The sequence below is a fragment of the Corythoichthys intestinalis genome, chromosome 20 (genome assembly GCF_030265065.1).
Source record: "Corythoichthys intestinalis isolate RoL2023-P3 chromosome 20, ASM3026506v1, whole genome shotgun sequence".
Classification (NCBI taxonomy): Eukaryota; Metazoa; Chordata; class Actinopteri; order Syngnathiformes; family Syngnathidae; genus Corythoichthys; species Corythoichthys intestinalis.
In genome coordinates this window covers 17,951,828-18,224,633 of record NC_080414.1, presented here as the reverse complement: position 1 = coordinate 18,224,633, position 272,806 = coordinate 17,951,828, and the positions used below count along the sequence as shown (strand labels likewise).

The window sequence follows — 272,806 nt, the reverse complement described above, 5'->3', positions numbered from 1 at the left end:
CCCTTCAGACCCGCATTTTTCTGCTGGGCAAAAAAAATCTTGATTTTTAATCTACTCAAACACCAGAACAAAATGCAATTTTTTGGCTGGGATAGTTCATGCTTTTATTGGTTATTTTTAATGTTAAAGTGCCTGTGACAGCATAGAAAAATATTAAACCGCATTATCATGTGAATTAGAACTATATTTTGAGACGATTCGACTATATACAACAATTTGGCAATGCGCGGATAATGAGAAATGAGTAGTTTAATCTGCCGTTAAGCCCCGCCTGTCATTATGGCGCTCTTGCGTCCCCAGCTGGAGGATGACGTCGGCAGGGTCACGATTTCATTTGATTTAGATATCAGCCAATTGAGGGGGAATTATTCAGAATGAGGAAAATGCGACGAAGAGAGCAGCAAAATGTCATTGTTTCAATTTCTCTACTCCAATATTTTTAAAGGATATTCTTGTTATCTCAGTATTTTTCCCCAATTGCTATATAAATGGTATGGTCATGATAAATAAGTCTTGTGCTAAATGCAATATGAAATATTAAAAGTTATTTCATTTATTTAGTACGACATGGCAAAATTACTACATAATGGTCAAAACTGTCGCACCTCCCGAATGATATTTTGTGCCACCGGAGTTATTCTGGCTTTTGTCCTTTCCCTGCCCCGGCTTCGGAGAGCGTATACATACCAGGAGGTGTGAGCTAGCTGACATGCTAACCCGAACTGAGCTGCGTTTCCAAGTCTTATTCTCACCTTTCGAAGCGAAAAATCACACAAAACTACTCCGGAACATGTCACACGGCGGCGGGGTTGTCGACTGTCTTCACCGATCGGCAACCCCCCCTGGCAGCGAGCAAGTTACAGCTTGTCGTTCCCCTGCTGCGGGCAGGAGAGCTCGTTTGCCGGGGAAGCAGCTGGAGTATGACAGCCGGCAAACCCGCTGACATCAGAGGAGTGCGTAGCTGCCCGAGCCCAGCCCGAGGATAGTGGCACACGAAGAGGGCAGAGGGGGCTGGAAGTCTGGATGATATGGAGAGCCGCACGAGCATAAGCGGGCACACGAAGAGAACCGAGGGGGGTTGTGCGACAAGCCGCCGGTCGTCGGCCGAGTGGCCTTCTCGGTGGACAAGGAGCAATGTCACCCACAAAATGCAAGCAACCTCCTTATTAAAACGTGTGCCATGATCCCAGTATTTGACATAAGACAAAACACAATGTTTACTCACTTACTTGTAAGTTCAATGGTCCCACAGTTGGCGGACTTGTTTTGGCTATTCTCCGTGGTGAACAGGAACTTTTTGAAACCCATAAGGGCTCACACGCCTCTCCCTAGTGCAGCAACAAAACTCTGCAGCACATTTTGCTGGCGTGACGTGAAAAATAAGCGAATTAATCCGCAAAATCAGCTGAATCCGCAGTCCATCTGCATGCTACAAAGCAATGCTGTATTGTGAGATACTGACCCAGGTGACATCACATTCGGAATCCTCCTAGATCCAGGAAGTCACTCATTTTCATGGTCGCGGAATTCAAAAAATTTAATATATAAATCGATCGCTTCCACACACATCCACACTGTCTATTTCATTCGGGAGCATAAAATAAAATAAATATGAAATAAACATGCGTTTTGCTGTCATAGGCACTGAATGTTTTTAATGAGAAATGAGCACTTTTATTTGCCTTTTTTTGAAGTTGCATTTTTGTCTCAGCCATTTTAAAAGACCTAAAAATAGCAAAGAGGGCGTGTTAAACCTCATGATTTGATGACGATGGGTCAAGTTTCGTCCTATCACCTCCCAGAAGTTGCAATAGCAATTAAATTCAGTGTATTCATTGGTTTAGAGACGCGATGTCCTTCAACAGCATGCTCAGTTCTGAAGGGTTTAAGCTATTTTTTTTGTTAGCTCCCTTTAAAAAATAATAGTAATAAATAAATAAAAATATAAAACAGCAACACTGTCTTGTTTTTTTCCCTTTTTCAATTAAGGCAAAGCAAGGCAAACTTATTTGTATAGCACAATTCAACGCAAGGCAAGTCAAAGTGCTTTACATCACATGAAAATCCACAAACAGAGATTAAATGATTCATAAAAATCACATTAAATCAGATAATTTAAACAGGACTAAATATACGTAAAAATCCCAATAAATCATCTATAGAAATAAAAAAATAACTGAAATCGCAAATGGAAATAAAACCAAAAAATGAACTGAAAGCAAATAAGTTGACATTTGAAATATATAGACAGTTATGAATATTGTGTAATAAACAATAGCGTTTTTAGCCCTGATTTAAAGGAGCTAACAATTTGAGCACACTTCAGACCTAACTAAAACTAACTAAATGCTGCCTCATCTTGCTTGGTTCCTGTTCTTGGAACCTACAGCAGACCGGTTCCAGACGACCTTAGGGGTCTAGATGCTTAATAAGAGTCAAACATATCAAGCATGTATTTTATTCCAAGGCCATTGAGTGTTTTGAAGACAAGCAGTAGTATTTTATAGTCTGTCCTTTGACTCACTGGAAGCCAGTGTAAAGATTTCATAACTGGTGTAATATGGTCTATTTTCAATGTATTTGTAAGGACTCTGGCAGCAGCATTCTGTACTAGCGGCAGCTTCCTACTGATTTTTTATTAAGACCTGTAACTACACTGTTTCAATAGTCCAATCTACTAAAAATAAATGCACGGATACGTTTTTTTTTTTTTTTGCAAAGGCCCCTTATTTGTGGCTATATTTTTTAGGTGTTAATAGGCAGATTTAGAGATGAACTTGGCTGTCAAAATATAGGTCTAAGTAAATAATTACGCCAAGATTGATTTGTAGCTGTGACATTGTGCCAAGGTGGTGCTGATCATTGACCTTTCCTTTTTAATTGTTATTATTAACAAATAATTAAAAAAAGAGAGAATACTTTATCTTCCCTTTTTTAAATGTATTTAAAAAAACTAAAGTTAGAGAAAAAAAGAGAATATTTGCTCTTAAGAAGCTGAAAAACAGGATAGATACAATTTTAAGGTCAACGTTTCTAGATGATTGATTGACTTTCAAAATAGTTGTCGATTCATTTGATCCATTCGTCCATTAATCGTGGCAGTCGTAGTTGGCAGACAATTGCCCTCCAAACTAAAATCATAACGACGATAAATGTACAGAATGTATTAATTTTGTATTTTGTTGTATTTCTTAAAAAAAAAAAAAAAAAAAAAAAAAAAGCAAAAGTAAACATAACAATGATTATTGTCCAAAAACACACTAAACACACTATTAAAATACAGAGGTGGGTAGTAACGCGTTACCTGTACTCAGTTACATTTACTTGAGTAACTTTTTGAGAAAAATGTACTTCTAAGAGTAGTTTTACAAAGCCGTACTTTTTACTTTTACTTGAGAAGATTTGTGAAGAAAAAAACACTACTCTTACTGGCGATCTAACGCCAGATTTCTGTTGAAAAAGTACGAAAGCCGTAACGCATACAAACAGGAAGGATTGTCTCAGGAGTGATTTGTTCGAGGATTCAAGGTAATTACAAAAAAATCAATGGGAGAAATTATTGGCATCTTAGTTCGCAATATTTACATAAAATAGGCTAAATGCTAACTGCACTTTTTTTTTTTTTTTTTTTTTGCTTTTAACCAAGAATCAAGACTGTTTTACGTCCATATCTATAAAAAATTCGGGGATTTAAGCATTTATTCAAAAGAATTTTCACGGGAAAAGCTCTGTTTACATAAGGCGGCTACTAGCTACATTTACTAACGGGCTAGCATTGTACTTCGACATATTTACGTAAAATAAACGCTAACTGCCCTTTTTTTTTTTTTTTTTTTTTTTTTTTTTTTTTTTTTTTTTTTTTTTTTGCTTTTAACCAAGAATCGAGACTGTTTTTCGTCCATATCTATAAAGAATTTAGGGATTTAAAGGATTTATTCACAAGAATTTTCACCGGAAAAGCTCTGTTTACATCATGCAGCCGCTAGCAACATTCACTAACAAACTAGCATTGTACTTTGACATATTTACGTAAAATAAATGCTAACTGCCTGTTTTTTTTTTTCTTTTTACCAATAATCGAGACAGTTTTACGTCCATATCTATAAAGAATTTAGGGATTTAAGCATTTATTCACAATAATTTTCACCAGAAAAGCTCTGTTTACATCATGTGGCCGCTAGCGACATTTACTAACAGACTAGCATTGTACTTCGATATATTTAAGTAAAATAAATGCTAACTGCACTGTTTTATGTCCGTATCTATAATGAATTCAGGGATTTAAGCATTCATTCACAAGAATTTTTAACGAAAAAAGCTCTTTGACTGTGATTCCACACGGTCAGCTTTGACGGCCTCGCCAACAATGCAGGCCCCCTATTTATCGGCCTTGCCCCCCGTGTCCCGTCAATACACTATGAAGTTTATGCCTCAACGTGACTCGAAAGCGCAGATTTAAACATCTCTCCCAGTTTTTATTTGGCACCGATTGACCACGGAAAACCGGAGATATGATCCTTTTAATTTCGTAATCGTAACTATGAAGGAACTATTCATGATTCAAACCAGGAACTATTTTGTCCACTGGAGGGCGCTCATGCTCTTTGGACGAATAATGCTTCATTTCTGTCTTTGTTTTTTTCCTCTCTTGCCAGAATTTTTTCTGTATTTCTTTGGCTTACTGTGATTATGTAATGGGTTATTGTACACTATGAGTATAATCGGAGTTCATATAGAAACCTTTGTGTTGAGTATAAAAAAAAAAATGTTTTTTTAAATTCAAGAAAAAAGGTAAGCAGATACTCACAATGTTACTCATTACTTAAATTTTTTTTTCAGCAAATACCTTTTTACTTGTGCTTGAGTATTTTTTTGGGATGACTACTTTTACTTTTACTTGATGAGTATTATTTTGAAGTAACACTACTCTTATTTAGTAAAATGTTTGGCTACTCTATCCACCTCTGTTTAAATATCACAATTTTGACATTTCTGATTCATACCTGAGTAATTATCCAAAAGGTACGACTGGACTAAAATCACACACAAAAAAACACATCTAAAATGTCTAAAAATGAAGTCAATATAAGCCCATAAAAATCTGCAAGCAGTTCACTTGAATGTCAAATTTCTATCCAAAAGTGCTGCTGTATGACGTCAAGTGCTTCATTGGCCGCTTACTATCCTGATTTTACGTATTGTTGCGATCTAATAAAAACACAGGGTAATTGTTCACATGTACGGGAAAGCTTCAACATCTGTTTGGCACTTTTTCAGAAGGCCCGCCGCGATGGCCTTCACTGCCCGCGTGGTCTCGGTGCACGTGGGGTTGATGAGGGTCTCTGGTAGCAAGAAGCCATAATAGCCCGTGTCCCGAAGCTCAAAAGCGAACGCGTATGGGATCCCGTTTCTGTAGGCCCAGTCAATGGAGCTCCCTGAGCTGACGTCTTTGTGAAACAACAGAACACAATTTATACTTCAGTTACCCTGTTCTGCAGTGTAATGTTAACGTCTACTCACATAATGTTGTTGAAGCAGGTCCATATCTATACTTGATTCCATAAGCTGAGTATAGAGCTGTTACCGCATTGTGTGCTGCCGACTCCTACAATTAATACAAGAAAAAGCTCTGTAATGACATGTTTTGTCGCACGTTTATCGTCACTGTTTTTGCGCTTACCACACAGTTAAAGTTGGGGATAGCCGCGTATTTGTACGAATATGGGTAGAGGAGCATCTGGGCGTACGCGTGTACTGAGATGTAGGCCTTGACGCGCTTCTTGTGCTTGCGCAGGAACTTGGCGACAGATTTGACCTCTGGTTCTGACTCAGGATAGGGTCCGCAGTAGGTGTCGTCGCAGGGGTGGGAAGAAGCCCCCTCTTCTGTGAGAGGGGGGAAATGTATTTGTTGCTCAACATGCACACTTTTATCTGATTCGAAGTGTTGTTTTCGTCAATGATGACGAATACGAAAATATTTCGTCGACGAACAATTTTTTCATGACGATGACGTCACGATGACACGCTGAAAACGTGTCTTGGGAGACTAAAACATAACGAAATGGATGCCAGTTGTCGTCTGAGGACACGAGAACGAGATGAAAATTCGCCATAGTTTCCGTCATAAATTCACAATGTGTGATTTTTTTCTTATTGTACGCGTAGTTAGAACGCATTTAGCAGTGTTTGGTCGTGTCACTCGTGTGACGTGCTGCGCCTCCTCCCGACTACCCACCCCACACACACGCTGGTGAGGAAGCTTGTGCCCATTCCAGGCTCATTTTGTGAAACATACAGTGTTGGTCAAAAGTATTGGCACCCCTGCAATTCTGTCAGCTAATGCGCAATTTCTCCTAGAAAATGATTGCAATTACAAATGCTTTGGTAGTAATATGTTCATTTATTTTTATTATAATGAAAAAACACAAAAGAGAATGGATTTTTTTTTTTTTTTTAAATCATTATCATTTTACACAAAACTCCAAAATTATTGACCCCCTTTTTTAAAATCATGTGAGGCTTCTCTTAATTTCTGTAATTAACAGCACCTGTTACTTATCTGTGGCACATAACAGGTGGTGGCAATAACTAAATCACACGTGCAGCCAGTTAAAATGGATTAAATTTGACTCAACCACTGTCCTGTGTCGTTGTGTGTACCACATTGAGCATGGAGAAAAGACAGAAGACCAGAGAACTGTCTGAGGACTTGAGAAGCAAAATTGTGAGGAAGCATGGGCAATCTCAAGGCTACAAGTCCATCTCCAAAGACCTGAATGTTCCTGTGTCATCAATAAGTGTAAAGCCCATGGCACTGTGGCTAACCTCCCTAGATCTGGACGGAAAACAAAAATTGACGAGAGATTTCAACGAAAAATTGTGCGGATGGTGGATGTTTTCCGAAATTTCCAGGTTCGCGGTGAATCAGTAACAGGCACACTTTTGCTCAATAGACAATGTTTATTGATTAGAAAATGTAGAATGAATGAGATTTATTGATTAAAATCCCACAAGAGCAAGCAACAAGCATAAAAAACAAGCATAACAAGGGTAACGATGACGCTAGATTTGAGTTTGTCAATCCCAGAATCCCCGCGCTACGTTACAGCACAACCAAGTGTTCCTTAGCAATGAAAATCGCTTACCATGACAAATGAGCGGGAGCCAACGCTCCGGTAAGGCAGCGAAGGAACAAAGCCAGGCGATCCGTACGTGACTCGCTGGCGGCCTTCACTGGTCCCCTGGAAATGCCCGGTTTTTGTAGGAACGCGCCACACGGGGGCGGAGGCGGCCAACCTCCGCTCCCAGGCGGCGCGGCCCCTTCCAATGACAAAGCTACTTTTGGTTCAGCCCCTCGAAAAAGGGGTTTTTCTTTCTGTGCCGTCCGGTAGCAGATGTTGTGTTCCCACGGTAAATATTATGAGTGCAAAACAAGTTATCTCGTGAGATTCCCTCCTAACTATGTAACTCAAGGTTTAAAAAACAATAGAAGTTGTTACAATCTAGGTCACAGAAGCAATCATACGTCACAAAGGCATAATGTAATACTTTCCCCCATCAGTGGATGAAGAACCTCGACTAACATCCAAACAAGTTCAAGCTTTCCTGCAGTCCGAGGGTACAACAGTGTTAAACCGTACTATCCATCGGCATCTGAATGAAAAGGGACTCTATGGTAGGATACCCAGGAAGACCCCACTTCTGACCCAGAGACATAAAATTGCCAGGCTGGAGTTTGCTAAAACTTACCTGAGAAAGCCAAAGACGTTTTGGAAGAATGTTCTCTGGTCAGATGAGATAAAATTAGAGCTTTTTGGGAAAAGGCATCAACATCGAGTTTACAGGGAAAAAAACGAGGCCTTCAAAGAAAAGAACACGGTCCCCACAGTCAAACATAGCAGATGTTCCCTGATGTTTTGGGGTTGCTTTGCTGGCTCTGCCACTGGACTGCTTGACCGTGTGCATGGCATTATGAAGTCTGAAGACTCCCAACAAATTTAGCAGAATAATGTAGGGCCCAGTGTGAAAAAGCTGGGTCCCCCTCAGAGGTCATGGGTCTTCCAGCAGGACAATGACCCAAAACACACTTCAAAAAGCACTGGAAAATGGTTTGAGAGAAAGAACTGGAGACTTCTAAAGTGGCCAGCAATGAGTCCAGACCTGAATCCCATAGAACACCTGCGGAGAGATCTGAAAATGGCAGTTTGGAGAAGGCACCCTTCAAATATCAGAGATCTGGAGCAATTAGCCAAGAAGAATGGTCTAAAATTCCAGCAGAGCATTGAAAGAAACTCAATGATGGATACCGGAAGTGGTTGTTCACAGTTATTTTGACTAAAGATGTGCTACCAAGTATTAGGCTGAGGGACCCAATACTTTTGTCCGGCAAATTTTTGGAGTTTTGTGTAAAATGATAATGATTTATTTTTTTTATCATCCTCCTTTGTGTTTTTTCATTGCAAGCAAAATAAATGAAGGTATTACTACCAAAGCATTTTTAATTGCAATCATTTTCTGTGAGAAATTGAGCATTATCTTGACAGAATTGCAGGGTTGCCAATACTTTTGGCCAGCAGTGTACGTGTCAGGTGATGCTTGGTAGGTTTTGGTTTCTTATCTTGGCTAAATATGCCATGTTGCTCTAGTCTTTAAAGGTCTGCGCTGAGTGATCATCACACACTAAAATAACTTGTAGTGTTAGCATAGCGTTCGCGTTAGCATTAGCATTTAGTGCGGTGACTCGGTATCTTCTTAAAATGTCCTTGTAGACTCTACCGTTATGTGCTCGTCTGTCATGTTCATTCGAAATTGTTGGAAACATTTCATTTATTTTAGGGCTGTCAAAATTATCGCGTTAACGGGCAGTAATATTTTTTTTAAATTAATCACATTAAAATATTTGACCCAATTAACGCACATGCCCCGCTCAAACAGATTAAAATGACAGCACAGTGTCATGTGCACTTGTTACTTGTGTTTTGGGGAGTTTTGTTGCCCTCTGCTGGCGCTTGGGTGTGACTGATTTTATGGGTTTCAGCACCATGAGAATTGTGTAATTATTGACATCAACAATGGCGAGCAAGTAGTTTATTTTTTGATTGAAAATGTTACAAATTTTATTAAAATGAAACATTAAGAGGGGTTTTAATATAAAATTTCTAATACTTGTACTAACATTTATCTTTTAAGAACTACAAGTCTTTCTATCCATGGATTGCTTTAACAATGTTAACGTTAATGCCATCTTGTTGATTTATTGTTATAATAAACAAATACAGTACTTATGTACAGTATGTTGAATGTATGTATCCGTCTTGTGTCTTATCTTTCCATTCCAACAATAATTTACAGAAAAATATGGCATATTTTATAGATGGTTTGAATTGCGATTAATTACGATTAATTAATTTTTAAGCTGTGATTAACTCGATTAAAAATTGTGATCGTTTGACACTACAGCCCTAATTTATTTACTTATTCATGGACTAAAACTTTTGAAGTTTATAGACAAAACATTTTGAGAATTGTTGACTAAAAGTTAGACGAAATTTGTCTTGAGTTTTCGTTGACTAAAATTAGACAAAGACGAGCACATTTTGCAATTACTAAAATATGACTAGGACTAAGAAGTACTTTCGTCCAAAAGACTGAGACAAAAAGGATAATTGAAATGGCTGCCAAAAACAACACTGGCTTCAAATGTCTGTTTAATGCTCAGTTGTTGAAATCAAAAAAGTATTAACAATGTTTATTACAGTAAGTGTATAATAGTGATCATTTCATTTCGTGTTCCAGATAATGAGGTCATATCATTATCACATGTCATACAAATGTCAGCACCTTGATCTCAAAGTCCCAAAAATGACATTTTCTTTACGTCGCCCCTTGTTACAGGATAACTTTGTTACAATGACATCTCCTTCTCCTGGGAAATTCACTTTTTTTTTTTTTCTTCTTTTTTTTTTTTGCGGACACTGTATTGCATTTGGAGATAACAAAAAGCTGAATAACAATGGGAATTTAGCAAACAACAGCATGGATGACTTGGAGAGTCCAGGCCCGAGTGTAGGCAACAGGGATTATGCTGCGTCATTGGTGGACTTTCCAAAAAGGGTGAGTTGTACTTCTGGGAATATATTAAACTGTAAAAATGTTGGTGTAACTGTACATAATAATCAAGATAGATCTAACTTGAGTGGCATTAATGACGGCTACATATGGATCGAAGAATAAAATAATTATGAAAATGATTTTTTAGCAAAAATAAACCATAAAAATTATTGAAACATAACTATGTATTGTACAGTTTACCTGTTTTGTTTTTTATTTAGAAAATCCAGATGTACATGCAAGATCTGTGTTAGGCATCTATCATAAATCAAAGGGCATATTTACCTTTAAAAATCATCAAAAAAAATTCAACTACGGTTGACTAGTTTCAAACCACGACCATGTTTTTTTTTACTGATGGCATCCAACTCAAAGATGAGGAAATCCAACCGTAATTTTAACAACATGTCAGATCATGATAAGGGTTGGCAAATTTTTGTACAATATGTTTGTATTAGCCAACCTCCAACCCTAATCCTGAGGGAGAGAATCTTGACCATGACCTTGTTAGAACATGATGGTGAGGAATGCTCAGACATAGACTTTATAATGACATTGATGAGGCGCGGGGCCAATTATAAGGGGGCCTATCTCCGTCAAAGCTGACCGAGTGGAAACACAAACAGCTTTTTACGTTGAAAATTTTTATGAATAAATGCTTAAATCCCCGAATTCTTTATAGAAATGGACGTAAAACAGTCTAGATTCTTGGTGAAAAGCATAAAACGTGCAGTTATCGTTCATTTTATGTAAATATTTCAAGCAAAGTTACGGTATTGTGTAATCCAACATGGTGGCCGTCACGAAACAAAGAGCTTTTTAAGTTGAAAACTTTTGTAAATAAATGCTTAAATCGCGGAATTTCTATAGATATGAACGTAAAATACTCTTGGTTAAAAGCAAAAAACGGGCAGTTATCATTCATTTTACGTAAATATTTCAAGCTCAAGTTAGGATAATTTTTCCGATTCTTGGTTAAAAGCAAAAAAACCAAGCAGTTAGCATTTATTTTACGCAAGTATGTCAAATGTGCTGCTAGTCTTTAAGCCACTGTAGCACCACCTTATCACTAGGGTTGGGCATTGATGGGAACCGTTTCTATCACTCCAATGCTCGCGGAATCGTTCGAATTTTTTAATTTCGATTCCATGTTTCGATGCCTTGCTAAAGTTCAAAGACTGATATTTATATACAAGTTCAAATTAGCCTTGTGAGAAGTTCATATAATTTAAAAAATCATCGAGAAGTTAAGACTTTAATATATACCATGTATTTTTTTTTTACCCTGCCTTTTTTTTTGACCCTGCCTCTTAAAAGATTTGGAATCGAGAATTGTTCGGAACCGAAATCGAAACGTGGAATCGTAATCGGAACCGGAATCGTTCAATTTCAAACGATGCCTAGCCGTACTCCGCCACAAAGAGCTTTTTACATTGAAAATTCTTGTGAATAAATGCTTAAATCCCTGTATTCTTTATAGGTATGAACATAAAACAGTCTCAAATCTTGGTTAAAACCCCCCCAAAAAAACGGGCAGTTAGCATTTATTTTACGTAAATATTGCGAATTATGACGCCAATGCCGTAGCGGTTAATTTCTCCCATTGATTTTTTTCGTTTCAACATTGGTACGGAAAATTTAATAATTATTTTGTCTCCTCGAACAAATCACTCCAGAAACAATCCTTCCTGTTGGTATGCGGTACAGTTTTCGTACTTTTTCAACCTAAATCCGGTGTTGAATCGCTGAATGTGTTGAATAACTGCGACCGACTGCAAATAACTGAACCGGACTGTGGGTTGGCCCCCTACTTGAAGGCGTGGCTCAGTGTCTGTGGAATGTGTCCGGTCAATATCATTATGAATGACTCAGATTAGAAAACCCTCTCATAAAGTTGTTTACAAATAGGCATATTATTATTAGAACTGGCCTAATATCGTTTTAGAACTACTTGGAAGTGGTTTTGACCTGATTTGGCAATTTTTGAAATCATCTAGTTGCAATTTGAGTTGTTTATCGTCAAAGTTTGAACTGTTGTTTCAGTTGCACCACCAACGGCTTCAGGCGCTGTTGCCCGAGGGAGGTTACGCCAAACAAAGTGGCCTCAAATGGGCGCTCTTCTTCAGCGAGAGCTCAAACCGAGAGCTGGTAGCGCAGAACACTGCTCTGAGGGCGCAGATGGACAGCGAACGCCAGAGCCACAACAGGGAGAGGCAAAGGCTGCAGAAGGCTCTGGAAGAAGTGAGAAGCGACCGAAGCTCACCGGCAATGGAACAGAAACTTCGGGAAAAGGAGCACGAAATGGGCGTCCTTCAAGATGTTCTTGCCGCGGCTCAGCGGGAAACCGCGCAGGTTCGGCAATACTGGATGGAGGAGCACGATCTTCTCAAAAGGGCACGCGACGACGAATCTGAGAGCATCATAGCTGCGGTGAACGCCGAGTGGCAGCAGTGGTGGAGCGTTCGTGAGCAGGAAGCGGCGGCTCAGCTGCAAGCTCAGTGGGAGAGCGCTCAATGGCACGCCGAGGAGATGGCGGCATATTTCAACGCCAAGTTGGAGAGCATTCAGAGGCACAGTGCTGACACCGCAATCTACTACAAGTCGGAACTGGAGCGCCAGCAGTGGCACTTGAACCGTAGCCTCATAGAGAAGGACGACATCATCGCGAAGCTAACCAAAGAGAACTCTCTGCTCGGAACCGACCATACCGCCTTGTCTGGACAGATTCTCAGATTGGAATCGGAAGCCGCCCAGCTGCAAAGATCCGTCTTCCGTCTGAAGGAAGAGCTGAAGGTCCAACGTGAAGCCAAGAAGCTAGTAGACGAGGAACTCCCCGCCGTTATCGCCGCTCTCACACGAGAGATTGAACTGGAGCGCCAACACCACCGAGAGGAGTGTCAAATGCTCCGAGAAGCTCTGGACGAGGTTCAGACGCTTAAAGACTTGGTGAAGAATTTCCAGAAGAAACAAATCGAGGTCAGCGACCTTCAGGACTCTTTGGCGACTTCTCGGCGGGAAACAGCTAGCGTCCGTGAATATTGGATGACCGAGTGCAAGCAGCTCAAAAAGATTGCTGATGAAACCATCAAGAACATTGTGGAGGCCATTAACAGCGAATGGCAGCAGTTTAAAGCAGAATGGGAGCAAATGCAGAGGCATAACCAACAAGCCTTGCGGGTGAAGGATAAGCTACTCGCTAACTTCATCAACGACATCGAAAAGTTGATGTCGCAGCTCGGAAAAGTCGAACCGGAACTTTCGGATGCGGATTTTATACAAAACCTCGAAGATTTACCCGCTCTCGGTAATCATTGTGCTAAGCGTGGTGTAGCAATCCGAAGCAATGACACAGTTTTTGCTGAATCAGCTGGTGAAGACGATAGTGGATACAGTGGAACATTTTAAAGGGCCAGAAAACACCTTTAACATGTGCATCCCAGCGGAAAAAAATCTTTGTCAATACATCGGAAATAAAAGAAAAAAGAATTTCGTTTCGTAAATAAAAGCCGCCGCTTTATCAATGCTCGTACTATTTTATCTTAAATTGCCCACCCTCGTCACAAATACCCATGATCACATTCGCCTGTGCTTGTGTGTGTGTGTGTGGATGTACAGTGGGGCAAATAAGTATTTAGTCAACCACTAATTGTGCAAGAGAGGCCTGTAATTCAGTATTCTTTCTCCTCCAAACATGAGAACCTGTGTTTCTACCAAAAACTTCTATTTTGGTTTAATCTGACCATAACACATTCTCCCAGTCCTCTTGTGGATCATCCAAATGCTCCCTAGCGAACCGCAGACGGGCCTGGACGTTCAGCAGGGGGACACGTCTGGCTGTGCAGGATTTGAGTCCCCGGCGGCACATTGTGTTACTGATGTTAGCCTTTGTTACTGTGGTCCCAGCTCTCTGTTGGTCATTCACTCGGTCCCCCCGTGTGGTTCTGGGATTTTTGCTCATCGTTCTCGTTATCATTTTGACACCACGGGGTGAGATCTTGCATGGAGCCCCAGATCGAGGGAGATTATCAGTGGTCTTTTATATGTCTTCCATTTTCTAATAATTGCTCCCACAGTTGATTTCGTCACACCAAGCGTTTTACCTGTTGCAGATTCAGTCTTCCCAGCCTGGTGCAGGTCTACAATTTTGTCTCTGGTGTCCTTCGACAGCTCTTTGGTCTTGGCCGAAGTGGAGTTTGGAGTGTGACTGACTGATGTTGTGGACAGGTGTCCTTTATACCGATAATGAGTTAGAACAGGTGCCATTAATACAGGTAACGAGTGGAGCCTCCGTTAGACCTGGTTAGAAGAAGTTAGACCTCTTTGACAACCAGAAATCTTGCTTGTTTGTAGGTGACCAAATACTTATTTTCCACTCTAATTTGGGAATAAATTCTTTAAAAATCAAACAATGTGATTTTCTGTTTTTTTTTTTTCCCACATTCTGTCTCTCATGGTTGAGTTTTACCCATGTTGACAATTACAGGCCTCGCTAATCTTTTCAAGTAGGAGAACTTGCACAATTGGTGGTTGACTAAATACTTATTTGCCCGTCTGTATTTGTATATCTCTCACTGTTACATGTACTTTGTGATCACACTTACCACACCATTTGACTTTCCATGTATTTGTATATCTCTCACTGTTACATGTACTTTGTGATCACACTTACCACACCATTTGACTTTCCAGTTCCTGTTGGCATCCACTCCCCTACAGTGGAACTTTCGATTTTTGGATCGTGTCTTTCGCCAGAAGCGATCCTACACAGGGAACAACACACTTTACAGTATACGGTTACTGTTTTCTGTTTGCTGTTTTATTTCAAGTACCGTCGTCCAGCTGAATTGGTATCCATCCACATTGAAGACAGGCATGATGTAAAAATTGAGCTGGTTAAGCAGCCGCCTTGTCCCTGAGTCGTACTGGTACGAATTCAGCGCCTAGGATTGTATATAACTGACAATCAAGCTTTTGTAAAAGTGAAAAAGTGGTGACAAACAGTTATGCACATTTCAATACAATCACAAGGTTTCAAAATGAGGATTTTTTAGTTCATTGACAAGGTTGGTAATAGTAGTTTAGTAATAGACGACGATGAGACACTGCCCTCCTGTGGCCACCAAGTGATACTATCTTCACAGAACACATTTTTTATTTTTAGCATTGGGGCAGATTGATTATTCGTGATTACATTTTGGGAAAAAAAAAGAAAAAAAAGCTCACTTAATTTATCTGTGTAAATTGTATATTAGATATAGAATATTTTCTTTTTGTGTTGTTCAAACAGGACAGTGGCAGTATTATTTCCTGGCTAGAAAAAATATCAGCTAATGCCAAGCTAACAACAAATGGTGAGCCACAGCAAAATGCAGCAATATGAGGAATTTAATCATAAATAGTGTGTTATCAGAATTGAGTTGTAGAAGATTAGAAATGTTACATAGACTATATCCAAATTTAAGTTAGGTGATAACACCTCGACTGTATCGTACTTTAGTAAAAGTGATATTGTTATTGAAAACAGGCCTAGCTATGCTAACAATATGCTGTAAAGTGAGCTATCAAATTAATTTCAAATGCAGATATTTTTGGACTGCAAATGATAATAGTTGTTATCTAATTAGTTGTAGTGGATAAGTTCTACATATTTTACTAACTAACTAACTTTACTAATTAACTAACAAAACATCTTTGTTGAAAACATGCCTAGCAAAGCTAACAATGTGCTTTTAAAGCTAACTGGTTCTTTAAATTAACTAGAAATTGAGTTTGAATAGGTGGTAACACCTGCGGATATTAACTTCTGGACCATAAACATGTGTTTCTTTACATATTAATGCCATGGACGACAATAAACGTCCAATTCATTTGAACTGGGTGGAGTGGCTCATAGTTCAAATGGATTGGAATGGCTGCCATTGACATTGATAGACGTATTAATGTCAATGGCAGCATGAGATAATTATCTTTACAAAATAGCATGGTTAAAAGGCTACCTCTTTGACGAACCACTGACAGAAAGCAGGGCCTATCCACTCCCTGGCGTGGACACCGCAGTCGATCCAAACGGCTTTTTTCTGTGGCCGACTTCTCTTTCCTAGCTGACAACACATAAGTGTCGTCAAATGATTTATTTTCAATCGCCCTGACGTTTCTTACCTGAAGGACATATAAGGGTCGTCCTTGGTACGACTTCCCAATGAGGAACATGTCAAGCAGGTCAGAGTGAGTTGCGTTCATGTCAAACATCCACCTTTGGATCTTTATGGTGTAGATGGACATGATTTTTTTTATTTGAAATGAATGGAAGTATTTCATCTGTAGGAGGTGGAGGGATGGTTACCTCTTCCAAAGAGTGGTAGACCTCATAGTCGTACTGAACATCCGACCTGCGCTTGCGAGACGAGCGACGTCTCGACTGCTTTTCAATTTCCTGCTGCAGATTAGAGATAAAAACGCTGCGGGAGGATGAGATGCACGTCACGTTAAAAAGAATATTGCAGTTTCAGTATTTTGAAATTGTTCACGGCAAGCAAAACAGTTGCTTCTAGTTTCGTAACGTCATATTTTTCATCTAATTGTAGAACTTGGTACTTGTAGTATTAACTAATTTGCATCACTTTACAACGGACTCCCTTGTAATAAAATAGATTTTTTTATACTCCTTTTGTGTAACATTTTAACTTTATTCTCTCAGCGATGATACTATCTTATTTAATCCTTTTTCAATCGTTAAAATGTCACCGTAACATTGCAACTTAAGCTCTTTAGTGCCATTTTAACATGAAGTGACTAGCTTCATCTAGTGTTGAAACTAAGAAGTGCAAGAGAATGTTGGCTGAACTCTAGCTTCTAATGCGGGCCATATTTAACGAAAGCGTCATAATTTGCTCTAAGCTAATAAAAACTTAGCGCGCGGGCAGTAATTTGCACACACCTTGTTTATAATACATTCATTTTGTAGGATTTATGACTATCTTGTGGTCCGGTGGGATTAAAAAGTATCTGAACCTTTTGGAATTTCTCACATTTCTGCACAAAATCACCATCAAATGTGAGCTGATCTTTGTCAAAATCACACAGAGGAAAATACAGTGTCTGCTTTAACTAAAACCACCCTCACATTTATTGGTTTTCATATTTTAATGAGGATAGTATGCAAACAATGACAGAAAGAGGAAAAATAAGTAAGTGAACCATTGCATTTAATATTTTGTGGTCCCCTCTTTGGTTGCAATAACTTCCACCAGACGCTTCCTGTAGCTGCAGATCAGTCTGGCACAACGATCAGGACTGATCTTGGACCATTCTTCTCTACAAAACTTGTAGTGCAAATTCCTGGGAAGTCTGGCATGAATCGCTGTCTTTAGGTCATGCCACTGCATCTCAACGGGGCTCAAGTCTAGACTTTGACTTGGCCACTCCAAAATGTGTAATTTGTTCTTCTGAAACCATTCTGAAGCTGATTTACTTATGTGTTTTGGATCCTTGTCTTGTTGCAGCATCCATCCTCTTTTTAGCTTCAACTGTCTGACAGACGGCCTCAGGTTTTTCTGTGAAACATCCTGATAAACTTTTGAATTTATTCTTCCATTCATGATTGCAAGTTGTCCAGGCCCTGAGGTAACAAAGCAGCCCCAAATCATGCTGCTCCCTCCACCATGCTTCACGGTGGGGATGAGGTGTTGATGTTGGTGAGCTGTTCCATTTTTCCTCCACACATGACGTTGTGTGTTACTCCCAAACAATTCCACTTTGGTTTCATCAAACCACAAAATATTTTGCCAAAACTTCTGTGGAGTGTCCAAGTGCCTTTTTGCAAACATTAAACAAGCAAAAGTAGCCACGTTTACATGCTGACTTTTATTCATACCGATTCAAATAATTCCGAATGGAAATTTCAGATCAGCTGTTTACATGTCATTTCATCTATTCTGATCCAGCGTTTACATGTGTCTGCCTTTATTCCGAAAGGACGTTTGACAACTGCCGTCTGACATGCGCAGATTAATCAAAACAAAGCGTCACGTTGCAAAACACCGAGATCGATCGTCAGATCAGCTGCTGTTTTAACTTTTCGAGTGGAAACAAAACTTCAGAATGACACTCAGTTCATTTAAAAAGTTGTGTGGGTGCGCTGTGCGTGTGCTTGGAAGCCATGTTGCAAGTGACGTTACTTTCGTCACCAAGTGACGTCACCACGTCAGTACGGAGCATGTGCAGAAAGAACGCAACCAGACACCATTCCGCTTCCCTGTTTACATGATATAATTTTACTTCTAATCGGTTTGGGAAAAGGAATATTCCACCCCTGTGAAACGGAGTGAAATTCCATTTGGTTTGGGCCTGTTCATTCCGAATGAGGTGTTTATATGGAACACATTTATTCGGTTTGAACAAATATTCCGATTGTAATTGGAATATTTGGCTCCATGTAAACGTGGCAAATGTTTCTTTAGACAGCTGTGGCTTCCTCCACGGAGTCCTCCCATGAACACCATTCTTGGCCATAGTTTTACATACAGTTGATGTGTGCGCACAGAGATATTGGACTGTGCCAGTGATTTCTGTAAGTCTTTAGCAGACACTCTAGGGTTCTTTTTTCTATTCTCTCTGAGTATTCTGTGCTGAACTCTTGGTGTCATCTTTGGTGAACGGCCACTCCTTGGGAGAGAAGCAACAGTGCCAAACTCTCCATTTGTAGACAACTTCTCTGACTGTTGATTGATAAACATCCAGACTTTTAGAGATGGTTTTGTATCCTTTCCTAGCTTTATACAAATCAACAATCCTTGATTGCAGGTCTTCAGACAGCTCTTTTTACCGAGCCATGATGCACATCAGACAATGCTTCTCATCAAGACATTTCTTGCCGTGTGTATTTTACTAGAATGACCAGCAGAGGTCCATTGGGTCTTTCCCGATACAAATGCCCATGCTCCAGAATTCTCTGGGACTTCATGTAAACCACTCACCAGTGATTGGGCACACACCTGACTTAAAATATCTGGTAAAAATTGGTTTCAATTGCTCTTTAAGTCTCCTTAGGCAGAGGGTTCACTTAGATATTTTTCCCCCTTCTGTCATTGTTTGCATGCTAATCTCATTAAAATACGAAAACCTGAAATGTTTGGGTGGTTTTAGTTAACGCTGACACTGTATTTTCATCTGTGTGATTTTGACAAAGATAGATCACTTTGATGGTGATTGTATGTAGAAATGTGAGAAATTCCAAAAGGTTCAGATACTCTTTCATACCACTGTCCCAACGTTTTTCTTGCAATATGTTTAATGTTACTGTTGCAGTTTTGTGACTTTTCCTAATACAATTGAACTAAGACTATTCTCGTAAAATTTACGTAACTTCATGTTGTCACCTATACTGTATGCGTTCCTGCTTTAAGATAACATGTAGTCGTCGTGTGTCTCTGCGTTTAATGTGCACGTCCACCGTAGCATTACGGCTAATCAGGGATATGCTGTTGGGCTGCCAGAGGTCCACCTTGAATGCAAAACATTAGCGTTATTACAAAAATCAAAATACTGTAGCTCTTAATATAAAAATGTCAGAGCAACCTTCATGCTTTGCAGTATGTTCCTTAGCGTGCACACCTCCTCCTCATTACTTGGTGTTATCCTGAAGACCTGATCGCTGAAAGAATAATAATAAGTGTTAAGTTACCACAGCCTTTGAATGTAAGACACTGCCTGCATTTTTTCTATTGACTGGACCAGCAGACGTCAGATGGGAAGACCTGGTCGTGATAACAGAGTGCTTTGCATCATTATAGGATCAGGTTTTAACAGTTACTTCGGAAGCAGTTGGTTTCCAAGTTTACTTAAAAAATAACGTTTGTCTGAAAATCTAGAAGTGTTATTATCGGACATTATATTGAGTTACAAATATTGTTTTTAGATGTTGCATTTTTTAAAAATGAATATTCTTGTGTATTCTTCTTGACCAAGTCACTAATACGACTGAAGTTTCACGTTATACAGTAAATTTCATATTTTAACGTGATGAGCTTTGCGTCAAACACGTAAAGTGGATTTTCTGTTATTAACGTTATTAATTTCGTGTTCTAATGCAATAATGTTCACATTTTAACCAAGGGCGTAGGTTTGCATAGGGACGGTAGGGACATAACACTAGCAACTTTTCAAGATGCTCAAATTGTCCCCACCAACTTTTAAGCAACTTTATTTGCATTATACTGTATAATGACTTCATTTATAGGTAATCTAGATTGTATTCTCATATGTTGTAAGGATAGAATTGACCCTACTGTTATTAAATGAATTATTTTCATTATGTTCAGATTTACATTTACTTTTCACATGCTGAATGTGCCAGTACATTTTTTTCCTCAAACGTACGTTGGATTTGCTGATGACTTGACCTCCCTCCCCCAACCACACACACTCCTTCAAAGCCCCGACAGAAATACAACATGTCGACAACATGCCGCTAGACGGTCTAAAGAGGACAATGGTTTGAGGCCATTTTATAAATAAATCAGATGAAAAAGAAAGAAGTCTGATTATTATGGCGTCGTTCACTAGCTGTCTAGCTTTGGAAAAAGTAGACGCTTCGGAGTGAGGACAGCATAGACAGATTTAAATGACAGTAGAGTGAAATGCCCACTACAGTCCTTATATACCGTATGTTGAATGTATATATCCATCTCGTGTCTTATCTTTCCATTCCAACAATTTATTTTACAGAGTATATATATAATTTACAGAAAAATATGGAATATTTTATAAATGGTTTGAATTGCGATTAATTGCGATTAATTAATTTTTAAGCTGTAATTAACTCGATTAAAAATTTTAATCGTTTGACAGCCCTATTAAATATACAAACTTTTTGGTTAAAATACATCTGTTAAGCTTATTTTCAGTTAGCTGTTCTTCTTATTTCAAGAAATCTAAGCGAGTAAAATTGACTTGAAGGACTGTAGCAGTATTAGTGGTGCGTTCCCCACCTCCATAACATTGACGGCTTTCTACATGACTTTCAGTGGCTGCTGCTGGCGGAAAAAAAACAACTTCTAATATCCCTCGTCTTTGAATTCGGCGGGGGAGGCGGCATGTTGTAATTCTGTCGTGCTGTGAATGCGTGTGTGTGTGTGGGGGGGGGGGGGGTTCAAGTCATCAGCCAATCAAACGTGCATTTGAGTGAAAAAAGTGGACCGGCACATACAGCGGATGGAAAGGGGTCAGTGTAAGTGTGAACATAATGAAAGTACTGTAATTCACTTAATAATGGTTGGATCAATTCTATCCTTAACACATATAGGAAGACAATCGAAATGATCTATATAACTGAAGTCATTATATAATGCAAATAAGGTGGCTTAAAAGTTGGTGGGGATAATTTGAGCATCCTGAAAAGTTGGTAGTGTTATGTCCCTACTGTCCCTATACAAACCTATGCCCTTGTCAGGGTATTTTTATTTTACGCACCTACATATGCTGCTCTATGTGTGTGTGTGTGTGTGTGTGTGTGTCACTAAAGTGTTTTACTATGTCGCACAGGAAGCAGGGCACCCTAAACAAAGGCGTTAGTTCAAGTGACAAAAGGAACTTTTGGCTTACCCACCATTTTATTAGGTACTCCTGTGAGTGCCATATGTACCAATGTAACAATAAACTGATTATAGTAAGTTGTAGAACTACACTTACTTTGTCAACCAGACTTTTACTTGACATTCATCCAAAAGACATAAATATACAGTAAACTTTGCTTATATAGTGTATGGAGGAGGAGGAAATGAGGCGAGGTGCCTCCCTCCTCTTGCGCTCCATCAAAAGATCCATTGACTAACACGGCATGCACAGGGTTTGTGTCATTTACGCTTAATCCGAGACATGAAGCGCCGCAACGTGTCGGCGGAGCGTGTCGGGTGTCAGCGCGTTTCGTGAGAAGTCACGTCAACCAGTGGAAAGAATTGACCCGGGATGTATGTTTTGTGTTTGCTTTGGATTTTTGCGGACGTCTCAAAAATTCTGGCTAATATGGGATTTTTTTTCACTATATTAAATTATGACTGAGCTGGAAAATAAACAATGTTTATCAATAAAAAAAAAAAAACTTTATTCTTGCAATATTAGGACTTAAATCTAAAGTATACGGTATATATTTTTTGTGATAAAAAATAGGGATGTACCGATCCGATCACGTTATCGGAAATTGGGCCGATCACGCCGGAGTGGCTAAGCTCGTGCGAGTTAATTGGGCTGATTTAGCATGCCAATAAAATACGATACAGATCTACGAACAGATCCAAAATGCAGATCAGTGTTCCATAATAACCCATGCGGCCAAATCAGTGTCACACCAAACTGCTGTAATTCATTTCATTCTGAAGGACTATTTTTTTCAGATGCGCAATACGACCACAATAGATCGAGGAAGATGGGAAGTCTGACTTAACCCGCTAGGATTGTACCAGTTGCGACCTCAAAGCATTCCAAGCGAATGTAAACAGCAAAGATGGCTGATCGCGACAAATTGTTTTTTATTTTGAGTCCATTATAAGACATTTTGACCTCCAGCAAACCTGCCTTCTTATAAGCGATTCCAGATCGCAGGTTGGAAACTCTGACTTCCCACCTTCCTCGAACGCAGCATCAATCCTGAGTTATGCTGCTGCGTTGAGGTGACGGCGTAACGACAAAGGCGTCAATGAGCATTCGGTAGTTCTGCGGCAAGGGAACGCGTTAATCTGTAATTCAACGCCAAGCCACTAGAGGGGTGTGGAGTTGTGTTTGTACATTTTTAGGGGACTCTTGTCAACTTCCTCTAGTTTTCTTCCGGTAAACAACATTGCCAATGGAGTTTTTTTGTTTGCCAATTGGCAATCTTTATAATGTCTTCACGAGACATTGTAGATGTTGTGGTACTTGCGGACCTCTTCGATGATACTGTTGTCGGCTTGGTCCATTTTTGCGTGTAGCACAACAATGTTTGAAAATGGCGGTGATTTCGCACTGAACCGGAAACAACAGTCTGAGTGGACCAATCACAGTCGGAAAATTGCTGAGATGCACGGCGAAGGTTCGTAAATCGGGTCTTCCTTGGCGGCGTAGGTCTACCACAGAAGCATAACTCAGCCTTCAGTCTGCTGAGTTAACTGACGGCCGGCAACATGACGAAATGTGCATTTAGAAGCTGTGGAAACTGACAGAAAAAATGGGCAAAGCAAAGTTTCCATAAATTCCCTATGAAAAATTAGGCTAATGTAAACTGGTTTCTTGCTGCTGCCTACGACATAAAAAAAAAAAAACAGATTTAAAAAAAAAATGATGTCATATCACTCCACTCTGCTCCCCAGCAGAGCTGCTGGATTACAAATGTTGCTGTTCATACTGCATTTACTGACATGCAAAAGTAAATTTTAATAACTTTATCCTGAAACATAGCCAACACTATTGATTGCATGGGTCATCGATCATTTTCATGTGTGCGTATGTTGTTTTTCATTCACATGCTAAATCAGGCTAATTGACTCGCGCTAGCTTAGCCACGCCGGAGCCCTGAAACTAACAAATAACTAACGAACTACACGGAATTTGTTGAAATCAACTCCACAGACTAATTATACCTTAGCTAACTCGAAGATTAAGCCTGATTGAAAAGAAATCTTAAAAACCCCAATCTTTTTCACCCGATTTTGATCTTTTAAAAATTCCGTGATCAGGCCCGATTTCTGATTATCGCATTGGAGAAATTCTTGATCGTTGTACCTCTGGATTATTTTGTCGCTTCTAGCCCCAAACTCATACACTGCCGTTGACAGCGATGAACTGAGAAGCTTGACATTGAGTGATCATGTTTCACTGCCATTGACGGTCATACAGATCCAATGGATCCAATCCGATTGAACGATCGCTGCCAAACCCTCCAGTCAAAATGGGTTGTACGTCACTGAGTTAATACAAAAAAAAAATCTTTTAAAACCGATTCTGATCTTATAATATGACATTGGGCCCGATTTCCCATTGTGTGCCGCAATTTCGCAATATAAGGAGCACCTAACTATGAGTTGCCACCCACCAAATTTGACACGAAAACGGCATTGCTTAGATAAGACGCACTGGACTATAAAACGCAGCTGTCCTCACTGTATTATGGGATATTTACATCAAATGATAACAACCGGTAACATTTTATTTGACAGGGGCATCATAAGACTATCATAAGACCAAACGAACCACCAAGCCACCAAGCTTTGAACCAATTGGCTGCAAAGCTTAATTGCTTCAAGAACGTTCATTTGGCCATCACTGTTTTCTTTGGGGAGACAGTCAACATCTGCTGCCACCTACTGTCAGCACTGTTGTCATCCAACATGCCTCCTAGCATGCATTGCAGCGCTACCGATGTAAATAACAAATCAAAATTCATGTTCTGTGCTAATAATTTCTTCAGTTACTGTTCTAGTTGTTTCACTAATTGCTATTTATGGAATTTGGTAACACTTTATTTGACAGGGGCACCATCAGACTATCATAATTATGACATGACACTGCCATGAGCATTAATAAATGCTTATGGCAGATGTCATTTTGTGTCATCCAGCAAATTATCTCACTTTTGAATGGATGTAAAGATCCGAGCGGTACCTAAATGGAGTTAGTGACATAATCTGACACCTATCATAAGCATTCATTAGTGCCCATGATATGTCATGTCATGATTATGACGGTCTTATGACAGTGTTATGACGCTGATGTCAAATAAAGTGTTACCTATTAACCCAAATAAATCAACAAATAAGCCACACTGGACTATAAACCGTAGGATTCAAAATGAGGGCCATTGCAGCCTATAGTTCGAAAATTACGGTAATCGGATCAGGGACAACCCTACAAAGTTTAATCGTAAAAATATGCGACTTCACTTTCCAAGAACTATACATGACTTTATTCTCGTAATATGACGAGTTTAATCGAAACGATATACCACTAAAATTCTTGTAATATTACTGTTTTATATTAAAAAAAAAATCTTGTGCCATAATGACATCAGCTTCACTCTTGTAATATTACGTATTAAATCTTTAAAAAATGACTTGATTCACTTACTTGTTTGTTTTCATCAGGAAAAATATGACTTCATTCTTCACTGCAAACACTATAATCACAAAAGTTGAACTAGTTCATCGCTACTAAAGACATAACAGTCAAATATTGTTATGTACTTGACTGCGCTTTAAAGTTTTGAGCTCTGGTAAGATTCATGCCACTTTAATTGAACACAGCATAATATTTTATAGCTAAAATGTGTGGTAATTTAATGAAAAAAAATATTACTGTATAATAAAAATGATTTAAAAAATTGAAACCATACAGTATTTGTTGTGTAACCTCCTATATATTATTTATTTTTAACTTCTGTGAATGTATTAGGGTTTACAGGGTTGTACAACTTTAACCTAAAAAAAGAAAAGTATTTCTGGTAATATTACTACGGAAGCGTATTGTACGGAAGCGTATTGCATTCACTTGAAAAATAAAAAATTGGGGTGTTGTTTTTTTGAATTAATTTTTTTTCAACCCTACGTTTTTCTGAGTAATTTATTTTGGAGGTCGTATTTAGAATTTTTTTTTTCTAACTTTGTTTTTCAGAGTAATTTATTTTCAGGTTTGTTTTTTGCTCAGGAAAAAAAAAAATTCAAATTAATAAAAAAAAAAAACAAACCCGAAAATAAATTATTTTGAAAAACAAAGTTGAAAAAATATAATTAAAAAAATAAAGTATTTTGAAAAACAAAGTTGGAAAATAAAAATATTTCAAAGAACAAACCCGAAAATAAATTACTCAGAAAAACAAAGTTGGGGGAAAAAAAGTCCTCCTCCCCAAAAAAACAAACCCGAAAATAAATTATTTCGAAAAACAAAGTTGAAAAAATATAATTCAAAAAACAAACCCAAGAATAAATTATTTTGAAAAACAAAGTTCAGAGTAATTTATTTTCAGGTGTTTTTTGCTCAGTAAAAAAAAAAATTGTTCAAATTAATTAAAAAAACAAACAAACCCGAAAATAAATTATTTTGAAAAACAAATTTGGAAAAATAATTATTGCAAAAAACAAACCCAAAAATAAATTACTCAGAAAAACAAAGTTGGGGAAAAAAATTAATTAAAAAAAAAAAACAACAACCCCAAAAACAAACCCGAAAATAAATTACTTTGAAAAACAAGCTTGAAAAAAATTTTTTTTTTCCAAAAACAAACCCAAAAATAAATTATTTTGAAAAACAAAGTTGGAAAAAAAATTATTTCAAAACACAAACCCGAAAATAAATAACTCACAAAAACAGTTTTGAAAAAAAGGATTAAAAAAAAAAACAACCTAAAAAAAACAAACCTGTAAATAAATTATTTAGGAAAAACAAAGTTAAAAAAAAAAAAAAATCAAAAAACAAACACAAAAATAAATTATTTTGAAAAACAAAGTTGCAAAAAGAAAAATTCAAAAAACTAACCCGAAAATAAATTACCCCAAAAAAACAATGTTGAAAAAAAAAAAAAAAAAATCATAAAACAACCCCAAAATTAATTAGTCAGAAGAGCGGAGGGTTGGAATTTTTTTTTTTGAAAAAACAGCCCCAAAACTAAATTACTCTGAAAACGGACAGTTGAAAAAAAAAATTAATTAAAAAAAAAACAGCCCCCCATTTAAAAAAAAAATGTGTGAATGCAATACGCTTCCATACAATACGCTTCCATATATTACAACTATAATCTAGAATAAATGACACTTTTCTCGGAGAAGCCTATATTACTTTTGCTTGAGAGATTTAACTGACCAATCAGGAAACAGTCGTCCTTCTCATCATCATCTTATCATTTATGTTGGGATATACTTTCAAATGCAACATTCTTCCCAGCCATGCTGCATGCGGGTCTTATATCAACAAAAACCACATATAGAGCCTTTCTTTGTTCGCTGAAGATGAGAAAGAAGCTCCAGGCTGCGGCACATCTGATTGCAATTGCGTCTCATCCCTCACGGCCACACATGAATGGAAAAGAGAAGGGGTCGTTTAAGGGGGGGTCTTCTAACTTCTTTACTCACCCGGCGTAGCGATTCTTGTAGAGCGAGTGTGCACATAGCACGCCGCTGCAGATTATCACACAGGGCAGCAAAAGAAGACGAAACGGCTCCGCTGTCATCATGTTGAAAAGACGTCAAAAGTTCCTCTCGTGACTTTTGTCCAACTCAAGAGTGGAAGGAAAGCGCGTTTTTGACACCTGATGCGCAAAAGGTGCCAAGTCGAGGAGGAGGGAGAAGCATTTAGCACCTCTCGAGAAAAAGCGCCGGTCCGCTTTTAAAAGGAGGGTTGGCGGTGGGGGGTCACGTGGTGCGAAGTGGATGACTTGCGTGCGCATGTCTCAAAATGTGAGTAATTGAACCCCGTTACTTGTGGGTAGAAGGGATCAGGTCCGATCGCGAATAAGGAAAATCCGAGTATAATTGACAGTTAGTCACTGCCATTGATTATGATAGACACATAAGATACACTTAAACTGGGTGGGCTGGCACCATAGGCGGAGTTTGACTTTTGGAGCAGGGGGGGGGCACAAAATGTTGATGACCCTGAAACGCAGTATCAGCAATAAAATTAACTTACAACAATATTTACAATAATAAGTTGACAATGAGCGTTTTTTGTTTCACATCATTTTTGAAGGGAATTCTAAATCAGGCTGCTTAGGCAATACTTTTCGCCAAGATCGTCAACCAGGGCCGGCACAGGCCATTTGGGGGCCCTAAGCAAAATAATGCAAAGGGGTCCATATTTTTGGCCCACCATTTCGTCACAGTGTACTGTGAAACCCATACATGCAATCCAACCCATGCATCCATATTTTGTATATTAATCAGATTTTGTTGCACTGCATACTTCAAACTTCTCACCCCAAATGATTGTCAGTACTTACAGTAGATAGCGCCAAACCTTTTTCTAAAAGACGAAAGAAATAGGTTAAGGAAGAACGTTTATTTTTTCAAGCTTGTAATCAAGTCTCAAAACTCACAAAAGTCAAATAAAGCAAACTGTAGTAAACAAAATAGAACACAAATTAAACAATTGCCAGATTGGGAGCCCCCTGGTGGTCAGGGGGCCTAAGCAGCTGCATAGTCTGCGTATAGGCTGGGCCGGCCCTGTCGTCAACCATTGAATATGGTATGCCCGCCGGTGTCGTGTCAATGTAGTTACCCCAGTCAAAAAATGTATCCCCTGGGTGGAGCCACATTGAGGTAGATTTGTGTCTTTATTATTCAATAAAAAAAGTTGCTTCAATCAAAAAAAAAATCTGTTTGAATGCAAAAATAAATTCGTGTGAAAGCTATTTTTCTTTGATTGATTTTTTTTTTTGATTGAAGCAACTTTTTTGATTGAAGTATTGTTGATTTGTGTTTAGGCCACATTTTGGCTAGGACGTTTTTGTCTTTATTATTCAATCAAAAAATTGCTTCCAAAAAAAAAAAAAAAATCCAAAAGGAAAAATCACTTCAATCAAAAAAAGAGAAAAATCAATGATAGAAAACGTTTTTGAATGCGACTGAGATTTAAAATTTTGCATTTGAACACTTAATTTTTCATTGAAAAAGTTTTATTTGATTGAAGCAATCCTTTTTGTGTTTGGGCAATATTAATTGTGGGACATTTGTGTCTAAATCATTCAATCCCCAAAAAAGTTGCTTCAACCCAAAAAAATCTTTTCAATCAAAGAATAAAATCATTTAAAAAATAAAATTGCCCTCCCATAATTTAAAAAAAAAATGTTTTTTTTTAAATTATATGCACAGCAAATGGCCGTCTAAGGTGCAAGTCACATGATCTGTTCAAAAAATAATTTTGACCCATTATAAAAAATATATATACTTTTGCTCATTTCATTCATTTTTGTTTCAGTTTTATTGCTTTACAACTTATATATATGTAGGAAAGTCAATTTCATGCAATTACATTTTGCCTGCCCCCCCCTTCCGATTATGGCTGGCACCAGGGCCGGAGTGGGACTCATTTTCAGCCCGGGAGTTTCATGCAACAGACCAGCCCATTTTATATCATGATATACCGTATTGAAATATTGTAATAATAATCTTGCTGTCAAGCATACGGGGAGTTTGACTTTTGTGGCGGGGGGGGGGGGGGGGGGGGGGGCACAACATGTTGATGACCTTGAAACGCAGTGTCAACAATAAAATTAATTTACAAGAATATTTATGGCGGAAAACACTGAGGTGACTTGAAGTTCCGCTCTGAGACACCCAATTTGGCTAAATTTCAAAGTTGTCCTGTGTGCATGTGTGATACATCATTGGAAACCTTAAAATCTCAATTTTCTGGGGGAAGAAATATTTTGAACAGGAGGGCATTTAAAAACAAAAAAATTTCAACAGCGAAACCCTAACTGGAGGTGAGTGCAAGCGAGAGCATAAATAAAGACGCCATGATTTTAACGAGTTATTATCGCGTACTTACCTGTTTTCGATCCAAAAACTCCATGTAGCATTTATCACCGAGTGTCAAGCCACAGCTGTGAATGGCCACAGCCGGATTTTTGGGGGATTTTACAGGTGAAACATGGTAATATAACAAGGGTCGCGATCAAGGAATAATTGAGATTTTCTTTTTCATATATTTACCCTTAAAAAAAATTTCTTTCTTTCAATTTTTCTTTGTTTCGATCGATTATTCATCATCTAAAATATTGGGGAAAATGCGACAGTAACGAAAAAAATACAATTAAGCGATAGTTATGAGGTAGATATCCGTGACTTTTTTACAGACACCAATTTTTTCATTGTGACGTAATTTGTTTAAAAGTTTAAAATATGCGAGTGAATAATTTTTTAAAGTCGTTTTATTTTTAAACTAAATATTATACATCAATTAATTATTCTAAGCTAAAAATGACAGACATTTTGAATAATAAATACAAATACTTACCTCCTTTTTATGGCTGGGTTGAAACAAAAGCGGTAGCGCAATGTCTGTAAACGGGGGTTTCCAGGGTAAAACGGACAAATTAAAAATAGTTTGGGGTTCTTAATGCACGATGAATCTGCTATTGCAGCATATAAACATATTGTTCTATCAAATACAACAGTTCTTTTGGCTTAAAATACAGCAGTTTATTTGAAAGAGGGGTTCAAGAGCAGAAACTGCTTTTTCAGTCTTGTCAGTGTTTTCCATCTTATAATAATAAATTGAAAATGACCATTTTTTTTTAAATCCCATCATTCTGGAGGGGAATTCTAAATCATGAGGCTGCTTAGGACAGCTATACTTTTCGCCAGAATCGTCGTCCATTGAATATGGTACGCCCGCCAGTTTCTAAATTTCAAAATTGTCCGATATGCATGTGTGATACATCATTGGAAAGCTTAAAATCTCAATTTTCTGGGGGAAGAAAAATTCTTAGCAGGAGGGCATTAAAAAAAAAAAAAATTAACAGCAAAACCGTAACTGGAGATGAGAGCACACGAGAGCAGAATTAAAGACGCCACAATTTTAACGAGATATTATAGCGTACTTACCTTGTTTCGATCCAAAAACTCCATGTAGCATGTATCACTGAGTGTCAAGACACAGCTGTGAATGGCCTCACCCAGATTTTGGGGGGATTTTATGGGTGAAACATGGTGATATAACAAGGGTCGCGATGCAGAAATCGCAGACAACAAGGAGTGGTTGAGATTTTCTTTTTCATATAGTTACCCTTTGAAACGTTATTTTTCAATTTTTCTTTGTTTGGATCGATTATTTATCATCTAACATATCGGAGAAAATGCGACAGTAACAAAAAAAAAAAAAAATACAATTAAGCGATAGTTATGAGGTAGATATCCATGAATTTTTTACAGACGCCAAATTTTTCATTGTGACGTAATTTGTTAAAAAGTTTAAGATATGCGAGTGAATATTTTTTTAAAGTTGTTTTCTTTTTTTAGACTAAATATTAGACATCAATTACTGATTCTAAGCTAAAAATGACAGACATTTTGAAAAATAAATATAATTACTTACCTTCTTTTTATGGCTAGGTTGAAACAAAAGCAGTTGCGCGATGTCTGTAAACGGAGGTTTCCAGGGTAAAACGGACAAATTAAAAATAGTTCGAGGACATAATGCGCCATGAATCAGCTATGGCAGCATACAGACATATTGTTTTATCAAACACAACAGTTGATTTGGCTCAAAATACTGCAGTTTCTTTTAAGGAGGAGTGCAAGAGCAGAAACTGCTTTTTTGGTCTTGTCTGTGTTTTCCGCCATATATATTATTTTTTCTGTCCTATAACGAATACTGAACATAAAAAAAGGAAATGTTTTACTGTTTTACTCGTAGGATGACCTATAACTTTAATTCAAGTCCTGTATGGAGTTTCTCCAGTTTAATATACGTCGATGTCCAAAATATATAACTATGGTTCTTTCTCTCCGGCCAAAGGGATTTTACCCTTAGCGTCCGTGTGCAACATTAGGTTTTACCACAGGATCAAGTCAACAGCTCTCCCAGAGCTGGCGGCAATGGGAGCGCATTGTGGGGTCTTGAATTCCAAACTACAGGATGCTAGAAGGGCAATAATTTATCCTGCTAAGTGGGGTTGCATTAATGCCGTTATTAATGAGTTTAACTCACAGCTTCATTAAAAATATTACGACCGGCCCAAATGTTAGGCTGGCCCACCGGGAAGTGTCGCGATCCTCCGATTAGCCACTCCGGGCCTGGTAGGGACACAACACTAGCAACGTTTCAGGATGCTCAAATTGTCTCTACCAACTGTGTATTTGTTGAGCTTTCAGTAAATGATACTGCAGCCATTTGACTTCTGCCCAAATGCATGATGGGAAGTGCAACCATGACTGTGCGTAAGGGCACCAATTGATATATCTTCTCTGCGTTGGGAAAGAACATAGGGTATTAAGAAAATGATCAACTACTACCTTACTTCCCCACATTGTCTGCAACGTTATTTCTAATTGCTGAGAGGGGTATTGTAAGGCTTTAGCCACATAAAAAATGGCTCCAAAGGCTGTCAAAATTCTCTCTACTCATTATACGCTTGATTTTAAGCGCTATCTATAGGTAAAACAGCGTCTTTATAGATTTAACGTGACAATGCGTGAGTGGGTTGTGCAGCGCATGCGTTAATTATTTAACGTGATTAATTAAAAAAAATTAATTACCGCCGTTAACGCAATAAATGTGATAGCCCTACTTTAAGCCAAAACTACTCTGGATGAGTGTAAGACATTTTGTCTGTAACGTTAAATACAATTAGAAAACGACTTAAATAAAAAAATAAAAAAAATTAAAAGAAGGCATGTCCGATATTTTTTTGCCGATTCCGATACTTTGAAAATGACGTGATCGGACCCGATCGATGCCGATCGATCGGGACATCTTTATTCTTAAGTAGAGGTACCACTGTATATGTTTTTTTTTAAAAAAAGTTAAATAATTTTGGGGAAAGTGTTGATAAAGCCAGTGTGAACAGGTCAGGTTCCGAAAACAGATAACATTAAAAATAAAATAAAAAACTGTAAAAAATATTAAAAACAACATAGACAAATCAAGTATTTATATACTAAGTAGTTTCAAAAAACATGTTTAGAAAAATAATAAAAATGGACCTCCATAGAAATGCATAGATTTTTTGGGGGGGGGGGGGGGCACTGATACAGCCCCACTGAACAATTCCCAGAGGTCCCATTTACTGAAAAATAAATAAATAAAAGGAAAGACATACTGTACTGGGGGAAAAAAATGAGGGTGCCTATGAATGTGCACTGTAAACAATTGCGGAGAAAAAAAAACAAAAACAAAAAAAAAATGTACTGAACTGATATTTAATAATGTCCCTGCACTTCAAAGTTAAAAACAATAGAAATGAACTAAACAAAAGTGCTGCACTCGATTAAAAAAAAAAAAAAAATTAAACAAGATTTATTTACATAATTATTTTTAAACCACTAGAGGGAGCTGGCACACCACTATAGTCGTACCTGTAACACATTTTTACTAATAAAAATAGCGGATATATAACTTTTTTCAAGTATTGTCTAACTTGCGTATTCCATTCTTCGGCGTTTCTCTTTGACTCCGTCGTGCTGAAAGACGAGTGCCGGCCGTTCCTTTTGTGATAATTCCGCGGCGGCAGCACATTTTTCACATGCTTGCTTTCTGTGTCAACAAGAGCGCCACCTGTTTTACTCGAATTTACTGTATAGTGTACAACAGAGCCCAAACACAACATCGCCTCGTCCCTGTAGTCGTTGCTATGCCAATGCCAGCATGGGAATGTTTGAGTTTTCCTTTCACACTTATGAGCTACCTTGGTTCTTATTTTTGAGAATTCAACCCACTGCATCTTAGAACAATACTTTTATTATTAAATTGTGAAATTTTATCAAATTAAAATATCAAGTTTGCAACAAGACAGGCAGTTATTTAAACATTTTTATCAGGAATTGCTGTCCTGAGTCCTCCAGTTCTCATTTAATGTAACTGTGTTATTGTGAAATAACTGTGTATGTTTCTTTAATCATATATGTACTTGATTTAGTCTAAGATATTTTTAGACATTTTAAAAAAATCTTTTTAATCTTCAATATTAGTTTTTCTGAAATATTTCAACTTTAATGCTTTGAGCGTATTTTTGATATTTTCACATGCTTATTTTTTAAGCAATTAAAAAAAAGTTCCATTAAATGTAATATGTTTCGCCATTTTTGTGTGTTTGAAAAAAATCTTATATTGTTATGTTTTTCATGTAATCCTTCCTGGTTTTGTGTGTGTATATATTACTGTAGCTATTGCTCCAGCTTTTATTTTGTTACTTCCGGTCCCCATTCATGTGAATTTGCACATTTGCTAAATATTTAGTTTTAACCGTTTCCAGATTTAACATTTAATTTAGTATTTAGATATATATTTAAGATTTACATTCAGGAAATACATTTAAGATTTAAATTTAAGATATATATTTAAGATTTACATTTAAGATATATGTTTAAGATTTGAATTTGAGATATATACTTAAGATTTATTTAAGATTTAGATTTAACATTTAGATTTAAGACTTATATTTAAGACTCATATTTAGGATTTAGATTTAAAATTTATATTTAGGATATAAATTTAAGATTTGCATTCAAGATACAAATTTAAGATTTACATTTCAGATTTAAATTCATTTATTTAAGATTTATATTTAAGATTTAGATTTAACCCTCATATTGTGTTACGGTCAGAATTGACCCAATTTCAAATTTTCATATGCAAAATTCAATGGTAACTTTGACATACCCAAACTTGAAAATGGGTCAGTCTTGACCCGAAAACAACAAACTGCAAAAATTTAGTATTTTCAGGCCAAGTTAATTTACAGATCAAGTTTGATTCACTAGCAAAAATATGGGCTCAATTCTAACACAAGACAAGGGTGAAGATTTATATTTATAATATAAATATTAATATATATTTAAGATTTACATTTAAGATATATGTTTAAGATTTGAATTTGAGATATATACTTAAGATTTGTTTAAGATTTAGATTTAACATTTAGATTTAAGACTTATATTTAAGACTCATATTTAGGATTTAGATTTAAGATTCATATTCAGGATATAGATTTAAGATTTACATTCAAGATATATATTTAGGTTTTATATTTAAGATTTAGATTTAAGATTTATATTTAAGATTCATATTTAGGATTTATTTTAAGATTTATATCTAGGATATAAAACTAAGATTTGCATTCAAGATATATATTCAAGATTTAAATTTATTTAAGATTTATATTCAAGATTTAGATTTAACATTTAGATTTAAGATTTATATTTAAGATTCATATTTAGGATTTAGATTTAAGATTCATATTTGAGATTTACATTTAAGATTTAAATTGATTTATTTAAGATTTATATTTAAGATTCATACTTAGGATTTAGATTAAGATTTATATTTAGGATATTAATTTCAGATTTTCATTCAAGATATATGTTTCAGATTTACATTTAAGATTTGAATTAAATATTTAGCTCTGGATTTAAACATTCAGGTCCTATACTTATTTTTTTTTAAATAAATATTTAAGTTGTTAAATAATGTAAATGTGCAAAAAAAAGTGACACTAAAATGTTCACACCAAATTTTAAACACAGTGTGGCGCCAAATGTGAGAAAATGTCTTAATTTTCAGCATGTGCTGCTTTACAAACGGCTCCCCATAGAGTGGATCTTTCATGCGTTCAAGACTTGATTTTTATTAGCTGAAATCAATGGCCTCCTCTAGTGGTTTGATTGCAAACATACATCAACCGGGAGAAACTAGCAGTACCAAATGTGGCCACTAGAGAGCAATGTTTTCCCATGTTTAACCTTATCCTGTGCCAAACGTTACAGTGTATAATTATTCATACACAGTCATCGAAGTAACTTTTTATATTACTATATATGATCATGCTGTTTGTGGAATACGCAAGGAAATGTACTTGATTTGATTTGACTACCAACATACGTATTTTCAAAAAACACAATAACCAAAACACATCTTAATTTGCACTATTATGTAAATAAATGAATATTATAATCCGTTTAGAAGTTAGAACCACTCGGTTTAGTTGTTGTGAGAGAGCATCAGTTTACTTTGAAAATCCATACCGGAACTTAGCTTCTTTAATAAACAGCGCTTGACAGTCCCTTTGCGCGCTTTAGGGAGGCTGACTTAACTTGTCATAAAAGCTGCGAGCAAGTCACTTCAAACCCACTAGCATCCTTTCCACTTTCTTTTTTGTCTTGCTCCAGCGGTGCACTTTTTTTTTTTTTAGATGCAGAAAGCGCTAAAGTTCCGTCAAAGTTCGCTTTAAACAGCCCCACGTTTGTTCTAACTATGCCTGAGAAGTGTATTTCTTCTTTAGTTTAGTTTTGGTTGTTTTTGTTTTCTCGACACAATGACTGAGGAGAGCAGGAGCGAGCACCGAACCGAAAGCGGCAAGGATTTGGACAAACAGCTCCGTTTGCGAGCGTGTGTTCTTAACGAGCTTCTCAAGACTGAAAGGGATTATGTGGCCACACTGGACTTCCTCTCGGTGAGTTGGATTTTAAAAATGGAACAAACTGTGATGGAAAAGTTAAAAGCAGGTTGAATGTCCTCAGAAGTTCTCGCTGCTGGAAAATGACACATTGCAGGTGTTTCACTCGTAAAGTAAGCTACATTGCTGTAAAATTACAATTACATTACAGGTACTGTACTTAAAAGATCAATTAGTATCTTTACCTGCAAAAATTCTTTTATCACCTTGTCTTTCAAAGTTGGTTGAGATTCTTTGTGGTTCTAATAAAAGTTTTTTTTTTTTAAAGTTGATAAATTGTTCCCTGACGTTGGCGTCCAAAAGTCACATTTGAAAGCAAAGGCGTAGGTTTGCATAGGGACGTTAGGGACTTTTAAGGATGCTCAAATTGTCCCTACCAAATTTTAAGCAACCTTATTTGCATTACATAATGATTTCAACAGTTACAGTGCCCTCCATAATTATTGGCATCCCTGAAAAAGATGTGTTTTTTAGCTTCTAATAATTTTTTAAATTCAAATAATATGGGACCTTAATGGAAAAAAAGAGAAAAATCCAACCTTCAATACAAGTGCATTCATTCAGTGGGGAAAAAGTGTTTGTTGTGTAGAAGCTCAATCTTGGTCTCATCTGACCAAAGCACACGGTCGCAGTTGAAGCCTGGGACCGTGTGTATTTTTGTGTGTGACCAAGATTGAGGCTTTTGGCAACAAACACTCTTAAGTGGGTCTGGCGTGCCACAAAAGATGCGCTTGCTGAAAAGCACCTCATACCCACTGTGAAGTATGGGAGTGGGTCAGTGATGCTGTTTGGCTGTTTCGCTTCCAAAGGCCCTGGGAACCTTGTTAGGGTGCATGGCATGATGAATGCTTTGAAATACCAGGACATTTGAAATCAAAATCTGTTGCCCTCTGCCCGAAAGCTGAAGATGGGTCGTCACTAGGTCTTTCAGCAAGACAATGACCCTAAACATATGGCCAAATCTACACAGAAATGGTTCACCAAACACAAAATCAAGCTCCTCCCATGGCCATCTCAGTCCCCAGACCTTGTTTTGTTGGCAAAAGGGGGTTATACAAAGTATTAACACCAGGGGTGCTAATAATTGTGACACACATTATTTGATGTTAAATAATTTTTTCTTTATGTGGGATTTTTTCCCCACTGAATGAATGCACTTGCATTGAAGGTTGGATTTTTCTCTTTTTTTTCCATTAAGGTCCCATATTATTTAAATTAAAAAAAAAATATTAGAAGCTAAAAAACACATCTTTTTCAGGGGTGCCAATAATTATGGAGGGCACTGTATATAGGCCATTTAGATTTCTTCCCATTGGTTGTAAGTAAAGAATTGACCTCATCATTATTAAGTGAATTACTTTCATTATGTTCAAAGTTCAAACATACATTGACCCCTTTTCAATTGCTGAATGTGCCAGTCCATTTTTTTCCCTCAAACGCACGTTTGATTGGCTGATGTCTTGCCCCCCCCACACACACACTTACGCGCAATTAAAGCCCTGACACTAATACATGTACCCCCCTTTAAAGACAAGGAATATCAGTTTTTGTCTGCAAGCAGCAGCCACTGTAAGTAATGTAAAAAGACGTCAGTTTTGTAGAAGTTGGGAACACACCACTAATTTTGCTACTGAAAGTCCGTCCGGGATCAGAGCTAGCATAACATTATTATGATTCAAAAAACCGAGGCACTCGGGAAGTAGAAAAATAAAAATCCTTTATTAAATCATGCTTTGTTCTGATTAACTCATTCACTCCCAGCCGTTTTCACTGGAGCAAGGCCCTTCGCTCCTGCACGTTTTACTGGATTTTGACTGATTTTGCAAGGCTCACAGAAAATTCTGTTCTATTACTATATAAACATGGAACCCAACAAAAGAAAGATTAGACTCTGTTCTTTCAGCAGGAAAAAAAATAATTTCATACCTTTTTCTAATTCTTTAGAAATCAGCATTAGAAAATAGCTTAGTTTGAGCAATTTTCCAATTTCTGATGAAAAAAGAGAGAAATTGAGCTTTTTGTGAAAGCATACATTTCAAACATAACTTTGACTTTAACATAGCTTTTTTTTTTGCTTTGGTTACATCCCAAACATCTGAATGTTTTCCTTTTACAAAATAACATAAACAACAAGACGAATAGAGCTTTTGATAGCAAAGTAACAATTTATTTACACATATCTAACTGAGATGATGCTGTTGTGGCTGCGACAGCCGGGTTAACTTTTCCCTCATCGCCTCATCGCCTGTCTCATAAAGATGGATTTTTTTGAGTCTCTGCGGGTTCTGCTTGGCGAGCAGCACGGACTCAACGACATCGTCCGCTGCACTGGTGGTCCCGGTCGTTCTGCTTGGTCGTCCAGCGCCTGGCATTCTGGGCATCCACTTGGTTGTTCAGCTCGGTCGTCCGCCACCTGGCATCCTTCCACCCGTGCCTCGGCTGTGTAGCCCGGCCATTGTCTCTTATGGAAAAAAAACGTAAAATACGTCTTTGGGAAACTGAAACAATTAAAAATAGAACATATTTGTACGTTTTTTGGGAGCAAATGATTTTAAAATGTCGGCATGTTTCGGCCCTGTAGGCCTTCATCAAGACAAACAGATAGACTCTCCATCAGACCTCTTAACACTAGTAAACAGTTGCAATAATTTTGCTACTGAAAGTCCGACCTGCATCAGAGTTAGCATAACATTAATCTGTGTGAATTTCCCGAATTTGAGCAAGAAGCTACTTTAGAAAGAAATATCCTGTGTTTTCTACTGTTGACGTTAATTAAATTGCTCGAAATGTAGCGAACTGAGGTTTACCCCTTTCACCCCAATTTCCATTTTATTTATGTGGTCTTAAAGCAGCCCAAATAAGCTTTCATTTTTTGTTCAGTTTGACTGTGCTTGTGGACAAAAGCAGAAGTGTTTTACCTGAAGGCATTGATCATTTAGCGTATCAATTATTTAGATTCATATTTGTGAGAAATGTGGATCTGACCCTCCGTTCACCCAATGTGTTTGGTCTTATTAATGGTCTTATTAAAGTCCCGTCCCCAGAAAAACAGTGTACATGCAGGTTATGCTGTAATATCGTCCCTACCAATATTGAGACCGACCCTACGCACTTGTTTGAACGGTAGCTTGACCTGATGAAGTGGAAGTCTAATGTAAATACTGTAGTTTGGAATGAGTTGGCCCGAGTAAACGCCACCATTAGAAAAATGCTAAGAATGGACCGTCTAAACTGGTTTTCTACCACAAAGTCAAAATTTACATTGATTTCTGGACAAATGAGGGCGAATTTTATTTGTGTATGATTTAATACAACAATATCTCAAATATCGGGTTTCGTATTAAGTATCGAGTCTGTATCTCAACTTTGATGGAAAAGCTCTGTGGTTCTGAAAAATTTGTCATTTAAAATGAAAATCGATTTCTGAACATTTACATTTGGGTCGATTAGAGGTGCAACAATTCATCGATTGATTGACAACAAATCGATTAGCAAATTAATCGACAACTATTTTGATAACTAATTCATTGTTTAGGACCTTCTTCACCTACAACTTGTCTAAATTCTTAAAATTATAACATACGTATAACTTCTCAGTTGTAAATATTAGATTTCTTCATTATAATTTTGTTAAGTCAAAGTAGGAAATGAACAAAAATTTGCTTTTACCTTGGAAAACAACAATTCACATTTTTGCCAATTTTCGGACATCTTACGGTCTGAACTAGCTTCTCAATAAGGCTGCAACAAGTAATCGATTAAAATCGATTAATAAATTGTTTGCCAACGAATTTGATTCGATACAGTTGTAGACTACAGTTAAGTCAGGAAGTTGTGATAAAATATTATTTTTGAAGGAAATTGTTATCCATTTTGTCACCATTGTTACTTTCAACATGCCTAAAACAACTTCAATGTAAATTGTGAAGGTAATTGAAAAAAGTGACATTTATCCAATTAATTAATTGTCTGACTAATCGATTATGAAAATAATCGTCAGTTGCAGCCCTAGGGCTGATTCATAAAATTGGTTACCGAACTCATAAATTTTATTTGTGTATCAAATTTCTATCCAACGATATCCTAAATATTGATTTTGAGTACTGCTTGTATCTCAAGTTTGCGCATAAAATTCGGCCGTTCCGAAAAGTTGACGTTTTAAATTTGCACGTTACTAGGATGAGGACACGATTAGTTTGTCGTATTGAACTATTATTTTTCCGTTTATTTTTTTATTGTGTTTTTTTTGTGTGAATTTTAATGTAAACCTGAAGATTAGTTCGGAATGAGTTGGCACAAACAAAAGCCATCATTGAAAAAGGCAAGCTAGTTTAGACTAGTTTTCTACATGAGCAAACAAGAACAAAGTAGAAAAATGATTCTTTTAGTGCTGCAACGATTAATCGATTAACTCAAGTAATTTTATTAAAACAAAAAAAAAAAGATTCAAATTAAATTTTGCTGCTTCGAGTATTCGTTTAATTAAAGTGGCGTCCTAATGGTTTGTTTTGAAAGTGTTTGCATTTAATTTTATTGAATTGGGTGGATAGACTGCCCTCTAGTGGCAACAGTCAATATGACATAACTCATTTCACATTGCTGAATCCAGCTGCCCCCTGTTAAGACCAACAGAAGCTAAGATTTTGTTTGAGCTAATGTTTTTTTAATGCATTCTTAATTTAGTTTCTAGGTATATTTAGACATCTTTTGTGGGAATATGTGTTTGAACCATTTGTTAATAATAGCATAGTAAAAAAAAAAAAGTTGGCATTTTGTAGCATTTAAGCTAGCGGACTGTTGCTATGTAAGTTAGCCAATTGTTCTTTTGTTTTACATAGATCCTCATTTATTTATTCTACCGTTTGAGGCTCAGCTACAGTATTTTAATTTTTTATGTTCTTTATCCGATTACTCGATTATTCGAACTAACTAGTTCATCGTTTAATCGACTACAAAATTATTCGATAGGTGCAGCCCTAGATTCTTCATTAAATGCTTAATTGAGTGAGTCCACTCAAATCCGCTCAAACTGCTCACTTACACACAGTGAGTTGCCACAGCAACTGTTTAACAAGTTCAACAATGATTGACACATGCGGCACTTTGAAGCTTCAGCTTCCTAGCATCTCTGGCAAAATCAAACCTTAATGTCTGTCAATCATCGTTAACTTTAATAAGCAACTCCAGTGCACTGCCTGACCAACAAAGAGCAGCAGGAAGGAGAGTGAGACTCGTGATCGGCTCGGGACGGCTCATCTGTATTTATTTATTTTTTTAATTGAAAAAAATCCGTGATGGACTTTTAAGCGCGAAGTAGGGATCCCTGTATTAGTATCTCTTGTTTGTGCAAAAAATCGCTTGATTGACAGTTCACGTTCAAAAAAATCGTGTTGGGTCACTCAAATTTTAACTTTTGGGGGACTGAAAAATCTGGAAGTGCATGAAAATCTTTTTTTTTTTTTTTAAGTAAATCCCTAGCATCTTCACTATTTAGTGTTTAATCTTACTATCCCTTGTTTGAGGTCTGTGCTAGATTGTATCAGTAGAAGTGTCAGTCTCACTCGCTTTGTATTGCTATCTCAGGCCGGCCCACATGTTTCTAATGGAGCTCATCTTAGGGACGAGTGGGGATGGGATGGATCACAATCTGGCCTTTCTTAGAACAGGCATTAGAGGGTGTGTGTCTTTGTGAGCGTGCGTGCGCGTGTGTGTCCTCTCCCTTCTTTTATCTCCACGGGTATTCATTTGTGAGGATTGGCCGCTCCGTTAAAAGGCCAGTCTGTTCTGGCCGGAAAAGTTGGTGCCGGATGCGGCAGACGAGCTGAGATAAGTCACTATAAAGCTGAATTAAACGTCTACCGCAGTGGTAGTTAGATGGCACAGCACACGAAAGGTGCATTGTAGGTTTTTTTGGGGGGGGGGGGTGGAGGGAGGCGGGGGGGGGTGGGGGGTGGGGGTGACTGCTCATTGTCTCACAGCATTTCCGAATCTCGGAGGAATTCCTCATGCAGGAAATGTGCTTCACAAAACCAGTTCTGCAGAACCCCGCTGGCCAGTGAGTGTGACCCGCCCTGCACTTTTGCCTTTTGCCCCCTTGAGTTACCAAAAGAATTTTTGTAAGCAAACTCGCACTCTAGTCATGTCAAATCAAGCGATGAAAGCCTCATTGGCTGCCATTGACGGCGATAGACGTCCAACCCATTAGAAGTGGGAAGGTTGGCAGCGAACCCTCTTTCAGTTCAAATGTGGCTTCAACACATCATATAAAAATGCTCACAGGCATGTATTTTTTTATCCTCTGAGAAGAATGACTAATACTAGTGCAAAATTCGATTAGAAAAAAAGTTTCTAATGAAATTTTGCTTCGTCGAGGATTCGTTTTATCAGAGTGGCGTTGTAATGATTTGTTTTGAAAGTGTCGCATTTAGTTTTATCGATTAGGGAACCACGGACAATAAAGACTTGCAGTTCTTAAAAGATGAATGTTAGTATGAGTTATAATAATTTGATATTTAAACTAGGGCTGTCAAACGATTAAAATGTTTAATCGAGTTAATTACAGCTTAAAAATTAATTAATCGTAATTAATTGCAATTCAAACCATCTATAAAATATGCCATATTTTTCTGTAAATTATTGTTGGAATGGAAAGATAAGACACAAGATGGATATATACATTCAACATACGTTACATATGTACATTATTAACATTCTGTTAAAGCGATCCATGGATAGAAAGAGTTTTAGTTCTTAAAAGATAAATGTTAGTACAAGTTATAGAAATTTTATATTAAAATCGCTCTTAATGTTTTCGTTTTAATAAAATTTGTAAAATTTTCATTCGAAAAATAAACTAGTAGCTCGCCATTTTTATGTCAATAATTACACAATTCTCATGGTGCTGAAACCCATAAAATCAGTCGCACTCAAGCGCCAGCAGAGGGCGACAAAACACAAAAAAACAGAAGTAACAAGTGGACATTACACTGTGCTGTCATTTTAATCTGTTTGAGCGGGGCATGTGCGTTAATTGCGTCAACTATTTTATCGTGATTAATTTAAAAAATTAATTACTGCTAGTTAACGCGATAATTTTGACAGCCCTAAAATAAATAAATAAATACAGTACGGTATGTTTATGAACCAAAGGTGCTTGAAGCCTTTAATCATTGCCATTATGCAAATTTAAAGTGTTGAGAGGCTAATTTTAAACAGCAGAACTTCAACTTATTACAATTAAAATAATATTTAGGAGACAATATTTCAGCTTTTTAGGGAGAAATGTTCCAATCTCAAAGAGATATTATGATGATTGCTGCTAAATAAATGCGTCACATATTTTAATGTGATTAATTTAAAAAAATAATTGCCGCCTGTTAACGCGCTAATTTTGACAGCCGTAATTTAAATCCTCTTGATGTGTTTTTTTTTTTAATTTGAAAAAATTTTTTAACTAGTAGGCCGCCATTGTTGTTGACGACGCAATGCACTCTGGGCAGTGACGTCACAGCGCTGCAGTACTTCCACAGTGTCAATAAGTAGCTACATAAACATGTCGTCGATTCTGCCAATTTGAACCCGAGCGGAAAAGTGATGTGCAGGACAGCACTATCGGTGTTTCACAAAACGAGCAGCAAAAGCAAATGAAAGAAGTTCTCCAGCGGGATTCAAACGCGCGTTTCCCAGGGGAGACGAGCGCTTAGACCACAAAACTATATTCCGCGTGACGTTGGAATCATAATTTTCCTTTTAAAGCAATCGCAACCCACATGCTGTGTTGCTGTGACGCAACTAAAAAAGAAAGTACGGCTGACTTGACCACGGAATTAGAAAACTCTGCCCACTTCCGACAAAGCAGATAACAATCACATTGGTAGAAGTGTTTATTAAACACACAAAAAACACGCGATCGCAAAAAGGAGACACAAAAAGGGTCCGTGACAGTAGGTCAGGATTAAAAAAAAAAAAAAAAAAAAGAAAAGAAAACCAAGGAGAGAGGCAGAAAAACGAAAAAAAAAACCAATGCAATGATGCAACGAGCACAAACCGTTAAATGGCAGCAAGCCGCCTAGGATCGGTTTAAAGACACTGTTGATGAGCTTGTTTGTGAGCGATGAGTTTGGATGCAGGTACGACGTTGGGAACTCGTCCCACATCTCTGTAACAAAACAATCTGACCATCAGCATAATGTGACAAAATCATGATCGTTGTCATACTAGCTTTGCTTGCTAGCTAGCCCAGCTGTTCTCCTAGTCCAACACAACAGCGTCATGACACCCAGCGTGCATTGCGTGCATAAAACATGGCGCCCTCCTTAGGTCAAAACATGTACTAAATATTGAAGATTTTTAAATCAATGGCAATGATATACTGTATGTTTCTAACATATTTTAGTGAAAGAGAACAATTGTGGCTTAATAGAGCCTACAAGTCTTAAAGTCCGAGGTTCTTTTAAGACCAACGTAAGGTTGTAAGTTTTTGTTTGAGCTGATATGTGTGTTTATTAATTCGTAATTTAGTTTAGATGTGTATTTAGGAGTTTTTTTGTAGGAATATGTGTTTGAACGATTTGTTAAGAGCATTGTAAAAAAATTGTTAGCAATTTGTAGCATTTAAGCTAGCGGACTTTTGCTATGCAAGTTTGTCTTTCGTTGTACTTTGATCCTCAATTATTTTTTTTAAACTGTTTGAGGTTAAGCTCAGATATTTTAATATACTTGCGTTTATTACTCTTTCAAAATGAAAGTGCAATTCTGCATTGTTTGAAAAACACTCGGGAATTTTGTATTCGCATTTAAAGCCAAAATGAATGTTATTGCAAGCATCAATACTTCTTGGTTTTACATCTCCCAAAATGTATTCTGCAACACATTAATCTGTTGATTAATCGATCAGCTAAATAATCGATATCTGCAGCCCTAGAATAATTGCTTTTCTATTGCACCAATCCCCCTTTTTGGCTCTCGATACTGGTTGTTTGGAATTGCCACATACTAGAGGCGCACGATAATATGAATTATGAAGTTATCCCAATAAATCCGATAACATTATATATTATCGGGCCTATCAATATTCATTTTGGCACAGTGTCGTGGATTGGGATGGGTGCGTTTGTTTCTACTCCTTTTTTGCCAGTATGCAAAGTTTTGTTACAGTTCTAGAGGCCTTATTTTTCCATAACTGAGTGATGAACCTTACTATGGCAATTAGCAAATGTTTGCATTTTACAGTGTTATGTTTACAAGTTGTTGAGAGGCCTTTTTGTTATTGATAGGCTTGCTGTCCTATAATTGCCAGGTTAAAAAAGTTGTTTTATGGACCAAGACAACAAAAGTTTCCTATCCTGTTGCACCAAATGTTTTATCTGCTGACAAAGCACAATACCTGTTGGGTTTATGTTTGTTTTAGTTCTGTGCGTATTGTTCAGGGGAACACATAGTCAATGATATTGACTGATTGATTGTGATTGACTCAAATTATATTTATTTGAAAAAATTAATATGGGCACTTTATTTGAAGTCAAAAGTGTTCTTGTCTTTGTTTTGTTCATTAAATTAATGTTCATGTCATCATGAGAATTCTGGTTAGGTCAAAGGCAAATCTATGCTGAATCCACCAGTAGTATTTTTGACCTGCAGGTGTTCAAAAACTCAGGTGAATATACATTGAAAAATTATATATGTATATACAGTATATGTATATACAGTATATATATAAAATTATTGGTATTGGCCTTAGGGAGCAGAAAGTTATTGATATCGGTATTGGTTTAAAAAAATGGATATCGTGCACCCCTACCATATACCAATACTGTACTGATACCATATTTTTTGGATTTTTTTCTTTTAAGACTAAATAACTGCATACTAACTTGAATGCAAACTAATTGCTATCATGCTTGTTGTCTACCATTGAGAGTGCTAGATGTCCAATCCATTTGAACTGGGAAGGTTGGCAGCGAATGAACGAATGTTGGATGTTTACTAGTGATAAACCCATTAAAAAAACAAAACAAAAGCAAATGTATTTGTTGTGTTTTGTATTTGGGGTAGTATTGCGTAGGTGTCAAACTCGTTGCCGGGGGCCAGATCTGGCCCACCACATCATTTTCTGTGGTATGCAAAAGCAAATCATGTGCTTCAAAATTCACACGGACGTAAAACGTAGTTTTCCTGCGCAAAAATAGCTGACGGAAAATCCTGGAGGTGCCTGAAAAAGATATGGGAGGCATCCCAAATAAGCCTGGATGTTACATAATGAACAATTATAACAGGAGACAGTGGGCGCTAGTGTTTATCTTCATTGGAATTAGCCAGAAAAAAAAGAGATAATGTAAACATTGTGTGTGAAACAAAGCCTTCGGCTATTGTCATGTGACAGATACATAATGAACATTTATGCGAGGCATTAAGTGGCTGGACTTCAAAGTAGCGCAGTTGGCATGCATTATTTTCAAAGCATTGCACTCATTTTCATGGTAAATGCACACGCAGCCTCTTGTTGCTAGGCAGATTTTCTAGAGTACAGTGTGGAGTCACATGTAATGTGCCTCCATCTTATACATTCTCACATTTTTGCATCTTGCAGTCACTTTTGCAAGACTTTCTGCTACTTGCCTTAAAGAAAAGAGCGTCCAAGCACCTTTTTTTTTCGCTTTTGACTGCGAACGCATTTGTCAAGCAGGATTTCCTTCCTTCCCGGCCGGCCCTTCCCGTCTTTACATTGTGCTGCAAGCTTCCTGCTTTAACGCCAACTCAAGTTGGAAAAGTCAATGTTAACCATGTGACAATATCTAAGGAGCTGTTTTGACAAAAAAAGCCCCCAAAATGTTAATAAAACACTCAAATGTTATTGGCGTAAACGACCTTAATGCTGGAGTTATTTTTTTTACTTTTGATGTATTTTTGGAATGGAATGAAAGCTAGGCACGTTAGGGAACTTCCACTTATCGTTAAAGATTGAATTAGGATGTCGGACGCAGTGTCTGTCTAGAATTAGCTGATCTTGCTTGAGGAAAAGAGGCGAGTCACAGTGGCGGAACAAATATGGATAGGGCCCCGGTGCAAAAAGTATAAATGGCCCCCCGAGGTAAACCTCCGGTGGGTGGGGGTTCTACTAGATAATTATTTGCGGGGCCCTCCACACTTTCATGGGCCCTTCAAGACAATTGTCCAATGTTTAGGGCAGGGGCAGTGCTCGTGGAAAATTTTCTGCAGGCTCCTCCAGACAACCAGGCGGGGGTTTGTGGGTGTTGAGATATTTTAGTCTTTCTCAATGGCTTTGGTAGGTTTCTCAGATCAGAATTGAAATTCTCAAAACTACTTGTTCAATCCTCAGAACATGTCGCACAAGTAGCAAAACAACATGGATTACCTGCAAAAGCCAGTTTTCTGTGCAAAATGCTTCATCTATTGCTCAAAATTAAATTTTTGTGTCAATTGACATGTCAATGCTGTCAGAATGATAAGTGCTTGTTTCATTGAGTGCCCACAAGACAGTCAAATTGCTTGGTCATTCTCTCATTTGAACAGTTAAGCCTGAGTTATGCTCCTGCGTTGCGGTGATGGCGCAGCGACTACGGCGTCATTCGACACTCAATGGTTCTCCGGCCAGGTGGCGCGTTGGCCTGTAATTCACCGCCAAGCCACTAGAGGGGTGTGGCGTTATATTTGTATGGTTTTGGGGCATGCTTGTTAACTTCCTTTTGTCTAGTTTAACAGAGAAAAAATAAACCATGCAAGATGGAACGCTTGAATGTAGATCTTCCGGTCATCAACATTGATTAATGTTGATCCGACAAATGTTGAGGCGCAGGCAACGCAGAAGACTGTTTCGAGGCAGTCTGTCCAACTTTTGATGCCGCATAGAGAGTTTTAGCCTCGGGTGAAAACCAACTAGCTGTGGCGGCTAGCTTCAAACTGGCGTTTTGTCCGAGATCTGCAAAGCCCTTCAGCCCGATTTGTTTGCCGTCTTCTACAACCAGCCAGTTGGAAGCCATAGCAGATTTCTGGCGTCTATGGAACTTCCCAAACTGCGTTGGAAGCCTTGATGTTAACGTTATCATAAAAGCACCGGGGCACTCTCAATCAGCGATGATGTTTCGTGTGCTTCTGTTGAAAATGAAACATCAAAACAACTCTTTTGACACCAAACCTATGCTTTATTCTTCATATACTTGAAGTGTGACACGTAAATAAGTCACAGACTCACAGCAAACAGATGCACCAACCAAGTGCACCAACAAAAATACGACATAAAGTGATAAAAAGCTGGCAGTTTTTAGCCGACTGGGTCACCGTTTCGTGTGGCCACTCAATTCCGAACACACATGTCTCGGTGGTCCTTTCATTTTTTTAATTCAATCGCTGACCTTTCCATTTGGCAAACTTTATGATGTCTTGACGAGACTTACTCTTCGATGATACTCCTGTCGGCTTGGTCCATTTGTGGGTGTACAATGGCGGTGATTTCGAGCTGAACCGGAAACAACAGTCTGAGCGGACCAATCAGTCCATTTCTGTCACGTCATCTGCGTCGACGTGACGCTAGGGTTTGAAAATTCAGTAGGACCGCGTCAGGCTACGGCGCAGGGTCGTAAATCGGGTCTTCCTTGACAGCGCAGGTCTGACGCGGAAGCATAACTCGCCCTTGACACTGGTGGAACGCTCTGATGCTTAAGATGGTGTACGTAAGTTTAGATGAAATTTGCAAGTTACACCTTTGTGTGTGGGAGATTGATTGCAAAAGACTGGACAAAATTCAGTTTGCACTTTTACTGTTTTTACAACCTTTGAAGACCATGTCAAACCAACACAGAAAGCAAAAGACAGGACTGAGTACTAAAGCAATATTAGAAATCTGAACATAAAACAATCAGCATAACTAAACTTCACATGCTGTCAAGATTATTCACCCATTCTTTCTACACATCTTGACGTTCCTCTCTGTTTGGCCATAAATTTTCATCCATCTTCTTGAATGCCTTACTCAGTCTCTGCAGGCATCTGCTGTGATGTCACTGCATGCTGCTTTCATGGCTTCCAGGAGAGTCATCTTGATTGTGAGGCTGGCGATCATACACTCGCCATCTCCATGTGGAGAAAAATTATTCTATGGGATTGGAGAATAGTGGTAGTAACTTCATTACATATTATGGCACGTTAAAATAAGTTACGCAAAACAAGTAATGAAAATGCTCAGAGATAAGCACACACATGTTGACATGTTCTAAAGACATATTCATCCATTTTGCATGTAAATGCATATGCGATAAAGTATTGACTAAATGTTGTGGGTGGTGAGACTATTCAACAGAGACCCATGATAATCCCTTTTGACCATCATGGCAGATTTGAATTGTACAAAATCATTTGCATGGATGCACAAAAACATCGGCAACTTGCTTAAAGGAATGAGAAACTGCTTTTTGACGTGCACAAGTGATGCGATTTTGTGAGGATTGAACAAGTAGTTTTGAGAATTGCAAGTCTGATCTGAGAAGCGTACCAAAGCAGTTGAGAAAAACTGTAACACTTAAACACTATATTTCAGCTCTGCGCACCTTTCTGTTTGACCCTCCCCTCGCCCAACCACACCCCCGTTACACCCGCAAACCGGGCACCCTAGAGGCCCGGGCCCAGATGCTGCTCGCACCCTCAGCACCCCCCCCAAGCTCAGCCCCTGGCAAGTCATGCCACACCACTGCAAACTAGATTCAAATCAAAGTGGATTTTTTTTTTCTTCCAAAAATGTATCGGCAACCACTTGCGTTGATAAATGTCTAATCTATTTGACTATTCATGCATTGTGTATAATATTTACTATTATGAATGAAATATTTGAAAACACTTAGGTGACTTGAAGTTCCGCTCTGAGACCCTCAATTTGGCCAAATTTCAAAATTGTCCGATTTGCACGTGTGATACATCATTGGAAAGCTTAGAATGTCAATTTTCTGAGGGAAAAAAAAATTTGACCAGGAGGGCATTTAAAATAAATGAATAAATAAATAAATAAATTAAACAGCAATACCCTAACTGGAGGTGAGAGCACGCGAGAGCAAAAATAAAGACGCCATGATTGTAACGAGATATTTTCGCGCCCTTACCTTGTTTCGATCCAAAAACTCCATATAGCATGTATCATCATTCACAGCTGGATTTTTGGGGGATTTTATCAGTGAAACATTGTAACATAACAAGGGTCGCGATGCAGAAATCACAGACGTCAAGGAGTAATCGAGATTTTCATTTTCATATATTTACCCTTTTAAACTTTTTTTTTTTCTTTTTCAATTTTTCTTTGTTTGGATCGATTATTTATCATCTAAAAAATTGGGGAAAATGCGACAGTAACGAAAAAAATGCAATTAAGTGATAGTTATGAGGTAGATATCCGTGACTTTTTTATAGACGCCATTTTTTTTCATTTTGACGTCCTTTGTTTAAAACTTTAAAATATGAGAGTAAATAATTTTTTAAAGTCTTTTTTTAAAATTTTTAAACAATTAATGGTTCTAAGCTAAAAATGACAGACATTTTGAGTAATAAATATAATTACCTTCTTTTTACGGCTGAGTTGAAACAAAAGCGGTTGCGTGACGTCAGTAAACGAGGGTTTTCAGGGTAAAACGGACAAATTAAAAATAGTTCGGGGACTTAATGCGCCATGAATCTGCTATGGCAGCATATATTCTATCAGACACAACAGTTCTTTTGGCTTAAAATACAGCAGTTTATTCTATAGAAGGGTGCGAGAGCAGAAACTGCTTTTTCAGCCTTGACTGCGTTTTCCGCCATATATATTTAGATGTTTTTTTAAAGTGGTAATACTTTTTTAGCCCTAACATTTGTGAAGGTAGAAAATACAAACCACAAAAAAATAGATGGAAAAACAGTACATAGTTTGTATCTTAATATTAAATATTTAAAATGTTTCTATACTTTTCTTGATGTTTGAGTATTTTTAATTAAATACCTTCACATTCAATTTTTTTGTAGTATTTTTGGATCCAATATTTTGTAGTTTCTTATATTTTGCATTTTTACTGTTTTAATTTTGTGTTTTCATTAGGTATTGTCTTCAGTAATATATTCAATATTTTGTACTCTTATATAAAAAAAAACAACAACAACAAAAGTTTTTTTTTTTTTTAAATTACCATAGTTCTGGACTTTCTTTGATGTTTCCGTAATATTTATGATTTTGTTTTTTCATTTTTTAGTTTTATACTTTTGTGCTTCATCTGTTTTACTTCAAGGGCATTTTTAATGCAATATTTTGAATTTTTACAATAAAAAAAAATTCTCAACTTTTCCTACAATTTTAGCATTTCATATTAAATCATTTAATATTTTAGTCATGCATTTGTGAGTTTTTAATCTAATATCTTGTGGCTTATTTTATTTTGCAATATGTTTTGAATTCCCCTAATCATATATTTTATTATTTTTTTTTTTGTTGATTTATTACTTGTGCTCCTGTTGAATTGCACAAGCACACCTAATGTTCGGATCCGCTTGGTCGTGACAACGCGGCAAACGAGTGAATGATGCACAAAAGACGCAGCAGACGAGAAGAGAAGGCCCATTCATTCATGTCTGGCTGACACTTTATACTGCCGAGCGCTGCCAGTGAACTCTCATTCGACTCACTAAAACACAACATCACGAGGGTTCCAGTCGCACGTAACTCACGACAGGAATTCATAATGCGGAATCCGTTTGAATGTAATGCATCACCTGGCATCACCTCAGTTGTTCTTTAGATTAGGAAACTACAACACAGTCGCTCCTGTGAGTCCACACTCATTTGAAAGTCTTGCGGGTCGGCGCCGAACGTGACGCGGCTAGCCAACGAGGCCCGACGAGTGTCACGGGCAAGTCTACTTGTGATTCAGACCTGGCCGGCGTCCAGATGGCCCAAATCCGTTGTTGGGAGTTGAGAAACGTTCCCCCCTAGGACGTAGAGAGTCCCGTTGAATGCAAACAGTTGCCGCTTTGGTCGGATAGTAAATAAAAAGGGTGACCCGGTAAAAGCGCAACGCAATTAGGCAAATGAAGTGGATATTTATGAGCAGTCCAGAAAATGGGCTCAGATTCACGGTCGGGCCGGGTTCATAAATCCAATGAGTCAGCTTCTCGGTCTTGGATGTCTTCCAGAGCTTCACTTTTGACTAAATTAGCGAGGACTTTTTGTTGCTTTTCTTTACTGGGACCAAAGAACACGCCCCCCACAACCTGTTTCAACCCTTTATAGGGCAAGTGACTATTTTAGTCATATATATCTATTAGGGGTGTAACGGTACACACAAGTCACGGTTCAGTAGTACCTCTGTATGGATGTCACAGTTCGGTACAAGTTGGGTACAACAGGTAAAACAAAAAGTTTTTTTTAATTTTAATCACAACATTATAAAGTAAAGTATGTTCTTTTGGCTAAAAGTAAAAAGCAGCCGTTATTAAAGTGCAAAATAAATCGAGGAAAACATCAAACTTCGTGTTTTTATTGTTCTAACAGACAGTTGTTCTTAAATCACAGTTAGTGTGCAAAAATAGACTCTTCTTTAGGGATGACTGAGGTAACAGTTAAAGTCAGGTAGCACTCGCCAGCTGGCAACACTGGTATAATTATTTATTTATTTTTTCAAAAATAAGATACTACCATTTTCAATGTTTGATTTCACACAGTTATCTGTAAACCATTACCAGTGAACATACACCCCCTACTAGGCATGTTCCGATAACCGGTTTCAAGGTATACCGTGGTATAAAAACGTCAAGGTTTCAAAACCGCAAAAAAATTCCTTCATACCGTCCCTAAGGTATTAGCTATTTTTTATGTCCTAAAAATCCATGGAGAAATCCCTCGCTTGCAGCTGTAAGGCTCAATCTTCCAACACCGGTTGTTGCTCAGTGTCAGTTAGTCAGCTGTGCAACACGATGGCTGGAGGAGGTGAAACTCCTGAACACCCCCCCCCATCGAAGAAAACGAAATCACTGGTATGGGAATACTTCGGCTAGAGAGGGCCGCGGCTTAGAGAACGTGGGCCTACCGACATGTTAAACATATTTGCAGAGGGTGGCTGCCGAGGAGGCAATACCTCCAATATGATTTCGCATTTATACAAAATTAAAGGTTAGTAAACACTAGAGGTGGGAATCTTGGGGCACCTAACGATTCGATTATAAATCGATTATTGATGCCCCATCCAGCTATTAGCTGCTTTTAATGTTTCGTACATTGGTTACAAAAATTGTACAAAAATCCTCTCATGCTTAAATAAACTACTATTTTAGTATCAAGCCAACAGTTCAAAACGGTAAATAAAATACTCGAGTCCCCATTCTGTATCAGCGGCTTTAAACTACTTTCAAGTTTTAAAACGGTTTCATTATTTAAAGATAGATTCAAGTAAAGATTTTGCCAATGTAGGAGTATTTTAAGATAAAAAGTTAGGTTAGCTCGGAAGGTTCTCTAAAACAACCTTCCAGAAAAGTCTACTGCTTTAAGATGGCGGCTGTTTACTAACGCCGGCGAGCCTGTCATTTCGCATCTAGTTTTCTATACATGTGCTAACGCTGCCGAGTCTGTGATTTTGCATCTAGTTCTATATACGTGTGATATCTACCGTAGCATTATGTGGGCGTAGTTTGTAGCAGCTGTCGGCTGTAGTCAGGTATTACCGTATTGGCCCGAATATAATACGGCCCTGATTATAAGACGACCCCCTCTTTTCAAGACTGAAGTTTGAAAAAAGACTTTTTGAACACTCAAATTAATTTTTCTACAGAAAATAAGTACAGTACATCTGAAACAAATGATTATAACAATATATTTGAGAGAAAAAGCATGTTATTTTGCCTCATTCAAATCTTAATATCTGAACATTGCACTTTAGTTTACATATTTAAATCACATTTGTAAATGAATGGCTTCTGATTTTTGAAATGTAAATAAACCAATCTATTGTGAAAAGACAAAAAATGCAATAACTGCATTAACCATCAAAGTGAGGTCTAACTGTAATCGTAGTCTTGAAACAAATCTGAATAAGGAAAAACATTGCAATAAAATCATGCAAACTGGTTAAACTTTAGAGTAGCTGTTATCTGTCATGACAGAACATTACTCCTCAAGTTCAGCATTCGCTTAATTGATATCTGGCGCCATCTAGCGTCGTGAATGGGTATAATGTCTAGACCCCTAATATAAGCCAAATCCCACTTTTTCAGTCTTATTTCAATGCAAAAAACACAGTCTTATTTTCGGGCCAATATGGTATTGTTTTTCTTTTTTTTTTTTTTATCTAGTGGCATGAGTTAAGCATTATGTTTACTCTCGGTCCGTTCCTCATTGCGTCCCTAAAACCACACTGACTGTGTTTTAGTTCCGCTTTACTTGACATATCTCAATAATCGCAATTTATGATGTTTGTGAATCGTTCTCTAATCTTCCACGACCGAATCGCGAATAATCTAAGAATCGGAACTTTCGTTCACTTCTGGTAAACACTGTCATGAATGTTTCTCACCAGCTACGAGAGTTGACTCCAGCGTGTTTAGTGTGTCTAGCGGTGTCAAAACATGTTTTTTTCTCTCTGGCAACTGTCTGTGTTGAAAAAAGAGTGTGTGTGTGTGTATAATGTAAACATGATATGTGTCATACACATGTGCTTTTTATGGAAAATAATTCAAATATTTTTGTTCTGATGATAATAATAATGTTCAGCAGTGGCTGTGGGTTTACGCTCACCTAAAGGACGGCATACTCATGTTGCAGTTCGCTAAAAAAAACTGTACAATGGAATTTTTTTTTTTTTCAAACCCAGGTATCTTAAGGTAACACATTTTAGAGCTTTAATTGCAATAACGTGATACTGTGATATATTTGCTTAAGGTTATCATAACGTCAGAATCACATACCGGCACATGTCTATCTACATAAGATATATTTTTATATTGGTTGTAATAAAATAAAAAGTGCAAATAGTTCCGAAACTGAAAAAGCATCTCTTGAAATAATGCAAAAATAAATATTCACTCAGTGTTTCAATGACTTGAGCCTCAGGCGAGAGAAAAATAAACATTTACTGATTTGAAAGTACAAAATAAATACACCTCAAAAAGTGTTAGTAATACTGCATTTGATAGTTACCACACCGTGAATTCACCATAGCTTTCCTAGTCGTGAGTTTGTCTTCTAGTTCTCGGTTTAAGCGCAATACCTTTACCGATTTTCGATTATCGCGGGTTGGGTGCGGTCCCAATTAACCGCGAATAACGAGTAATCACTGTATTAATGTAGACGTTAGTTTTTCCACCATCAGCAAATACCTGACTTCATTTTTTATGTATGTTAATGTTGGTGAGTCACTGTTTGTGATTTCTTACCTTAGAAATTCCACTTTTCCTTCTTGCCCATGTTTAATGTGGCTTGCCATTAGATGTAAATGAGCGCGGCGGCCCCAAGACCGGAAAGCCCCGTCGAGGTCCGTGCCCTCCGTGTTTGTACATATTAGACTTGCTAATGCGGGCGAGTTGCGAGGTGAGGCGAGGCCGGCCGCGGAATGCTAATCAGCATGTCGTGCCTCGACAAAGAGCCTGATTAATGAAATAGCCTCTTTTATTTTTTTTTCTTCTATCCTCTCCTAACCCAAATTCCAACACTCTGTTACGGTTTTTCTCAGAAATGAGCCGAAACGGCGGCTTGTTTTGCTTCACCATTAAAACACGAGAATAAAACCACTTACTGTAATAAAGGTTTGCCGACAACTCTTTAATGAGTTTATTCCTTCTGGACGTCCAATCCATATGAACTTCAAATGGATTAGACGTCTATTGCAGTCAATGGCAGAGCATTAGTTTACAAGGAAAATGCAAAAACAAAATATAATCAGATTTAACCAATAATTAATTTATGGCGACCTGTGGTAGCGAATAGCTGAATATCGATACTTTTCAAACAAATATCATACAGTGGGGCAAATAAGTATTTAGTCAACCACTAATAGTGCAAGTTCTCCCACTTGAAAATATTAGAGAGGCCTGTAATTGTCAACATGGGTAAACCTCAACCATGAGAGACAGAATGTGGGGAAAAAAACCCCCAGAAAATCACTTTTTTTTTTTTTTCTGGTCCCTTTGCAGAAAAACAGCCCCAAAGCATGATGTTTCCACCCCCATGCTTCATAGTGGGTATGGTGTTCTTCGGATGCAATTCAGTATTCTTTCTCCTACAAACACGAGAACCTGTATTTCTACCAAAAAGTTCAATTTTGGTTTCATCTGACCATAACACATTCTCCCAGTCCTCTTCTGGATCATCCAAATGCTCTCTAGCGAACCGCAGAGGGGCCTGGACGTGTACTGCCTTCAGTAGGGGGACACGTCTGGCAGTGCAGGATTTGAGTCCCTGGCGGTACATTGTGTTACTGATAGTAGCCTTTGTTACTGTGGTCCCAGCTCTCTGTAGGTCATTCACTAGGTCCCTGTTTGGTTCTGGGAGTTTTGCTCATCGTTCTTGTTATCATTTTGACGCCACGGGGTGAGATCTTGCATGGAGCCCCAGACAGCCTGGTGCAGGTCTACAATTTTGTCTCTGGTGTCCTTCGACAGCTCTTTGGTCTTGACCATAGTGGAGTTTGGAGTGTGACTGACTGAGATTGTGGACAGGTGTCTTTTATACCGATAATGAGTTAAAACAGGTGCCATTAATACAGGTAACGAGTGGAGCCTCGTTAGACCTCAATAGAAGAAGTTAGACCGCTTTGACAGCCAGAAATCTTGCTTGTTTGTAGGTGACCAAATACTTATTTTCCACTCTAATTTTGAAATAAGTTCTTTAAAAATCAATGTGATTTTCTGTTGTTTTTTTTTCTACATTCTGTCTCTCATGGTTGAGGTTTACCCATGTTGACAATTACAGGCCTCTCTAATCTTTTCAAGTAGGAGAACTTGCACAATTGGTGGTTGACTAAATATTTATTTGCCCCACTGTATCTCGATGCAGCATTTCAGTATCAATACTTTAATACTAGTTTTCGATACTTATGAATGTCCTACAGCTTACTCTCCCCACTACACATTACTACTACTGTTTGTGCACACACCTGTACCCACTTATCTGTCCTATCTTCCCTCTTACACCCTCCCTACATTGTGTCCCTTCAGTAAAAGTAGACAGAAATGCTACTTGTTTTCAGTAGTATATTAGGCCGATAGCACCATTTTTCAGAGGATCGGAATCGGGTGAAAAGTATTTGGTTCTTAATATAAAAAATATATTGATGTCTTTCTTTGTGCTGTCAAATTTATCACGTTAACGGGCGGTAATTAATTTTTTAAATTAATCACGTTAAAATATTTGATGTAATTAACGCATGCACTGAATGACCCGTTCATGCGTAGCCTCAAACAGTTTAGAATGATGCCGTTTTAGCACATTGAGAGCGAAAAGGCAGAGAAATGCAAGCGGACACAGGTATTCATTGGACCGCGCCTTTTATTGGCTTAAGCTTTGGCAACTCCTTTACAACAATTTTAAGTATTGTGGCTAATGACGTGGTGTACAATTACAGGAGACGATCTTTTTCTTAACACGCTTAATTGAACACAACGCAGAACATACTGTATACCACTTGCAGCCACCACTGACAGTCATGGTTGCCCAACTTCCCAACATGCATTTGAGCGGAACAGTTAAGTCGCTACAGTATCATTTGGTGAAAGCACGACTAAAATAATATTTCTATCTCTAAAATAAATAATGTTCACAAAAAGAAAAGCGCTCAATGCAAAGAGAACTGGCATTCCCAATCAAAATAGCTATGCAAAATACACATAAAACTTACTCCGACTTTGCCTTGGCTAGATCTCAAATTAATTCAAAACTGGCCAGTGACACTTTGTGGTGTATTTCAATCACTACCTTACGTAGTTAAAGACACTGTGGAAGTACGGCAGGGAGCCCATGTGACGTCCCGCTCGGCGACGTCAACAATGGCGAGCTATTAGTTTTTTTTTTTGATTGAAAATTTTACAAATTTTATTAAAAGGAAAACATTAAGAGGGGTTTTAATATAAAATTACAATAACTTGTACTCAAATTTATCTTTTAAGAACTACAATTCTTTCTATCAGTGGATCCCTTTGACAGAAAGAATGTTAATAATGTTAATGCCATCTTGTGGATTTATTGTTATAATAAACAAATGCAGTACTTATGTACAGTATGTTGAATATTTATATCTGTCTTATCTTTTCATTCCAACAATAATTTACAGAAAAATATGGCGTATTTTAGGGATGGTTTGAATTGCGATTAATTATGATTAATTCATTTTTAAGCTGTGATTAACTCCATTAAAAATTTCAATCGTTTGACAGTCCTAGTTTTTCTGCTTCATGCTCGTACAACCTCTCACACTCCCTCCTTCCAAGCTGTGTGACTTTTTTGGTCACCAGTGCAGCCGGCATTTGGTACTTAAAGTTAACGATGATTGACAGGTTTGTAGCTTTGATCCGGCCAGTCTCCTTGGTAGCTCGCCGATCAAAGGCACAAATGTGTTGATCATCGTTAAGTATGCTGTAGCAACTCAGTCATTATGTAAGTGAGAGGCTATTCTCGGCAGCGTGAGCGTCAAAACTTGAGTGAATTTAAGTGGACTCAATGAAGCATTTGATAAAGAAAAACATTTTTCAACCCCATGTGCTCCTGGCCGTTTTACTGGATTTTGACTGATTTTGCAAGGCCCACAAAAAACACTGTTCTATTGCTATATAAACATGAAACGCACCAAAAGAATGATTAGACTCTCTTTTTTCAGCAGGAAAAAAAGGTAGTTCATATCTTTTTCCATTATTTAGAAATCAGCATTAGAAAATAGCTTAGTTTGAGCAATTTTCCAACTTCTGATGAAAAAACAGAATTTGAGAAATTGTAAACGCATGCATTTCAAACAACTTTGACTTTAACACAGCTATTTTTTGCTTTAGTTACATCGCAAACATCTGAATAATGTTTTCCTTTTACAAAATAACATAAACAACAAGACAAATAGAGCTTTTGGTAGCAAAGTAACTATTTAGTTACACATAACTAACTGAGAGATGAGGCTGTTGTGGCCTTGACAGCCGGGCTAAACTTTTCCATCATCGCCGCCTGTCTCGTAAAGACGGATTTTTTTGAGTCTTTCTTTTGTGGTGACCACTGCCTCGTGGCGAAGTTCGCCTGGAGAACTTGTGTCCCTGGGGGGTAACTGGTTTGGCCGTGCGCGTTTCCGGCTGAGTCGCGGGACACTGGAAGGTGCGGAGGACGCGACCGAGCACGGCGGCGCGGGCTCCGCTCCCGCTGCACTGGTGGTCCCAGTCGTTCTGCTCGGTCGTCCAGCGCCTGGCTTCCCGGGCATCCTCCCGGTTGTTCTGCTCGGTCGTCCGCCGCTTGGCATCCTGGACGTCCCCGGCCTTGCGGCCCGGCTGTTCATTCCGTTGAATCGGGTTGGGGGTCTCACTGCACTCCAGTGGCCAGTTTTATTGCTTTAAAATGGATTTTCAGCATCGTGCTTTGGAGCTAGGTTGAATCAGAACCTAGAGATGTCTCTTGTGGAAAAAAAAACATCAAAGAAGTATAAATACGTCTTTGAGACACTGAAATAATTAGAAATAGAACGTAATTATATGTTTTTGGGAGCAAATGAGTTAAAAGTACCGTACTGAAATATGTCCGGAACTTTTATTTAAAAAATAGGTATCAGATTGGGACTATCAGCAGATTGTCAAAATAAGGTGATTTGGATGCAAGTGCAAAAATATGCCATCCGGACATCCCTAATATACAGTTGTGGTCAAAAGTTTACATACACTTGTGAAGAACATAATGTCATGGCTCTCTTGAGTTTCCAGTTATTTCTACAACTCTGATTTTTCTCCGATAGAGTGATTGGAACAGATACTTCTTTGTCACAAAAAACATTCATGAAGTTTGGTTCTTTTATGACTTTGTTATGGGTTAACAGAAAAAGTGATCAAATCTGCTGGGTCAAAAATATACATACATGGATCTGAAAGAGCGAATCATTGACTTGAACAAGTCAGGAAAGTTACTTGGAGCCATTTCAAAGCAGCTGCAGGTCCCAAGAGTAACAGTGCAAACAATTGTTTGTAAGTATAAGTATATATATAACATATAAGTATATGTTTGTAAGCATGGCACTGTTTTGTCACTGCCACGATCAGGAAGAAAACGCAAGCTATCACCTGCTGCTGAGAGAAAATTGGTCAGGAGGGTGTAGATTCAACCGAAAACCACCAAAAAGCAGATCTGCCAAGAATTAGAAGCTGCTGGAACACAGGTGTCAGTGTCCACAGTCAAGCGTGTTTTGCATCTCCATGGACTGAGAGGCTGCCGTGCAAGAAGGAAGCCCTTGCTCCAAAAGCGGCACCTTAAGGCTCGACTGAAGTTTGCTGCTGATCACATGGACAAAGATAAGACCTTCTGGAGGAAAGTTCTGTGGTCAGACGAAACAAAAATCGAGCTGTTTGGCCACAATGCCCAGCAATATGTTTGGAGGAGAAAAGGTGAGGCCTTTAACCCCAAGTACACCATGCCTACCGTCAAGTACGGTGGTGGTAGTATTATGCTGTTGGGCTGTTTTTGCTGCCAATGGAACTGGTGCATTACAGAGAGTAAATGGGATAATGAAGAAGGAGGATTACCTTCAAATTCTTCAAGATAACCTAAAGTCATCAGCCCGAAGATTGGGTCTTGGGCGCAGTTGGGTGTTCCAACAGGACAATGACCCCAAACACACATCAAAAGTGGTAATGGAATGGCTAAATCAGGCTAGAATTAAGGTTTTCGAATGCCCTTCCCAAAGTCCTGACTTAAACCCCATTGACAACTTGTGGACAATGCTGAAGAAACAAGTCCATGTCAGAAAGCCATCAAATTTAACTGAACTGCACCAATTCTGTCAAGAGGAGTAGTCAAATATTCAACCAGAAGCTTGCCAGAAGCTTGTGGATGGCTACCAAAAGCGCCTCATTGAAATGAAAATGGCCAAGGCACATGTTACCAAATATTAGCGCTGCTGTATGTATGTTTTTGACCCAGCAGATTTGATCACTTTTTTCTGTTCACCCATAACAAAGTCATAAAAGAACCAAACTTCATGAATGTTTTTTGTGACAAAGAAGTATCTGTTCCAATCACTCTATCGGAGAAAAATCAGAGTTGTAGAAATAACTGGAAACTCAAGAGAGCCATGACATTATGTTCTTCACAAGTGTATGTAAACTTTTGACCACAACTATATATTTAATGATGGTTTTGTGTGTGTGTATATCTCTATTCTTTTCGTTCCTCTGTATGTTCTTCCTCTATGTATGTTCTCAAAACTCTTTTCTGCATTCTCTGAATATCAACACAATATGAACAACCACCAACCTCCCATGAGGCACACTAAGACTGTTGAGCCTATAAGTCTCAATGTGTAGATGAGAACGGGTATAGACAATTTTTAAAATCTGACTGTCCCCTCTATTTTGTGTGACTTCAGGTGTTCCTGCACCGACTGGAGCAGTATGCCGCTACCAAAATGGACAAGAACATCACAGAGGAAACGGTGAAGGTGAGGAGATTTTTTTGTTTTTTTGGGCAAAATTTACGGTATTTCCAGAGATAAACAGTGAATCCTTAAGATTCCGACACATGCTGTCATTTTATGGTTTGTTTGGGAACAAACTGTCCCCAACAAGCCATAAAAGAATTTCGGATGCTTGCTGGCTGACTGGGAGTCAGACAAAAATTTGCTTTATTTATTTCTTTTTTTCAATGGACTGATGAATGGATAGAATTAGTGCTGCAACGATTAATCGATGAACTCTAGTATTCGATAAGAAAAAAAGATTCGAATAAAATTTTGCTGCTTGGAGTATTCGTTTAAAGTGGCGGTGTAATGGTTTATTTTGAAAATGTTTGCATTTAGTTTTAATGATTTGGGTGGATACACTGCCCTCTCGTCTCATTTCACATGGCTGAATACAGCTGCTCCCTGTTAAAACCAACATAAGCTAAGTTTTTGTTCGGGATAATGTTTACGAATGCATTCGTAATTTAGTTTATTGGTGTATTTTTTGTGGTAATATGTGTCTGAACCATTTGTTAGGAGCATTATTAAAAAAAAAAAAAAAGTTGGCATTTTATAGCATTTAAGCTAGTGGACTTTTGCTATGTAAGTTAGCCAATTGTTCTTTTGTTGTACATAGATCCTCATTTATTTTTTTTCATACCATTTGAGGCTCAGCTCAGGTATTTTAATTTTTCATGTTCCTTATCCAATTACACGATTATTCGAATGAAGTAGTTAATCGATTAGCCGACTACCAAAATAATCGATAGCTGCAGCCCTAGATAGAATAGGTTAAGAAAAAGTGTTATACCGTATTTTTCGGACTATAAGTTACACCTGAGTATAAGTCGCACCAGCTATAAAATGCCCAACGAAGAGGAAAAAACATATATTAGTCGCACCGGAGTATAAGTCACATTTTTGGGGGAAATTTACTTGATAAAATCCAACACATAGAACAGATAAGTAATTTTGAAAGGCAATTTAAAATAAAAATACAATAGAGAACAACATGCTGAATCAGTGTACGGTATGATAATGTTACATAATGCATGAACAACGAAATGCAAACGTGGCCGGTATGTTAAAGTAACATAGCTATTAAGAGTTATTCAGATAACTATAGCACAAAGAACATGCTAACATGTTTACCAAACCATCAGTGTCACTCCAAAACACCAAAATAACATGTGAAATGAAATAAGAATGTGTTAATAATTTCACACATAAGTCGCACCCACAGCCAAACTGTGGGGAAAAAAAACAAAAACAACAAAATGCGACTTAATGTCAGAAAAATATGGTAATTGATTTTTTTTAATAATCGGTTCTATGATTTAAAGGATAAATCGGGGCAATTGAATACATTTGTTTTAAATGACCATATGCTATTGTTTTAATTTATTTATGTTTGTAGTTTACATAAAAAAAATACTGAACAATATTTTGGACTGATGTTTTTGTTTGTTTATTTACTTAGTTATTACGTTATTAAAGAAAAAATTGTAGTCATTTCAAGGAGAGAAAAAAAAATCTTTCAATTATTGTTGCACCGATACCATTTTTTGGCCCCGATACCGATACCTGGCTGTGCAGTATCGGCCGATACTGATACCATACTGATACCACCCCGATTATATATATATATAATTTTTTTTTTTTTTTTTCCCAAAGAGCTACATAATTGGATGTGAAATCATTGCTATCAAGGCTTTGTCAGGCTGTTGCTTACCTTTGCAAAATAGGAAAAAGACTAGTACAAAGTATAATACTAGCCCAACAGTAAGAAAGTAAAAATAAGTTCATAATAATAAACTCTGAATGAACTGAGTAAACTTTTTTAAACCTCTCAAAGGCCAAACAGTGCAGCTTTCATGGAATTATTGTCACATTCTGCTGCTGGTTAGATTGTGTTTTGTTGCTGGGCTGTTAGTGGGGGCGTTCCTGACGTCGCACCTGAATCCATTACGAGCTCATCAACGCAGCATTTAAGCACGGGTGAGCTCAGAGAAGGCTGCCGAGATATTTGCTTTGCTGATCGCCATTTGACAACTCGCACTACAGTCTTGCTACATTTGCTTGTTACGCCCCTGCATTGGGTTTTTTCTGTTAGTGTGCTGCACTCGTTTGTAACCTCTACCCTGTGCAGGTATTTGAATGTTTTTATTTTGGCTTTTTGGCTCGCTGCCTATCGTCTTAGTTAATCTTCGAGTTTGTAGTATTGAGCTCCGTCGACCTGCTGTCACGGACTCCTTTTGTTATTTCTACTATCCCGCGATCGCGTGTTATTTTTTGTTTGCAATCATTAAACCTTTGTACTTATCCCCCGCTTGTTGTCCGCTTCGAGGTCCAACCTTGTTTCCGCATTTGCGGACGCTCGCAATTATAAGTAATAATGATTGACCACAGCATCCCGTTTCTCTATTAGCCTCGTTTTTTCGGGAGGGGGTGGGTCCCTTATTTCTATTTCTGAAAGGTGGCAACCCTACTTTGGAAACAGTTCCCAAATTACTGCAGCATTTCTTTCAGTAAAAGACAATAAAAGTAAAGTAGACGTAGTGAACTGACCAGAGATTGTTGCACCTGTCCAGCCCCCTTCCTCTGGATAGCAGTCCTGCTCTTGCAGGCTCAAACTCGTTGTGTTCGTTCACGTTTCGTCTTCACATGTTTTATCAGGTTCGAGGTATTGAAACTGGCCGATTTAACTCCACATCTCGAAACTTTCAGGCCGTAAATCTTGCACACAGCCATTGATTTTAATTGACGGGATTTCTATTTTGAAATATTTCCCGACCGCCGCCATGTCGGCCATGTCGGCCATGTCGCCATGTCGGCCATGTCATTGGTCAGAAGTGGCTATTGGCCCGTTCTCATTGGTCTGGAGCAGACCAATAGCGATAGCTGTTTGGTGTTCACGTGTCATCACACAACACAGAGACAAAGTGTAGTGAGCGCCAGGAGAAAAAAAAAAGGCAAATGTTTTAATAATGGACCGGTAAATGGTATCGGCGCCGTCTTTGTTGGTACTCGCCGATACCGATACCACCATTTTGGGCCGGAACGGCGCCCCCTGCCGATACTAGCATCGGTATCGGTGCATCTTTACTTTCAATTCATTTTTCATGTCCTGTCGTAGTTTATTTTACGAATATTGAGATGACTAAATAAATTAAAATACTTTAAAAAGGTATGTAAGTATGTTATTTTTGGGGGAGGGGAAAAAAAGTAGTAAAAATTTGAAAAAAAAATATATATATATATTTTGCAACAATGTTAATGTTGTATTTTATTTTACTTTAAAAATTGTTTTTTCATAATTAATTATGTATGGTTCAATTTGATACATGTACTAAATGTTAAATGCAAATCAAAACAGTAATTTACCAATAAATGCATTTTTAAACATATTTAATGTAGAAATTATTTTACTTTTTTTTTTTTTTTTTTAATGTGGATCGCGAACAATAAAACGAACAGTTATTTGATCAAATTAATTTAGAAAATATATACAATTAAATTAAAAAGGGAGGATATTCATTTTAATTCACCATTTTTTAAAAGAAATTGCAACAAGTATGACAGAATTCAACAGGCCTGATTTATAAGGTCATATTTTGACCATATTTTTCCCATGTGCCCATTTGGATCGAATTCCTCCATCAAGATTCCGCATTTGCTCTTAATATCACCACCGATGTGGCGTGAAAGACTCATCTGTTCTCGCCATCTGACTGTTTCCAATTACCAGATGAAAGCCCGCATAACAAAGACGCTGCATGCTTCAGTTCTACTCATAGCAGACACTCTGTCCATGCCAACATATTGATCGCAGACATTTTCCTCATCGACTCGCCTCTCAGGTGTTGTTCTCCAACATCGTGGACATCCTGGCAGTGCACAAAGACTTCCTGTCCATGGTGGAAGATCTGCTGCATCCCGACCCGCACGCCCACCATGAAGTCGGACGCTGCTTCTTGCACTTTGTGAGTTGTCGTATATTTGTTTTTTCATGTATTCATGACATTAAACGACATGTTTACTCCGCAGAGGCAGCGTTTCCAGATTTACGACGAGTACTGCGGGAATCACGAGAAGGCTCAGCGGCTGCTACTGGAGCTCAACAAAATTCGCAGTGTCCGCACTTGCTTGCTGGTGAGAGGACATGCAAAAAAGCACCGACATACTGTATGTGTACAAGTACAAAAAAAAAACAAAACATGGTTTTGGTTCATTGCGTCATCATGTGAGGGCATATTGACCCCATGATTGCATGTCTGGAAAGTACTAATCCAGAGCTTTAATTTGAGCTATTACTCAATGTGGCTTGTTGGTAATGTTTTTTTTTTTTTTTTCATCACAATATCGATATCGAAAAATAAGTCCACATCTGGAAGGTCATTTGTCTAAGTAAGTGATTCCCAACCTGGCGGTCGCCAAAGATCCATGAGGGGTCGCGAAGCCCTGTAGATTTTAAAGGGAACCACGGACCGCGAAGACTTGTTGTTCTTAAAAGTTAAATGTTCGTATGAGTTACTGTGGGGCAAATAAGTATTTAGTCAGCCACCAATTGTGCAAGTTCTCCTACTTGAAAAGATTACAGAGGCCTGTAATTGTAACATGGGTAAACCTCAACCATGAGAGACAGAATGTGGAAAAAAAAACAGAAAATCACATTGTTTGATTTTTAAAGAATTTATTTCCAAATTAGAGTGGAACATAAGTATTTGGTCACCTACAGACAAGCAGGATTTCTGGCTGTCAAAGAGGTCTAACTTCTTCTAACGAGGTCTAGCGAGGCTCTACTCGTTATCTGTATTAATGGCACCTGTTTTAACTCATTATCGGTATAAAAGACACCTGTCCACAACCTCAGTCAGACTCCAAACTCCACTATGGCCTAGACCAAAGAGCTTTCGAAGGACACCAGAGACAAAATTGTAGACCTGCACCAGGCTGGGAAGACTGAATCTGCAATAGGTAAAACGCTTTGTGTAAAGAAATCAACTGTGGGAGCAATTATTAGAAAATGGAAGACATACAAGACCACTGATAATCTCCCTCGATCTGGGGCTCCATGCAAGATCTCACCCCGTGGCGTCAAAATGATAACAAGAACGGTGAACAAAAATCCCAGAACCACACGGGGCACCTAGTGAATGACCTACAGACAGCTGGGACCACAGTAACAAAGGCTACTATCAGTAACACGATGCGCCGCCGGGGACTCAAATCCTGCACTGCCAGACGTTTCCCCCTGCTGAACCCAGTACACGTCCAGGCCCCTCTGCGGTTCGCTAGAGAGCATTTGGATGATCCAGAAGAGGACTGGGAGAATATGTTAAGGTCAGATGAAACCAAAATAGAACTTTTTGGTAGAAACACAGGTTCTCGTGTTTGGAGGAGAAAGAATACTGAATTGCATCCGAAGAACACCATACCCACTATGAAGCATGGGGGTGGAAACATCATGCTTTGGGGCTGTTTTTCTGCAAAGGGACCAGGACGTGTGTGTAAAGGAAAAGAATGAATGGGGGCCATGTATCGAGAGATTTTGAGTGAAAATCTCCTTCTATCAGCAAGGGCATTAAAGATGAGACGTGGCTGGGTCTTTCAGCATGACATTTTCCCAATTAAACAGCCAGGGCAACTAAGGAGTGGCTTCGTAAGAAGCATTTCAAGGTCCTGGAGTAGCCTAGCCAGTCTCCAGATCTGAACCCCATAGAACCCCATAGAAAAAAGCACCGTTCAGAGCGCACACAAACGAACTTTACATCAAGTCCAAGCTATTAAAATTTTATGACTTTAAGGTAAACTTCAAAACTGCTCAAATGATGTACAAGGCCCACGCAAACAGTCTCCCGCCTAACCTACAAGCATTATTCCAACTAAGGGAATCTACCCACGACCTGAGAGAAAACAGATTGTTTTCCTATCAGGCAACTAGGACAACATTAAAATCTTTCTCGATTACGAACACTGGGGCTTGCCTATGGAATACATGTGATGCAGCGCTTACCAGTATAAAATCATTGAGTTACTTCAAAAAGATGTACGAAGAAACCATAATAAATCGCTACATGGACCAAAGTGAGTCATAGCTGCACTGCACACACACGTCCGCACAAATTGTTCCCACAACAAAATGGCAAACAAAGGACGATTAAATGTCAGGGACAGAGAATAAGACATAACATTGCATGCTCCGAAGATATGCCATCCAGTAAAATTAGATTACTGATCCACCATTGCAACGCGAGTGCTGTGTTTAACCTGCTGTAAGATGGAGCTTGTTGACTGGACACTCAGCTCTTTGGACCCACTCAAATTGACAATATGCGAAATTCCATGGCAATCAATGACTTTTTGAATGATATGTGAGTAACTGGACTGTAACACAAACATGCTAGACTGTGCGTCCCTATGGAGGTAGATTTGTGTCTTTATTATTCAATCCAAAAAAAAGTTGCTTCGCTCAAATAAAAAGTTGCTTCAATCAAATTATATATTTTCAATCAAAGAAAACGTCACTTCAATCAAAAAAAATGTGTTTGAATGCAAAAATAAATTTGAAACTCCAAAAAAATATATTTGAAAAGTATTTTTCTTTGAATTTTATTTTTTCGATGAAAGTTTTTTTTTTTGATTGAAACACCATTTTTGATTGAAGTCATGTAATTTTGCGTTTGGACCATATTTTGGCTAGGACATTTGTGTCTTTATTATTCAATCAAAAAATAAATAGCTTCAAACAAAAAAATGTATATTTTCAAAAGAAAAATCACTTCAATCAAAAATTTTTTAAAAAATCAATCGTAGAAAAAAAGGTTTGAATGTGAGAAAATATTTGAGACTCAGAAATTCGCATTTGAACACTTTATTTTTCATTCAAACTGTTTTCTTTGATTGAAGCAATCCTTTTTGTGTTTGAGCCATATGAGGGGTAGGACATTTGTGTCAAAATCATTCTATCGCAATAAAAGTTGCTTTAATCAAAAAACTATTTTTAATCAAAGAAAAAAATCATTTGCAAAAACTTTTTTTTTTTTTTAAATATATTTTTTTATTTGAAATATATATATATATATTTTATTGAAGTGTCACTTTTTTTGAAAAGCAAAAAGTTTTAAACCCTTTTTTTTATTTAAAGTGGAAAAAGTTTTGAACACCCTTTTTTTTTTTTTTTTGAAGTGGAAAAAGTTTTGAAGGCACTTTTTTTCGATTGAATCATTTTGACACAAAGATTCAACTTCAACGCTAGTTCCGGTGTGTTTGAGTGGCAGTTGGCTACGCCAATGACATAAAAGTATGAAGCAAGCATAATGGCCACCAGGGCTCCATCCAGCCATTGGAGTCTGCTGGAGTCTAAGCCGCATATAGGGCACCGGTACGGGCGTGTGACGGGGACGGGTATCTATAAGCATTTGCTTTTTCCCGTTTTCCTTTGTCTGTCATCGTCTTTTTTTTTCCGGGCAAATTATTCCTTAGCCTTTCTGGCCAAAATATCCCACACTCTGAAACTGTCAATGATTCTGATGATGATGACGACAATGACAATAAATTCATAAGAAAATATGTGGAGGGAGTTGAAAGTCCGTGTTGCCCAACGACAGCCCCAAAACATCACTGCTCTAGAGGAGATCTGCATGGAGGAATGCAGTGGCGCCTCCAGAAATTTTTCATAGGGGTGGCCAGATGGGGCCACTCAAAATCTTGGGGTAGCCAAAACTAAAACCCATAATTTCAGGTTTTCATTATATTATTGCAGTAAAAAGTTCAGGGGGAAAAACTATAAGAAAGACTTAAGGACACGGCTACTGATATACTTTGGTGTATTATGTAATATTTGATGTTATTAATAGGGCTGTCAAAAGTATCGCGTTAACGGGCGGTAATTAATTTTTAAAATTAATCACGTTAAAATATCCGACACAATTAACGCACATGCCCCGCTCAAACATTAAAATGACAGCACAGTGATATGTGTACTTGTTGTGTTTTTCGGAGTTTTGGCGCCCTGTGCTGGCGCTTGGGTGCGACTGATTTTATAGGCTTCAGCACCCATGAGCATTGTGTAAGTAATTATTAGCATTAACAATGGCGGGCTACCAGTTTATTTTTTGATTGAAAATTTTACAAATTTTATTATCTTTTAAGGATTACAAGTCTTTCTATCCATGGATCTCTTTAACAGAATGTTAATAATGGTAATGCCATCTTGTTGATTTATTGTTATAACAAACAAATACAGTACTTATGTACCACATGTTGAATGTGTATATCCATCTTGTGTCTCATCTTTCCATTCCAACAATAATTTACAGAAAAATATGGCATATTTTATAGATGGTTTGAATTGTGATTAATTGCTATTAATTACGATTAATTAATTTTTAAGCTGTAATTAACTCGATTAAAAATTTTAATCGTTTGACACTCCTAGTTACTAATGATTTAATGTGCATAGTCCATAACTGTCCAGTCAACATTTTGAGCCACAACAATTTTGTTTTATTGGGTTATGAATATATTAGGCAGAAGGTGTACATTTAACAAAACAAAATAATTACTGGGGAAAAACAGGTGCTAGCAGATTTAAATTTGGGATGAAATGCATAACTGATGCAACAACAATCTACGATTTAGTGGCAAGCAGGGTGGCCAGTGGGGTGGCCAACAAATTTATGGGGGTGGCCGTGGCCACCCCTGGCCACCCCCTTGGGGGCGCCCCTGGAGGAATGGGCCAAAATACCAGCAACAGTGTGTGAAAAGCTTGTGAAGAGTTACAGAAAACATTATTGCCAACAAAGGGTACATTAGAAAGTATTGAGATTAATTTTGGTATTGACCAAATACTTATTTTCCACCATGATTTGCAAATAAATTCTTTAAAAATCAAACAATGTGATTTTCTATTTGTTTTTCCACATTCTGTCTCTCATGGTTGAGGTTTACCCATGTTGACAATTACAGGCCTCTCTAATATTTTTAAGTGGAAGAACTTGCACAATTAGTAGTTGACTACTAGTAGTAGTAGACTATTAGTAGTTGAATACTTATTTGCCCCACTGTATAATAATGTAATATTCAAACCCCTCTTAATGTTTTTGTTTTTATCAAATTTGAAAAATTTGTTCAACTAGTAGGTCGCCATTGTTGTTGACGACACAATGCACTCTGTGCAGTGACGTCACTGGGCAGCGCTGCCGTGCTTCCACAGTGTCACTTGTTAGCTACATAAACATGTGGTCCGTTCTGCCCTTCCAATTTGAACCCGAGCGGAAAAGTAATGAGCAGGACAGCAATGTCGATATTTCACAAAACGAGCAGCAAAAGCAATTAGTCTTCGGCAGGATTCAAACCCGGGATTCTCCCGTGCGACAGATGAGCACTTAGACCACAGGACAATACTTCCGCAAGTCATGATTTTCCTTATAAACCAATCGCAACCCACCTGCGCCGCATGTCTATGCAGTAAAACCCATGGGTGAAAGTGGGCCAGAACGGTCAGGAACGCAGTTCCGGTATATGGTGCTTTGATTCCGAAAATATGTCGACATACTGTCAAAACACTATGTTAAAAAATATATATATACAAAGCTGCCACACATGCGTTTCATCTCCAAGAAGAAAACAATCCACCAACATCAGATTTACATACACAAGTGTTAACAACAAGCATAATAAAGTGCGTGTGTAGCGTAATCCGTTTCCACCGATATTTATTATTTATTTCATTCCACGGACGGCATGGAGGTTTCCCCAGCTGCTGTAGTTATCTGAGTCTGACGATGACGAGTCAAATCAATGTGCGAATGCACGCAGCAAAGCAAAACACCAGGACTCATTTATCTGTTCAATTGGCTGACATACTGACATGTGATCACCAGAGATAGTTAGCTCTAATTGGTTCAAATGTGCATGTTTTCTGAAACAGACAAAAAAAAGGGGCAATGCAAACGAAAATGGATCAAATCTTTAAGAGCAAGGAAATAGTTAAGGAGGCTTACTAATCATGTTTAGTTTTATTTGCTCTGATGGGGAGGTTCAGAACATCTTAGCTGTCAATATGTACTTTGGACTTATATTTATTCATTTATGTTGGCTACTTATTCATTTCCTTATGTTTTTTTTTTTTTTTTAAAAGTCAATATTTGCACGATCTTCAAAATATATTCCATTTCACTCTGTATAATCTAAATCATTTGTACTTATGATTCTGAATGTATATGTTACTTATATCTTTATGTTTAAAAAACACAACAAAAAGTAAATGTTTACATTATCTTCAATTTTAATATACACCCTATGTTCTTAAGTAGTTAAAATTGAGATATGGAATTTAGTATGTGAGGAAATGAGGAAAAAATTAGGAGATGGAGATTGGGGTTATACCTGTTTTTGTTTTATTTTGCCAATCATCAAAAATAAAGTTTTGAATGAAAAACAGTTTTTGTATGTGTTATAGAAGTAACTGACCAAAACAGTTTTCTTTTCATTTCAGTAGTTTCGACCCCCCAAATAAATAGATAACATTTCTGGCTTTATGGCGACCTTCATGTCGGGGAGTTCCGGCAAGAAATTCTGACCACTTTCACCCCTGGTAAAACCTGAAAGAGAAAACGCACCTGAAAAGAAAGTGCGGCTGGCTTGACCGCAGAATTAAAAAACCCGTCTCACTTCAGGCAGCAAGCAGACAACAATCGCATAGATATTGCGTACCTATTGCTTTCAAAATTGACCATTACAACTCCACTTTAATTAAAAGAATACGCGAAGCAGCAAAATTTTAATCGATTTTTTTTTTTCTAATCGAATACTCGAGTTAATCGATTAATCGTTGCAGCACGTCTCAGGTGTGCATTCTAGTCCAAAAATTATGGCGATAACAAAATGGTTACTAATCTGAAAATACTTATTTGAGGTACTACTAAATAGGGCTTGTTGCAAATATATTTTGATGGTGTTTTTGTTTAACTTTTTCAAGTTAAAACATGTGTTTTGTCATTACATGAGGAAGTTTAGCAGATATTCTCAACTCTATGCCAAAGTTGGCTCCAGCATTAAAACATTTACAGGCCTTCACGCCTTTGTGTTGCACGTATTTGAGCGAGCGAGACAGCTGACACGCGTGGGAGGACGTCCACTTCCTGCCGCGCTCCAAGACACTTCCACATGGGGAGCATCACGGAATCGGGGGGGAAAAAATTAAGTTAGATTCCCTCTCAGCTCATTTCCTGTGTCCTTCTCCTAGAACTGCATGTTGCTGGGAGGCCGTAAAAATACGGAAGTGCCATTGGAGGGGTACCTGGTGGCTCCCATTCAGAGGATCTGCAAGTACCCACTGCTGCTCCGAGTGAGTACAGCGAATAAACATAGTGCTTTGGTTCATACCTGTTCGGCTGGTCTTAAATTTCCGCTTACGCCAGAGAAAGGAAAAGCGCGTTCAAAGGCTTGCGAGCCGTTTCCGTCGTCCTGTTTTCATGTGGGCTTGGGTTACGCACACGTGTTGATGTATAATAAAGTCATTTGATGCTTGGATGCATAAGTGTCGCAGCTGTCTGGGCGTCTGGATAAGGACTTTCACTCGTTTAACTTATTGGCTGCCGCTGACAGCCAATGGCACTCAAACTTGTTAAATGAATTGGATGTCTATCGCCGTCAATAGCATGCAATGAGTTAAATAAGATGAAAAAATTGTTTTACTTGGGGCCGTAACTAGGGTTGTTCCGATCATGTTTTTTTGCTCCCGATCCGACCCCGATCGTTTTAGTTTGAGTATCTGCCAATCCCAATATTTCCTGATCCGATTGCTTTTTTTTGCTCCCGATTCAGTTCCAATCATTCCCGATAATTTTTCCCAATCATATACATTTTGGCAATGCGTTAAGAAAAAAATGAATAAAACTCGGACGAATATATACATTCAACATACAGTACATAAGTACTGTATTTGTTTATTATGACAATAAATCCTCAAATGGCATTTACATTATTAACATTCTTTCTGTGAGAGGGATCCACGGATAGAAAGACTTGTGACTTTGTATATTGTGACTAAATATTGCCATCTAGTGTATTTGTTGTGCTTGCAGTAAATGATACTGTAGGCATGCCCAAATGCATGATGGAAAGTGGAACCATGACTGTACGTAGTGCTACCAATTGATATCTTCTCTGCTTTGGGAAATAACTTAAGGTGTTAAGAAAAAGATCAATTGCTACCTTGCTTCCCCACATTGCTTCCCATGATATTTCTAATCATAGGGAGAGGGATTGTAAGGCTTTAGCCAATTAAAAAAAGGTTCCAAAGGCTGCCAAAATTCACTCTACTCATTTTACGCTGCCTTTTACCTCTCTATATAAGTAAAACGTCGCCATTACAGATTGAGCGCGACAATGCGTGAGTGGGTCCTGCAGTGCATGCATTAATTGCATTAAATATTTTAACGTGATACAATTTTGAAAAAATTAATTATCGCCATTATTGGGATAAATTTGATAACCTTACCTTAAGTCTAAACTAAAGACTCTGGATGAGTGTAACATATTATGTCTGTAATGTTAAGTAAAATTAGAAAACGATTTAATTTAAAAAGTTTTTTTTTAAAAAAGGCATGGCCGATATTTTTTTGCCGATTCCGATACTTTGAAAATGACGTGATCGGACCCGATCGATCGGCAGCCGTAACCAATGTTTACTTCAATTTCTCTTCATTTAAATCTGATTAATTTATTTTTTATTGAATTATAAATATGTATATACAGTATATTATAAAAAGTGAAATGAAAATTAAAAACCATTAAAATGCAATAAGAGTTTTCAAACTAAATAACTAAATCATGATTGAATTTTAGTTCTAGATAAATTGCGCGTTAAAGATACAACTAAAATGCAATTAAACTTAATACACTAATTTAATGACAATAAAATGCATTTAAAATAATTAAATGAAATGCAATCAAAATATAAGAAAATTAAATGAATTAAAAAATAGTTAGGTCGACAATTTAAATATACTACATGCTGAAAATAAAATTTAATAACCACTATAAAGAAACAATTAAGGGAAAAAAAAAAAAAACTATAAAAAAGTACTAACAAAATCAACAAATTAAGATTTATAAAACCTACAAAAAATTAAGTTCAATGCAAAATCCTGATGAAATAAAATTCTACAATAGTAAAATGCAAATACCTATGTTAAATCTCATCCCTTCTAAAAATTAATTTAAAAAAAAAAAAAAAAAAAAAAGCAAATATAATAGAAAGGAACAAAAAACATCACTTAAACTACTGACAAAAAAATGGATGAAATATTCATAACAAAACAAAAATGAAGAAATGTAATGCAATTCTTTTCTCAGGAGCTGCTTAAGCGCACACCCAAGAAACACGCCGACTACACGGCAGTGCAGGAGTCGCTGCAGGTAATGAAGGCCGTCTGCTCCAGTATCAATGAAGCCAAGCGGCAGATGGAGAAGCTGGAGGTCCTGGAGGAATGGCAGTCGCACATTGAAGGCTGGGAGGTGACTTTCAAACACTTTTGCTCCAAGAGCTTTAATTTATATTCCGCTAGTCTTTTTAATAAGAACGATCAGTGAGTCCACAGTTGCCTGTGCTAGCAGGATTTATGCGGATCATTAAAAAGCATTAAAAGTCATTAAACAGATTTTTGTCAAAATTCAAGCCTTAAAAAGCATTAAACTAAATGTTTGAGGCATAAAAATATCACCGTATTTTTCAGACTATAAGTGTTTTGTGAAATTATTAATACATTATTATATCATTTCACATGTTATTTTGGTGGTTGCGAACTTACGTTCATTGTTTATGCTTTTAAAATATCTCTACAGAGGCAACGCCGTGTGTATCATCTTTTCTGTTGTTGTTGTTGTGTGTTTTCCACCCGCGATCGGACACTTAGAGCCAGTTGTGTGGTTGTTTGAACAATATGCTAATGCTAGTGAATGCATGCTAACCGTTTGTGTCATTGCTGCAATAGCACGTAATTATCATTTATTTACGTTGATGCGAACCTGTTTGGTATCGAGGACGAAATTGATTCAGCAAATTATACGGACGTCCAGCATCGTCACTTGGGAGTTTAGTTCACCGTATAGCCAGGACCGAGCCGTAGCGTCCTGGTGAGGACAGTATATTCACATTTTGTTGTTCATGCATCATGTAACATCATACTGTACACTTACTCATCATGTTGTTCTCTATTGTATTTTTATTAGGGCTGTCAAACGATTGAAATTTTTAATCGAGTTAATTACAGCTTAAAAATTCATTAATCGTAATTAATCGCAATTCAAACCATCTATAAAATATGCCATATTTTTCTGTAAATTATTGTTGGAATGGAAAGATAAGACACAAGACTGATACCGGTATATACATTCAACATACGGTACATAAGTACTGTATTTGTTTATTATAACAATAAATCAACAAGATGGCATTAACATTATTAACATTCTGTTAAAGCAATCCATGGGTAGAAAAACTTGTAGTTCTTAAAAGATAAATGTTAGTACAAGTTATAGAAATTTTATATTAAAACCCCTCTTAATGTTTTCGTTTTAATAAACTTTGTAACATTTTAAATAAAAAAATAAACTAGTAGCTCGCCATTGTTGATGTCAATAATTACACAAAGCTCACGGTGCTGAAACCCATAAAATCAGTTGCACCCAAGTGCCAGCAGAGGGTGACAAACACCAAAAAAAAAACAAGTAACAAGTGGACATTACACTTTGCTGTCATTTTAATCTGTTTGAGCGGGGCATGTGCGTTAAATGCGTCAAATATTTTAATGTGATTAATTAAAATAAATTAATTACCGCCCGTTTACGCTATAATTTTGACAGCCCTAATTTTTATGTTAAATTGCCTTTCAAGATGACATATCTGTTCTGTGTGTTGGATTTTAAGAAGTAAATTTCCCTCAAAAATGCGACTTATACTCCTGTGCGATCCTGTGTGAGTTTTTTTCCTCTTCGTTGGGCATTTTATCACTGGTGCGACTTATACTCAGGTGCGACTTATTGTCCGAAATTTACGGTATGTGAACCAGACGGGCTTGAGTATTTGTGTTTATGCTTCTCAGTTTTGCTTCTTATAAGCCCAAGAATCACTGTTATGTACCTGTAGCTACTCTGGTTGCTATTTTTAGGGCTGAAGGTAATACCCATCAATGAGCTGCTTGTGTTCTTCTACTAGGTCTCCTCCATGCATGCAGGATCTTCCTGAGCCTTGTGTTCTCACTGGAACAGAAGTTGCATCAAGCATTTTGTTGCGTTTAAGTTGCATTCGTATTTTCAGCGATTAAAAATATTCATTGTTTAACGCTTAGAATTTGTGTGCGTAAAACTATCTGCAGTTGGGCATGGATAGGGTTGCCAACTCCCTGAAGAAATAAGGGACACCTCATTAGTAGAGCTTGCAGGCCCGATAACCGTCACCTGTGATATTGTTTAAATGAATAATTTTAATATTTTTACTCAAAACTGAGTTAATTTAGGTCCTCAATCCTCATATCTCCCACACTCTTATGTTGTCTTCCGTTATCATCTTGGCAAGCGACAGTACCTCGACCAATGAGTTGAGGGAGATTTCGTACTGTCATTCTTCTGTTAGCTCAAAGGGCAAATGATGGATACGCGGGTTAATACGTTTCCCTAATCCCTGCATATTCTTGTAAAGCACCATACTAGTCGTTCGTTCTACAAATAAGACATTATTTTCGAGTTTGATGTTAATACGGGAAAAAGTGCGTCCCTTGAAAGTTCAACACGGGACGCGTACTTTCGTTTCTGAATACAGGTCGATTCCGTTTTTCAAAGGATGGTTGGCAACCCTAGGAATGTGCATTAGATTAGATTAAAGTGGCATTAAAAAGCATTAAATGAGATTTGCTGACCTGAAGGAACTCTGGCTAGTCAAATAAAGTAGTATTTAAATGCATGCATGTGCATTTGCTGTAGTGTAGTACAATACTTTTTATCGCACAATAGGCTTGAACGATATTGGAAAAAACTATTGTTGCAATTTTTTGGGGGTTTGCGATATATTGCGATTTATATTGCGATATTTAAAAAAAAAAAATATATATATACAGTACATTTTTTAAAAGAAATTTTCACCAGATGACTTGAATAGCTGTTTGGAAAGACTTTGGATGACTCACCATCACCACAGTGTACAGTGATCCCTCATTTTTCGCGGTTAATGGGGACCAGAACCCGCCGCGATAAGTGAAAAACCGCGAAGTTTTTGTGCTCAATGTATTTATTCAGATTTAGCATTGGAAAGATATACATATAAGACATGTTTTTTCTCACTTTTTCCCCCAAAAGTGATTTAAAGGGTATTACAACACCTGTGGAAATGCTAATATGCCATCATTTATCCATAAACGCATGCCTTTTGGATTAATAGCATGCCACTTCGTGTAATTACACACATCGTAACACCAAGAAAATGATAGAAATTTGGATCGATTGTCAAGCTAAAACGACCGGCGCCCGAGATCCCGTAAATCTAGCATATTGTGTGCGTGACGTCACAACAAGGTAACAACCGGCTCAGTGCTTTGTACTGAATGGCAGCGATGATGGCGGACAATTGTGTTTCTAGTTGCAGCGACGAATCCGATGGTGTTTTGGGTTATCAATTTAAGCCCAAACGAAAGTCAATGCAGCCTAATGAAAGGATCATGCCACATAACGGTTCTATTGATATCTCACAGCCCCTTAGTATTATAATACCCTTTAAAAAATTGATCTAAATAAATGTTTTTTAAGCATTTCAAATGTCATAATTATGATCAGTTTTAAACATAACTATCCAACCAAATCATTTTTGTACAAGAATAAAGTACTGTAGTAGATAAATGCTTGGCTTTATTAAATGCTTCTGTTTATCTACCTTAGCTGTGACTCTTGGAGTGACATGTAGAAATTTAAAACTCCTCATGACCACTTCTGGCATTTATGTCTCCAGACACTCCACACACACACACACACGCACGCACGCACGCACGCACGCACGCACGCACGCACGCACACACACACACACACACACACACACACACATTCATTCCAGCGTGGCTTCCTTGCAGAAACTGTTTAACCACTTAAACGATGATTGACAGATGCCCGTGTGAAGTCTGCTTCTTTGGCCAGATCAAAGCCATCGTTAACTTTAATAGGCAAGTGCTGCAGTGACTGAGAGGAACAAAGGGCTGGGAGAGGGAGGGTGTGAGGCTGTGCGCAGAGCAGAAAACAAGGCGTATGTGGATAAAAAAAAATAGAAACCATCGCACGAGCTTGCGATGGGACTATCGCGCATGCGCTCATCGCGCTGGCGATGTTTAAACGATATATCGTTCAGGCTTATCGCACAACCAGTTCTTTTTTTGGCGACGTCCACACCCCACTCTGCAAATTGCCGTTTAATCCAGCCGAGAGACAGTCGCCTACTCGCCTGGATCTTGTTCGACTCCCCTTGTTGCACAAGAAAACAGCGAGTCTTGTTTTAAGGTTTAGCAGCGATTGTAATAGCCCTGTAAAGAGCTTTATTAGATTTGGCGAGAACGGAATAGTTTTTTGTTGTTGATGTGAACTACAGTTCCACATAGGAGTGGGAACCTCTTAGTACCTCACGATACGATACGATTTGCGATACAAAGCTAATGATAACAATGATCTGACGATATGGAGATACAATGATTATTATTTCATTGGTCAGGAAATCATTTTAGGATATTCTACAAACAACTAATAAACAGAAAAACAAGCTTCTGCTGTGAATTGGAATGAGTTTATCACTAGTAGAGGTCCAATCCATTCTAACTGGGAGGGTCCCTCCCGGGAGGGTCCCTCCCACTTCAAACGGATTGAACGTCTATGGCCATCTGTGGCAGCCAATGCCAGGCAATGAGGTAACTTTGGGCCATTTAAGGTCATTTCCCTGTTGATTTTCAGTTACTTCCTGTTGATTTTGGGGTATTTTATGGGTCACTTCCTGTTTATTTTGAGTTACAGAACAGGAAGTGACCTGGGAATCACCCAAATAAATAGGCAGTGACTCAAACTCAACAGGAAATGACCTGTAAATGCCCTAAAATGAACAGCAAGTGACCTGTAAATTCCCCGAAAATCAGACCAAATGACTGTGAATGCTCTGGCTTTGAATGAACGAACGTTCCCAGTCTAAATGGGTTAGGTAAACCCTAACCCTAACCCTTTTTAAAATGATATCTCGATTCTTTTTTTTTTTTTTTTTTTTACCTGTCCTGTTCAGCTGTTTGACACACGCATATCGATAACCTTTTGGGATACAAAGTATCACGATAAATCACCATTTCGATATTTCGTCACACCCCTAGCCCACACAAACGTACAGTACATTGAGATATGTCAGAATGTCTGATACATTTTTCCAGTGTCCCAAACTTGAAGAAATCACATTTATCAAGGTTTCCTCGGCCGTGATGTATGTGTCTCCGTCCAGCGAACAGCATGTTATCACCACGACATTACTGCCAGGAACGCACCCTCCTATGGGCTTTCAGAATTGGCACCTTTCAAACTAAATTTCCCGAGCCTCCGTGGTCGTAGAATGTTTTGGAAGACGTTTGCGTACTTTTGAGAAGGCACCATATTTTACTTTTGCCTCACTGGAAAAGAAAACATTGATATAACGTTTACTAGGTACTAGAAAAACTGGAAAATTGATCTAGAACACTGGTTCTTAACCTTGCTAGAGGTACCGAACCCCACAAGTTTCACAAGTGGATTCACTGGACCCTGCGGAATTTGATGATAAAGCAATTTTTGTCAAATTCAAAACCGATAAACTGCACCTAAGCTAGAGAGCTAATAATTTTGCAAATTCTCGTTCAAAATTCATCTCAATTTGACTGCATGCTTTATAAACAGGCAAAAATTTGAGAACACATTTTTTGTATTCCCTCATACCAAGTACGTGTCAACCTTCCACTGAGCAAACCGGTTCCTCCTCCCATCAAATCGTGGACTAGCAGTTCAAAGAAGTGGAATAAGCCAGTAAATTGGGGAAAAACCAGTCCAAAACCTGGTCTAAAAAAAGCCACTTGGCCCAGAATTAATCAGCATATGAAAATACGGCACTGTGTTTCTTTGCCTTCAGGTTAAGAACCACTGATCTAGAAAGTCCTTAAAAAGTGTTTGAATTTGGCTATGAAAAAGGCGTACGAACCCTGGCAAGTGACTGTACGACAAAAGAGAGTCACGTAAAGATGAGTGAGCGCCTCGAGATTTTTTACAAAACACATTTTCAGAGAACAGGGCCTCCTTCTTGGGTGTAGCCTCTTGTGGTTTCCCCCGCCGTACTCTGTATTAATTATAAACCCAAGCTCGGCAATAATCGGGATGGACAGTTATCCCGCTGCCAACTTTTTGGTCACGGCGGTCACTTCACTTGACTTTTTGGAGGTTCTCGTCGCTTGACATTTGATTGTATTTTTTTGCTACATGAAAAAAGCAGCGTTCTGTCGTTCCCAATTCATCATCCACCCCTCTGCTTGTTATTTTTGGCAGGTTAAGAGGAGGGGAAATGAGACTAAATGATGTTTTAAAGGTCTGCGTTGCTTTTTATGATGGAAGGAATGAAAGTGACATCAAAATAACTAAGCAGCTGTTGGAACGCTTCACAAAGCCCTCATTAAAGCACTTCGGGGGGAAAAAAGGCTGCTCTTCTAAGGAGGTACTTTTTTGTATGGCCCCCTGTTCTAATGCCTGCTTTTGGTATTCTAAATAAAAATTAGACTTTAAAAATGTGAGCTTAAACAAGTGAGTCAGGAAAACGACTTGCGTAAAGTTGTTGCACAGGTGTGCACACCTTCTTATTTTGTACAAATGTACTTCTTTTTCCAAAAATGTATTCTAAATTGTTGTTGTCCTCTGCATCCTTTGCTCACACGGCTACCTTCATGTCCTCTTTAACTACATCCATATATTTACAATTTTGTGTTTTGTTACTTTCAAGGTTTTTTTTTTTCTTTATAAAATATGTTTCATTTTAGAATTAGGTTGTGCAATGCTGTGTAAATTTGTATATGGCGGAAAACACTCAGGTGACTCGAAGTCCTGCTCTGAGGCCCCCAATTTGGCCAAATTTCAAAATTGTCCAATATGCATGTGTGATACATCATTGGAAAGTTTAAAATCTCAGTTTTCTGTGGGAAGAAATGTTTTGAATAGGAGGGCATTTAAAAAAAAAAAAATTTAAACAGCAAAACTATATGGGGGTGAGAGCACGCGAGAGCAGAATTACAGACGGCATGACTTTAACGTGATATTATCGCGTACTTACCTTGTTTTGCTCCAAAATCTCCATGTCGCATGTATCACTGAGTGTGAAGACACAGCTGTGAATGGCCACAGCTGGATTTGGGGGGGATTTTATGGGTGAAACACATATATAACATATATATAACTATATACTATTCTTGCAATGCAGAAATCGCAGACATCAAGGAGTGATTGAGATTTTCTTTGTCAAATATTTACCATTTTAAACATTTTTTTCAATTTTTCTTTGTTTGGATCGATTATTTATCATCTAATATATTGGTGAAAATGCGACAGGAACAAAAAAAATACAATTAAGCGATAGTTATGCGATATTAAGCTTGAGAACGATAAACCGATACGACCGGATATCCGGTTTTACAGGTGAGAGATACAGCTGTATCGATAGTAAACTTACCATTCGACAGTAATTAGCCATTAAATATTCAATGAAACGACAGTAGAGATAGATTTCGGCTATCGCGAGCACAAGAATCGGCTTCTAATGCCTAGTTCAATGCATTGCTTAATATGATAATAATTTAGCTTTTACCTCACATGCTGCGCTTGTGTCATTCACAACACAGCGCACTTAGATCGTGACCGCCGTCGTGGTTGCCTCAACTTCCCATTCATTTCGGCAGAACCGCTAGTAGTCGCCGTCATTACCCGATCGTCACGGGCGTGTCATAACAACGCGAGAGCTAACAAAACCACTGTAACGCACGCTCCGTAGCGTTTTCTTCACAGCCCAAAACGAAACTAGTAGTGGCAACGAAGCAACATGCTAAAACAATGGAGAGTTTGCGCAACACGCCAGCGACGTGCAGCGATTGATTTACAACGCACCCAGGAAAACAAAAGTCGGACTTTGAAGTGACGAAGGCAGCCAGATCTGTTCGCATGGGACAGTGCTGGTGTGAAGCGGTACAGAGATCGTGAGTTTTTAACCCTGAAAAATAACCCACTACAGTGGGGGAAAGGGCGGCATATTGTTTCCACGAAACGCAGTCTACTTAAACATGAACATGTGGATCAGTTGATCTTCCTCAAGAAAAATCTGCCCTTCAAAAAAGATGTAGACAGTGATGAGGAATAAAAAAAAAAGTGGAATCACAGGCATAAGTGAATGACTTTGCTGTGTATTATATGATATGATATGATATGATATGATATGATATTATAACGCTATTAATCAAATAATTCATAACCAAATAACCCTCTCTGGGCTCTTCACAGAAAAAGCCAGAAATTAAATAACACAAGTAAAGGAAAAAAATAAATAAATAAATAAAATAAATAAATTGTCCAGGGGGCCGGACCAAATGTGGAGGCGGGCAGTATCCGGCCCACGGGCCATAGTTTGGGGACCCATCGGCTAAATGGACAAAAGCAGCCTTAATAGGCACACCAAAAAAACAGATGACAAAATATTGGAATTGTGCATTAAGACAAGCAGAAGGAACCTACACTTAGGTAGAGAGATTGTCTGTGTCAGGATTAGCAATCAGGTATCATCCAATAGGATGTCAACATATCCGTACTTACTGGTGATTCACATAATACTGGGTGCTGAATTGAATTGCATCCATCCCACCTAATCACATCTCCTTTTGACTAAACTTCTCTACTCTTTCTCTTCTGCTATCAAGCCCCCCACATGGTGTCGACGGATAATATACTAGTCCTTCTCAAAAAATTTGCATATTGTTATAAAGTTTATTATTTTCTGTAATGTACTGATAAACATTAGACTTTCATATATTTTAGATTCATTGCACACAACTGAAGTAGTTCAAGCCTTTTATTGTTTTAATATTGATGATTTTGGCAAAAAATGTCAAGAAAAAACAAAAATCCCTATCGCAAAAAATTAGCATATCATGAAAAAGTACTCTAAAGAAGCTACTAACCTAATCATCTGAATCAACTAATTAACTCAAAACCCCTGCGAAAGATTCCTGAGGCTTTTACAAACTCCCAGCCTGGTTCATTACTCAAAACCGTAATCATGGGCAAGACTGCCGACCTGACTGCTGTCCAGAAGGCCATCATTGACACCCTCAAACAAGAGGCTAAGACACAGAAAGAAATTTCTGAGCGAATAGGCTGTTCCCAGAGTGCTGTATCAAGGCACCTCAGTGGGAAGTCTGTGGGAAGGAAAAAGTGTGGCAGGGAACGCTGCACAACCAGAAAAGGTGACCGCACCCTGAGAAAGATTGTGGAGAAGGGCCGATTCCAGACCTTGGGGGACCTAAAGAAACCTGGAAATGGGCTACAGGTGCCGCCTTCCCCAGGTCAAGCCACTTTTGAACCTGAAACAGCAGCAGAAGCGCCTGACCTGGGCTACAGAGAAGCAACACTGGACTGTTGCTCAGTGGTTTAAAGTAATTTTTTCAGATGAAAGTAAATTTTGCATGTCATTCGGAAATCAAGGTGCCAGAGTTTGGAGGAAGACCACGGAGAAGGAAATGCTAAAATGCCTGTAGTCCAGTGTCAAGTACCCACAGTCAGTGATGGTCCGGGGTGCCATGTCAGCTGCTGGTGTTGGTCTACTGTGTTTTATCAAGGGCAGGGTCAATGCAGCTAGCTATCAGGAGATTTTGGAGCACTTCATGCTTCCATCTGCTGAAAAGCTTTATGGAGATGAAGATTTCATTTTTCAGCATGACCTGGCACCTGCTCACAGTGCCAAAACCCCTGGTAAATGCTTTACTGACCATGGCATTACTATGCTTAATTGGCCTGCCAACTCTCCTGACCTGAACCCCATAGAGAATCTGTGGGATATTGTGAAGAGGAAGTTGAGTGACACCAGACCCAACACTGTGGATTAGCTTAAGGCCGCTATCGAAGCATCCTGGACCTCCATAACACATCAGCAGTGCCACAGACTGATTGCCTCCATGCCACGCCGCATTAAGCAGTCATTTCTGCAAAAGGATTCCCGACCAAGTATTGAGTGCATAGCTGATATAATTAATTGAAGGCTGACTTTTTTGTCGTTTAAAAAAAAAACTTTTTCTTGTATTGGTCTGATGAAATATGGTAATTTTTTGAGATAGGGATTTTTTTTTTCCTTGACTTTTTTGCCAAAACCATCAATATTAAAACAGGCTTAAACTACTTCAGTTGTGTGTAATGAATCTAAAATATATGAAAGTCTAATGTTTATCAGTACATTACAGAAAATAATGAACTTTATCACAATATGCTAATTTTTTGAGAAGAAATAGTATAATTAGCTAACAATAGCACCACGATGTTCATCGGTAGCAAAGGCGTGTAATAATGCTTTTCTTGTTATTTTTTCTTCTCCTCTTTTGTCTAACTTCCTTCCTTTCTGTCCCCTCACATTCCTGTTCGCTGCTTTCTCCTAATAAATAAAACCTAATGAATAGTTGATTTTTTTAAAGTACAATTATTCATCATTTCCATTCACTTTTTATTTTGCATTATAAGTCAAATTTCCAATGCATTTAAACTGTCATATTTTAGTCTCGTTGACCTATAAAGTGCCAAACAGAGAGGTGGAACATGTATTCTGTCATGCAGATGCTAATTTGAGGTGAGTGTGTGTGAGACACATTTAAGGGAGCGTCTGGTGCTCCACAATGACTTCAACATCTGTTCAGACTCCTTGTGTGTAAAAAAAGGTCCTGAAAGAGCAAAAGAAGGTAAAAAGTGTTACGTGGTAGAGCGTTATTTTTAGCTGCAAAAAGGGCCAATCAAATATGGCACGTCGACTCCCCCGAGAGCTGGCAAGGTGAGGGAAAAGACGTTTTCCTCACACATACAGGATGTTATTCTATGGACGCTATTAGTAAAGGAAGTGGGCTGTGTTTTTTTTTTCACACCCCCGAGAGATTGAACCGGAAAGGCCGAGTTTTTGTAATCTCCTCTCTTCCCTGTGTGTGAATATTCAATATTGTGCACCATCCAAACGTCTCTTTCAATGTCTTGTCAGGGTTCCAACATTACCGACACGTGCACAGAGATGCTCATGCACGGCGTCCTGCTGAAGATCTCCGCCGGGAACATGCAGGAGAGGATCTTCTTCCTGTTTGACAAGCTTCTGGTGTACTGCAAGAAGAAAAACAGGTGGCCCGCCTTGAGTCATTTGGGCTCTTTTGTCTTCTTTTGTATTATTAGTCGCGATTTTTGGGGCTAATGCTGTTTTCACGGTTGCTTGAAAAGTATCCAGAACTTACTTTTTTAGGCAGCGCGGAAAGCTGGGTGTGCCAAACTTCGTGGCTTAAAAGACTGCTCTAAGAATACCTAAAAGGATTTTTAGAGTATGTTTGGAGTAGAAGTATGTGGGGGTGAAAAAATGCACAATTCTCTTCTAAAAACAAACAAACAGCTTTGTATGTTGGGAAGAGGGTGTGTAAAATCCCAAAAAGGAGTTTTTTTGTTTTTTGAAGGGTTTGCAAGGGGAAGTGGTATGACAATTTATGATGTTGAAGGTGCTATTTCAATGAAAGGTTTTGACAAAAAATATAGTATACAGTGGGGCAAATAAGTATTTAGTCAACCACCAATTGTGCAACTTCTCCTACTTGAAAAGATTAGAGAGGCCTGTAATTGTCAACATGGGTAAACCTCAACCATGTGAGACAAAATATGGAGGGAAAAAAAAAAAAAAACAGAAAATCACATTGTTTGATTTTTGAAGAATTTATTTCCAAATTAGAGTGGAAAATAAGTATGTGGTCACCAACAAACAAGCAAGATTTCTGGCTGTCAAAGAGGTCTAGCTTCTGCTAACGACGTCTAACGAGGCTCTACTCGTTACCTGTATTAATGGCACCTGTTTTAACTCATTATCGGTATAAAAGACACCTGTCCACAAGCTCAGTCATTCACACTCCAAACTCCACTATGGCCAAGACCAAAGGGCTGTCGAAGGATACCCGAAACAAAATTGTAGACCTGCACCAGGATGGGAAGACTGAATCTGCAATAGGTAAAATGCTTGGTGTAAAGAAATCAACTGTGGGAGCAATTATTAGAAAATGGAAGACATACAAGACCATTGATAATTTCCCTCGATCTGGGGCTCCATGCAAGATCTCACCCCGTGGCGTCAAAATGATAACAAGAACGGTGAGCAAAAATCCCAGAACCACACGGGGGGACCTAGTGAATGACCTACAGAGAGCTGGGACCACAGTAACAAAGGCTACTATCAGTAACACAATGCGCTGCCAGGGACTCAAATCCTGCACTGCCAGACGTGTCCCCCTGCTGAAGAAAGTACACGTCCAGGCCCGTCTGCGGTTCGCTAGAGAGCATTTGGATGATCCAGAATCGGACTGGGAGAATGTGTTATGTCAGATGAACCCAAAATAGAACTTTTTGGTAGAAACACAGGTTCTCGTGTTTGGAGGAGAAAGAATACTGAATTGCATCCGAAGAACACCATACCCACTGTGAAGCATGGGGGTGGAAACATAATGCTTTGGGGCTGTTTTTCTGCAAAGGGACCAGGACGACTGATCTGTGTAAAGGAAAGAATGAATGGGGGGGCCATGTATCGAGAGATTTAGAGTGAAAATCTCCTTCCATCAGCAAGGGCATTGTAGATGAGACGTGGCTGGGTCTTTCAGCATGACAATGATCCCAAACACACAGCCAGGGCAACAAAGGAGTGGCTTCGTAAGAAGCATTTCAAGGTCTTGGTGTGGGCTAGCCAGTCTCCAGATCTCAACCCCATAGAAAATCTGTGGAGGGAGTTGAAAGTCCGTGTTGCCCAACGACAGCCCCAAAACATCAATGCTCTAGAGGAGATCTGCATGGAGGAATGGGCCAAAATACCAGCAACAGTGTGTGACAAGCTTGTGAAGAGTTACAGAAAATGTTTGGCCTCCGTTATTGTCAACAAAGGGTACATAACAAATTACTAAGTTGAACTTTTGGTTTTGACCAAATACTTATTTTCCACCATGATTTGCAAATAAATTCTTAAAAAAAAATCAAACAATGTGATTTTCAGTTTTTTTTTCCACATTCTGTCTCTCATGGTTGAGGTTTACCCATGTTGACAATTACAGGCCTCTCTAATATTTTCAAGTGGGAGAACTTGCACAATTAGTGGTTGACTAAATACCTGTATGTTTATGAGAGGCAGTGCACCAAGTCTGTTGGGATGTTATAGTGGGTGTAAGGGAAAGGTTGCTCAAAACGTATCCAAAATTCAGTTTTTTCTTTGTGTGTGTGTGTGTGTGTGTGTGTCCTCAAAGACGTTTAAAAAACAGCAAAGCAACAACAGAAGCTCCACGCTACCTGTTCAGAGGCAGAATCAACACCGAGGTGATGGAAGTGGAAAACGTGGATGACGGCACAGGTGAGCTATATTATAACCTTACCTTTAAATAACTCTGTTTTATAAACAAGAGATCACTTCTATTTTTCAGGTTATTGTGAAAACGTGAACTCATTTAAAAGAATTCAACACAAAAGTAAATTGAATGATTATTTAATTAAAGCCCTGAACATCATCATATTGTCCAGTAGCTAGTCTGAGACTGTCTGAGATTTACCGTATTTTTCGGACTATAAGTTGCGTTTTTTTTTTCATATTTTGGCGCAGGAGCAACTTAAGGGTGAAATTATTAACACATTATGATATCATTTCACATGTTATTTTGGTGTTTTGGAGGGGGGTGGAGGGCAATCATTTATGTAGCCTAGACTCTCTCATACAAAAATTGAGTTTGACAACACTGCTCTACAGTAAAAACTTTTATTGATATTGATATTGTACCCCCTGGTGGTCGAGTTATAGCACGCGTGACAACCAACCAGAGTGACAACCAACCCCGTTCTCGCCTACGTTTGCGTTCTTGATATTTTTACCTCATTCACTGCCATTGACGGTGATAGACTTCCAACCCATTTGGACTGGTAGGGTTAGCAGTAGTGCTGCAAATGTTCGATTAACTCGAGTAAGTCGATTAGAAAAAAAAAATTCGAATTACATTTTGGTAGGGGTGTAACGGTACACAAAAATCTCAGTTCAGTACGTACCTCAGTTTGGAGGTCACGGTTCGGTTCGTTTTCGGTACAGTAAGAAAGCAAAAATGCAAAATATAAATGTGATAGTTGTTTATTATACACCTTTGTGCTTTCAACAATAGGAACGTTAGCCTATACAAAGCTAGAATTCTGCTCAAAAAGTAGCGGGTATTTAAAGATAATCCAACAACAATTTGCCTTTCAGACCCCGCGTATTGGTCAGCTTTCTTTCTGAAAGAAAGAAGAAAAAAGAAGTCCCGTGCTAAAGAGAAAAGCAATCCCAATGACAAAGATTTTAACATGTATTTTACAAATGAAATGCCTCAATGAATCATTTTTTTTCATATGAACGGTTTTCAAAAGCTTTATTGGTGGATTTTCTCAAGTTAAAGCGCCACACAGAAATTAATAAATTTGATTGTGTAAGCAGGATCTGTGTATTATTCTTATTATTTAATTACAGGTGTTTTAGCTCATTTCAATTTATTTTATTTAAATGGGCTATTATTTATTTGATTATGTGTTTATATTTTACAAATGTGATGTAGTATTCATTTATGTTGTATATTTTATGTTGTATAACTTTAGTTCCAATGTGAATATTAGTTCCTACTTGTTTTGTTGTGGTAGGAGGGTTTTGTATTGAACACGGGGCCGTGTTGGTTATTATTATAGCAGAGAAGACAGCAGTGAATCAACAAAGACAAGTCAGCTGTGCCCCGATCCGCCACTCAAGAGATCTGATGGACTCAAAAAGTGGGTTACGATTGCATATTAGTTTGAAAATCGACCGGATCCACCATATTTTTGCATGAGTGACTTCCGGTCTGCCTGATCCTAGCTACCGGTAGTAGTATTGACGCAGGAGGGTCGTGTCTCGCATCAGTTAATAAACTCTGCCGTTGTTTTCGCGTGCGTCGTGTTGAGCCGCTTCTGGGACGCGTCTAACACGCGGCGGCACTGTGACTGGTGTGCATTGTATGATTGACTTTAACGCCCACGTTTCACTGCGTTCTTGCGGCGGCCACGTTGTCGCGCCGTTGACGTTTCTGGGTTATACTGTCCTACCGTGTTGGTCCTCATTATAGTAGAGAAGACGGAGTAAATATAATCTACACAAAGAAACTGTAACCCGATCAACTCAAAGCCTCGAAAAGTAAGAGTTACATTACGTCAGAAACTCGTTCGGTACGCCTCCGTTCCGAACCGAGCACCACGTACTGAAACGGTTCAATACAAATACATGTACCGTTACACCCTTACATTTTGGTGCTTCGAGTATTTGTTTTTTTAAAGTTTAAAGTTTGCATTTAGTTTTACACTGCCCTCTAGTGGCAACAGTGAATATAACTCATTTCACATGGCTGAATCCAGGTGCTCCCTGTTAAGACCAACATAAGCTAAGTTTTTGTTAATACATTCCTAATTTAGTTTGGAGGTGTATTTAGCCATTTTTTTGTGTGAATATGTGTTTGAACGATTTGTTAAGAGCATTGTAACAAAAAGTTAGCAGTTTATAGCATTTAAGATAGCAGACTTTTGCTAGATAAGTTAGTTAATTGTTCTTTTGTTGTACTTAGATCCTCATTTATTTATTATTTTTTTTATACTGTTCAAGGCTCAGCTCAGATATTTTATTATTTTATGTTCTTATCCGATTATTATTTGAACTAACTAGTTCATCGATTATTTGACTACTGAAATAATCGATAGCTGCAGCCCTAGTTGGCAGTGATCATTCGCCGCCAGCCTCTCTCAGTTCAAATGGATTGGACGTTTTATCGCCTTGAATGGCAGCTAACGAGTTAAAAATGTTTCTCTTTCGCAGCTGACTACCACAGCTCAGGCAACATCGTCAACAACGGCTGGAAGATCCACAACACTGCTAAGAACAAGTGGTTCGTATGCATGGCCAAAACGTCTGAGGAGAAGCAGGAGTGGCTGGAGGCTATCATGAAAGAGCGCGAACGCCGCAAGAGTCAGTAGACACCACTCACAAAACCTAAAAAGAGAATTAAAAAGGTGTCCTAATTTTTTTCCTCTGTTCATAGGTTTAACTCTCGGCATGGAGCAGGACACTTGGCTAATGGTCTCTGAGAAGGGAGAGAAGCTCTATCAGCTCATGAGCAAAGGACACCTCATCAAAGACCGAAAACGCAAGCTCAGTACTTTCCCGAAGTGCTTCCTGGGAAGGTGAGATACCTTTAAAATGATGTCATCAGATGAAAACTACTTTCCCACCATGTGTAGCGACTGATACACAACGCATTCCTCAACCAGCGTTCCTGCGGCGGCGCGACCAAAGCGGAACGCGGTGGCCGCCGGTTCCCAAACCGCCGGCCATGTAAATTCCGCCACAGTTATGTGCTCTCCTCCGCCACATGCTTTTAAAAATAAGAGATGTTGTTGTAGCGCAAGCGTTATTACTGGGTTTGACAGCTGACGTGAACATTAACGGAACATAATGGGGAAAAAAATTGGAATGAAATTACTTCAAAAATCTAATTTATTTTAAATGTTATAACATGGCAAAGTAATATAACAGCAAATCACACCTGCTTCAATCTAATATTAATTAAAGAAATTAAATCTAAAATATTTTTGATAAAGAGAATATTTACTGCCGGTTTTCTTTTTTTGTTTATTTAAACTGTAATGGTAAATATCATCTGCTTTCATTGAGGACTACAGAAATTTAATGTTAATTCAACACAAGCCTTACCAAGGATGGGTCAGTTGGTAAATATACCTGTTGAATTCAGAGAAGGATCATTTGACTCTAACCCTAATCAGACAACACCTATTGTGAGCGTTGATGTCTTCATTAGTCATTCGCATTCATAACAGCACCTTAGTTGATACCCTAGTTTAAACTAGGCATGTACCGGTATGATATTCTGACGGTATGATAACCTTAAACCAAAATCTCACGGTATCACGGTATTGCAATTACAGCTCTAAAATGTTACTTTGAAGTATTGGGGTTTAAAAAAACAATCATCATAATTTTTTCTGTTGAACAGGATTTTTATTTTTCAAACATATTAGCATATTGCAATCCAAATTGAAATTACAAAATATTTTAAATAAATGCAGTCCTTTAGGTGAGCCTAAACCCACAGCCACATCTCAACATTATTACCATCAGAACAAAAAATAATTGAATTATTTTCTGTAAAAAGCATATGTGTATGGCTCATATTGTGCTTACATTATACAAATACTCTCTTTTGCAACACAGTTGCCAGAAAAAAAAGCACATGTTTTACCACCCGTAGACACACTAAACACACTGGAGTTAACCCTCATAAAGTTGTGGTCAAAAGTTTACATACACTTGTGAAGAACATAATGTCATGGCTCTCTTGAGTTTCCAGTTATTTCTACAACTCTGATTTTTCTCCGATAGAGTGATTGGAACAGATACTTCTTTGTCACAAAAAACATTCATGAAGTTTGGTTCTTTTATGACTTTATTATGGGTTAACAGAAAAAGTGATCAAATCTGCTGGGTCAAAAATATACATACATGGATCTGAAAAAGCGAATCGTTGACTTGAACAAGATAGGAAAGTCACTTGGAGCCATTTCAAAGCAGCTGCAGGTCCCAAGAGCAACAGTGCAAACAATTGTGTGTAAGTATAAAGTGCATGGCACTGTTTTGTCACTGCCACGATCAGGAAGAAAACTCAAGCTATCACCTGCTGCTTGGGCGCAGTTGGGTGTTCCAACAGGACAATGACCCCAAACACACATCAAAAGTGGTAATGGAATGGCTAAATCAGGCTAGAATTAAGGTTTTCGAATGGCCTTCCCAAAGTCCTGACTTAAACCCCATTGAGAACTTGTGGACAATGCTGAAGAAACAAGTCCATGTCAGAAAGCCATCAAATTTAACTGAACTGCACCAATTCTGTCAAGAGGAGTGGTCAAAGATTCAACCAGAAGCTTGGAGGTATTGCCTCCCCTGGCAGGCACCCTCCGCAAACATGTTTTACTTGTCGGCTGGCCCTCCTCCTTTAAGCCGCGGCCGTCTGTAACGTTTCTGCAAGTGAAGTATTCCAATACCAGCGATCCAGAATTGTCCCTCCGACGTGTTTTGCCTTGTTTTTTTACCATTGTCGATGAATGAATTGTCAACCTGTTATCGGTGAGCCTTCTTCAATCTTTTGGAACATGTAGTCAGTACAAAGGGTTAACATGGGAGTGAACGCGCGGAATTCAGCCCGCTGCGGAAACACCGCCAGCCGAACGAAGTGCCGCTCTGCTGGCACCGCTCCCACAAGCCAACCGGTGGGGGTCAACATTCCGAGCGAAAAAGTTTAGGAGTTTCACTTCCTCCAGCCATCGTGTAGCACAGCTGACTCACTGACACTGAGCAACAACTGGTGGGGGAGGGTCGAGCCTTGCAGCTGCAAGCGAGGGATTTCTCCCTGCATTTTTGGGACATAAAAAATAGCTAATACCGTTGGGACGGCATGACGGAAAATTTTTGCGGTTCTGAAACCTTGACGTTTTCATACCACTGTATGCCTTGAAACTGGTAATCAACACATGTCTAGTTGAAACATTACTTTTTGTAATTTTCAATTTTAATTCCTGTTCAATTGTAGCTATCCAGAGCAGTGTTGTTTTTGGCAGCCCTTTTCATTTTTGTCATAGTCATACTTATTACTCTTAGTCATGTTTTTGTTATTTCAAAATGTTTTCATCTTCGTCTGGTTTTAGTCGACGAAATCTCATACAAATTTCGTCTAGTTTTAGTCGACCGTTACTCAAAATGTTTTCATCTGTAATATTCAAAAGTTTTAGTAAAAAAAATAAAGGTTTCCAACAATTTCGAATTAACATAGACAGATGAGCACATATTGTAGCATCTATAACTCATTCACTCCCAGCCATTTTCACCGGTGCAGCCCCCTTCGCTCCCGGCCGTTTTACTGGATTTTGACTGATTTTGCAAGGCCCACAGAAAATTCTTTTCTATTGCTATTTAAACATGGAACCCACCAAAAGAAAGATTAGACTCTCTTCTTTCAGCAGTAAAAAAAGTTATTTCATATCTTTTTCCATTCTTTAGAAATCAGCATTAGAAAATAGCTTAGTTTGAGCAATTTTCCAATTTCTGATTGAGCTTTTTGTGAAAGCATACATTTCAAACATAACTTTGATTTTAACACAGCTATTTTTTGCTTTAGTTACATCCCAGACATCTGAATAATGTTTTCTGTTTACAAAATAACATAAACAACAAGACAAATAGAGCTTTGATAGCAAAGTATCAATTTATTTACACATAACCAACTGAGAGATGACGCTGTTGTGGCCGTGTCAGCCGGGGTAAACTTTCCCCCCCAACGCCGCCTGTCTCTGCTCAGCGAGCAGCACGGACTCAAAGGCATCGTCCGCTGCACTGGTGGTCCCGGTCGTTCTGCTCGGTCCTCCAGTGCCTGGCATGCCGGTTGTCCTCCCGGTTGTTCTGCTCGGTCATCCACCGCCTGGCATCCTGGACGTCCATTCAGTCGTCTTCCGTCGGCGCCCCGGCCGTTCGTTCAGTTGAATCGGGTTGCGGGTCTTACCAAATGCGCTAATGCCCTCCAATGGCCAGTTTTATTGCTTTAAAATGGATTTTCAGCTTTGTGCTTTGGAGCTAAGTTGAATCAGAACCCAGAGATGTGTCCCCAAAAGTGTCCCAAAGACTTTGGGACACTGAAACAATTAAAAATAGAACGTATTTATACGTTTTTGAGAGCAAATGAGTTAAGGACAACGCCAACTTTGTGATGATAATACACTCAGCAGGAAAACAGTGCATTATTTTTAAATAAACCTACCTAGAAGCCACGAACTGTATATTAAAAAAAAAAAAAATTGTCCGAGCGTTTAACATCCTCCAGACTTACTGACCAGAGACCAAAAAGCAAAGTGGCTCTGCTTAAGACTCGCCAGTGTTTTAAGTGGACGTTCGCCATTCTGGAACTAACGCCAACGTGAATGCTACGCTAACGCTAGGAGTTACATTTAACATCTGATGATCACTCAGCACAGACCTTTAAAGGCTAAAGCAACATTGCATATTCTCTTGCCAAGGCAAGAACACAAATCTCACCATGTGTTTCCAAACAAGCAAGATGAAGCGCAGCCTAGCTTGAAACGCATCCTAAATTCCTGTGAGGAGGGACATTTCACATGAGTGACACGACCCAAGCACTGCTACGATGCAAGCTGACGTACTCCACATACAATATAAAAATGTCACACATTGTGAACATGCCATGACAGAAACGATGTGGCATTTTCATCTTCTTGTCGTCTCGTCAGACGAAAACTGTCATTCTTCTCGCTATGTTCTTGTCTCCCAAGCCACGTTTTTAGCTCGTCATCGTCATGAAAAATTTTTTCGGCAACGAAATATTTTTGTTATCGTTATTGTTGATGAAAACAATGCTGATCCAGAGTGTCTATTGGTGAGTTCTGTAGGCCAAAAAAACATGTTGGTTTTGCAGTGTTAAACTAAAAATAAATGTAATATATAGTTTTTAATAAATAAGAAGAATAAATAAATAAAAAATACAATCTCTAAAATAGGTAAAAACATTTCTTTCAATCTAATCGATTAATCAACTATCAACTATCAATATTTGTCGATTAATCTTGGCTGCCCTAATTAGCCGCGACATGCTTATCACTCCACAAAAACATGGTGTGTTGTTTAAATATTTTCTATTAAAATCATAATTTAGTGATGCTGCTTTTATTTAGGCAGATTTCTTCTTGTTCCTGTTTAACCAGAAGGCGCACTGACTGTGAAAAGTTACTTTTTTATGTGCATGTTCACAGGACTGATTATGGACCAACATTTTGTGCACAAATAACTTTAGATGTCCTGTGACTAGCGCTGCACATATTTTTCCCTCAACTTGTGGCATTTAAATCCATGAGAACTTTTCTGCATTTTCTCTTCCTCTCTGGCATACAATTGGATACGATTGGAGCTTTTTTTTCCCCCTTGGCCGCGTGTCTCTGGGACGTCAAGGACGAGCGCTCGGGGAGAGTGCCGTGTTTGTTTGGCTTGTGTGGCCAGATGAGGAACGTCAAGGATGTAATCACAAAAATGAAGCCATCAGATTAGCTGCTGTGTTTGTTGTGCTGCTACTCGTGTTGTTTCCTCCTCCACACTTGACTTGTCCGTGTTTTTGTTTTTTTTATATCATTTTTGCGTCTTTTCAGTGAGTTTGTATCCTGGCTGATGGAAATCGGCGAGACGGACAACCCAGAGGAAGGCGTCCATCTTGGTCAGGCGCTGCTGGAGAATGGCATCATCCATCATGGTGGGTCTACATTTGGCTTCCTCGAAACGGGGGTGTCAAAGCAGTGGTGGAACAAATTGAACAGTGACCGGGTGCGATGAGCAGAAGCTGGATCCCCTAAGTGGACCGTCCAACGGGGAGTTTGCTAGTGGACAATTATTCGCGGGCCCCTCCACATTTTCGCAGCCCTGTCAAGATAATCGTCCGGTGTGTGTATGTGATTGTGGGGGTGAGGGGGTGAAAGTGGACATTTTTTTTGTGGGCTCTTTCAGACAACCGGCCAAGTGGCTGGCAGTGATATTTTACCTTTCTGTTTGGCCCTCCCCTCGCCCAACCACGACCACTTTACGTCTGCAAACCAGACCCATCAGAGGCTTATTTTTACTCTACTCAAACACCAGAACAAAGTGCAATTTGTTTGGTCAGGGATATTTCTAATTTTATTGGTTATTTTTAATGTTAATGTGTTTTTAATGAGAAATGAGCACTTTACGTTATCTTTTTTGAAGTTGCGTTTGGTCAACCATTTTCAAAGAGCCAAAAATAGCAAAGAAGGTGGCCAAACCTCATGATTTGATTTCGATGGGTAAAGTTTCATCAAATCATCTCCCAGAAGTGGCAATAGCAAATAATTCAGTGTATTTATGGTTTAGAGACGCGAAAGCGCCATGTCCTTCAGCAGCATGCTGACGTCTGAAGGGGTGACTATATATCGCTAATGTTAATTAGTGCTGTCAAATTTATCGCGTTAACGGGCGGTAATTAATTTTTTGAATTAATCACGTTAAAATATTTGACGCATTTAACGCATGCACGGAATGACCCGCTCATGCATTGCCTCAAACAGATTACAATGACGCTGTTTTTTGCACATTGAGAGCTAAGAGGCAGAGAAAGGCGAGTGGACAATTGCCTTGCACAGCCAGACTATTCTCCCTGTATTTTTCAAACACTGTGAGAAATAGTCTGGGACCCAGCCCATTAACGGCCTCTCGAGCAAGGTACAAAATCAATTGTCCAATCAGATTCGTTTATTTGCGTGACGTGTTCTTAACAAGTAACGTCACTCTTGCGCGCTGAAAGTCGTCTCTACAACAACACAGATGACGAACAGGAGAGCCGAGAATATGTTCCAATCCGCGGTAAAACCAGTTTTAAATTACCAAAAATTTACAACAGTCAACATGGCTCGCGCAAGCCAAGTTGAATAAACTAAGCTAATTGCTTGTCGCTTTAACAACGTAACGTCTGCCCGCAGCTGATTGGTCCACTCCGCTGTCTGTTTGTTGTGGCTTGCTCCGCCCTCGGAATTTGATCCGCCGGACGGTCGCCAGACTCAATCGCTGGAACAGCGGTGAGTCTCCGCTGTCTGTTTGCTGTGGCTTGCTCCGCCCTCGGAATTTGATCCGCCGGACAGTCGCCAGACTCAATCGCTGGAACAGCGGTGAGTCTGGTATACCAGGCAAAGTGGACACAGGCGTTCATTGGACCGCGCCGTTTATTGGCATAAGCTTCGGCAACTCCTTCACAACAAACATAAGTATCATTTAATGAAAGCACAACAAAAATAATATTCTTATTTCTCAAAAAAAAAAATGTTCATTCACAATCGAAATAGCTATGCAAAATACACATAAAACTTACTCAGACTTCGGTCAAACTCTATTCAAACATTTTTTAGTTTAGCTCAACAAATACACTTGATGGCAATATTTAGTCACAATATACAAACTATCAGAGGTCTCGTACGTCAGCACTCAAATGACCGTGTACAATGTATGGACCAGTAAACAGGGAACTACGGCGTCGGTCGAAGGACAAAACACACTCATTGGCTTGATTTCTAAGTAATTTAAAACTCTCCATTGACACCTTGTGGTGTATTTCAATCACAACCTTACGTAGTTAAAGACTGTTGAAGAACGGCAGGGAGCCAATGTGATGTCACCGCTCGGCGACGTCAACAATGGCGAGCTACTAGTTTATTTTTTGATTGAAATTTTTACAAATTTTATCAAAACGAAAACATTAAGAGGGGTTTTAATATAAAATTACTATAACTTGTACTAACATTTATCTTTTAAAAACTATAAGTCTTTCTATCCGTGGATCCTTTTCACAGAAAGAATGTTAATAATGTTAATACCATCTTGTGGATTTATTGTTATAATAAACAAATACAGTACTTATGTACAGTATGTTGAATGTATATATCCGTCTTGTGTCTTATCTTTTTCATTCCAACAATAATTTACAGAAAAATACGGGATATTTTAGAGATGGTTTGAATTGCAATTGATTACGATTAATTAATTTTAAAGCTGTGATTAACTCCATTAAAATTTTTAATCGTTTGACAGCCCTAATGTTAATATATATATTTTATAATACAGTTAGTATATACTGTTTATATATATATATATATATATATATATATATATATATATATATACAGTGGGGAGAGCAAGTATTTGATACATTGCCAATGGGCAAACCCATTGGCAGTGTATCAAATACTTGTTCTCCCCACTGTAAATGGCGGAAAACACTCAGGTGACTTAAGTTCCGCTCTGAGACCCGCAGTTTGGCCAAATTTCAAAATTGTCCTATGCGCCTGTGTGATACATCATTGGAAAGCTTAAAATCTCAATTTTCTGGGGGTAGAAAAATTTTGGACCGGAGGGGAGTTTTTTAGCAAAAAAAAAAATTAAACGGTGCTATAACAAGGGTAGCAATGCAGAAATCGCAGACATCAAGGAGTGGTCGAGATTTTCTTTGCCAAATATTTACCCTTTTAAACTTTAAAAAAAAAAAATGTTTTCTTTGTTTGGATCGATTATTCATCATCTAAAATATCGGGGACCGTATCAAAAAATACACTCAAGCAATAGTTAAGAGGTAGATGTTTTTTTTCATTGTGGCGTAATTAGTTTGAAAGCTTAAAATATGTGCGTGAATCATTTTATAAAGTCTTTTTTTTTTTTTTTTTAAACTAAATATTAGACATAAATTAATATTCAAAGCTAAAAATGATAGACCTTTCGAATAATAAATATAATTCATTTTTATGGTGGGTTGAAACAAAAGCGGTTACGCAGTGTCTGTAAAAGGGGGTCTCCAGGGTAAAACGGACAAATTAAAAATAGTCTGTGGGCATAATGCACCAAGAAACTGCTATGGCAGCATGTAAATATATTGTTCGATCAAACACCACAATTCTTTTGGCTAAAAATACAGCAGTTTATTTTAAAGAGGGGTGCAAGAGCATAAACCGCTTTTTTAGCCTTGTCTGTGATCTCCACCATATATATGTATATATTAACATTTATCTTTATTAAAAAAGGGGAGAAAAAGTAAATATTATTTATTTTACATATTTTTTTTTTAAATTCACAAATAACAAAAACTACAAAAATTGTGATTCCATTTTTTTTGGTTTGCGTTATTTTAATTTGAAAAACTGAATATGGGAAAAAATTGTAAATGATCTTATAATTTGTTTTCCAGAAAAAAACACTAAATATTCTCTTTATATTTTTTAAGTTCTATAAAAATGTTTTCCATCAAAATATTCTTTGCAAATTTTTATAAAGGACAAAAAACAGTAAATATTCTGAATTAATCAGATTTTTAATTGACTTAAAAGCATGAATTCGATTGGTTGATTGACTTTTGCGGACCAAACAAAATCATGCGGCAGGCCGTATCCCGCCCCCGGACCGTGAGTTTGACACCCGCGCTCTAAAGTCTGTGTGTTTTAGTGGCACACTTCCTGTGTATTTAGCTCATGAAGTCATAAGCTGCTCCGCATTGCTTTTCTTCACCGTCCCCAAAAACTTTAAAAATCACTTGGCGGCCCTTTATTGCTTCCTCTGAGGGAAATAAAATGGAATTCTGCGGAAAACAACACAATATACTCCCATAAAAGTGTTTTTTTTTTTTTTTATTGTCATTATTTTTTTATTTAGTCACCGACAAGCACCAGTTCAAACCTGAGCCAGTCTTGTACCGCTTCCGCTACGATGACGGCACCTACCACCCGAGGAGCGACATGCATGATGTCATATCCAAGGTAAATAAAAATAGTTTGCTGTTCTGTAGTACTGTAGTTTTATTTCTTTCTTTCTTACGCAGGGTGTTCGCCTCTTCTGTCGGCTTCACAGCCTCTTCACTCCAGTCATTAGGTGGGTCTTCAGCAACATTTTTTTTCACGTTTGAGTGGATTTCTGTGGTGGGGGCTTTGTTTTTCAGAGCCCGAGAATGTTCCAGTTTAATTGGAGTGACTATCCCTGCTTAATTAGGCAGGGAATATCTTGGCCAAGTACGCATTGCGCCAACTTTTGAGGAAAAACTGAGCCTCATTCAGTCCCTGTTTTTGTGTCTTGAAGTAAAATATTTGGAAATGTTTTTTTAAGGAGGCCTGCACTAATATTTTAACCCTTTCATGCACGAATGGTTTCTTTCAATCATTTATGTCATTGACGTCCAATCCATTTCGACGTTCATTCGCCCCTCACAGTCAAAATGGATTGGACGTCCAGCGCCGTCAATGGTAGCCAGTGAGTTCAATGGGTGAATGTCTACATAAGACCTTTTCCAGAATAGAAGGCCAGTATTTTTTTAGCATTGTTTTTGTTCAACAATTCTCCTCGAATATAATAACATTTTTCCATTTTTGTATAGATGTGTCCGATATTGACTTTATTGTCCAACTCCAAAAATCCGATACCAATATATGCAGTTGTGGACTTGACATATTATGGCTAATTGTATTGTCATGCCACACTGGATGCTTTAATATTGATAAATGTAACAACTTTAAGGTTCTATAAATAAAAATTCTGTGAAAAATGCTCTTTCATATGCTTCAATGCGGTTTGATGATATCATCAACAAGCGTAGTAGTAAAGAATATAAGACGGCCTTGATTATAAGAAGACCCCCTCTTTTTTAAAACCCAAGTTTGAAAAAAGACTTTTTAAACACCAAATCAATTTTTATACAGAAAATAATTACAGTACATCTGAAACAAATGATTATAACAATATATTTGAGAGAAAAAGCATGTTATTTTGCCTCATTCAAATCTTAATATCTGAACAGTGAAATATGTAAACTAAAATGCAATCTTATTCATAAATGAATGGCTTTCTGGTTTTTGAAATATAAATAAACCAATCTATTGTGATAAAACAACAAAATTGCAATAACTGCATTAACCATCAAAGTGAAGTTTAACTGTAACTGTAGTCTTGAAACAAATATGAATAAGGAAGAACATTGCAATAAAATAATGCAAACTGGTTAAACTTGAGAGTAGCTGAGATCTGTCATGACAGAACATTGCTTCAATGATATCTGGCGCCATCTAGCATTGTGAATGGGTATAACGTCTAGACCGCAAATATAAGACGACCCCCACTTTTTCAGTCTTATTTCAATGCAAAAAAACACCGTCTTATATTCGGGCTAATACAGTATAATTTAAATGTTACATTTGTCTGCATTATTTGTAAATAAATGCATGGTATAATAAATCATGTCTCATTTAAATAAAAGTAATAATAAATGAGCCTAAATGTCTGTATTTAAATAAAAGTAATACAGTGATCCCTCGTTTTTCGCGGTTAATGGGGACCAGAACCCGCCGTGATAAGTGAAAAAACGCGAATGAGTTCACCACGATAAGTGAAAAACCGCGAATGAGTTGCCGCAGCAACTGTTTGACAAGTTAAACGATGATTGATGCACGCGGCGCTTTGAAGGTTGAGTCTCTGGCAAGATCAAAGCTTAACCTTCTGTCAATCATCATTTACTTTAATAAGCAACTCCAGTTCACACTCTGACGAACAAAGAGCAGGGACAGGGAGGAAGGGAGAGACAGACTGTGATCAGCTCGGGACAGAAAAATCTGCGATGGACTGAGGGCGTGAAGTAGCAAGGAATCACTGTAATTCACAAATAAACCCCGAAAGCGCCACTAGGTGAAGACAAAGCATTACAAATAATAGCAGGCGAAAGGCACAGACTTGTCAAGTCAATGTATTGTCAATGAATTCTTCCAAGATGCATTTTTCTGGGCTTCTTTTTTTTGTATTTTATTACTTTTGTTAGTGACTATTTCTTTCTGGTAATGCTGTGGCTATATGTAATGAATTTATAATTCATGATTTTTCAGTCATTTTTTGTTCATTTAAATTTTGCACCATGAATGCAAATAGTTTGCATCTTAGTTTGGAGACATCTAATGGTCAGTAAGCACAACTGCTGTGCTAAGCTGTGACCGGTCCTTGTACAAAGGCAGAAGAATGTTTATAAATTAACTAGGAGTGGGAACCTCTTGGTGCCAATTCGTATCGCAGCGTGATACGATTTGCGATACCAAGCTCACGATAACGATGATCTGACGATACAACGATTATCGATACATTGCTCAGGAAATCATTCTATGATTTTCTACAAACAACCAATAAACAGATAAACAAGTTTCTGCTGTGAATTGGATTGAGTTTATCACTAGTAGACGTCCAATCCATTTGAACTGGGAGGATGGCAGCGAATGAACATACGTTCATTCGCTGCCATCCCTCCCACTTCAAACGGATTGAACGTCTATGGCCGTCAGTGGCAGCCAATGCCAGGCAATGAGGTCATTTTGGGCCATTTAAGCTCATTTACCTGTTCATTTTCAATTACTTCCTGTTCATTTAGGGGTATTTTATGGGTCACTTCCTGTTTATTTTGAGTTACAGAAAAGGATGTGACCTGGGAGTCACCCAATTGAATAGGCAGTGACTCAAACTCAACAGGAAATGACCTGTAAATGCCCCGAAAATCGGACCGAATGACTGAATGCTCTGGTTTTGAATGAACAAACGTTCCCAGTCGAAATGGATTGGGCGTCGAGTACCGTCAATGGCAGCCTTAGAGTTAACTGAGAATAAATTGAAGAAACTACCAGCCGTAGCAAGTCTACTCTGCTCTGTTTATTTGTCATCCAAGACTTGGGGTGCATTCAGGTTCATGGCAATGAAAATAGTAAACACACACAGCCTACCTTTGCAAGAACGATGGAGTTGCCGTTTGATACGGTCATAATGTGCAGGTCCTGCACCCATCCGCAGCAAAATTCGTAGCTTTGTACCGATTTGTAATTTGATGAGTTTAGTAACATGCACCAAACAATAAATACAGTAGAATGGCCATTTCGCGTAATTGTGGAAGCCCGTCGACATCTTTACTCCATTTGTCTTCGGCTTGCTCGTAAGGGTCAACATTGTTCACATCCTTAAGTTTGATCACATATCTGTTCTTCGCCTTAGTGACGTGTTTGTCTCTTTATCGAACTGGTAAGTTGAAGTTTATTGTCCCGCGAGCCAGACCTGCTTCCAATATGGCTGCGTTTTTGTCAAATCTCACGTGATCCCCCACTCTGTGACGTAAACGCTCAAGCCTAATAGCGCACGTACTTCAGAGCCGGTGTTTTCACACACAAACCGGAAAAGCGCGTGCGTGCGTCAAACACACACACGCAAAACAGACGCAGAGGGATATGATGGCAGAGCATTCAGAGGAAAATTTGTCCTTTACGAGGTGGAGATATAAAAACTATTTCAAGTTGGTCGAAATTGAAGGAAAGAACATGGATGTAAAATGTAATTTAAGTCCCGGGGCAAAGCTTTTGTCGATATCTGTGGTAAGCAAATCAAATCTGTTTATTTTTGTTGCACTTCAAGTGTAGGATAAATCTGTTGCTGGTGAGGTGCAGTAAATATTACAAGGTTCTATAACCCAACTGCCTGTCTGTTCTTCTCTATTCAACTGACTTGAATACTGCTCAGAAAATTTCAAATTCTTTGACATACAGCAACTTCTTTTTAAAGTAACTGAAATAGTTACTTTCCCTGGTAACTAGTTACTTTTACTATAGAGTAATTCAGTTACTAACTCACTTTTTGGAAAAAGTAGTGATTAACTATAACTAATTACTTTTTTAAAGTAACGTGCCCAACACTGCTTATTCAGCATGTTGTTCTCTATCGTATTTGTATTTTAAATTGCCTTTCAAGATGACATATCTGTTCTATGTGTTGGATTTTATTAAGTAAATTTCCGCCAAAAATGCGACTTATACTCCGGTGCGACTTATTTATGTTTTTTTCCTCTTCGTTGGGCATTTTATGGCTGGTGTGACTTATAGTCCGAAAAATTCGGTACTTATTAGCCCAAAAAATGAAAATGAAAAAAAATGAAATGAAAAAAAAAAATGTGGATATTATCTGATATCATTTTAAAATGCTTTAATCGGCTGATCTTTATTTATATATTTAAAGACCCCCTTTAAAACATCTGATTTTCCCCCTCAAAATGTCTTCTTAACTCCTGACACAAAATGGATTAGACGTCCATCACCCTCAATGGCAGCCAGTAACTTAATATGATCCTTTCATATTTTTTTGCTTCCTTTGTCTTAATCCCACTCCTTCCTGAACTTCAGAAAAAGAGTTTAAAAGTTGTGTTTTGGCTGATCCAAACTCCCAACGGTGAAAAGCGACTTAGTTGAAAACGACCTCGTTTTCCCCTCGTCCTGCTGTTTCCTCATGTTGGACATATGGATGCCCACCAGACCGCAACCTGCCCTCCATTTGTCACTCGTGACAGCCTCTCCTATTCAGCGGGGGAGGGCACGGTGCTTCCTCCTGTACTATTTGGCTAGCTCTTCCCAGACGCTTAGTTACATAATGCAACGTTGCATTGTAGAGAAAGCAACAAACTCTGGAGTGCTGCAAAGTCACAGCAGTTGTGCCGGATTTTCCCGGGGGGCTGTAACCTGGCCCTTTTGCCCCCGGGCCCCCATTTTCATGGGAAAGTCACAGCTCTGTTTGTGTGAGTGTGCAACACTGAGAAACAGCAACACCGCACGGAGATGAGGAGTCGGGGAAGTGGGGCGGGGGGTACCCCAGGGACCAAACACTGCCGGGGCCCTCGCTAGCTCGCACTGGAATGTTGTTTTCCTGTCGCCAATTGTCCAGAACGTGGGCTCATTTACTGCTAGCTTGTTGTATTAGTTCTGGGTTAAGGTCATTTATTGTTATAATAAGACATTAGTGCTTATTAGTGCTGATGTTGAACTTAAGTGTACGAAAAAAAGAAAACAGGAAATTACAACACGTAAGATAATTAAATAATGGAGTCCAGTAATTTAACTCTTTATTAGACAAGTGACTTTTTTTTTGGTCATATTGTATATGTGGAAAACACTCATGTGACTTGAAGTTCTGCTCTGAGACCCCCAATTTGGCCAAATTTCGAAATTGACCTAAATGCATGTGTGATACATCATTGGAAAGCTTAAAATCTCGATTTTCTGGGGGAAGACAAATTTTTAGCAGGAGGGCATTAAAAAAAGAAAATTAACAGCAAAACCCTTACTGGAGATGAGAGCACACGAGAGCAGAATTAAAGACACCACGATTTAACGAGATATTATAGCGTACTTACGTTGTTTCGATCCAAAAACTCCATGTAGCATGTACAGTTATGGTCAAAAGTTTACATACACTTGTGAAGAACATAATGTCATGGCTCTCTTGAATTTCCAGTTATTTCTACAACTCTGATTTTTCTCTGATAGAGTGATTGGAACAGATACTTCTTTGTCACAAAAACATTCATGAAGTTTGGTTCTTTTATGACTTTATTATGGGTGAACAGAAAAAAGTGATCAAATCTGCTGGGTCAAAAATATACATACAGCAGCGCCAATATTTGGTAACATGTCCCTTGGCCATTTTCACTTCAATTAGGCGCTTTTGGTAGCCATCCACAAGCTTCTGGTTGAATCTTTGACCACTCCTCTTGACAGAATTGGTGCAGTTCAGTTAAATTTGATGGCTTTCTGACATGGACTTGTTTCTTCAGCATTGTCCACAAGTTCTCAATGGGGTTTAAGTCAGGACTTTGGGAAGGCCATTCGAAAACCTTAATTCTAGCCTGATTTAGCCATTCCATTACCACTTTTGATGTGTGTTTGGGGTCATTGTCCTGTTGGAACACCCAACTGCGCCCAAGACCCAATCTTCGGGCTGATGACGTTGGGTTATCTTGAAGAATTTGAAGGTAATCCTCCTTCTTCATTATCCCATTTACTCTCTATAAAGCACCAGTTCCATTGGCAGCAAAACAGCCCCACAGCATAATACTACCACCACCGTGCTTGACGGTAGGCATGGTGTACTTGGGGTTAAAGGCCTCACCTTTTCTCCTCCAAACATATTGCTGGGCATTGTGGCCAAACAGCTCGATTTTTGTTTCGTCTGACCACAGAACTTTCCTCCAGAAGGTCTTATCTTTGTCCATGTGATCAGCAGAAATCCTTAGTCGAGCCTTAAGGTGCCGCATTTGGAGCAAGGGCTTCCTTCTTGCACGGCAGCCTCTCAGTCCATGGAGATGCAAAACACGCTTGACTGTGGACACTGACACCTGTGTTCCAGCAGCGTCTAATTCTTGGCAGATCTGCTTTTTGGTGATTCTCGGTGATTCTCAGCAGCAGGTGATAGCTTGCGTTATCTTCCTGATCGTGGCAGTGACAAAACAGTGCCATGCACTTTATACTTACAAACAATTGTTTGCACTGTTGCTCTTGGGACCTGCAGCTGCTTTGAAATGGCTCCAAGTGACTTTCCTGACTTGTTCAAGTCAATGATTCGCTTTTTCAGATCCATGTATGTATATTTTTGACCCAGCAGATTTGATCACTTTTTCTGTTAACCCATAATAAAGTCATAAAAGAACCAAACTTCATGAATGTTTTTTGTGACAAAGAAGTATCTGTTCCAATCACTCTATCGGAGAAAAATCAGAGTTGTAGAAATAACTGGAAACTTAAGAGAGCCATGACATTATGTTCTTCACAAGTGTATGTAAACTTTTGACCACAACTGTATCACCGAGTGTCAAGACACAGATGTGAATGGCCATAGCTGGATTTTGGGGGGAATTTTATGGGTGAAACATAGTAATATAACAAGAAATTGCAGACATCAAGGAGTGGTCGAGATGTTCTTTTTCATATATTTACCCTTTTAAACTTTTTTTTTTCAAATTTTCTTTGTTTGGATCGATTATTTATCATCTAAAATATTGATGAATATGTGACAGTAATGGGAAAAATACAATTCAGCGATAGTTATGAGGTAGATATCCGTGAGTTTTTTACAGACGTCAAATTTTTCATTGTGACGTAATTTGTTTAAAAGTTGAAAATATGCGAGTAAATAATTTTTCAAAGTCGTTTTTTTTTTTTTCTTTTCTTCAAACTAAATATTAGACGTCAATTAATGATTCTAAGCTAAAAATGACAAACATTTCGAATAATAAATAGGATTACTTACCTTTTTGTCGGGCTAGGTTGAAACATAAGCGGTTGCGCGGCGTCTGTAAACGGGTTTTCAGGGTAAAACGGACAAATTAAAAATAGTTCAGGGACTTAATGCGCCATGAATCTGCTATGGATGCATATAGACATATTGTTCTATCAACCACAACAGTTCTTTTGGCTTAAAATACAGCAGTTTTCCGTATTGGCCCGAATATAAGATGGTGTTTTTTGCATTGAAATAAGACTGAAAAAGTGGGGGTCGTCTTATATTCGAGGTCTAGACATTATACCCATTCACGACGCTAGATGGCGCCAGATATCATTGAAGCGATGTTCTGTCAAGACAGATCTCAGCTACTCAAGTTTAACCAGTTTGCATTATTTTATTGCAATGTTTTTCCTTATTCAGATTTGTTTCAAGACTACAGTATCAGTTAGACTTCACTTTGATGGTTAATGCAGTTATTGCAATTTTTTTTGTTTTATCACAATAGATTGGTTTATTTACATTTCAAAAACCAGAAGCCATTCATTTACAAGTGTGATTGCACTTTAGTTTACATATTTAAATGTTCAGATATTAAGATTTGAATTAGGAAAAATAACATGCAATTTCTCTCAAATATATTGTTATAATCATTTGTTTCTGATGTACTGTAATTATTTTCTGTATAAAAATTAATTTGGTGTTCAAAAAGTTTTTTTTCAAACTTGAGTCTCGAAAAAGAGTCGTCTTATAATCAGGGCCGTCTTATATTCGAGCCAATATGGTATTTTAAGGAGGGGTGCAAGAGCAGAAACTGCTTTTTCTGCCTTGTCTGTTTTTTCCGCCATATATATTTTTTAATGTATTATTTACAAAGTTAAATATGAAAATACAACAAATTTTTAATATATCCAATAATCTAAATATGAAATACTTACTGTATAACAAATGAAAAAAGTATGATATATAAATGTTTATATTTTACTCATTCTAATAATTAGAGTTGGGTAGAGTAGCCAAAAATTTTACTCAAGAGTATCGCGATTTCTAAATAATATATCTCAAGTAAAAGTAGTCATCCAAAAATTTACTCAAGTACAAGTAAAAAAAGTACACGTTGAAAAGCATACTCAACTAATGAGTAACATTGTGAGCAACTGCTTACAATGTCTGACTTAAAAAAAGAAAGAAAAAAAAAAAATTTCTCAGCGCAAACTCTTAATATTATACTGTACCATAATCTATTAATGACCACATTAGGCCAAAAAGATTACACAAATATCATCAAATTTAGACCAGAAGAACACAGCATGATGCCCTCTAGTGGTGAAAAAAAACATTGTTACCTCTGAATGGTATCATGGGTCATGTGGTTATAGTTGCGACATCTCATTGGTGAAACTGTCAGTATCTCTGGCAAAAATGAAGTCAATATGTCATGTTAAGGGGAAAATGTAACGATTTTAGTGTAGGCCAAAGTAACGAAATAAGAGTATTGTTTGTTCTTCACAAGTCTACTAAAGTAAAGTGGTACCTCGACATACCATCGCATCGACATACAATCCTTTCGTCATTTTTCTCGCCATATGATGACATGCTCGAAATATGACTATTTATGACATCGTCACAATTTCACTGTTTTTCCGTAAGACGAAGGCACGGCAGACTTTTCTTTTGATTGGAATCAACATGAGTCTCAAGAAGGTTAGTGCAGGTGGTGAAAAAAGGAAAAAGGTGACACTTAGCATTAAAATTAAGAAAGAAAATAAGAACGTGGAGTGCACATCAGTGAACTGGCTCGACAATCCGGCTGGAATATGTCTATGATCTCGAGGAACACTCTCATTATTATTATTATTATTATTATTGTAACATTAGCAAGGAAGTCGCCAGCTCCGTCAGATTTTTAATCATTTATTTCAGCACAACACAGCTACTATGCGCCGTAGCCGACGGCAACAAGTACAGAAAATGGAAAGAGAGTAAAAACTCTGCCGAACCTCTCTTTCTCTCGTTAGTCACATGGTGCCTTCAGGAGCAGCATGCAGAACACAACAGCCACATTAGAACCCAATTCGTTTCTATATTATTATTAATTATTCTTAATTTGTATTTATAATTTATTTGTTTTGCCAGGTGTAATTGCTATTTATAATTCTACCTGCAGTATTTTTTAAGGAGTTGGAACAAATAAATCGAATTACCGTATTGGCCTAATATAGGACGGCCCTGATTATAAGACGACCCCATCTTTTTCAAGACTCAAGTTTGAAAAAAGACTTTTTGAACACCAAATTAATTTTTATACAGAAAATAATTACAGTACATCTGAAACAAATGATAATTTATAACAACACATTTGAGAGAAAAAGCATGTTATTTTTCCTCATTCAAATCTTAATATTTGAACATTTAAATATGTAAACTAAAGTGCAATCACATTCCTAAATTAATCGCGTCTGGTTTTTGAAATGTAAACAAACCAATCTATTGTGATAAAACAACAAAATTGCAATAACTGCATTAATCATCAAAGTGAGGTCTAACTGTAACTGTAGTCTTGAAACAAATCTGAATAAGGAAAAATATTGCAATAAAATAATGCAAACTAGTTAAACTTGAGGGTAGCTGAGATCTGTCATGACAGAACATTACTCCTCAAGTTCAGCATTCGGTTCAATGATATCTGGCGTCATCTAGCGTGGTGAATAGGTATAATGTCTAGACCCCGTATATAAGACGACTCTCAACTTTTTCAGTCTTATTTCAATGCAAAAAACATATATATACAGTGCCTTGCAAAAGTATTCGGCCCCCTTGAATCTTGCAACCGTTCGCCACATTTCAGGCTTCAAACATAAAGATATGAAATTTTATTTTTTTGTCAAGAATCAACAATATGTGGGACACAGTCGTGAAGTGGAACAACATTTATTGGATAATTTAAACTTTTTTAACAAATAAAAAACTGAAAAGTGGGGCGTGCAATATTATTCGGCCCCTTTACTTTCAGTGCAGCAAACTCACTCCAGAAGTTCAGTGAGGATCTCTGAATGATCCAATGTTGTCGTAAATGACCGATGATGATAAATAGAATCCACCTGTGTGTAATCAAGTCTCCGTATAAATGCACCTACTCTGTGATAGTCTCAGGGTTCTGTTTAAAGTGCAGAGAGCATTATGAAAACCAAGGAACACACCAGGCAGGTCCGAGATACTGTTGTGGAGAAGTTTAAAGCCGGATTTGGATACAAAAAGATTTCCCAAGCTTTAAACATCTCAAGGAGCACTGTGCAAGCCATCATATTGAAATGGAAGGAGCATCAGACCACTGCAAAACTACCAAGACCCGGCCGTCCTTCCAAACTTTCTTCTCAAACAAGGAGAAAACTGATCAGAGATGCAGCCAAGAGGCCCATGATCACTCTGGATGAACTGCAGAGATCTACAGCTGAGGTGGGAGAGTCTGTCCATAGGACAACAATCAGTCGTACACTGCACAAATCTGGCCTTTATGGAAGAGTGGCAAGAAGAAAGCCATTTCTCAAAGATATCCATAAAAAGTCTCGTTTAAAGTTTGCCACAAGCCACCTGGGAGACACACCAAACATGTGGAAGAAGGTGCTCTGGTCAGATGAAACCAAAATTGAACTTTTTGGCCACAATGCAAAACGATATGTTTGGCGTAAAAGCAACACAGCTCATCACCCTGAACACACCATCCCCACTGTCAAACATGGTGGTGGCAGCATCATGGTTTGGGCCTGCTTTTCTTCAGCAGGGACAGGGAAGATGGTTAAAATTGACGGGAAGATGGATGCAGCCAAATACAGGAACATTCTGGAAGAAAACCTGTTGGTATCTGCACAAGACCTGAGACTGGGACGGAGATTTATCTTCCAACAGGACAATGATCCAAAACATAAAGCCAAATCTACAATGGAATGGTTCAAAAATAAACGTATCCAGGTGTTAGAATGGCCAAGTCAAAGTCCAGACCTGAATCCAATCGAGAATCTGTGGAAAGAGTTGAAGACTGCTGTTCACAAACACTCTCCATCCAACCTCACTGAGCTCGAGCTGTTTTGCAAGGAAGAATGGGCAAGAATGTCAGTCTCTCGATGTGCAAAACTGATAGAAACATACCCCAAGCGACTTGCAGCTGTAATTGGAGCAAAAGATGGCACTACAAAGTATTAACGCAAGGGGGATGAATAATATTGCACGCCCCACTTTTCAGTTTTTTATTTGTTAAAAAAGTTTAAATTATCCAATAAATTTTGTTCCACTTCACGATTGTGTCCCACTTGTTGTTGATTCTTGACAAAAAAATTAAAATTTTATATCTTTATGTTTAAAGCCTGAAATGTGGCGAAAGGTTGCAAGGTTCAAGGGGGCCGAATACTTTTGCAAGGCACTGTACATATATATATATATATATACTGTGTATATACAGTACTGTGTATATATTTTTTTAATTATTAAATTTATTAGGATCATGGAAGCTTCCACTCGGGGAAAATATATACATACAGTATATCCTGTATATACATAATATAATAAAAATATACAGTACTGTGCAAAAGTTTTAGGCAGGTGTCCTGCCTAAAACTTTTGCACAGTACTGTATACAATGTATAATGGTATAACGTATGCTTATGGGATATATGTCGACATACGGCCATTTCGCCATACAAATCAGGTCGTGGACTGAATTAAACTCGTGTTTAGAGGTGCAACTGTAAAAGTATTGCGTGGTAAAACTACTCTCGGAAGTACATTTTTCTCTAAAAGTTACTCAAGTAAATGTAACGCGTTACTACCCACTTCTGCTAATAATTTTGTATCAAACAATAAAATATCCAATGTGAAGCAGTGTTGTATTTGGCAGCCCTTTTATTATTTTTTTCTTTTGGATGAAAATACTTAATATTTTAGTCATTTCAAAATGTGTTCGACAAAATCGCATAAAAATATCTCGTTTTAGTCGACAGTTACTCAAAATGTTTTTGTGAAATTAAAAAAAACAAAAAAAAACAACAATTCCAACAATTTTGAATGAACATAGTCATAGACAGACGAACACATATTGTTGCAGCTACAAATACAACGCCAGCTACGTGATTATAACACGCACTCAGGAGGAAGAGCAATACATTATTTTCAATTAAACCCACTCAGAGGCTACAAACTGTATGTTAAAAAAAAAAAAATGTCTGAGCGTTTAAGAGGATGCTCACCATGCTAAATTTGTTAATGCTAATGATAATGCTAAACGCGACTGCTATGCTAACGCGAAGTTACATTTAGTGTGTGATGATCACTCAACAAAGACCTTTAAAGGCTAAAGCAACATTGCATATTATCTCTTATGACAACAAATCTTACCATGTGTTTCCAAACAAGCAAGATGGCACGCAGCCTAGCTTGCAACACATCCTAAACTCCGGTGAGGAGCGTGAGGGGGAGTCGCATGAGTGACAAGACCCAAACACTGCTACGATGCAAGCTGATGTACTCCACGTACAATGAAAATGTCACGCTGACTCACGCATTGTAAACATATGACAGAAAATATGTCGCATTTTCGTCTTGTTGTCGTCCCGTCAGATGAAAACTGGCATTCGTCTTGTTATGTTCTTGTCTCCCAAGCCACGTTTTTAGCTGGTCACGTCATCATTATGAAGAAATTGTTCGTCTACAAAAAATTTTAATTATCGTCATTGTTGACGAAAACAACACTGATGTGAAGAAATCCAAAACTTTCTGAAAAGATTTAGAGTTAATGTTTTTTCATATTGTCAAAAATATAACCTGTTTTAAATTGCAAATATTTACAATATGTTCCTTCCTTTCTCCATATTCAGGGACAAAGATTACCATTTGAGGACATACAAATCGGTGGTGATGGCCAACAAGCTTATCGATTGGCTTATCGCACAGGTACTGTGTTTACTTTTAGGCCGTATTGCCCAAACAGAAGGCAAAATGACCTGAGTTATCGTACTCGTAGGGCGACTGCAGAACCAGAGAGGAAGCGCTCATTTTGGGAGTGGAGCTTTGTGACAATGGGTTCATGCATCATGGTAAATTAAATATTCTTATACTTATTGTTAGGGTTGGGCATCATTTGAAATGGAACGATTCCGGTTCCGATTCCGGTCACATGTTTCGATTCTGGTTCCGAACGATTCTCGATTCTGATTCTTTTAAGAGCCAGGGTAAAAAAATATATAGTTTAAAATTTATTATTTCATATTAATGTCTTCTTGTTTTTGTTTTTGTTTTTTTTATTATTATATCAATTTAAAATGTATTATTAATATCATTATTTATATGAATTGAAAATTTATTATTATCATTATTATTTATTATTAATAATATAATTAATATGAAATTTATGAAGTATATGAACTTCTCACAGCGTTATTTTTAGCTTGTTTATAAATATCAGTCTTTGAACTCCAATGTGAGGAAGTTTCTTTCCACAGGAGTGCTCTTTCACAAAGATGTATATTTTTCAAAAGCTCACGGAGAAAACATTTACTTATATTTTTTTGCCATACATGTACCTTACCTGGGAGCTAGAACAAAGCATGAGTATAAATTCTTGTATTGATTATAATTTGATGTAGACGAGGCAGAATAATAAGGTTTCCTTATTTGTATAACCGATTCTGTTGTGTTTGTGACAACACCAGTTAGGCCAGTGAGTGGCGCTGTAGGAGTGTGTACGTATATTGCGGAGAAGAAGAGATGAGAGCTTCTGGCTAGGATGCTTTCTGATGTGATGCTATGTTTTCACTGCTACGAGTTCATTAAAAAAGTAATCGAATGCATCATATGGCTGTTTTTTTCTAAATAAGCAACACAACAGATTCCAAAAACAAAAATCCTGTCAATACTGTTGATTTTAACAGAGGCGTGTACTGCTTTAAGATGGCGGCTGTTTACTAACACCAGCGAGTCTGTCATTTCGCATCTACTTCTCTTTACATGTGATATCGACCATAGCCCTACCTAATGATACAATTTATTCTCGTACTATTCCATCCATCCATCGTCTACTGCTTAATCCGGGGTCGGGTCACTGGGACAGCAGACGTAATGTATTGTTTTACTTACCTGGTTCTGACGGCGCAGAACGGCGTGTCAGCTACATAGCACTCAGTTAGCTTTGCATTTGGCACTTAGGCTACATTCCATGAAGCCGGTCGTACATAATTGGTCGTGCAGCCACCTTTGCATGATACAGTTGTGTTACAAATGTTGCATTGAGCTGACTGGTCACTGGTAATTTTTTTTGTTTTTGTAATGTTAAGCCAAACTTTTGAGCGCCATGTCCATGGTTGTAATCAAGTTGCGATGCACAAACACGCACTTCTTGTGGCTTCTTTTTCGTGGTTTTCGGCAGCATTTTTTTCCAGCCCGGCGATCAGGGCATCGAAACATAGAATCGAAATTTTAAAATTCGAACGGTTCCGGGAGAACTGGAGTTTTAGAACCGGGTCCCATCGGTGCTCGATGTTCAATGCCCAACCCTACTTATAGTACAACCTGCCACACTGTTTCTGTATTATTGTGGTTTTTCAGTGCTCGAGAAAAGTGAATTTAAGGACGAGCCACTGCTTTTCCGCTTTTTCGCCGACGAAGAGATGGAAGGCTCAAACACCAAACACAAGCCGGTCAAGCATGACTTAAAGATAGTAGAAAATGTCATTTCCAAGTGTCTCTTGGTAAGACCAAGCGACTTAGGTTACGGATTCACCCTGGAGGAGAGGAACAGGCTTCCAATCATCAAGTCAGTAGAGAAGGGCTCCCCTGCTGAGGTAAGAGCTTTTCTGACTCCAACCTGTGCCAATAACGCAACATGGTGAATTTGCTTGCTTCAAGATGGCCGGCCTGGAGGTGGGGAAGAAGTTGTTCGCCATCAATGGAGACTTGGTGTTCCTCAGGCCTTTCTCGGAGGTGGAAGTTCTTCTCAGGCAGTGTTTCCGCAGCAAAGGGCCGCTCAGGGTTCTGGTCAGCACGAAACCCAGAGAGTATGTCTCACAATGTATTTTTATCATACCAAATTTGAAATATTCCATTACAGTTGTTCCTAATTCCAGGACTGTGAAGATTCCTGACTCTGTGGACGGTTTGGGCTTCCAAATCCGCGGTTTCGGCCCCTCGGTGGTTCACGCTGTCGGAAGAGGTACAAAGTCATGTTGTCCTGTTATTGCGGGACAGTTGGGGAACAGCTGTTGTGTTTGTACGCCTCATGCTGCACTTTTGTTGTGCTCCTCTAACCTAACGCAGCGTGTTAGGAAGGCTGGAGCTATGCTTTAAAGGTCAGTACGTGTCTGATTTAACAGAACGACAACAAGCCATGTTTTTGTGTCATTTTGTACAAAACTACACGTACTTAACAGTAGCAAATATGAAATCAATGGGAGTAGTGCCTTTATTATCAATTTGTCTTTGTTCGTTTTGTGAGCAGATAATACAATTTAAGTTTGTTGTTTCTGTATTTATATATATATATATATATATATATATATATATATATATATATAATGTCAGTTAAAATTAAGTCTGGGCGATATGACAAAAATTGTTATCACGATAAAAATGTTCTTATCGGTCGATATCGATAATTATCATGATAATTTTTTTCTTTCACATTTGATTTTGCCATTACGTTGACAAAATCTGATGCTGCTTTAGCCAACCTTTGGTGTCAAAACAAAGATTCATGCATGGTGACAAACTATTTTACAGCATTTCACAAAAATGAGGAACATTGCACAAAATTAAAAGCTAACAAAATGCAGACCAATTCCCACGAGGCAATCAAATTCCAGAACATTGCACACAATCTGAGGTAAACATGCAATCACCCAAAATTAAAGAACCATAAAGAGTCAAACTAATTTTAATTTACACTGAACAACATCGTAAAGCCTTTTGTGCATGAAGTCTTTAGGTGTCTGACATTGTCAACAAAATAAAATGTTCAGTTTAAAAAAATGTAACAGACAAGACAGCCATTGCTTTAAAAGTTATGGGCTAGAAAAATAAGTCTGTACACAGTATCGGGCTTTAATGCTGCTCTGTGACAGGAAATGTTTAAAACCCTCTCAGAGCTAGCGTTCACTTCGCAACAGCGCCCCGATCTTTGATGTCCAGGTGGTGTAATTACAGTTTAAATCGGTCGACTTTTACCGACTTTTTTATTATTTCTGTTGACAAAAATTATTTGACTATAATTATTATTATTGTTTTATCGCCCAGGGTTAGTTAAAAATAGTTTTTCAATTTTAGATTTCTTCATTGCGTCCATTTTCATGAACAAAAATGACCTTGGTGACTACTTTGTAACGCTAATGATAGTAAGGTAGTATATTTGTGGGCAGTCATGTTTTCTTTTAATTTTTGGCTTACTGTTTTGGACGAAAATACTTATTCGTCCTAGGCATATTTTAGTCATTTCAAAAAGTGTTCGTCTTCGTCTAATTTTAGTCGACGAAATCTCATACAAATTTCGTCTAGTTTTAGTCGGCAGTTACTCATAATGTTTAGGTCTGTAAAATTCAAATGATTTAGTCCAAAAATAAAGGTTTCCAACAATTTCGAATGAGCATAGACAAACGAACACATATTGTAGCGTCCACGAACAAGGACAATGCCAACTTTGTGATGATAATACACACTCGGCAGTAAAAGCAGTGCATTATTTTCAATTGAACCCACGTAGAGGCTACAAACTATGTAAAAAAACAAAAAAGTTGTCCAAGCATTTAAGACGATGCTCGCCACGTTGACGCTGATGCTAAAGCAAATGCTATGCTAACGCGAACAGTTACGTTTGTCATCACTCAGCACAGACCTTGAAAGCCTAAAGCAATATTGCATATTCTCTCTTGCCATGATAAGAAAACAAATCTTGCCATGTGTTTCCAAACAAGCAAGATGCTAGCCTAGCAAGCTTAGCTTGAAATAATACATCCTAAACTCCGGCAAGTAGGAACATCTCACATGAGTGACACGACCTAAACCCTGCCACAATGCAAGCTGACGTACTCCACGTACAATATGAAAATGTGACGCATTGTGAACATTTGACAGAAACTATGTCGCCTCTTCTCATTCGTCATTGTCTCGTCAGACGAAAACTGGCATTTGTCTCGTTATGTTCCACGTTTTTAGCTCATCATGTCATCGTCATTGTTGATAAGAAAGACACTGTTTCTGGGAATACTTTGCAAAGCTATGCTCCACAACACTCCATTTTTAATTAGAGATGCATCCCGATTGATCAGGTCCGATCACGTCATTTTCAAAGTATTGAAATCGGCAAAAAATATCGGACATGCCTTTAAAAAAAAAAAAAAAAAAAAAATTATTAAATCGTTTTCTAATTGTATTTAACGTTACAGACATGATATGTTGCACTCATCCAGAGTCTTTAGTTTAGGCTTAAGGTAGGGTTTTCAAATTTATCCCGTTACCCTTTTTTTAAATTTATCATGTTAAAATATTTAACGCAATTAACGCATGCGCTGCACGACCCACTCACGCATTGTTGCGTTTAATCTGTGATGGCGCTGATTTACCTATATATAGAGCTAAAATGCAGCGCTAAATGAGTAGAGTAAATTTTGGCAGCCTTTGGAGCCTTTTTTTAATTGGCTAAAGCCAATCCCTCTCCCTACGATTAGAAATATCGTGGGAAGCAATGTGGGGAAGAAAGGTAGTTATTGATCTTTTTTCTTAACACCCTATGCTATTTCCCAACGCAGAGAAGATATATCAATTGGTACCACTACGCACAGTCATGGTTGCACTTCCCATCATGCATTTGGGCAGAACAGTTAAATGGCTACAGTATCATTTACTGAAAGCTCAACAAATACACTATATGGCAATATTTAGTCACAATATACAAAGTCACATTTATCCTTTAAGAATTACAAGTCTTTCTATCCGTGGATCCCTCTCACAGAAAGAATGTTAATAATGTAAATGCCATCTTGAGGATTTATTGTCATAATAAACAAATACAGTACTTATGTACTGTATGTTGAATGTATATATTCGTCCGAGTTTTATTCATTTTTTTCTTAATGCATTGCCAAAATGTATATGATCGGGAAAAATTATCGGGAATGATTGGAATTGAATCGGGAGCAAAAAAAAAAAAAAAAGCAATCGGATTGGGAAATGTCGGGATCGGCAGATACTCAAACTAAAAAGATCGGATCGGGAGCAAAAAAACATGATCGGAACAACCCTATTTTTAATCTTGCGTTCAACTCCAAAAGGGAGTATTTTACACGCGCCTGTTGACCATCCCTTTCCCCTCCACCAGGAACGGTGGCGGCCATGGCCGGGCTTCACCCGGGTCAGTGCATCATCAAGGTGAACGGCATCAACGTGAGCAAGGAGAGCCACGCTAGCGTCATCGCTCACGTGACGGCGTGTCGCAAATACCGCCGACCCTCGCAGGTAAATAGACTCACCGACCCATCACTGCAAAATCGAGTCAACTCACTTACGGCGATAGACGTCCAAGTAAAAAGTCGTAGGACCAGCCATATTGTAGGGGAAAAAAGTGCAATTTATAATCTGGGAAATACAGTCATGCGAAATTGTATAAAGTACGGCATTTTGCTAAAAAACAGCAACTCATCTTCGTCTATAAATTTAGTCTATCGTGTTTTCATTGGAATTATTTCCATGTGGCAGAGATGAAGTCAAGACATATGGGAGCCGCCCTGTTTAAGTGTGTTTGGCTTGTATTTGCGCGCCACGAGACCGCACAGCAGCGGGCACGGAGCAAAGCTTGTCAAAGTTGGCCAGAAAACCACAGCGGGGTTTTGGGTGTGGGCAGACGAGACGGACGCACCACCAGAGCAGCTTGATGAGATCGGTCGCCGCGGTCGAAAAGAAAACAGATGCCGAAAGTTTGTTTGCGCACGTGTGTGAAATGAAAAAAAAATGAACAGAATAAACACTAAAGTAGTCTTGAGAAATGATTGAATGTTTCAATCCATGCGCAATACAGCAAGATACAATCAAGTGGGTGTACAACAACAGCGAGAGTGCCCACGAGGACGACCACAGGAACGACCGCAAGGCCACCCCGGAGGAGAACGGTGACGGTTTTGAGTGCAAAGTAGAAGGTGAGCACTCCCCTACAACCCTGCGCATATCTATTTATACTCTATTATGCAGTGTATAATGGCTGTGTCTCAGAGGTGATGGACAAGTTCAACACCATTGCCATCATCGACGGCAAGAAGGACCACGTGAGCCTGACTGTGGACAACGTGCACTTGGAATACGGCGTCGTGTATGACTACGACAGCACGGCTGGCATCAAGTGTCATGTCTTGGAGAAGATGCTGGAACCCAAAGGCTTCTTTAGTCTCACTGCAAAGGTGCTTTGTTTACTGTATTTTTCAGATAAAGAGCCACTACTTACAGTGGGGCAAATAAGTATTTAGTCAACCACCAATTGTGCAAGTTCTCCTACTCGAAAAGATTAGAGAGGCCTGTAATTGTCAACATGGGTAAACCTCAACCATGAGAGACAGAATGTGAAAACCCCCCCAGAAAATCACATTGTTTGATTTTTAAAGAATATATTTCCAAATTAGAGTGTAAAATAAGTATTTGGTCACCTACAACCAAGCAAGATTTCTCGCTGTCAAAGAGGTCTAACTTCTTCTAACGAGGCTCCACTCGTTACCTGTATTAATGGCACCTGTTTTAACTCATTATCGGTATAAAAGACACCTGTCCACAATCTCAGTCAGTCACACTCCAAACTCCACTGAGGCCAAGACCAAAGAGCTGTCGAAGGACACCAGAGACAAAATTGTAGACCTGCACAAGGCTGGGAAGACTGAATCTGCAATAGGTAAAACGCTTGGTGTAAAGAAATCACCTGTGGGAGCAAGTATTAAAAAATGGAACACATACATGACCACTGATAAGCTCCCTTGATCTTGGGCTCCATGCAAGATCTCACCCCGTGGCATCAAAATGATAACAAGAACGGTGAGCAAAAATCCCAGAACCACACGGGGCACCTAGTGAATGACCTACAGGGAGCTGGGACCACAGTAACAAAGGCTACTATCAGTAAAACAATGTGCTGCCAGGGGCTCAAATCCTGCACTGCCAGACGTGTCCCCCTGCTGAAGAAACTACACATCCAGGCCCGTCTGCGTTTCGCTAGAGAGCATCTGGATGTTCTAGAAGAGGACTGGGAGAATGTGTTATGGTCAGATGAAACCAAAATAGAACTTTTTGGTAGAAACACAGGTTCTCGTGTTTGGAGGAGGAAGAATACTAAATTGCATTTGAAAAACACCATACCCACTGTGAAGCATGGGGGTGGAAACATCATGCTTTGGGGCTGTTTTTCTGCAAAGGGACCAGGACGACTGATCTGTGTAAAGGAAAGAATGAATGGGGCCATGTATCGAGAGATTTTGAGTGAAAATCTCCTTCCATCAGCAAGGGCATTGAAGATGAGACGTGGCTGGGTCTTTCAGCATGACAATGATCCCAAACACACAGCCAGGGCAACAAAGGAGTGGCTTCGTAAGAAGCATTCCAAGGTCCTGGAGTGGCCTAGCCAGTCTCCAGATCGCAACCCCATAGAAAATCTGTGGAGGGAGTTGAAAGTCCGTGTTGCCTAACGACAGCCCCAAAACATCACTACTCTAGAGGAGATCTGTATGGAGGAATGGGCCAAAATACCAGCAACAGTGTGTGAAAAGCTTGTGAACAGTTACAGAAAACGTTTGGCCTCCATTATTGCCAACTAAGCGTACATAACAAAGTACTGAGATGAACTTTTGGTATTAACCAAATACTTATTTTCCACCATGATTTGCAAATAAATAGCTTTAAAATCAAACAATGTCATTTTCTGTTTTTTATTTCACATTCTGTCTCTCATGGTTGAGGTTTACCCATGTTGACAATTACAGGCCTCTCTAATATTTTCAAGTGAGAGAACTTGCACAATTGGTGGTTGACCCAATACTGCGCCACTGTATATATACTTTTTTGTTAAAAATAAAAATTTGGTTAATTAGACATATTTTAAAAGAATTGCTTTCCAAACTTTGTCATGACATAGCTTTCTGCAGCTACACCACTACAAATAAAGCTTGCCAGAAGCTTTGTTAGACTTATCCAAAAACTGGGGTTTACGGCATATACGTATGTTGATTAATTAATTTTTTTTCTTAAATTTTGTGAAATTTGTCCGGTGTGGCTTCCTCAACACGGCTCTGTGTAGATCCTGGAAGCGCTGGCGCGAAATGATGACATGCTAGTGGAGACATGCGGAAAGTTGACAGCGGAGGATGACTGCAATCATGGCGAGCTGCAGGTGCGCTTCAGCGCAATGTGCGCAGATAGGGTGGAGCATATCAGACGACGCATCATCAACTACAGAAAGGTGAGAACTCTTGTGTACATGAAGGACGTGTTCAGCAGTCAGTAAAATTTCATATCTGGTTCCACAGTTAACTAATACATAACTCTTATTATGACTTAGTTGGATAACAATCATTATTATATATTTTTTTCTTCACAGTCAAAAATAAATACAGGAAATATAAAAAAAGAAAATACATACATTTTTGGACTATAACCCACTACTTTTTTCCCTCAATTTGAATCCTGCGGTTTATAGTCAAGTACGGCTTATTTGTTGATTTGTTTGGGTTAATAGGTAATGCTTTATTTGACAGTAGCGTCATAAGAGTTTCATAAGACGTGAGTCATGTCATAATTATGACAGTGATGGTGTCATAATACTATCATGGACATTAATGAATGCTTATGACAGATGTCATTAAGTGTCATCCGGCAAATTATGTCTTTAACTACATTTATGTCCAGCTCTGCTCTTTTACATCCATTCAAAAGTGAGATAATTTTCCGGCAGGCACAAAATGACATCTGTTATAAGCATTCATTAATGCTCATGGCAGTGTCATGTCATAAGTATGATGGTCTTATAACAGTCTTATGGCGCCACTATTAAATAAAGTGTTACTAAATACGATAACTAGCAATTAATGAAACAACTGTAACAGTAACTCAAGAAATAATTATCAGAGGACATGAAGTTTGATTGTTATATACATGTATACATATAAATATACAGTATATAAATATTAGGGTTGTCAAACAATTAAAAATTTTAATCGAGTTAATTACAGCTTAAAAATTAATTAATCGTAATTCAAACCATCTCTAAAATATGCCATATTTTTCTGTAAATTATTGTTGGAATGGAAAGATAAGACACAAGACGGATATTAACATTATTAACATATTCTTAAAGTGATCCATGGATAGAAAGACTTGTAGTTCTTAAAAGATAAATGTTAGTACAAGTTATAGAAATTTTATTTTAAAACCCCTCTTAATATTTTCGTTTTATTAAAATGTGTAGAAATTTCAATCAAAAAATAAACTAATAGCTTGCCACTGTTGATGTCAAAAATTACATCATGTACTTTCATTGTGCTGAAAGCCATAAAATCAGTTGGACCAAAGCGCCAGCAGAGGACGCCAAAAACCAAGTAACAAGCGGACATTACAATCTGCTGTCATTTTAATCTGTTTGAGCAGGGCATGTGTGTTAATTGCGTCAAATATTTTAACGTGATTAATCAAAAAAATTAATTACCGGCCTTTAACTCGATAATTTTGACAGCCCTAATATATGTGTGTATATATGTGCATATACAGTATATGTGTATATATGAATATATATATATGTATGTATATATATATATATATATATATATATATATATATATATATATATGTATATGTGTGTATATATGTGTGTATATATGTATATGTGTGTGTATATATATATATATATATATGTGTGTGTGTGTATATATCTGTATATATCTGTATATATCTGTAGCGCTGCAATGCATGCTAGGAGGCATGTTGAACGACAACGGTGTTGGCAGTAGAGGTTGACCATCTCCCCCAAGTGAACAGTGATGGCCAAATGAAGATTCTTGAAGCAATTAAGCTTTGAATCCAAATCCAATTGGTTCAAAGCTTCATGGTGTTTCATTTGGTTTTATGAAGGTCTTATGATGCTGCTTCCAAATAAAATGTTACAGGTTAAGATCTTTGGGTGTAAATATCCTATAATAAAGTGAGGACAGCTGCGACTTATAGTTCAGCGCGGCTTATCTATGAACAAATGTTGTTTTCGTGTCAAATTTGGTGGGTGGTGGCTTAGTCGGGTGCGCCTTATAGTCCGAAAATTATGGTAATATTACTACTAACTACTTTCATGGATGAATTATAATTTTTATTTATTTTTATTTTTTAAACCTCATATTTAACTCGGTGGCTGCCATTAATAATGCAAGACTTCCAATCTATTTGACTGGGAGTGGTAAATAAACGTTCGTGATCGGTAAAATTAAAAACACAAAATAAAACGCATTGTTAATATTCAATAGTGTTCCAATATTTTTTTACAATATGTCATGCAACCCTTTGTTTCAGCCCATATGTCTCTGGGCTCCGAACTCATTACGAGTTGAAGCTGGTCTTGTATTAATTACCAGTCATTTTATAAATAGCACAGCCACAAGCTCTTTTATGTAAGATGTCTCCTACTTGGGCACATTCCTTCTCAAGAGAAAGGAAAGGGGGGCTCGAGGAGGGGGCCAGGAATGTCATTAAAGGGAGTAGGCAAGGAAATGACACAAGATGGAAGGACACAAGGGAAGGCTTGGAATGGTCCCCTCCACTTGCGGTCTTAGCATTGTCCATCTGGATCACATCACTGATCCGTATCACACCACCCAAGTGTTATGTTTTAACATTATTTCTTTGCAGTTTGCTCGAGTGCTGAAGAACAGAGCCTGGCCTACGTTCAAGCAGGCCAAGGGCAAGGTGTCCCCCCTGCACAGCAGTGATTTTTGCCCTACCAACTGTCACGTCAACACAATGGAGGTGTCTTACCCCAAGACCACCACCTCCCTGGGCAGCTCCTTCGGGGTGCAGCTGGACAACCGCAAGAACGCGCCGGAAAAAGGCAGGCGCTCCACCGCTGAGCAAGGTGAGACTTGCGAGACTGGTTCACATACGATGAAGTTAGATGAGTTATTTTTGTTCCTCCAGGTAAGCTGAGTCCCATGGTGCACGTCCAACACACCATCACCTCCATGGCCGCTCCATCCGGACACAGCCTGGGCCGCACGGAGGGCCACGGGTTGCGCTTCCTGCTCCGAGAAGAAGACCTGCTTGCCCTGGACGCGTACCAGAAGCTCCTGGACAAACTGGACACCGTCATCAAGGAGATGGAGACACACGGTGGACATATTCATGAGTGAGATAATTGCTTTTGGCCAGAAAAAAAACTGTGTTGAAAACATGTTTTTCTTTTGTTGAATGACGCACAATTTTACCATCGAGAGTCTTTCATGGTCACCATGCACTCCACAAGTCCCCTCACGTCTTTATTATGTTTGGCCAATCACAGAGCTCATCGGGCATCTCCATGGGGATGGAATGCCACTCTGATGTGGAGAGCTTTTGTTTGAGTGGGCCCTAATGAGGATGTCTCTGTAGGAGAAGTCTTAAGGGAGATGCATGAGCTAGATTTTGGGTAGCAATTAGGCAAAATCTGTACATAATTATTCATTCTGAACCACTTATCTTCACATGGGTTGTGGGTGTGCTGGAGTCTATCCTAGCTAACAACAGGCAGTAGGCAGGGTACACCCTAAACTGGTTGCCACCCAGGTACATACTAGTCCTTCTCAAAAAAATTAGCATTTTGTGATAAAGTTCATTATTTTCTGTAATGTACTGATAAACGTTAGACTTTCATATATTTTAGATTCATTACACACAACTGAAGTAGTTCAAGCCTGTTTTAATATTGATGGTTTTGGCAAAAAGTCAAGAAAAACCAAAACTCCAAAAATTAGCATATCAGAAAAAGGTAGTGTAAAGAAGCTACTAACCTAATCATCTGAATCAACAAATTAACTCAAAACCCCTGCAAAAGATTCCTGAGGCATTTAAAAACTCCCAGCCTGGTTCATTACTCAAAACCGCAATCAGGGGCAAGACTGCAGTCCTGACTGCTGTCCAGAAGGCCATCATTGACACCCTCAAGCAAGAGGCTAAGACACAGAAAGAAATTTCTGAGCGAATAAGCTGTTCCCAGAGTGCTGTAACAAGGCACCTCAGTGGGAAGGAAAAATGTGGTAGGAAACGCTGCACAACCAGAAGAGGTGACCGCACCCTGAGAAACATTGTGGAGAAGGGCCGATTCCAGAACTTGGGGGACCTGCAGAAACAGTGGACTGAGTCTGGAGTAGAAACATCCAGAGCCACCGTGCACAGGCGTGTGCTGGAAATGGGCTACAGATGCTGCATTCCCCAGGTCAAGCCACTTTTGAACCTGAAACAGCGGCAGAAGCGCCTGACCTGGTCTACAGAGAAGCAGTTGTTGCTCAGTGGTCCGAAGTACTTTTTTCAGATGAAAGCAAATTTTGCATGTCATTCAGGAATCAAGGTGCCAGAGTTTGGAGGAAGACTGGGGAGAAGGAAATGCCAAAATGCCTGAAGTCCAGTGTCAAGTACCCGCAGTCAGTGATGATCTGGGGTGCCATGCCAACTGCTGGTGTTGGTCTACTGTGTTTTATTAAGGGCAGGGTCAATGCAGCTAGCTATCAGGAGATTTTGGAGCACTTCATGCTTCCATCTGCTGAAAATCTTTATGGAGATGAAGATTTTATTTTTCAGCACGACCTGGCACCTGCTCACGGTGCCAAAACCACTGGTAAATGGTTTACTGACCATGGCATTACTGTGCTCAGTTGGCCTGCCAACTCCCAACAATCTGTGGCACCAGAGACACCAGACCCAACACTGTGGATGAGCTTAAGGCCGCTATCGAAGCATCCTGGGCCTTTATAACACCTCAGCAGTGCCACAGGCTGATTGCCTCAATGCCTCGCCGCATTGAAGCAGTCATTTCTGCAAAAGGATTCCCGACCAAGTATTGAGTGAGTTATTGAAGGTTGACTTTTTTTGTATTAAAAAACACTTTTTTGTATTGATCGGATGAAATATGCCAATTTTTTGAGATAGGGATTTTTGTTTTTTCTTGACTTTTTTGCCCAAATCATCACTATTAAAATAATAAAAGGCTTGAACTACTTCAGTTGTGTGTAATGAATCTAAAATATATGAAAGTCTAATGTTTATCAGTACATTATAGAAAAAATGAACTTTATCACAATATGCACATTTTTTTTTAGAAGGACTAGTAAATATGTCTACCATAAATATAGCAACACAGAGCACTTCTGACGACAAGCCACGAAGAAGTACACATATAAGCCACATCTGAGAAGCTGCAGGTGCCTGAATTATTAGCTTTTAGCAGACAGGGGTCAACGGCTGTTAGCGCTAGCGTAGCAGCTTGGTCATAGTAAAGTGTTGATGCCGCATCTTTTTAAATTTGTCAAAATACTCATGGCTAGCCAAACTTGGTTTTCTCCAATGATATTAAGCATCAGACAGAGCCTTCTTACCAACTCAGCTAGCAGCCTGCTAGCATACAGTAACTGCTTGGTCGTAGCAAACGTGGAAAATCTGTCAACCAACCATGATTAGCCTTAAATTGTTCTTCAGTGGCACCAAGGGCCTTTTATTGAAAACAAGTCAGCCAGGAACTGCAAATAACATAACTACAAAGCTATCAGTGTGTTAGTTTTTTCTCGGTGCAGTTGACATTGACTTTCTTATCTATTTATTCTATTCCTGTACTTAGCCTGTTAGCGTCCATCACATACCTGCCAGCATCCGAGGCCAAGACACCGGAGAATTTCGTACCGGCCGAGAGCGACTGCGACAAGGGCGAGCGAAACGGGAAGAAAGTCTGTTTTAATGTAGCGGGGGACGAACAGGAAGACTCAGGCCATGATACCATTAGCAATAGGGACTCGTACAGGTAAGATTTTTTTTTTTTAATTTTCAATTTGAACACATCAAATATTATTACTTAGAGTAATCCCCCCCCCCTCCTTTTCAGTGATTGTAACAGCAACAGGAACTCCATCGCCTCCTTCACCAGCATCTGCAGCAGCCATTGCAGCTCTTACGTCCACAGTGACGAAATGGACTCAGGTACACTAAATGTTAAACTTTGTTTAAATAATAAATAATATGACTATTAAACGTGGCAGGGGACGAGATGGCGTCCAGCGTGTGGCTGTCCCACGAAAAACAGAAGAAGCTTCACAGCTTTTTAGAGCACCTTTTTAGTCAGGTAAAAAAATAAAGAATAAATATTAGCATTTTGGACATATCGTTCTATATATAACTGTATTATTTACAGTGGGGGGAACAAGTATTTGATACACTGCCACATTGGCAGTGTATCAAATACTTGTTCTCCCCACTGTACATGCTACTTATATGAACGATTTTCTTAGGTGGAATCCATTTGCAGTATGATACGAGGAGCACTGGTGGTTCGAGCTTTCGAGCAAACCAAGTGCTTCACGCCAGAACGAGGATTCCAAGGTCAGGAAATTCCAATATAATGCTAAGCTAACAAGGCTAGCTACAGGTTCTTAAGCGGCCTTGTATTGTCCGTGTCAGACTTTCAGCAAGAAATGGAACCCCAAGTCAACTACACCAAGAGGCTGCGTCTCCATATCAAGCAAGATCCATGGAACCTCCCCGGCAGCGTTCAGACCCTCACACAAACAATTGGCAAATTTGTGGAAGGTTGGTGCAAACCCAACACTAGGGCTTCCAAGATTGATCGACTCGTCGATTATCAAATTAATTGACAGCTATTTTGATGATGAATCGCTTAGAGACGTTGTTGATCTAAAATTGACCCAAATCCTCATGACTTTACCGTAATTTCTGGACTATAAGGCGCACCTGACTATAAACCGCCACCCACCAAATCTGACATGAAAATGGCATTTGTTCATAGATAAGACGTACTGGATTATAAGACGCAGTTGTCCTCATTGTATTATGGGATATTTACACCAAAAGATATTAACTAGTAACACTTCATTTAACAATGGTATAAGACTGTCATGAGACCAAATGAACCACCATTAAGCTTTGAACCAATTGGCTGCAAAGCCTTACTGTTTCTAAAAGCTTCATTTGGCCTTCACTGCTCCCTTGGATGAGACAGTCAACCTCTTCTGCCACCTGCTGTCAACACTGTTGTCATCCAACACTCCTCTGAGCATGCGTTGCGGTGCTACAGATGTAAATAACAATCATGTTCTGTGCTCATTATTTCTTCAGTTACTGTTCCAGTTGTTTCATTAATTGCTAGTTATGGTATTTGGTAACATTTTCTTGGATAGTGGTGCCATAATAATGTCATAAGACAGTCATAATTATTACATGACACTGTCATAAGCATTAATGAATGCTTATAATAGATGTCGGTTAGTGTCATCCAGCAAATTATCCCGCTTTTGAATGGACGGAGAAATGGAGTTAGTGACATAATATGCCACATGACACATATTGACATCTGTCATAAGCATTCAGTACTGCCCATGATAGTGTCATGTCATAATTATGATGTCCTTATGACAGTCTTTTGATGCCGCTGTCAAATAAAGTGTTACCTATTAACCCAAATAAATCAACAAATAAGCCGCACTGGACTACAAGCCACAGGACTCAAAATGAGGGAAAAAAGTAGCGGCTTATAGTCCGAAAATTAGGGTACTCGTTTAAATTTTTAAAAAGTTTAATATAAAATTTCTATAACTTGTACGAACATTTATCTTCTAAGAACTTCAAGTCTTTCTATCCATGGATCGCTTTGACAGAATGTTAATAATGTTAATGCCATCTTGTTGATTTATTGTTATAATAAACAAATACAGTCCTTATGTACCGCATGTTGAATATATATATCCATCTTATCTTTCCAATCCAACAATAATTTACAGAAAAATATGGCATATTTTATAGATGGTTTGAATTGCGATTAATTACGATTAATTTTTAAGCTGTAATTAACTCGATTAAAAATTTTAATCGTTTGACAGCCCTGATATATATATATATATATATATATATTTATATATATATTTATGTGTGTGTGTGTGTGTATATATATTTATATATGTGTGTGTGTGTGTATATATATATATATATAATATATATATATATAGGCTCTTCCAGGAGTTCATGCACAGCACAGAAAGTCTCGGATTCTCCTATACGTCGTACTGAATCCATTTTTGGAGATTCCGTGGGTTCGTCTGGTTTGGTTTTAACTTTGTCAACACACTGCTTACTCCAACCGCACTTCATGTTGTTCTGCTAAAACCGGAAGTTCGGAACAGAAATGATCAAAGATGGCGCCGCCCATGTTTCGCTAAGGAAACTTCTCTATACATCTGATCACTTACTTTTTTGGCATTTTAGGGAAGGCTAAGCTTCTCTTGCAGTTTTAGATGATGATGTACTCCAACTTTTTTTCTCGGCAGTTTTGCTTCAAATGCACATAAAGCTTGGACTAATAAAACTACAAAAACATGATTTTATACACGAGTCGATTATTCAACTAATCGCAACAATAATCAGTGATGAATAGACTATCAAAATTGCAAAATGCATCCTAAAAGAGTTGGTAAAAAAATGCATATATTGCTTGTTTGCAGGGGGATAAAAACTGCAAATATGCAGTTAATAGCGCAATATAATACTTTTTTTTGTCTGTCAACAGAGGTGAAGACGAGGCTGCTCTTGGTCCTGCTCCAGTACACAGGTTTGTCAAATCGCCGAATAACACGCTTTAGCTGGAAAAAAACAACAAAAAGAAAAGCAAAATGTACTCGCCAAAGACAGAAGGTATAAACTGGCACATTCAGTTCGACTTTATGGCGCATAAAAAAAAAAAGCACACGTGAATTAAAAAGTGCTCATAAAGTGACTAGAGGCATTAAAAACCGCATCAGTCTTTGCACTAACGGCGCTATAAAACGCAGACGCCCCCTAACAGAGTGTTTATTTACATTTACAACCCCCACTCACTCGGAATGATGTCACTAAAATGGTTGTATAAAAGTTTGCAGTTGTTGATGAAACTTCAGGGATCTCGTAGTCATGTTTTCTCAGCATTAATTTTCCACTGTTTGACGTGTTTGGTTTTTCCCGCAGACTCTGAGATCCAGTTGCGACGAGATATGGTCTTCTGTCAGTCGCTGGTAGCGGCCGTGTGCGCTTTTTCTGAGCATCTGTTGGCTGTTCTTAATCAGGTGAGTTGTTCATTAGTGGGACAAAAACAGACAGAGAAATGGATTAAAAGAAGGAAAATAAAAAGGTAAAAACAAACATTTTCGGGAGAAATAGGCTAATTGTAAACAGAAAATTAAATCAAACATGGAAAAAAAAAAGCAAAATGACATAAAAGGGAAAAAATGTTAGTATCACTATGTTCTATTATCATTAATATTATTTTTATCAGTATTATTATGTACTAGTACTAAATAGCACCCTGGAAAAAGAGGGGGTCTATTTCAATTTCAAATAATAATTTATAGTTACAAATGTAGACAAATGAATACTAATTAGAAAAAACTATTTGATCAGAAAAATGGAAATTAGAGAATATTTACTTTTTTCCCCCCTTTATTTTTATGAAAAACATAAAAATAAATACAACTAAAAATAAAGTATATTTCCCGTTTCTTCCCTTTATATATATGTATGTATATATATATATATATATATATATATATATATATATATATATAGCATATATATTTTTTACAATTTTTAAAAAGTATAAAATATAAGTGAATATCTAAAAAAAATAAAATAAAAATGTTGATAATTAGATTATCTTTAGCTCAGCAATATCTCTAAACAACTCATCAACTATCAGAATAGTTGTCGATTAATTTAATAAACCAAAAAAAAAGATAAGTATCAAATAAAGGTTAAAAACACAAGAGAAAGCAAAAATAATAGATTAAAAGTGTGGAAAAGAACTAGCAACAGCATAACAATATGAGGGGGAAAAAGGGAAATAATAAGACAAAACTGAGAAATACAACCAAACACAACAAGGAAAAACCTTTTAAACAAATACATATTGATTGTGCAGTTCCACTGTGTGGGCAAGGAGTCTGAGCTGGAGCAGGACAATCAAGACCCACAGGAGGCTCAGGAAGCCAGCAGACGATGGCTGGAGCAGATAGCCAGCGCGGGCCTGCTCTTCCACTTTCAGTCGCTTCTTTCACCTAACCTGGTAAGTAACAGTCAAATCAATCTGCAATAACCGCTGATCTCTACTGGTCTGTTGTCTATGATTAAAAATGTGGAAAAGGGAAAAATAATCCATCAAAGCTTAACCATGTGTGGTTTTCCAGACGGACGAGCAGGCAATGCTGGAGGACACGCAGGTGGCGCTGGTGGACCTGGAGAAAGTCACTTTCCATTTCCAACACTTTGAAGGGGAACCTAGAGTAGCCAGTACGTACGCACACATATTTTTATTATTATAATATAGAACATGGGTGTCAAACACATAATGTCGTGGGCCACATGATAGTTCTGGTTCTCTTTTTATTTATATTTTTATATTTATTTGTAAAGTGATTTTAGCCTTGAATTAAAGGCGCTAACAGTTTTAGCACACTTCAGACCCTCAGGTTATTTGTTCCAGAGGTGAGGAGCATAATAACTAAATGCTGCCTCACCCCACTTGGTTCTTGTTCTTGGATCATATAAGAGACTGGTTCCAGACGACCTTAGGGGTCTAGATGTTTCATACGACCTAAATAAGTAGAGATCATAAGAAAAATGCAAATTTTGCTTTTGTTGAGTAAAAGTAAGATGATTCTGCATGCTTTCCTCAAGTATTAAGTTTCTGATGTAAAAACTGAATGATTTATTAGTTGTTGAAAACTTAAAGAAAAATTTTAAGTTGCAATTTCGGGCAAAAACTTCTTATATTGATCCTGAAAATATAGTTGATTATCTCTGCATTTAGTGATTTTTGTGCATCTAGCGTAAAATCTGAGAATTTTATAGCCATTATAAGTTGTGTTATACTTGTATAAAAAATAATTCATCAAGATTGTATTAGGGAGCGACTGAATTATTTGATGCCACTTCTTGTGGAGACTCATATTTGCCTAAGGGAGGTGCCTGTTTTGGTTTTAGGTCGCTAGCGGCTTTGGTTTTGAAAATATTTGAATTTGAAGTTTTTGAAAATAGGCCCCATACGGAACGGCCCGTGCCCCGTTTTTATGGAAGAACATTATAATGCAGTGGTATCTCTACTTACGAAATGAATTGGTTCTAGATGAAGTTTCGTAAACAGAAAATTCTGTAAGTAGAAACCCGTTTTGCATGTAAATTCCCTTATCCGTTCCAAGCCCCCCAAAAATTCACACAAATCTTTTGTAAAGCATAAAAATGCATCAAAACAATGAATAAATGCATGTTAAAATTAATTATTGCACAATAAACTTAAAATAATAATTGTGCATAATCTAAAAAACAAAGAATATAGACACATGCAGTAGAGGTCCCTCTTAGCCAATTGGATGCCAGGAAGATGCTAGGCAATAGCCAATGGCAGAGCAGCTATAAGTATGTTACACTCAGTAAACTGTATGAGCTGCAACAAGCAGCCCATACTGTATTTTTTTACCTTTCGTATCCTGAAATTTCTTTCGTAACAAGAGGCAATATTTTCCCTTTGAGGTCTGTTGTAACCTGAAAATTCCGCATTTCGTTCGTAAGTAAAGGTACCACCCAGATGTTGCGCTAGACTTTTTCGTTGTCTGTCATTTTGACTGACAGTGTCATAAAAATCCGGTCATAATCTATTTTTACCCGTCACATTTTAAAAATGATAATAATGACATATTCAATAGTATTTAGTTTTCATTCATTTTTAATTAATATTCTGTCCGAACAAGCTTAACAAGAGGCAAACAGCGTAGTGCACCAATCGGCGACGGGCAGACGTGCCGTTAGCAAAGCGACGAGGGCAGGACGAGGGACTGGCGCGCGGAAGTAAACATACGAGGAGAACGGAGTTTATTCAACATGGCTAGCGCGAGACAGACTGTTGTCAATGACTCGTGTCGATGTGTTTTAGCTCATTTAAAACTGAATTTACCGCGGATTGGAACATATTCTCGGCTCTCCCGTTCGCCATCCGTGTTGTTGTAGAGACGACTTTCGGCGTGCAACAATGACGTTGCTCGTGAAGAACACGTCACGCAAATAAACAAATCTGATTTGTCGATTGATTTTGTACCTACTCGAGAGGCTGTGTCCCAGACTTTTCTCTCAGTGTTTGAAAAATACAGGGAGAACAGTCTGGCCGTGCCAGGCAAACACTCAGTTGCCTTGACATTTTTCCAAGTAAGGCCAACGACGTCATGCATCAAGAGAGACAATAGCTAATTAATATGCTCACTCGCCACCCTGTGGTCTGGGGTGTGAATTGCAACCTGTCAAAATGACGGATGGACTTCAGTTTTTTCCGTCACCGTTTTAAAAAACCGGTCAACGACGGAAAATATTCGGTTAACGCGACCCCTGGTACCACCGTACTCTTCTTGTCTCCAGACATGCCTGTTTCCTACCACGTGGAAGGCACTCGGCAGCACCTGAAGGTGTTCCTCCAACTGGAGAGTTTTTACTTCTCTCATCTGCCTGCCCGGCTTCGAGGCGGCGGCGGTGTCAAAATCTACCCCGTGCTCTTTACGCAAGGTACGCCGGGAATTCTCTTTAATATGCCTTCTCGTATTTAAGGTCACCTGTCCTCTTCTAGCGTTGGAGAGCATGGAGGGCTACTACTACAGAGATAATGTGTCCGTGGAGGAGTACCAAGCTAACATCAACGCCACCTCTCTGGATAAAGTCAAGCAGTACTACAAGAGGCTACGGTACGTGATTTAGGAGTTTGAAATTTGTTAACAGAAACAATCATTCGCGCTCCGTGAAATCCATCCCAAGCGCGGCTCGCCTTTCAGCATCGCTGACATCTGCTGCCGATTGTGTGATAATTAATAGCAGAGCTGTAACTTCATCCGAGCGCTCCAGGATTTATTACCGCAGCATCCTACGCTGCACAAAACACGGATTTATTGCAATTACTTTCCAGACAAGGGTTTTAATTTGTGCAAAATGTTGTCCCTGTCGTCTGAAATGATCAATTTATGATCTCCGGTTGGCTTATTGGCTGCCATTGACGGAAATAGATGCCTTTTGACTGTGAGAGGCTGACACAGAATATTAAGGAAAATTAACTACTTGAAATTTTAATGATAACGATAATTTCAAATCATTAAAAAAACACAGTACTTGAAATTCTGATACTTTTTACATAATTTATTTTTAGTATATATTAATTTGTTATCAATTGCAAATATAAAAAAATTTATAATCTTATCTTTATTATATATAGTATACGGTATATTTTTATAAATATAATTGCAATCATTTTCTGCCTGCATCTCCTGTTCAAAATGGATTGTCAGTGGTAGTCACTAAGTTAATCTTTCATCCCCACACTAGTTAAAAAAGATCAAAATAGAAGTTCTTTTGACAAAAAGTTTCTTCAGTCGTAAGTTAAGAGTACCATGACGCTAACAAGAATGGAAAACAATATGGGAAGATGGTGCCTACCAAAATAAAGATCCCTTAACTTTTAGTATTGAAATAAGTAAGGGTATCACTCTGATTTGTTTATGTGAACATCAAGTCTCCGCCAGCCCAAGTATATATGTACAGGGTTTTTGCGGGTAATTAAAAAGCATAAAAAGTCAAGATTTTGTAAAGCATGAAACTAAATGTTCTAGACATTAAAAAATTTAGAAGCTTGATGGTTAAAAAGACCTTTTTTCTTTTACTTTTTAATTTTTTTTTTTTTTTTTTTAAGTAATTTATTGAAGTTGCAATAAAAGCATTTTAAAATGATATCAGATAATATCGACATCAGTTTTTCATTATGTTTTGGGCCAATATGTGTGTTGCCTTCAAAGTGAATGTAGAAGCCTTCTGCCTTTGTGCAAGGGCTGGTCACAGCTTAGCACAGCAGTAATGCTTATTGACCATTAGATGTCTCCAAACTAAGATTCTTGGGATTTGTTATGTGAGCAGACCATTTTGATTCATGGGGCAAAAATTAAATGAATAATGAATTATTAAAAAAATAATGAACTTATTACGTACTTCATTCACTGTACTGAAAACTGTGCCTTTGTTGTTATTTTGAGCCCCGTGATATAGCAATGCCTTATTTGCACTTGCACGTGATTTAAAAAAAAAAAAAAAAAAAAAAAAAAAGATTTGCACTACCCCTGGGTTACGAACAAGTTCCATTCCTACTTGAGGTAGGAATCTTTGGGCTCCTAACGCTTCGATTACGATTATGATTCAGAAGCTGCGATTCGATTATAAATAGATTATTAACCCTCCCACCCTGCTTTGAATGTTTCGTAAATTAGTTCCAAAACTGTTCAAAAATCCTCTCAGCCTAAAGCAAACTACTCCTATTTCAGTATCAAGTTAACAGTTCAAAACTGTTAATACAATAATCAAGTACACATTCTGTATCAGCAGCTTTAAACTTCCGCAATTTCCCGAATATGACGCGCACTTTTTCCCCCCCAAAATCTACTTGTAAAATGAAATCATGGGTGCGTATTATACACGAGTACAGGGATGGAGACAGATATTATATATATATATATTATTAGTGCTGTCAAATGGTTAAAAAATGTAATCTAGTTAATCATAAATCAACTGTGTGATTAATCATGATTAATCACATTTTCCTCGGGATGAATAAATTTGCTCTTTAGTAAAAATCTAGGAAAATACTATAATTGACTTAAAATTTGTTTTCAGATGAAATGTATGATGTATGAATGAATTAATACTTAACCAAATAGAATTTTGAAATTTTATTTAATAACTCAGCTCGTATAAAATAAAAAAAATTGTCAGTATTATACAGAAAAGAGCTTAACAGATCAAAGTGCCTCAGACTAAAAATGTGACTCAAGTACCGTTTGGCATATTGCCCAAAATGAACTGCCAATTTAAAGAGCAGACAAGCACAATACAGTAACAATAGCTAGTGTTTCAAAAAATGTGTAAACAACTGGTCTGTTAAATTAAAAATTTCACACAAATAAATGCAGCATTTGCAGTTTTACACTAAATGGCCTGAAAGCTGTGTGAGATTTAAAAAAAAAAAAAAAAAAAAAATTGTCAATTTTCACACACTTAACTGAAAAACATTACACTAAAATGTGTGTAAAGGTGTTTAGAAACACTGCTTAAGGTAGCCAGTCATACCCTTTTTTTTTTGTCCTGTGGTCTCCTGTCAGTGCAACAAACGTAACTCTGGCTAGTTGCTCCACCTTCGTTGCCTTTTAATTTTAAAAAAGTTCATGAATTTTTGTGGCAATAGTTGCCCGTGAAGGTGTTCTGTATATTGGGTCGCCCGATGCTATCTGGATGAGATTTTCAAGGCCCTTGTATTCGACTAAGTTAATGGGTCTACAGTCTCTGGCTACCTATCTAGCGATAGCAGTAATCAACCTACTTGTTGTCCTTTTGTTGACACGTCCGAGTCCGCACTCTGCCAGCGTAGCTTGATGACTGCGGCTTGTTTTTGCGGTGTTAGCGTCAATGCTAACACCAGCGAAGATATGCTCTGCCCGAAGGTGGTACTTTAGGCTGGTTGTGCTTCGATGGAAGGACAGTTCATCACAGCAGTATGTGCACACAACTTTTGTTTTATCCAGATTTCCATTAGGCAGCTTTTTAAAACGGAATTTGCCATGAAGCAGTCCTGGGTCATCATCCTCACTCATCGTGGTGGATGCATTTTGTCCTGCATTGCCGCGCGGAGAATGTAAACATCACTGTGTGGGACTACGGGAGGCAGTTGTGGCCAAACTTAGTATGTAAATTGCGTTATTTTTTTTTTTAATGCCTTAATATTTCCAGAATAATCATAGTCGTTAACGCGTTATTGTTGACAGGCCTAATATATGTAAAGACAGATTTTTTTTTTTAATTGACACGGCCATGTTGTGTTGAAGAAAACATATGCGGCGATCCGTTTCCTACCATTACGGTACATGACGTCACCATTTTGTTTCTGTAATACTTCACTGTGATTGGTTGAATTATTTCGTCTGAGTTAAATTCAGCTTTTTTCACTCTTCATAAGGCACAGAATTTAGTTTCTTGAACTCATTTGAGTCAATGTTTATTGCAACTCGGCAACTCGGACCATAAAAAATGTAACACAACACAGACTTCCTGTGTCCTGTGCTCCGCTGGCACTGCTCCAGCAAGCCAACCGGTGGGGGCCAACATTCCGTGCGTTCACTCCCATGTTAACCCTCTGTACTGACTCCATGTTCCAAAAGTTTGAAGAAGGCTCACTGATAACAGGTTGACAATTTATTCGTCGACAATGGTCAAAAAACAAGGCAAAACAGACGACGGAGGAACAATGCTGGTTCCAAAACAAGGCTACATAGAAATGCTTCCGAGCAGCGAACCGTTTGTTATCTCAGTGTCCAGTCTTTTTGAAAGCTGCGGTGGAGTGGGCCGGGCCGAAGGTTTGGCTGGGTGTTGTCTTGAGATCATCCCTCTGTGGCCAGTTCGTGCGTCATCCTTCGTAGCTGGGACATGGTTGCCACAGCGACCGCTGCCGTTCTTGATGTCCCAAGACGTATTTATTTTATATTAGGTGTGTTAGAGTAGTACAAACAGTCCTACAGTACATATGAGAAATCATACTATTCCCTGATTGATTGTATTATGTGTTAGAATAATGTAAACAGTTAGAGAGTGCCTACGAGAAACGGTACCATCTTTTTCATTCCCCCTCATGAGCCCCGACAGGGCTGATAAGGTGATTCACTTTACTGTGTCAAAGGGCATGGAGTGAAGTCTGCCTAAACTATAGTTAGATACTTTACTATAATGAATGTGTTAGACTAATGCAAACAATTATATGGTGCGTGAAAGAACGGTACCTATTCCCTTCAGGTATCAGATTTTTGGAGTTGGATAATATCGGGATATCGGTAATCATTATAAACAACTATACTTTGAATTTGTGTGTGTGAAACTGCATTTGGCTGGTTTGGTTGGTTGGCATTAAATTAAATTGGCATTAAAAATAATTAAATGAGATTTGGTGATACATGTAAAAACCCTGATGTAGTATTCAGAGTATCTGTTGTGATAGTTGGGAAATGGCAGTTAATGTGTCAACCTAAATTCTGTCCCTATTTTTGAATGCTGAAAATATTTGAGTCTCCACGTCAACTGTATTTTTCTCCCACTTGCATCAGTCGCTATCGATCGTCAATCAAGAAAAGCCCACCTCATGCCGCGTGGTGGGGCCGCTCAACATGGCCGTCACGTTCCTCCCCGCTCTCCTTTGTCACGTGAATTTAAGCGTGGCGATTGAGGAAGTGTTCTCCGTTTGAGCAGCTTGAATCAATTACACGGGCCGTTATGCCGCCCGCGTGGGAAACAAATTTACGGGGTGTTAGCCGGCACCTGCTCTCTGGCCTTAAAGTGCTGCCTCTTATTGCATATACTGTAGAAATGCTCACATACAACTGTTAATGTGTCCACTACTTTCAGCTCATTTGTGTGGGATGTAACAATATTATTTTAAAACAAATATAGACGCCTCGTACTCTCTGCAGTCCCCTATTTTTTTAACCAAGTAAATGCGCCCCATACATCATTATTACAGCCTGCCGCTTTAAGTAAAAGCCAATGTGATTGCATTACACCCACTTTAATATACTGTAGTGTTGCTATTTTTAGCACGCTAGTGGATTACGGACATTTGATGGAGTCCCACGCTGCTGAGTTTGCGTCCCAAAGTTGTTTCTGGATCGCCGCTGCCCCCGGTGGAGAAGCGTGACACGACAAGCAAAATGTAGGATTGTGTACTTTTTCACTTAGTTCACATGGGAATTGTCGTCATTACTCCCCCAGGGCTTTCTGCATGGATCAGTCCAACGTGCCTCCCAGTGCTGCACCAAAAGCTGCCTTGATTGATAAGGTAAGAAGTTCGAAACATAATGTGATCAAGCAGCCTGATGACTCACAACTAGGCATGTGTTGGTATGTGATTTTGACAGTATGATAACCATTAAGCAAAAATACCGCGGTACACGGTATTGCAATTATAGGTTTAAAATGTGGTTTTTTTTCAACCCATACAGCTCAAAAATGTTTTCAATTGAACAGGATTTTTTTTTTTCACAACATATTTGCAAATTGAAACATCAACATGAATATAATGTTAAATAAATAAAAAAAATAAAAAATAGCTGATATATTTCAAACAAAAATTGAAATAAATAGAACTTATAGACCAGGGGTCTCAAATACAAATCTTGAAGGTCCACAATTATTTTTGTCATACAAATGGGTCCATTTATTAATGTCGGCCAAGTACAAGGCAGGTCGAAGGTGGTAAAGGTGATTCTATTTCATCCCTGCTGACCGCCACAGCACCGCCTCTGCCGGTCATTCGGGATTCATAGAACCGTAGTTACCTACGTAACTTTCGTTTTCTTTTGATCAAGCAAAAATACAATGTACATTCTGATTAAATAAAAATAAATTAAAGGGTATTAAAACACTAAGGGGCTGTAAGATATAAGTAGAACCGTTATGTGGCAAGATAACAAATATTAATAATGTTAACAAAAAAATAAATCGCATTCATGAGCAATTATCGAAAATTACGAACATTTCCGAAAGTATTCCGGAAACAGCCGAATGGGGCGGAGACGTCATAACAAGGAAAGGAAAGGTCGAGGCAGGTGCAATCGTTGTTTATCGACGAGAGAGTTGCGTTCATGTTTCATCAAAAAATCGCTAAAATGGTAAAATGGTAAAAACCTGTCATGCTATGTGGTCTATAAATAGCCAAAAAATCGCTAAAATGGTTCAAACCTGTCATGCTATGTGGTCTACAAATAGCCATTTGTCGCAATGTAGTACCCATGAGTTCCCGAACGCGAGAAAAAGAGCTGGACTACGCAGACAATGAATAAAGTTCGTCCGTGCTAAGAAATTGCTGATGAAAGCAGCCACCAAACACGCACAGCCACCTAAATGTCCCGAGATATCAAGAAAAAGGACGACTGGCTCTGATGAGACCACCACAGGCTAACCAAAGGAGCGGAGCAGCCAAGCTCGAAATGGCCTGAGTGAGTGCTCTTTTATAATAAAAACATATCACGCATTGGATATAGGACTGGACACATGTATAAATTATCGCTCGTAAAATATATAGAACAAATCCTCGAATCCCATTCATATTTGTATCTGTTGGCAGAGCGAAAACCTATGCTAGCACAATAAATGATAATTATTCTATACATTACATTATTTTGCGGTCACGGTGTATCGGCTTCACATAAAGAAATGCAAAACAAACCATTCGGTGTTTCCCACACCATGTTGCCGTTGTTTCATCGGTGTGATTGCTCCTCTCAATGATCCTTTCATTAGGCTGCATTGGCTTTCGTTTGGGCTCAAATTGATAACCCAAAACACCAAAGAAAGGTTCATAACTCTCCTCGTCACCATTAGATGAATGTTCGTTACGTCGGATTCGTCGCTGCAACTAGAAACAAAATTGTCCGCTATCTTCGCCGCCATTCAGTATTAAGCACTGAGCCGGTTGTTTCCTTGTAGTGACGTCACGCACACAATATGCTTGATTTCCGGGATCTCATGGGCGGGTCCTTTTAGCTTGACAATCGATCCAAATTTCTATCATTTTCTTGGTGTTGCGATGTGTGTAATTACACGAAGTGGTATGATATGAATCCAAAAGGCATGCGTTTATGGATAAATGATGGAATATTAGCATTTCCCCAGGTGTTGTCATACCCTTTAACAAAACTTTTTTTTTTTTGACTTAAAAATACAAAAAAAAAAACATGCAAGTGCAATGTTTACACATGTACACTAAATAATTGACAAGATCTGTCCTTAAGGTGCAAACAATAACTATTGACAGTTCATTTTGTAACTGTAAAACACTGCTGGACAAAAAAGAAAACATGTGCAAGTAGTACAGTAGATGTTCACTTATTCAGAACATAAATGACAAGCTCTGTCACTAAGGTGCAAACATAACAATTATTGACAGTAACTTTAACTGTAAAACACTGCTCAATGATTTCAGTGCGTCTTGTGGTTGATAAATCTGAGAGTGAGATTTGTTTGATTTTTATTGTCATTTCCTCCTTTTCTTTCCCTTTGAACATTGCTGTCATTACTTCAGTCATAGACTATTTTATTATTTCTCAATCAGAGAACTGCTTCTTATGTTTGGCCAACACCAAGACACTCTGAGTGAGGACTCCGTTGTAATTTGTTGTTGTGTCATAGATTTAACAATAACTGTGCTTGACTGCTGCAACCTGTTCATTTCTTGCCTTCTCAATGGCGTACCGCACGCAGGCTATTTTTAGACCGTGACGTCGCATCATAAAGCGGAAGTAAAGCCGAAGTGGGACATTATAGACCCGCCCTCACATAGACACAACGTAATTTGTGCTACTTTTCTCTGGTAATCTTTCAAAAACGAACATGCCGATCACGCATTGCTTTTTTGGAACCAGAAACGACTCGAGAAATTACGACACATGAAGGATGTTTTCTTCATACGTTTCCGGAAACCAAAAATGTGAAGACTGAATCAACTTGCGCGGACTTTAACGCAAGCTCGGTGAATCCATTCACATTTCATATGCATTAAACATTATGTTGGGTTGGCATGGTCTTTCAGAGGACAAAGAGGGAAGCCATTTTTATATTTTTAACTTATTTTTTTAGCGTAACGTTGTGCTGCACTGCTTCTGTCTGACAATGAATGACCTGAAAAGAATTACAATGGTATCTGACTGCCACTGTTACCGTTTCTGTTATATATATATGAAAATACAAACTTTAGTAAGGGGGAAGTACAAATAAATTATAGAATTAAGATGTGTTATCAATGAAAAAATTAAAAGTGTTCATTGGCTGTAACTGAGTAGCATTTGCGATCGCTACACAAAGTTAACTAAATTACCCCCAAGAACAGTAAGAGACGTAGGACAACCAGAGGATATATAAGAAAGACAGGGCTGATGGTAAAGGATAGCTTGTTGAAACAATGTCATTGTCAGTCGCGTCGATAAAAAAGCTAAAGCTATGCTTAGGTCGGCTCGTTTTTTTCGTCTTTTTCAGCCTTCGACACGCAAGCCATCTCTTTAACTGAACATTTTTATGTTCTTCCACATCTTTGCCAGTGAATTTGGCACCAGGCACATAATTTTCGGAGAGAATTGGTGGGTTTAGCTCTGTAAACATCTCCTTCGCACACGATTTCCATTCATTTCCTATTAGGGACAAACGGTGGCTTGTCCCTACTTAGCAACAGTAGCTAATTTAATTAATATTAATGAGCGGAAGTGACGTGTTGCTTGCGGTACGCCATTCTGATATTGGAGGAAACATCTTCAAAAGAGCTGTGCTCTTTCACATAATGGTGTTTCACATTTTCACTTTTTATCAGAGCAACTGTCTTGAAGCATATCAAGCACATACGTTTGGTACTTGCAGTTGGTAAAATGGACGCATATTTGTCATTTCATTCCTCACTGAAATGGCGATTTTGGTTGTCCACTTTTCTTCTCTTGGTCAACTTTGAGCATGCCATTTTATTAGATTCGGTTTTCTACTGGTGGCATGTGTGGTATTAGTGATCGTTGTTTATTGTTGTGTTCTTGAACGCTGCCCGCATGCAGCGAGAGTGCCGGAGTGACACTGGGAAATAAATATATCACGTTTGCTCACAACATGACTCACGTTCTTGAATGAAAAATAAAGTACACGACAGCATGTACAAACAGATTGCAAAGTGCTGGGTGCGACTCGTGTTTGAGGTTGCTGACACTGCTGCGGTCCATCTACGCTAGCTAGTAGCATGCAGGCGCTCTCAGCCAATCAGCGCATCCATGCACGCTCTCGCAGCCAATCAGCGCATCCATGCAGGCTCTCTCAGCCAATCGGTGCATCGTTGTCATAGAGATGACAACAGAAGTGAGAACATGGAAGATATTTGACTAAAAATGAAACAGAATTTAGCGATAGAACAGTAACGCATAGCGATAGATCGGTGATTCATACTAATGATCTATGTTGAAAAAAGTTTTTTTTTTTTTCTCGTTTTTTCGTTCGTCTGTGGGTCCGCAGAGAGGAGTGCCGTGGTCCGGTCGTGGACCGCTAATTGAGGACCCCGGTTATAGACTAAACCCACAGCCACATGTCAATTTGCTCAACATTAAAACAAGAACCCTCGGTAATATAGAACTGGACTTAAAATCATTTTGATCATATATTGTTTATGTAAAACACATACCACTAGGGTTGTTCCGATCATGTTTTTTTGCTCCCGATCCGATCCCGATCGTTTTAGTTTGAGTATCTGCCGATCCCGATATTTCCCGATCCGATTGCTTTTTTTTGCTCCCGATTCAATTCCAATCATTCCCGATAATTTTTCCCGATCATATACATTTTGGCAATGCATTAAGAAAAAAATGAATAAAACTCGGACGAGTATATACATTCAACATACAGTACATAAGTACTGTATTTGTTTATTATGACAATAAATCCTCAAGATGGCATTTACATTATTAACATTCTTTCTGTGAGAGGGATCCACTGATAGAAAGACTTGTGACTTTGTATATTGTGACTAAAATATTGCCATCTAGTGTATTTGTTGAGCTTTCAGTAAATGATACTGCAGCCATGCCCCAATGCATGATGGGAAGTGGAACCATGATGGGAAGTGGAACCATGACTGTGCGTAGTGCTAGCAATTGATATATCTTCTCTGCGTTGTGAAATAGAATAAGGTGTTAAGAAAAAGATTCAACGCGACCTTGCTTCCCCACATTGCTTCACATGATATTTCTAATCGTAGGGAGAGGGATTGTAAGGCTTTAGCCTATTAAAATAAGCCTCCAAAGGCTGCCAAAATTCACTCTACTTATTTTATGCTGCCTTTTATCTCTCTGTATTGGTAAAATGGCGCCATTACAGATTGAGCGCGTTAATGGGTGAGTGGGTCGTGCAATGCATGCATTAATTGCGTTAAATTTTTTAACGCGATACATTTAAAAAAACTTATTACCGCCGTTGTTGGGATAAATTTGATAACCCTACCTTAAGCCTAAAGATTCTGGATGAGTGTAACATATTATGTCTTTAACGTTAAATACAAGTAGAAAATGTTTTAATTAAAAAAAATATATATATATTAAAAAAAGGCATGGCCGATTTTTTTTTTTGCCGATTCTGATACTTTGAAAATGACGTGATCGGATCTCTACATCTCTACATACCACTACTACTATTAATATTAAGATGAATATTAATAAAGAGCAAGAGTAAGAGACGTGCGTGTGTATGACTCGTATCATTATTTACACATTATACACACACACACACTCTCTCACCAGTCGCCAGAGAGAAAAGACACCAAACGCTGTATTATGAAAATGTTATTTTGAACATATGTTTACAATGGCGGAAGACTTTACAAAAGTAGGCTAATGTTAGCGGGGAAACTAGATATCTACGTTATTTGTTTTGCCATCGCTAGACACGCAAAACACGCTGGAGTGAACCCTTGTAGCTGGTGGGGAAACGTTCATGACAGCATTTGCTTACCTTAAATTTTGAGTAAAGTGACGGAAGATGGTCACGTAAATGTGCAATCATGTTAGAGGTGTTGCTTCCCCTGGCAACCACCCTCCGCAAGCATGTCGGTTGTCCTTCCTCCTCTAAGCCGCGGCTGTCTGTCTCTTTTTGGTAGCCGAAGCACACTCACACACTAGCGACTTTGTCTTTTTTGAGGGGGGGGGGCTCAGGTGTAGTGTCACCGACAGAAACAGGACAGAGCAACAACCGGAGGGGGAGCGGTGAGCGCTGCCACTTCAAGCCAGTGATGATTAATTTTCTATTCTCCATCCAGTTCAAATGGATTGGGCTTCTTTTGCCAATAAGTTCAACACATATTCATCTGCTTTTGTGCTCTTCAGCTGATGCGTCCCCTGAACGCTGTGGACGAGCTATACCGCCTGCTGGAAAGCTTCATCCGCTGCCGTCGCACGGCCGCCTGCCAGAACACAGCCTGCGGGGCATCCGGGGTGGGCCTCCTGACGGTGGCCTCGGAGCTGTGCTCGCGCCTGGGGGCCGCCCACGTGGTCATGTGCAACAGCGGCGTTCACCGGTGAGCGCCCGATCCGCTTTCCTCTGACGCCCACGTTCGAAGTTGAGAGTCTACTCAAGTCGAGCGTCTTCGTCGTCACCCATCGGGTCGCCGCGCATTCAAACGGCTTGTCAGATTGATCCCGAGTTGAGTTAATAAAGTCGCTGAAAGTTTCTATTAGAGATCAGCGCGGCGTGACTCCACAGAGTCATTGGTCATGAGAAACCCTCTAGCGGGTGGGATCGTGCGAGCGAGACAAAAAGATATGGAATCTGTCACCGGGCGGAGGAAGAAGAAGATGAAAGGTGGGCGAAATAGTGACAAACGACAGGGTTATTTTCGTCCACTTGCCCGATTGATAAACGGCGGCTCATCTCGGGACGAATTAGCGGCCGCCGTCTCCTTCCTGTCGCAAAGTGCTCCTCCTATTTCAAAGTCGTCATCATTTAATTCATTCTTCTTTACTTACTTCTTCGCCAAATTCAATCCAAGAGGAGACCGAGGGCAGCAAGAGAAGCAAAGACTGCAAGTGCAAATATATCTTTATTAGGGCTGTCAAACGATTAACAATTTTAATCGAGTTAATCACAGCTTAAAAATTAATTAATCGTAATTAATCGCAATTCAAACCATCTCTAAAATATGCCATATTTTTCTGTAAATTATTGTTAGAATGGAAAGATAAGACACAAGACCGACATAAACATTCAACATACTGAACATAAGTACTGTATTTGTTTATTATAAGAATAAATCCACAAGATGGCATTAACATTATTACCATTTATGTGTATTTTGCATAGCTATTTGATTGGGAATGCCAGTTCTCTTAGCATTGAGCGCTTTTCTTTTTGTGAACATTATTTTTTTGAGAGATAGGATTATTTTTTTGTTGTGCTTTCACTAAATGATGCTGTAGCGACTTAACTGTTGGTCCCAAATGCATGATGGGAAGTTGGGCAACCATGACTGTCAGTGGTGGCTGCAAATGGTATACAGTATGTTCTGCGTTGTGTTCATTTAGGCGTGTTAAGAAAAAAACATCTGCTCCGCTCAAATACATGATGGGAAGTTCGGCAACCATGACTGTCAGTGGTGGCTGCAAATGGTATACAGTATGCTCTGCGTTGTGTTTAATTAGGCATGTTAAGAAAAACAAATGTCTCCTACTTCGCCCAAATGCATGATGAGAAGTTTGGCAACCATGACTGTCAGTCGTGGCTGGAAATGGTATACAGTATGTCCTGCGTTGTGTTCAATCAGGCGTGTTAAGAAAAAGATCGGCTCCACCCAAATGCATGATGGGAAGTTGGGCAAGCATGACTGTTAGTAGTGGCTACCAAAGCTTAAGCCAATAAAAGGCGCGGTCCAATGGACGCCTGCGTCCACTCGCATTTCTCTGCCTTTTCGCTCTCAATGTGCTAAAACGGCGTCATTGAAAACTGTTTGAGGAAACGTATGAACAGGTCATTCCGTGCATGCCTTAATTGTGTCAATTATTTTAATGTGATTAATTTAAAAAATTAATTACTGCCCGTTAACACGATAAATTTGACACCCCTAATCTTTATGCCTTGAAATTCATTTACTCAATGTGCAAAATGCAAAAACAGTAAGCTGTAGCCAAATGGAGACAATAGAGTATTGTTGGTGTGTTTTTATGCTTGCCATTTATAGCCTTTCATTCAAGAGGAGACTCGGGGCGGAGAGAAAACAGATTTCTGGAGTTTGTTGTTAATTATAGGTGTTGATCCTCTTAATGTCTTTAATCCGAGACTGAGGGCAACACAAAACTGGGCTTTTGCAACAAAGTGGAGACTATGAAGAAGAGTTATTGTATTTAACTTCCTCATTCCTAGCCATTTATTATTTTTCATTGATAAGGACACAAAGGGCAGGGGAGCGCAGTGGGCACTATTTATCCAAAAGGACACTTCCTCTCTCCGAGGAAGTGTGGCCTCTTGAATGTAGACTCTTTTCATATTATCCACTTTTCTCGCAGTGCGCTGTTCTCTCTGCTGCCCTTAGTCTCATTTTTATTAGAAGGCTAGAATCGGAAAATACAAACACACTGGGTATATTCCCTAGTGTCACACCTTTTTGTGCTTTTTAAATGTAAAGGATGAACCACTAGAAATGATAAAACAAAGCAAGCATTAGCTGTACTCCATAGTCTCCACTTTGCTTTTGAATAAAAGGCTAAAATAACAAGACACTAACTGCTCTTGACTATTGTATCCACTTTTTGGTACAGTCTTTTTATGTGTTGCCCTTAGTCTCCATTTTGCTGCAGCAGCCATTTTTTGTTGCCCATAGTCTCTTTTTGGATAAAAACCTAGAATAACCAGATGCTAGCTATACTCTATAGTTTACACTTGGCTGCGTTAGCCTGTTTTTACGTTGCCCTTAATCTCCCCTTGGATAAAAGAAGAAAAATGGTTCAATATTATACTTTTTTAATCCTCTGCAACTCTATTAGCATCCTTTATTTGTTTTCCTCCCTTTTGTTTCATGCGCTGGCTGTCTTTGGACTCGGCGGGGGTGTAAAGTAGATGGGAACAGTGTGAAATAGGCGGCCATAAATCAGCTGCTAGTGGCTCCAATAAAGCGGGAGAGGCCATTCCTTCATTCAGCTCCAGCTCGGGAGATATTTAAAGATCCTTTTGTTTTGTTTTTCTCTTGCCACCTGGCGTTATCAACATGACAACACATTCTCAAAACTTTGTATACGTCACGTAAGTTGTGTTCCTGAAATAATAGTCAAAGTCATGATTTTTTTTTTTTTTTTTTTACTGTATAGCTGCTTTTCCTGAACTTTTAAAGCTATTCTTCCCCTTAGAGGACATCAGTTCAATTTTAAAGTGAAAAGACTTGCGATCGATAAAGCGGCGGTGTACTTCATTCGTGCTGCAAAGGTCACCCAGTCACTTCTTCTCTCAAGTTTGGTGTTTCACACACTCGTGTACTATCTGTGTGTGTGTTTATCTGTAACGCACACGTCGTCGCTAATGACTCACTAACTGGAGTCGACAACCGATTTGCTCACATCAAACACGTCGGTGAACGAACGCGAATCCCCCGGGGAGTCGCAACAGAAGCACCGACAACTGGAAAAAGATGAGCTTTCATCTCGTGTTGGGGCTAGTCGGTCGAATTGTCGGCTTTTTGATCATTTGGGGCACTGTAGTCAGGCAAAACTTCACACTTTTCATTCAAAAACCACACATTTTCCTATAGATTAACATTTAAATAACATTTTTGTACTACCGTATTGGTCCAAATATAAAACGGTGTTTTTTGCATTGAAATAAGACTGAAAAAGAGGGGGTGGTCTTATATTCGCGGTCTCGACATTATACCCATTTACGACGCTAGATGACGCCAGATATCATTAAAGCGATGTTCTGTCATGAGAGATCTCAGCTACTCTACCCCTTTACGACGCTAGATGGCACCAGATATCATTGAAGCAATGTTCTCTCATGACAAATCTCAGCTACTCTAAAGTTTAACCAGTTTGCATGATTTTTATTGCAATGTTTTTCCTTATTCAGATTTGTTTCAAGACTACAGTTGCAGTTAGACTTCACTTTGATGGTTAATGCAGTTATTGCAATTAGAGATGTTCCGATCGATCGGGTCCGATCACGTCATTTTCAAAGTATCGGAATCGGCAAAAAAATATCGGACATGCCTTTCTTAATATATATATATATATATTTTTTTTTTAATTAAATCGTTTTCTAATTATATTTAACGTTACAGACATAATATGTTACACTCATCCAGAGTCTTTAGTTTAGGCTTAAGGTAGGGTTATCAAATTTATCCCGATAACGGCAGTAATTAATAAAAAAAAAAAAAAAAGTATCACGTTAAAATATTTCACGCAGTTAATGCATGCGCTGCACGACCCACTCACGCATTGTCGCGCTCAATCTGTAATGGCGCCATTTTATCCATATAGAGAGCTAAAAGGCAACGTATAATGAGTACAGTAAATTTTGGCAGCCTTTGGAGCCTTACAATCTTCTTCTTCCCACGATTGGAAATATAATGGGAAGCAAGGTAGCAAATGATCTTTTTCTTAACACGTTATGTTATTTCCCAACGCAGAGAAGATATATCAATTGGTAGCACAACGCACAGTCATGGTTCCACTTCCCATCATGCATTTGGGCAGGGCTACAGTATCATTTAACCTCAACAAATACACTAGATGGCAATATTTAGTCACAATATACAAAGTCACAAGTCTTTCTATCCGTGGATCCCTCTTACAGAAATAATGTTAATAATGTAAATGCCATCTTGAGGATTTATTGTCATAATAAACAAATACAGTACTTATGTACTGTATGTTAAATGTATATAGTTGTCCGAGTTTTATTCATTTTTTTCTTAATGCATTGCCAAAATGTATATGATCGGGAAAAATTATCGGGAATGATTGGAATTGAATCGGGAGCAAAAAAAAAAGCAATCGGATCGGGAAATATGAGGATCGGCAGATACTCAAACTAAAACGATCGGGCGATCCTCAAACTAAAACTATCGGGATTGGATCGGGAGCAAAAAAACATAATCGGAACAACCCTAATTGCAATTTTGTTGTTTTATCACAATAGATTGGTTTATTTTAGGGCTGTCAAACAATTAAAATTTTTAATCGAGTTAATTACAGCTTAAAAATTAATCAATCGTAATTAATCGCAATTAATCGCATTTCAAACCATCTATAAAATATGCCATATTTTTCTGTAAATTATTGTTGGAATGGAAAGATAAGACACAAGATGGATATACACATTCAACATACGGTACATAAGGACTGTATTTGTTTACTAGAACAATAAATCAACAAGATGGCATTAACATTATTAACATTCTGTCAAAGCGATCCATGGATAGAAAGACTTGTAGTTCTTAAAAGAAAAATGTTAGTACAAGTTATAGAAGTTTTATATTAAAACCCCTCTTAAATGTTTTCGTTTTAATAAAATTTGGAAAAATTTCAATCAAGAAATAAACTAGTAGCCCGCCATTGTTGATGTCAATAATTACTTACACAATGCTCATAAGTGCTGAAGCCTATAAAATCAGTCGCACCTAAACTCCATAAAACACAACAAGTGAGCGTTTCACTGTACTGTGATTTAAATCTGTCTGAGTGTGGCATCTGCGTTAATTGCTTCAAAAATATTTTAACGTGATTAATTTAAAAAATTAATTAACGCCCGTTAACGCGATAATTTTGACAGCCCTAGTTTATTTACATTTCAAAAACCAGAAGCCATTCATTTACGAATGTGATTGCACTTTATAGTTTACATATTTAAATGTTCAGATATTAAGATTTGAATGAGGCAAAATAACATGCTTTTTCTCTCAAATATATTGTTATATTCATTTGTTTCGGCTGTACTGTAATTATTTTCTGTATAAAAATTAATTTGTTGTTCAAAAAGTCTTTTTTTCAAACTTGAGTCTTGAAAAAGAGGGGGTCGTCTTATAATCAGGGCCGTCTTATATTCGGGCCAATACGGTATTTGTGTGATTTTTGCCTCAGATGCACCCTAAGCGTGACGCTTGAGCAGGCCATCCTCTTGGCGCGCAACCACGGGCTGCCACCTCGCTGCATCATGCAGGCCACCGATGTCATGAGGAAGCAGGTAACGCACTACACCTCACCTGTATCGACAATGCATTTTATCAGTAGACCAAATGTGACAAGTACGTAACAAATGCATTTTTCTATTATGAGCCTTGAAAATGAAAAGGTCACAACAGTTTGTCATGTTCCTGTTCAATACGCTGTGACAAGCCCACTCATATGCAAGCTAAGTATTGACTTGGCACATTAGTCCAAATGGTTTGGACGTCTATCACCATCAGTGGCAGCCAATGACTCGACAACAACAATTGAATAACCTCGCCTAAGTACATTTTCCAGAGTGTCTTCCATTTCCTGCGTTATCTCCGCCCTCACGCCGTCTTCCGACGTCCTTTATATTTAAGGGCATTAGCGGCCATTTTGTGTGACGGGAATGAAACAATTGCTGATGCTATCCTGCTTTTACTCGAACGCGCCTTCTCGCTCTCTCTCGCTCGTAATTTCATTGTATGTGTGTTTTGTTGAGCGCAGCTTTCAAAATAAAAGTTGCAGCGTGTGCACACAAGCAGCTGACGACAGGCGCTCCCAAATATCATGACTGGCCAGTAATTATAATAATAACACGTAAACAACATTCATCTTGAAAAGTCCTTACTACTTCATTTTATGGCCTACATACAGAAATAAAGGAACAGGAAATGCAAACCTAGGGAAAGAAAAGCAGGATAAACATGTCTTTTTCATGAATTACTAAGTTAATCAGTCCATTTTCATTGAAGACTGCAGGAATTGGAGAAGATTTACTGTTTACTTTTTGTTTTGAATTTAAAATTTTTGGACATTATACACACTGTGTAACCAGAATTTCCGCGTAAATCAGAATTAACCCTTTAAGTACCCCTAAATCTAAAAAAAATAACTATGCAAAAAGTCCAAAAGTATTGTATTTTGTTTAATTATGGAGGATACATTGCCCTCTGGTGGCAGCGCTGGGTCTGGCTGGACTGTCGCCTTGTATGACTGAAGTGCAGACTCAGACGTCTGAAATGGATAAATGGACTACTGCACTCTGATTTGGCCCACATAAGGCTGCATGTTGTTTCAGCTAATATATGTGTATGTATTCGTAATTAAGTTTCGAGCTGCAGTTTGTGAGTTATGGCTGAGTGATTTGCTACGAGAATGTTAAATACGTTAGCATTTAAACTGGGATTTTTATAAGGCAAATTTGGCTAATTTAATCTACTAAATGTACATATTGATCAGACTTGATGGACGTTTGAACACCAATAGCGTACCGCACGTAACACACACACACATATTTTATTAGATGAGGCTTTGCAAGGCAAAGGCCAATATAATAACCGGAATTTTGGCGCGATGCAGGGAATTTTTTAAATGACCCCCCGAAATCTTCTCTTAGCCCGTAAACGCAGGCTTGTTAAAAAGAAAAAAACATTTCAAAACGCTACTTGTCAGACAACTTTTGACCAAATCATAACATTTACATATTAAAAATTCCAGGACAGCGAGGGGTATAAAAGTTGTGTACAGAATTGGCAAAAACCTACGGTTGCCCCAAAATTTGCAAAAAACATGATGCCATTGACAGCCATGTACATCCAAATTTCCCATTCATTTTCAATGGCAGGAAAACATAGGTCTTTTGATTTTTGACCATTTACCATAACAGCCCATTTATTCAACTTGCACCCATGTAAGTCGATGCCGTTGACGGCCATGTACGTCCAAATTGCCCGTTCATTTTCAATGGCAGAAAAACCTGTGTGGTTGTGATTTTTGACCAAAAACAGCCCGTTGACAGCCATGCAAGCGAACGTGTCCCTGAAATGTCCCCAAATCGACAGGAAGTGACATGATAGATCTGTATCCACCACAGCAAAGCCCCATCATAATTTCTCCTGAAACTGCATTTTCTAGTATTCATTTTATTGTTGGTTACACTATGGTTTTAATATCTTTATTTTATTTTGTACTAAAACAATGGAAGCAGGCGTGTCGTTTAGCATGTTAGCAAAAATACCATTTTCCTTCTCCTTAAATCCAGCGTCTTGTTGTAGAGTACTCAAAGCCGCAACGTATCATCACAGCACATCTAAATTTGTGCATGAAACCGTAAAGTTTGAAAGCAAACTGCGACATTGCAGTCACAAAAGACGCGCCATTTGTCCAAAACATGGCGCTGTTCCCTCCGCGATCAGGAATCGGCTGACAAAAGCATTTTAAAATGATATCGGATAATACCGACATCAGTTTCTCATTATCGGTTTTGGGCCAATATGTATGTTGCTTTCAAAGTGAATGTAGAAGTCTTCTGCCTTTATACAACAGCTGGTCATAGCGTAGCACAGCAGTTATACTTATTGACCATTAGGAGTATACAAACTAAGATGCTTGGGATTTGTTATGTGAGCGTTACCATTATTAAAGTATCCAATGCGGCATCACATACAATTAGCTAGCAATTAGCTAATATGTTAAGTCCACGACTGCGTATATTGGTATCGCATATTTGGAGTTGGACAACTCTACTATTTTTTTGAATTTCAAATGAATTTTCCGCACTAACTAGAGGTCTACAGCGATCAAATGTCTCCAAGAGCACTTCCAGAAACAAAGTACAACTGAGTAATATTTCTTACTACCCCTAACACCCACCCACACACAAGTTTTATTCATATAGCGGAAAACACAGACGAGGCTGAAAAAGCAGTTTCGGCTCTCACACCCCTCTTTAAAAGAAACTGCTGTATTTTAAGCCAAAACAACTGTTGCGTTTGATAGAACAATATGTCTATATGCTGCCATAGCAGACTCATGGCGCATTAAGCCCCTGAACTATTTTTAATTTGTCCATTTTACCCTGGAAAACCCAGTTTACAGACGTTGCGCAACCGCTTTTGTTTCAACCCAGCCATAAAACGAAGGTAATTAATTGTATTTATTATTCAAAATGTCTGTCATTTTTAGCTTAGAATCATTAATGGATGTCCAATATTTTGTTCAAAAAAAAAAAAAAAAAAAACTTTAAAAAATTATTCACGCGCATATTTTAAACTTTTAAACAAATTACGTCACAATGAAAAAAATGGCGTCTGTAAAAAATTCACGGGTATCTACCTCATAACTATCGCTTAATTGTATTTTTTTTGTTACTGTCGTATTTTCTCCGATATGTTAGATGATAAATAATCGATCCAAACAAAGAAAAATTGAAGAAAAACATTTAGAAGAGTAAATAATATATGAAAATGAATCTCGACCACTCCTTGATGTCTGCGATTTATGCATCGCGACTCTTGTTATTTACCATGTTTCACCCATAAAATCCTCCAAAAATCCAATTGTGGCCATCCACAGCTGTGACTTGACACCCGGTGATACATGCTACATGGAGTTTTTGGATCGAAACACGATAAGTACGTGATAAAATCTCGTTAAAGTCATGGCGTCTGTAATTCTGCTCTCGCGTGCTCTCACCTACAGATAGTTTTGCTGTTTAAATTAAATTTTTTTTTTTTTTTTTAATAATGCCCTCCTGTTCAAAATTTTACTTCCCCCTGAAAATTGAGATTTTAAGCTTTCCAATGATGTATCACACATACATATCGGACAATTTTGAAATTTGGCCAAATTGGGGCTCTCAGAGCGGAACTTCAAGTCACCTGAGTGTTTTCCGCCATATATAAGTATAGTTATAGATATAACAACATAATTAGTACACATAACTATTTCTTTCTCTTAAGGGTGCCAGAGTTCAGAATTCGGCCAAGAACTTGGGGGTGCGAGATCGGACGCCCTCATCCGTGCCTAGGTAAAAAAAAAAAAAAAACAACAACAAAAAAACATACACAGTAAATTAAAATATATATCTGTTTTTATGCTGTGTATAACTGCATGTCTTTCCAGGTTGTACAAGCTGTGCCAGCCTCCACCCCCTGATGGCGACCCATAATGCATTGTGGCGTGAAATACAAAAAGCCAGCGATCAGATTTGCTTATTTTCATACAGTGTAAATATTTTTTTTAAAAGCCTAATAGTATTTTTTTAATGTTTAGCTACCTATATGAACCACCAGTTATATGGTTATTGTAAATATATGTTTATGATTATGTACTGTTGTTGTTTTCCTCAGGTTCCGAGCATATAGATTGCATATTACAGCCAATGGTAGCTCACTATGCAAACTAAAAACAGCGCCAATAAGCTAGTTTGTTTTTTGGACACAATATCTTATACGTACGATAAAGTTATGCATACAATGTGTAAAATATATATATATATTAAATTTCATATCTGAGATCGAAGTATTGTGTTTATTTGCATAAGAAAATGCAAAGAAATGGTAGCGAATGATCGCTGTCAACTCTTCCAGTCAAGAAGGACGCGTCAGTGGAAGCCAATGAGTTAAATATTTTCTTGAAACGGCTCTCCCCTAGTTGTCTTTGAACTGCGCCTGAATTTCAAGTTGAGGTAAGTTTATGGTGAGTACATTTTGAACATTTTTAAACTAAAGTATTTGAAAAGGACCCACATTTGACTTTCAACAACTTTTAAAGAAACATTTTCAAGTCCCTTTATTAAAAAACAAACAAACTGGGAGCTATCCAAGAATGAGTCCACTTCTGTGGGACACTGTAGCACCCCTAGACTCGAACTAAAGTAGTGTAATATAAAAGTTATTTGGGGAAAAAAATCATGAAAAAAAAAAATCTGAGATATCCAAAGACCGATCCACATCAGAGGCATCCAAAGTACTCATGAAATTCTAATGTGTGATTTCATTTTACTTTTTTTTCATGTCAGTTCATGTTCATGTCAGACCTGCGTCAGAGTTAGCATAGCATTAATCTGTGTGAACTTAATAACCTGCAAAACTACTGCGGTCAGGCCAGCCTCCACAAGTCAAGCGAGCCGACCCTCATTTGGATCATTGTTTGCATTATGTGCATTACCGTAATGCAACTCCGTGGCTTTAAAGTGCATGTCCGAGGAATAGGTCCACTTCAGGGGGACACTGACACAGGCCTGACTGCAGTAGTTTTGCAGGTTATCAAGGTTCACACAGATTAATGCTATGCTAACTCTGATCCAGGTCAGACTTTTAGTAGCAAAATTAGTGGTATTTCCCTCACCTCCACAACATTGACATCTTTTTACATAAAGTGGCTTGTGCTGGTCGAAAAAAACTTCTAGTATACCTCCTCTTCGAAGTGGGTGGAGGAGAAAGGGGCATGTTGTATTTCTGTTGGCGAGGTTGTGTGAGTGTGCATGCGTCTGTATGGTGGGGGGTCAAGTCATCAGCCAATCAAATGTGTGTTTGAGGGGAAAAAAATGGACCGGCACATTCAGCAAGGGAAAAGGGTTAAATGGAAGTCTGAACGTAATGAAAATCACTTAATTATAATAGGGTCTTTTTTATCCTTACAACACATGGGAAGACAAAATTACCAATGGAAATAAATATGAACTCCATTGTATAATGCAAATAAGGTGGCTTAAAAGTTGTGGGAGCAATCTGAGCAATGAGTTGGTCGTGTTATGTCCCCTCTGCAAACCTACTCCCTTGTATAAAACTGACCAACATTTAAATAAGTCGCGGATATCTACCTCATAACTATCACTTAATTGTATTTTTTGTTGTTGTTATCGTCACATTTTCCCTGTTATTTGAGATAAATTATGGATTCGAACAAAGAAAAATTGGGAAAAAAAAAAGATTTAAAAGGGTAAATATATGAAAAAGAAAATCTCAACCACTCCTTGATGTCTGCGATTTCTGCATCGCGACCCTTGTTATATTACCATGTTCCAACCATAAAATCCCCCCAAAATCCGGCTGTAACCATTCACAGCTCTATCTTGACACTCGGTGATACATGCTACATGGAGTTTTTGGATCGAAAAGATGTAAGTGCGCGGATAATATTTCGTTAAAATCATGGGCTCTTTAATTATGCTCTCGCATGCTCTCACCTCCAGTTAGGGTTTTGCTGTTTAAAATGTGTCCCCACCAACTTTTAAGCAACCTTATTTGAATTAATGACTTCAGTTATGTAGGTAATTTAGATCGTCTTCTCATACGTTGCAAGAATAGAGTAGACCCTACCATTATTAAGTGAATTATTTTCATTATGTTCAGAATTACATTTACCCCTTTTAACTTGCTTATAGTGCCGGTTCATTTTTCCCCCCTCAAACGGACGTTTGATTGACTGATGATGAGAACACACAAACACGCACACTCACACAACCCCGACAAAAGTACATGTCAAAATGCCACCTCCTCCGCCGCCTTCGAAGACGAGGGATATTAGAATTTTTTTTCTCAGCCAGCCGCAGCAGCAGCCACTGTAAGTAATGTAGAAAGAAGTCAGTGTTGTGGAAGTGGGGAATACGGCACTAATTTTGATACCGAAAGTCCGACCTCCATCAAAGTTGGCATAACATTAAACTGTGTGAACTTGCCAACCTGCAAAAACAGCTTAGAGATAAGTGTCCTCCTGTACTGTATGTGTTTTCTACTGTTAATGTTAATTGTGCATTTAGTGCATTTATTCATGAATTAAAACCTATTTAGTTTTCTACATCATTCATTTAAAAATAATTTTATTTGCAGACATTGTAACCCCTCCGCCCCCCCAAAATACACACACCCAAAAACCAAGGCCGGCCCAGCCTATACACATACTATGCAGCTGCTTAGGGCCCCTGACCACTAGGGGGCCCCCAATCTGGTAACCTCATTTTATACTTTGTTAATAGAGCATCGTGAATAATGTGGAGCGCATTGCCGTTTATCCATGCAAACATTCATTTTCTTGTCATTACATGTCATTTGGGGTGAGAAGTTTGAAGTATGCAGTGCAACAAAATATGATTAATACACAAAATATGGACGTATGGATTGGATTGCATGTATGGGTTTCACAGTACACTGTGACGAAATGGTTGGCCAAAAATATGGGCCTCTTGGCATTATTTTGCTTAGGGCCCCCAAATGGCCTGGGCCGGCCCTGCCAAAAACAGAACAACTGTAAATTTCCTTTATATGAAGCATGGGGGATTTCCCCTATTTTCTCCCTCGAAAATAAGAATTTTAACTTTTTTCATTTTTAAGTAGGAATCACATCATTATATTTGTGAGAAATGTAACCCTGACCTCCGTTCACCCAATCTGTTTGGTCTTATTAATGTCCCGTCCCCAGCAAAAAGTGTATATGCAGATTATGCTGTTATAGCATCCCTACCAATGTTGAGACCAAACCTACACCCTTGATATAGGACAATTTTGAAGTTTGGCCAAATTGGTGGCATAGGCAGAGTTAAAGGGGGGGCCAGGCCTCCCCTGGTGGCCGAAAATTTTAATTTAATTTACTTTCCAATGTATTGATTTTAAAATTAAGAGTTTTCCTGTAAAATATTGTCTATTGTTGAAATTCGCCTCCCCAGACAAGCCGCACGGAAACAGCGACAGCTGAACAAAGTGCCGCTCTGCCGATGCTGCCTCCACGCGCGCCAACCGGGAAGGCGGAACTTCGCGCGTTCATCTCTGATATTAACACTTTGTACTGACTCCATGTTCCAAAAGTTTGAAAAAGACTCGCCGAAAGCTGGTTGACAATTTATTCGTCGACAATGGTCAAAAACAAGGCAAAAACAGACGACGGAGGGACAATTCTGGATCCAAAACAAGGTTACATGTTTCCGAGCAGCAAAATCTGTCTTATCTCAGTGTCCAGCGTTTTTTAAGTCCATGGGCCGGCCGGAGGTGTGTCCAGGCGTTGCTTTGGGATCATCCCTCTCTGGCCGGTTTCGGGCTGTTTAGGTTCGTGCGTGGATGGGATGTGGTTGCCACAGCGACCGACGCTGGTCTTGACATCACAAGCGCCTGCTATCAACTTTATTATCCGGGCTGGCACGACTTGTTTTAGGACAAAGCGTGCTGGTCTTTGTCCTTGTTCGTTTGTCGGGAGGACATTGCCAGAGTTTGGTGCGTCAATCTTGCTCGAGGCGCACACGTTTTGGGCTTCTGTGATAAGATGGCGTTGTGTATCTATTCTGTTTCTTTAAACTATGGTGTGCTATTTATTTTACATTAGGTGTGTTAGAGTAGTGCAGTCCTACAGTGAATATGAGAAATGATACTATTCCCTGATTGATTATATTACGTATGTTCGAGTAATGCAAACAGTCGGTGCCTACGAGAAACGGTATCATTTTTCCTTTTCCCCCTCATGAGCGCCAATAAGGTGATTCACTTTACTGTGTTCAAGGCCACTGAGTGGCGTCTGCCTAAACTATAGTTAAATGAATGTGTTATACTAATGCAAACAATTATATGGTGAGTGCGAGAACGGTACCTTTTCCCTTCACTATAAAAGTTGTAAAACACTAAAACAACAAAAATGAATGAAATGAAAAAAGATATTTTATAATGGGACAAAATTATTTTTCGCACAGATCATGTGACAAGCACCTTCGACGGTCATTTGCTTTGCTTAGCCAAACCACCTGAAGACCGAAAAGGGCAACATTTGATTAAATCTAAGCTTTCAAAAGCGACAACAACCACTAAGCAAGAACCAATGATTAAAAATGTGGACCATGAAACACAAGAGACCACCATCTAAAATGGTGAGCGGAGTTTTAATTTGTCCCACTAAAGACGCTTATTGTACAACAGAGACACCACCTGTGTCTTGCCAATGTAGTTACCCCAGGGCCGGCCCAGCCTATACGCAGACTATGCAGCTGCTTAGGGCCCCTGACCACTAGGGGGCCCCCAATCTGGCAATTGTTTAATTTATATTCTATTTTGTTTACTACAGTTTGCTTTATTTGACTTTTGTGAGTTTTGATACTTGATTACAAGCTTAAAAAAATAAAAGTTCTTCCTTAACTTCTTTCTTTCCTCTTTTAGAAAAAGGTTTGGCGCTATCTACTGTAAGTACTGACAATCATTTGGGGTGAGAAGTTTGAAGTATGCAGTGCAACAAAATCTGATTAAAATACAAAATATGGACGTATGGGTTGGATTGCATGTATGGGTTTCACAGTACACTGTGACGAAATGGTGGGCCAAAAATATGGGCCCCTTTGCATTATTTTGCTTAGGGCCCCCAAATGGCCTTGGCCGGCCCTGAGTTACCCCCATCAAAAATTGTACCCCCTGGCCGCGGGAGCGCACACACACATTAGTTATGAGTTATTTCGACCTAAACAATTAATTGAAGCCAGAAAAGAACCACAGTTATATAGTTTTGACATCGACATTTATTAAATTAGAGAAACTCCATACGGGACTTGAATTACTGTAATTAGTTATAGGTCATCCTACGAGTAAAACAGTAAAGCATTGCCTTATTTTACATTCAGTGTGTATTTTAAGTTATATGACAGAAAAAAAAAAGTTTTTTTTTGATGGACGGGCCATGTTTTAAAACCTCGTAGATAACTACATCACCAAAACATGGAAATCAAGCAAATCAGTGCAGCACAGTGGCTCCGCTCAGGGGATACAATTTTTGACGGGGGTAACTAATAACTACATTGGCACGATACTGGCAATGGATGACGATCTTGGCCAAAAGTATAGCTGTCCTAAGCATTCCCCTCAAGAATGATGGGAAACCAAAAAAAACGCTCATTTCTATTAAGTTAATTTTGTTTACACTGCATTTCGGGGTCATCAACATGTTGTGCCCCCCTTGCCCCAAAAGTCAAACTCCGCCTATGATTGGGGGTCTCAGAGCAGAACTTCAAGTCACCTTAGTGTTTTCCGCCATATGCAAGTTCAAATTATATTATCCATTGATTTTCAGTTATATTTTCACTCACAGTCATGGATAATGAAAGTGTGCCTAAAGAAGTGACTATCCCAAGATCACTGTTTTATTGATTACTGTCTAATTAGACGTGTAACCTACATCCTGTAAGTAGAGTTCAATTTGTGAATCTTAATGAGCAAATTAAGAGAGCTAGGGTGGCAGTGCGCAGGCGCGGCGAGTCGTTGGCAGGGTGAGGGAAATGGGGGGTCAGTCCACGCGTGCATCTATCCAGTGCGGGGGGAGGGGGGTGGGAAGGGGGAGCGGGAAGAGTGAGAAATCTTCGCCGCTTGTGGGGCTGCTCGCTGCCGCCGGAGATGATCCCCGGCCGGGCGAGCCAGCGCTTCCGAGAGCCGGCCAGCGTACGGCGGGCAGGTGGCAGCAGCAGCAAGCACAGCCGGGGCTCCGCGTCATCTCGCACGTGAAGCCGCCTGAAGGGCGGGCGAATGACGGCGGCGGCTCACCGGAGCGGCTCATCCCGCTGAAAGCTCTTCCGAGAGGGACTCCCGGCCGGCATTCTCTCTCCCTCCCCCTTCGGCACTTTCTCCATGGCGTCTCCGCAACAGTCCAGGATTCAGTCTTATCTGGAGACGAACAAAATTGGACCGCTGTTTGAGGCGAGTGCACTTTACCTTGGCTTCTTTATTAGATTTCTATTCCTATTTAAACTGTTGGGTGAAAGCCACTACAGGGCTGCCTTGCTCACGGGCACATTGACAGCAATTATCTAGCACTTAAACTAAACCCTAAATTATTGCCACGCCATTTTTTGTACATAGAGTAATTTGTATGCATTTTTAGTACATGCTTGTGACTGAATTACAAAGTATTTCACATATTTTAAATTAATATGGGTTGTACGACTTTTCTTGGCAGCTTATTTATAATTTTTTAGATTTTAAGATTTAAATTGCAAAAATTATTTTTAATTGGAGTATTTTAAAGAAATCATGAATTATTTAGATTTTCCAAGCTGATTTTTGTTTTTGCACAACTCATTTTAACCCTTTCAGGGAAAGTGAAGATAAAAACCAATGTAAACTGGAAATAAAAAATATTGCCTATTTACCTATATATTGGAATATGAAGTAATATTTATTGTATTCCCTATGTATGATATGTAGTATTTCTATCATCCAAAGTAGTGGAAAATTTAGAAAGCGGCAGTCATTTGAATATTTAGTTATACATTACAAGAATATGTAATACAGTATTATCATCATGCATTTAACCCTTTTAGGGACAGTGATCAGAATTCAAAAGTTGACACTTAAGATCTTCAACCCTTTATAGTGCAAGTGACTTAAATTTTTAGCAATTACCTGTACTTATTACTAGAGTACTGGTTCATATTTTTATGAGCTCCGAGCCTGGAATAAATGTATTACTTTTTGAACAGGCTTGCAAACTTTAATACATGCATATTTTCCTTCATCATTATGTAGTTGCATGACCTTTTTTGAATTAATTTGCACATATATCACTAATTTCAACATATTCTGTCCATCCCTGTGCCTTGTTGTCATGCACCTCAGCTTGCGAGTAGGGATCAGACACAGAGGTCTCAAGCACCCAGCTGTTTTCTCACTGGCCATATTTCCGAGCACACACTTCCTCCTTTTTGTTAAGTTGGACCTATGTGACCACTCTGGGCTTTTTATTGCTTAAAAGCAAGACAAGACAAACACCTCCATCACGGTCAGACACGCACTTGCACCTGTGTACGTGTGTGGGTGTGTGTGCTCTAATGTAATCACAAAGTGCTGACGTGACACTTTGTCGCATTCAGCTGGTCGCAGCACGACACCACACACACATGCACAGGAAGCGCATGCTAAGCAGATGTGAGGGTGTGTTTTCACCACACACACCGATATCCATTCAAGACTCATTACACACACAGTCCCAGTGGGCTGATTCAGTCTCAAGAATACGATGATGTCATTGATGCTATTTGTAACCTATGCGGGTTTAAAACAACGCAACATTAACATGTAAAGAGACCTGCAATTTACACGGGATGTGCACTAAAAATAAAGGAAACATATCTTATAACCACCTTATTGTTAAACCAGAAGAATATTTTTTAAGCATTCTTGAACAGTGGTTTCATCATTGGGCCATGGGGAATGCCACTTATGTATTTTTGATTAAACTGGTATTTTCAGTCATGTCAAATTAGTGTAAAAATATACATTTTTTTCCCTTTAGTTTTTCAGTGGGAAGAATCATTTTTAACACTTGTGAATACAAATCATAGTGGTTTCAGCATTGAGCCTTGATCAACACCACTTACACAGGTTATTTTTTATATATACAGTATATTTAAAAAATTCTTTCATTTTTCAATCAGGAATCATTTTCAGGCACTTTTTAATGGGAATAATATGGGTTCCCACATTGAGCCCTGAGGGACACCACTTATATATTTTAAATTAAATTAGGATTTTCAGTTATGTCACATTAGTGTAAAAATATCCATTCTTTTCCTTTAGTTTTTCATTCAGAAGAATCATTTTCAAACACTTGTGAATGTAAAACGTAGTGGTTCCAGCATTGAGCTTTAATGAATGCCACTTATGTATTTTTGATTAAATGGGTATTTTCAGTCGCGTAAAATTAAAACTAAAATCATTTAAAAAAAAAATATTTTTTTTTTTTTTTTTTTTGTTCCTTTCATTTTTCAATCAGAATAATCTGCAGGCACTTTTTAATGTGAATAATAGTGCTTCCGACATTGAGCCCTGAGGAATGCCATTTATGTATTTTAAATCAAATTAGTATTTTCAGTCACGTCAAATTAGCATAAAAATATATTTTTTTTTTCTTTTAACTTTTCAATTGACAGAATCATTTTCAAACACTTGTGAATACAAATCATAGTGGTTCCACCATTGAGCCTTGATGAACGCCACTTATGTATTTTTGATTAAGTTGGTATTTTCAGTCGTGTAAAAATAATACAAAATCTTTATTTTTTTGTTCCTTTTATTTTTCAATCAGAATAATTTTCAGGCACTTTTGAATGTGAATAACAGTAGTTCCGACATTGAGCCTTGAAGAACGCCACTTATATATTATATATAAAATGAGTATTTTCAGTTATGTTAAATTAGTGTAAAAATGTCAAATTTTTATTTGTTTTCAGTCCGAAGAATAATTTTCAAACACTTCTGAATGCAAATCATAGTGGTTCCAGCATTGAGCCTTGTTGAATGCTACTTATGTATTTTTTATTTAAATTGGTATTTTCAGTCGTGTAAAAATAATACAAAAATGTACTTTGTGTGGTTTTTTTTTTTCTTTCCATTTTTCAATCAGAAGAATAATTTTCAGGCACTTTTGAATGTGAATAATAGTGGTTCCGACATTATGCCTTGAAGAACGCCACTTATATATTTTTTAAAAAAAAAATAAAATAATATATAATTGTTAGTATTTTCAGTTGCATCAAATTAGTGTAAAAAAAATTTTTTTTTAAATTCCTTTAAATTTTCCATCGGAAGAATCATTTTCAAACACTTGTGAATGTAAAACATAGTGATTCCAGCATTGAGCCTTGTTGAACGCCACTTATCTTACTGTAGTTCTTTGTCATATATAAAAAAAATTCAAGCTAGATGTATTTTTTTTCCTTTCATTTTTCAATCAGAATAATTTTCAGGCACTTTTGAATGTGAATAACAGTAGTTCCGACATTGAGCCTTGAAGAACGCCACTTATATATTATATATAAAATGAGTATTTTCAGTTATGTTAAATTAGTGTAAAAATGTCAAATTTTTATTTGTTTTCAGTCCGAAGAATAATTTTCAAACACTTCTGAATGCAAATCATAGTGGTTCCAGCATTGAGCCTTGTTGAATGCTACTTATGTATTTTTTATTTAAATTGGTATTTTCAGTCGTGTAAAAATAATACAAAAATGTACTTTGTGTGGTTTTTTTTTTTCTTTCCATTTTTCAATCAGAAGAATAATTTTCAGGCACTTTTGAATGTGAATAATAGTGGTTCCGACATTATGCCTTGAAGAACGCCACTTATATATTTTTAATAAAATAATAAAATAATATATAATTGTTAGTATTTTCAGTTGCATCAAATTAGTGTAAAAAAATTTTTTTTTTAAATTCCTTTAAATTTTCCATCGGAAGAATCATTTTCAAACACTTGTGAATGTAAAACATAGTGATTCCAGCATTGAGCCTTGTTGAACGCCACTTATCTTACTGTAGTTCTTTGTCATATATAAAAAAAATTCAAGCTAGATGTATTTTTTTTCCTTTCATTTTTCAATCAGAATAATTTTCAGGCACTTTTGAATGTGATTTGTAGTGGTTCTGACGTTATGCCCTGAGGAACGCAACTTATCTATTTTTAATTAAATTAGTATTTTCAGTTATGTCAAATTAGTGTAAAAATATATATTTTTTCCTTTAATTTTTCCATCGGAAGAATCATTTTCAAACACTTGTGAATGCAAAACATAGTGTTTCCAGCATTGAGCCTTGATGAATGCCACTTATGTATTTTTGATTAAATGGGTATTTTCAGTCGCGTAAAAATAATACAAAACTATACTTTCTATTTTTTTTCCTTTCATTTTTCAATCAGAAGAATAATTTTCAGGCACTTTTGAATGTGAATAATAGTGGTTCTGACATTATGCCTTGAGGAACGCCACTTATATATTTTAATTTAAAATAATATTTTCAGTTACATCAAATTAGTGTAAAAATATTTTTAAAAATTCCTTTGTTTTTCCATCGGAAGAATCATTTTCAAACATTTGTGAATGCAAAACATAGTGGTTCCATCATTTAGCCTTGTTGAACGCCGCTTATTTTACTGTAGTTCTTTGTCATATTAAAAAAAAAAAAATCTAGCTAGATATATATTGTATTTTTTCCTTTATTTTTCAAACACAATAATTTTCAGGCACTTTTGAATGTGATTAATAGTGGTTCCGACGTTATCCCCTGAGGACAGCCACTTATATATTTTTAATTAAATTAGTATTTTCAGTTACGTCAAATTAGTGTAAAAATGTCAAATTTTTTCCTTTAATTTTTCCATCGGAAGAATTATTTTCCAACACTTGTGAATGTAAATCATAGTGGTTCCGGCTTTCAGCCTTGTTGAACGCCGCTTATTTTACTGTATTTCTTTGTCATATATATAAAAAAAATTCTAGCTAGATGTATTTTGTATTTTTTTTTCCCTTTCATTTTTCAATCAGAATAATTTTCAGTCACTTTTGGATGTGATTAATAATGGTTCCGACGTTATGCCCTGAGGAACGCCACTTATATATTTTTAATTAAATTTGTATTTTCAGTGCTGTAGTTTTTTGTCATATTAAAAAAAAAAAAATCTAGCTAGCTAGCACGCAGCGAACCATATATTAAAGTGCTGAGCCGACCCGTTTCCACATCAAGTCCCAACATCAATAGCAACACAGTGCAGTTTTCTCAATTAGGCTCAAGTCAAACGTAAAGGCCGATACTAGCTTCACCGCTAATTGCTGTCATTCTTCTTATTCTTTCCTCTAAACGAGACAAATATACACTATTAATAAACGAACCCAGTTCACCTTTAGAGTTGTGATAGATCTTCGTGTTTAACTCTATTACCTGACACTGACTAGTTGACGTCCGATCCATTTGAAAGAGGAAGGCCTGGCAGCTTCTCCCAGTTCAAATGGATCGAACGTCTATCACCATCAATGGCAGAAAACACAATAATCTTTTATATATATATATATATATATATATATATATATATATATATATATATATATATATATATATATATATAAGACTTGGCGCTTCTAATTAAAGACCAGCCATTTTAAGAGCTACGCTCCTTAATGTGATGTTTATCCTCACAGTGCCGTCGGAAAGTTTCCACTCTTGTTTTTATCACCTTTTTTTTTTTTTTAAAAGAGGTGTTGCTCCGACAGCAGCTTTAAAGAGTAATTACACACAGCGGAGGCAGCCTGAGGCCAGGTGCATCATGTGAGGGTTTTAGAGAATATGTCACCGAGAGAGATGGAGAAGGTCTGGTGTGCGGAAGAGTTCGCAAGAGGGCGACGAGGATGTGATTTGTGGAAGGACGGCAGCCCGGAGGAGGACGGAGGCTGCATGTTAATGTTTTAGCAAACGTGTGGCATCTTATTCTGACTCATGCGCAAACCTTGACCTACATTCTCTTTCGGGATGGTCAATGACAGCACTGGCACGTGTTTTAGTAGTGAAAAATTCATAGTGAATGTGTTTTAGTGCTGTAGATTCAGAATTCTTTAATCAATTCTTCTATACTAGCAACACACAAAAAGGGTAGAAATGTTTGATTTTTTTTTTTTTTTTTTTTTTTTTAATTTTACCTGAAAAACAACTATTTTTTGTCATAATTTTGTGCTTCATAAAAAGACAACAACAAAAAAAAATGTTAAACAGCAGTTAGCTGCTGTGGCCACCAGGAGGCAGTATAATACATACAGTAACTAAAGAAGAAGAATCATTAATTTTAGTCATTTTTTTGTAAAGGAATCATTCAAAAAATAGAATATATTATGGTGAGTACTACTGAATTACATCTTGAAATTTGTTATTCCAGTATTCAAGTTGAAATATTTTTTCTGACGTTATAGAACCGCAACATTCCATGCTAACAGTTAGCATGCCAATGGTGTTTAGCATAGTTTTGTTAGCACGCTGTACAGTATAATGCATACAGAAATGAATTTAAGATAAGTACGTTATGTGACTCTGTAACGCACTAATAGCAGGGGTGAAAGTGGCTAGAATTTCTTGCCGGAATTCCCTGACGTTAAGGTCGCCACAGATTTTTTTTTTTTCTTTTGGTTGGGGGGTGCAAACCTCCCAAAACACAGTTATTCCTAGAACACATACAAACAAAAAAATGCTTTTCATTCAAATTTTTTTTTTTTCAATGATTTGCAAAATAAAAGTTAACAAAAACAAAAGTAACCCCAACCTCCATCTCCTAACTTTACCCCCACATTTCCTGAATGCAAAACATCAATTGTAACTTATTAAAAACATTGAATGTCCATTAAAATTGAAGCTAATGTAAATGTTTACTTTTCGTTTTTTCTTTAAATAATTAAAATATATGTTAAATGTTCCTCCAGTACAATCAATATGTAAATGCACTAGCTGAGATGCTACGAATGCTAACGTATTTACACTTCTTTTGTTGCAAATCACTAAACATAACTAAACAAACAGTATCTCCAAACTTAACCACAAATGCCTACACCAACATACATCAACTGAAACAACTTACAGCCTTATGTGGGCCGAACCAGAGCGTAGCTGTCCCTTAGCCATGTCAGACACGTCTGCTTCTCAGTCATCACACCCAACGCCGCCACCAGAGAGGATAATTTGACAAAATACAATACTTTAAACAAACCATCAACATAGGGTTTTGACAGTTGCCGTCATATTTTCAAAGCAAGGTATGACGGAACAGCGTTCCGGCTGCGAAACTCATGCCAGAACGGTGTTCCGACCCGTTCCGGCCCATTTTCACCCCTGACTAATGGTTATTTATGGTAGAGGAATTGAAGACTGGAATGTATTCTGGTGGGTACTACCAAATTACCTCTTGAAATGTATTATTTCTGTTTTAAAATTTAAACATTTGTTTATAAGTTGTTAATGTTGTTAAGTTGTTTATGAGTTTATAAACAGTAACATTCGATGCTAGCTGTAAGCATGTCAATGGCGCTTAGCATGTTTTGTCAGCACTAAGATTAGGGGTGTGACAAAATATCGAAATGGTGATATATCGTGATACTTTGTATCCCAAAAGGTTATCGATATGCTCCTGCCAAGAACCGAGATATCATTTTTAAAAATTGTCAATGTTTCCACCACAGGTTATCAATAGTGTTTGGATCTGGGCTATTTGCAGGCCATGACATTGACTGGATAAGTCTTTCTCCAAGGAATGCTTTAACGGTTTCAGCTCTGTGGCATGATGCATTGTCATCTTGGAAAATGACAAACATATTTTCAATTAAAGGGATAAGAAATCTAAAATTTCAATGTAAACTAGTGCATTTATTGAAGATTTAACCACAGCCATCTCCCCAGTACCTTTGCCTGACATGCAGACCTATATCATCAAGGACTGAAGGAATTTTGATGTCTTCTTCAGGCAACCATCTTTGTAAATCTCACTGGAATGGCACCAAACAAAAGTTCCAGCATCATCACCTTGTTAAGAGTCAAGATTCTGCATTGGACAAGGTGTCAAGAGTCAAGAATCTGCATTGGACAAGGTGATGATGCTGGAACTTTTGTTTGGTGCTGTTCCAGTGAGATCTTAAATGGCCCAAAATTACCTAATTGCTTGGCATTGACTGCCACTGACAGCCATAGACGTCCAATCCGTTTGAAGTGGGAGGGATGGCAGCGAATGAACGAATGTTCATTCGCTGCCACCCTCCCACTTCAAACGGATTGAACGTCTCCTAGTGATAAAGTCATTCCAATTCACAGCAGAAGCTTGTTTGTAGAATATCCTAGAATGATTTCCTGAACAATGTATCGATAATCGTTGTATCGCCATATCGTCAGATCATCGTTATCGTGAGCTTTGTATCGCTTATCGTATCGTATCGTGAGGTACCAAGAGGTTCCCACTCCTAACTAAGATAGTTAGGCCTGCTGTAGGTAGTCCGAGAATGTAATTCTATTTGTTTAATGTTTAGTTAGGAGTAGAATAAAACAGCAAAAAGTCTCTTTCGATGAATAGTTTAATATGAGTTTTAGAAAAAAATTCGTAGAATGGCGGTTCATATCTTGTAAACTTGTGAATTAGGAAAACACAACTGTATTTGAAATTGTATTTATGTAACAGATTGTATTTTCTGTCATAAAAAATACATATTTAGGAAAACTTAATTAGTTTAAGATTTTTAAAGGTTTTTTTCTGCTTAAAACATTACATCATTGATTGTTTCAGTCAATCTTCTAATAACCCATTTCTCCATTTTTTATATATATAATGTTGGGACACATAGCTATTACCCACCCACTCTCGTGTCACTTATACCATTCCACAGGAATTATAGCCACAATAACAAGCAAGCAGGAAAATAGCATCCATATCTGACAGTCGTCATCACAGTGAAGACATTTTGCTTCACACAAGGACGAATCATGATGAGAGCATGTCTGCATTTTATAGCACTAGACTGCGCTCGTGACAAGCTTGTCAAGGATTTTGTATATTTCACTCACTCCTGGGACGGCGACTATAAATGGATTCATCAATTTTTGATTATTACACGTCACACGTGAGATAGAATCGGTGTTGAACCCACTAGCTAACTACGGGAAGCGCCACACTATCAAAGGAACGCTTCGACCTTCTTGTATTCTCCCCGTGTAGCGGGTCAGGGCCGTCATTGAGAATTTCTGCGCCCGCCGGGAGCTTCCAATGACACCGGGTCCGTTTCTTGGCCGGCGGACAGACATTCAATTACCGCCGCCGCAAAACAAAGTACCGCCGCACTGAAATCTTGGATCCTCGGTTGTGAAAACGCTCTTTCTCATGTGATGATTCTGAGCTGCTCGTTTCCTGAGCATACAGAGGAAAATGCTCATTGTTTTCTAGTATGATGTCATAGTAGCCGGTGCATTGGGCCTGCAATCAATATATGCTGGCACGCGACCGGTCGCCTTGTTCTTGTTCTACAGTATGGACGTGAGCTGCATGCAGATTTTCAGCCCAGTCGGAGGGGTGGGCATTCCTTCCAATGATGGATTTTTGGAACTCTGCAGTATGCTTTTGCTGCTCAAACGGAGAAATGTTCTTAAAATATAGTTTCACACCAGTGTTATCTTTGTTCAACGATGACTTAAACAATTTTTCCATGACGATGATGAGACAATGACGAGTTAAGGCCGAGTTATACTTCCGCGTCAGACCTGCGCCGTCAAGGAAAACCCGAATTAAGACCCCGCGCCGTAGCCTGACGCGGTCCTATTGATTTTTCAAACCCTAGCGTCACATCAACGCATATGACTTGGCGGAAATGGACTGTGATTGGTTCGCTCAGACTGTTGTTTCCGGTTCAGCACGAAATCACCGCCATTGTAAAACATTATTTTTCGAGATGCAAAAATGGACCAAGCCGACGGGAGCAGTGTTGTTAATAACGGCGTTAGAATATAACGGCGTTACTAACGGCGTTATTTTTTTCAGTAATGAGTAAGCTAATTAATTACTTTTCTCATCTTGGCAACGCCGTTACCGTTACTGAGGCGGGAATGGCGTGCGTTACTATGCGTTACTAAGTTGGTTGAATAAAAAAAGTCTGAGAGAAACGGACTCACGGAGATGAAAGAGCAGATCAGGAGTGGGGAAGACGCTGTTGCAACCGCTATGCTAGGTGGCTCCAATAACACCTGACTCTAGCCATAGCCGACAAACTACGCCCACATGACACGGTAGATATCATATTATAGAACTAGATGCAAATGACAGCCACAGCTGCATTGACAACATGTTTTAAGGACTACATGCGTTGGTAAACAGCCGCCATCTTAAAGCAGTAGACCTCTCAGGAAGGCTCTGATGTAGAGATCATTCCTAGCGAACCTAAGTAACTTTTTTTTTTTTTTTTTTTTTTAATCTAAAATGCTCCTAAATCGGCAAAATCTTAACTTAAATCTATCTTTAAATGATGGAACAGTTTAAAAACTTACACATGTTTAAAGTAGATAGAAGGGAACTAATGCAATAACGGGAGCAATTTTAACAACTTTAACGGTTGATTCACAACTTCAAATGACTTCCATACATTGCAAAGGTTAATATCTAGTTAACGCAATACCCTTGTCTCTAGTTAAGTGGAGGGTAAAGAATTGGGCTAGGGCCAATTGTCCCCCAAACCCTTTAAACTTCACATTGCGTGACCTGTTTTTTTTTTTTTTTTTTTTTTTTTTTGAGATAAAAAAAAAATAGAAAATTATCACTAGTTACTTTGCCAAGTAATTAATTACTCTTACATTCAGGTAACTGAGTTACTAACGCAATTACTTTTTGGGAGAAGTAATTTGTAACTGTAATTAATTACTTTTTTAAAGTAAAATTAACAACACTGGACGGGAGTATCATCGAAGAGCAAGTCTCGTCAAGACATCGTAAAGTTTGCCAAATGGCAAAGTCAGTGATTGAATAAAAAAATGGAAGAACCACCGAGACGTGTGTTCGGAATCGAGTGGCCACACGAAGCTGTGACCCAGTCGGCCAAAAACTGCCAGCTTTTTATCACTTTATGTCGTATTTTTGGTTGGTGCACTTGGTTGGTGCATCTGTTTGCTGTGAGTCTGTGACTTATTTACGTGTCACACTTCAAGTATATGAAGAATAAAGCACATGTTTGGTGTCAAAAGAGTTGTTTTGATCTTTAATTTTCAATAACAGACAGTTCACACACGATATATCATCACTGATTGAGAGTGCCTCGGTGCTTTTTATGATAACGTTAACATCAAGGCTTCCAACGCAGTTTGGGAAGTTCCATAGACGCCAGAAATCTGCTATGGCTTCCCACTGGCTGGTTGTAGGACACGGCAAACAAATCGGGCTAGAGGGCTTTGCAGACCTCGGACAAAACGCTGGACGCAGTGCTCAACGCCAGTTTGAAGCTAGCCGCCACAGCTAGCTGGTTTTCATCCAAGGCTAGAAGAACTCTATGCGGCATCAAAATTTGGACAGACCGCCTCGAAACAGTCTTCTGCGTCGACTGCGCCTCAACATTTGTAGGATCAACATTTATTCAATGTTGATGAGCTGAAGATCCACATTCAAGCGTTCCATCTTGCATTGTTTATTTTTTTCTCCGTTAAACTAGACAAGAGGAAGTCAACAAGCATGCCCCAAAACCGTACAAACATAACACAACACCCCTCTAGTGGCTTGGCGGTGAACTACAGAGCAACGCGTCACCTGGCCGGAGAACCATCGAATATCGAATGACGACGTAGTCGCTGCGCCGTCACCACAACGCGTGAGCATAACCCAGGCTTTAAAAACATGTCTTGGGACACACGATCTTTTCGACATCCAACATAAAATTACTCTCTCCATTTATTTCTACATCTGACGAAATGCTCGAAATATGACGATTTATGACAGCGCCGCAGGTTCCTTATTTTCCTGCAAGACTGACGCACAGTGGATTTTCTTGAGAGAAATCAACATGGGTTCCAAGAAGGTTGGTGCAAAGGTGATGAAAAAAAAAAAGTTGAAATGAAGATGGAAATGATAGAAAATATGAGAGTGGTGTGCGCGTCCGTGAACTGGCTCAAAAACATGGCCGTTAAGTCAAGGTGACAATTATTATTGTGGTAACATCGCCAAGGAAATCTCCAGCTTCGTCAGGTTTTTAATCATTTATTTCAGAACTTGTGCAACACTACACTAATACTGTCCACTGCAGTGACACCATCAACCACAGAACATTAAAAGAGAAAATAAATTCTCCACCGCACATATCTCACTGTCACATCAGCCACGCGGTGCGTTCAGATTCGATAAATTATTACAGGAATTATTATTATCATCATCCATCCATCCATCCATCCATCCATCCATCCATCCATCCATCCATCCATCCATCCATCCATCCATCCATCCATCCATCCATCCATCCAGCCATCATCTTGCCAGATTGCCCGATTTTGTTATTATATTATTATTATGATTTTAATATATAATTTATTTATTTTGCTTAATGTAATTGCCATTTGCACAACTACTATCAGTATTTATTAAGGATTTAGTTTAGGGTTTTTTGGCTGTGGAACAAATTAATGGAATTTTAACGTATTTGTATGGGAAAATCCTACTCGACATACGACCATTTCGACTTACAAACAAGGTGTTGGAACAAATTAACTTCGTATGTAGAAGTACCATTGTATGTTTGTGTGGAACTGTAGTTCACAACAACAAAACTATTCCATTTTCGCCAAACTAGTAAAGGTCTGTACAAGGCTATTACAATCTCTCCTACTCCTTAAAATAAGACTCTGCGTTTTCTTGTTCAACAAGTGGAATCGATCGAGAGACAGGCGGGTGGGCTGAGTTCTCGCGGCAATGGAGCTGAGCGACGTCGCTTCTGGCCGAATTAAACAGCGACATGCAGAGGAGGGGTGTGGAAGTTGCGGGAAATGACAAAAAGAGGAAGTGGTCGCACTAGAAATGTATTGTACTAAACAACAGCAAATGCACATGTATTCATTAAAATACTACTTTAACCAAGTGAACAGTGTACAACCCCTAGCAAAAAATATGGAATCACCAGTCTCGGACGAGCAATCACTCAGACATTTTATCATGTAGCACAAACTCAGATAAAAAGCTTGAAAAAAATAATGAATTCGTTCATAAGTGCAACTCTTTAGCATTCAGAAACACTAAAAGAAATGAATGAAAAACATTGTGTTGGTTAGTAAATGTTACTTTTATAGAGCAAGTGCAGGGAAATATATAGAGTCACTCAATTCTGAGGAAACAAACAAAGAAATAACAATTAAAACACATCTCTAGTATTTAGTAGCACCACCTCTGGCTTGCAGTCTCTGAGGCATGGACTTGATAAGTATTCTTCATCAATTTGGTGCCAACTCTTTTTGATTGCAGTTGCCAGATCATCCTTGCAGGTCAGAGCCTTGCTGTGGACTATTTTTTCCCCCAATTTCCTCCACAGGTTTTCAATATGGTTGAGATCTGGGCTATTTGCAGGCCAAGACATTGACTGGATTAGTCTTTCTCCACGGAATGCTTTAACAGTTTTAGCTCTGTGGTATGATGCGTTGTCATCTTGGAAAATGACATATTTTCAATTGAAGGGAAAAGAAAGCTGTCTAAAATTTCAATGTAAACTTGTGCATTTATTGAAGATTTAACCACAGCCATGTCCCCAGTGCCTTTGCCTGACATGCAGCCCCATAACATCAAGGACTGAGGGAATTTTGATGTTTTCTTCAGGCAGTCATCTTTGTAAATCTCACTGGAACGGCACCAAACAAAAGTTCCAGCATCACCACCTTTTCCAATGCAGATTCTTGACTCATCACTGAAAATAACCTTCATCCACAGTCCATGAGTGGCTCTCTTTAGCCCATTGCAGTCTTGATATTTTCTGTTTAAGTGTCAATGATAGTATTTTCCGAAATTTCCGGGTTCGCAGTGAGTCAGCAACAGGCACACTTTTGCGAAATATACGATGTTTATTGATTAGAAAATGCAGAATAAATTAGATTTATTGATTACAATCCCACAAGAGCAAGCAAACAAACATCAAAACCAGCATAACAAGTAGTAACGATGACGCTAGATCTAGCTTGTCAATCCCAGAATCCCCGCGCTACCGTTACAGCACAACAAGATGTTCCTTAGCAATGAAAATCGCTTACCGTGACAAATGAGCGGGGAGCCAACGCTCCGGTAAAGCGGCGAAGGAACAAAGCCGAGCGATCCGTAGGTGATCCTCCAGCGGACTTCACAGGTCGCCCGGAAATGTCCGGTTCTTGTAGGAGCGCGCCCACGGGGACGGCCAACCCCCGCCCCCAGGCGGCGCGCACCTTGCCCAATGACAAATATTAAAGCTACTTTTGGTTCAGCCCCTTGAAAAAGGGCTTCTCACATGGTCAACAAGTTGTGCCGTCCTGGTAACAGATGTTCTGTCCCCGCGGTAAATATTATGGGTGCAAAACAAGTTATCTCATGAAATTCCCTCCTAACTATGGAACCCAAGCGCGTAAAAAACAATACTATGGTGCAAAACAAGTTATCTCGTGAGATTCCCTCCTAACTATGGAACTCAAGGTGAAAAACAATAACAGGCGTCGAAGTGGAAACAAGGAGAAGTTGTTACAATCTAGGTCACAGGGGCAATCATACATCACACAGGCATAATGTGCTAATGTTAAGGCATCACATAATATTGTCCCCCCTCATTCCGCCCTTTGATCCGGATTGAATTTATCATAAGGCGTAATGTGCTAATTCACTTCGGGTCACATAATATTTTCCCCATCAGATGGTTTCTTTTTAACTTTCCTGTATGAAAATCCCATTTTCTTTAGGTGATTTTGCACAGTTCTGTCACATACCTTGACTCCAGCTTCCTCCCATTTCTTCTTCATTTGTCTTGTTGTACATCTTCTGTTTTCAAGATATATGGTAAATGGTCTTTAGTTGTTTGTCATGACGTTTGGATGTTTTACCAGTACGTTTAACTTTAACAACCTTGCCATGCTGTTTGTACTTGGTCCAGATTTTTAATACAGCTGACTGTGAACAGCCCACATCTTTGGCAACCATATGTGTAGCGTTACCTTCTTCAAGAAGTTTGATAATCCTCTCCTTGGTCTCAAGAGACATCTCTCTTGTTGGAGCCATGATTCTTATGAATCCACTTGGTGTCTCCAAGGTGTGATAACTGCACTGTTTTTAACTGCTGACTAACGAGCAGATCTAATCTGAGGCAGGTACCCAATTAAGGAAAGGAAATTGACTGGGTGTGTCTGTATTTTCTACTCAAAATGAATTCCATATTTTTTTCTTCAAAATGGAGTGATTCTATATTTATTTCCCTGCACTTGCTCTTCAAAAGTAACTTTTACTGACCACCACAATGTTTTTATTAATTTCTTTTAGTGTTTCTGAATGCCAAGGAGTTGCACTTTTGAACTAATTCATTATTTTTTCAAGATTTTTATCTGAGTTTGTTCTACATAATAAAATGTCTGAGTGAGTGCTCGTCCGAGACTGATGATTCCATACTTTTTGCTAGGGGTTGTACTAGTAGAAATAAACTCCAAACTACTCACGATGTGATACTGGACATCAATGGAAAGCAACTTCAGAGCGAGTATGTAGCAGCGATGTTTTGAATGATGAAATTTATTTTCCTTCATTTAATAATTGATATATTTTGTTTGATACCAAGAAATACTTCCAAACTGTGCACATGTTGGCTGTTAGCCAGTTGTTTAAGCTCGCCGTGTTTTGATTACATCATCACAAGAGGACTAAGGTTCTTCGCGCTTTTCGGTGCTCAACTTTCGGCCTTTTAACCGAAAACCGAAAATGCAATTTTAGTTATTTTTGGTGTTCTCATCTACAGTATTTTCATACTTTCGCAACCCCAACATAATATTCACGAGTGTAATGTCTGCCCCTCTTTGCTACGTCAATGCGGGATGAAGTGAAATTTGTATTGACGTCACTGTGTAATAATTAGAGCTGAAATGAATACTCGAGCAACTCGAGTCACTCGAGTTTAAAAACTGATCCGAGTAATTTTATTCACTTCGAGGAATCGTTTAATTTTGCCAGCTCTAAGCATCACGTTTTGCCCGGACTACTTTTCATGTGGGACAACGCGCTGACGTCACGTGCATAGAGCAAGAAGCAATAAAAAAAAAAAAAAAAAAAAACTTACTGCAGCCGACAGCTGTTACAAACTGCGCGGACGTTGCTAAAAACTACGCCCGTATGTTGCTACGGTGGTAGCAGGTTGCGTCTGATGCGTGTCATAGATATCACATGTACGTAGAACTAGATGCGGAATGACCGACTCGGCGGCGTTAATAATACAAACGCCATCTTAAAGCAGTACACGTCTCGGCGCTCATAAATAAGATTAACGTTACTTTTACTCGTTCACGTAACGTTATCCCTGCGGAGGGCTAGGATTCTATTCATTATGACCACTGTCGATGCGTGGCTAACTCTTACATACAGGCTTTATTTAATCTGTGAAAACGGCGCTGTAGAGTGATTAGGGTGTAAAATAAAAACATAATAATGCTAACTGTCAATTTTAGCTCAGTAGTCATTGCTGGATAAAACACCAGTAGCACTGGTGCTTAATGTGCTCCAATACAGCACTGCATTTATTTTGAACACTGCAAAAACTTAAAATCCTATCAGGACTTACAGTTAAGACTAACTTAAAATTTAACTAGAACTTATAGCTTGACACAAGTGGAAATTCAATTGAAACACGTAGGAAAAACACCTAACTTTTAAGTCATGTGTGTTATCAAGCGTAATGACATTTTTAGGTAAGTAATATATATATATATATATAATGTATCTTTTTTTTTTATAAGATCTTAAAGTTTTTGGAGTGAAAGCAGTGAATTAGTCTTTTTTTAGTCACATTTGAGATGCAATTGTTGGCTGTTTTCAACAATGTACATCAAAAATAAAGACATTGGTTGACTGAAAATGGTTCAATATTACATGAAATGTCTTGTTTTCTCATCTATATGTGTAATTGCTCTTTACCTAAAAAAAAATGTTTAATCCGATTACTCGATTAATCGATAGAATTTTCAGTCGATTACTAAAATATTCGATAGCTGCAGCCCTAGTAATAATTGCTAATTGGTCTCTTTCCTTTGTAAGTGAATTCAGTCAGATATTACCTGTTTAGTCAATGCTTACATTTGGCTCACATTCAAGCTGTTTCAGCATTAAAATATTTAGTCTTGAAGACCTGATCTAATTTTGTGTTTTTTTTTATCCAGAAAATTAACGTATGAATTTCCTCAAAACTTATGAATTTGTTAGGCTTCTCAAATGTCAGTTATCGACCAGATTTTTAAAAATTTTTTAAAATTTTTTTCCCAAATTGTGCTACACTGTGTGAATTTGTGACTGAGAAAACTTTTTTTGCAGGGTTGACTGTAAAATTTCCAATGCGAAAGAACGGAAGAAGTTGGAAACAAACTTCTTCAAACGTTTTCTGATAAAAGAAGACAGTCCAAACTTTCATGCGGTAGCCTCTGTGTGTTTGCATTGTCATTAAAAAAACAAAAAAGAAAACAATATTGCTAGGTCATTGCAATATCGCTCAAAATGCCATTTAATCAATTCCAACACAGCATCTTCCGAGTATGGCAGGAGGACAACTATTCCTATTTTACTCATTTCCACAACTTAACATTACTGTTTTCTCTTTGCCCATTCAGGAGTTGATGACTAAACTAATAAGCGAGACCCCCGACCGTCCCATCCCTTTCCTCATCGACCACCTCCAGAGCAAGCAGGATAGCCCGGGAAAGATGCCCCGAGTGCTCTCCGGGTCGGCGGCGTTGTGGGCTCAGACCTCACCGGGTAGGTCGACGACACGCAAACATACCTCGTCAACTTCCTTTTAAATTTTGCGCAACTTATTTTTCATGCATGTGTTCAAAAGAAAGCAAAAACACTCGCCGGGAGCTACGGCAGCACGACAAATCGTGGCAATTTCACCCCAGGAAACCCAAGAAGTCCAAAAGCGACCTGGCAGTGTCCAGTTTGTCGCCGCCGTCGCCGGAACACAAGTCGCGTGAGTTAACATTTTTCTTTCCTGAAGTGACTCACCGATGTCAGTGATATAACACTGACGTCGAACGTGCTAATTGTATGACTTGTTTCCCTGTCACACGCTCCGCCGGGTTTTAATTTGATGTCATTATCTGGAATTGAAATTTGTTACAGCGTGTTACCACAAGTACAAGCACGTACACGTTCCTTATCACTTGTATAATGCGTTGTGACTGCAATAACTAAAAAAATAAAAAATAAAAAAAAATTTGGGGGTAATTTTAATGTTTACATCAGTGGTTGCCATTTACAGCAATAGACGTCCAATCCATTTTGACTGGGAGATTGTAGGCCTTTATATATATTTATTTAAAAAATGTATTCAGTCACATCACATGTCACATATCACTTAAAAAAATAAAAAATAAAAAAATAAAAGTAATTAGAAATGTTTTATATATATATATATATATATATATATATATATATATATATATATTAGGGCTGTCAAACGATTAAAATTTTTAATCGATTTAATTACAGCTTAAAAATTAATTAATCGCAATTAATCGCAATCCAAACCATCTATAAAATATACAATATTTTTCTGTAAATTATATATATATTCTGTAAAATAAATTGTTGGAATGGAAAGATAAGACACAAGATGGACATATACATTCAACATACGGTACCTAAGGACTGTAGTGGGCATTTCACTCTACTGTCATTTAAATCTGTCTATGCTGTCCTCACTCCGAAGCGTCTACTTTTTCCAAAGCTAGACAGCTAGTGAACGACGCCTTAATGATCAGACTTCTTCCTTTTTCATCTGATTTATTAATAAAATGGCCTCAAACCACTGTCCTCTTTAGACCGTTGTGAAACAACAACAAAAAAGTACACAGCATTGCATTAGCAGCAACGTTAGCTTAGCACGCTATACAGGTTCACTAAACATAAACAAAAAGCGTCTCATACAAAAAATATAACATTTCGCTTACTAACATAATATGTACATTCTTTACAACAACCATACTTACGGACAAATCTTGTCCAAGGATCATATAAGCACAACATTATCAGCCCGAGACGCCGTGCAGCCATAATGAAGAAAAGAAGAAAATAATAAACCATGTCGCAAAGCGACCACAAGAGTTCGCTGTTGAACAGCGCAAAAAGCCTTGCTGTAAAACTTACCAAAAGGCAGAATACTTTCTGAGCGGGACATGTGCGTTAATTGCGTCAAATATTTTAACGTGATTAATTTAAAAAATTAATTACCGCGCGTTAACGCGATAATTTTGACAGCCCTAATATATATATATATATATATATATATATATATATATATATATATATATATATATATATATATATATATATATATATATATATATATATATATATATATATATGCATAGGGCAGTCAAATGATTAAAATTTTTTAATCGAATTAATCACAGCTTCAAAATTAATTAATCGTAATTAATTGCAATTCAAACCATCTCTAAAATATGCCATATTTTTTCTGTAAATTATTGTTGGAATGGAAAGATAAGACACAAGACGGATATATACATTCAACATACTGTACATAAGTATCGTATTTGTTTATTATAACAATAAATCCACAAGATGGCATTAACATTATTAACATTTTTTCTGTTAAAGGGATCCACGGATGGAAAGACTTGTAGTTCTTAAAAGATAAATGTGAGTACATGTTATAGTAATTTTTAAAGATGTCCCGATTGTGTCATTTTCAAAGTTTCGGAATCGGCAAAAAAATATCGGCCATGCCTTTTTTTAATATATATACATATTTTTTAAATTAAATTGTTTTCTAATTGTATTTAATGTTACAAACATAATATGTTACACTCATCCAGAAACTTTAGATTAGGCTTAAAGTAGGGTTATCAAATTTATCCCGATAACGGCGGTAATTAAATTTTTACATAATGTATCACGTTAAAATATTTAATGCAATTAATGCACGCGCTGCACAACCCACTCTCGCATTGTCGCGTTGAATCTGTAATGGTGCTGTTTTACCCATATAGAGAGTTATAAGGCAGCGTGTAGTGAGTAGGGTGAATTTTGGCAGCCTTTGGAGCCTTTTTTTAATTGGCTAAAGCCTTACAATCCCTCTCCCTTCGATTAGAAATATCATGGAAAGCAATGTGGGGAAGCAAGGTAGCATTTGATCTTTATCATAACACCCAAACTTGGTCCCTAACGCAGAGAACATATATCAATTGGTAGCACTACGCCCAGTCATGGGTGCACTTCCCATCATGCATTTGGGCAGAAGTTAAATGCCTGAATTATAATTTACTGAAAGCTCATAAAAATCCACCAGATGGCAATATTTAGTCACAATATACAAAGTCACATCTGGCCTTTAAGATTTACAAGTCTTTCTATCTGTGGATCCCTCTCACAGAAAGAATGTTAATAATGTAAATGCCATCTTGAGAATTTATTGTCATGATAAACAAATACAGTACTTATGTACTGTATGTTGAATGTATATATTCGTCTGAGTTTTATTCATTTTTTTCTTAATGCATTGCCAAAATGTATATGATCGGGAAAAATTATCAGGAATAATTGGAATTGAATCGGGAGCAAAAAAAAGCAATCGGATCGGGAAATATCGGGATCAGCAGATACTCAAACTAAAACGATCGGGATCGGATCGGGAGCCAAAAAACATGACCGGAACAACCCTAGTAATTTTATATTAAAACCCCTCTTCATGTTTTCGTTTTAATAACATTTGTAAAATTTTCAATCAAAAAATAAAGTAGTAGCTCGCCATTGTTGACGTTGCCGAGCGGTGACGTCACAGCCTTCTTCCACAGTGTCTTTAACTACGTAAGATAGTGATTGAAATACACCACAAGGTGTCAATGGCGAATTTTAAATTACTTAGAAATCAAGGCAATGAGTGTGTTTTGTCCCTCGACTGTTTGTTTGTTTTTTAGACTTTGTCTATTGTGAGTCGCGTTCATTTGAGTGCTGGCTTCACAACGTACGAGACCACTGATAGTTTGTATATTGTGACTAAATATTGCCATCCAGTGCATTTGTTGAGCTAAACTAAATGTTTGAAAAGAGTTTGACCAAAGTCTGAGTAAGTTTTATGTGTATTTTGCATAGCTATTTTGATTGGGAATGCCAGCTTTTCTTTTTGAGAACATTATATTTTTTTGGAGAGATAGGAATATTATTTTTGTTGTGCTTTCACTAAATGATACTTATGTTTGTTGTGAAGGAGTTGCTGATATGCCAATAAACGGCGCGGTCCAATGAACGCCTGTGTCCATTGCCTTTCTCTTCCTCTTAGCTCACAATGTCCAAAAATACGGCGCCATTGTAATCTGTTTGAGGCAATGCATGAGCGGGTCATTCCACGCAGGCGTTAAATGCGTCAAATATTTTAATAAGATTAGTTTATGAAATTAATTATTATTAATTAAGTTTTGCAATTAATCATGAGATTAATTCATAAAATTATTATTATTTAATTTTTGTAATTGATCACGTTAAAATATTTGACGCATTTAACGCCAGCGCGAAATGACCCGCTCATGCATTGCCTCAAACACATTACAATGACGCACTTGAAAGCGAAGAAGCAGAGAAAGGTGTCTTGTTTTGTGCTTGTTCTTAACAAAGGTATACCACACGCGACGTGCTGGCACTTTTTTTCTTTTTTAGAACATTCAGCTTCAACATTAACACAGCTTACGGCTCTCGGCAGGCCGTAAATCTAACTCACTCCTGCATCATGTGAGTAAACAGCATTGGCGCCGCGTGCACTTCAGGGTGCCTCGGATAATTCTATATCAGAAAATTACAAAAAGTGAGTGGACACAGGCGTTCATTGGACTGCGCCGTTTATTGGCGTAAGCTTCGGCAACTCCTTCACAACAAACATGAATATCATTTAGTGAAAGCACAACAAAAATAATATCTCTAAAAAAAAAATAATGTTCACAAAAAGAAAAGCGCTTCAATCTGTATTAATGAGGCCCTATTCTCACACAGTTAAACAACAGTGCAAAGAGAACTGGCATTCCCAATCAGAATAGCTATACAAAATACACATAAAACTTACTCAGACTTTGGTCAAACTCTATTCAAACATTTCGTTTAGTTCCACAAATACACTGGATGGCAATATTTAGTCACAATATACAAACTATCAGAGGTCTCGTACGTTGTGAAGCCAGTACTCAGATGACCGTGAGGTACAGTGCATGGACCAGTAAACAGGGAACTTCGGCGTCAGTCGAGGAACAAAAGAAAGTGTTTGGCTTGATTTCTAAGTGAATTTAAAACTCGACATTAGACACCTTGTGGTGTATTTCAATCGCTAACAGAAAGAATGTTAATAATGTTAATGCCATCTTGTGTATTTATTGTTATAATAAACAAATGCAGGACTTATGTACAGTATGTTGAATGTATATATACTGTATATCTTTCCATTCCAACAATAATTTACAGAAAAATATGGCATATTTTAGAGAATTTTTTAAAATTAAAAAATAAATAAATGCAGTATTTCATAGAGCTGTCCTGATCTGATCATGTTGTCTCTAACTCTCGCTCCTGCCGTTTTTCTTGGTCAGGCAGTGCACTGGAGTTGCTTATTAAAGTTAACAATGATTGACAGGCATTAAGGTTTGATCTGGCCAGAATCGCTTTGAAGTAGACTTGTGCCAATTACCGGTTCCAAGGTATACCGTGGTATGAAAACGTCAAGCTTTCAAAACCGCAAAAAATTTCCGTCATACCGTCCCTAAGGTATTAGCTATTTTTTCTGTCCCCAAAATGCATGGACAAAAGCCTCGCTTGCAGCTCTAAGGCTCAACCTTCCCCCGCTGATTGTTGCTCGGTGGCAGTGAGTCAGCTGGGCTACACAATGGCTGGAGGAGGTGAAACGCCTAAACCTTTTTTCTCCATTGAAGAAACTGAAATCGCTGGTATGGGAAAACTTTGGCTACAGAAAAAGTTAGACTGCTGCGGCTGAGAGCAGGAGGCCAACTGACATGTAAAACATGTTTGCGGAGGGTGGCTGCCTAGGAGGCAATGCATCCAATTTTTCCTTGCCGACATGGAGGGTCTAAGGATGGGGGATACCCAGGACTTGAATTTATTTATTCATCTTTGTTGCTTCATTTGCTGTTTCTGATTGTGTATCATATTGCCTCTGCAAAGCCCTTTGAGACAACGTTGTTGTGATCCAGGGCTATACAAATAAAATTGAATTAAATTCAATATGATTTCGCATTTATACAAAATTAAAGGTTAGTAAACACTGTCATGAACGTTTCCCACCAGCTACGAGAGTTGACTCCAGCATGTTTAGTGTGTCTAGCGGTGGAAAAATGTTTTTTTCCTCTCTGGCAACTGTCTGTGTTGAGAAAGAGATTGTGTGTATAATGTAAACATGATACGAGTCATACACACGTGCTTTTTATGGAAAATAATTATTTTGGTTATGATGTTAATAATGTTGAGCTGTGGCTGTATGTTGAGGCTCATCTAAATGACTGCATTTATTTGAATTTTATTTATAATATTTTGTATTTTTAAAAAAAAATTATTTTAACTTAACATTATACTTATGCTCTGATTTGCCAATATTTTTTGAAAAAGAAAAAATCCTGTTCGATGGAAGATATCTCAAAGTAACACATTTTAGAGCTGTAATTGCAAAACAGTGAAATCGCGATATTGTGGCTTAAGGTTATCATAATCATGGTTATCATAGTCGAAACTTCAATGCACCGCATATGTCAATCGTCATTTAACTTGTTAAAAAGTTGCTGTGGCAACTCGTTGTGTGTAAGTGAGCAGATTGAGCGGATTTGAGTAAACTCACTCAGTGAGGCATTTAATGAACACGCAAAGATGCATTTTACTACTTGTTTAGAAATAATTCGGTGGGACAGTAACATTTTTAAAATTTATTATAATTCTTACATTTGAAGTGCTTAAAAAACATTTATTAAAATATAATGTATATATACATATTTTTCTAATTATTACACTTTGGGAGAAAAAGGTGAAAAACTTATATGTACTGTAACTCTTTCCAATGCTAAATCTGAATAAATACATTTAACATGGGGGAGGCGCTACTTTGCAGTTTTTCACTTATCGTGGTGGGTTTTGGTCCCCATTAATTGCTAAAAATGAGGGAACACTGTATACATGCAAAATTCAGCTATAAATGTAAAAATAACATTGTTTAAAAAAATCTAAATAATATATACAAAATTTATGATTGAAAAAAGAAATATACATGCAAATAATGTGGCAGAAATATCAAAATCACATTGTTAAAAACATCCAAATAATAAAAAAATTACATTTTTAATCACACAGCAAATGTATAAACAATAAAAAATGCTAATAATGTGCAAAAATTTAGTTACAAAGATGAACTTTTTAAATTTTTTTAATCCTGTCAACAATATCCAATCTTCTTTTCGTGTTGCATTTGCTCAACCCTCACATAGTGACGGCATTGCAGTGCGTGGAAACCGCTGGAGACGTCAAGGCTGGGTCAAATGTAGAGCGTGTGGTCCATCTCAATAATTTAACACGCCACCGCTAGTTCAGCTATTCCAAGCTGCGGTCAGAAAAGAGCGGATGAAGTGAGAAAATGCTTAAAAAGGACGTAAAAGAGAGATTTGTCGGCTCTGGCGCGTGCCTGTTCCGGCTCCGCTCGGGAGTCCGATCTCATTAAAAATACATTTCCTAGGTGTTTGGGTGCACGCGGCTCATGAAAAATGAAAGGCCGATTTGACATTAGCACACAAGCAACACGACGTCTGAGTTACAAAGACGCCATTTCAATTTTTCGGTGGCACTTTCTTTTTTCTCTTTGTCAGTGCCTCAGTGTCCGTCGTGGGATTGGCGGGACAGCCGCGATTTGGACGAGCTGAACCACATCCTGCTGGAAAGCAAGAAGCTGGGCCGGGCCCTGGAGAGCCTTTCACGCAGTGAGCGCTCCCTCTCATTCAGCTTGACACGTACAAGTAGTAAAAAGCAGCAGGAGTCCTTGCTTTGCCGACAATGTCGCAGTAAGATCCTTCCCGGCGGGAAATCCCACACCGGCAAAGTTTACCAGATGGTTCCCGCGCGTGACTGCTTCCTTCCCCTTTCCTTAAAGGTTTTGTTGCGTTTTTGCAGGTATCGCCAACTCTGACGACGTCGATCAGGTAAGCTCGCCGCGGAGGAACGCAGAAGTCGAAATCCTCTGATGTGTTTTTTGCTCGTAGAACTTGGGCGGCTTCAATCCGGTGTTGCGCCCCCGCGTGGTGGGCGAGTGGACCGGGCGGGCCGAAGAGGACGCCGACCCGCTGGCAGCCGAGATGCTGCGGCCTCCCGTGCCGCGAGGGAAAAACAACGTTTGCTGGAGTGGTGATGGCCTACCTCTTGCCAGGTTGGTCTTGAACCAAGGGCGTGGGTTTGCATAGGGACGGTAGGGACATAACACCACCAACTTATAGAGATGCTAAAATTGTCCCCACCAACCTTTAAAGCAACCTTATTTGCATTATATAATGATTTCAGTTATATAGGTAATTTAGATTGTCTTCCCATAAGTTGTAAGGATAGAATTGACCCTACATTATGTTCACTTACATTTACCCCCTTTCACTTGCTGAATGTGCTGGTCCATTTTTTCCCCTTCAAACGCACGTTTGATTGGCTGATGACCAGAACCCCCACATTCACACAATCCCCACAGAAATACATGTCGACATGCCGCCTCCTCCGCCCGCTTTGAAGAGGAGGGATATTAGGTTTTTTTCAGCGAGCAGCAGCGAATTTAAGTAATGTAAAAAGACGTCAATGTTGTGAAAGTGGGGAACACACCACTAATTTTGCAACTGAAAGTCCGACCTGCATCAAGGTCAGCATAACATTAAACCGTGTGAACTTGCTAACCTGTAAAACTCGAGTAGAAAGCTGTTTAGTGACGTGTCTTCCTGTTCTTTTTCTACAGTTAACGTTAATCCGACTGTGCATTTTTTGCATTTATTCTAGGGCTGTCAAACGATTAAAATTTTTAATCGAGTTAATTACAGCTTAAAAATTAATTAATCGTAATTAATCACAATTAATCACAATTCAAACCATCTATAAAATATGCCATATTGTTCTGTAAATTATTGTTGGAATGGAAAGATAAGACACAAGATGGATATATACATTCAACATACGGTACATAAGGACTGTATTTGTTTATTATAAAAATAAATCAACAAGATGGCATTAACATTAACATTCTGTTAAAGCGATCCATGGATCGAAAGACTTGCAGTTCTTAAAAGAAAAATGTTAGTACAAGTTATAGAAATTTTATATTGAAACCCCTCTTAATGTTTTCGTTTTAATAAAATTTGTAAAATTTTCAATCAAAAAATAAACTAGTAGCCAGCCATTGTTGATGTCAATAATTACTGACACAATGCTCATGGGTGCTGAAGCCTATAAAATCAGTCGCACCCAAGCGCCAGCAGAGGGCGGCAAAACTCCATAAAACACAATTAACAAGTGAGCGTTTCACTGTACCGTCATTTAAATCTGTCTGAGCGGGGGCATCTGCGTTAATTAAGTCAAATATTTTAACGTGATTAATTTTTAAAAATTAATTAACGCCCATTAACGCGATAATTTTGACAGCCCTAATTCGTTCCCTAATTAAAATGTTAAAATGTATGTATTTTCTATCTCTTATCATTAAAAAAATATTTTTATTCGCAGCTGATGCACATTTTTTAACCCCATCCCCTAAAAAAAACACAACCACTGTAAATTTCCTTTATATGAAGCAAGCATTTTGAAAAATTACTTTCTCCCATGAAAATAATTTTATTGTAACCTTTTTTCATTTTTACGTAGGAACCAGCTATATTTGAGCTATATTTGAGAAATGTGCCCAATCTGTTTGATCTTATTAATGTCCCGTCCCCAGCAAAAAGTGTACATGCAGGTTATGCTGTTTTAGCGTCCCTACCAATGTTGAGACCAAACCTACGCCCTTGTCTTGAACGGAATACAGGTAGTCCTGACTTAACTATCAACCAGTCTCGTCCACCATTTTGTCTCCAGTCGTTTTTGTGTGTGTTTTTTTTAGTCGCGTAAACAATACAATCTTATTGTACCTCACAGTATCTTATTTTTTACTTCCTTTTGTTAATATGACTGTTCTGTCCTTTAGCGAAATGTGTAACTCATTCACTCCCAGCCATTTTCACCGGTGCAACCCCCTTCGCTCCCGGCCGTTTTACTTGATTTTGACTGATTTTGCAAGGCCCACAGAAAATTCTCTTGTATTGCTATATAAACATAGAACCCTTTAAAAGAAAGATTAGACTCTCTTCTTTCAGCTGGAAAAAAAACTTAGCTCATATCTTTTTCCATTCTTCAGAAATCAGCATTAGAAAATAGCTTAGTTTGAACAATTTTCCAATTTCTGATGAAAAAACAGAGATTGAGCTTTTTGTGAAAGCATACATTTCAAACATAACTTTGACTTTAACACAGCTATTTTTTGCTTTAGTTACGTCCCAAACATCTGAATAATGTTTTCCTTTTACAAAACAACATAAACAACAAGAAAAATAGAGCTTTTGATTAGGGGTGCACGATATCCATTTTTTGAAACCGATATCGATAACTTCCTGCTCCTCAACACCGATACAATAACCGATAATATATATATAGTTTTTCAATGTATATTCACCTGAGTTTTTGAACACCTACAGGTAAAAAATACTAGTGGTTGATTCAGCTGAGATTTGCCTTTGACCGAACCAAAATTCTCATGATGACATGAACATTATTATAATGAACAAAACAAAGACTTTAATTCAAATTTGTGTTTATGACTAGCTGCTGATACAGCAATAAGAATCCACACATACGATTAGCATGCATCAGTTAGCGTCGGCACATCATCAAAAACAATCACATAATGATTACGTGTTTGTATTTATATATATGTGTGTATATATATATATATATATATGTATGTATGTATATATATATATATATATATATATATATATATATATGGCGGAAAACACAGACAAGGCTAAAAAAGCAATTTCTGCTCTTGCGCCCCTCTTTATAATAAACTACTGTATTTTAAGCCAAAAGAACTGTTGTCTTTGATAGAACAATGTATCTATATGCTGCCTTAGCAGATTGATGGCGCAATAAGCCCCCAAACTATTTTTAATTTGTCCGTTTTACCCTGGAAACCCCCGTTTACAGACGTCGCGCAACCGCTTTTGTTGCAACCCAGCCATAAAAAGAAGGTAAGTAATTGTATTTATTATTTGAAATGCCTGTCATTTTTAGCGTAGAATCAGTAATGGATGTCTAATATTTAGTTTAAAAAAAAAAAGAACGACTTTGAACAATTATTCACTCGCATATTTTAAACTTTGAAACAAATTACGCCACAATGAAAAAAATTGGCGTCTGTAAAAAATGTATCGCTTAATTGTATTTTTTTTCGTTATTGTCCCATTTTCTACAATATTTTAGATGATAAATAATCGATCCAAACAAAGAAAAATAAAAAAAAAAATGTTTAAAAGGGTAAATATATGAAAATTAAGATCTCGACTTCTCCTTGAAGTCTGCGATTTCTGCATCGCGACCCTTGTTATATTACCATGTTTCACCCTTAAAATTCCCAAAAAATCCTGCTGTGGCCATTCACAGCTGTGTCTTGTCACTTGGTGGTACATGCTACATGGAGTTTTTGGATCGAAAAGAGGTAGGGACGCGATAATATCTCGTTAAAATCGTGGCGTCTTTAATTCTGCTCTCGCGTGCTCTAGCCTTCAGTTAGGGTTTTGCTGTTTTAAGAAAAAAAAAAAAAAAAATTAAATGCCCTCCAGTTCAAAATTTTTCTTCCCCCAGAAAATGGAGATTTTAAGCTTTCCAGTGATGCATCACACGTGCATATTGGACAATTTTGAAATTTGGCCAAATTGGGGGTCTCAGAGCAGAACTTGAGACTTGAGTGTTTTCCGCCCCGCCAATTTGGCCAATTTTAAAAATTGTCCTATATGTATTTGTGATACATCATTGGGAAGCTCAAAATCTCAATTTTCTGGGGAAGAAAAATTTTGAACAGGAGGGCATTTTTGAAAAAAAAAATTTTTTTAAACAGCAAAACCCTAACTGGAGGCGAGAGCACGCGAGAGCAGAATTAAAGACGCCGCAATTTTAATGAGATATTATCGCATACATAACATGTTACGATCCAAAAACTCCATGTAGCATGTCTTACCGAGTGTCAAGACACAGCTGGATTTTTGGGGGATTTTATAGGTGAAACATGGTGATATAACAAGGGTCGCGAAGCAGAAATCGCAGACATCAAGGGGTGGTTGAGATTTTCTTTTTCGTATATTTACCCTTTTAAATGTTATTTTTCAACACAGTGACCTGGACTGGCAGTGAATGGGTTAAGGCAGGGGTGTCCAAAGTTTTTTCCAAAGGGGGCCAGATTTGGTCTGGTAAAAATGTGGGGGGCCGACCTTGGCTGACGTCTTTTACGTAGAACAATATATTTAAACAAATTGTAGCAAGCCATTCTGTGTGTCAAATTTGCTTTATTATTATTTTTTAATTAATAATTTCAACAATCTCGCAACTACCCTTTGTGGCGTTCTCCTCTTGCGAAATACTGCTGCTGTAAAATTGAACTAGCTTCAAGTTGCTTCAATTTCTCGCTACGTATCGTCACTGTAATCTTGTCGTACATATCAGCGTGTCTTGTTTGGTAATATCGCCTCACGTTGAACTCTTTAAAAACAGCGACTGTCTCTTTGCAAATGAGGCAGACACAGTTGTGAAGAATTTTAGTGAAGAAATAGTCCAATTTCCACCTATCCTTGAAGCGTCGGCCGTCCCAGTCAACTTTCTGTTTTTTGTTAATTGTCGCCATTTTAGAAAATTGGGAGTAAAGGGTCACACGGAATAATGTTGCTTAGAGTGCTGCTGCCGTTTAGTGGGTAAATGAGGAGCATCATTTAGTGTGTAAACTACTTCATATGCTGGTAGCAGTACTGCTGACCAATTTATTAGGTCTGTGTGCGGGCCTGACGTTATTAATTTAATGACAGAGGCTGGGGGCTGAATGAAATTTGACCACGGGACGCATTTGGCCCCCGGGCCGGACTTTGGACATGTCTGGGTTAAGGTAATGCTTACTATTAAATTGATGTCTACTGAAGGGTTAATCTACTATTTTAAACACAAATACCCCATTCCAGAGTCTTGTAAGAAGTACTGGGTGTGCGTACTCTTTAAATTTGAGGCTTTTGAATGGAAAATCATCCCCTAAAATTCCTAAAAAGTAATATTGAAGCCTTTCAAGTGGACTTTTTAAGCCTGACGATTGTCGCCGGAGGATCCGTCCCCGTCCCCTCCTCCGTCAGAATGACTGCGATAATCCCATTTCAAAGACGATCCTTCGCCAAACTCATTTTGAATATAAACTAAGCGCGTATCGCCGGAGGCCGTGGCACGCGCGCGCCCGCGTCGAGCTTGTTATCTAAACGTCTGCCGCCCCAAAGCGCGTCGTGCCTCGACCTCTCTCAAGGCTTTTTCTTAAGCGCGTTACATCTCCGGGTACGTTGTCGCACGGACGCGCGCGTGAGATATAATTTGCACTGTGATGTGACTAATTAGAGGAGGATGAGGCTATGAAATCATAAATCATGCCTGGCTCACACACACGCACAGCTAATATCATTAGGCTGCTGGATTGCTGGGGGAGAAATCACTTAGTTAGCAAGCCACAGTAAGGAGGGATGGAGGGAGTTTTGCATGTTGTGTACACGTGTGTATGTGTTGGCAAGCTGTTTACCTGAAACGGTGGGCTACATCTGCACATTCTAATTACCTGTATAACAAATAATGATCATGCAGAAATTCTGAATTTTTATTGTAAGTACTGATACCATAGGCAGAGTTTGACTTTTGGGGCAGGGGGGCACAACATGTTGATGACCCCAAAACACAGTGTCAGCAATAAAATTAACTTACAATAATATTTAAAATAATAAGTTGACAATGAGCGTTTTTTTTTTGTTTCCCATCATTCTGAAGGGGAATTATAAATCAGGCTGCTGAGGCAATACTTTTCGCCAAAATCGTCATTCATTGAATTGGGTCTTGCCAATGTAGTTACCCCAATCAAAAATTGTATCCCCTGGGCGGAGCCATATGGAGGTAGGTTTGTCTTTATTACTCAATCAAAAAAAAGTTGCTTCAATTAAAAAAAAAAAAGTGTTTGAATGCAAAAATAAATTTTAAACTCAAAAAAACTTTTAAAAATGCATGTGAAAGCCTTTTTTTCTTTGATTATTTTTTATTATTTATTTATTTATCTATTAAAGTCAAGTTTTTTTTTTAGATTGAAGCAACATTTTGATTGAAATAACGTTGATTTGTGTTTGGGCCACATTTTGGCTAGGACATTTTTCTCTTTAGTATTCAATCAAAAACTAAGTTGCTTAAAAAAAAAAAAAAAAAGATTTTCAAAAAGAAAAATCACTTCAATCAAAAAAAAAGGAAACATTTCAATCATAGAAAAAAGTTTTTGAATGCAAGTTGCTTCAATCCCCAAAAAATCTTTTCAATCAAAGAAAAAAAAATACTTCTAAAAATATTTTTTCTCTAATATATATATATATATATATATATATATATATATATATATATATATATATATATATATATATACGACTATCTAAGGTGCTCGAAAAATAATTTCGACCCATAATAAAAATGTTTTTTTGTTCATTTCATTCATATTTGTTGCAGTTTTATTGCTTTACAACTTTTATATATACTGTATATAGGTCAATTACATGCAATGACACTTTTCGGCCACCGGGGGGGGCGGCCTGGACCCCCCTTAAAATCTGCTTATGACTGATACATGTGTGTACTAGGGGTGGGAACCTCTGGGTACCTCACGATACGATTTGTGATACAAAGCTCATGATAACGATTGACTAACAATTCCGATAAAAGCCTTTTAAAATGATATCAGATAATATTGACGTCGGCTTTGGGCCAATATGATATGGCAGTGCTGTCATGTCTACTTATTGCCTGCCTCTGCTTCTGGTGTTTTGACGCCGCTTGCCGGCACTGAGGTTTGATTATCTTTGAAAAGTTCAAGCACTTTCTGCTGACTTAATCATATGTTAATACGAACTCATTCTGGTTAAAGACTTAAAAGGACGAGCTAACGTCTGCAGCCAGTGTACCATTGCAGTTCTTGCCATTTCACCATGTTGTTTTGCCTTATAGAAGCATCGCTTGCAAGTTATATTCTTCCTTCGCCCAATTCGTTTGAGTTCCCTCCAACTTCAAACGGATTGGATGTCTATGGTGGTCAATGGGATTATTTATGGGGCGTTTCAGGTCATTTGATCTTGATTTTCAGTCACTTTCTGTTGATAATGGGGCATTTCTGGGTCACGTCCTGTTGATTCTGGGTTACTGAACAAGTGACCCGGGAATGACTAGGCAGTGACTCAAATTCAACAAGAAGTGACCTGTAAATGCCCTAAAAATAAATCTCATTGATTTCTATTGACCGCAATAGTCTGTTTGAAGTCAACTGAATTGGACAGATCCGAGTGATGAATTTTTTGGATTGTTTACGCGACTAAAGATTTTGGTAGCAACTCTTTGGTACCTCTTAGGTAGTTTTTTTTTTTTTTCTCTCTCTAAACAGTGACACTTTTTTATAACGTTATATCAATTTTTGACAGGAGCATATCGATAACCTATATTACCATTTTGATATGTTGTCATAAATAAATATATTTATATTTAAACATTATACGTCTCAAGTAGGCATGTGCCAGTATGAGATTCTGACGGTATGATAACCGCAAGAAAAAATATCACGGTATCACGGTATTGCAATTACAGCCCGAAAATGTGTTACTTCGCGATATTTGGGTTAAAAAAAAAAAACAAAAAAAAAAACTTTTTTCCATTGAACAGGATTTTTTATTTTTCAAAAAATTAGCAAATTGGAACATAAGTATAATGTTAAGGGTAAAAAAAATAAAAAAGTAACAAAGTATTCTAAATAAAATTAAAATAAATGCAGTCCTTTAGGTGAGCCTAAACCCACAGCCACAGCTCAACTTTATTACCATCAGAAGATAAATAATTGAATTATTTTCCATGAAAAGCACATGTGTATGACTCGTATCATGTTTACATTTTACACACACTCTCTTTCTCAACACAAAAAGTTGCCAGAGAGAAAAAAACACATTTTGCCAGTATGAGATTCTGACGGTATGATAACCGCAAGAAAAAAATATCACGGTATTGCAATTACAGCCCGAAAATGTGTTACTTCGCGATATTTGGGTTTAAAAACAAAAACAAAAAACAAAACTTTTTTCCATTGAACAGGATTTTTTTTTTTTTTTAAATTAGCAAATTGGAACATAAGTATAATGTTAAGGGTAAAAAAAATAAAAAAGTAACAAAGTATTCTAAATAAAATTAAAATAAATGCAGTCCTTTAGGTGAGCCTAAACGCACAGCCACAGCTCACCTTTATTACCATCAGAAGAAAAATAATTGAATTATTTTCCATGAAAAGCACATGTGTATGACTCGTATCATGTTTACATTTTACACACACTCTCTTTCGCAACACAAAAAGTTGCCAGAGAGAAAAAAACACGTTTTGCCTCCACTAGACACACTAAACATGCTGGAGTTAACTCTCGTAGCTGGTGGGAAACGTTCATGACGGTGTTTACTGACTTTTAATTTTCTATAAATGTGAAATCATATTGGAGGTATTGCCTCCTCGGCAGCCACCCTCCGCAAACATGTTTTACATGTCGGTTGGCCCTCTTCCTATAAGCCGCCGCCGTCTGTAACTTTTCTCTACCAGAAGTATTCCCATACTCAGAGGCGTCGCTTCCCATTAGGCGAACCAGGCAATTGCCGAGGACGCCCAGCCAGCAGGGGCCCCCAGAGGGGCAACAGATTTAGCATACGCAGCTTTACTGCACTGTCGCAGCGAGAAGTGCGACAGTGCCAGTGAAAGCCTTGTTTCTGAGTTCCCTGAAGGGGCCCCTTCACTCGCTCTCCACCCCCCCTCACGTGACTCAGAGTGAGAGGGAGCGCCGATTTGGCTTTTTTTAAATTGGCGTATATCCAAAATGAAGAGAAGTTATCCTTCTGGAAGCGATACAAGAAAGAAAAAAAAAGCAGAAGAGGAAAAAAGGAAGCAAGACAGTGGTGAGTGTGCTATGTTACTGTAGTTTTATGTCCTAATGTAGTAGAAGCCAGGCACTTTGAGTGTCCTAAAAAGCGCACTATGAGACCGAGGCATTATTATACTTTTATTAAATATGCTATTGCTCCAAGTCCAACTGTCCCCCTTACTTGCACACACTCGAACGGCCCCATGTTGCTTGTTGCCTGGGGCCCCCGGGGATCCTTGCTACGCCTCCTCTGCCCATACTAGCGATTTCGTTTTCTTCGATGGTGGGAAAAAGTTCAGGAGTTTCACCTCCTCCAGCCATCATGTTGCACAGCTGACTCACTGACACTGAGCAACAACCGGTGGGAGAGGGTTGAGCCTTGTAGCTGCAAGCGAGGGAATTCTCCATGCACTTTTGGGACATAAAAAATAGCTAATACCTTCGGGACGGTATGATGGCAAATTTTTGCGGTTTTGTGACGTTTTCATACCACGGAAACTGGTAATCGGCACATGTATCAAGTATATATAAGGAGATATATTTATTTTAGTATATGAATCATTCACTTTCCTCTCCCAGTCAAAAAGAATTGGACGGTGATGGACGTCGATCACCGTCAATGGCGCTAAAACATGATTTCTTGCCCGCAGTTTCAAGATGGAGCCCAAAGGCCTCAAAGGGCTGAAGGAGCAGCAACAGCATCACCGCAAACTGCTCGCCGCCATGTTGGCGCAGGACTCCGTCGGGCCTCTTCGCAGTCCCCCGCCGTCCGTCACCGAAGATGAGATGGACGACGACGACGATGCCATGGAGCTTCTAGGTAAGTCCACCGTTCGAACGGTACGTTTCCCGCGGTGCTAAAACCCACAAGAGCTCTGTTGTCCCACCGATATTGATTGATTGATTTTGCGCCGGCCGTACGTGCGTGAGGCGCCCTTTTCCAAGTGCACTGTCACTGGCGTGACAGCAGAAGGCCACCGGAGGATTTGCGGACCTCATTTGGAAAGACTGAATGCGTGGCGCACATGACAGATGGCTCCCGCAGCGGCGGTCTGTACTTATCGATCCCCCGAGGCCTGATTGATCGGCTCTCCTGAGTCGGCCGAGTACAGTGTGCTCACGTTCCCGTTAGATTTTGTTTTCTAGTGGATTTTTTTTTTCACTTCATGATTTAGCTCGGTTTCGTTGCGACTGGACTTGGATGAAATCATTTGTTTAGGTTTCCCTCTAGTGGCACTGAGGTGTCATCACAGTTATTTTAGGACGAGTAAAAGTTGTGATTAACAGTAGGCCTGTCGCTATAACAAATTTTAGCAGGCGATATATTGTCTCATAAATTATTCAAATCAAATTTGATTTCTTTTGCCCTTTGAGAAAAACCCAAAAGGTCCTCAAAGTGCTTTACAACAACAATAAACAAAGTTCATGATAAATAAAAGTTAGGAGGAAAGTATTATCCAATGACATAAAAAAAAAAAAAAAAAAAAAAAACGAAAACAACGCATCGCGATAAAAGTAAAAACAGCAAAGAAAACAATAAATTATTTACGATATGCGATATTATATGCGATACTATTATCAATTTGTTTTAACCAATTCAACCACTAATGTAGTGACAATACATCCGAATAAATCCCTCATTCAAATGCAATGAATTATTCTTAAATACAACACAAACTAGATTTAAAAAATAATATTTTAAAAGAAATACAAGCCAAATTATTAATCGCCAATCAGTTTTTTCATACTGGGGGTCATTTTAAAGCTATTCTACGTAAGTATCTAAAGTATGTGAGATTAATTCCAGAAATCTTTATTCACGTGTGAACATGTCAACCCTCCCATTTCAAACGGATTGGACGTCTATGGCTGTCAGTGACAGCCAATGAGTTGATTTTGGGGAATTTCAGGTCATTTCTTGTTGATTTTCGGTCACTTCCTGGTGATTTTGGGACATTTACGTAGGCCTGCCGCGATAACAAATTTTATTAGGCCATATTTGGTCTCATAAATTATTGTCGATTTTTAAAATTTTTTTAAAAAACCAATTCAACCACTAATGTAGTGACAATTCATCCAAATAAATCACTCATTCAAATGCTATTAACTGTTTTTCTTAAATAAAACAAATCATATTAAAAATAATGAATAAAAAAAAACACACATTGCATAACGAGTCATCTGAAGGCTAGCTAAGTGCAGAATATGAAATAGGTGAGAAATCCATTGCCATTTTTGTTTTCTGCCAATTAGAGCCCCTCAAAAGTGTTTATTTGAGCCAAAATCTTATCTTCTAAAGTGCGCATGTTAGCAAATTTGAAGCCAAATTACTCTTTGCCAATCATATTTTTCATAATGGGTGTCATTTGAAAGCTAATCATTGTGTAGAATGTAAAGTATGTGAGATTAACGTCAGAAATCTTTATTCACATGTTGAAGATGTCATCCCTCCCTCTTCAAACGGATTGGACGTCTATGGCTGTCAGTGGCAGCCAATGACTTCATTTTCGGCCACTTCCTGGTGATTTTGGGGCATTTACGTAGGCCTGCCGCGATAACATATTTTATTGGGCCATATTTGGTCTCATAAATTATTGCCAATATTATTGTCAATTTGTTTTTTTTTTCACCAATTCAACAACTAATGTAGTGACAATTCATCCAAATAAATCACTCATTCAAATGCTATTAATTGTTATTGTTAGATAAAACAAATTATATTAAAAATAATGAATAAAAAAAACACACACATTGCATAACGAGTCATCTGAAGGCTAGCTAAGTGCAAAACATCAAATAGGTGAGCAATCCAATGCCATTTTTGTTTTCTGCCAATTAGAGCCCCTCAAAAGTTTTTATTTGAGCCAAAATCTTATTTTCTAAAGTGCGCATGTTAGCAAATTTGAAGCCAAATTACTCTTTGCCAATCAGATTTTTCATAATGGGTGTCATTTTAAAGCTAATCTTAGTGTAGAATGTAAAGTATGTGAGATTTACGTCAGAAATACATGTTGAACACGGCGTGCTTTTATTTTTAAATGTTCACCGGAAGTATGTAAGCTTTACAATCAGTTAAAAAACAGTGCACTTCTATTTTCGTCATGCATGTGATGTCGGTAATAAATTTTTTCTTTTTTTCGTATCGTTTGCAAATGCTGTAAACCAGCGAGTTTTCATGTTTGAAGTGTCACCTTTTAACTAGGGCTGTCAAACGATTAAACTTTTTAATCGCGTTAATTAGAGCTTAAAAATGTATTAATCGTGATTAATCGCAATTCAAACCATCTATAAAGTATGCCATATTTTTCTGTAAATTATTGTTGGAATGGAAAGATAAGACACAAGACGGACATATAGATTCAACATACTGTACATAAGTGCTGTATTTGTTTATTATAACAATAAATCAACAGGATGCATTAACATTATTAACATTCTGTTAAAGCGATCCATGGATAGAAAGACTTGTAGTTCTTAAAGGATAAATGTTAGTACAAGTTATAGAAATCTTATATTAAAACCCCTCTTAATGTTTTCGTTTTAATAAAGTTTGTAAAATTTTCAAACAAAAAATAAACTAGTAGCTCGCCATTGTTGATGTCAATAATTACACAATACTCATGGATGGTGCTGAAACCCATAAAATCAGTCGCACCCAAGCGCCAGCAGAGGGCGACAAAACACAAAAAAACACAAGTAACAAATGGACATGACACTGTCATTTTAATCTGTTTGAGCGGGGCATGTGTGTTAATTGCGTCAAATATTTTAACATGATTAATTTAAAAAATTAATTACCGCCCGTTAACGTGATAATTTTGACAGCCCTACTTTTTACCAAAAGTTTGCGTTTTGGCCAATGTTTTATTGCAGGCTAAAGTGGTTAGTACATTGTCTTTTTTTCCATTAGCCTCAATGCTAACGTTTTACAATGTTTAATACAGCGGTACCTCCACATACGACACACGATCTTTTCGACATCCGATGTAAAATTCCACGCGCCATTTGTTTCTACATCCAACGACAAGCTCGAAATAAGACGATTTATGACAGCTTCGCAGTTTCTTTGTTTTCCCGCAAGACGAATGCACGGCCGATTTTCTTGTGAGAGACATAAACATGGGTTCCAAGAATGTTAGTGCAGGTGGTTAAAAAGGCAAAAGGTGAGGTTTACCATTAAAATGAAGATGAAAATGATAGAAAAATATGAGCATGGTTGGCGCGTCCGTGAACTGGCTTGACAATACGGCCGTAGAATGTCTACAATGTCGACGGTCCTCCTCTGACCCCCGTTCGCCTTTCTTTATAAGTTAAGGTGACAATTATTATTATTGTAACATCGCCAAAAAATCGCTAGCTTTGACAGGTTTTTAATCATTAATTTCAGAACTTGTGCAACACAACATGCCTATTGTCCAAGCAGCTGACCAAAGTGAAAGTAAAAAGTCCTGTCTCTCTGTCAAGTCAGCCACGCGGTGTGTTCAGGTACACCACGCAAAACGCATCCGCCACATTCGAACCCACTTCGTTACATTATTATAGGTATTATTATAATTATTTATGCTGTTATTATATTATTATTTCCATTTTTATTAATACTGTATTTGTTTTGCTCTGTGTAATTGCTATTTGCAATAGTATTAGCAGTATTTATTAAGGATTTAGTATAGGTTTTCGGGCCATGGAACGAATGTAATGTAATGTATTCTTATGGTAAAATCCTGCTCGACATACGACCATTTTGACTTACAAACAAGGTCCTGGAACGAATGAGTTTCCTATGTAGAGCAGTGTTGTTTTTGGCAGCCCTTTTAATTTTCGTCTTAGTCTTTTGGACGATAATACTTATTAGTCGTAGTCATATTTTAGTCATTTCAAAATATGTTTGTCTTCATCTAGTTTTTGTTGAAAAAAAAAAACTCAGACTAATTTCGTCTAGTTTTAGTCGGCGTTTACTCAATATTTTTGTCAGTAAAATTCGAAAGTTTCACTCCAAAAATAAATAATTTTTAAAAAGTATCTTGAATAAACATTGACAGACGAGCACATGTTGGAGCATCAGCAAATCTATTTTGTGATGATACATACTCAGCAGGAAAACAGTACATTATTTTCAATTAATTATACCCACCTGGACGCCACAAACTGTTTGTTAAAAAAAAAGAAAAAAAAAGAAAAAAGTTGTCAAAGAGTTTAAGAGGACGCACACTGTTAGCAATAGCGTAAAGCTACCGCAAACATGAATGCTACGTTTAATGTGTGATGATCACTCAGCACAGACCTTTAAAGGCTCAAGCAACATTGCATATTCTCTCTTGCCAAGATAAGATGACAAATCGTACCGTGTGTGTCTCAAAGCAAGCAATGGGGAAACTGGAGAAGACACTAGCGGGTGACTTGGGGGGGGGGCGCAGCATGTCACATGAGTGACACAACGGCTACGTTCATACTACAGGACTTAATGCACGAATCCGATTTTTTGTCATATCTGTTTTTTTGGCGTGCCCGTTCAGACTGCCTTTGTCCATTGAGACCATTCAAGTATTACGCATGCGAAGTCATTCGCAGTCCGACAAGCGCTGAGCAAGACGACCCGCATGCGCAGAAGCATCAAAACAAATGACCACACATGCTGGCTGTCATCCGTCATTCCAGGGATATCATATTTTTCTTTTTAAAAAGAAATGTGGCCCAGATCGGATTTGAACCACATACGAAAGTGACCCAGATCGGATTTGAAATGGTCCAGTTCTATGCGACTTGTCACGTTCAGACCGTCAATTTAATGCCTCACTCGAGTCGGAAAAACACGAAAAAATCGGATTCGGGCATTAAGACCTGTAGTATGAACATAGCCAACCAGACACTGCGACGATGCATGCTAACTACACTTAAAATGTCACACACTGTAAACAATCGTCTCGTCTCCTTAGACAAAAACTGGCGTGTCGTTAAGTTTTAGTCTCCCAAGAAATGTTTTTAGCTCGTTATCGTTTCATCATCGTTCGGTGATGAAATATTTTCGGTATAGTTATCATTGACGAAAACAACATTGATGTTGAGGTACCACTGTACAGATGTGTTTCCTTATTTTGTATTTCGTAACTTTAATGCTACGTGCACAACCGAACACACGCACGCACAAATATAGGCAATAAATCGCAGCTGGGAAAATTACCACCCTCATTTTTATCGACCGTACGATTAATTGACTTATTGCATATTGCAACAGGCTTAATTAACACATTGAAAAAATTAAATGCATTTAAATATTTTTGGGAGGTAATATTATACTTAATTATTAAAATATTGTTGGTATTTGTCTATTAAATTTTATTTAATTTGTTTTTGTTTTGAATATAATAACGTGCTGTTAGTTTTTTTTTTTTAACTTTTTTTTCTATCAATGTTGTATTTTTAAAGTTTTTTTGGGGAAGAGGTAAGGGTTTTGATATTTTCTAAATTAAAATAATTAGCTTGTATTTGTTTATTTCATTTTCCCTTTTTTTCCCCCCAAATTGAATGAATGTTTTTTTTTGTCACATGTTAAAGAAAGTACTAAATTCCATTTTTTTCTCCAGTCTGACGCAATTTGTTATTAAACACTAGAGGGAGCCGTTGATGGCTGGCAAACGTCTTTTTAAATGTAGTTCGCACTTCTGTTACAAGTTCAAACGTTGACGGTGGCGTCTCTTTAACTGACACGTTTTGATGTCAAACCCTAATCTCTGCTTTTAGAAAGAAAAAAAAATCAATAATCTAATAATAAAATGTGGTTGGGGTAGTTAAAAGGTTTACAACAACTTCTATAAAACTTTCCATAATCCACGCAGCTGTGATGTGTGCGCGGCCACATCTGATTCACATCAGCGCGCCCCCCCATGTGTATGCGCGCACGCGTGTGGTGGGGGTCCACCATTGGAAAGACATCTTTATGATACCCAATTCTGCTTTTTATCTTCTTCTGCCTTTGCTTACATTGTTTTAATGTACACCATACGGGCACTAAACTCACGGGCCGGGGGCCAGATCTGGTCCGCCACCTCGTGTTGCGTGGCCCGCAAAAGAAATTGGTGTGCATCGCCTGACTCGTTAAAATATTTTAAATAGCATGTCTTAAATAAAAAAAATATGGCGAAAAACACTCAGGTGACTTGAAGTTCTGCTCTGAGACCCCCAGTTGGGCCAAATTTCAAAACTGTCCTATATGCATGTGTGATACATCATTGGAAAGCTTAAAATCTCAATTTTCTGGGGGAAGAAAAAATTAAAACAGGAGGGCATTAAAAAAAAAAAAATTAAACAGCAAAACCCTAACTGGAGGTGAGAGCACACGAGAGCATAATTAAAGACGCCATGATTTTAACGAGATATTATTGCGTACTTACCTCTTTTCGATCCAAAAACTCCATGTAGCATGTATCACAAAGTGTCAAGACACAGCTGTGAATGGCCACAGCCGGATTTTTTTGAGATTTTATGGGTGAAACATGGTAATATAACAAGGGCAGACATCGAGGAGTGGTCGAGACGGTAACAAAAAATACAATTAAGCGATAGTTATAAGATGGATATCAGTGACCTTTTTACAGACACCGTGTTTTTCCGTTGTGACGTAATTTGTTTAAAAGTTTAAAATATGCGAGTGAATAAATTTTTAAAGTCGTTGTTTTTCTTTTATACTAAATATTAGACATCAATTAATGATTCTAAGCTAAAAATGACAGACATTTTGAATAATAAATGGTACTATAATAAAAGCACCTAATAAAAGTACTTACCTTCTTTTTATGGCTGAGTTGAAACGAGCGGTTGCGCGACGTCTGTAAACGGGGGTTTCCAGGGTAAAACGGACTAATTAAAAATAGTTCGGGGGCATAATGCGCCATGAATCAGCTATGGCACCATATAGACTTATTGTTTTATCAAACACAACAGTTCTTTTGGCTTAAAATACAGCAGTTAATTTTAAAGAGGGGTGCAAGAGCAGAAAATGCTTTTTCTCCTTTGTCTTTGTCATTTTTTCCCCTGCTTTTTGAAAAAAAATAAAAATAATAATAATGCTGGTAATCATATTTAATGAAAATAACATTCTTTAAAAATGAATAAAAAAATGAATGGAGTATTTAGTTTTTTTAATACAAAACACTGAGAGAAAATATTGGCTTTTTTAGCTTTAATTAAAAAATGAAATTACATTTTTAAAAATTAAATGATCAAATAAAGAGTAGTTCTGTTGAGTTCTGAAACAAAATATATATGAAAGATTATGTACAATTTTCCGGCTTTTTTGCTTTTGTATTAAACAAGTAAATGTTTAAAAAAAATAAAATAAAATATTTCCTGTTTTTTTATTTTTATAAGTTTGCTTATTGTAGCCCCTATCTATACTTTTCTGTATATAACGATAGGAGCTGTGTTGTAGGTTCGTCTTAACTGGTTTAGATATGATGACCACATCAAACATCAGATTTACACTGTTGGAATCCTGTTTGTGTATATATATATATATATATATATATATATATGTTTTAATGAACAATAAAATACAATATTTTTACATTAAACACACATTGAACCAGTAAAAACAAAACAAAACAAAACTTTAAAATAAAAAAATAGTCGTGTCAATTCATTTGTCAAAGTCTAAATCATCCAATATTAGCTGCAATGACAACTAATTCAATATCTCCAGTTTTACTATTGCAATAGTTTCCCTCTCAATGTTCGATGGAGTGCAATCTTTATTCAAAAAAGAAAAAAAAAAAAAAAAATATGTATCAATCCGATGACTGACAGAATCCTCCCAAACAGACAGTCCGTCTGTTATTCCAGAATTTTCGATGTTCTTCGTTTTTCAAATCACCCGGGTAGCTCGCCATCTTGAATCCTTGGTGATTAAAACTGACCTGTATTTAACACAGGCCCTGGGTTACAATCTTTTCAGTTTCTTTTATGTTGTACAACTTTCTAAACATTACTGGGTGTAAACACTCAAGAATAAAACTTCTATTCATTCACAAGCATTTTGTATGCAATAAATGATATTTTTCCTAACACAAAAATGTTAATTACGCTTTCAAAAGCGTTTTTTATGCTATACTGCAAATGATACATTTTTCATGACACAAAAACATAAATTCTTTTCCTTTCAATTGGAAAATATATTTTATACCATTTTAAACAGCAGTACACGTTAATAAAAATATCTCACCGAATAGTCTTAACTGACGACGCCTGGTCCTCTTGCTCTCACACAAGGCTTTTGGCCTGCACGAATAAGGCGCTAGCAGTTAGCCATGAATGTAATTTTAGCATGAGCGAATTAGCGAAATGTGTTTCCACACCATACCGAGTGGTCTACGTTCAATATTTTCACCACGCAACCGTCCAAATTTGCATTAAGCAACAGATACGCCACACAGCAGCAGTTGACACATGTCAATTTGCTTTTCTTTTTTATTCACTCTGAAAGGCCAATCTTCAAAAAATAAGTGCGCATGCGCTGGTTTCACAGCCGCAAGTCTCTGAATTAGTGTTGTATCGGTCGCGAACGATTCGTTCTTTTTGAACGAATTGTTTGGGTGAACGAGACCGAACTAATCACCATGTGCACTGATTCGTTCTATGAAGTTGGTGCTTGTTCGCTGCGTGGGAGGGCGTTGAGCAAGCGGCAGCGTCTTCTGACATCGCACACGACCAATCAGACGCCAGCCTCATTGCGGGCAGGGGAGGGAGTGGAAACAGAATCAGGGCGTCTGTCACTCAATTCCATGTGCGGCCAATAAGCAGCCAGCGTGCAGGCAGGGGGGCAAGACTGAGTTATGTCACTTCCCATTCAGTGACTCGGTCCTCCGGTTCCTGACCTAGCTTGCTGCTAACTTGACTTCCCAGTCAATGACTATGCGGTGAACGAGTCAAAAAATGAAAGGAAATGACTTTGTCACGTATTTGTTAACGTGGAGCCTATCAAATGCTGCTCAAACAGACAAAAAACACCACACAAATCTAGCGGGCATGGTTTAGTGTACTACTTTTCTCAACTGACTCGGGACTACCTATGATGACATACTATCAAATTTACAGTAATTTAAAACACGGGTAGCTACAAGGCAAGCAAAAGCTGAGCTGCGGTCGCGTGACGGCAGTGAAGGGGTCAGAGAACTGTCACTATATGGAGGCTTCATGGCAGCGATATTTACCTCATATGTGCACGGAAAAAAATATTTAGTATGATCACCATAATACTGATTTGCAATGAAACTGTATATACATGTCAATTTTTTTCCAAGTGTTTTTTTTTTTTCGTGTCAGAGTGTGTCGGGTGTTGGTTGGTTTGACAAATTATGTCAATCCGTCCATCATGTGCTATTCAAGCACCCAAAAACAACGCACACGGACACAGGAGATGTCGCAATATGTCTACATTTTTCTTAACAGACTAATGAGAGTAGAAAGGCGACATCGTAAAGAGCAAACAATTATTTCTCGTCAGCATTTGACGATCTGAGATGCGGGGACGACAGGGGAGTTGACCGGATTATTTTATTAGTAATACCAGTGCAAAAATTCAATACGATCATCTTAATACTGATTTGCAGTTAAACTGGCAAATATCAAAATGTAGTATTGTTTTTATTTCAGAGCAGCACATTTGACAACTAGCTATTTACACTTACAGTTTAGACAATAATGACCAAAAATAATAGTGATGAGCATAAAAACAAAAATACAACAGAGCCAGAGGTAAATATGATGTGTTGGTCGTTCCATATTTAGAAATTAAACTTTTGATTTATTTTTATTTTCGTGACAGCAAGCATGCTGCGTTGGCTGGTAGCAGCAGCATTGTATATGTGATCAAGAACATGCTAAAGAAAGTCCGTGCGCCCCCGACCCCAAACCCTCACTCCCCCCACAAAAGGAAAATGTTTAACTGTGTCCTAAATTGAAATGCAAGCACGAGCCATGACTTTGAACCCATAGAACTAGGACAGACGACGCGGAAGTTCTCCCTCGCTTTTGCAGCAGCAGGAGGGAGACGAGGCTGTCTGTGAAAGCAGAATGATATCGCCTGTCACTCATTTCTGAAACTACGACGAACGGTCAATGAGGAGCCTGTGTGCAAGAGAGGGAGGGACCAAGCAATGTCACTTCCCGTTCAGTTATACTGTGAAGCGGTCATTGGTGATTCATTCGGCAACGTCACTTCCCGTTCACTAACCGAACGATTCATTTGGGCGGGGAGGGAGATGAGGGGGCGAACGATTCGTTGAACGATTTGTTTGAACGAATCTTTTTACTGAACGAACCGGAATGGATTCGTTTACTCAAGTGAACGACAGATCCCGTCACTACTCTGAATAACAATCACTATTTCATGATTCATACAAATCATGCCCTCTAGTGTTGTTATTAGGTGTAATGCTTCTATATTTTTTCTCTGGGCTAACCCTATTTTTTTTTGCTTATTTTAAAAATGTAAATGCATTTCAAATAATTGAACTGAAAAAGAAATTATGAAATATTTGCCATTAAAAGGTTAGAAAAGGAAAAAGAATTTGGATGAATTTTTGAGCGTCTTGGGAATTAATCAATTGTCGATTCATTTGATAATCATACCATTTGATATTCTTTTTCTTTCAGAGGATCTGGATGACCTACGAATGGAAGGCGTGAGCGGTTTGGCCCCGTCCGGCTGCAAGTTCAGTCAGGGCCGCAGCTCCTACCACCCGGAACCTCAGGCCAAAGTCACGCTCAACATCTGCTCGCGATGTGCCAGGTGAGGGCACCGCGTCATGAAACCTCGATGCCAGTCCGCGATAGAGCGTTATCTGTACTTAAGACGCCGCCGTGTCGTCACGCGCCCGCACGCCAGCCGTTGTTTGGGCTCTGCGACTTCTCGACGGTCTTATCAGTCAGAAATGTTTTCACAAGTCCCGCACCGGGATGAATCTTATCGCATGATCGCGTTCTAGCGGTTTAATGACTCCGTGTAGTTTATACTACATGACTTATTTGTCATCTAGGTTTCTTTTTGTATGAATATACTGTATACAAAACATAAAAAGTTGATCTATTTTACCTGGAAATTTCCAAATTTTCCATTAATGAGTACAATTAAATATATCATTTCAAAGAATTAACCTATTGTAACTCAAATCCACCATGAAAAATGTTTTATTTACTTTTGTGTATTTTTCATCATCAAAAACATCTGTAAATAAAATTTAAAGTAATACTAAAATGACAAAATGAATACTGTAAACTAGGGCTGCAGCTATTGATTATTTAAGTAATCGATTAATCTATCAGTTCAAATAATCGAGTATTCGGATTAGGAATATTTGATGCGTTGTAGAATAAATTTTAAGAAATGTAAAACAAAAGGGTTGCTAAGATTGCACTTTCAAAAGAGCATAACATGCAAATACAAAATAAAATTCCTTAATGTTTTTTTTTCAAACTGTGCAGGATTGCTCTTTCATTTCACATGAGCAATAAATGCCTTTAAAAATAAATCAAAATACTTGAGCTTAGCCTCATACGGTATAAAAAAAATAAAAATAAATGTGAATCGAAGTACAAGAAAAGAACAACTTGCCTAGCAAAAGTCTGCTAGCTTAAATGCCATAAAATGCTACCGTAAAACTGCTAAATATACCTCTAAACTGAATTATAAATGCAATAAAAAACAAACAAACCTTAGCTCAAACAAAAACTTAGCTTATGTTGGTCTTAACAGGGCGCAGCTGGATTCAGCCATGTTAGATGACTCATGTCATATTCACTGTTGCCACTAGAGGGCAGTGTATCCACCCAAATCAATAAAACGAATTGCAAACACTTTCAAAACAAACCATTACAACGCCACTATAAATGAATCCTGGAAGCAGCAAAATTTGAGTGAAGCGTTTTTCTAATCACATTACTCAAGTCCGATTAATCGCTGCAGTACTACGTTATGGAAATTGCAAAATTAATCCCAATAATTTGTGCACTTATATTTATTATTATTATTTTTTTATTATTATTATTATTTGGCATATTTTCCCCTATTTTCTATCATTAAAATATTTTAAATGTACTATAATTTACAACACTAAAAATAAAAAATAAAAAATCATAAAAAGCCAAGGAATAACAAAAGAATTAATGATTTGAGTTAAAGATGTCGATCGGGTCCGATCACGTCACTTTCAAAGTATTGGAATCGGCAAAAAAATATCGGCCATGCCTTTTTTTAATATACAGTATATATATTTTAAAATTTAAATTTAAATTTTTTAAATGTCCCGGCCGTGGAACAGTGGACGAGCTCTACACCCTCGGCAGGGTCCTCGAGGGTGCATGGGAGTTCGCCCAACCAGTCCACATGTGTTTTGTGGATTTGGAGAAGGCGTTCGACCGTGTGCCTAGGGGAGTCCTGTGGAGGGTGCTCCGGGAGTACGGGGTACCGAGCCCCCTGGTAAGGGCTGTTCGGTCCCTGTACGACCGGTGTCAGAGTCTGGTCCGCATTGCCGGCAGTAAGTCGAATTCGTTCCCAGTGAGGATTGGACTCCGCCAAGGCTGCCCTTTGTCACCGATTCTGTTCGTAATTTTTATGGACAGAATTTCTAGGCGCAGCCGAAGCGTTGAGGGTGTCCGGTTTGGTGGCCTCAGCATTGCATCTCTGCTTTTTGCAGATGATGTGGTGCTGTTGGCTTCATCAAGCCGTGACCTCCAACTCTCACTGGGGCGGTTCGCGGCCGAGTGTGAAGCGGTTGGGATGAAGATCAACACCTCCAAATCCGAGACCATGGTCCTCAGCCGGAAAAGGGTGGAGTGCCCTCTCCGGGTCGGGGATGAGATCCTGCCCCAAGTGGAGGAGTTCAAGTATCTTGGGGTCTTGTTCACGAGTGAGGGTAGGAGGGAGCGGGAGATTGACAGGCGGATCGGTGCAGCGTCTGCAGTGATGCGGACTCTGCACCGGTCCGTTGTGGTGAAGAAGGAGCTGAGCCAAAAGGCGAAGCTCTCAATTTACCAGTCGATCTACGTTCCTACCCTCACCTATGGTCACGAGCTGTGGGTCGTGACCGAAAGAACAAGATCCCGGATACAAGCGGCCGAAATGAGTTTCCTCCGCAGGGTGTCCGGGCTCTCCCTTAGAGATAGGGTGAGAAGCTCGGTCATCCGGGAGGGGCTTGGTGTCGAGCCGCTACTCCTCCGCGTTGAGAGGAGCCAGTAGAGGTGGCTTGGGCATTTGGTTCGGATGCCTCCTGGACGCCTCCCTGGAGGGGTGTTCCGGGCATGTCCCACCGGTAGGAGGCCCCGGGGTCGACCCAGGACACGCTGGAGAGACTATGTCGCTCGGCTGGCCTGGGAACGCCTTGGAATCCCGCCGGAGGAGCTGGCTGAAGTGGCTGGGGAGAGGGAAGTCTGGGCTTCCCTGCTAAAGCTGCTGGCCCCGCGACCCTACCCCGGACTAAGCGGAAGATAATGGATGGATGGATGGATATTTTTAAATTAAATCGTTTTCTAATTGTATTTAACGTTACAAACATAATATGTTACACTCATCCAGAGTCTTTAGTTTAGGCTTAAGGTAGGGTTATCAAATTTATCCAGATAACGGCTGTAATTAATTTAAAAAAAATGTATCACGTTAAAATATTTAACGCAATTAACGCATGCGCTGCACGACCCACCCACGCATTGTCGCGCTCAATCTGTTATGGTGCCGTTTTACCCATATAAAGAGATAAAAGGCAGTGTAAAATGAGTAGAATGAATTTTGGCAGCCTTTGAAGCCTTGTTTTAATTGGCTAAAGCCTTATAATCCCTCTCCTTACGATTAGAAATATCATGGGAAGCAATGTGGGGAAGCAAGGTAGCAAATGATCTTTTTCTTAACACCTTATATTATTTCCCAACGCAGAGAAGATATATCAATTGGTAGCACTACGCACAGTCGTGGTTGCACTTCCCATCATGCATTTGGGCATGGCTACAGTATCATTTACTGAAAGCTCAACAAATACACTAGATGGCAATATTTAGTCACAATACACAAAGTCACAATTCTTTCTATCCGTGGATCCCTCTCACAGAAAGAATGTTAATAATGTAAATGCCATCTTGAGGATTTATTGTCATAATAAACAAATACAGTACTTATGTACTGTATGTTGAATGTATATATTCGTCTGAGTTTTATTCATTTTTTTCTTAATGCATTGCCAAAATGTATATGATCGAGAAAAATTATCGGGAATGATTGGAATTGAATCGGGAGCAAAAAAAAAGCAATCGGATCGGGAAATATCGGGATTGGCAGATACTCAAACTAAAACGATCGGGATCGGATCGGGAGCAAAAAAACATGATCGGAACAACTCTAATTTGAGTTATTTTTTTGAAAAATGATGTTCTGAGAAAAAATGTAGTTGCACTGTAAAATGACTAATTAAGTGTCATTTACGGTTCTACAGAAAAACAACATATCAAAACAATCTAGCTTTATGCGAACTTAACCTAAGCATGACTCAGGTGTCCTGCGTCAGGACATTCGCGAGCTAGCCATAACTATTGGCCTTATCGAAAAAGGAAGCCGTTATATAAACAGACTGATTCCATCTCAGTCCCATGTTGTTTCTTTTTTTTTTCTTTTCTGGTTACTGTCCCTTATCGTTTCTTCCTTGCTTGGTTGTATGCATAATTGCTATTTGTAATTGTACCTTATTTCTTAATGTACAGTATTTATTAAGGATTTAGTGGACGTTTTTGGCCCGTGGAACGAATTCATCGAATTATAATGTATTCTTATGGGAGAATATACAAACCGGGTCCTGGAACGAATTAAATTTGTATGTAGCGGTACCACTGTAGTTGTGATCAGGGGCGGAATTTAGGGGGTCTCGGGGGTGCAACTGCAACTGAATCCCAACCGCAAATTAATGGGAGCCCACTACATTGTAATTGTCACCAATTACAAATAGAACAATATCCTTTGGTGTTTTGTGGACAGATTGCAGGGCGACAGCCTCTCCACCAGCAGATCCCAGGAAACTCCGCGACCTCCTGTATCCGAACAAGCCGTTCCCGACATCTCATGTGAGTGCCAAAAACCTGAGCGAGTCTCCACTTCACCTCCACCTCAATTGCGTCTCATCTTTCTGGCAGCCACGTCGCCCGGGGTGGACACTTTGACGGCGGCGGCGAGACGCTTGCAGGAATGCGAGGCGGCGTCTCGCGTGTCCACTAGCGCCGTAAGTCTCACGTGATGGGATGATGTATTTATGGGACGGTGTGGGTTTTTTGTTCTGAGGCTGCAGGCCAGTAAGTTACACTTGCAGATTTTAACTCGTTCACTGCCATTGAGATACAATTTAGTAAACGGTTACGCAAGGGAGCTAACGTGTTAGCGACGGTTAGCTGAGTGACGCCGGATGCATGAGGTGATGTAGCATTATGAAGCAAAAGGTTATTCAACAACAACAACAAAAAATGTTTTAATTGTTCTTTTGTTCATTTTGAGTAATTAACTGTTGAGAAAAGTATTATAAGTTAGCTAAAATGCACCTAGAAAATGACAGGAAATGACAAAGTGGGAGCTAAATTAATGTACTATGTAGAACTATCTACAGTATATTATAATTTTAAATGTATTATTGAGTAGTGTTTTTTCATTTTTAAAATCTGAATAATTGGATGCATTAATAAAACATAATGAATAAAATAATACTAGCATCTTTGGTAATTAAAACAACTTTAAAATTATTAGTGCTGCAACGATTAATCGATTAACTCGAGTAATTCAATTTGAAAAAAGTTTAAAGTGGTGTTGAAATGGTTTGTTTTGAATGTGTTTGCATTTAGTTTTGTTGATTTGAGTGGATACAGTGCCCTCTATTGGCAACAGTGAATAGGACTCACGTGGCTACATCCAGCTGCTCCCTGTTAAGACCAATATAAGCGTAGTTTTTTTAGCTAATGTCTTTTACATAGCTGTTTTTGAGGTAATATGTGTTCTAACCATTTGTCAAGAGCTTTGTTTAAAAACAAAAAACAAAAAACAAAAAAAGCAGTTAACATTTTATAGCATTTAAGCTAGCGTACTTTTGCTAAGTAAGTGATTTCTTTTTTTTATATATATAACATTGTTCTTTTGTTGTACTTAGATCCACATTTATTTATTATTATACCGTTTGAGGCCTTATCTGATTACTCGATTATTTGAACTAACTAGTTTATTAATTAATTGGCTACTAAAATAATCAATAGCTGCAGCCTTAAAAATTATTCATCCTTATTATATGTATATATATGATTTTTTTTAAAAAATGTGACTGTACTTTTTTAATAGTTTATTAATAAATGCACAATAAAACTGAATCAAATAAATATTGGTTCGGTCCCCCATTAAGACTAAAGTTTTGTTGTTGTTTTTTTAATTCCTTGTATTTTAAGTGAGTATCCTTAAAAGGTTAACCTTTTGTTTTCCATTGACAATGATAGAGCGGATTGGACATTTCGCTGCATGTTATTTATCCTCTGTGAAGAGTTCCTTAAAGGGTATGACAACACCTGGGGAAATGCTAATATTCCATCATTTATCCATCAGCGCATGCCTTTTGAATTCATATCATGCCACTTCGTGTAATTACACACATCGCAACACAGAGAAAATGATAGAAATCAGGTCGATTGTTAAGCTAAAAGGACCCGCCCCCGAGATGCCGGAAATCTAGCATATTGTGTGCGTGACGTCACTATAGGGAAACAACCGGCTCAGTGCTTAGTACTGAATGGCGGCGATGATGGCGGACAATTTTGTTTCTATTTGCAGCGACGAATCCGATGTAACGAACATTCTTCTAATGGTGACGAGGAGTTATGAACCTTTCTTTGGTGTTTTGGGTTATCAATTTGAGCCCAAACGAAAGCCAATGCAGCCTAATGAAAGGATCATTGAGGGGAGCAATCACACTGATGAAACACCGGCGGCAACAGAATCACCGGATGGTTTGTTTTGCATTTCTTTTTGTGAAGCTGATACACTGTGACAGCAAAATAATGTATAGAATAATTATCATTTAATGTGCTATCATCGGTTTTCGCTCTGCCAGCCGAAACAAATACGGATGGGATTAGAGGATTTGTTCTATATATTGTACAAGCGATAATTTATACATGTGTCCAGTCCTATATCCAATGCGTGATATGTTTTTTATTATAAAAGAGTACTCACTCTGGCCATTTCCCTCCTTTGCTTTGCCTGGGGTGGTGAGGTGGTCTCATCAGAGCCAGTCATCGTCCTCTTTCACCGGGCACCGCATCTGCTTTCAGCAGCAATTTCTTAGCAAAACCAGATTTCATTTGCCCATAGTTCGTATAGCTTTCAGGTGTAAAATGCGCACCACACAAAACCGTACCGGAGGCTGGGTCTGCAAAATTAGCCCTCTTTGCACTGACGAACTTTACTCATTGTCTGCGTAGTCCAGCTCTATTTCTTGCGTTCGGGAACTCATGGGTACTACATTGCGACAAATGGCTATTTGTAAACCACATAGCATGACAGGTTTGAACCATTTTAGCGATTTTTTGATAAAACACGGACGCAACTCTCTCGTCGATAAACAACGATGGCACCTGCCTCGACCTTTTGTTTCCTTGTTATGACGTCTCCGCCCCATTTGGCTGTTTCCGGAATACTTTCGGAAATGCTCGTAATTTTCGATCTATTTTCGATAATTGCTCATGAATGCGATTAATTTTTTTGTTAACTTTATTAATATTAGTTATCTTGCCACATAACGGTTCTATTGATATCTCACAGCCCCTTAGTGCTTTCATACCCTTTAAGGAAGAGTCTAGATTGGACGTCTATCGCAGTCAATGGCTTTAATTGCTAATCTGTTCACGCTTGTGTTTAGCACATGGTGCACATTAGCAGCTAAGGTGCGAGATAGTCAGGTCTCCGCGTACAAGCGAGACACTATTAAAAGCTTTTCTTTCATTTACGAACGACGCCTCAGTGTGTTGTTGGCCGCCGCTTTGATTCGGTCTGCTCCCAGTTAGCGTGGAGCCTCGCCGCATCTGCAGCGCACACGCAGTCATGTCTCGGCTTTTTTTTTTTTTTTTTTTTTTTTGAGGTCGGATTTAAAAACGTCGTAAAAAGTCGTGTCGAAACACTTGGATAGAGGCAATTATGAAAACAAAAGGGAGAGAGTGAGAGAAATGATTTTTGGAGTTAATTATGTAATGGGAGTGGCGTCCGTGTGGCGGGCGAGCAAAATTGGGGAAAACCCACATTTATCTAAAAGTTAGGCAATGCACTACACTACACTTGCAACGAGAGTTGTCCAATATTATCTGGTAGCTGATAAAAGCATTTTACAATGATATCTGATAATATCGACATCAAATTTTCATTATCAGTTTTGGGCCCAGATGTATGTTGCCTTGACATTGGATGAAGAAGCCTTCTGCCTTTGTATAAGGCTGGGCAGAGCTTAGCACAGCAGTTATGTTTATTGACCATTAGATGTCTCCAAACTAAGATGCTTGGAATTTGATATGTGATCAGACCATTTGTTTTATGGTGTGAAAATGAAATGAATTATAAACTCATTACTAGAGTTGTCCGATATTTTCGGGTAAGCGATAATATAGGCCGATAAAAACATTTTAAAATGATATTGGATATTATCCATGTTGGTTGTCATGATCAGTTTTGGGCCAATTTGCCTCTTGCCTTCAAAACGAATGCAGAAGCCTTCTGCCTTCTAACTTTGTACAAGGGCTGGTCACAGCTTAGCACAGCAGTTAGGTTTTTTTGACCAATAGATGTCTTCAAACCAAGATGCTTCGGATTTGTTATGTGAGCAAACCATTTGCATTCATGTTGCAAAAATTAAATGATAATAAACCATATACCATAGAAAAATAATGAAATATAAACTCATTACATATATCCACTGCACGACCAGAAAGAAATAGTCACTAAGAAAAGTAATAAAATACTAAAATCTATGTAAAAGAACCACAAAATGCATCTTGGGAATAACTCTAGGACTAGTGGTGCAATATAGGCACTTTTTCCATAACTTCAGTTGAAGTTCTCGTTTTTCATAGAATGTTTTTTTGGAAAACCTTGAAGTTGTTACATTTATCACTACTGAAGCATTCAGTGGGACATCACAATACAATTCACCATAATATGTTAAGTCCACGACTGTATATATCGGTAGCGGTTTGATATCAGTATCAGATTTTTTGAACAATATTGGGATATGTTATCGGATAAATACTACTCTCATACTCTGATTCAAATACTCATTACATATAACTACTGCGTTACCAGGAAGAAATAGTCACTAATAAAACTAGAAAAGTAATAATATACCTAAATCTGCAAAAGCCCAGCAAAATGCATCTTGAGAATTGTCATTGCGTTGGCATGTCCTATGATTGCCTGCATGTATTTGTAATGCTTTGGTCGACCCCTAGTGGCTCTTATGGGTAACTACTGTAAACGTGATTGGATTGTGAATGAATCCTTTTATTTAATTATGGATAATTTGGCTCATTTCAATTTATATTATTTATATGTAAGATTTATTTTCTATAACTTCAGTTAAAGTTGTTCTCTTATTTTTCACAGAATGTTTATTTTGACCTTGAACATTGAAGGTGTTACATTTCTCATTATTAAAGCGTTCAGTAGTGCATCGCAATAAAATTAGCAATAACGCGTGAAGTGCACGACCACATGAATCAGTGTCGGATTTTTTTTTAGTTGGAAAATATCGGGATATTAGTTATCGGTTAAAAAGTCATTATCAGACTACTCGCAACTATATTGACAATTGGGATATTATTATTTTATTATCATTTTAACGTATCATTCATACTTTATGGGTTCTTTTGTTGTAATTTAGTAATTTATTGATTTTTTACTCATACTTTGGAAGCATTTGGTCAATAATAACCAAAAATAAATGTCAAATCATGGTGGAAAATAAGTATTTTGTCAATACCAAAAGTTCATCTCAATACTTTGTTATGTACCTTTTGTTGGCAATAACGGAGGCCAAACGTTTTCTGTAACTCTTCACAAGCTTTTCACACACTGTTGCTGGTATTTTGGCCCATTCCTCCAAGCAGATCTCCTCTAGAGCAGTGATGTTTTGGGGCTGTCGTTAGGCAACACGGACTTTCAACTCCCTCCACAGATTTTCTATAGGGTTGAGATCTGGAGACTGGCTACGCCACTCCAGTACCTTGAAATGCTTCTTACGAAGCCACTCCTTTGTTGCCCTGGCTGCGTGTTTGGGATCATTGTCATGCTGAAAGACCCTGCCAGGTCTCATCTTCAATGCCCTTGCTGATGGAAGGAGATTTTCACTCAAAATCTCTCGATACATGGCCCCATTCATTCTTTCCTTTACACTGATCAGTCGTCCTGGCCCCTTTGCAGAAAAACAGCCCCAAAGCATGATGTTTCCACCCCTATGCGTCACAGTGGGTATGGTGTTCTTCGGATGCAATTCAGTATTCTTTCTCCTCCAAACACAAGAACCTATGTTTCTGCCAAAAAGTTATATTTTGGTTTCATCTGACCATAACACATTCTCCCAGTCCTCTTCTGAATCATCCAAATGCTCTCTAGCGAACCGCAGACGGGCCTGGACATGTATTGGATTCAGCAGGGGGACACGTCTGGCAGTGCAGGATTTGAGTCCCTGGCGGCGCATTGTGTTACTGATAGTAGCCTTTGTTACCGTGGTCCCAGCTCTCTGTAGGTCATTCACTAGGTCCCCCCGTGTGGTTCTGGGATTTTTGCTCACCGTTCTTGTTATCATTTTGATGCCACGGGGTGAGATCATGCATGGAGCCCCAGATCGAGGGAGATTATCAGTGGTCTTGTATGTCTTCCATTTTCTAATAATTGCTCCCACGGTTGATTTCTTTACACCAAGCGTTTTACCTATTGCAGATTCAGTCTTCCCAGCCTGGTGCTTGTCTACAATTTTGTCTCTGGTGTCCTTCAACAGCTCTTTGGTCTTGGCCATAGTGGAGTTCGGAGTGTGACTGACTGAGATTGTGGACAGGTGTCTTTTATACCGATAATGAATTAAAAGAGGTACCATTAATAAAGGTAACGAGTGGAGCCTTGTTAGACCTTGTTAGAAGTTAGACCTCTTTGACAGCCAGAAATCTTGCTTGTTTGTAGGTGACTAAATACTTATTTTCCACTCTAATTTGGAAATAAATTCTTTAAAAATCAAACAATGTGATTTTGTTTTTATTTTTTCCACATTCTGTCTCTCATGGTTGAGGTTGACCCATGTTGACAATTACAGGCCTCTCTAATCTTTTCAAGTAGAACTTGCACAATTGGTGGTTGACTAAATACTTATTAGCCCACTGTATGTATGTGTGTATATATATATATATATATATATATATATATATATATATATATATATATATATATTTATATATATATATTTATATATACAAGCTGGGAAAAATTGAAACAACCACATATTTTTGCCACTTTTTGAAAGTTGTTTAAAAAGAAATCAAACTGAAGTTATAATACAGCTGTAATAAAAGAAAAAAGTACACCATTATAAAACTTTATTTGGCAATAACTGGAAGCTCAAATGCTTTGAGTTTAATCATCATAAAACATAACATATAATAATAATAATAATGCACATACTAGAAAGCTATGTATATATAGCTTTCTAGTGTATGTATGTATATATATATATATATATATATATATATATATAGCTTTCTAGTATGTGCATTATTATAATAATAATAATACTAGAAAGCTATACATACATATCTATATATTCTAGTGTATATATATATATATATATAGCTTTCTAGTATGTGCATTATTATAATAATAATAATACTAGAAAGCTATACATATATATATATATATATATATATATATATATCATTCTAGTATGTGCATTATTATTATTATTATTATTATTATTATTATATGTTATGTTTCATGATGATTAAACTCAAAGCATTTGAGCTTCTATTTATTGCCAAATAAAGTTTTATAATGGTGTACTTTTTTCTTTTATTACAGCTGTATTATAACTTCATTTCGATTTCTTTTTAAACAACTTTCAAAAAGTGGCAAAAATACGTGGTTGTTTCAATTTTTCCCAGCTTATTATTCAACATTTCTTTGAAATGATGACATGTTGTACAGCACCTGTCCTCAATTTAGCTTGTAAAAACTGTTAACGGTTGTTATTATTAGTCTGGCCCGCTCCCCCTTCCCTCCAAGGTGATAAATGCCCCGATGTCCAAAAAAGAACCACTTCCCTCCAGTTTTTCGGCCCGGATCAAACTGAGTGACGGCGCCGTAAACCAAGCTTGCCAGGGGGAAACTGCTCATTTGTCCGCTGCCTGCAGGAAAATGAGCGTGATGCAAGGCCTCGCGGGTGATGGAAGGCAGACGCTGTTGTGGCGCTTTATGTTCCGTTTCCACGGCGATCTGGCGATACACCGCGCGGCCCCACTTGTTATTTTGTTCAACGTTATTTCATTTCGAGTTTGGCAGCATTGCCCGCGAGGCCGCAGCTCGTCGAAGCACGACGTCATCCCCTTCGTAAGAAGGCCGCCTTGGCCAGGTTTGAAAGCGTCGGAATCGAACCGCCGTCCAAATTGTAAGATGACATGAGCGCGAGTGCGGCGGGGTACGCTGTCGCCGCGTGGGGGGATTCCCTCATTGCTCGCGTTGCGTGCAATTTGACCGCAAAACACCACACACGGAGACGCTAACGACATCAAAATTCTACCTTTTGTACTCTCTATTAAAAGCCAATATTGTGCTTCTATACGCTTTCATCTCTTGTGGTTTTTACACAGCCCGTAAAATAATAACTGCCTCCCTTTTTCCACGCCCTCAACAGACACGGCTCTGATATTTCCAGTAATGGCTGAAAATGATATGAAAGGAGCTTAATTGAAGTGTTTTCTTTTTTTTAATATATCACTTTCCCTCTTTTCTGCCCCTCCTACCGCCTCCACGATAGCGTCAGTCTGTCTGGGACACTGATGTCAAAGCGAGGAGGACTGGAGGTCTGCTGCTGGGAGACCCCCTCTTCTCCAAGGAGTTGGAGAGCATGGGCAAGCAGCTAGCTGGTACGTGTCTTTGTGCCTTAGTGTTAATCATCCATAAGTTGGGCCAACCCGAGGGAGAACACTGGATCTCCAACGAAAACAACATGGCACCCGAGGTGACCAAGTATAGATCATAGACTTTACCTGTGCTACATATTTATTGATTTGGAACAACATTTCACCTACAGTATCGCTATTCATTTTTAAGCATATGACAAATGAAACGACTCAGGCGGCTATTTATTCATTAATAACAATCTGACACCCAAGCTGGTCTCGGTATAGACCCTACTCACGTGACGTCACAGCCACGCCCCCGCGCCATGTTGTCCGTCTACTCGTCATGTTAATGCATTAGCGCTTCGTAAATTCCTCCTATTATGGCGTGTTTTTCTGCTCGTTAACATTAATAATTAAAATGGTGAAGTCGTGTGTGGTGGTCGGTTGCAAAAACAGAGAAGATAGATGGAGAGACTTGAAGTTTTACCGTATTCCGAGAGACCCGGAGAGGAGAGCGAGATGGACTGCTGCAATTCGACGAGAAAACTGGGCTCCAAACGACTACCACAGATTATGTAGTAGTCATTTTATATCTGGTAAAATGGATTTAATATATATTTAGAGGGTTTTGGGCTGACAACCACAATTAAGATCATTGCTAGGCTAATCGCCGACAACATACACTCAGACGTTGTGAATGAACTACCTGAAAATATATAATTATAAGGGGATAATAAGACAGTTGTCATACAATTAATTTACAATTTCACTATTGAGGTCAAAAGCCAAAAAATAAATTCAACTAGGGACAATCTGGAGTAGTGCTATCGCACTTCATATTTATTACATATTATATATGTATGTAGTGAGAGTGCTATCGCTAAACCATATAAACATTAAAAGCCCTAGCTCCATTGACAAATGACATGAAATACATTAGACTTGACAGTGGATGTTAGCAAGAACAAAAGATTTTGAATTGAAAATTTCGTAACTCACCTTCCCGAGCACAAGATAGATTCCTGCTGAATTTTCGTGGACGAGGACCTGTTTCACCCAACCAGCAACGAAGTATTTATAAGCCTCCAAGCTCTTAAAGTTTTTCAAACTTTCGTGAGAATAGGCTGATTTTGTGTGGACAAGATAGTTGTAAATATCAGGGTAGCAGATGTCAGGCAAAGAGGGCGAAGACAGCGGGTCGAAAAACATCGATTTAGGCATCAAATATGGATCTGGCGAATGGATAAACTGAAGCTTTTCCACATAATGCCTTTTATGCAACGCATCCAATGAGTTTACAGCGTCAGATAACACCGGGGCTTCCATGAATTGCTCTATAACTTGCACGACTAACTGAAAACAATGAGAATAGGTCTAAAAAATACGGACAATATGGCGGCCGGATACAGCGACACGTAATTTTGTGACGTAGGTGAGTAGGGTCTATAGCTCTATTGGTGGAATCATTTTTAACAATATGGCATGTGAGGTGGCTGAGGCAGATAGCTATTCATTCAAAGGCAAAAGCGGCGGTTGAGAGAGGGCAGGCGGGGCAGTACGCCTTCCTGGGGGCCGAAAAAATGTCGTTGCGTGTACAGTAATTGACTTACCTATATATGAATTTAAAATAAAGACTTAGCTGGTAAAATGTTGTCGATAAAAGTTGTAAAGCAAAAAAAACAAAGAACAAAACTGAATGAAATGACCAAGAATCCCACAAAGTATTTCATAATTGGTCCAAATTATGTTTCGAACAGATCATGTGACTAGCATCTTAGAGACTGTTCTTTGCTTTGCTTAACCTAGCCAAAACTACACCTGAGGAGGCAAGATGGATATTCGGAATTTCTTTACACCTAAGCTTTCAAAGGCTTCAACAACAACTGAGCTTGAATTGGGGATTGAACATGAACAGTGTCAAGATGTATATGGCGGAAAACACTCAGGTGACTTTAAGTCCCGCTCTGAGACCCCCAATTTGGCCAAATTTCAAAATTGTCCGATATGCATGTGTGATACATCATTGTAAAGCTTAAAATCTCTATTTTCTGGGGGAAGAAAAATTTGAACAGGAGGGCATTCAAAAAAAAAAAAAAAAATTTAAGCAGCAAAACCCTATCTGGAGGCGAGAACACGCGAGAGCAGAATTACAGACGCCATGACTTTAACAAGATATTATCGCGTACTTACCTTGTTTCGATCCAAAAACTCCATGTAGCGTGAATCATTGAGTGTCAAGACACAGTTGTGAATGCCCACTGCTGGATTTTTGGGGGATTTTAAGGGTATAACATGTCAGTATAACAAGGGTCGCGATGCAGAAATCACAGACATCAACGAGTGATCGAGATTTTCTTTTTCATATATTTGCCCCTTTAAACATTTTTTTCAATTTTCTTTCTTTGGATCGATTATTTATCATCTAACATATCGGAGAAAATGCGATAGTCACAAAAAAAATACAATTAAGTGATAGTTATGAGGTAGATATCTGTGACTCTTTTACAGACGCCATTTTTTTCATTGTGACGTCATTTGTTTAAAAGTTTAAAACATGCGAGTGAATCATTTTTTAAAGTCGTTTTTTTTTTTTTTTTTTTTAAACGAAATATCACACATCAGTTAATGATTCTAAGCTAAAAATGACAGACATTTTCAATAATAAATACAGTTAGTTACCTTAGTTGTTTGGCTGAGTTAAAACAAAAGCGGTTGCGCAACGTCCGTAAACGGGGGTTTTCAGGGTAAAATGGACAAATTAAAAATAGTTCGGGGGCTTAATGCGCCATGAATCTGCTATGGCAGCATATAGACATATTGTTCTATCAAACAAAACAGTTGTTTTGGCTTAAAATACAGCAGTTTCTTTTAAAGAGGAGTGCAAGAGCAGAAACTGCTTTTTCATTCTTGTCTGTGTTTTCCGTCATATATAATATATACTGTATATATTAGTGCTGGAACGATTAATCGATTAACTCAAGTAATCCGATGAGAAAAAAGCTTTGACTCAAATTTTGCTGCTTCGGGGATTCATTTAATTAGTGACGTTGTAATGGTTTGTTTTGAAAGTGTTTGCATTAGTTTTATTGATTTGGGTGGATACACTGCCCTCTAGTGGCAAACACACAACTCATCTAACATGGCTGGATCCAGCTGCTCACTGTTAAGACCAACATAAGGTTGTAGGTTTAAGCTAGTGGACTTTTGCTGTGCAAGTTAGCCAGTTATTCTTTTGTTGTACTTCAATCCTCATATATTCATTTTTTTTTTAAAATACCGTTTGAGGCTAAGCTCAAGTATTTTAATTTATCTTTAAGTGCATTCATTGCTTTTGTGAAATGAAAGTGCAATTCTTCATAGTTTGAAAAATCGATTAAGATTACTTGAATAATCAATAGCTACAGCCCCAATATATACATTTATTTTGTAAGTTAATTTTATTGCTTCCACTATGTTTTCCCACAAAAGTCAAACTCTGCCCATATGTATTCATTCATAACAATCTGGCACTCGAGATGACCAAAGTATCAATTTAAAAAAATATGTTACATGGGATAATTTACGTCTCTGGGTAATTTTTAACAATATGGCATGTAAGGTTATGTCTATTAGTTAATAACAATCTTTCACCTGAGCTAACCAAAGTATATCGTTGTTGATTTTGAACAACATGGCATCTGAGTTGATGAGTCTATTTCTTCATTTCAAACAATATCCCATATAAGATAATAGAGGTGTCTTTCCAGTTAATAAAAATCTGGTATCTAAGGTGACCTAAGTATGTATCTATTCGTTTTTGAAAACACAATCTGGCACAGGAGTGAGAACCCATGGGTACCTCATGATACAATACGACCTGCAAAACAAGGCTCACAATAACGATGATCTCACGATATGGCGATAGAATAATTATCAAAACATGAGTCCAAAAATAATTCTACAACATACAATATATTGATTTTTGGTCACTTCCAGATTTTGGGTTACTTAAAAATTATGTGACCCGGGAATGTCCCCACATAGGAAGTTGCCCAAAATCAACAGAAGGTGACCTGTAATACCCTAAAATGAACACAAAGTGACCTGTAAATGCCCCCCAAACTGGAAAGACTTGCTTTGAATGCTCCGTTTCAGCGCCACTGTTGTCGCTAGACGTCCAATCCATCTTTCACCCTCCCAATCAAAAGCGATTGGACGCCTAGTGCCTTCAATGGCAGCCAAACAAGCTAACAGACAGTAGTTGAGTTTTTTTTTTTTTTTTAAACAGTGACGCATATTTTAAACGATATATCGATTCTTGGCAGGAGCATTATCGATAAACTTTTGGGGTACAAAGTATCACGATACATCGCCAGATAGGACACCTGAGCAGACCCCCCTATAAGTTTAGAAGAACCTGGGATGACTGAATCTATCAAATTTTCAACTATGTAACTCAGGTATATTATTATTCGTAATAATCTTGCAGCCAGGTGACTTTTTGATTGACCTCTTCATGTATTAATCATGTATGTACTGTATCGTACCACCTCTCGTTGGCCAAGGAATGCAACATCAAATGAAAACAAACCTTGTCCGCAGCTGACTATACAGTATGTAAAAAGCAGAACAAAGAGTCACACGGGCGCCTGTTGACATTGGGGAATGTTTTTATCAATCCCATGAAAGCCCGCGCGGGATTCCGCAGGGAATGTCGGCATGCGCCCCCTCAACCAAGACGACCACATTCCTTTATATCCTTATAAAAAAAACTTCTTATTTGTCCTTTAGCATACCAAGCTTATTTGAAGCATATTGCTCACACAATAGCCACCCAGCACGGGTTTCGCACTCATCTTTTTGCGTACGTAGACGGCCTTCACATGGCTTTCATTTGACGTCGGGCTCCCGTCGGGCATCTGAACGGGCTAATCGGACGCTTCGGAGCCTTTATTAGCCGCTAATATGTTCCATGTTCTGCGGCGACCTGCGTTGTCGCCTCGCGATTAGCCGTGAAATGTTTTTCGTTTTTTTTTTACAAATGAATTTTCATCTTTAAGTATTAACTCTTTAGCTGCCATTGACGGCAATAGACATCCAATTCATTTTGCCTGGTAGGGTCGATCACTGCCATCACCCCCAGTCAAATTGGATATATTTACACTGAAAAACAAATATTGCAGAGCAAAGAGAAGTAAAAGAAAACCACAACCAAGACAGCTCAATCTATAACAATGGGGTATTTTTTTTTATTATAAAAAGTTATTTATGTAGAACAAAATACAGAAATTCTACAATTGCCTACTTCGATTTCAAACTAATCATAAGAGGTGACACTTCAAACATGAAAACTCGCTGGTTTACAGTTTTCGCAAACGATGCGAAAAAAAAGAAAAAATCTATTACCTTCGTTGAACATTTCAAAATCACGTCGTGTTCAACATGTAAATAAGTTTTTTTAAATTTGATCTTACATACTTCACATTCTACACTCAGAATAGCTTTAAAATGATACCCATTATGAAAAATCTGTTTGGCAATGAATAATTTGGCTTCAAATTTGCTAACATGTTCCCTTTGCTGGACAACATGACAGTCGTTTTGGCTCTAATTGGCAGAGAACAAAAATGATGTTAGGTTTCTCACATACAGTGGTATGAAAAAGTATCTGAACCTTTTGGAATTTCTCATATTTCTGCATAAAATCACCATCAAATGTGATTTGATCTTTGTCAAAATCGCAAAGATGAAAAAACAGTGTCTGCTTTAACTAAAACCACCCAAACATTTACAGGTTTTTATATTTTAATGTAGTATGCAAACAAAAATAAAAATAAGTTTGACAGACGGCGTCATGTTTTCCTGCAAAACATCCTGATGAACTTTTTAATTCATTTTTCCATAAATGATTGCAAGTTGTCCAGGCCCTGAGGCAGCAAAACTGCCCCAAATCATGATGCTCCCTCCACCATGTTTCACAGTGGGGATGAGGTGTTGATGTTGGTGAGCTTTTCCATTTTCCTCCACACACATGACATTGTGTGTTACTCACAAACAATTCAATTTTGGTTTCATCAGTCCACAAAATAGTTTGCCAAAACTTCTGTGAAGTGTCCAAATGCCTTTTTGCAAACATTAAACGAGCAACATAGTTTTTTTTATACAGCAGTGGCTTCCTCCGTGGAGTCCTCCAATGAACACCATTCTTGGCCATTGTTTTACATATAGTTGATGTATGCACAGAGATATTGGACTGTGCCAGTGATTTCTGTAAGTCTTTAGCCGACAGTCTAAGGTTCTTTTTTACCTCTCTGAGTATTCTGCGCTGAACTCTTGGCGTCATCTTCGGTGGATGGCCACTCCTTGGGAGAGAAGCAACAGTGCCAAACTCTCTCCATTTGTAGACAACTTCTTTGACTTTCGATTGATGAACATCCAGACTTTTAGAGATGGTTTTGTATCCTTTCCCAGCTTTATACAAATTAACAATCCTTGATCACAGACCGAGCCATGATGCACATCAGACAATGCTTCTCATCAAGACATTTCTTACCAGGTGTGTTTTATAGTGGGCAGGGCAGCTTTAAACCACTCATCAGTGATTGGGCACACACCCGACTTAAATTGTTCGGTAAAAATTGGTTTGAATTGCTCTTTAAGTCTCCATAGGAAGAAGGTTCACTTACTTATTTTTCCCTCTTCTGTCATTGTTTGCATGCTATCCTCATTAAAATATGAAAACCTATAAATGTTTGGGTTGGTTTTAGTTAAAGCAGACACAGGTTTTTCATCTGTGTGATTTTGACATAGATGAGATGATATTTTACGGTGATTTTATGCAGAAATGTGAGAAATTCCAAAAGGTTCAGATACATTTTCATACCACTGTACTGTTGACGTCAGTGCACGCGGACAGTCGGACAGAGCATTTAAACTTGTCTTGGTAAAAACTGGTTTCAATTGCTCTTTAAGTCTGCTGTATTTTCATCTGTGTGATTTTGACAAAGATCAGATCACATTTGATGGTGATTTTATGCAGAAATGTGAGAAATTCCAAAAGCTTCAGATATTTTTTCATACCACTGTATATCGCCTACTAAAATTTGTTACCGCAGCAGGCCTTCATAAATGCCCCAAAATTATCAGGAAATGTCCGAAAATCAATAAGAAATGACCTGTAATGCCTCAAAATGAATTAATTGCCTTGCATTTGCTGCCACTGACAGCCATAGACGTCCAATTGGACGTCTACTAGTGATACTCATTCCTATTCAAAGCAGAAGGATGAAAATAGCTTTCTTTTATTTTATAAGTTGTATTGTAGAATGACATCCTGACCTATATATCGACAATTGTTAACGCTAAAGCATTTATGGTGGTGTCTTGACTTCGAATGACATCGCGCCGCTCCTTCTGTCCACTACTGACATAACAAATTTGAGTTAATTTTGTAATTGCGTGTTTGCGCAAAGCCGCTGACGGCCTCTTCCCGTTGCCGCTGTTTATTGAACGTCACACGTAGCGTCTAAAGTTTCGCTCCCGGTGAGTCACGCTCATTAGAACCGCGAGCCGGAGCCAAGATCTCAAACAAAAGCATCAACAATTTGGTGGGGAAAAACTGAGCCCAGTGTTGGCTGAGTCACTTCTGGTGCATTAAGCGGGGGGAAAAAAAGGCTTTTGAGAGCAACACGTGTCAACCTAAAGCAACGGGGTGATTGGTTTTGTTGTTCGCGGAAGCTACATGATTCAGAGAATGTGTAAATATTAGCATCACAGCCCACACCGAGTCGATTCTTATCCGCAATTTTTTTGCCCAGTGGATGAATCATCTGGCGAGTTCTCTGTGAATATTTCCAAGAAAGTAAGGATGACATGTTTTGTTTCACGTTGGAATGAAGTAAATGTGGTGTTACCTTGATTTAAATGACGCTAATTTGGATTACAAACGACACGGCCCATGACGTGCGATCCGTTTAAACTACGAGTTTTATTGGATTGGAGGTCCTTGAGTGTCAGTACTAGTGAATGAGTGCATGTAAAACGTTTTATTTTATTTTTTAAGATAAAGATGATTTTCGATTTTCATGTAAATACAGAAAAGAGCACATGCCTTGTAAGCTTAGTATGGGCAGTGTTGTTAATAACGGCTTTAGAATATAACGGCGTTACGAACAGCGTTATTTTTTTCAGATGTGAGTAGTCTAATTAATTCTCTCATCTTGACAACGCCGTCACCGTTACTGAGGCGGCAAAGGTGTGCGTTACTACGCGTTACTATGTTGGTTGAATGACGCGAGAAAAGTCTGAGAGAGACGGACTCACGGAGACGAGAGAGCAGAGCAGGAGTCGGGAGAGGCAAGGGAGTTGTTACGCCATTGCAAACGCGATGCTCGGTGGCTCCAATAATACCTGACTGTAGCCGATAGCCTACAAACTACGCCCACATGATGCTACGGTAGATATCACATATATATAGAACTAGATGCAAATGACAGACACGGCGGCATTAACAACATGTATAAAGAACTAGATGTGTAAGTAAACAGCCGCCATCTTACAGCAGTAGACTTCTCAGGAAGGCTCTGTTGTAGAGAAACTTCCTAGCGAACCTAAGTAACTTTTTATCTAAGATGCTCCTAAATCGGAAAAATCTTGACTTAAATCTATCTTTAAAGGGATCCTCTATTTTTAAGACAAGTAATTCTTAAAAGATTAATGTTAGTATGAGTTATAATAATTTGATATTAAAACCTCTCATAATGTTTTTGTTTTAATTAAGTTTGTAAAATTATTTTAAGTGATAGGTCGCCATTCTTGTTACGTCGCAGTGCGTGACGTCACCAGTCCCGTTGCCGAAATTCCAGCGTGTCACTCGTTAGCTTTCCCAACATGTCGTCAATTCTACCCTTCTTATTTGAACCAGATCTGAAAAGTGAAGAGCAGGACAGCACTGTCGGTCGTTCACAAGACGAGCTTCAGGGGAAAATGCGTGCAGCAAATACCTGATAAGACAAAAGTTGGGCAAAACTGTTGATGCAAGAGAGTGCTGTTGGGAGCAAGAGTGTATGCTGTCCGGTTTTATTAGTGGATATTCAAGGTAAGCATATTGCGTTTTCAAACTTATCCCAATATAATTATGTAGATTGTTAGCATCCATAGCTGTCGTGTGCTTTACATACAGTACAGGCCAAAGAGCACACCTTGTGTAATCCATGTCTTGTACATTGTAACGCGTGGTAGCTAGGATACGTGTATAAAAGTACCAAAAAGGGGAGAAGCTTCCACTTATGCACATTTATTCACAAAAAATATTTCCACCTTGACCACTCTTCACTCGGGAGCTCAGCAGTACGCAAACACGCATTCCCTGACGAACTCCAACATTGTTATAAGGTCCACGTCAGAGTCACTGTCGTGCCATGGTGCTTTAATTATTTAGTATGATTTGGGGAAAACTCCCACGAAGAATAGTCAACAAAAAAGATAGCAATAATAATACAAATCCGCGTTTTTTTTACTCAGGAATTAGACCGATCCCATGGCAATGTCGCAGCCGCGATCAGGACGTCGATTCCACAAAAATTGACTGATCCGAAAAGCCGCTGTGGGACCGACGAATCAAAAAAAAAAAATGGAACGATCCGAAACCAATATTGCAGACGCGGTGGGACCGTCGGACCCAGAAAATAGACGGATCCCTTACTTGACTGAGGATCCAGGAAAAATGTTCGGGCGCCAGTTGTAACGCGTGGTGGGTAGGATGCGTGCATACAGGGACCAAAAAGGGGGAGAAGCTTCCACTTATGCACATTTATTCACTAAAAATAATAATTCCACCTTGACCATTCACTTCACTCCCCTTGTTTCCATTTGACTGGAAATTGCATCCAAAAGCAGCACATCGTGGCATTTTACTTCGCGAGTTTAGGCACCAATAAGCAATTGTTGAACACGCTACACATTTGGAAAGATCCCAATGACGTCTTCACTGCGAGCCCGCAAACCATGGCGCCAACTAACGGTCAAAATATGGACTAAATATTATAAAATATTGCCATTGATTTAACATTTTATGTGTTTCTAACAACATATTTTAGTACAAGAGAACAATTGTGGTTTATTAGAGCTTACATGTATTTAAGTTAGAGGATCACTTTAAATGATGAAAGTTTTAAAACTTACACATGTCGAAAGTAGACAGAAGGGAACTAATGCAATAACGGGAGCAATTTTAACAACTTTAACGGTTGATTCACAACATTAAATGACTTCCACACATAGCAAAGGTTACTATCTAGTTATCGCAATACCTCTGTGTCTATTTAAGTTAATGGTAAAGAACTGGGCAAGGGCCAGTTGTCCCAAAAACCCTTTAAACTTCACATTCTTTGACATGTGTTTTTTTTTTTTTTTTGAGAGAGGGAAAAAAAAAATCACCAGTTACTTTGCTAAGTAACTAATTACTCTTACATTCAGGTATCTGAGTTACTAATGCAATTACTTTTTGGGAGAAGTAATTTGGAACTGTAATTAATTACTTTTTTAAAGTAAGATTAACAACACTGAATATGAGACACGTACTTCTGTTTCTGAACATGGGACGATTCTGTTTTTCAATGGACAGTTGGCAACTCCAGCATCTGCTGGCTGTACGTGCTGCGGTCGCGACACCCTAGCAATGGTGGATGGGGTACTTCTGGTGGTTTTGCTCGGATTCGCCCATGCATTTGGGGGACATTCTTGGGTCGCCTCCTTTTCAAATCAACAGGAAGTGACCCGTAAATTCTCCCAAATCAACGGGAAATGACCAAACATCAACAAGAAATGACGTGAAATGCTCCAAAATGAACTCATTGCATGACATTGGCTGTCGATGAGGGCCATAGACGTCCAGTTCATTTGAACTGGGAGGGTGGACATTTGTTCATTCGCTGCCATCCCACATACTTAAAACTAGGGTTCCGATCATGTTTTTTTGCTCCCGATCCGATCCCGATCGTTTTAGTTTGAGTATCTGCCGATCCCGATATTTCCCGACCCAATTGCTTTTTTTGCTCCCGATTCAATTCCAATCTTCCCGATAATTTTTCCCGATCATATACATTTTGGCACTGCATTAAGAAAAAAATGAATAAAACTCGGACGAATATATACATTCAACATGCACTACATAAGTACTGTATTTGTTTATTATGACAATAAATCCTCAAGAGGGCATTTACATTATTAACATTCTCTCTGTGAGAGGGATCCACGGATAGAAAGACTTGTGACTTTGTATATTGTGACTAAATATTGCCATCTAGTGTATTTGTTGAGCTTTCAGTAAATGATACTGTAGCCATGCCCAAAGGTATGATGGGAAGTGGAACCATGACCGTGCGTAGTGCTACCAATTGATATATCTTCTCTGCGTTGGGAAATAACATAAGGTGCTAAGAAAAAGATCAATTGCCACCTTGCTTCCCCACATTGGTTCCCATGATATTTCTAATCGTAGGGAGAGGGATTGTAAGGCTTTAGCCAATTAAAAAAGGCTCTAAAGGCTGCCAAAATTCACTCTTCTCATTTTACGCTGCCTTTTATCTTTCTACATAGGTAAAACGGCGCCATTACAGATTGGGCGCGACAATGTGTGAGTGGGTCGTGCAGCGCATGCATTAATTGCGTTAAATAATTTTACCGCCGTTGTCGGGATAAATTTGATAACCCTACCTTAAGCCTAAACTAAAGACTCTGGATGAGTGTAACATATTATGTCTGGAAAGTTAAATACAATTAGAAAACGATTTAAAAAAATATGTATATATTTTAAAAAAAAGGCATGGCCAATATTTTATACTTTGAAAATGACGTGATCGGACCCAATCGATCGGGACATCTCAACTTAAAACGAATTGGACGTCTACCCGTGATAAACTCATTCTAATTCACAGCAGAGAGATGAAAATTGCTTGTTTTTCTGTTTAGAATGATTTCCTTACCCATGTATCGATACTTTTTATATCGCCATATCATGACATTATCGTTATCGTGAGCTTTGGACCCTCAGGTTCCCACACCTACATCCAATCCCATTTGATTGGGGGGCTGTGAACCACACAGTACTGCTTACAACACTCAAACTAAGGAAACTGACCAACAACCCTCCCACTGTTTTAACAACTTTAATGTTTTGTTTTTGTTCATAAATTAACTCATTGAAGGCGAAAGGCGGCGGCAATCAACTGATATACCGACTACTAAAATTGGGATTTTGCATGTGTACCCTCAGAGGTGGAGAAGGACTTAGCCAAGCTGGCGGAAGCGGGAAAGTCATGCAGTCGGAACAACCCGGTCCGGGGCAGTCTCCTTCGGAGCCTCCCTGACACGCTGCCCCTCGCCAGCTTCCTATGCGGGTCGCGCTCGCCAAGCGGCGGCCTCTCGGGCAAGGCGTGCGGCGCCGGTCTCCCCCCGATCAGTCCCAGCTCGGCGTCCCCGCGCCCGACCAGGGCTCGCGCCTTCAGCAACCCTGGCAGCAGGACGCACACGCCCGGGACGCCTAACAGCCTGCGCTCGGGCTTCTACGCTCACAAGGAGGCCGGCGGGTTCAGGAGGTCGCGGAGTCGGCCGGTCACGCCCACCGGGCAGCCCGTGTACACCCGGCGCTTGCTAACGCCGCCCGGGCTAAGCACCACCGACAGCCTGGGGGCCAGCCTGAGGGCTTATTTGTCCGAGGTATGACTGCATGTCTCTATTTAGGATTACGATTTATTAAGAATATATATAGATTTTATTCAATTAAGATTTTTTTTAAAATACTTCTTTAAATGTAACAAGTACCGTAGTTTTTCTTTAATTTTTAAAAATGTTTTTATTAAACTTTTACATTTTTGTTTAATTAAAAAAAAAAAAAAAAATCATAATTTTGTTTTAAAAAGGTAAATATTGTTTTGACCAAAGAAATTATTGAAGGTGGACTTTTATTCTTTCGTTTAAATTATTATTAAACTGAAATATCTATTTAGTTTAATTCCTAAAAACATTCATTCATCCAATTTTTGGGGGGATAATTATTATTACCTCATTGCCTGCCATTGACAACAATAGACCTCCAATTTGTTTAACTGGGAGTCTTGGCTGTGAATGCTCATCTTTCAGTGCTACTGACCATTCTCTGCCATCCTGTCCCAGTCAAAATGGATTGGACGTCTAGTGCCGTCATTGGAAGCCAATGAGTTATATAACCTTTTATTAAAATCTTTCCTATTGTCACAATACAAAATAAGGACAATCAAGCAAGACACCTTGCATGTGTCCTCCTGTCCAGGGAATGCTCTTGGAAGAGTTTGAGCACTCACGACACCAGGCTTGATGCCCGCGTTCAATTGGCGTCCACCTCACAGGGAATAAATATCACATATAGGCTTCGTGTGGGGTTTCCGTGGCGGGAACTAGTAGTCGGGCGGCAAGTCTCGGGAGTAAAAAAAAAAAAAAAAAAGGACAGTCTAATATTCCTTTCATGTAAAGCGGCGTGCCTAAGTATGAGAAGCTGTTTGAAGGTTTTACTGATGGTTGTTCACTCTTTGACAGTTAGCAGAGAGATTGAGCGCGACGCCCCGCTTGGCTTTTGTTCGGCCCACCTACCTACACATTGCAAAGACCTCAGACAAGCCTGAGCTTTTCTATTCTGAGTTATATATTCATTTGCTGCACGTTAGGGGTTTGCGTTGTCATCTAAAAAGGAGTATTAGCAGAACACCAAAGAGCAATAAACCAGGACAAATATAAACTTTAATAATACAGTGATCCCTCACTTATTGCTGATAATTGGGACCAGAACCGACTGCGTAAAGTGAAAAAAATGAAAAGTGTCACCACCCCGCTATTTTTAACTTTTGTGTGAATACTCTTTATATAATATCAATAAGTATACATAAAACCCTATAAATGCATATGCCTTCGTTACAACTAGAGCTGTCCCAAACGACTAATTTTCTCCCGATTAGTCAGCCGACTATTTTTACGATTAGTCGACTAATCTAATAATTAAAAAAAAAAAACTTTTTTTTTTTTTTTTTAAACTAATTTTGCAATGAATTTTCTGTTGACGCTTATCAATTCACAAAAACATTTTGGAACACTTAAATGATTTATTAAAGTACAAAAAAACACGTAAATAACAATAATAAATCACAAATAAGTTCAAATGCTGATAGAATTAACTAGTGCAAATGAATGGAATGTAAACAGATTCAGAACACTGACTTTGCCTTTCCAACATGATTCAAAACAATTCTTAAAAAACACCTAGCATGAATTTTATAGTATAGTACTATATATAATAGTATTATAATAATTATTCATTGCCAATCAGATTTTTCGTAAAGGGTGTCATTTTAAAGGTATTCTTAGTGTAGAATCTGAATCCTGAAGTGTGTGGGATTAATTCAAGAAATCGTTATTTATATGACGAACATGACATACTTTTATTTTGAAATGTTCACTGGAAGTAAGTTCGCTAAAAAGCTAACTTCAGCTACACTCCGCAAAAAAAACAAACAAACAAAAAAAAAACTTTTTGTCATTGCATGTAGTGTCAGTAATAGATTTTTTTTTTTTTTCATTTTTTTCGTTTGCAAATGCTGTTAACCTGCGATTTTTCATGTTTGAAGTGTCACCTTTTAACCGCAAGTTTGCTTTCACAAGACGACTGCCAATGTTTTATAGCAGGCTAAAGCAGGTTGCCTTTTTCCCCCTATTCACCTCAGTGTAGCAGTGCTAACGTTACAGTGTTTAATATAGATGTGTTTTCTTATTTTGTATGTCTGAACTTTAATTCTACAGCGTGTTGATAAGAGAAAGGAACTGGAGTCTCATATGCCATCAGCACGCACGCGCGCAGCGATAACAGACAGCCGTGAAAATTACCGCCTTCATTTTTATTTGCCGTGCGATAAATGGACTCATTGCATATCGCGACAGGCTTAGCAACTTCAATAAAACATGTCGTTAGTTAGTTAGATGGACTTACAAATTGGGTGACGGCGCTTTAGGTGTTTATTCACGGCAGACGTGCAGCCAAGCTTTGCATTGAAGAGACAGGAACAAGAGTGTACCCTCCTTTGTTTCTTTGAAATAAGTCAATGTTTTGGACACTCTGGTGCACTTTTTTGGCTTTGTGCTGCTTTCTCCGCTTGCATACAGAGCATCCGACATTCTGAACTTTCCACGCATACATTTTTATAACCCTTCATTAACCGTCGACGGATTTACGTCATCGATGACGTTGACTATGTCGACTAGTCGGGACAGCTCTAGTTACAACATTAAATAGTTTTAAACATGTAAATAAGTTGTTAATATAAACATACATAAAATAACGTTTAAATAATATTTTTTTAAAATACACACTGTACATTCATTCTCTCACTCTCATATGATACGTGTGTAAGTGTACATATAGATGTAGATAAAGTGTACATAAATTAGGGGTGTGACAATAAATTGAAAAAGTGATATATTGCGATACTTTGTAGCCCAACGGTATTGCTATTATATATATCGTTTTAAAACGGTCTCACAGTTAAAAAAAAGGAACCAACAGGTTGCTACCAAAATCTTCTATTAGAATAGCATCTACGTTAACTCACTGGCTGTCATTATTCATTTTGACTTCATCGGATGTCTAGCGCTGTCAGTCGCACTGAAACCATAGCGCATGTCTTGTGGGCACTGTTCATTTTAGGGCATATACTGGTTACCTCCTGTTGAGTTTAAGTCATTTCGTATTCATTTGGAGCAGTGCTGTTTTTGTCAACAATGACGATCACGAAAATATTTCGTTGACGAACAATTTTTTCATGACGACGTCACGGTGACGGGCTAAAAACGTGGCTTGGGAGACTAGAACATAACGAGACAAATGCCAGTAGTTGTCGAGACAAAAATAAGACATACTTTCTTTCATATGTTCACAAAGCGTGACATTTTCATATTGTAATTTGTGTTTGTGTCGTGTCACTCATTCATGTCACTCATTAGTTTAGGACGTGTCTAAAGCTAGGCTGCTATCCATCTTGCTTGTTTGGAAACACGGTAAGATTTGTTTTCTTTCTTTGGAAGAAAGAATATACAATATCCTTTAGAGGTCTGTGCTGAATCATAGACTTCACTATCAGTTGACGTAACATGGGGCTCGGGGCCGATCCATGGGAGGCCTATTTTCAAAACCTTAAAATTAAAATATTTTCAAAATCAAAGCCGCTAACGACCTAAAACCAAAACAGGCACCTTCCTTAGGCATATATGAGTCTCTGTGAGCAGCAACATGAAATAATTCAAAATCGTTCCCTAATAAAATCCTGATTAATAATTTTTCTATAAAAGTAATAAAACTTAAAATGGCTATAGCATTCTCAAATTTTACGCTAGATGCACACAAATCACCAAATGCAGAAATGATCACCTATATTTTCAGGATCAATAGCAATATTTAACATATACAGTATGTTTTTGCCCAAAATAGCAACTTAATTTTTTTTTTCATTTAGTGCAAGTTTTCAACAGCTAATAAATCACTCCATTTTCACATCAGAAACTTAATACTTGAGGAAAGCATCCAGAATCATTCTCAGAATATTTTACTCAACAAAAGCAAAATTCGCATTTATATACAATCACAATTTATTTAGGTTGAATTCCGCTATTGTGTGGGATAAAAAATCCAACATGGCGGCTGTCACAAAACAAAGAGCGTTTTAAGTTCAAAATTGTTATAAATAAATGTTTAAATAGCAAAATTTCTATACATATGAATGTAAAACAGTCTAGATTCTTGGTTAAAAGCAAAAACCGGGCAGTTATCGTTAATTTAATGTAAATATTTAAAGCTTAAGTTAGGCAAATTTTTTCCCATTCATTTAATTGTCTTCACAACGTTTCAAAGTGAATGCATGGTGCAAAAATATAATAATTACCTAGAATCCTCGACCAAATCACTCTTGAAACACTCCTGCCTGCTTGTATGCAGTAAAACATTCGTCCTATTCCCACCTAAATTCAGCGTTAGAACGCAGCGTGTTTCAGTTTATCACAGTGAAGGCCAACTCAACCGCTTTGGAGTGACACTGATGGTTTGGTAAACTTGTTAGCATGTTCTTTATGCTATAGTTATCTGAATAACGCTTAACAGCTATGTTACGATAACATACCGGCCACGTTTGAATTTCGTTGTTCATGCATCATGTAACATTATCATACTGTAAATTTATTCAGCATGTTGTTCTCTATTGTATTTTTATTTAAAATTGCCTTTCAAGATGACATATCTGTTCTATGTGTTGGATTTTATCAAGTAAATTTCCCCAAAAATGCGACTTATACTCCGGTGCAACTCAAATGTTTTTTTTCCCTCTTCATTGCGCATCAGGTGTGACTTACAGTCCGAAAAATACGGTACTGCTTTTCCTGCTGAGTTTGTATTATCATCACCAAGTTGGTGTTGTCCTTGTAGATGCTACAATATGTTATTTCAAAATTGTCGGAAACTAGGGTTGTTCCGATCATGTTTTTTTGCTCCCGATCGTTTTAGTTTGAGTATCTGCCGATCCCGATATTTCCCGATCCGATTGCTTTTTTTTGCTCCCGATTCAATTCCAGTCATTCCCGATAATTTTTCCCGAACATATACATTTTGGCAATGCATTAAGAAAAAAATGAATAAAACTCGGGCGAATAAAGTACATAAGTACTGTATTTGTTTATTATGACAATAAATCCTCAAGATGGCGTTTACATTATTAACATTCTTTCTGTGAGAGGGATCCACAAATAGAAAGACTTGTGACTTTGTATATTGTGAGTAAATATTGCCATTTAGTGTATTTGTTGAGCTTTCAGTAAATGATACTGTAGCCCTGCCCAAATGCATGATGGGAAGTGGAACCATGACTGTGCGTAGCTCTACCAATTGATATATCTTCTCTGCCTTGGGAAATAACATAAGGTGTTAAGAAAAAGATCAATTGCTACCTTGCTTTCCCACATTGCTTCCCATGATAATTCTAATCGTGGGAAGAGGGATTGTAAGGCTTTAGCCAATTAAAGAAAGGCTCAAAGGCTGCCATAATTCATTCTACTCATTTTACGCTGCCTTTTATATCTCTATATAGGTAATTACAGATTGAGCGCGACAATGCGTGAGTGGATCGTGCAGCGTATGCATTAATTGCGTTAAATAATTTAACGTGATACATTTAAAAAAAAAAAATTTAATTACCGCCGTTATCGGGATAAATTTGATAACCCTACCTTAAGCCTAAACTTAAGACTCTGGATGAGTGTAACATATTATGTCTGTAACGTTAAATACAATTAGAAAACGATTGAATAAAAAAAAAAAAAATATATATATATATATATATATATATTAGGGCTGTCAAACGATTAAAATTTTTAATCGAGTTAATTACAGCTTAAAAATTAATTAATCGTAATTAATCGCAATTCAAACCATCTATAAAATATGCCATATTTTTCTGTAAATTATATATATATTCTGTAAAATAAATTGTTGACATGGAAAGATAAGACACAAGATGGATATAAACATTCAACATACGGTACATAAGGACTGTAGTGGGCATTTCACTCTACTGTCATTTAAATCTGTCTGTGTTGTAGGGCTGCAGCTATCGAATATTTTAGTAATCAAGTAATCGACTGAAAATTCTATCGATTAATCGAGTAATCGGATAAAACAAATATATTTTTAGGTGAAGAGCAATTATAAATATACATGAGAAAACAAGACATTTCATCTCATTTTGAACCATTTTCAGTCAATCAATGTCTTTATTTTCGATGTATATTGTTGAAAACAGCCAACAATTGCATTTCAGATGTAACTAGAATTAAAAAAAAAAAAAAAAAAAAAAAAAAAAGACTAATTCACTGCTTTCACTCAAAAAACTTTAGATCTTATTACAAAAAAAAAATATATATATATCTTACCTAAAAATGCCGTTACGCTTGATAACACACATCACTTAAAAGTTTGGATTTTTCCTACGTCTTTCAATTGAATTTCTCTTTGTGTCAAGCCATTTTTAAGTTCTAGTTAAGTTTTAAGTTAGTCTAAACTGCAAGTCCTGATAGGATTTTGAGTTTTTGCAGTGTTCAAAATAAATGTATGATACAGGCTGTATTGGAGCACATTAGCACCAGTGCTACTTGGTGTTTTATCCAGCAATGACTACTGAGCTAAAATTGATAGTTAGCATGATTAAGTTTTTATTTTACACCCTCATCACGCCACAATGCTATGTTATGTTAAAGCCTGTATGTAAGACACGTTAGCCAAGCCTCGACAGTGGTCATAATTAATAGAAACCTAGCCCTCCGCAGGGCTAACGTTACTTCAGAACAGTAACGTTAATCTTATTTATTAGCGCTTAGCGCTCTACTGCTTTAAGATGGCGGCTGTTTACTAAAGCTGCCCAGACGCGGCCGAGTCTGTCATTTAGCATCTAGTTCAACATACATGTGATCTCTATGAGACGCATGAGACACTACCTGTACCAACGTAGCATCGTGCGGGCTAGTATTTAGCAACGTCGGCGTCGTTTGTGGCGGCTGTCGCTGCAGTAAGTCCCCCCCCCCCCCCCCCCTTTCCTCTCCGCACGTGACAGCGCGTTGTCCCGCATTAAAAGTAGTCCGAGCAAAACGTGATGCCTAGAGCTGTCAAAATAAACGATTACTCGAGGTGAATAAAATTACTCGGATCAGTTTTTAAACTCGAGTTACTCGAGTTGCTCGAGTACTCGTTTCAGCTCTACTGTGTTGTCCTCACTCCGAAGCATCTACTTTTTCCAAAGCTAGACAGCTAGTGAACGACGCCTTAATAATCAGATTTCTTCCTTTTTCATCTGATTTATTAATAAAATAGCCTCAAACCATTGTCCTCTTTAGACCGTCGTAAAACTACAAAAAAAAAGTACACAAGCATTGCATTAGCAACAACGTTAGCTTAGCACGCTATACAGGTTCACTCAACATAAACAAAAAGCGTCTCATACAAAAAATATAACATTTTGCTTACTAACATAATATGTACATTCTTTACAACAACCATACTTATGGACAAATCTTGTCCAAGGATCATATAAGCACAACATTACAACGTAGGCGTCAGCCCGAAACGTCGTGCAGCCATACTGAACTGGCAAGAAAACAATAAACCATGTCGCAAAGCGACCACAAGAGTTCGCTGTTAGACAGCACAAAAAGCCTTGCTGTAAAACTTACCAAAAGGCAGAATACTGTCTGAGCGGGACATGTGCGTTAATTGCGTCAAATATTTTAACGTGATTAATTAAAAAAAAATTAATTACCGCACGTTAACGCAATAATTTTGACAGCCCTAATATATATATTAAAAAAAGGCATGGCCGATATTTTTTTGCCGATTCCGATACTTTGAAAATGACGTGATCGGACCCGATGCTGATCAATCGGGACATCTCTATTGGAAACCTTTATTAATTTTTGGACTAAAACTCAAAATTTTGAGTAACTGTTGACTAAACTAGGCAAAATTTGTATGAGATTTCGTCGACTAACACATTTGGAAATTGCTAAAATATGACTAGGACTAATGACTATTTTTGTCCAAAAGACTACGACTAAAACAAAAATTAAAAGAACTGCCAGAAACAATACTGATATAGAGACATTCTCGAGTCACTTCCTTTTCAGTAACCCAAAATCAAAAGGAAGTGATCTGTAAATGCCCCCAAATTAACAAGAAATGACCCGTAAATGGCCCAAAAGGAAGAGAAAGTGACCAAAAATCAACAGGAAATGACCTGAAATGCAACAAAATGAATTCATTGCCTGGTGTTGGCTGCCATTGACAACCATAGACGTCCAATCCGTTTGAAGTGGGAGGGTGGCAGCGAATGAACGTTCGTTCATTCGCTGCCACCCTCCCACTTCATACGGATCGGACGTCTACTAGTGATAAACTCACAGCAAAAGAATGAAAAGAGCTTGTTTTTTCTGTTTATTTGAATTATTTAGAAGTTTTTATGAGTGTGTTTTTTACTGATTAATATTTTTGTCCTTGATGCACTCGTTTCAGGATGAGTTTTACCAGCAGTTGCAGGCCATCCGGCAGCCTTGGCACATCCCCAGCGACACGGAGAGCGACATCATGGAGCCTCCCGAGCAGGACAAAAGTGAGCGACCTTTCCTTGTCCTTTCCTTATGACGCGAACTTCCAAATGAAGCGTCCCAAGCTTTCGCTGACGTTACCATCGAAGAATTCCCGTGCGATAAACGTTCGACCGCCATCGTCGTGGAAACATAACTCTTATCTTACATAATGACAACAACGCCAGCGATGGGGACCCACGATGAATGAATCATAAGCTGACGAAAAAGCATTTTGCGGTCATCTGATTTGCGTGCGTGTATGTGGACATGGAAAATTCATGAGTGGTTATATTATAGTCAAAATTTAAGATATTGACAAACAAACAGTGAGTGAATAATCAAAGACTTTTGTTTCTCATGGAGTGGCGCCTTCCGCGCTGAGTTTGTAATCCATTCTGTTATAACTCAAAACATTTATCCCATTAAAAAGAATGAACATGTCTTTTATCCAACCCAGCCTTGTTCAGAAACCAGTCCATTAACCGGGAAAAAGGGAAGTACTGTAAACCGTACAATACTGTACCATGCTTGGAACCTTTCTCAAAAATCATGTTACTAGTAACATCCCTAGTTGACTAGATTTTTAAAATAATGTTGAGCGCAGTTAGGCCGTGTACAAGGTTGTTGAAGACAAGTTTTCATGCTCTGTCCAACTGTCCGCTTGTACTGACGTCAACAGTACAGTGGTATGAAAAAGTATCTGAACCTTTTGGAATTTCTCACATTTCAGCATAAAATCACCATCAAATGTGATCTGATCTTTGTCAAAATCACACAGATGAAAAAACAATGTCTGCTTTAACTAAAACAACCCAAACATTTATAGGTTTCCATATTTTAATGAGGATAGCATGCAAACAATGACAGAAGAGGGAAAAATAAGTAAATGAACCCTTTGCCTACGGAGAATTAATTATTTTTACTTAATTATTTTGTGGACTCATGAAACCAAAGTTGAATTGTTTGGGAGTAACACACAATGTCATGTGTGGAGGAAAAATGGAACAGCTCATCAACATCAACACCTCATCCCCACCGTGAAGCGTGGTGGAAGGAGCATCATGATTTGGGGCTGTTTTGCTACCTCAGGGCCTGGAAAACTTGCAATCATTAATGGAAGAATGAATTCAAAAGTTTATGACTATGTTTTGCAGGAAAACCTGAGGCTGTCTGTTAGACAGTTGTAGCTAAAAAAAGGATGGATGCTGCAACAAGACAATGATCCAAAACACAGAAATAAATGAACTTCAGAATGGTTTCAGAACAACAAAATACACGGAGTGGCCAAGTCAAAGTCCAGACTTGAACCCCATTGAGATGCTGTGGCATGACTTACAGACAGCGATTCATGCCAGACCATCCCAGGAATCTGACTGAAGTACAGCAGTTTTGTAGAGAAGAAAGGGCCAAGATTAGTCTTGATCAATGTCCCAGACTGATCTGCAGCTACAAGAAGCGTCTGGTTGAAGTTATTGCTGCCCAAGGGGGGCCACAAAATATTAAATGTCATGGTTCACTTACTTATTTTAACCCCCTTCTGTCATTGTTTGCATACGATCCTCATTAAAATGAAATGTTTGGGTGGTTTTAGTTAAAGCAGACATTGTTTTTTCATCTGTGTGATTTTAACAAAGATCAGATCACATTTGATGGTGATTTTATGCAGAAATGTGAGAAATTCCAAATGGTTCAGATACGTTTTCATACCACTGTAAGTCTGCTAGCAACGAGCTAGCAGACTGAATGCGGTTGTTTTAGGGGCTGGTACACATTCAATCCATTCAAATTCATTAAAAAAATACTTCTCCAAAATGAACATTCATTCGCCCACTCCCAGTCAAAATGGATTGGTTGTCTAATCCCGTCGGTGGGGTTGGTTGTGCGTCCCCTCTTGCCATTCCTGAGGGCCAGTTGATGGGTGCACGGGTGGCCCAGGGGACCACCCTGGATCCCGACGGGGTGACAATGGCTCCTTTGCTGGGCTGCGGGAGGAGGGATGGGCTGCGCGGAACACCAATCAATCAAAAAATACGTTTTCTTAAAAAAAATACAGATTTTCAAAAAGAAAAATCACTTCAATCAAAAAAAGAAAATTTTCAATAATAGAAAAAAGTTTTTGAATGCGAAAAAATATTTGAGATTGAAAAATTTGCATTTGAACACTTAATTTTTCATTGAAAAAGTTTTCTTTGATTGAAGCAATCCTTTTTTGTGTTTGGGCCATATTATGATTAGGACATTTGTGACTAAATCATTCAATCCCCCCAAAAAGTTGCTTCAATCAAAAAAAAAAAAAATATTTTCAATCAAAGAAAAAAATTATTTTTTAAAATATTTTTTCTCTAATATATATATATATATATATATATATATATATATATATATATATATATATATATATTAATTATATGCAACGCAAATGACTGCCTAAGGTGCTCGAAAAATAATTTCGACCCATTATAAAAATGTTTTTTTGTTCATTTCATTCATTTTTGTTGCAATTTTATTGCTTTACAACTTTTGTATATACTGTATATAGGAAAGTCAATTACATGCAATGACGCTTTTCGGCCACCAGAGGGTCCTGACCCCCCCCCCCCCCCCCCTTAAAATCTGCTTATGCTGTAAATGCCCTAAAATGAACAGCGAGTGACCTGTGAATGCCCTGAAAATCGGACAGAATGACTGTGAATGCTCTGGTTTTGAATGAACGAACGTTCCCAGTCTAAATGGATTGGGTGTCGTGCGCCGTCAATGCAGCCTAAGAGCTAACCGAGACACTATTATGGGGGGTCATTATGGTAGCAACTTGTTCGTTCATTTTTCTTTTGGACATTGACACCTTTTTAAAACGATATCTCGATTCTTGGCAGGAGCATATCGATAACCTTTTGGGATACAAAGTATCACGATATATCACCATTTCGATATTTTGTCACAGCCCTACTGTATATGCGACTAAAAACAAACAAACAGAAAAAAAACGACTGAAGACAAAATGGCGGATAAGAATCTGGCGTCATAAAAATTAAATCGAGTACGTCATAACCTGGGGACTACCTGTACTTGTATGTGGATTGTTATTTTTGTCTTTTTGTTTTAGTCGTGTCAGCGTTTTTTACTTTAAATCTGTTGCTTAAGAGGTTAACTCCGTAAAACACACACTAATTAGCATTAGCAGTGAGCTAGCAGACTTAAAGTTTTTTTTTTGTTTTTTTGTATGACTTTTTTCACATGCTTTCCTTTTATTTTTTTAGGCGCCAGCAAGAGATTCCTCTTTTCAGGTAAGAATTTTTTCTTCGCCATGTCGAAATATTGGCCGCCGGTCGTCACAGGAGCCCGACTGTCTGCGCGTGACCTCACTCCTTGAACGCGTTAGTCAAATAAGCGCACGGAAGCCGCCCAAGTCGTTTCATTCAATTATCCTGGCGAGTTAAAGCGCGGGCCTTCGCCCAGTTCCATGAAGTCACGCGTGCGCGGCACTAAGAGCTTGCAGACAGAGCGTGGTCACCCGCGATCGGCCCGCTTTGCGGGTTCTGTCTGCGGTTCTTCTCTCGAGGTGCCGCTCTTATGAGTTATGATCAGAGTTCTGATTTTTGCCTTCTCTCTGGCATTTTCAGGCCTATGAAGACAAGCGGCGTCCCCGGTCCGACAATTATGCAAGCCGCCGGACATTTTAAACAAATTGCGTTATTTTTCTAAAGCCCTATGAATGAGATTGTATATGTTTGTTTTCCACCAATATTTCATAGACTGTTATGATATGATATTTTTATTTTTGGTTTGCTCTTCCGCATGCTATGGGACGCCACGCATGGGTGCACTTTGTGGTTTGACAACCTCTTTCCAAGGCGGCCACAGATACGACTTATTTTCCGCCATAGTGGCAAACCAAAGGGGTTACAAGGCGGCCATGTTAGTAGGGGCAACGTTCCAATGACACCAAGTCGTAACTTGCTCATTTCGCCAACGATTTTCTTGGTTTACATTTTACCCATGGCAAAATGTGTCTTAGGCGGCCATGTTAGTAGGGGCAATGTTCCAATGGCACCAAGTCGTAACTTGCTCATTTCTCAAATGATTTTCTTAGTTTACATTTTACCCAATGGCAAGATGTGTCTTAGGCGGTCATGTTGGTAGAGGCAATGTTCCAATGACACCAAGTCGTAACTTGCTCATTTCGCAAACAATTTTCTTGGTTTACAAATTACCCGATGGCAAAATGTGTTTTAGGCGGCCATTTTGGTAGGAGCAACGTTCCAATGACACCAAGTCGTAACTTTCTATTTTTCACAAACGATTTTCTTAGTTTACATTATACCCAATGGCAAAATGTGTCTTAGGCGGCTATGTTGGTATGGGCAACGTTCCAATGACACCGAATGGTAACTTGTTCATTTCGCAAACAATTTTCTTGGTTTACAAATTACCCGATGGCAAAATGTGTCTTAGGCAGCCATGTTGGTAGGGCAACGTTCCATTGACACCAAGACGTAACTTGCTCATTTCGCAACCAATAATGAGGTTGACTTTATTTTCTCCTGGCAAAACATGTTCTAAGCGGCCGTGTTTGAAGGGGATACAAGTCGTAACTTGTTCATTTCGCAACCGATTTTCGTCAGCTTGACTTTTTTCCAAATGCCAAAACGCCAATGGCTTTGAGAAACGTTTGGTGTGCATTGGCATCACTCAAATGATCTCGACGCGCCCTGAAAGAGGTTTTCAAACGTGTTGTGGATGAAACAAAAGGAATGCCCGTATGTTAATAAAAGGATTTGGTGCTCATCACTTGGCTGCACGATTCTTTTGTTAGTGGTACAATCACTCACTGCCTCACAGAAGGTGATACAAAATGTGTATGTGTGCGAGAAAGAGAGAAAAGTAAGGTTATACTAGTGCTGTTAAAGCGGAAGTTTTAACTCAGTAGATTTAGGGGCCGTTTACATTGTGACGGTGCGACACCAAGACGCAGAGATTGTGTTGCGGAATGACCATGGCTTTACACGGTGACTGCAAAAATGCAAGGCGAAGATGCAAACTTTCTATTCCGGCCTCCAAAGAGGAACGATTCAATTGCGGGGATTGGTCAACAACCATATGAATGGGACGCTCTTGCTCGGATGACGTTAGCACTCTTATACATCACTTTGGGCATGTGCAGTCGCTGCTACTAAACATTAAAAACAGCAAACATGGTGGAAAGTCAGCTTGAATTTACTGTTTTTATATTAATCAAATTTATTTTTTGTTCGTGTTTTTGTGCCGTTTGAAGCAAAAGAAAAAAACGCGTGGACTCCATTGGTTCGAGTGGGCGAGTATGTTGTCTCCCGGGCTGAGAAGGTTGTTATCAAGGAAGTGCATCATTGGTTGTCGACTTGTAAAACTGCACTGCACCCTAGGGCCTGGCATGTGTACTACATCATTTTCACATGGAATTGCGGCATTGTTCGAATGAAGACGGAACCAAGTGGTACCTCGAAATACGATCGCTTCGACACACGATCTTTTCGACATTCAACGTAAAATTTCACTCGCCATTTTTTTCTGCATCCGACGACATCCTCGAAATACGACGATTTATGACAGCCTGGCAGTTTCTTTGTTTTCCCACAAGACGGACGCACGTAGGGTTGTTCCGATCATGTTTTTTTGCTCCTGATCCGATCGTTTTAGTTTGAGTATCTGCCGATCCCGATATTTCCCGATCCGATTGCTTTTTTTTTTTTTGCTCCCGATTCAATTCTAATCATTCCCGATAATTTTTCCCGATCATATACATTTTGGCAATGCATTAAGAAAAAAATGAATAAAACTCAGACGAATATATACATTCAACATACAGTACATAAGTACTGTATTTGTTTATTATGAAAATAAATCCTCAAGATGGCATTTACATCATTAACATTCTTTCTGTGAGAGGGATCCACGGATAGAAAGACTTGTGAATTTGTATATTGTGACTAAATATTGCCATCTAGTGTATTTGTTGAGCTTTCAGTAAATGATACTGCAGCCATTCAACCCAAATGCATGATGGGAAGTGGACCCATGACTGTGCGTAGTGCTACCAATGGATATATCTTCTCTGCGTTGGGAAATAACATAAGGTGTTAAGAAAAAGATCAATTGCAACCTTGCTTCCCCACATTGCTCCCCATGATATTTCTACTCGTAGAGAGAGGGATTGTAAGTTTTTAGCCTATTAAAAAAAAGGCTCCAAAGGCTGCCAAAATGCACTCTACTCATTTTTCGCTGCCTTTTATCTCTCTAAATGGGTAAAACGGCGCCATTACAGATTGAGCGCGTCAATGCGTGAGTTGGTCGTGCAACGCATGCATTAATTGTGTTAAATGTTTAACGTGATACTCTTTAAAAAATTTAATTACCGCCGTTATCGGTACCTTAAGTCTTAACTAAAGACTCTGGATGAGTGTAACATATTATGTCTGTAACGTTAAATACATTTAAAAAAACGATTTAATTGAAATAAAAATAAAAAAATTTAAAAAAGGCATGGCCGATAATTTTTTTGCCGATTCCTATACTTTGAAAATGACGTGATCGGACCCGATCAATCGGCATCCCGACATCTCTAGACGCACAGCGGATTTTCTTGTGAGACAAATCAACATGGGTTCCAACAGTGTTAAGTGGTGAAAAAAAGTTCAGGCATACCATTGAAATGAACATAGAAATGATAGGAAAATATGAGGGTGTTGTCCGCGTCTGTCAACTGGCTCGACAATATGGCCGTAGAATGTCTACGATCTCGGCGGTCCTCCTCCGTTCGCCAGTCTATAAGTTAAGGTGACAATAATTATTGTAACAACGCCAAAGAAAATCACCTGCTTCGTCAGGTTTTTAATCATTTATTTCAGAACTTGCGCAACACAACATGCCTACTGTCCCCCGCAGCTGATGCCCAACAACATAACACGAAAAGTGAAAGTAAAAACTAATACACTCTCTCACTCTGTTGTCATCCATGCAGTTTGGAGTTTAGGTACTCCACGCAAAATACATCCGCCGCATTAGAACCCGATTCGTTACATTATTACAGGTATGATCATTAATATTATTATATTATTATTCTGATTTTTAGTCATAATTAAATTGTGTTATGGTCAGATGAAACCAAAATAGAACATTTTGGTAGAAACACAGGTTCTCTTGTTTGGAGGAAAAAGAATACTGAATTGCACCATACCCGCTGTGAAGCATGGGGGTGGAAACATCATGCTTTGGGGCTGTTTTTCTGCAAAGGGACCAGGCTGACTGATCTGTGTAAAGCAGTGCTTCTCAATTATTTTCTGTCACGCCCCCCCAAGGAAGAAGAAAAATGTTTCGTGCCCCCCCCCCCCCCAAACTCTCTGCCGCCACTGTAAATAGTATCATTTGTCTATAAAATTACTATTATAAATACGCATCTGCCTAACATTGTGTCCTTTTTTTCTAATAAAGAAAAAAAGTAACATAGATCAACTTATAATAAAGTATAACTTTATTAACATTGTTTTGTTTGTAACAGAGAAGACTTAACGTGCATCAATTTGCCTGAATTAAAAAAAAAAAAATCACATCCAAACTAAAAAATACACTCAAGGTACATTTTTGACCATTTGATACAGAAAAATAAAATGTAATAAAATCAGTAAATAATAACAAATTAAAATTGATTAGAAACATTCACTCATGAGGACAATGTGCCAAAAAATTTGACCGAAAAAACAAATCTGAATAAAAGAGAAAAAAAAAAGTGTCCTTGGACAGGAGAGTTTTTATTTTTGCTGCTCACAGTATTTTCCTCCTTTGCAATGGTGTGGAGTTATTTTGCAATTAGCATGCTAACAATGCTCACTGGTTTACTGATATAACACTGACAAAGCAGGACGATTGTTGGCAATATTCGGCACGTTTTCACTGAAAAAATCAAGCGGCTTAACAATGAGATTGGGGTCTAATGTCTTTAAGTGGCGTCTTAATTGATTTGGCTTCTGGCTGTCTGCTATAATTATTTTTAGACACAGTAAACAGTGGTCTTTCATCATCACCCACTGTATTAAAAGTCAAAGCTAAAAGGCAAACGGCACGAAAAAAGCGCATTCACGACGGCCGAGGTAGAACCGTAGGTGAGGGCGGTTGTCGTGACGATCCCAAGCCGAAAATGGCACTTCTCGGGCGGCGACGTGAGAACCGGACAATACAGTGAGTCGCTGCATGAGTGAGTCCGGTCGGAAAACGGCTTTCGGAAACGGCGGTGGCACACTGCTCTTCATATCTGTTGTCTGTGTGTGCTGAGTGCTCTTCCTTAGTTCAAAAATACTGCGCGCACTCTGAAAATGAGAGCGCCACTGCCACCTACTGAGTGGATGTGCAAGTACACTTTATTCCAGTACGGCAAAAAAAAAAAAAAAAACATGTTCCCCGAGGTCACATGCGCCCCCCCTGGCATCGCTCTGCGCCCCCCCAGGGGGGCGCGCCCCACTATTTGAGAAGTACTGGTGTAAAGCAAAGAATGAATGGGGCCATGTATCGAGAGATTTTGAGTGAAAATCTCCTTCCATCAGCAAGGGCATTGAAGATGAGACGTGGCTGGGTCTTTCAGCATGACAATGATCCCAAACACACAGCCAGGGCAACAAAGGAGTGGCTTCGTAAGAAGATTTTCAAGGTTCTGGAGTGGCCTAGCCAGTCTCCAGGTCTCAACCCCTTAGAAAATCTGCTGAGGGAGTTGAAAGTCTGTGTTGCCCAACGACAGCCCCAAAACATCACTGCTTTAGAGGATATCTGCATGGAGAAATGGGCCAAAATACCAGCAACAGTGTGTGAAAAGCTTTTGAATAGTTAGAGAAAACGTTTGGCCTCCGTTATTGCCAACAAAGGGTACATAACAAAGTATTGAGATGAACTTTTGGTATTGACCAAATACTTATTTTCCACCATGATTTGAAAATAAGTTCTTTAAAAATCAAACAATGTGATTTTCTGTTTTTTTTTTTTTTCCACATTCTGTCTCTCATGGTTGAGGTTCAACCATGTTGACAATTACAGGCCTCTCTAATGTTTTCAAGTGGGAGAACTTGCACAATTAGTGGTTGACTAAATACTTATTTGCCCCACTGTATGTCAAACAATTATATTGATACACTAGTGCTGCCACAAATTATTATGTCGATATTATCTTTTCATATTAAGCTGATTAACCCCTTCAGACCTGCATTTTTTGTACTGGGCAAAAAAAAAACCCTTTTTTTTTTACCCGACTCAAATGCCAGAACATAGTGCAATTTTTTGGTCGGGGATATTTCATGCTTTTGTTGGTTACTTTTAATGTTAATGTTACATTGTTTTTGATGAGAAATGAGCACTTACGTTTAGGGATGGGAATTGATAGGATTTTTACGATTCCGATTCCATTATCGATATTGCTTAACGATTCGATTCTTTATCGATTCTCTTATCGATTCTAATTTGGGGAAAAAGAACAACAAACGTTTTGATTGGCATCGAGTTTGTTTAATCAGAACTCACAACCTTACAAACTCACAACAAGATCAAAAGAGGCCCAAAGCCTCAATGTTAACTGTGGCAATAAGTGGCAAATACACAAGAATGTGTAACATTTTACTGAAACATTTATCTCATAGAAATAAAAAATATTGGTATATATTGGGAGATAGGTTGTTGTTCTGCGTTTGGCAATATGTGTTAAAGCAGGGGTCCCCAAACTTTTTCCTGTGAGGGCCACATAACTTTTCCCCTTCTCTGATGAGGGGCCGGGGTCAGTTTGTAACAAAAAAAGTGTGACGATTGCAGAAGTGCATAAATGTAAAAAATTATTGTTTTTCAGAAAGCCACAATCAAATAACCCTTTCTGGATTCTTCACGGAATGAAAGTAAATAAAATAAAAATAATAATATAATAATAATAATTAATAATAAAAACACTATTAATTAAATAGATAATAACCAAATAACCCGCTCTGAATTCTTCAAGGAAAAAGGCCAGGAAATAAATAACACGATTGAGAAAAAAAAGAAATTCAAAATGGCCGGACCAAATGTGGAGGCGGGCCGTATTTGGGCCGCGGGCCGCAGTTTGGGCACCCGAAGAAATGCCGCATCCAAGCGAGTGAGCGTGCGAAGTGAGAGAGGAAAACACTTCTACGAGCCTACGTTCTTTGTTAATGTTAATATCTACAGAGGCAACGCCTGTATGTATAATCTTTTGTGTTGTTGTTGTTGTGTTTCCACTCGCGATCGGACACTTAAATCCAGTTGTGTAGTGGTTTGAACGATGTGCTAATGCTAGCGAACGAATGCTAACCATACTGTTATTAGCAGCTAATCATCGCTGATTTACGTTGATGCAAACCTGTTTGTTATTGGGGACGAAATTGATTTGTTTCATTTCTATTCTTAGTTTCACTCTTCAAGTGATGGTTGAATAAAGTCAGCAAATTATACCAACGTCTTCTGTATCGTCATTTCGGAGTTTAGCTAGCTGTGTAGCTGTCTCGGTGAGGACAGTGCAGTCTATTCCCTCCCGATGCAGTTATCTCCACCTTGCAATGACTGCAAGTCGCTTTGTTGTAATTTTTCCTCGTGAAGTGAAGACACACTTTCGAGCGTTTGAACCTACGTGCTGTCATTGTTATGTTTATGGCTGCAATGCTCGTGCTTACCCGTCGTAACCTTTCATTTTCACACTCTTTCCTGGTGTAGTCCAACTTTGGAGCGAGTGGTTCTTGGCGCCATGCTAGTTTGATGCGTCTGGACAACAAGACACGTCACAACGCAATACGCGTCTTTAGGACTCGTTAAAGGGATCGTTAAGGCTTTTTCATTGTGATGTCGAGGCCTCGAAACACTTGGAACCGGTTCCGAATTGGAATCGGATTTCGATTCCCATCCCTACTTACGTTTGCCTTTTGAAGTTGCGTTTTGTCATTCAATTTTTGCCAAAAATTGCAAAGAGGGCGTGCTAAACCTCATGATTTGATTTCGATGGTGAAGGTTTCGTCCAATCATCTCCCAGAAGTGGCAATAGAAACTAAATTTAGTGAATTATTAATTTATTTATTGATTTAGATTAGATTTTCACGTCATGTCCTTCAGCAGCATGCTCAGGTCTGAAGGGGTTAGCAAGCGAATATTTACTGTCTTTTCAAATTTCTTCTGTTTTCTTAATTTAAAAAAAGCATAAAAAGTGAACATTATATATTATTTGCAATATTTTTGTTTTTACTTAAAAAAACAACATTTAGATGAAAAATATTCTTAACATTTATTTGATAAACAATTAGCTGTTGATCAGTCGTTTAATCGTGGTTTCCACAAAAAATTATTTTAATATTAAAAATGAATACCGTAATAAGAATTTTTTTTTTTTTTTTAACTGAAAAACAACAGCATAAAAAGTATTTTTTTTTCTTAACGTTTTATAAACAATTAGCTGTTGATCAGTCGATTAATTGTGGTTGCTACAAATAATTATTTTAGGATTAAAAATTACAAAGAAATACGAATATTATTTTTTTCTATTTTTTGTTTTTAAGCTGCGTATGTGAATTTGCTGACTTTTTTTTGTTTTTTTTACTTAAAAAATACTAAAGATACACGATAATATCGGTCACCGATAATTATCGGCCGATAATGGCAATTATGACGTCACACAGATAATCCAGATAATAAAAAAATTCAACCGATAATGCAATCCGCTAATTATATACTTGATTTAGCCTCCAAATGTGCGCAACCGAAGAATTCAGCACGCCGCCTCCTCAACCCCTCCCCTCTCTGAAGCCCCTGAGGGAGGAGGGGTTGAGGAGGCGGAGTTACACGACAAGAAGTAGTTGAATATTATGGCGGCTGTTACTAAAAAAAAAAAAAACGACGCTCTCGCCATCTGCGAAACATGTACCGTAGAAGTTCCACGAGGCAGAAAGAAAGCGTCCTCATTCAAAACCACTAACCCAGCAGACATTTAAAACTGCATCACAAAGATTTTTGGAACGAATACGAGGCTGCTGCTAGCGGGAATGCTAAAGCTATTGTAAACACTAACTAAGTTAAACTACAGGGCTTGTGACAATACTGAGTCGGGCTGTTTGGGAATGTAGCCTAAGACGGGTGGTAAATTCGCATGTAAGGCTAAACACCGGCACGACTGGAGACCGATAGTCGGCAAGTAGCCGTCTACCGATGGAGCCCGCCGCTCTGGCCGGTCCGGCAGGCCGCCGCCGCCTTGCGACCTCCGGTGAACACCCCGGTTTCTCGAGCGTTCTCCCACGGCGTGCGAGCAGAGCCAGGACCCGAATACGCCGCGGCAAACCGGCCGGTGTTGTGCCGAAAAATAGCCGCCTCGCGTGAAATGTCCCACCTGACGGGAACGCTCATTTATAACGCTTTATTGAGGTGAAAACATCAAATGTTTTCATGGACGCATTACAGCAATGGATTTAGGACTGTGTAAATCAGTTTTAAATAAATAAATTAGACAAAATACTAGTGCTTTATTTTAGTAACAAATCGTGGACTGGGCCACATAACCCATCTTTGAACAGAAATGTATTAGTCTACAGGTTTTCACGACCATATCTCAATGACAATCACACATGTATGACATTTATTAGTTCAAGCAGGGTAAAATAATACATATATTCACGGTACAAGAAAGTCGTTTCCAAGTCCATCGATTGGTAAGAAAAAGCTGTACGAGTGACGTGTGGGCGCTCAATAATAAAATAAATAAACAAATAAATCAAATAAACGCTCAATGAAGCGTTATAAATAAGCGTTCCCGTCAGGAGGGACATTTCACGCGGGGGGCGGCTATTTTTCGGCACAACAATCATGACGGCACAGTGGTTAGATGATAATTTAAACATGGAGAAAACTAAGTCAGCCAGTCAATAATGCATTCAGTATGTAAAATGACGAGCGGTCAGATGACTTTGTAACGCTGCCTTTATTTTCGGCTTAACAAAACTCAGGCACAAAACAACACGCACGTGGATGCGAGCTCCAACTCCGTCCAAATAGTATTGCCGTGTAGCAGTTTAGCTGCTGTAAAGCAAATGTCGTAAAAGCCGCAAATGTAAACAAAGTGCTGCAGAATGGGTACGTGACATCTCGCTCTTTTGAGTTAATCATTTTCACAGTGTGCAACAAAGCATATAACATTAGCAATCACTTTTCAAATTATTTAACTTATTTCTCTGCTCAATTACAGTCACAGTAGATAATCAAATTCTTAAATCAATATTCTGTAGCCACAAATATTATTCAAAATCTTTCCTTCTTCCAAGTTTTTTTTTTTTTCTTTTTTTTTTGTTTTTTTAGGATTAAGTATAATGTTTTGCTTAAAACAAGGCTGTTAAGATTATTTTCAGCTAGCTATTTTTCTTCCAAGAAATACACTTGAAGCGATGGCAGATAATTTCACTTATTGCCAATAGATTTACACTTAAAACTGACTAGTTTTAAGGAGGTGTGTTTTGCAGTGTATTAATTTTATATATGTTAGGAATGGCTTACTTTTAAAGGCATTTTTGTGCAACTTAGGTATTTACTCTGTAAGTAATTGTTGCCAAAGGTTTACCATTACACAATGTCAGACAATCTGTCATTATTTAGATGTTTGAATTGACGACTTGTTCATATTTTATGTTGAAAAAAAAAGCAATAAATTATATTTTTGCACAGTAATATTTTCTTTTGTGTATACTTTAAAATTTTACATAAATCTTTTAATAGAATTATCGGCTTGACATTATCGGTTATCGGTTGGAATGAGGAGGAAATTATCGGTTATCGGCATCGGTTGAAAAATGTATTATCGTGCATCACTAAAAAATACTGTACAAAAAATGTAGATTAAAAATATTTATTTGATGAACAAATTTTTAAGTCTATTAGTCGTGGTTGCGCACAAATAATTATTTAGATATCTGAAATTACAAAATAAGAGAATATTTTAAAAATATTTTTAAATTAAAAATATAATTTCCCATAATAGAACAGATTTTTCATCATCAAAGTGAAGATGTTTTCTTTTACTCAGCAAAAATTTGCATTGATAGTATTCTTAATATTTATTTTGTCAATTTATTGCTGCATGCCCTAATATGTTTTTTTTTTTTGTTTTTTTCATCATACCACCATCTGGTAGGTGAAAACAGGTCAAGTGCATCCTTCATCTCTAAATGAATGTCAATATCTGCCTCAAACACTCTTTCACGAAACATATCAAACCACAAGTGAGCCTTTTTCACTGCCGCATCATCTGGCGGGTTGTCACGGAGCCCCGGCGGTGCCTTAATCTGGCCCGAAACGTCTTTTCAACCTTCACATTCCGCATTAGCAGCGCACCACAAATCCGTACGCCGCGCGTCCACAAATCAACCGTTTATACTCGGGTTATTTTCTCCCGGTTCATATTTCTCCGCCGCTCGGCCGTTTGTTATGTCAACAAGACGAAAATCAAAGTGTACGGAAGATCTGGCGGGAGATGAAGACTTGGGTTCCCGCCGCAAATGTCAATCAAATCTGCTTTATCGCCATCTGCTCGCGTTTGCGATTCCGTGCTCATGTCGTTTTTACAGCAGTTGACTCTTTCGAATATGCTTATCACTTGTAGACGTCTATCCATTTGAAGTGGGAGGGTGGCAGCGAATGAACGTTCGTTCGTTCATTCGCTGCCATCCCACGTCTATTGCCGTCAATTGTGCTGAAACTTAAATTGTTTCAAACTTTAATTGACCTTTTGCAAACTTCCCAGCCGGCCATTGAGCAGTGCAACCTCTGTGTATCTCACGATACCATACCAGTGTTGTTTTTGGCAGCCCTTTTAATTTTCGTCTTAGTCTTTTGGACGATAATACTAAGTAGTAACGGTGTAACGGTACATGTATTTGTATAGAACCGTTTCGGTACTTGGTGCTCGGTTCGGAACGGAGGCGTACCGAACGAGTTTCTGACGTAATGTAACCCTTACTTTTTGAGGCTGTGAGTCGATCAGGTTACAGTTTCTTTGTGTAGATTATATTTACTCTGTCTTCTCCACTATAATGAGGACCAACACGGTAGGACAGTCAACGTCAACGGCGCGACAACATGGCCGCCGTGAGAACGCAGTGAAACGCGGGTGTTAAAGTCAATCAGCCAATGCACACCAGTCACAGTGCGGCCGCGTGTTAGACACGTCCCAGAAGCGGCTCAACACGACGCACGCGAAAAGAATGGCAGAGTTTATTATTTGACGCGAGACGCGACCCTCATGCGTCAATACTACTACCGGTAGCTAGGATCGGTCAGACCGGAAGTCACTCGTGTAAAAATACGGTGGATCCAGTCCGATGTAGGCTAGCTGTCACGCTTGACAAAAGCCGAACTAAATATGGTGGCATAAAATATCCATCGGGAGGTGCAAGAAGTCGACAGTTTTGACCATTTTCAAGTAATTTTGCCATGTCGTACTGAATAAATGCCTTTTTAATATTTCACATTCCATTTAGCAAAAGACTGATTTGTCATGACCAAACCATTTACTAAGCAAATCGGGAAAAATACTTCGATAAAAACAAAATCCCTTAAAAATATTGGAGTAGAGAGATTGAAACAATGACATTTTGCGGCTCAATTCATCTGAATAATTCTCCCTCAATAGGCTGAATTCTAAATCAGATGAAACCAGGACCCTGCCGGCATCATCCGCCTATTGGGGACGCTAGAGCGCTATAACGACAGGCAGGGGCTAAACGGCAGATTAAAAGACTAATTTCTCGTCATCTGCACTTTGCAAAATTGTTGTATATAGTCGAATCGTCTCAAAATGATTCTAATTCACATAATAATGCTACTTAAGACTTTTTTTTATCCTGTCATAGGCACTTTAAAGCTAGGATTTAGCTAACCCCAGACATCAAACTAGCTAGTAGTGCTAACTTACAAAGTCTTCAATTGCTTCAGTAGACGTAAGAACATTCATAAAACTATATCAAAGTTGTAGTTACTGTTGTCAATATTAAACATTACTAGGATCTTATCGCTGTAACTTCTCAATTTAGCTGATTTATTAGCTAAATTTGGTTCACGTCATGTTAGCAGTTGTTTTGGTTTCAGTTCTAATAGTGCTGTAACATTAAAGCGACACCTCCTCTATTTAACCCTTCAATGCCTGCAATATGAAGCAATTGTCAGTGAATCACAAAATTTGAAAAATAAGGTCTTAATGAAACCTTTTTTTCAAATTTTTAGACCAAAAAAATATGTATCATAAGCGCTCTAATGTCTATAACCCTTGCTAAATCCCGTTTTTTTTTTTTTCTCATGGAGCCTGCAGACGCATGAATTGACTTGCATCCATTATTTCTTTTTCGAGGAAAGATATTTCAAAATTCTGAGTCTCAATCATAAAATTCTAAGTATCAAATGTGATACATTTGGCAAGAAAGGTTTAATAAAACATAATAAATGCCTCAAACATATTTAGTTTTAATTTTTCATGGAGCATTTTGTGAACGCACACCCTACCTACACCATAATATCCCAACCCAAGTGTTGAACCTGTATGTTTTTTCCCTGATAGTTATGCTTAAATTTTGCTTTTTTTGATTGTCATCCTCCGCTTCATATTATATACTCGGTCTGGTGGATATTGCGATGGTATTGCTCCAAAATAAATCACTAATACGCTCCGATACACGTCTCCCTGCCGTGGCTTATAAAGGGGGCGGAGCTTCTGCGAAAGGTCAATTCCCCAGATATGTCAGTGCCTCTTTCGTGAACTCGCATCAGAACATCTCCGGCATTAATACAAAGCTCACGAGAAGCAAATATTTTGGCTGCGGCGTTTCGACAAAAGCGCCACATCGTAAATCACTGGCTAGCATGAAAGCATAACTTTATATGTAAATTAAAACATCAAGGAAGCAGGATGCGGACGGCTTGTTGGCAGGCAGCTTCTGAGACAAAACGTCAAGAGTTTTTTTTAAGGGTAGATTTCCTGTTTTGCAACTGTTAAACTGGTAATAAATATCTCGTAAATTTTATAGCACACAAGCTAGCGAGATGCCACGTGATCGTCAATTGTAACTGACCAACCTGTCACACAAATTTGACCGACTAAGCTTCGAGTTCAGGCATTAAAGCGGATTTTTGCATTTGAAAGAAAAAAACGCAGAGGCTCTTAAGAACAGGCGGTGGATTGTGATGAGTCATTGGACCCGGTCTCGTCGCCTCACCCGACACCGGATCCCGTGCCAAGCCTTTGAACCGATCCCCAAAACGTCTGGAACGTCGACCGCGCTGCGGTCAGGGACAAGAGCTGCGTATTAGCGCGAACGAAAGTGAAGGGAGATACAAACGCACTGCCGCGACTACCGCTAACGAAATGAGGCCTCAGATTTGAAGGTCTAAGCACTCGGGAGATGGAAGATTTAGACCGAAAAGCCCCACAATCATGCGGGATTTCTGCTAAGTAATCCTCCTGGATTAGAACAAACAATACGCGATGTTGCCGAGGATCAATATGAGCACATTTCCCTGTCTGTGAACACGACACATGACAACAATTGAGAGTGACAAAAAGAACTCTGTAAAGCACAACGTGTGGTGATAAAATGATCCAAAATTATGCCATAAAATGAGCAGAAGAAAACAATAGACAATTTATTGAGTCCATAAAGTGAAGCCAACAATAACATCCTCCACACATGACAACCATCTCAACTGCAGGAAAATGTGGACTCCTCCAAACAATTCAGTAAATAGTTATGAAAGAGTGGTAATGTGTTCGCCTAGCAAACCTGGAAGTATGAAACGAGGTGCAGCTAAAGGTCATTAAACACTGTTAAACGAATCTTTATACAGTGGGCAAATATGTATGTAGTCAACCACTAATTGTGCAAGTTCTGCCACTTGAAAATATTAGTGAGGCCTGTAATTGTCAACATGGGTAAACCTCAACCATGAGAGACAGAATGTGGAAAACCCCCCAGAAAATAACATTGTTTGATTTTTGAAGAATTCATTTGCAAATCATGGTGGAAAATAATTATTTGGTCAATACAAAAAGTTTATCTCAATACTTTGTTATGTACCCTTTGTTGGCAATAACGAAGGCCAAACGTTTTCTGTAACTCTTCACAAGCTTTTCACGCACTGTTGATGGTATTCTGACCCATTCCTACATGCAGATCTCCTCTAGAGCAGTGATGTTTTGGGGCTGTTGTTGGGCAACACGGACTTTCAATTCCCTCCACAGATTTTCTTGGGGTACAGATCTGGAGACTTGCTAGGCCACTCCAGGACCTTGAAATGCTTCTTACGAAGCCACTCCTTTGTTGTCCCGGCTGTGTTTGGGATCATTGTCAGCTGAAAGATCCAGCCATGTCTCATCTTCAATGCCCTTGCTGATGGAAGGAGATTTTCACTCAAAATCTCTCTATACATGGCCCCATTCATTCTTTCCTTTACACAGAGTCGTCCTGGTCCCTTTGCAGAAAAACAACCCCAAAGCATGATGTTTCCACCCCCATGCTTCACAGTGGGTATGGTGTTCTTCGGATCCAATTCAGTATTGTTTCTCCTCCAAACACGAGAACCTGTGTTTCTACCAAAAAGTTCTATTTTTGTTTCATCTGACCATAACACATTCTCCCAGTCCTCTTCTGGATCATCCAAATGCTCTCTATCGAACCGCAGACGGGCCTGGACGTGTACTGGCTTCAGCAGGGGGACACGTCTGGCAGTGCAGGATTTGAGTCCCTAGCGACGCATTGTGTTACTGATAGTAGCCTTTGTTACTGTGGTCCCAGCTCTCTCTAGGTCATTCACTAGGTCCCCCCGTGTGGTTCTGGGATTTTCACTCACAGTTCTTGTTACCATTTTGACGCCACGGGGTGAGATCTTGCATGGAGCCCCAGATCGAGGGAGATTATCAGTGGTCTTGTATGTCTTCCATTTTGTAATAGTTGCTCCCACAGTTGATTTCTTCACACCAACCGTTTTACCTATTGCAGATTCAGCCTGGCGCAGGTCACAATTTTGTCTCCAGTGTCCTTCGACAGCTCTGGTGTTGGCCATAGTGGAGTTTGGAGTGTGACTGACTGAGATTGTGAACAGGTGTCTATTATGCCGATAATGAGTTAAAACAGGTGCCGTTAATACAGGTAACGAGTGGAGCCTCGTTAGACCTCGTTAGAAGAAGTTAGACCTCTTTGACAGCCAGAAATCTTGCTTGTTTGTAAGTCACCAAATACTTATTTTCCACTCTAATTTGGAAATAAATTCTTTAAAAATCAAACAAATGATTTTCTGTTTTTTTCCACATTCTGTCTCTCATGGTTGAGGTTTACCCATGTTGACAATTACAGGCCTCTCTAATCTTTCAAGTTGGAGAACTGGTGGTTGACTAAATACTTATTTGCCCCACTGTATATGGCGAAAAACACAGACAAGGTTGAAAAAGCAGTTTCTGCTCTTGCGCCCCGCTTTAAAATAAACTGCTGTATTTTAAGCCAACAGAACTGTTGTGTTTGATAGTACAATATGTTTATATGCTGCCATAGCAGATTCATGGCGCATTAAGTCCCCGAACTATTTCTAATTTGTCAGTTTTACCCTGGAAACCCCCGTTTACAGACATCGCGCTACCGCTTTTGTTTCAACCTAGCCATAAAAAGAAGGTAAGTAATCTTATTCATTATTCGAAATGTCTTGCCATTTTTAGCCTAGAATCATTTCTTGATGTCTAATATTTAGTTAAAAAAAAAAACGACTTTAAAAAATTATTCACTCGCATATTTTAAACTTTTAAACAAATTATGTCACAATGAAAAAATTAGCGTCTGTAAAAAAGTCACGGATATCTACTTGATAACTATTGCATAGTTGTATTTTTTTTTTGTTACTGTCGCATTTTCCCCAATATTTTAGATGGTACATAATCGATCCAAACAAAGAAAAATTGAAAAAAAAAAAGTTTAAAAGGGTAAATATATGAAAATGAAACCCTCGACCACTCCTCGATGTCTGCGATTTCAGCATCACGACCCTTGTTATACTACCATGTTTCAACCGTAAAATCCCCCCAAAATCCGGCTGTGGCCATTCACAGCTGTGTCTTGACACTAGTGCTGCAACGATTAATCGATTAACTCGAGTATTCGTTTAGAAAAAAAATATTCGAATAAAATTTTGTTGCCTCGAGTATTCGTTTAGTTAAAGTGGCGTTGTAATGGTTTATTTTGAAAGTGTTTGCATTTAGTTTTATTGATTAGGGTGGATTCACTGCCCTCTGGTCGGCCTCATTTCACATGGCTGAATCCAACTGCTCCCTGTTAAGACCAACGTAAGTTAAGTTTTTGTTTGAGCTAATGTTTTTTAATGCATTCATAATTTAGCTTATAGGTATATTTAGCCGTTTTTTTTTTGTGGGAATATGTGTCCGAACCATTTGTTTAAAACATTGTAAAAAAAAATTTTAAAAATAAAAAACTTTAACATTTGGTAGCATTTAAGATAGCGGACTTTTTCTATGTAAGTTAGCCAATTGTTCTTTCGTTTTACATAGATTCCCATTTTTAAAAATAAATTTATACCGTTTGAGGCTCAGCTCAGGTATTTTAATTTTTCATGTTCCTTATCGATTACTCGATTATTCGAACTAATTAGTCCACCGAGTAATCGACTACTAAAATATTCGATAGCTGCAGCCCTACTTGACACTCAGTGATACATGCTACATGGGAGTTTTGGGATCGAAAAGAGGTAAGTACACGATAATATCTCGTTAAAATCATGGCGTCTTTATGCTCTCATGTGCTCCCACCTCCAGTTAGGATTTTGCTGTTTATTTTTATTTTTTTTAAATGCCCTTGTGTTCAAAGTTTTTCTTCCTCCAGAAAATTGACATTTTAAGCTTTCCAATGATGTATCACACATGCATATAGGACAATTTTGAAATTTGGCCAAATGGGGGTCTCAGAGCGGAACTTCAAGTCACCTGAGTGTTTTCCGCCATATGTCTATATTATTTGATCAAAGCTCGTAAGTGTTATCGCTTTTGGGCATAATATCCTTTTGTGTCGAAACTGCCATTTTGAGGCGTACACAGTCCTCATTTTGACTTAAAGGGAAAGTTCAGAATTTTTGACATCAGTCTTAATGTTTGTTTGAGTAGGGTTTAATTAGTGGAGATGATTTCAACAAATTACAGGTAGTTTGAGTTATTTGTTAGTTTCAGAGCTCCGGAGTGGCTAAGCTAGCACGAGTCAATTGGGCCAACTGATCATGCCAATATACCCTACCCACCGACGTCACAAAACCACGTGCTCGCTGTGTGGTTCCGCCCACTTGTCCGTCATTTTGTCTCTGTATTAGCATTGTTTTCAATTGATCGAGGAATTTAAAATGCATTTCATGGAAGACCCGGTGCTTTCTGATGCCGTAAACTCACTGGATGTGTTGCATAAAAGGCGTTATGTGGAAAAGCTTCGTTCTATACAGTCGCCAGATCCATATTTGATGCCCAAATCGATGTTTTTCGACCCACTGTCTTCGCCCTGTCTGCCTGACATCTGCTACGCTGATATTTACAATTATCTTGTCCACACAAAATCAGCCTATTCTCACGAAAATTTGAAAAACTTCAAGAGCTTGGAGGCTTATAAATACTTCGTTGCTGGTTGGGTGAAACAGGTCCTCGTCCACGAAAATTCGGCAGGAATCTATCTTGTGCTTGGAAAGGTGAGTTACGAAATTTTCAATTCAAAATCTTTTGTTATTGCTAACATCCACTGTCAAGTCTAATGTATTTCATGTCGTTTGTCAATGGAGTTAAGGCTTTTAATGTTTATATGGTTTAGCGATAGCACTCTCACTACATACATACGTGTATGTTGTCGGCGATTAGCCTAGCAATGATCTTAATTGTGGTTATTTGTCAGCCCCCTAGACGAGGCCAGTTTCTTTCACTTGGTACCAGCTAAATATTATTCAAAAAATAACGATGGTGGAAGAAAGGGAAGTCACAAACATCTTGAATTTGAAACTATGTCGTACTACGTCGTATGTTGTCGGCGATTAGCCTCGCAATGATGTTAATTGTGGTTATTTGTCAGCCCCATAGACGAGGCCAGTTTCTTTCACTTGGTACCAGCTAAATATTATTCAAAAAATAACGATGGTGGAAGAAAGCGAAGTCACAAACATCTTGAATTTGAAACTATGTCGTACTACGTCGTATGTTGTCGGCGATTAGCCTCGCAATGATCTTAATTGTGGTTATTTGTCAGCCCAAAACCCTCTAAGTATATCTTAAATGCATCTTACCGGATATAAAATGACTACTACATAGTCTGTGGTGATTTTTTGGTGCCCAGTTTTCACGTCGAATTGCAGCCGTCCATTTCGCTCTCTTTGGATCCCTCGGAATACGGTAAAACTTCAAGTCTCTCCTTCCATCTTTTCTGTTAGTGCAACCAACAGCCACACACGCCTTCACCATTTTGATTATTAATGTTAAGGAGCAGAAAAACACGCCGTAAATAGGAGAAATGTACGTAGCCGTAACAGGTTAACACTATGTTTTGACGGACAAGTGGGCGGTACCATTCAGGAGAGCGGAGTTGTGACGTCACGTGGGTAGGGTCTATAAAAAACAAACTTTGCACACATGAAAATCATCAACGACCCATGCAATCAATAGGGTTGGTTATGTTTTCAGGATAAAGTTATTAAACCATACAATTGAATGTCAATAATTGCAGTATGAACGGCAACATTTGTAATCCAGCAGCTCTGAAGAGGAGCAGGGCGGAGTGATATCACATTGTTTTTTTTTCACCGCTGATTTTTTATATGTCGTAGCCGGCAGAAAGTAAGAAGTTTATATTGTTCCTCGTTCTTTGTAGGGAATTTGTGGAAAATTTCCTTTACCCATTTCTTCTGTCTGTTTCCACTGTCTCTAAATGCACATTTTGCCATGGCCGTCAGTTAACTCAGCAGACTGATGCTGCATTCGAGGAAGGTGGGAAGTCAGAGTTTCCAACCTCCGATCTGGAAACACATCATTGGTACGCCTCCACTATTTAATTGCTTACGAGTAGGAAGGTTTGCTGTAGGTCAAAATGTCTTTTGATGGCCAAAATAAATTAAAAAAAACCCAACTAGTTGCATTCAGCCATGGAATGCTTTGAGGTCACAACTTGTACCCTCCGAGCGGGATAAGTCCGACTTCCGACTTTCCTTGAATGCAGCGTAAGCACGAGTGGCCGAAGAACTCCTCTCTATAGTGGTTGTATTACGCATCTAAAAAAAATGGTCCAGCAAAATGAAATGAATTACGGCAGTTTTTTTGTGACATTGTTTTGTCCGAGTAGGTGTTTTGGAAAAATCTGCATTTTGAATCTATTTGACTATGTTGGATCTGTTCGTAGATCTGTATTGTTTTTTTATTGGCATGTTAAGTTGGCCCCATTAACTGGCTAGCTTAGCCACTTACAAACTACACGGTATTTGTTGAAATCAACTTCATCAACTAAATAAACCCCCGCGAACTCGAAGATTAAGCCTAATGTCATAAATGCGGAAATTCCACTTTAAACTAGGCGACATTTTGTACTGTATAATAAATGTTTAAATTGTTCTTTCGTTCGTTTTGAGAAATGGACAATTAAAAGGTTTGTTCGAAAAGTGTTAAAAGTTAGCTAGGAAGCACCTAGCAGACGACAGGAAAGAATAAAGCCTTGTTTATGTTTACTCATTTATTCAAGTATTTGTATTATATTAGATTGTGTTAGAAAAAAAACATCTTTGTTTTGTATTGGTATTATTATGTTAAAAAAATAATAGTTTTTAGATTAGCTTAAATCAAACTCTTGCAGTATAAAGTCTACAGCTCAAATTGTACACTAATAAAAACCTTGCCCTTCATTTGCCCTCATCATCTTACGATGATAAGAGAAAAAATTATTATAACTTTGTTATTATTATTATTTTATTTTCAGCTACAGTACTATTAAAATACATTTGAAAAAAATGGGTTTGCTTTGGCCAATTTTCTAGTTTAAATGGATTGGATGACTGTCGCCGTCAATGGCAATGAATGATTTCAAATTTCAATTTGTGAAGAAAAAAAAAAAAAAAAAATTTGAAAAAACTAAAAATAGGAAAAATGAGTTATTCATAAAATGGCATTAAATAATTTAGCATTTAATTTAAAAAGAAAAATAGACATTAAATTTAATTTTTTTTAAAAATCTGAAAACGTGAAAAATATGTTAAATTACATTTTCCATACGTTTTCTTTTTTACTTTTTGATTTTTTAGAAATGCAAGCAAATTGTGTCACCATTCAGCAATTCGATAAATATGCTAAACACCATCTTCTCACGTTTGCGAAACCCGCTCTCAGGCGTTGTGTAATCCTCCGTCGATTACCACTAAATAATTTGGCATCAGCGTGGAAGAAAAACGACGGATTGATTTCGGCGATCCTGGTAATAAAATCCATCCGTGAATCTCAAGAGGTGCACGAAAGAATGAATTTGACGCGCCTTGCACCTGTTTTCAGCTTTGACTCGTAGCTCATTTCAAGTAAGAAAGGATAATTTCTCATTTTTCCCGGTTGAAGGGCTGACGCCAGAAAACCTGATGTCATTTTCCCCATCATCATCATGGTCACAGCAGGAAATGGAATTGCTCTCGGTTGAAAACCAAACATTGACGAACAATCCCTGATTCCTGGCCTGCTTTTTCGAGCACTTAATCATGAGGCGTGCAAAACAATAAATTGTTATTTAGGGATTTAGCGCGACGCATTACAGTTAGACCTCATACTGTGTCGTGCTAAGGGCAAAAGAGACAAGTTGATGATTTTGCGCAGGGGTGTCCAAACTTTTACTCGGGTTAAGTGTTACTTTTGGCAGCCCTTTTGTCTTACCGTCTTTTGGACGAAAATACTTATTAGTCTTAATCATGTTTTAGTAATTTCAAAATGTTTTCGTCCTTATCTAGTTTTAGTTATCGAACTCTCATACATATTTCGTCTGGTTTTAGTCGACAGTTACTCAAAATGTTTTCGTCTGTAAAACTGAAATGCTTTGAATAAATAAATAAAAGGTTTCCAGCAATTTTGAATGACCATAGACAGACGAGCACATACTGTCTTGGACCATCTACAACGACAACGCCAACTTTGTGATGATAATACAAATTCAGCAGGAAAAGCAGTGCATTATTTTCATTTAAACCTACCTAGAAGCAATGACCTACTGACCATAAAAGCCATGTGGCTCTGCTTTAAACTGGCCAGTGTTTTAACAGCACGCTTGGCTTTCTGAAGCTAATGCTAACGCTAGCGTTACATTTAGTATCTGATGATTACTCAGCACAGACCTTTAAAGGCTAAAGCAACATTGCATATTCTCTCTTGCCAAGATAAGAAACCAAATCTTCGTTAATCTCATTTTCGTCTCGTCAGACAAAACTCGTATTCGTCCGTTATGTTCCTAGTCTCCAAAGCCACGTTCTTAGCACGCCATTGTCATGAAAAAATCGACAAAATATTATCATTATCGTCATTGTTGATGAAAGCAACACTGCTCGGGTTTATAAAATGTATATTCTGAAGTACCAACTGTAAAGATAGACATTCAGTCCATTTTGAGTAAAATTTGCGGTAGACATGGATTTGGAAAAGTCGCTATTTATTAGAGGCGTGCGAAATTTCCGATTCTTAGATTCTTCGCGATTTGGCCGTGGAAGATTCAAGAACGATTCACAAACATCCAAATTCCGATTATTTAATTATACCAGTAAAAGCGGAACAAAAACACAGCGCGATCTTCGGGACACAATGAGGAACGGACCAAGAGTAAATATCATGTTCAACTCTTGCTGTTAAACAGGGCTGTCAACAGACTTGCAGGGGCCCGGGGACAAGAGACCATTATAGGACCCCCCAGCCCACCCCACCCCTGCCACCGACTTGTCACGACAACATACGCAGTACTTTTAACACTCTGCAAGCAATGACAGTGTAAGTTTTCAAATTAATTAATTTGAGAGTTAAATTTAACAGGCCGGAATGTGATGTGACACAATGTAAACAAACAATTTCCATCAAATGTCCCATGTAGGGTACAATACAATACAACTGAGAGTGCTATGCCTGCCTGCTAAACAACAAAACAGTATAACCAAACATCCTGTGCCTGCCCCCTCCACATCACTGGGGTTATCAAGCCCTCAAACAGTGATGCGCCTAGATTTTTTTGACAGCAAAGTCATTTATAACATCAGTGAAATCCAGTTTTTGAGCAAGCTCACGCTCAATGGAGAGCCAGGTCTATTCAGCCTCACGCACCTCCTCCCCACAGACTAACATACAGTGCCCTTCATACGTAATGGCACCCCTGAAAAAGATGTGTTTTTTTAGCTTCTAATATTTTTTTTAATTTAAATAATATGGGACCTTAATGGAAAAAAAGAGAAAAATCCAACCTTCAATACAAGTGCATTCATTCGGTGGGAAAAAATCTCACATAAAGAAAAAATTATTTTTTTATTGTTATTTTTTTCCGTATGCATTTTGGTTGGTGAGGCAAGCACTGGTGTAAATGTTTGAACGGAGCAGGCTGAATTGACTCCAGGAAGAGTAGATGTACCTGTTACAACTAATGGAGATCAAAATAAATACAAATACAAATACAAAATAATGTGTGTCACAATTATTAGCACCCTTGGTGTTAATACTTTGTACAACCCCCTTTTGCCAACAAAACAAGGTCTGGAGACTGAGATGGCCATGGGAGGAGCTTGATTTTGTGTCTGGTGAACCATTTCTGTGTAGGTTTGCCCATATGTTTAGGGTCATTGTCTTGCTGAAAGACCCAGTGACGACCCATCTTCAGCTTTCGATCAGAGGGCAACAGATTTTGTTTTAAAATGTCCTGGTATTTCAAAGCATTAATGATGCCATGCACCCTAACAAGGTTCCCAGGGCCTTCGGAACCGAAACAGCCCCACACCTTTTGAAACCCCAAAAAGGCGCACAGCATGTCACATGAGTGACACGACCAAACACTGCTAAATGTGTGCTAAGTACACATTAAAAAAATATCACACATTGTGAATTTATGACAGAAACTATGGCGTATTTTCATCTCGTTCTCATGTCGTCAGACGACAACTGGCATCGTTATGTTTTAGTCTCCCGGGACACGTTCTCGGCGCGTTATCGTGACGAAAAAATTGTTGACGAAATATTTTCGTCATTGAAAACAACACTGCTTCCTTTACAGCAACCTTTTCAGTGAATGACCCATAAATGCCCCAAAATCAACAGGAGGTAACCTGTAAATGGCCCAAAATGAATTCATTGCCCGACACTGGCTGCCACTGACAGCGATAGATGTCCAATCCCTCCCAGTTCAAACGGATTGGACGTCTAGTGATAAACTCGTATCCTATATCATAGAATGATTTCCCTACGCATGTATCGATAATTGTTGTGTCTCCATATCGTGAGATTACCCTTATTTGTCATCACTACTGCGGTTTTCTCCAAAGTTATCAGTCACTAAAGTGAACAGACAGCTCACATGCAGTAATTTCTCCGTTTGAATTCGTCCCGTTTCTTTCCTCTGACATCTTCTGCGTCACCGAGGCGGCCGGCTGGAAAATCCCCCTTGAAACAATTGGCGAGCTATTTTTTGCCACACTTGAGCTCATGAGTGAATGAAGAGAAGTGGCTTGCGGGTAATTCAGTCATTTTTCAGCCACGTCGGTGACAAGTCGACTCATCGGTTTGCGTCGCCGGAGTGAAGGAAGTTGAGCCAAACGATGGTTTTTGCGGCTTCGTGCTGTTTCCTCTGATACGTGGAAAACGAGAACGGAGAACAACTTGGGACTGACGTAAATGAGCGGTCGGTCGGTGCGCGCAAGGCCTCTTTCACTCGAAAGGTTACACTTGGAACGGCCACAACATGTCACGGTTCTGGCGTTTTTCATTCTTTTCCAATTTGTTGGAAAGCAAGAGCTTACATGAGGAAAGACAGATGATGGCAGCCTCTGGATGATGTCATCGAATAGTTAACATAGAATGGGAATCGTAATGGATGGACGAACAAATAGCATTAGTGTGACTGAACAAGAAACGCTATATATATATATATATATATATATAAATATTAGGGCTGTCAAACGATTAAAATTTTTAATCGAGTTAATTACAGCTTAAAAATTAATTAACCGTAATTAATCGCAATTAATCGCCATTCAAACCATCTATAAAATATGCCATATTTTTCTGTAAATTATATATATATATATATATTCTGTAAAATAAATTGTTGGAATGGAAAGATAAGACACAAGATGGATATATACATTCAACGTACGGTACAAAAAGACTGTATTGGGCATTTCACTCTACTGTCAATTAAATCTGTCTATGCTGTCCTCACTCCTAAGCGTCTACTTTTTCCAAAGCTAGACAGCTAGTGAACGACGCCTTAATAATTAGACTTCTTCCTTTTTCATCTGATTTATTAATAAAATGGCCTCAAACCATTGTCCTCTTTAGACTGTTGTTCTGCCAAAATATGCTACATCGGCGAAACGTGCTACATTAGTCGAATTTGACACCCAAAGTACTACCGTGCGCTCTAAACTTGTTTTGTTTAGATGCATACAGGAATAACGTACTAAAAAAATGCCTGCAGAAAATACTTAAATGTAGTTATATCAAATAAGGACGGTTTAAATACGCTACGTGACTAATGTGGTCAAGTGCTTCAAAGCTAACACAAAAAAACCCACAATGGTTAAAAGTATGAGAGGGTAATACATGCAAAAAGTATCTTTGAGGCAGTGAAAAGGTTCTAAATAACTAAATAAAACCAAAAATATTGAGTACTCGCCGCTTCTAACCGATGTGCGCATGCGTGTGGATGCATGCGCAAGCGCCCTGAGCATTGTGTAGGACGTTTCGCCGCGTAGTAAGGAATGGCCGAACACCGTCGTAAAACTACAAAAAGTACACAAGCATTGCATTAGCAACAACGTTAGCTTAGCACGCTATACAGGTTCACTAAACATAAACAAAAAGCGTCTCATACAAAAAATATACCATTTTGCTTACTAACATAATATGTACATTCTTTACAACAACCATACTTACGGACAAATCTTGTCCAAGGATCATATAAGCACAACATTATCAGCCCGAGACGTCGTGCAGCCATAATGAACTGGTAAGAAAACAATAAACCATGTCGCAAAGCGACCACAAGAGTTCGCTGTTAGACAGCACAAAAAGCCTTGCTGTAAAACTTACCAAAAGGCAGAATACTGTCTGAGCGGGACATGTGCGTTAATTGCGTCAAATATTTTAACGTGATTAATTAAAAAAATTAATTACCGCGCGTTAACGCGATAATTATATATTATATAGAATAAGCGGCATGGAAAATGAATGAATGAATGAATATATATATATATATATATATATATATTGTTATATTATATATAATATATATATATATTGTTATATTATATATATTATATTATATTATATATATATATTATATATATATATTATATATATATATTATATATAATACATATATTATATATATATATATATATATATATATATATATATATATATATATATATATATATATATATATATATATATATATATATATATATATAATCAGGGGTGCACATAAGTGGTCCGCATGCGCGCATGCGTACTGGACGTATACAAACGCGCTGGCCCTCAACGGTTTCCATACGCTTTTGCGTACCGATGGCTGACCACTGTATTTGCGGCGGACACGAGATAATCACTTCCCGCTAAGACAGTATTCTGCCTTTTGGTAAGTTTTACAGCAAGGCTTTTTGTGCTGTCTAACAGCGAACTCTTGTGGTCGCTTTGCGACATGGTTTATTGTTCTCCCCACTGTATATATCCATCTTGTGTCTTATCTTTCCATTCCAACAATTTATTTTACAGAATATATATATAATTTACAGAAAAATATGGCATATTTTATAGATGGTTTGAATTGCGATTAATTGCGATTAATTACGATTAATTAATTTTTAAGCTGTAATTAACTCGATTAAAAATTTTAATCGTTTGACAGCCCTAATATATATATATATATATATATATATTTATATATATACTTTTTTTTAATTATATGCAAAGCAAATGACGGTCTAAGGTGCTCGAAAAATAATTTCGACCTATTATAAAAATTAATTTTTGTTCATTTCATTCATTTTTGTTGCAGTTTTATTGCATTACAACTTTTATATATTTATAGGAAAGTCATGCAATGACACTTTTCGGCCACCGGGGGGCCTGCCCCCCTCCTTAAAATCCGCTTATGCTCAAAACATGTTCTAAATATTATAGATTTTTATATCAATGCCAATATTTTATGTGTTTCAAACAACATATTTTCGTAAAAGAGAACAATTGTGGCTTATTACAGCCTACAAATCTTAAGGTCCGAGGGTCCCTTTAAGAAAAAAGTTAGGCGCACCACTTCAACCAATGCAAAAGTAAGTGTGGAGCCTTGGCAATATACTGTATATCGCAATGTTAAATTTTTCCAATACCGTTCAGGCCTATCCCAAATTCTTAGAGTTTTATTATCGCAATATAATGTCGCAATGTATTGCAAAACCCTCCAAAAATTGCAATGAAAAGTTTTTTCCAATATCGTTGAAGCCGTTATATGTTTAATAGTCTGGAAAATCGGAAGATGAGGTACTGTAAAAAGTACAGTACTGTAACATTTTTTGAACTTTTGTTCAAAAAAAAACAAACAAAAAAAATACAAGCAAGTAGGTCCAGCTGTGGCCTGTAGTACTCAAGCAGGGACGTGGTTGGCGGGTGGGTGTGGGGGGGGAGATTGGCGGATGACGAATGCTTGATCTGATTGGTCGTTTAAAGCAGGGGGCGCTGTTGGGGATGACGAACGCTTGAACTTATTGGTCATTGAAAGCAAGAG

At 38.2% G+C, this 272,806-nt stretch overlaps 3 protein-coding genes across 6 annotated transcripts; 2 read left to right on the top strand and 1 right to left on the bottom strand.

The window, feature by feature from the left end:
- Positions 1–5,170: 5,170 nt before the first annotated feature.
- Positions 5,171–16,597, bottom strand: cpa6 (carboxypeptidase A6). Its single transcript, XM_057824683.1, has 8 exons — positions 16,454–16,597; positions 16,270–16,371; positions 16,107–16,211; positions 14,940–15,050; positions 14,780–14,870; positions 5,681–5,883; positions 5,521–5,605; positions 5,171–5,447 (listed from the first exon to the last, which is right to left on the bottom strand). Exons 2-8 carry the CDS (start codon positions 16,357–16,359, stop codon positions 5,233–5,235), a joined length of 900 nt encoding a protein of 299 aa, XP_057680666.1. The 5' UTR covers positions 16,360–16,371; positions 16,454–16,597; the 3' UTR covers positions 5,171–5,232.
- Positions 16,598–35,873: 19,276 nt separating this feature from the next.
- On the top strand, positions 35,874–156,659 carry prex2 (phosphatidylinositol-3,4,5-trisphosphate-dependent Rac exchange factor 2). Its single transcript, XM_057824484.1, has 40 exons — positions 35,874–36,238; positions 61,798–61,869; positions 65,730–65,852; positions 65,917–66,021; positions 73,121–73,222; positions 75,235–75,396; positions 86,177–86,310; positions 88,452–88,555; positions 91,055–91,204; positions 91,278–91,419; positions 96,457–96,557; positions 100,505–100,608; positions 100,671–100,720; positions 113,770–113,845; positions 113,916–113,988; positions 115,496–115,731; positions 115,796–115,944; positions 116,014–116,099; positions 119,256–119,392; positions 119,952–120,069; positions 120,143–120,327; positions 122,205–122,366; positions 124,796–125,018; positions 125,081–125,288; positions 127,749–127,928; positions 128,010–128,104; positions 128,164–128,246; positions 128,413–128,503; positions 128,582–128,710; positions 130,701–130,742; positions 131,135–131,232; positions 132,084–132,227; positions 132,349–132,451; positions 134,567–134,710; positions 134,772–134,886; positions 139,988–140,054; positions 146,116–146,306; positions 151,855–151,957; positions 155,667–155,734; positions 155,830–156,659. The coding sequence occupies exons 1-40, from the start codon at positions 36,101–36,103 to the stop codon at positions 155,873–155,875; spliced, it is 4,839 nt and encodes a 1,612-aa protein (XP_057680467.1). The 5' UTR covers positions 35,874–36,100; the 3' UTR covers positions 155,876–156,659.
- Positions 156,660–161,979: 5,320 nt separating this feature from the next.
- c20h8orf34 (chromosome 20 C8orf34 homolog) lies at positions 161,980–247,162 on the top strand. Of its 4 annotated transcripts, none has more exons than XM_057823829.1 (15): positions 161,980–162,365; positions 179,787–179,931; positions 180,014–180,145; positions 187,041–187,151; positions 187,342–187,370; positions 187,431–187,594; positions 197,093–197,262; positions 208,089–208,224; positions 212,449–212,534; positions 212,604–212,689; positions 220,502–220,610; positions 232,843–233,285; positions 241,690–241,786; positions 245,021–245,047; positions 245,384–247,162. In XM_057823829.1, exons 1-15 carry the CDS (start codon positions 162,297–162,299, stop codon positions 245,389–245,391), a joined length of 1,812 nt encoding a protein of 603 aa, XP_057679812.1. In that variant the 5' UTR covers positions 161,980–162,296; the 3' UTR covers positions 245,392–247,162. The 4 variants fall into 4 exon arrangements, with proteins under 4 accessions (XP_057679812.1, XP_057679811.1, XP_057679814.1 ...); XM_057823828.1 differs by having other exon boundaries at positions 187,041–187,232; XM_057823831.1 differs by lacking the exons at positions 161,980–162,365; positions 179,787–179,931; positions 180,014–180,145 and adding an exon at positions 186,656–186,803.
- Positions 247,163–272,806: the final 25,644 nt, after the last annotated feature.

What these genes read in the sequence shown, in the direction of transcription:
- cpa6 (XM_057824683.1), bottom strand. Translation starts at nt 16,359, where the DNA reads ATGTTTGACATGAACGCAACTCACTCTGACCTGCTTGACATGTTCCTC. An exon ending in GTCAGTGGTTCGTCAAAGAG is followed by an intron (nt 15,051 to 16,106) that starts GTAGCCTTTTAA and finishes ATACAATCCTAG; the next exon opens with GCGCTGAATTCGTACCAGTA. An exon ending in ACCAATTCAGCTGGACGACG is followed by an intron (nt 14,871 to 14,939) that starts GTACTTGAAATA and finishes TTCCCTGTGTAG; the next exon opens with GATCGCTTCTGGCGAAAGAC.
- prex2 (XM_057824484.1), top strand. Translation starts at nt 36,101, where the DNA reads ATGACTGAGGAGAGCAGGAGCGAGCACCGAACCGAAAGCGGCAAGGAT. An exon ending in GGTTCACGCTGTCGGAAGAG is followed by an intron (nt 116,100 to 119,255) that starts GTACAAAGTCAT and finishes CCCCTCCACCAG; the next exon opens with GAACGGTGGCGGCCATGGCC. An exon ending in GCCAGAACGAGGATTCCAAG is followed by an intron (nt 128,504 to 128,581) that starts GTCAGGAAATTC and finishes TGTCCGTGTCAG; the next exon opens with ACTTTCAGCAAGAAATGGAA.
- c20h8orf34 (XM_057823828.1), top strand. Translation starts at nt 162,297, where the DNA reads ATGGCGTCTCCGCAACAGTCCAGGATTCAGTCTTATCTGGAGACGAAC. An exon ending in ACTCTGACGACGTCGATCAG is followed by an intron (nt 187,371 to 187,430) that starts GTAAGCTCGCCG and finishes TTTTGCTCGTAG; the next exon opens with AACTTGGGCGGCTTCAATCC. An exon ending in CGATGCCATGGAGCTTCTAG is followed by an intron (nt 197,263 to 208,088) that starts GTAAGTCCACCG and finishes TTTTTCTTTCAG; the next exon opens with AGGATCTGGATGACCTACGA.